The sequence below is a fragment of the Oncorhynchus masou genome, chromosome 8 (genome assembly GCF_036934945.1).
Source record: "Oncorhynchus masou masou isolate Uvic2021 chromosome 8, UVic_Omas_1.1, whole genome shotgun sequence".
Taxonomy (NCBI): domain Eukaryota; kingdom Metazoa; phylum Chordata; class Actinopteri; order Salmoniformes; family Salmonidae; genus Oncorhynchus; species Oncorhynchus masou.
Window position 1 is genome coordinate 24173171 of NC_088219.1, and position 288358 is coordinate 24461528.

The window sequence follows — 288358 nt, forward strand, 5'->3', positions numbered from 1 at the left end:
CATGTTACCAGACACCTTGCCCTGATTAAAAGCAGTGGTGCGCGCTTTCAGTTTCACGCGAATGCTGCCATCAATCCACGGTTTCTGGTTAGGGAATGTTTTAATCGTTGCTATGGGAACGACATCTTCAACGCACGTTCTAATGAACTCGCACACCGAATCAGCGTATTCGTCAATGTTGTTATCTGACGCAATACGAAACATGTCCCAGTCCACGTGATGGAAGCAGTCTTGGAAAGTGGAGTCAGCTTGGTCGGACCAGCGTTGGACAGGCCTCAGCGTGGGAGCTTCTTGTTTCAGTTTCTGTCTGTAGGCAGGGATCAGCAAAATGGAGTCGTGGTCAGCTTTTCCGAAAGGGGGGCGGGGCAGGGCCTTATATGTGTCGCGGAAGTTAGAGTAACAGTGATCCAAGGTTTTTCACCCCTGGTTGCGCATTCGATATGCTGATAAAATTTAGGGAGTCTTGTTTTCAGATTAGCCTTGTTAAAATCCCCAGCAACAATGAATGCAGCCTCCGGATAAATGGTTTCCAGTTTGCAAAGAGTTAAATAAAGTTTGTTCAGAGCCATCGATGTGTCTGCTTGGGGGGGGATATATACGGCTGTGATTATAATCGAAGAGAATTCTCTTGGTAGATAATGCGGTCTACATTTGATTGTGAGGAATTCTAAATCAGGTGAACAGAAGGATTTGAGTTCTTTCATCGCATCATGTCTCGTTAGCCATAAGGCATACGCCCCCACCCCTCTTCTTACCAGAAAGGTGTTTGTTTCTGTCGGCGCGATGCGTGGAGAAACCCGTTGGCTGCACCGCTTCGGATAGCGTCTCTCCAGTGAGCCATGTTTCCGTGAAGCACAGAACGTTACAGTCTCTGATGTCCCTCTGGAATGCTACCCTTGCTCGGATTTCATCAACCTTGTTGTCAAGAGACTGGACATTGGCAAGAAGAATGCTAGGGAGTGGTGCACGATGTGCCCGTCTCGGTAGTCTGACCAGAAGACCGCCTCGTTTCCCTCTTTTTCTGAGTCGTTTTTTTGGGTCGCTGCATGCGATCCATTCCGTTGTCCTGTTTGTAAGGCAGAACACAGGATCCGCGTCGCGAAAAACATATTCTTGGTCGTACTGATGGTGAGTTGACGCTGATCTTATATTCAGGAATTCTTCTCGACTGTATGTAATTAAACCTAAGATGTCCTGGGGTACTAATGTAAGAAATAACACGTAAAAAAAACAAAAAACTGCAGTTTCCTAGGAACGCGAAGCGAGGCGGACATCTCTGTCGGCGCCGGAAGTAACCTTGTTTGAGGTCAGTAGGTCACATGACCAAGGAGCTATTGAAATTTGAATGTAAAAAATATAGGAATACTGCTCAGATTTCCACATGTTTATTAGCTTTGCAAAACAAATTAATGCCCAAATCGTGAAAATAAGACCTGTGCAATGTTGTGCACAATTTTTCCAACATGACACTTATTTGGAGTGGCTCAAGTGGTTTGAAAGCGCGGATATCCGTTGAATATCCAAACTGAAACTGTCTTTACCTCTGTATGCAATTACTGATTTGGAGGAGTTCGTCATCATTATAATCCCATTTATTTCACAGGTGAACAGTAGATAGTAGACTTTACTGATATTGCCTTTGTTGTTGTTGATGACATTACTACGTAGCCATAGAATTAGGCATTAGAATACTAACAGTAATTTAATAGGATCTCTATGAGCATAAAGGGTTTATCATAGTCCAAAACATGTACGCACATGCACAGCAGTGTTCTAGAATATTGGACCGCTGGCTTCCATACTTTTTCAAATCCTCAGTGCAGCTCAAGAAATTTCTCCAACTGTCAACATATTAAAATCAAGAGGATGCGTACCGGAGACGCGTTGGTTGGGAACTGTGAGGTGCGAGTTCCCCCTCGGATGGTGATCTCAAACCTGTGTAGCAATGTCACAGTGGGACACTGGATTATTGCGTCCTAGCGTCTGTGGACTATGATTTACGCTTAACACTACAACAAGTATAATAAAATCTCGGAAGACAGAGACATCTCATGCTTTTCTAAATTATACTTCATACTTAGTCTTCTGAATGAATAAATGCTTGTTTTTGTAGCATAAGAAAAACAGACAAGCACTCAGTTGGCATTTATTTAAATTGGTTTATTACTTTATTATATAAACAAATACAACCTCTTGAAAATCAACAAAACAACGATTGCCAAGATTTGATTCCAAAACAGATCTGTGCAAATAAGGTCATTTGTTTGCCAACCCACCTTCCTTACCCCCAACCCCCTAACTTTGCCCTTCCCCCTAACCCGTCTTGTCTCATTCACAGAACAGAAGATGAGACCAACCACTCCACTGGAGCTCCAGATTCACTTGCGTTGTATGCCTGAGAAGCATAACAGAAACAAAATACAGGTACTGACTGTATTTGTGAGATAAGTCATAACTATGACGGTTTATTGAGAGGAAATTACATCACTCCTATACTTGTCTACACACCAGTGCTTGCTTTAGCAGTGAATCTTACCAAACAGCAGGACTGGGGTTAATACATTCAAACTCAGGAATTCAATAGAAAGTTGGTTAATGAATTGAAGCAAAATATTGTCAATGACAATTTTCCAAATTAAATGAATTAGATGGAATTGATCCACCCCTGCCTAATCAAAACATCTGTATACCAAGCTACTGATGGTTATCTAGAAACATGGGTGTCACCTGGGTGCTAGGCTCCCGGTTTAAGCCGATTTATAGTAGCTAGCAACAGTAGTGATGTTGAACGGAACAGCAGTCAAGTAGAGTGAGAATGCAGCATCTCAGATTGCTATAGAATAGTAAGTATGTTTTTCTCTCGTCCCAAAACACACACACAGAGACAGAGAGAGAGACAGAGAGAGAGACAGAGAGAAAAGCAGCCATTGGTTAACATTGGAGGTCCGGGTTTAAGTCTTGCAGAAAAACAAAGAGTCCTCAACAAGGCAATGTGGTGTTATTGTCCAGCGGGAAGTGAAAAGTGCTTTGGCCGGAGAGGATGTTTGTGTGTGTGCAACAAATCTGTGTTCATGAAGGGGATGACAAAATGAATCATCTGGATCGCTGCTTTAAACATTCTTACACACTCTACCCTTTTCTCTCTCCTCACACACACACACCCCTATTGTCATCTCCCCTCCATGTGCACACACCCCTTTTGTCATCTCCCCTCCATGTGCACACACCCCTATTGTCATCTCCCCTCCATGTGCACACACCTACTACAGTCTCTTGTGATTCACTGCTGTATAGTTGAAGTCTGAACCTGAAACAATGGCATTCATATTGGAAGGACATTTTGCGCAATTTGAGGTATTGACTTAGGGCCCTATCCAATCAAACCTCAGAAGCAGGTTTGCCGGTTACGTGAAATACAAACATTTTTCCTGTGCGGGGTTAAGTAAGATGCGTTTGCATTTATTTTGATTTTACACTGACTGAATAAAAAAAATGAAACATTCTAACAGTGCAAGAATAATAATGTTTTTAAGATATCCAGACATCAAACCCAGGTTTGAGTGAATAGAGCCCATGTGTTCAGTAAGTCTTCACTATGGCAGAGTGTACTTTGTAGACTGAAAACTGGGAAGTTGCTAAGTAGAGCTGAAAGAAAGTTATTCCTTAAAAGGGAATCACCAGAAATATTTCTAAATGGCAACAAATGGAATAACTCTAAATGGCAACATTGATAAAAAATAATTTCAAAAATAATTTGCAGTTAAAAATCGAAAATAACAAAAAGGCTACCAAATCAAAGCTAACATTTGAAATAAACTGGGAGATAATAGTTAATAATTTGCCAGTAAGGATAGTTAGTTTATATTATAAACTGGGTGGTTAGAGCCCTGAATGCTGATTGGCTGACAGCTGTGGTATGTATAAAACATTTTTTTTTTTTTACAGCTCTAATTACATTGGTAACCAGTTTATAATAGCAATAAGGCACCTCTGGGGTTTGTGGTATATGGCCAATATGCCACGTCTAAGGGCTGTATCCAGGCACTCCACCATGCGTCGTGCATAAGAACAGCCTTTAGCCGTGGTATGTTGACCGTATTCCCCAAACCACCTGAGGTGCCTTATTGCTTACTTATAGTGCTCCTCTCAAAAAATATTAAATGACACTTTTCCTCTACCGGTTTCTGTGGTAAACAAAATGTGTCGTTCTGCAGATATGATTGAAAGCTGTCATTTGTAGCGTCAACTCCAATTGGTCCTGACAGTTTTACCTGTCCATCTGCTGGCCAATGAACTTGCAGCTATCACCGCAGAGTGTCCTCCCCACGTGTATGTGCCGAATAGGACTGCAGGGTGTCTATGGGTTGGTAGGGAAAGCTTACATTCTCAGCACACACACATACCAGCCATTCCCTTGTCCCCTCCTCTAACCGATGCTCGTAATGATGTTTCATATAATAATGTGGACATGAAGTCTCCTTGCGTTGCTCACCCGGAGGTCCTGTTGGTGTGGCGCTGTGAGTTTTGGCTGCAAGTTCTCACAGTGATGTATCTCTCATTGTGATGAGTTCTCGTGAGTTCTCATAGCGACGTCTGGTGAGTTTCTGAAGCGACGTCTGGTGAGTTCTCATAGCGACGTCTGGTGAGTTTCTGAAGCGACGTCTGGTGAGTTCTCATAGCGACGTCTGGTGAGTTCTCATAGCGACGTCTGGTGAGTTTCTGAAGCGACGTCTGGTGAGTTTCTGAAGCGACGTCTGGTGAGTTTCTGAAGCGACGTCTGGTGAGTTTCTGAAGCGACGTCTGGTGAGTTTCTGAAGCGACGTCTGGTGAGTTTCTGAAGCGACGTCTGGTGAGTTTCTGAAGCGACGTCTGGTGAGTTCTCATAGTGATGCCTTGTGAGTTCTGATAGGGATGTCTCATCAGTTCTCATAGGGAGGTCTCATTGGTGTGTGGACGTGAGTTTTCCTCCTCCAGCAGGGCGATGCGTTGTTTGAGCATGCGAACCTGTGTCTCGTGGCGCTCCACCATGGCCATCATCTGAGCCTCCAGCTTTTTCAGCTTACCCTGGTGCTTTTTCTTGGCCTTCTCATATGCAGCCACCAGGTTACTGGACAGAGGAAAGAGAGAAGAGAGAGAGACAGGTTAGAGAGGAGAGACAGAGTCAAATAGCTAGACAGGAAAATGCAGACAGATGAATTGACTTCAGTGTTGATGTGGTGGGTCAAGTCACAGAGGTACTAAGGGGTTGAAGTAAAATATAAATGGTTAGATGTAGCAACTAAGCGTCAATGTGTTTTAAGAGGAGAATTGTGTTTGTGCTATCCATAAAGAATAGTGCATTAATTCACCCATTTCCCACTAGATGGCAACCCCTGTATTACAATGCAAGCCAACTACTGTTATAAAAGATCAGAATCCTAACAATAGCTCCAATAAACTCATTGGATTGTTGAATGAATACATCTTCTTTATACAGTGGGGCAAAAAAGTATTTAGTCAGCCACCAATTGTGCAAGTTCTCCCACTTAAAAAGATGAGAGAGGCCTGTAATTTTCATCATAGGTACACTTCAACTATGACAGACAAAATGAGAAAATCACATTGTAGGATTTTTTATGAATTTATTTGCAAATTATGGTGGAAAATAAGTATTTGGTCAATAACAAAAGTTTATCTCAATACTTTTTTATATTCCCTTTGCCTCGCAATGACAGAGGTCAAACGTTTTCTGTAAGTCTTCACAAGGTTTTCACACACTTTTGCTGGTATTTTGGCCCATTCCTCCATGCAGATCTCCTCTAGAGCAGTGATGTTTTGGGGCTGTTGCTGGGCAACACGGACTTTCAACTCCCTGCAAATATTTTCTATGGGGTTGAGATCTGGAGACTGGCTAGGCCACTCCAGGACCTTGAAATGCTGAAGCCACTTCTTCGTTGCCCGGGCGGTGTGTTTGGGATCATTGTCATGCTGAACGACCCAGCCACGTTTAATCTTCAATGCCGTTGCTGATGGAAGGAGGTTTTCACTCAAAATCTCACGATACATGGCCCCATTCATTCTTTCCTTTACACGGATCAGTCGTCCTGGTCCCTTTGCAGAAAAACAGCCCCAAAGCATGATGTTTCCACCCCCATGCTTCACAGTAGGTATGGTGTTCTTTGGATGCAACTCCGCATTCTTTGTCCTCCAAACACGACAAGTTGAGTTTTTACCAAAAAGTTATATCTGACCATATGACATTCTCCCAATCTTCTTCTGGATCATCCAAATGCTCTCTAGCAAACTTCAGACGGGCCTGGACATGTACTGGCTTAAGCAGGGGGACACGTCTGGCACTGCAGGTTTTGAGTCCCTGGCGGCGTAGTGTGTTACTGATGGTAGGCTTTGTTACTTTGGTCCCAGCTCTCTGCAGCTCATTCACTAGGTCCCCCCGTGTGGTTCTGGGATTTTTGCTCACCGTTCATGTGATAATTTTGACCCCACGGGGTGAGATCTTGCGTGGAGCCCCAGATCGAGGGAGATTATCAGTGGTATTGTATGTCTTCCTTCCTAATAATTGCTCCCACAGTTGATTTCTTCAAACCAAGCTGCTTACCTATTGCAGATTCAGTCTTCCCAGCCTGGTGCTGGTCTACAATTTTGTTTCTAGTGTCCTTTGACAGCTCTTTGGTCTTGGCCATAGTGGAGTTTGGAGTATGACTGTTTGAGGTTGTGGACAGGTGTCTTTTATACTGATAACAAGTTCAAACAGGTGCCATTAATACAGGTAACGAGTGGAGGACAGAGGAGCCTCTTAAAGAAGAAGTTACAGGTCTGTGAGAGCCAGAAATCTTGTTTGTTTGTAGGTGACCAAATACTTATTTTCCACCATAATTTGCAAATAAATTCATTAAAAATCCTACAATGTGATTTTCTGTTTTTTTCCCCCTCATTTTGTCTGTCATAGTTGAAGTGTACCTATGATGAAAATTACAGGCCTCTCTCATCTTTTTAAGTGGGAGAACTTGCACAATTGGTGGCTGACTAAATACTTTTTTGCTCCACTATATATGGGTAGCCATATACAACCCCCCCCCACACACACACACACACACACACACACAATAAAGCCAAATGTATTTTCTACAAACATTTTCACTTTTAATCACAAAAATTATTTCCTCTGAGTGTTACTATGGTTACCTGTTTTCCCGTATTTCCCATGAGTGTTACTATGGTTACCTGTTTGCCCGTTTCAGATCGTTGACGAACTCGGCACTCTGCTGGTGGCGGACCTCGCTACTCTTGGTTAGTCTTTCCAGCGCTGCCACTAGCTCCTGGACACGCCCCTTTAGCTTCTTCTCCCTGAGACACACACACGGGATGAGTCAGGAACACACACACACACACAGCAGATAGACAGACATCCACACAGAGATACACGTGCACACACAGTGCGCTGGGGTTTTTACCGTCTCAGTGCGTTGGTGAGCTCTGCTGCCAGGTCGCTATCATTCAGTGTCCTCAGGTCTGATAGGCTGATGGCCGGAGAGTCTCCACAATCCTGGAACATAACAATACCATGAAGAGCTGGTCTACAACCATACAGTGCTAATACTAATCATTATCATACTACGCCTGGTGAAGTGATGGGCTGAGGTGATTAGGCTGCCTACAGATCAAACACTTAAGCGTAATTAACGGTGTTGTAGTCAATCGACTGCTCTTCCCTCTGCCAGCCTCTAGCTGACTCAACGTTTAACCAGTCAACTTCTAGTAAGTCTTTGTTTTCATTTTCAAAAATCCACTGGAGCTGACATGCTTGATCCATTTTTGCTGCAGCTCTCGCTCCCGTTTTCTGAATCATTAACTCATATTTTTTACTTAACGATTATATCTGGGACTATTCCCAAGGTTTGGAAGGCGGCCCATGTACTCCCGCTTAACAAAGGTGGTGACCCTTGTGATCTAAATATATATATATATATATTACACACACACACACACACACACACACACACACACACACACACACACACACACACACACACACACACACATAGTTGAAGTCGGAGGTTTACATACAACTTAGCCAACTACATTTGAACTCACGTTTTCACAATTCCTGACATTTAATACTAGTAAAAATCCCCTGTCTTAGGTCAGTTAGGATCACCACTTTACTTTATGAATGTGAAATGTCAGAATAATAGTAGAGAGAATTATTTCTTTCAGCTTTTATTACTTTCATCATATTCCCAGTGCACCAGTCCCTCCTGCAGCAAAGCACCACGACAACATGATGCTGCCACCCTGTGCACCACACTTTTTTTCTGATGTCTTGGCTGATTTCTTTTGATTTTCCCATGATGTCAAGCAAAGAGACACTGAGTTTGAAGGTAGGCCTTGAAATACATCCACAGGTACACCTCCAATTGACTCAAATTATGTCAATTAGCCTATCAGAAGCTTCTAAAGCCATGACATCATTTTCCGCAATTCTCCAAGCTGTTTAAAGGCACAGTCAACTAAGTGTATGTAAACTTCTGACCCACTGAATTATAAGTGAAATAATCTGTCTGTAAATAATTGTTGGAAAAATTACTTGTGTCATGCACAAAGTAGATGTCCTAAACGACTTGCCAAAGTAGTTTGTTAACAAGACTTCTGTGGAGTGGTTGAAAAACAAGTTTTTTTTATGACAACAACCTAACTGTATGTACACTTCCAACTTCAACTGTATATATATACAGTTATATCGCTGCAACTATATGCAGACTGTAACTACCATTTGGATATCAAAATGTTTACCCCTTTTTCTCCACAATTTCGCAAAAAAAAAAAATGTTTACCCCCTTTTTCTCCCCAATTTCGTGATATCCAATTGGTAGTTACAGTCTTGTCCATCGCTGCAACTCCCATATGGACTCGGGTATAGGCGAATGTTGAGAGCCCTGCATCCTCCAAAACACAACTCTGCCAAACCGCACTGCTTCTTGACACATTGCTCGCTTAACCTGGAAGCCAGCCACACCAATATGTCGGAGGAAACACAGTACACCTGGCGAACGTGTCAGCGTGCATGCGCCTGACCCGCCACAGGAGTTGCTAGAGAGCGATGGGACAAGGACATCCCAGCTGGCCAAACCCTCCCCTAACCCGGACGACGCTGGGCCAATTGTGCACCACCTCATGGGTCTCCCGGTTGCGGGCGGTTGCAACACAGCCTGGAATCGAACCAGGATCTGTAGTGACACAGTTAGCAGTGTGTTGCAGTGCCTTAGACAGCTGCACCACTCAGGAGGCCCTGATCTAAATAATACAAAAATTACCCTATTTGTAAACTTTCTTGCTTAGCTAAAATATTAGATTCCTTGATTAATTCCCAGCTAAGAGCTTCATTTTCTTTGAAATGTACATCAGTCGGGGTTTAGACCAGGTCTTAGCACTATCTCTGCTGCATCCCTAGTTATAAATTATGTGGTTAATTGTATGGATAGAAAGACATTGATCTGCCAAAGGCTTTCGATACGGATCACTCACTGCTAATTCAGAGGCTTCCCTCAATTGGCCTAGACCAGGCTGTATGTAAAAGGTAAAACAATTTACTTGACAGATAGAACTCAATGTACAGTACTATATATCTACTGATGGTGTTGAATCAGGTTTCCTGGATATTACAAAAGGTGTCCCGCAGGGGTCGATTCTGGGTCCTGCACTTTTTACTGTTTAAATTAACAATATCGACTTGTCTGTAAAAAATTGTAACCTGCACTTTTATGCCGATGATAGTGTTGTGTATACTATTGCCCCCATGGTTGACCAGGCTCTCTCTCAACTACAGTCTGCCGTCAATGTATTACAGAAAAACTTTCTTGACCTGGAATTAGTACTGAATGCAGATAAAACTATGTTGTTCTCTAGAGCGCATCAAAATAAGTCTGATGATATTAGCATGTGTACTTTAGATGGTGTCCATATTGATCGTGTACCTGCTAACAAATATCTGGGCATCTGGATAGGTGAAAAGCTGTCTTTTAAAAAACATATTGATGAGTCTCTTCTATAGAAATATGTCATGCCTCTCGCTAAATAGTAGAAAGCAGATTATTCAGTTTAAATTTCTATCAGTCCTAGACTATAGCGACATCTATATGTTCGCAGCTGCCACTACATTAAAGACATCAGATGCAGTTTATCATAGCGCACTGCGCTTTATGACGGGCACCAATTTTAGTAATCATTACTGGATTCTCTACCAGAAAATTGGTTGGCCCTCTTCAATGTCACCTAGGTTGATACATTGCTATCTTTTAAATTATATATCCCTTTTACAAAAAGTCCCACTGTACCAAACATCATCACTAGACATACAAGTTATCACACCTGGTCTCAGGGATGGTTAACTCTAGAAATTCCTTTGGTCTCTACTGAGATAACTAAAAGCTGATTTACATTTTTTTTTACACCTTATTTGTTGAACAATCTTCAAAACGTTCTAAAATGAGAATAGTAAAATTATTATAGCAAAATGATGAAAGCCAACGGGACAATATTCTAAAACACTGTTGTGCGTACACGTTTTGGACTCTGATCAGCGCTTTACAGTGATTAAGTTAACAAAGATCCCTTTATAATAACACATTCCATCATCGCATTTGGCTAATGTCATACAGTTTAGCAGAAGCGTTTTTACGATTTACACACGGGGGGAGGGTCCTTTAAAAAACTAATTTCATGCAATTCTACGTCATTTAGGCCTACATGAGAGGAGACATTATCAGAATATTTTTTACACTATGCAAAGGACCTAAATGAGTGGCTACTCTTGATGCTGTCAAACAGATTAAAAAAACAACCTCGGCCCGATTTCCAAAAAGCATTCATTGTCATTAACTTAGCCTTAAGATGCTTTTGGGAAACCGGGCCTTGGTCTTGACCTGGCCCAGGTCCAATACAAATAAAGGAGACACAGATTGTACAACATTAGGAGGAAATATATAAATATTATAGGCTACAAAATCAACTTTCCAGAGGCACTGACTCACACAATTATGAAGACAGCATGAATATGCGTAGCCTAGGCTTCTCACCGTACCAGTGATGGTCTCAAGATAGGCCTGAGTTACTTAAAAACATTGCTGTTCTTCAGAGTGTTTTTTTTTACCAAATTAATTTCTCTTTTCAGCAGTAGGAATTTGCTTTCCAAACGTATTTCCAGCAATTGTATTCTGATATTTGCAAAAGGCCTTTAGTCATTCACTGACAGCGCAAAGATAAATAAAATCTATAGAAATAGAATCCATAGAACGAAATTCAAGTCAGAACTGACAACCATTTTGAGCATACCCATGATATTTGTTGACGCTGAGAACGGAATATATATACATTTTGAAATAACATTCTTAGAACGTTCTTTGACCGTTTCCTGTGTTTTTTATGGAAAGTTTTCTTAATGTTTGAGAACAGGACTTGAAATTGAACCATGAGGAAACATAATGCTGAAGTACTGGAATTCCTACAGAAGAACATCGTTTCTCAACATTCTTTGAATGTTCTGAGAACTTTAAAAATAACCATGAGAAACCTGTATAAAATGTTATGGGAAAGTTCTATACAAAATGGCCATAGGACAACCACGCTTTTAGCAAGCTCTAAGAAACATATGGTTCTCAGAACACAGTGGTGGAAAAAGTACCCAATTGTGATACTTGAGTAAAAGTATAGATACCTTAATAGAAAGTTACTCAAGTAAAAGTCAGCCAGTAAAATACTACTTGAGTAAAAGTCTAAAGGTATTTGGTTTTAAATATACTTCAGTATCAATATTAAATGTAATTGCTAAAATATACTTAAATATAAAAAATTCCTTATATTAAGCAAAATATTAACAATTTTCTTGTTTTTTAAATTTACAGATAGCCAGGGGAACACTCCAACACTATGAAATTATTTACAAGAGATGCATTTGTGTTTAGTGAGTCTGCCAGCCCAGAGGCAGTAGAGATGACCAAGTATTAGCTTGATAAGTGAGTGAATTTGACAATTATTCTGTCCTGCTAAGCATTCAAAATGTAACGAGTACTTTTGGTTGTCAGGGAAAATGTATGGAGTAAAATCTTCAATATTTTCTTCAGGAATGTAGTGGAGTAAAAGTAAAAGCTGTAAAAATATGAATAGTAAAGTAATGTACAGATACTACTAAAGTAGTACTTTAAAGTATTTTTACTTCAGTACTTTACACCACTGTCAGAACGTTATGTGCTAGCTGGGTTCTATGGATAATATTTCTGTTGCCACAACACAACAAGCCATTCAATATTTGGCAAGAGTACTGCCCACATTAAGGTAGTGTTCAGACAGGAGTAATTTTATAATTTTGGAAATATTATTTACATTTATCAGGGGGTGCTGCAACACATTCAACGCCTCTACTTCCTGTGACTGTGCGATTTGGAGAAGCTAATCTGATCCTAGATCTGTGGTTAGGGGCAACTTTTACCTCAAGCTGTCACATGCAGTAAAAAGCTTGGTCTTATAGGTGGCAGTACTACCACCAACCCAGGGGAGAACGACTGCCCCCTCTCATTGAAACCATGAGGTTCAAGGCCTTCCAGTGTACTGCAGGCTGTTGTTTCCAGAAAGCAGGGTCCCCCACTATAATGAATAGGAAAATGGCAATCTTCGTGGTAAATATTAGTGTAAATAAAAACATTTTTAGAAGACAAACATGGTACCAATATTTGCTTCTATTACACCAGATGTATGTCCTTGAAACTATTACTTTAAAATAGCACACAAAAGTAATAAGGATAATTTAACAGCTAATGGCAGCCTGCAGTACACCAGCCAGCTTCCAACTTGAGATACTCAATAAGAGGGGTCAGCACTGAACTAGCCTGCAATGTCACTTCCTGGACTAGCTCGAACTGTGCATGTTATGTATACATAAACCCCCTTGAGACTTCAAACATGGTGTGACGTCTTCAATGGCTTTGTCCATTCATATAGTCAATGCTTCAACGACTTATCCCTTTGTATTGCCTTACACTTGGACTACAGAACAATACAGCTCGACTCACACTGGACAAGCATGTCAGAGTATTCATTGAGCATGCTACATGACTTATCGAGTTACAGGTATGCTGTCATACATTCAGGGCCTGCTATACTGCTAGCCTGATTTGATTACAGGGCTGTTGATGGAGATTGGAACATGGCTTCCATTAAGGTAGTGGGGAAATGGATATAGGAAGAGACAATGGAGGGGAAGATACTGGGAGATGCTGGTCAGTGTAGTGTGTGTGTGAGCGCAAGCGCGCACACACGTGTTGGGTAATTGCCTTTGTGCTGTGTGCATTTTGCTTGATTAGGCTTGCAGTGTGTGTGTGTGTCACAAACATCCACCGCTCCAGGTGATGAATGGCTCTGATCATGGGCTCTGACAGAGCGGAATGATCTAACATAGTGTGTGTGAGTGAGAGAGCATGCATGAGTATACACTCCCCCACAGTGGGAGGTATGTGTGGCTATTAGAGTCTACCCCCGTGTGTGAAATACAATCAAACAGGCCATTTCTAGACCCTAACTATAAGAATTGGTCTGTAGATATAAAAGGTAGCTGGTTTGAAAGCAGGGGGGGGGGGGAGCAATAATAGTGGCTGCTCTGTCTTTCACTCTGAAAAGCACTTGCATTTAAAGATGGCCCTTTGATTGGCACATTCAACGCTGGTTGCTCCTAGCAACCGAGGAGTAAGCCTTATTGAACAAACAGGGCTACAGTGATAGCAGGGAGAGTAGAGGGGGGCTCGAGATATAAGGTAGTGTGTATATGTGTGTCTGCACGTAAAGCTGTAAGGGTGCGTGTTGGAATGTTGTGTGCATGCCAAGAGATGTGAAGTGCATGTGTGTGTTCACGTAATCCCTGTCCCAACCGGGGGACATGGAAGGGCACTGTTATCGTATCCAATGGATTACAAGGCTAATGTAGTGTCACAAGCATTGGAAGCTCAAGGCTGTGATCAGAGAGAAGCACACCTCTATTCTATTCCTTTTCTTAATCCTGGCACACACACAAATACACAACTGATCTCTGTCTATATGTATTAAAGAAATGGGCAGAAAAGACTATGGATGGTGTGAGGGGCTTAGTGCTCTGATATCTAATTGATCTCCCAGACCTCTTGGAGTTCAGGTAAAAAAAAAAGTCTTTGATAGTTTAGAATTGCACTTGGGACTCTGGAAGTCCTAATTTGTCTACTTTCTCTTCCCATCCCCTCAGTTTCTTCTCCTCTTATGCAGTACAGTATCTCACTCTCAGACTTCACCTCCATTTGCCTTCCTTCCTCCTCTCTTTTCCTTTCTTGTACTCACCATTCTCTTTTCTCTCCCCCTTCTTCCACTTTTCCTCCCTCTCAATACTCTTAAGTCCATTCTTGTACTCTCCCCATCTCCAGGTTTATTTTTTATTTTTTTTATCTCTGTCACTGTGTGTATACAGTAGGACTCTCACAGACACACAGTGGCCCCTTCTCTAGGGCCACATCTCAGAGTACAGACCGACAGCTCCCCAGAGGAGAACCCCAACAGACTGAGACTTCTTTCTCACAAAGGAGACTTTCACTAAGGGGAGCACTAGTGTGCAACTGCCAACCTTTCAGAGTGACAGGCCCTCTCAGCTTTAGGACTGTTGTGTATGGGGGCTCAGAAAAGAAGCACTCATTCCAGGAGCCAAACATATACAGGCTGACAAGGTGTGAGGGAGACGGAGGAGGAAGAATGGGGGCAACAAGACAGAGGAGGGAGAGAGAGGGAAATGGGGGAGAGATACACTCCAACGAGAGGAGATCGAGAGAGACAGAGAGAGACGGGAGTGGACAGAGCTGTGACTCAGCCTCCAGCCTCTTCAATGATTCATGTGACTGACTGGTTCAGAGTGAATGCTGCTGCGTCCTGGAGAGAGACACACTGTCTACAAGCCTCAATCTCAATCCAAGCCTGAACCCTGCTTTGTGGTAGACCTGTTGGGTCTGGGGCTTGTGTTTCCATAGGTGGACAAGGTCTCTTTTCGGGTTGGAGAATTTAGAGGGCGTAAATGTGGGTGCACCCTCACCCTGGCACTTGCCCCTTCCATGCGGTCGGGGGGGGGCAAGTTTGGTTTGGGCCAAGTGTGTGTGCATGCGTGTGTGTTGTCCACACACCTTAGCGGCTTGGCTCTTGTCTTTACTACTACTCCCAGTGGAGCTGAGGGATCTCCTGCGCTGCTCCTGCTGCTCCTCCACTTCGGCCTTGAGGTGCTCGATGTGCACCAGGTAAGCCTGCTCCTGGGCCTCCCGCGTGCTCAGCCGCAGCTCCACCGCCTTCTTCTCCTTCTCCAGCAGGTAGAGCTGGGCCTTCAGCTCCGCCATCTCCTCCTGAGGGGGGAGGAAGGGTTAACAAGCTATAATATAAATATAATATAATATAAACAAGCTACAAGTTATTATTTTCATATTGTAACCATATGGAAGAAAGGGAAAAAGGGAGGGAGGAAATAAGGATAGACACTGAGTATACCAAACATCAAAGCTCATTACCGTGCACTTTCACCACCCTGTGAAGTTCATCATAACTTATTTCATCTGTAGCCTAATAAACGGCATGCTTTCCCAAGTCGTGGTGGGAGGATCACACAGCATGTCATCACGTGACTTCAAGTTTACTTCCATATGATGGTTATTATATCGATATTTCTCACATAATTAATTTTCTTGACACAAAAAGATCCCACCTCATGTAGTGTATTTTGTTTTGTCGACATTTGGAAAGTATACAGACACGGGTTCCAACAGGTCTGTTGTGACATTATTTATCCGACATGTACTTTACTCGCATTAAAAGGTTTGATGGAAACCGACAGTGACTCAATTAGCCCATATCCAGTTTTTTTTTTTAGATCGGTAAGTTATTCTAGCGGCCAGCTATCTGCACTTGTAGTAATCGTGGTTGAATTAACAACCGGGGGGACACCACTCTCACTCAGATATCATATTAAGAACTGCAAAAATGTCTCTCCACTACATGGCAAAATGAGTAGAATTGCATGAAAAGGCCCGTGTGTATGCTCTCCCTCCCACTCTCCTCTCCCCGCGCTCCCTCCTTCTCCCTCTCTCTCCCTCTCACCTTCATAGCCATGAGCTCCTGCATCAGCACAGCGTTCTCCAGGTCCAGACGGTGCGTGTCTCCCCGTGGCTTGACCTCAAGGCTGAGGGGGTCGACGTGAACGCTCTCTAGCTCCAGCATGGTCAGTTTGACTGCCGCACGGTCATTCTTTAGCTGCTGCACGTAGTCTTTCAGTCGCTGTTCGTCCTCCTTGGAGAAGTCTGTGTCGCACGAGCTGGTCGTGGAACTGGTGGTGCTGCACACACACAGACACACACAAAGATAGAGATATCATAGAATTTTGCTCTGTTGGATGATAGCTAGCATCTAGAAAGTAGTCTTCATTTCCCCTTGAACAGTTAAGATCACAATTAGAGAAGCTAAACTGTTCCTAGATCTGTGCCATGAGAGTCTGACACGGGAAGAAATGAAGTCACCAAATACTGTGTAGAAATCGTCCCAGATACTCTTTTTCCTGTTTTTTTTAATTGAATATCCAAAACATACAATATACTGCAGTGAAGCTGCTCAACAACTACATCATACCAGTCATCCAACAGACTCCCATTCAGAGCGACACACAGAAGCATCCAGGGTCAATGCCCTGCTGAAGGGTACGTTGACAGATCTCCCACCAGGCCAAAAAACAGGAACCCGAACCCTCCAAGATCCCCCCCCCCCCCCCCCCCACAGTTCCCCAATAACTGTCCATCAACCATTCGACACCCCTCCCAGAGTCCCCACCCCAAGAAGAAGAATTTAAAAATATATATAATTAATTCCATTCCCCACCCCCAAGAACCCCCCAATGCACCAAAAACCAAGAGAATGAACTAAAGAGAAAAAAGAAAAAGATGGAAGAAAACAACAATGCAAAAAAATGAAATACATTTAAAACAAAGGATATCAAGGACAACTAAAATCATAACAGCAATGCCAACTGTATATGTTTGTGTGCATGTCTGGCAATATTACATGTATGTGTGTGTTCTTGTATGCGTTTATTTGAATGAGAGTGTGTATTTGCATGTGTGCCTGAGGCATTAGCCTCAGGCAAACCGGCATTAGTTGTAAAAACACTGCCCCTCAGTGTCATTCAAACATACTTTTATTATGTTTTACTTTTACTTTTTAAAACTTTTATCTTTGACCATATTTCCATCTCCCGCACAGCAACTCCACTCCCACTTGTCTCAATCTATCTAATAAAATAGAATCCACAGATTTCGAGTTGAAGATAAATACTTTTACTAAGAGTATTAATATATTAGTAATTGACTGACCCGGTCTCTCCACATCTCCTAACAGTCCTAACAGTAAAATGTACCATTTCTTGAGTCAAATTTAGATCGATGCAATGCATTTTCAGCCATTCCTGAACCTGAGACCAGAAACAGGCTACCTGAGGGCCATACCAAAATAAATGCTCTATTGATTCTGTATCCTCACAACAAAATCTGCAGAGCTTCGATGATTTTATGCCTCAAATATTTAACATTTCGTTGGTAGCAAGAATTCTATATAATAATTTTAGCTGAAAAGCACGAAGTCTTGAATCTTGTGTTTTATATACAGTGCCTTGCGAAAGTATTCGGCCCCCTTGAACTTTGCGACCTTTTGCCACATTTCAGGCTTCAAACATAAAGATATAAAACTGTATTTTTTTGTGAAGAATCAACAACATGTGGGACACAATCACGAAGTGGAACGACATTTATTGGATATTTCAAACTTTTTGAACAAATCAAAAACTGAAAAATTGGGCGTGCAAAATTATAATTTGGAAAGAACATCTGCCTAAAACAATTAGCTTCCTCTTTTTAAATATCATTCAGAGAATCATAGATGACTCCACCTTCAGTAACAAGTTTCTGCAAATTCATTTTTGTTAGCATTCCTGTATTGGAGATTCAGGAAGAATTTTGGTTCCACCTTCCTTGCGAATCATTCCTGACTATTTGCTCATTCAAACCGAAATGTTTGTTAATTAATATCATCTCACCTTTTGAGTTCCATTGTCCATGATAGAAAATTATTTCACCACCCCATTCCTTTTTCCAAGCAATCTTCATCTAAGGATGTATAGTGCGTTTCATGTAAACAGTTATATGATGTATGTTATATTCCTTTTCTTTTAGCCATGTAAAAGGCTGATCTTTTTTAATAATCTGCTAAACCGTTACAATTTTAACTGGCTATACTTATTTCACCCCTTCCCATAACTAGATACTATTCTCAGTCTAAATTGACTGTCACGTTCTGACCTTAGTTCTTTTGTTATGTCTTTGTTTTAGTATGGTCAGGGCGTGAGTTGGGTGGGTATGTTCTTTTTTCTATGTTGTGGTTTTGTGTTTGGCCTGGTATGGTTCTCAATCAGAGGCAGGTGTTGTTCGTTGTCTCTGATTGAGAATCATACTTAGGTAGCCTTTTCCCACCTGTGTGGTGTGGGTGGTTATTTTCTGTTCTGTGTTTTCCTTCACCGTACAGGACTGTTCGTTTGTCGTTTTTTCAGTGTTCAGTTGTTTAATTAAAGAATATGAACACTTGCCACGCTGCATCTTGGTCCTCTCCTCCCAACAGCCGTTACATTGACCATAATTAGTGCTTGTAAAGTTACTGCCTTCAGAGGTATTATGAGCTTTCAAATGTCTGATATTTAGAATTCAAGAAATAGGTTCTAGCAATATTTGTTTTACTCCGTTGCCTATTTGCCTGTGAGCCAATGCCACATATGTTATAAAATTGAGACAAGATATTATGTGTGTAGTAAATCTGAGTAGGTTGATGTGTATGATATTGGATGTGATTTAGTGAGTGTGTACGATGTCTGTATAAGAGAAAGACTAATGTCTTGTGTCCAAATAAACAATTACTCCGCCAATTTGCATGGTTGAGTGTCTATGTGTGTAACATAGACAACATAGACACTTAGATTTTTACTCTTTGCTGTACACAGTGTCCTTGGGAGACGATGATGAAAATTGCGCTGCAGTGGATACCACCTCTACCCTCCGTTCTGTTGGTGAACGTACAGTCACTAAAGAACAAACTGGACGAGCTCGAATAGATACTATCCTATCAACGGGACCAGAAGAACTGTAATAGTCTATGTTTCACAGAGTAGAATACATCTCGTTGGCTTTTCCATGCATCGTCAAGACCGGTCGGCAGCTTTCTTTTTATTGGCTAGTCTGAGATATGGCTTTTTCTTTGCATCTCTGCCTAGAAGGCCAGCATCCCGGAGTCGCCTCTTCACTTTTGACGTTGATACTGGTGTTTTGCGGGTTCTATTTAATGAAGCTGCCCGTTGAGGACATGTGAGGTGTTTGTTTTTCAAGCTAGACACTCCAATGTACTTGTCATTTTGCTCAGTTGTGCTCCAGGGCCTCCCACTCCTCCTTCTATTCGGGTTAGAGACAGTTTGCGCTGTTCTGTAAAGAGAGTAGTACACATTCAGTTTCTTGGCAATTTCTCGCATGGAATAACCTTAATTTCTCAGAACAAAAAGAGACTGACGAGTTTCAAAAGAAAGTTCTTTGTTTCTGGACATTTTGAGCCTGTAATCAAACCCACAAATGCTGATGCTCCAGATACTCAATTAGTCTAAAGAAGGCCAGTTTTATTGCTTCTTTAATCAGAACAACCATTTTCAGCTGTACTAACATGATTGCAAAAGGGTTTTCTAATGATCAATTAGCCTTTTAAAGGAACACCGGAGTGATGGTGGCTGATAATGGGCCTCTGTATGCCTATGTAGATATTCCATCAAATTTTTTCCAGCTACAATAATAATTTACAATATTAACAATGTCTACACTGTATTTCTGATCAATTTGACGTTATTTTAATGGACAAAAATATTTGCTTTTCTTTCAAACAGAAGGACATTTCTAAGTGACCCCAAACTTTTGAATGGTAGTGTGGTATGAGGCAAGAGATTTTGTTGTAGGTAGAACGCATCGGAGTAGGAATATATTGCATTGACATGCATGACTCAGCCGTACTCTACACACACACCGTGCAGCATAACCAAGATACGCTTGTTTTGAGATCAAAGTGATAGGGCATGTAGCCACGTGTGCACATTTGTTCATCCTTCGCTAGTTAGTGAGTTATTAGCCCAATTATAGATCATTTGTAGTCCGCAATGGGGGAGTGATTGCTTCCTACAAGAGCACAAATGTCTAGACATCTTTGAAAAGTGAGTCTGGTAAAGAGCTTTTTTATGTCTTAAGGGGCAGTGTTGTATTTTGAGACCGGCTTGAATAAGCTAAGTAGCCAATAGGCAGAGGGTAACATCATTTGTCTGATTCTCTGTAATAAGGGTATGGGAATAATAATGCCCAATACCCTTGCATCAAACACGACAACAACATTTTCAGTCACCTCCTTGTCTGAAGGACAAGTGGATAAAAATGTTCATGTCAAGCACAGCATGTTTTTTCTCTCCTAAAAGTCATGGAATGTAGCCTACATTGAACATGACACATTGGCTGCTAATGTAGGCTGAATGATAGAACAGTTATTTCCATGTTAAATTGTTATGGGATGCAGTTTTCTCCATTGTTTTTTTATGGTAGACCTCTCTCTCTCTCTCTGTCTCTCTTTCTTTCTGTCTCGCCTACATTATGATCAAATAGCCACAGTTGCCTACTTGACTACTGTCTGAAACGGTCATTTAAAGCGGGTACACTTTTAGTGTGGCTAAAAGTTGCACAGAATTTTCACAACGTTCAAGTTGGCGCTCAGCAGACCTGGGGAGTTGAACATTGGCTGCAGAACATACTATTTACCAAGTTTTAATCAATATTTTTCATAGCTGACTATTTACCACTACAAACCGATAATTGCACCAAGAGCGCACTCAACAAACTGTATACGGCCATAAGCAAACAAGAAAACGCACACCCAGAGGCGGCACTTCTCCTGGCCAATGATTTTAATGAAGGAGAACTGAAATCTGTTTTACCTCAATATTATATCAGCACGTCACCTGTGCAACTGGAAGCGACACAATTATACATCCCCTTTACTCCAAAGACAGAAACGCATACAAGGCTCTCCCTACCCTCCCTTTGGCAAATCTGACCATAACTCAAAACAGGAAGTACCAGCTCAATACCGAAGTGGCCCGATGAAGCAGATGCTAAGCTACAGGACTGTTTTGCACAAACTGGAATATGTTCCAGGATTCATCTGATAACATTGAAGAGTTACCACATAAGTCTCTTCATTAATAAGTGCATTGACGACGTCGCCCCCATATTGTAAGTAAATAATATCCAGGCAACATCCACACTGAGCTAAAGGCTACAGCTGCCACTTTCAAGGTGCGGGACACTAATCCGGAAGCTTATAAGAAATCCAACTATGACCTCCGACGAGCCAATATACAGGCAAAGCATCAATACAAGACTACTACGCCGGCTCTGACGCTCGTCGGATGTTGCAGGGCTTGCAAACTCACAAAGGGAATTACAAAGGGAAACCCAGCCGTGAACTGCCCAGTGACGTGACCCTACCAGACAAGCTAAATGCCTTCTATGCCCGCATCTAAAGAAGTAAAACTGAATCATGCATGAGAACCCCAGCTGTTCTGGATGACTTTGTGATCTCACTCTCCGTAGCCTATGTGAGTAAGACCTTAGAACAGGTTAACATTCACAAGGCCGCAGGGCCAGATGGATTACCAGGACAAGTACTCAGAGCATGCGCTGACCAGCTGGTTAGCGTCTTCACTGACATTTTCAACCTGTCCCTGGCCCAGTCTGTAATATCTACATGTTTCAAGCAGACCATCATAGTCCATGTGGCCAAGAAAGCCAAGGTAACCTATCTAAATGACTGCCGACCCATAGCACTCACGTCTGTTGCCATGAAATACTTTGAAAGGCTGGTCATGGCTCACATCAATACCATTATCCCAGAAACACTAGACCCACTCCAATTTGCATACCGCCCCAACAGATCCAAAGATGATGCAATCTCTATTGCACTCCACACTACCCTTTCCCACCTGGACAAAAGGAAGACCCATGTGAGAATGTTATTCATTGACAACAGCTCAGTGTTCAACACCATAGTGCCCTCAAAGCTCATCACTAAGCTACAGACCCTGGGACTGAACACCTCTCTCTACAACTGGATCCGCAACTTTCTGATGGGCCGCCCCCAGGTGGTAAGGGTAGGTAACAACACATCCGCCACGCTGATCCTCAACACGGGGGCCCCTCAGGGGTGGGTGCTCAGTCCCATCCTGTACTCGCTGTTCACTCATGACTGCACGGTCAGGCACGACTCTAACACCATCATTAAGTTTGCTGATGACACAACAGTGGTAGACCTGATCACAGACAAGAATGAGACAGCCTATATGACCGCGTGGTGAAAGGACAATAACCTATCCCTCAATGTGATTAAGACAAAGGAGATGATTGTGGACGACAGGAAAAGGAAGAGCACGCTTCTATTCTTATCGATGGGGCTGTAGTGGAGCAGGTTGAGAGCTTCAAGTTCCTTGGCGTCCACATCACCAACAAACTAACATTGTCCAAGCACACCAAGACAGTCGTGAAGAGGGCACGACAAAGCCTTTCCCCCTTAGGAGACTGAAAAGATTTGGCATGGGTCCTCAGATCATCAAAATGTTTTACAGCTGCACCATCGAGAGAATCCTGATGGGTTGCATCACTGCCTGGTATGGTAACTGCTCAGACCGCAAGGTACTACAGAGTAGAGGTCGACCGATTAACTTCTTGGTGACAGGGGGCAGTATTTTTTACATCCGGATGAAATGCATGCCCACATTCAACTGCCTGCTACTCATCCCCAGAAGATAAGATATGCATATTATTAGTAGATTTGGATAGAAAACACTCTGAAGTGTCTAAAACTGTTTGAATCATGTCTGTGAGTATAACAGAACTTATTTAGCAGTCGAAACCCCGAGGACAAACAATTCAGATTTCTTTTTTTTTAGGTCACTCTCTTTTCAAATCGGTTTTCATTGGGAATCCAGATTTCCAAGGGACCTTCTTGCAGTTCCTATTGCTTCCACTGGATGTCAAACAGTCTTTAGAAATTGAGGTTTTTCCTTTGTGTAATGAAGAAGTACAGCCATCTTGAACGAGGGTAACTTGAAGTGTATTGTTAGATAGAGGCGAGTGACCAGAAAGCCAGCTACAGTTTGTTTTCTTTCTCTATTGAACACAGATCATCCCGTCTTCAATTTTATCGATTATTTACGTTAAAAAAATACCTCAAGTTGTATTACAAAAGTAGTTTGTAATGTTTTGGCAAAGTTTACAGGTAACTTTTGAGATATTTTGTAGCGCAAGTTGGAACTGGTGTTTTTCTGGATCAAACGCGCCAAATAAATTTACATTTTGGATATATATCGACATAATTAATTGAACAAAAGGACCATTTGTGATGTTTATGGGACATATTGGAGTGCCAACAAAAGAAGCTCGTCAAAGGTAAGGCATGAATTATATTTTTATTTCTGCGTTTTGTGTCGCGCCTGCAGGGTTGAAATATGCTTCTCTCTCTTTGTTTACTATGGTGCTATCCTCAGATAATAGCATAGTTTGCTTTCGCCAAAAAGCCTTTTTGAAATCTGACATGTTGGCTGGATTCACAACAAGTGTAGCTTTAATTTGCTATCTTGCATGTGTGATTTCATGAAAGTTTGATTTGTATAGTAATGTATTTGAATTTGGCGCTCTGCATTTTCACTGGCTTTTGGCCAGGTGGGACTGGCTTTTGGCCAATCTGCCCTCAGGCCTTCAGAATCAACAGTGCGGGCGCTTGTAGCTTAAAGTGAATGGAAATTAAAATTTAGTGTCAACCAATCAGCTTTAGAGTTGGCTACAGCAGTTGCGTACAGCCCAGTACTACACCGGGGCCAAGCTTCCTGCCATCCAGGATCTTTATATTAGTCAGTGTCAGAGGAAGGCCCTAAAAAAATAGTTAAAGACTCCAGCCACCCTAGTCATAGACTGTTCTCTTTGCTAGCGCACGGCAAATGGTACAGGAGCGCCATGTCTCGGTCCAAGAGGCTTCTAAACAGCTTCTATCACCAAGCTATAAGACTCCTGAACAGCTAATCAAATGGCTACCCAGACTATTTTCTCCCGGCTACTATCAAATCAAATCTACATTGACATTATCCCACCCCAGGTAAGCCGCTATTGGCTTAATTCATTTCCAGCAATATTGCTTGTGTCTGTTTGGTGTGCACATTTTTCTATCACGCCGTATGTAGCCAGTTAACGATGCTAGTAAAGATAAGTCGTCTGGGTAGACAGTAAGAAACCTTCTCGATTAATGTTAACTGCAAATTAGGCTTACCTGACAGACACATATAATAACTATTTGTATCAATTGGGTGGCCATTTTATTGCTAAACTCTGCCACGACATGTGCTGCAGCAGTGGGCCTAACAGCAGATACGCCCCCACACATTCCTCGCTTTCTGAATGCGCAATTAAAGGTGATTACACTCATCTAAATGTATTTGTTTTATTTCCCCAGACCTCAAAATTGGTATTCGATGTGATTTAAGCATTGACCTTGACTCAGAATACTGTAATATTGAGAGCAATTAAAAAATATATATATATAAAACAGAATTACAGAAAATATAAAAAATAATTGTATGGGGCCCCTTAGAGATGTTTATTAACCATTATTTTACCAGGTATATTGACAGAAAACACATCTCTTTTACACCAAGGACCCAGGGAAGAGTGGCAGGGTAGAGAAGAAGAATGTACCTATTTGAAAAAAAAGTAAGAGTAGCTTGTGACATGTTTAATTTTTGCTAGAAAAGGTTGGAGACCACTGCTCTAGTGCAGCCACTTCAGAGCACTGTAGACTCTCATCTCCTACACTAATTGTCAATTTTCTGCTGTGCCCCTGACTTAAATGTGAGCCGCATTTGAATGTCATGTATTTTCTCTCCCAGAGCAGTGACTGTAGACGAAAGCTTTGTTTAGGGAGCGGCTTCCTTGCCTGAACTGTCATGGGCATTTGAGCACAGGGTTGGCTTTAATTATGTTTCAATATGGTTTGAAAGCATAAACTACAGTGGTTCCCAAAATGTGGGGGTCGCGAGGGGCGAATGTGGGTATTATGTAGTAGACTGAACCTACTAATGTTACATTGAGCTGGGTGAATGGAATATGAATGACAGTCATCCAATATGCTGTAATAGAAATAAGGCCATGCTCATAAAATAATAATAATAATAATATATATACATCCTTCTTCATCTTAAACGGCACTGATATACACACATACCTAGTGTGACTATTGGAGGACAGGCTCTCCCATGGTTGAACACTGCAGCCAGTCACAGCGAAAGCGGCTCCACAGCTACCATCCAGCCTGCCCAGAAGATCCTTGGCTGCATTCTCTGCAGTCTTCCTGCAGTCATGGGCCCTCTTCAGGATTTGAGTGATGCTCTCCTCTCCCAACTTCTCGCCTACACACACACACACACACACACACACACACACAGTAGAAAGAGAAATGTCAATTAGCTTTTATTTGCTGGAGTCATTGTAATTGCTAGGGCTGTCACAAAGCCAACATTTGGTCTTGAATGTACTTCATCTAAAAATATATGCCACATTAACCACGATTGAATGAAGTATTCAAATTTAAAATGTACTGTACACGTGGCTATACAAGGCTGCAAATACTATATGTAATGTTAGTCAGCATTAGATGAATAAAGGGATGTTCGTCTGAGATACTGTTTTGTGTTGAAGGGGAAAAGGTTAGGAGGGAGGCATGTGTTGCAAGGGAGTCGTGAGGCCAAGACCTCAGAAAGCCAAGCCAAGACCTCAGAAAAAAATTGTAGACCTCCACAAATCTGGTTCATCCTTGGGAGCAATTTCCAAACGCCTGAAGGTACCACGTACATCTGTACAAACAATAGTACGCAAGTATAAACACTATGGGACCACGCAGCCGTCATACCGCTCAGGAAGGAGACGCATTCTGTCTCCTAGAGATGAACGTACTTTGGTGCAAAAAGTGCAAATCAATCCCAGAACAACAAAGGACCTTGTGAAGACGCTGGAGGAAACAGGTACAAAAGTATCTAAGTCCACAGTAAAATGAGTCCTATATCGACATAACATGAAAGGCTGCTCAGCAACGAAGACGCCATTGTTCCAAAACCGCCATAAAAAAGTCAGACTACGGTTTGCAACTGCACATGGGGACAAAGATAGTACTTTTTGGAGAAATGTCCTCTGGTCTGATGAAACAAAAATAGAACTGTTTGGCCATAATGACCAACGTTATGTTTGGAGGAAAAAGAGGGAGGCTTGCAAGCTGAAGAACACCATCCCAACCGTGAAGCACGGCAGTGGCAGCGTCATGTTGTGGGGGTGCTTTGCTGCAGGAGGGACTGGTGCACAAAACAGATGGCGTCATGAGGAAGAAAAATGATGTGGATACATTGAAGCAACATCTGAAGACAGTCAGGGAGTTAAAGTTAGGTTGCAAATGGGTCTTCCAAATGGACAATGACCCCAAGCATACTTCCAAAGTTGTGGCAAAATGGCTTAAGGACAACAAAGTAAAGGTATTGGAGTGGTCATCACAAAGCCCTGACCTCAATCCTATAGACAATTTGTGGGCAGAACTGAAAAAGCATGTGGGAGCAAGGAGGCCTACAAACCTGACTGTGATGTGATGAAAAAAATAAAAGCTGAAATAAATCATTCTCTCTGCTACTATTCTGACATTTCACATTCTTAAAATAAAGTCTGCAACATTGAAAGTCCCCAAGAACACAGTGGCCTCCATTATTGAATGGAAGAAGTTTGGAACCACCAAGCCAAACCGCCCGGCCAAACTGAGCAATCGGGGGAGAAGGGACTTGGTCAGGGAGGTGACAAAGAACCCGATGGTCACTCTGACAGAGCTTTATAGTGCCTCTGTGGAGATGGGAGAACATTCTAGAAGGACAACCATCTCTGCAGCACTCAACCAATCAGGCCAGGCGGAAGCCACACCTCAGTAAAAGGCACATGACAGCCCGCTTGGAGTTTGCCAAAAGGCGCCTAACGATTCTCAGACCATGAGAAACAAGATTCTCTGGTCTGATGAAACCAAGATTGAACTCTTTGGCCTGAATGCAAAGCATCACGTCTGGAGGAAACCTGGCACCATCCCTACGGTGAAGCATGGTGGTGGCAGCATCATGCGGTGGGGATGTTTTTCAGCGGCAGGGACTGGGAGACTAGTCAGGATCGAGGGAAAGATCAATGGAGCAAAGTACAGAGAGATTCTTCATCAAAACCTGCTCCAGAGTGCTCAAGATCTCAGACTGGGGCGAAGGTTCACCTTCCAACAGGACAACAACCCTAAGCACACAGCCAAGACAACGCAGGACTGCCTTCGGGAAAAGTCTCTGAATGTCCTTAAGAAAAAAATTAAGAAAAAAACTGTCTGGTTAGAATGAATAATATCTGAAAATACCTTTTTAATTCTAAGCGCTATTCACTTTGCTAGAATTTTTGCATCACAACACTGAAGTGTAAGGGGCCTACAATTTTTTAAATGGACTGGATCTTTATATTTATTTAGTCTGATTAAAGTTTATGATGGGAGGATGAAGTGAAGTGAAGTGAAGAGAAAACAGAAGGACTGATGGAGGTGAGGTTTGCAAAGGAATGAAATGAGAGTGGAGCAATTCATAAAAGAGAGTATATAATGAGTAATAGATTAAAAGAGTATTTTTGAGATGTGGCCTCTTTGCTTTGATTGGTTGGAGTTCAACTGTGGGCCTCTGAGTGTAGGAAGAAACAAATCTGCACTGATCAAAGAACAAACGAGCCCGTGTAGGCATGAAGAGTGAGTGTGTGTGTGTTACTCACCTACGTCGCCCACTCCGGCAGCTCTGAACTGGCCCAGTACCAGACTCTGTTCACTCTCCGCCAGCGTCAACAGCAGCTCATAGGCCTCTATACACTGTTCACTGGGAGACAGAACACAAACACGAGCTGACAAGGTGAAAAGTCTGTCGATGTGCCCTTGAGCAAGGCACTTAACCATAATTGCTCCAGTGGTGCCGAACTTCTATGGCTGACCCTGTAAAACAACACATTTCACTGCACCTATCCGGTGTATGTGACAATAAAACATCTTATTATTATTTTGCTTAACACTCACACACTTATAAAGTATCTCATTAGGCCCCTGATCACTGATTAACAAAGAACCCATAGACAAACATGTCAGCTAAACCTATTTGCACTACTCAACTACTGAATGATAACACATATCAACTCTCTCTCTCACTCACACACACACACACACACACACACACACACACACACACTCTTAGTGGAGGAATGCAGAGGCCTCTTGCGTCCACTTATCTGGGCTGCACTTTCATCAAGCGTTCCAAAGGACTATGGCTGAGAGGTGCTGATTTCTATATAACTACAGTCATTATAGCGTGTGTTGCGTGTGTGTGTGTGTGTGTGTTTGCCTGGGGCTCAGAGATGGAAGAAAAACAATCCTGTGGAAATCTTTTAGCGAGGCAATATCTTTTAATCAGTCAGTGATTACACATCAAGAAAAAAAACACCTCTACTCCAAACAAATACAGAGAGAGCTTTGGGTAATTAACCAAGTATTACGCCTACAAAGAAAACTCCTCATTTGTCCACAGAGGAAGTCTGAAGTCTGCACTCAATTTAGACATGGAACATCTATTGTATTTATTTTGTCCTCATAGATAGTCTCTCTTTATTTTGAGTAGATTTGAGGTAGGTCAGGTGTTTGTGTGTGCGTGTGTGTGAGTGTGAGAGACTGTTGACATTAGAGGGCCAGACCTGATTGAAAGTCACACGTTTCCCATTTACACACTCACGCACACGACTGCTAGTTCAGCCGTACCAAATCAAATCCTGTGGATACCTTTACACCCTTTAATAGCTCACTCCAACACTATGAGTTAGTCACTCTCTCAAGAATGAACAAAAAAAGTTTCTGCCTGAAAAACACCAAAAAGTTGTCAGCATCACCACCAGAATACACCCTGATTTTTTATCTTATGATTATAGTTTTAAAATGACACAAAAAGTCCAACGAACACACATGCACACACACACACACAGAGCGAGCGAGCCTTGAAGAATCTTCCACCACATATTAGACACACACACACACCGCAGTCCCCCATCCACCCTCGCTCCAATGAAAGTCTATCTCTTCCCAAATGACCCAACGGGGTGGCCTCGCTGACATCACACTCGGTGGGGCTGAATTCAATCAAAGCGCTGGCATCAGGGCTACAGGGAGAAATGTATACATTGAGAGAGTGTGTGTGTAATGTAAGTGGTGTGATATTAAATCAAATCAAATCAAATTTTATTAACAATGATTTGGGGGCTATTCAGTGTGTTGTGTACTCCGGTGTAATGGGCAAGACAATTCATGATCTTTTATTGCTTTATTATTTCTATTTCGGTGTCTGTCAGTTTACGCATCTGATCATAGCTAAGCTTTGCCGATGAGGCAACATGAGTACCATCTTCCTGAGACATGCTATGGCAGAATGCCATGAGAAACACAACATTCACCCAACATCAACAGCTAAAAATGCTACTTTTTCCATTTGAGCTCGGCCATTGGCAGAAAGTCTCCCTAAATCTTGCCACGCAAGAAAAGGGTTCAAAACAGAACTTTTCTGCATCTCATAACATCACCACAGAATAAGCATAGTTGAATGATTAGCATTATGCTAATCATAAATACCACTCAGATTAGATCAGTTTTCCTTTCGTTTCTCGTTTGCTGAATGGGCACCTTCAGGGCAATTTATCAGAGAAGAGCCCGCACACAAACACACAGACCCCTTGATTGGCCAAAGGGATGAGAATGCTAATGAGATGCGGATGGCTGAGACCTAAGGCGACGTACAAAAGAGGCCGTGACCGCCGCGAAAGCAGCCTAATTATAATTACCGGAAGAGGCTTCTAATGAGGTAGCATTAGTATGGCTCTGACGATTACAGCTTGATAAAGGTTTTTGTTAGCTAAGAAAATCAAGCTTGTCCATAGATGTGGATGAAGACATTTGGATTCAGATTTTCACCTTGGCACTTGAGCACAAGCATGAGTGTGGGAATGTGAGTAATGTGTATTTTTCATGCTCTATTAGGTTAGGCCTTGCTTTGTGTGTGCGCACGTGAGAGTGTGTGTGTCCGTGTGTTTGTGTACCTGTACTGCAGTGCCAGTCGTAGGGCGGTAGCGTTGGACTCATATTTGCCGACCAGCATGCTCATCCTCTCTGCGTTGCCCTTACACTCCTCCAACGTGATGGTCAAGAGGTCATTCTGAGACTTCAGGTGCTCGATACGGCTGGAACACACACATTAGTCATCATTATTGGATTACATTTACTGTATAAAGTGCTTGTTATACCTCAAAGCACTTCACATTGCAACTCACCCCTCCACCAGCGATTTAAAGCACCCACCTGGGTGATTCACGGCAGTTATTTTGTGCCAGATCGCTCATCACACATCAGCTATTGCAGTAAAGGGAGTGTTAGGGGACAAACAGACGGTGCAACTATAGCCACCCTCCTCTCTCTTACTCAAATGGCCTTGGTTTTATGGGTAGATTATATGAGAGTAGCTAGTGACATGTAACTATCCATATAATTAAGGCTGTCAATAAAGCACTCAGGGCTTAATGAAGAGAAAAGAGGGCGTGCCCGCATCCTGGTGGTTAGACATCCCATAAAAACATGGGCAAAATAACAACCTTTAAGTAGACACACCCCAAAATCTAAGTCACAGGTTACCGGGTGCCAAGCTATCCACCTTCATTTTGGATTGGCACACTTATGATGTATTATACCACTTATGAGGTATGACAGTGGTTCGATTTCAAGGTAAACTATCCCTTTAAGCGTACTTATCCATTTGGATAAGCCTCAAAAAAAGAGTGATCGAATGTGTTCTTTGTTTAAAAAAAAAAGAAAACCGAACAATCACCGCGATCTTGACATTCGATTTGGCCTGAGAGACAGACCTACAGAACTGTATAAGCAGTGCTTCACAACATTTCAAACCCATCTGCTTTAAATGTCTACTAAGTCTGAAGCTCTGACTGGAATGAAGTGATAAAACGCACAGGAATTACAAAGGATTACGACTTAAGCCCTCCTACTGAGAACACTCAGATCTCCACATCTCACTTCCAAATAGTCAGGATTATGAGGAAACGTCATAACATAATTCGCTACATTTGAAATCCCCCCCAAAGATCCTAAAGTACACTGTTTGAAGAGTTACTACTTCATTCGCTTGGAACAGACTTCTGAAGAGAGCTTTTTGAGGAAAAGAAGAGCTGGAAATAAAACCGGTTTTATAAAAATTCACCTGCATGTTAGAACACAAACAATGGACATGTGCCTGAATCGGGTTCATTCACAGGCTTGGGCTTTCTTAAAGGGCCCATAATGAAGACTCGCTGATAGAAAAGTACCTCTAGTGTGAACCTCTAAACTAGTGTAGGCCAGGGGGATGTTAATACTACAGTTTACATTTTAAACATGGCCTTTTTTATCCTACATCAATACAAATCAAATTCGTGTATTTTACCGATGTAAACTTACATACAATGCATTCGAAAATTATTCAGACCATCATCTTTTCCACATTTGTTGCGTTACATCCTTATTCTAAAACTTATTCTAAAACCAGGTGGTGTCAGAGGAAGGCACAAACAATTGTCACCTTGACTCACATTGTCAAAGACACCAGCCACCCTAGTCATAGACTGTTCTCTTTGCTACCAGACGGCAAGCAGTAGGTACCGGAGGTACCAAGAGGTTTCTAAACAGCTTCTACCCCCAAGCCATTAAACTCCTGTACATCTACTCAAATGGCTACCCAGACTATTTTTATTGCCCCCCCCCCCCCCCCCCCCCCCCCCCCCCATCCACTCTTCTAAGTTGCTGCTACTCTGTTTATTATCTATGCTTTGTCACTTTAATAACTCTACCGGCATGCACATATTACTGCAATTACCTCGACTAACTGGTGCCCCCGCACATTGACACTGCTCTTTAATTATTTGTTACTTTTATTTGTTTATTTGTTGTTGTTATTTTCTTAAAACTGCATTGTTGGTTAAGGGCTTTTAAGTAAGCATTTCACTGTAAGGTCTAAACCTGTTGTATTCGGCGCATGTGACAAATACAATTCGATATGATTTGATTCTGGAAGGTTCTCCCATCTCTACAGGGGAACTCTGGAGCTCTGTCAGAGTGACCATCGGTTTCTTGGTCACCTCCCTGACCGAGGCCCTTATCCCCTGATTGCTCAGTTTGGCCAGATCTAGGAAGATACTTGGTTGTTCCAAACTTCTTTAATTTAAGAATGATGAGGCCACTGCATTCTTGGGAACCTTCAATGTCGCAGAAATGTTTTTGTAACGTTCCCAAAATTTGTGCCTTGACACAATCCCGTCTCGGAGCTCTATGGACAATTCTTTCAACCTCATGGCTTGGTTGCACTGTCAACTGTGGGACCTTATATAGACAGGTGTGTGTACATTTTGACATTCATGGGATACAGTATAACTTTATTATAACATTACTTATAAGATGAAGATCAGGGCTTTAAGTGATAGGCAATGTGGTTTGAGTGTCACCTGTTAAGTCTCTCCGTCTCCACCTCAAACTCCTTGATCTTGTTCTCAGAGATGGCTGATCCGTGGGAGTAGAGGGTCTGGAAGATCTCCTGGATGTTGGAGCAGTCCTGGAGGGAGTGTGCCAAGTGCTCCGCCACATTACTGGATACCTGGGAGGAAGAGGAACAGGGGTACATGGGGGAAAGACTGACATTTACATCTATGGAGGGGAGTACACAGCTCTTCATCCAATGTGAGTCAAGGTGCAGCCAAAAATCACAATTGGAATTTAAGGGGTCAGGCAGACTGAGGGGATTTCTTTGTGATCCTCCACTCTCTCAATCCACATTGAGTTTATACACAATGTGTTTATAACCTTTAATTATACAGATTGGTTTTATTGAGATTAAACTATTTTTCAAGAGATTGTATACAGGTTTTCTATTGAACTTTGCTCTCCCTCCTTTACATAATCTGTCTCAGCCTAGTCCCAGAGGAATACTAACAGTCTGCATCTCTTTCTCGCTCTTCCCTCTCACTCTCTTTCAAGTCTATTTTGGGCCAGATGGGTTCCGGCTAAAGAGAATTTTGGTGGCCAGAGCTTCAAGGAAAAGAGAAGCCCTGGAATCATTAGGATTGGTTCCTGTCACTCACACCTGAACACACACCAAGGGGAGAGAGGGAGATATAAAAAGAGCGGGAAGGAAAGGGAGAGAGGGAGGGAGGCACTAGAGAAAAGAGGGCATCAGAAGAGGAATGAAAGAGGAGAGAGATAAAACGATGTACAGTTGTGGCCAAAAGTTTTGAGAATGACACAAATATTAATTTACACAAAGTTTACTGCTTCAGTGTCTTTAGATATTTTTGTCAGATGTTATTATGGAATACTGAAGTATAATTACATGCATTTCATAAGTGTCAAAGGCTTTCACTGACAATTACATGAAGTTGATGCAAAGAGTCAATATTTGCTGTGTTGACCCTTCATTTTCAAGACCTCTGCAATCTGCCCTGGCATGCTGTTAATTAACTTCTGGGCCACATCCTGACTGATGGCAGCCCATTCTTGCATAATCAATGCATGGAGTTTGTCAGAATTTGTGGGTTTTTGTTTGTCCACCTGCCTTTTGAGGATTGACCACAAGTTTTCAATGGGATTAAGGTCTGGGGAGTTTCCTGGCCATGGACCCAAAATATTGATGTTTTGTTCCCCGAGCCACTTAGTTATCACTTTTGACTTATGGCAAGGTGCTCCATCATGCTGGAAAAGGCATTGTTCGGCACCAACCTGGATGGTTGGGAGAAGTTGCTCTCGGAGGATGTGTTGGTACCCATGGCTGTGTTCTTAGGCAAAATTGTGAGTCAGCCCACTCCCTTGGCTGAGAAGCAACCCCACACATGAATGGTCTCAGGATTCTTTACTTTTGGCATGACACAGGACTGATGGTAGTGCTCACCTTGTCTTCTCCGGACAAGCTTTTTTTCCGGATGCCCCAAACAATCGGAAAGGGGATTCATCAGAGAAAATGACTTTACCCCAGTCCTCAGCAGTCCAATCCCTGTACCTTTTGCAGATTATCAGTCTGTCCCCGATGTTTTTCCTGGAGAGAAGTGGCTTCTTTGCTGCCCTTCTTGACACCAGGCCATCCTCCAAAAGTCTTTGCCTCACTGTTCGTGCAGATGCACTCACACCTGCCTGCTGCCATTCCTGAGCAAGCTCTGTACTGGTGGTGCCCCGATCCCGCAGCTGAATCAACTTTAGGAGACGGTCCTGGCGCTTGCTGGACTTTCTTGGGCGCCCTGAAGCCTTCTTCACAACAATTTAACTGCTCTCCTTGAAGTCCTTGATGATCCGATAAATGGTTGATTTAGGTGCAATCTTACTGGCAGCAATATCCTTGACGGCACATGTTTCCTTGCAGGTAACCATTGTTGACAGAGGAAGAACAATGATTCCAAGCACCCCCCTCCTTTTGAAGCTTCCAGTCTGTTATTCGAACTCAATCAGCATGACAGAGTGATCTCCAGCCTTGTCCTCATCAACACTCACACCTGGGTTAACGAGAGAATCACTGACATGATGTCAGCTGGTCCTTTTGTGGCAGGGCTGAAATGTAGTGGAAATGTTTTTGGGGGATTCAGTTCATTTGCATGGCAAAGAGGGACTTTGCAATTAATTGCAATTCATTTGATCACTCTTCATAACATTCTGGAGTATATGCAAATTGCCATCACACAAACTGAGGCAGCAAACTTTGTGTAAATTTATATTTGTGTCATTCTCAAAACTTTTGGCCACGACTGTACTGTACAGTGCCTTTGGAAAGTATTAAGACCCCTTGACTTGCTCCACATTTTGTTATGTTACAGCCTTATTCTAAAATTGACTCAATTGCTTTTTTACTAACCAAACTATACACAATACCCCGTAATGACAAAGCAAAAACATGTTTAGATATTTTAGCTAAATTATAAAAAAGAAACTGAAATATCACATTTACATAAGTATTCAGACCCTTTACTCAGTACTTTGTTTAAGCACCTTTGGCAGAAATTACAACGTTGAGTCTTCTTGGGTATGATGATACAAGCTTGGAACACCTGTATTTGGGAAGTTTCTCCCATTCTTCTCTGCAGATCATCTCAAGTTCTGTCCGGTTGGATGGGAAGCGTTGCTGCACAGCTATATCAGGTCTTTCCAGAGATGTTCGATCGGGTTCAAGTCCGGGCTCTGGCTGGGCCACTCAAAGACATTCAGAGACTTATCCCAAAGACACTCCTGCGTTGTCTTGTCTGTGTGCTTAGGGTCGTTGTCCTGTTGGACAGTGAACCTTCACCCCAGTCTGAGGTCGTGAGCACTCTGTAGCAGGTTTTCAATAAAGATCTCTGTACTTTGCTCCATTCATCTTTGCCTCGATCCTGACTAGTCTCCCAGTCCCTGCTGCTGAAAAACATCCTCACAGCATGATGCTGCCACCACCATGCTTCATCATAGGGATGGTGCAGGTTTCCTCCAGATGTGACGTTTGGCATTCAGGCCAAAGAGTCCTTCAATGCTGGAGAAATGTTTTTGTACCCTTCCCCAGATCCATGCTTCAAAACAATCCAGTCTCGGAGTTCTACTGACAATTCCTTCAATCTCAATTGGTTTTTGATCAGACATGCACTGTCAACTGTGGGATCTTATATAAACCGATGTGTGCCTTTCCAAATATTGTATAATCAATTGAATTTAACACAGTTGGACTCCAATCAAGTTGTAAAAACTGCTCTTAAACGCTAGTAAAACCAAATGCATGCTTGTCAACCATTCGCTGCCTGCACCTGCACGCCCGACTAGCATCACCTCCCTGGATGGTTCCGACCTAGAATATGTGGACATCTATAAGTACCTAGGTGTCTGGCTAGACTGTAAACTCTCCTTCCAGACTCATATCAAACATCTCCAATCGAAAATCAAATCTAGAGTCGGCTTTCTATTCCACAACAAAACCTCCACTCACGCCGCCAAACTTACCCTAGTAAAACTGACTATCCTACCGATCCTCGATTTCGGCGATGTCATCTACAAAATAGCTTCCAATACTCTACTCAGCAAACTGGATGCAGTTTATCACAGTGCCATCCGTTTTGTTACTAAAGCACCTTATACCACCCACCACTGCGACCTGTATGCTCTAGTCGGCTGGCCCTCGCTGCATATTCTCGCCAGACCCACTGGCTCCAGGTTATCTACAAGTCCATGCTAGGTAAAGCTCCGCCTTATCTCAGTTCACTGGTCACGATGGCAACACCCACCCGTATCACGCGCTCCAGCAGGTGTATCTCACTGATCATCCCTAAAGCCAACACCTCATTTGGCCGCCCTTCCTTCTAGTTCTCTGCTGCCTGTGACTGGAACGAATTTTTTAAAAAATCGCTGAAGTTGGAGACTTTTATCTCCCTCACCAACTTTAAACATCTGCTATTTGAGCAGCTAACCGATCGCTGCAGCTATACATAGTCCATCGGTATATAGCCCACCCAATTTACCTACTTCATCCCCATACTGTTTTTATTTATTTACTTTTCTGCTCTTTTGCACACCAGTATCTCTACCTGCACATGACCATCTGATCATGTATCACTCCAGTGTTAATCTGCAAAATTGTAATTATTCACCTACCTCCTCATACCTTTTGCACACAATGTATATAGACTCTTTTTTTCTACTGTGTTATTGCCTTGTTTATTGTTTACTCCATGTGTAACTCTGCGTTGTTGTTTGTTCACACTGCTATGCTTTATCTTGGCCAGGTCGCAGTTGTAAATGAGAACTTGTTCTCAACTAGCCTACCTGGTTAAATAAAGGTGAAATAAATAAATAAAAAAGGATGATCAATGGAAACAGGATGCACCTAAGCTCAAATTCGAGTCTCATAGCAAAGGGTCTGAATACTTATGTAAATAAGGTATTTCTGTTTTCAATACATTTGCAAAAATGTATACAAACCCGTTTTCGCTTTGTCATTATGGGGTATTGTGTGTAGATTGTTGAGGAACCCTTTTCCATTTTAGAACAAGGCTGTAACGTAACAAAATGTGAAAAGGTAAAGGGGTCTGAATACTTTCCGATGGCACTGTAGCTGTTGATAGTTCCCCCCCTCCCTGTTCCTCTGTTCGAGGTGACGTTGTCAGATCTATCTTTAGTGTCAACGGGGCTTTGTGGGTGCAGAGGGAGGGGAGCAGTGGGGTATGAGCTACACCAGGTCTGTCACACCATACTGGTGATAGATACCCATCTCTGACACTTCTGCTGATGCTGCGGTTATCATCGGCCAGCTGCTACAAGGAAATGTCCTACCTACTGTCGCTCTCTCTCGTATTCTGTCTACCCCTCTCTCTATCCTACTTCCTTTATTTTAACATTGCCATCTTCCCCCTCAAAGCCTTCAGTATTGAATAGGCATCCAGTAGCTCCTTACCCCGATGCTGCTGATCTCTGATCCCAGAACAGGCCTCTCGGTGGAGGAAGACTCCGACCTGGTTTTAGACAGTTTCACCCGCTCCGCCACCTAGCAACAAGACAACAAACTGCTTGATCTCCAAGGCATTCCTAGTCAATTGCAAAACATTTCTATATAAAACAACAGCGATACAGCCTTACATTCCTACTTTTTTCCGTCTCGCACTGTTGGCAGTAGGTGCACTTTTTTCAGCTGCCATATGTCTGAAGGTACCAACTCTGCGTGCCCGGAGAGAAAATCAAGTGCACCTACAGGCTTTACCTACAGCTTTCTCGAGCACACAGCAAAGGAAGCTGATACAGTGATTTCAAAACATCTAAAACCATGACTAAAGAGAGACTGTCACCAATTACAGCAAAGAGCTGCTGTTTTTATGAGTGAGTTCATGTTGAATTTTTATTCATCACTTTTATAAGCCACTCACACTACAGCGCTTAACCACTCACACTACAGTTTCAATGAATGAGTAGCAACGTGTATCGATAGGCGTGCATTGTTATTATTAGTGACTTAAATCAAGGAATATTTCACTTACTCTGGTCATAAGAGCAACAACATGAATTTGTACATGAGGCAGAACTAATGCGGTGGGACTCGAGTTTTGCCATTAGCGCGAGTTTCGCCATCCCCTTTTTGGTCTTAGCGGAGCGGGGAGGGCTGAGGGATAGTCTGATGGTGAGAGGCGGACCCACTGATAACCTCCCCGGCTGCTGAGACTGACCATCAGAGGCAGGCACAAGCAGTCCAGTAACACAAAGCAAGCACGTCATTTCAATGTATGCTCACAAGTAATACAACAAATGATGATCTATTACCAGTGTGAAATGTAATGTCTGATAAAACCATCATTGGCAGGGCAATTCAGGCATTGCATAATGAATTGCGCATATAGCAAACTTAATTTCTACAGAACTGTTTTTAATAGGTTAATGTTGCATAGGTTTACATTTTTTTTTATCTGGGGTATGTCTCAGCCTTCATTTTGACTCAGAAAGTGATCTCGGCTCAGAAAAGGTCCACTGCTCTAATGTATTGTATTCCCTCTGAGGCTCAATGTCAAGGACACACGCGGGACAGTGGAAGAGCGAATGGTTGCCTGATTACCACTGTCCCTCTCTGGCTGGACAAGCCAAAGGCTAGTACGCTGATTAGTGTGTGTGTGTGTGTGTGTGTGTGTGTGTGTGTGCGCGCGCGCAATTCAACTCATAGAGACAGTACTATAAGAGATGGTGAAAAGTGCAAAAACAAAAAAAATGTGTCCTTGGTCATTCCAGAGGAGAGTTCATAATATCCCCAGAGAGACATTGCATTACCTCATATGAATGTACGATATTCTATTTCATCAATTCTATTACTCAAGACCGTGTGAGGTCTTAACCCTTAAATGTACTTCCATGTGCATAACTTTTTTTTCTTCCCCTTACTATGCATGTCATAGTGTGTGTGTTCTACCTTGGCCACAGGTATGTCGTTACTGCTGCTGCTGGTGCTGAGTTCCCCAGTGCTGGGGTTGATTGGACGAGAGGCGGGGGTGAGACGCCCGGGGCTGGAAAGGCCTGCAGGCTGGGAGCTCTGGAGACGCGTCTGCAGCTCCCGCACCTGGTGATAAAGACACCATAGAGATATATTATATGACTATTTCATGTGAACGTGTTCTATTTAATTATATGGCACACAAAGACACACATAAGCTGGTGGTCATGGCAAAACATTAAAATAACATCAATAACACCCAGACCTGCTGAAAACCCACAACTGCTTATGACCTCATCATACAGAGGATTGACAAAAGGACTCAGTTAGTTGCAACTTTAACCACTTCTTGCTCCAGTTTTAGACAATGTGAGGATCCATCCCATCTCTTTAAAGCAGTGGGCAAAGGCAGGAAGTTTGGGACAGTGATGATGTCATGAATGCAGAGGCAACAGGGTACTTGAGTCACTCCACTGCTGACAGGCTTCTCTCCACTCTATATTAAGCATCAAAAAGCTATTTGGAAAGGCTTGCCAGATCTCGCAATGAATTTGTATGCAAGCTTGGATTTGTCTGTATTATGCTTGCAGCTTGTATACAAAATCCAAATGCTGTTGTCAATATGTTGTTACTTCTTCACAACCCTAAGCAGTTTAGGCTCCAGGTGTGTGTGTGTGTGGTTGTGTGCATGAATGTTGGGGTGTGTATGTGCCAGAGGGAGAGAGCTCCCTCTGCCAGGAAAAGCGTGGAAAAGAAAGAACATTAGTTTGACCCCTGGCTCATGAAAATACTATATAAACAGTGAAAACCCAGCAAACTTGATTTTGAAAACAATGGCCTTTTGTGCTTTACACAGCACCCATTGTACACACAGAGACACCACAATATATACCCGCAAACAGTCAGCAACTGGCATGAGTTGTTGGCAGCACTGGATAGCTGAATACACATGACTAGAATTCAAAATCATGTACGCTACCTGCATGTTGTCAATAATATAGGCAAACCTTTAAATTGCACACATACATGTGGCATTATAGGCACAGGTAAATCTATCTACATCAAATGTATGGTCTGAAATTTAAATCAGGCTTCCTCTAGGGCAGACATACTGGCCTGGAAAACAGCTGAGGCGATAAGCCTGCATCTGCCACTAACTCTGTCTCTGCCTCCGCCAGCCAGACTGTGAGAACAGATTTTCCCCACCTCTATTTCCCTACGGACGCCAGGGGAGAGGAGACTTTCAGAGACAGATAGAGAGAAAAGGGGCAGAGCGGAAACAGAAGAGAAAGTGAGTGACAGAAAGAGGGGGGCTAGAGGAGAGTGGGGAAAGGTTGACAGTGAAGCAGACACTGGGAATGAGAGAGGGAGAGCAGGGACAGACAGGGTGTAGGAGAGAGGGAGAGATAGCAAGCTGGTCCTGGAAACACAATTAGACCCAACCGAAATCATGAGAACACAAAACAATATTACGTGACACATTGTAAACATATATTTTTCTTTTCACTGAGCAAACTAGAACGCTATTTGGCCCTAAACAGAGTACAGGACCACTGTGACTGACCCAAAATTAAGAAAAGCTTTGACTAATGTACAGGCTGTGCACACTGCCTACAAAATCCATTGAAAACTGAGCTGCACTTCCTAACCGCCTGCCAAATGTATGAGCATATTAGAGATGCATAATACCCTCAGATTACACAGACCCACAAAGAATTTGAAAACAAATACAATTCCAGACCCACAGCGTGCAATCACAGCAGCAAGATTTGTGACCTGTTAACAATGGTGTTTGAAGAAAAAAAAACATGTATTTACATTTATTTATTTTCCATTTTTTTCTTTTCTAAGTATTTGCACATTGTTACAACACTGTGTCATGACTGTCCTGTGAGGATTACAATGGGTCAGGTCAGCTTAGCAATGGCTGATATTAACCAGACCCTCTCCCACCGACAAATGAGGGGAAGAGGGAACTGTGGGGGTTTTGAAACCTCCACACCTGGTCGTAAATTTAAGCAGGAGAGAACTCTCTCTCTACTCTTTAGTATCAACCAAAGAAATTGTTGTCTAGAGAGATTTTTGCCGCCCGAAAACTCTTAACGTTAAAAAAGTGAATCATGGAACAATATTTCTAAAGTAACGATATGGGAAATAGTCAGTGGGGAGACATAGGAAACTAATGTCATATTGTTTTTGATTTTGTGATGTTATTAAAAACGATATGGACCAAATACTACAACTTGGAAAGGATACCCACTTTCTCTGTCAAGTTTTCATCCAATATGTTGTGAATACAATATGAAAAATTATTCAAGTATTTCTGTTAAGATATGAAAGAGCTTTTAGGACGGGTAAGAGAGAACTTCTAATCATATCCTTTGCACATTAAGTAGCCACGCCCCGAGTGAGGTCAGAGAGCTTGTCAGCATGATGGAACGCCCCTTTTGGCCAGAGTGCATAAAAAGCCTTTGTTACGAAATTAACATTAGACCAGGAAGCGTGAGGCGAGAGCTACATGTTTTAAATGGCTGAAACTCTGAATCTCAACATGGGGTGAAGAAATACTCACCTTCCTTTAGACCAGAGAGATGAAGAGCTGCAGCTCATGTCTATTGTGGTCCGAATCCTGAATACCAACACGAGGAGGAAGAGGCGAGAAGCTCATCTCAGAAAATCACTGGTACAGCTGCCTTAAGTTAGATATTGAGAAAAGCTAATCTAAGTGAGACTATCTTACTACGCTCATCACCAATGGGAACCGTCGAGATGGCTGTTATCTTCCAGAGTGAACAACAGTAGAAGATGGGAAAGGGGATAGCCATTTCAGACAATCAGAGCCATACAGCTAGAAGGCTAACAACTTTCCGAGAAGGCTTGGTTCCGACCGAGATAAACAACGAACAAAGGCATTTCACACGTAAACACATTCATGATTTCTTATTCCAAATTGGCGGCGGTTCATGTGCAAAGTATATGTTTAATGGGAGAATAGTTATAGAATGTTTACGTTTTTCTCGGTCTCTGTCTTTGTCCCCCTCTCCATCTCTGTGTAAAAGCCGTCATATTTTGTCAGTCCACTAGGCACCTTTGTCTCATGTAAAGTGTGTATGTTAATTCTGTGTTATTATTTAGTTAGCTAGCAAATAAATAATTAAACCCATGTGTAGTACTGAATAATGAGCAAGGGTGGGGGTTTTGCAGATCCAAGAACGTTACGATAGTTCAAAATGAGTATTTGATAAGAAGTACAGTGCCTTGCAAAAGTACTCATCCCCTTTGCATTTTCCTATTTTGTTGCATTACAACCAGCAATTTAAATAGATTTTTATTTGGATTTCATGTAATGGACATACACAAAATAGTCCAAATTGAAGTGAAATTTAAAAAACAACTTGTTCCCCCCCCAATTTTTTTTTTTTAACTGAAAAGTGGTGCGTGTATATGGATTCAACCCCTTTGCTATGAAGCCCCTAAATAAGATCTGGTGCAACCAATTACCTTCAGAAGTCACATAATTAGTTAAATAAAGTCCACTTGTGTGAAATCTAAGTGTCACATGATCTGTTAGATGATGTCAGTATATATACACCTGTTCTGAAAGGCCTCAGAGTCTGCAACACCACTAAGGAAGGGGCAAACATGCCAAGAGTGGGCCGCCCACCAAAACTCATGGACCAGGCATGTAGGGTATTAATCAGAGAGGCAACAAAAAGACCAAAGATAACCCTGAAGGAGCTGCAAAGCTCCACAGCAGAGATTGGAGTATCTGTCCATAGGACCACTTTAAGCCATACACTTTATGGAAGAGTGGCCAGAAAAAAAGCCATTGCTTAAAAAATAAGAAGAAGCAAACATGTTTGGTGTTGGCCAAAAGGCATGTGGGAGACTCCCCAAACATATGGAAGAAGGTACTCTGGTCAGATGAGACTCAAATTGAGCTTTTTGTCATGAAAAAAATCCATCGGCACGGACTGGGAAACTGGTCAAAATTGAAGGAATGATGATGGCGCTAAATACAGGGAAATTATTGAGGGAAACCTGTTTCAGTCATCCAGAGACTTGAGACTGGGACGGAGGTTCACCTTCCAGCAGGACAATGACCCTAAGCATACTGCTATAGCAACACTCAAGTGGTTTAAGGGGAAACATTTAAACATCTTGGAACGGCCTAGTCAAAGCTCAGACCTCAATCCAATTGAGAATCTGTGGTATGACTTAAAGATTCCTGTACACCAGTGGAACCCATCCAACTTGAAGGAGCTGAAGCAGTTTTGCCTTGAAGAAAGGGCAAAAATCCCAGTGGCTAGATGTGCCAAGCTTATAGAGACATACCCCAAGAGACCTGCAGCTGAAATTGCTGCAAAAGGTAGCTCTACAAAGTATTGACTTTGGGTGGTGAATAGTTATGCACGCTCAAGTTCTGTTTTTTTGCCTTATTTCTTGTTTGCTTCACAATTAAAAATATTTTGCATCTTCAAAGCGGTAGGCATGTTGTGTAAATCAAATGATACATGATAATGATAAAATCGATTTTAATTCCAGGTTGTAAGGCAACAAAACAGGAAAAATGCCAAGGGGTGTATATTTTTTCACAAGCCACTGCAATGAGTAATAAGATGACTGTTTATTGCTGAAATAGGTAAAGACCTTATACAGTATAGCTTTAATTCGGGAGATGGTAACTCTAAACATCTTCCGTGGAGCCCCAAATCCTAATGAGTTAATTGTTAACTTAAAGTCGGGTAACAATTAAAGATAGTTAGTGGATTAAATAACAGTCATCAGATTAATGAATGTAAAGTCACGACAACTGTATATAGACAATGACTGTTCACTTTGTATTGTTAATTTCACTTGCTTTGGCAATGTAAGCATACAGTATGTTTCACAAGCCAATAAATGTGAGTGAGAGAGAGATAGAGAGAGCATGTAAAAGAATGAGGGAAAGCTTGGCCATGACTTTGAACACTGCTGTTTTTCCTGTCCTCCTCTCCTGAGAAACTCCCTGGGAGCCGAGGATCTGAAAAAGAAAACATGGCTGCCATGTGCTGAGGACACAGATGACTGCAACATTATGAACTAGAACTAATTTCCAACACATTTTCCAAAAAGTAGTAACATTAGTCACGTAAACACAGAAATAAACAAATGGCACATTGGATTCCTAATTTTAAAAATAAGTGGTGCTTTTCTTACCGAGGAGACAAAGTTAAATAAATTACTACCATAAACGTTACATACAAATCTGAAAGCCAGCTTTCTCACCTCATGATCCCTGAGAAAAGAAACTGCAAATAATATGATTCTGGTTCTATTTGGTTCTGGCCAGTTTATAAACAGAGGACTTTGTTTGACTCACATTCACATCTGTCCAGGACTGTTCTTGTATCCAGCTGATTTTACAAAGTATACTGAACAACAATATAAACGGCAATATGGAACAATTTGAACGATTTTACTGAGTTAAAGTTCATATAAGGAAATCAGTCAATTGAAATACATTCATTAGGCCCTAATCCATGGATTTTACATGACTGGGAAGGGGCGCAGCCATGGGTGGGCCTGGGAGGGCATAGGCATACCCACTTGGGAGCCAGGTCCAGCCATTGCAGCGCCAGGCCAGCCAATCAGAATGAGTTTTTCCCCACAAAGAGCTTTATTAAAGACAGAAATATTCCTCAGTTTCATCAGCTGTTCGAGTGGCAGGTCTCAGACAAACCCGCAGGTGAAGAAGCCGGAAGTGAAGGTCCTGGGCTGGCGTGGTTACACGTGGTCTGTGGTTGTGAGGCTGGCAACAACTCTGGTGGACATTCCTGCAGTCAGCATGCCAATTGTACACTCCCTCAAAACTTGAGACATCTGTGGCATTGTGTGACAAAACAGCACATTTTAGAGTGGCTTGTTATTGTCCCTAGCACAAGGTGCACCTGTGTAATGAGCATGCTGTTTAATCAGCTTCTTCATATGCAACAAATGTCAACTGGATGGATTAACTTGGCAAAGGAGAAATGCTCACCAAATGTACACACAACATTTGAGAGAAATAAGCTTTTTGTGTGTATGGACAATTTCTCATATCTTTTATTTCAGCTCATGAAACATGGGACCAACACTTACCATGGTGCGTTTACATTTTGGTCCAGTATACACTGCCTTATACTGTGGTGTTTCCTCTGGAAGTGGTTGAGTCCAACATATGTGATTCTTATTATGAGTGGAGTGCATTGTAAAAGCTTAGAAGGCCTACAATGACATGCCAATATATAGTGTTCTGTATCTGGCCTTCAAATTCAAACGCTCTTTTGTATCGTAAACAAAATGCTAACACAGCTGAATTATGTGGACAAGACACATACAGAACCGGTACTGTAAAATGTGTAAAAGATGCTTACTACCACAGTAAATACCTGTCCTTCAATGGAGGGCAAAAGCCTATGGAAGGAAAGTTAAGATCGTATCTGGACCTTGAGTCTCAAATAAGGGGGAATCCATATTTTAAAAGGCTGAGCGGGAGGAAGCGGGCCCCCAAGGACACGCTGGTGTGTGCATAGCAAATCCTTTAAGGAGCCCCACATTGAAATAGCAATGCAATGCATTTGTCCAATTTCTCTGTAAAACAGACAGATTTCATTAGAAGAAAGAGGAGAAGAGAAATTGAGAGGGTGGGAGGAACGAGTGCTCTGAGCTGAGCTGGGATGCTTTTTCTGCTGCGTCTAGGACTCCTTTGAGGACCCGCCAGAATTAGTGAGGCTGGTTAGGTCGGCCTGGCCATTTTTCGCTCGATGCATCTCGCGGTCTAATCGCATTACGGTCCTAACTAGCTCCAGCAAGCCTTGGGAGGACACCAGATTTGATTATGTGTCTAAAAACGCTCAACATATTGATTCAGATGGCTGCCCCAACCGGCGCACCATCCATAGTTTGGTTCAGAAAGCAGAACTCAGTTCGCAGCTGGAAAATTCAAAGGGTTCATTCTTGCAGGAGCAAGGATAAATACACGTCTTGCCACTGGAAATGGTACGTGCGAGTGTCTGTCAATGCAGTGGCCTAGCGACAAAGCATCAGAGAACATGTCTATATTTGAACTGATCGCCGCAGATCTTTCAATCCAACGGACATGGTGGACCATAATTGCAGCTTAGAGCCTCTGTGGAGAGAATTTTTTTATTCATTCAGATTCAGTCTTAGTTCTCTGCCTAGAACAGGTTCACACTAGGACACATTTACTAGAGATTTGGCAATAGGCTCAAGTTCTCACAACTTTTTCGGGATCTAATAAAAACCATGAAAGCGAATGAAAACTAAGAAACATATAGCTATGTTGAGTCTCTTCTTTCTTCCTTCCACCTCAGTAGATACCTTTTTGTATCATATTGACTTATGAGTCAGATTCAATAAAAATGTATGTAAACCCGTCTTAGTAATAATAAGCAACGATGCACCCCAGTCTGTCAGCCACCAACACAGTCATGTGGAAAGGCTCAAAAGGTACACAAAAAAGGGGAAAAAAACCCATAAAGCAAATGACAGAAAAAGCTTTTAAAAATTCATAATAACAGGACCCAACTGACTGACCCGTCGCCTCAAGCGGTCACGTTCTTCCCGGATGGCGTTCATGGTGGCCTTGGTGCGGTTTAGGTCCTCCTCCTTGGAGCACAGCATGGCCGTCAGGCTCTCGTTCTCTTCCCTCAGGCCGGCCAGCTCCTTCTGCCAGTGCATACGCTCCTCCGACAGGCTGGGGTAGAAGTCCCGGCCCAAGGCCCCCTCGATCTCCTCCACCGTCTGGGGGAAAGGAGGAAAGAGGGGGAACATTATTTTATTTTAAAGTGCCGTGTGTACAGTTGAAGTCGGAAGTTTACATACACTTAGGTTGGAGTCATTAGAACTTGTTTTTCAACCACTCCAAAAATGTATTGATAACAAACTATAGTTAAGGCAAAGTCGGTTAGGACATCTACTTTGTGAATCACACAAGTCATTTTTCCAACAATTGTTTACAGACAGATTATTTCACTTATAATTCACTGCATCACAATTCAAGTGGGTCAGAAGTTTACATACACAAAGTTGACTGTGCCTTTAAACATCTTTGAAAATTCCAGAAAATGATGGCATGGCTTTAGAAGCTTCTGATAGACTAATTGACATTATTTGAGTCAATTGGGGGTGTACCTCTGGATGTATTTCAAGGCCTACCTTCAAACTCAGTGCCTCTGTTTGACATCATGGGAAAACCAAAATAAATCAGCCAAGACCTCCACAAGTCTGGTTCATCCTTGGGAGCAATTTCCAAATGCCTGAAGGTATCACCTTCATCTCTATAAACAATAGTACGCAAGTATAAACACCAAGGGACCACGAAGCCGTCATACCGCTCAGGAAGGAGGCGCATTCTGTCTACTAGAGATTAGCGTACTTTTGGTGTGAAGAGTGCAAATCAATCCCAGAACAACAGCAAAGGACCTTGTGAAGATGCTGGAGGAAACAGGTTCAAAAGTATCTATATCCACAATAAAACAAGTCCTGTATGGACATAACCTGAAAGGCCGCTCAGCAAGGAAGAAGCCACTGCTCCAAAACCGCCATAAAAAAGACAGACTACGGTTTGCAACTGCACATGAAGAAATGTCCTCTGGTCTGATGAAACAAAAATAGAACTGTTTGGCCATAATGACCATTGTTATGTTTGGAGGAAAAAGGGGGATGCTTGCAAGCCAAAGAACACCATCCCAACCGTGAAGCACGGGGGTGGCAGCATCATGTTGTGGGGGTGCTTTGCTGCAGGAGGGACTGGTGCACTTCACAAAACAGATGGCATCATGAGTAATGACAATTATGTGGATATTTTGAAGCAACATCTTAAGACATCAGTCAGGAAGTTAAAGCTTGGTCGCAAATGGGTCTTCCAAATGGACAATGACCCCAAGAATTCTTCCAAAGTTGTGGCAAAATGGCTTAAGGACAACAAAGTCAAAGTATTGGAGTGGCCATCACAAAGCCCTAACCTCAATCCTACAGAAAATCGAAAAACTGAAAAAGCGTGTGCGTGCAAGGAGGCCTACAAACCTGACTCAGTTACACCAGCTGTCAGGAGGAATGGGCCAAGATTCACCCAAATTATTGTGGGAAGCTTGTGGAAGGCTACCCGAAACGTTTGACCCAAGTTAAATAATTTAAAAGCAATGCTACCAAATACTAATTGAGTGTAATGTAAACTTCTGACACACTGGGAATGTGATGAAAGAAATAAAAGAGGAAATAAATCGATCTCTCTACTATTATTCTGACATTTCACATTCTTAAAATAAAGTGGTGATCCAAACTGACCTAAGACAGGGAATTTTTACAAGGATTAAATGTCAGGAATTGTGAAAAACTGATTTTAAATGTACTTGGCTAAGGTGTATGTAAACTTCAACTGTATATAGGGTGTTGAGATTGAGATTAATGGTAACAATTATAGGAACCAAATGTGAATGACTGTGGATTCTCTGGGACTCATTGAATTGGCATCACAAAGAAGAACCATTTGGTATCTTGAAGTAGCCCCAAGAAAGAGACAAGAAAATGATATCAGAAAAACTAACAAGGAGACAAAACAAAAGTGAGACAGACAAAACAAGAAAATCTAACATGTCAGGCACATTCGTTTTTGCAGACTTTTACCCTACATAGCAGTTCACAATTTGTATGTTAATAATTTGTAGGTAGTGTAGTCCATCATGCGTCTCAATTTACATGAGTAGAACAAGTATCCAAGACTATGATTTATGTACATGTGACTTTTTCATTTTTTTATCTAGTGTAAGAAACCCCTGATCTCTCAAAGTGCCCATATTTCAGAGTGTATAACTCTGTATGTGCGTGAGTGTGTGCATACGCGCGTGTGAGATATGGCAGATGGTTAGAGTCTATGACCATGTCTGTCTTTACAGATCCTCACTCTCTGATGCCAGAGTGATTCATAGGTTTGTAGTGGGCTTAGAGACACGCTTGAGTCCCACCTTCATCTCCTCTCCACCCCAGAGAGTCAACCTCTCTTATCCCTCCATCCATCTAGCCTTCTCATCCCTCCATCCATCCATCCATCCATCCATCTCCCTCTCACAGCTCCCAAACAGAGCAAGAGCGATAGCGAGAGAGCAGGAGAGAGAGGGGGGAGGGGTTTGATGAAGAGGAAATTGGTTTAAACAGTGAAAGGAAATGGAATGAGCTTCCCAAGTCTCATCGACTGCTGTAGATCTCATACCAGGCCAGCTATGGAGCAAAAGTTTTGCATTTGTATTAGGAAACTGAAATGGAATTTCAGATTTTGGAATTTGGAATGCACAAATTGAATCATAGAGTTCATCATTTGGACTTGTATTTCACGATTTGAAACTGAATTGAATAAATATTTAATTCGGCTATAAAATTCAATTGAATATTTACAGTGACGTTTTTATTAAATTCAAACATGTTAAATCCAGGCCGTAACACAACAAAATGTGTTATAAGTCAATGGGTATGAATACTATCTGAAGGCACTGTATTCAGACACCCTGACTTTTCCCACTTTTGTTACATTATAGCCTCATTCTAAAATTGATTAAATCTACACACGATACCCCATAATGACAAAGCAAAAACAGGTTTTTGGAAATATCATATTTACATATCTATTCAGACCCTTTACTCAGTACCTTGTTGAAGCACCTTTGGCAGTGATTACAGGCTTGAGTCTTCTTGGGTATGACGCTACAAGCTTGGCACACCTGTATTTGGGGAGTTTCTCCCATTCTTCTATGCAGATCCTCTCAAGCTCTGTCAGGTTGGATCGGGAGCGTTGCTGCACAGCCATTTTCAGGTCTCTCCAGAGATGTTCGATTGGGTCCGTTTGGGCCACTCAAGGACATTCAGAGACTTGTCCCCCTCCTGCGTGCCGTGGCTGTGTGCTTAGGGTCGTTGTCCTGTCGGAAGGTGAACCTTCACACCAGTCTGAGGTCCTGAATGCTCTAGAGCATTTTTTCGTCAAGGATCTCCCTGTACTTTGCTCTGTTCATCTTTCCTTCGATCCTGACTAGTCTCGCAGTCCCTGCTGCTGAAAAACATCCTCACAGCATGATGCTGCCACCACCATGCTTCCACGTAGGGATGGTACCAGGTTTCCTCCAGACGTGACGCTTGGCATTCAGGCCAAAGAGTTCAATCTTGGTTTCATCAGACCAAAGACAGAACTACCAAAGGGGGTGGAGTTGTGATCTCCTGTAGAGATCACATAGTTATCATTCTGACCAACTGACCAACCTGCCCTCTAAATACACCTTTGCTGTCTTCAACCAGGATCTCAGTGATCACTGCCTTGTTGCCTGTGTTCGTAATGGGTCTGCGATCAAACAACCACCGCTCATCACTGTCAAACACTTCAGCGAGCAGGCCTTTCTAATCGACCTGCCCCGGATATCCTGGAAGGATACTGAAATTATTCCATCAGTAGAGGATGCTTGGTTATTCTTTAAAAGTGCTTTCCACACCATCTTAAATAAGCATGCCCCACTCAAAAAAGGTTGAACTAAGAACAGATATAGCCCTTGTTTCACTAGACTTGACGGCCCTTGACCGGCACAAAAACATCCTGTGGCGTACTGCATTAGGATCGGATATCACCCGCGATATGCAACTTTTCAGGCAAGTTAGGAACCAATAAACACAGACGGTTAGGAAAGCAAAGGCTAGCTTTTTCAAACAGAAATTTGCATCCTGTAGCACTAACTCCAAAAAGTTCTGGGACACTAAAGGCCATGGAGAATAAGAGCACCTCCTCCAAGCTGCCCACTGCACTGAGGCTAGGAAACACAGTCACCATCGATAAATCTACGATAATTGAGAATTTTTATACGCTTTTTTCTACGGCTGGTCATGCTTTCCACCTGGCTACCCCTACCCCAGTCAACAGCTCTGCACCCCCACAGCAACTTGCCCAAGCCTCCCCCATTTCTTCTTCACCCAAATCCAGATAGCTGATGTTCTGAAAGAGCTGCAAAATCTGGACCCCAACAAATCAGCCGGGTTAGGCAATCTGGACCCTCTCTTTCTAAAATTATCCGCAGCAATTGTTGCAACCCCTATCACTAGCCTGTTCAACCTCTCTTTCATATCGTCTGAGATCCATAAAGATTGAAAAGCTGCCGCAGTCATCCCCCTCATCAAACGGGGAAACACTCTAGACCCAAACTATAACAGACCTATATCTATCCTACTCTGCCTTACTAAAGTCTTCGAAAGCCAAGTTAACAAACAGATCACCAATCATTTCGAATCCCACCGTACCTTCTCCGCTATGCAATCTGGTTTCCGAGCTGGTCATGGGTGCAACTCAGCCACGCTCAAGGGCCTAAACGATATTATAACCGCCATCAATATTAGATAACCTCAAATAATTTTGCACGCCCAATTTTTCTGTTTTTGATTTGTTAAAAAAGTTTGAAATATCCAATAAATGTCGTTCCACTTCATGATTGTGTCCCACTTGTTGTTGATTCTTCACAAAAAAAATACAGTTTTATATCTTTATGTTTGAAGCCTGAAATGTGGCATAAGGTCGCAAAGTTCAAGGGGGCCGAATACTTTCGCAAGGCACTGTACCATTGCGACCTGTATGCTCTCGTTGGCTGGCCCTCACTTCATTCGTCGCCAAACCCACTGGCTCAAGGTCATCTATAAATCTTTGCTAGGTAAAGCCCCATCTTATCTCAGCTCACTGGTCACCATAGAAGCACCCACCCGTAGCACGCTCACCCGCAGGTATATTTCACTGGTCATCCCCAAAGCCAACTCCTCCTTTGGCCGCCTTTCCTTCCAGTTCTCTGCTGCCAATGACTGGAACGAATTGCAAAAATCACTGAAGCTGGTGTCTTAGATCTCCCTCACTAACTTTAAGCATCAGCTGTCAGAGCAGCTTACCGATCATTGCACCTGTACACAGCCCATCTGTAAATAGCCCACTCATCTACCTCATCCTCATATTGTTATTTATTTTTTGCTCCTTTGCACCCCAGTATCTCTACTTGTACATTCATCTTCTGCACATCTATCACTCCAGTGTTTCATTTCTAAATTGTCGTTATTTCGCCACTATGGCCTATTTATTGCCCTACCTCCCTAAACTTACTACATTTGCACACACTGTCTATAGATTTTTCTATTGTGTTAATGACTGTACGTTTGTTTATCCCATGTGTAACTGTGTGTTTGTGTCGCACTGCTTTGCTTTATCTTGGCCAGGTCGCAGTTGTAAATGAGCACTTGTTCTCAACTGGCCTAACTGGTGAAATAAATGTGAAAAATATAATAATAATAATTTTAATAATCTTGTTTCTCATTTTGGCGGCTGTCATGTGCCTTTTACTGAAGAGTGGCTTCCGTCTGGCCACTCTACCATAAAGGCCTGATTGGTGGATTGCTGCAGAGATGGTTGTCCTTCTGGAAGGTTCTCCCATTTCCACAGAGGAACTCTGGAGCTCTGTCAGAGTGACCATTGGGTTCTTGGTCACCTCCCTTCTCCCCTGATTGCTCAGTTTAGCCAGGTGGCCAGCTCAAGGAAGAGTCTTGATGGTTCCAAACTTCTCCCATTTCAGAATGATGGAGGCCACTGTGTTCTTTGGGACCTTCAATGTTGCAGAAATGTTTTGGTACCCTTCCCCAGATCTTTGACTCGACAACATCGTGTCTTGGAGCTCTACGGACAATTCCTTCAACCTCATGGCTTGGTTTTTGCTCTGACATGCACTGTAAACTGTGGGGGATTATATAGAGGTACCTTTCCAAATAATTTCCAAACAACTGAATTTACCATAGATGGACTCCAATCAAGTTATAGAGGTCAATTTTGAGTCTCATAGCAAAGGGTCTGAATACTTGGGTAAATGGGGTATATGATTTTTTTTAATACATTTGCAAAAAAATTATACTTTTTTCTTTCTTTGTCCTTATGGGGTAATGTGTGGCGATTGATGAGGATTTGTTTAAAAAAAAATTTTTTTAGAATAAGTCTGTAACATAACAAAATGTGGGAAAAGTCAAGGGATCTGAATACTTTCCAAATTCCACTTAACATTCGGTTTTAATATGGAAGATATTGCATTCATTGTTGATACAAACTATTATTTGAAGTTTTCCAAAGTTTCCTATATTCAACTTCTTGGATGCATTCAAATTCAGTTCAAAACCAGAGATAACAGCCTGGGCTCTATATTATATAAAGTACGGTTTTATAAGCCCAGCTACTGCTATGGAACGTGTGGAGTAACTTAAACTTGTCTGTGCCGCATGAACACCCAATATCAACAAATGGTAATGGATTGGGTCCACACACCATGGGATACTGTGTCCCAAACCCATCACTAGACCCTTGGCTGACTCCTCGCAAATCTGAAATTACTGGATATGTCAGTGTAGGAATCAGGTCCACCTCTCATACTCACTGGATAAATGTTTCTATCAAATTACAAAAATTCTGTTGTTATACATGTGAAAGAGACACCTTTAGGACGCTGGAACTGTGAAGGTGTCTATATTTCCTCCCACAAAATGTAACTGGGTTAGCATTAAGTGGTCAGACAAGCACTGGTTGAGTCCACTGTGATCAGCCAACAAAAGGGGGTGAAATTGATAGCCAAGTTCAATTAGTTTATTAGAAAATGTAGATCACTGAATAAACATCAAACATATGGACCTTGATTTCCCTTTCTTTACAGTAATATGTCTCCATCTGTCCTCTATTGCAGCTCTGACACAAGGGTTTGTGATGGAGGTCCATTCAGGCTGATAACATAAAGCCAAGTAAATCCATTCTCCCACCTTACAGTGAGTGGGCTATGACAGTCACCAACTCAATGCCAGTTACAGTGAGTGGGCTATGACAGTCACCAACTCAATGCCAGTTACAGTGAGTGGGCTATGACAGTCACCAACTCAATGCCAGTTACAGTGAGTGGGCTATGACAGTCACCAACTCAATGCCAGTTACAGTGAGTGGGCTATGACAGTCACCAACTCAATGCCAGTTACAGTGAGTGGGCTATGACAGTCACCAACTCAATGCCAGTTACAGTGAGTGGGCTATGACAGTCACCAACTCAATGCCAGTTACAGTGAGTGGGCTATGACAGTCACCAACTCAATGCCAGTTACAGTGATTGTCTGTTATGCCTTTAACAGTCTTAACATGAAGGACATACACTATATTTACAAAATTATGTGGACACCCATTCAAATTAGTGGATTCTGCCATTTCAGCCACACCAGTTGCTGATAGGTGTATAAAATCGAGCACACAGCCAAGCAATATCCATAGACAAACGTTGACAGTAGAATGACCTTGCGAAGAGCTCAGTGACTTTCAATGTGGTATCATTATAGGATGCCACCTTTCCAACAAGTCAGTTCGTCAAATTTCTTCCCTGCTAGAGCTGTCCCGGTCAAGTCCGGTTAGTGTGAAGTGGAAACGTCTAGGAGCAACAATGGAAGTTCGTAAAAATCGTCTGTCCTTGTTTGCAACACTCACTATTAACTTCCAAACTGCCTCTGGAAGCAACATCAGCAAAATAATTGCTATAGTTCTCTGTCCTTCACTTTGCCTCTCTCCTTTCTCTACCTCTTTCTTTAGCATAACTGTCTCTCTCGCTCACGGTTAATTTCTCTACATCTCTGTCACATTCTGTGTCTATAGGTCTACTTCCCTTTCGTTCTCCCTCTCCCATTCTCCCATCTTTCCCTGTGTATGTGTGTGCTGTATTATCTGTTTGCGAGGAAAGAAATAGCTAGCAGACTGAAATCCCCTTAGGACTGCTGACACTCCCATCGCTACGGAGACGACAGCCAGGCAGACAGGTTTCCATTACCAGAGCTGAGGTGTCACCGTGGGGACCACCATCAGGCCCGTCATCAGTCTATGACATCAGTCTGAATCACACAGGCGTCCCAGGCTGAGACGGGCTGTTACTACAACCCAGGGTCACCCCAGGACCCCTGCTGACAGATTACTGGAAGTGGCTTGGGTCTTCCAGCAGGACAGTTCAACATCATACAACAGTTATATTATAACTCATCTCACTGTTTTCCATTTACCTTTCTTTAAGCGTCTGTGAATGCATTTAATAGGAGATGTTTGTAACAGTATTAGGTGAACATATTTTCATTTATCCTGCATGTTTTTCTTTCACTCCGTCCACTTTATCCTCCTTCAGGCTTTCCTACCAATGAATTGTGTTTATATGGAAGGAAAAGGATTTCCTAAAACGAGTCTCAGTATTTGCCTCTAGTCATTTTCTGGTGTCTTACCTTGATGGCAAGGTCACAGTGTTGGCTGGCGGTGGTCAGCTGCTCTATCTGGCGGTCCACCTCGGCCACAGACAGGCTGCATGTGCTCTTCTTCCTCCCACACAGCACGCTCTCCAACCCCGTCAGAACCCGCTGCAGCTCTGAGTTCAGGTCACTGCAGTTGTCTACAGGGAGAAAGCACAGGTCCGGCTCAGACTGGTCTAGGAACATATTCACGTTTTAAAGCCTAATGTAATGTAATGTCAGGCAAACGGAGTTCAGGCCACTGCAGTACAGGGAAGAAGTCCAGAGTCAAACGGATCTGGAACCAGATTAATTCATTCTCGTGTGCAGGATGCTGGTCAAAATAGTAGGACTAGAGCCAGATACACTGATCTAGGAACAAATAATCAAACCTCAATGTGGCTGGAACAACACAGCTACTGTAGTTTGCATGAGCAAGGTGACCTTGGAGCATAGTGTTGATGTTTTGTGTGCTCGGGCCATACTGATAACCAGCCATGTACTAAATGCTAACGGTTTAACTGAGTGCCTGGGTTAACTGGGTGACGCTGCTGCTGGCATGCTGCAGGCTAGTAACGCACTCATTAAACCGCATCACACACACATCTGCTGTTTAGAGAGAACATAACACACACCACAACTATTTGAGAGAAAGACAATGATACAAGAAGGACAATTATTTTTCATATTATATGACAATATTGAAATTCAGTACATGTAAACACAGCGAACTACAGATAACACCTGTGGAAATCAAACCCACAACCCTGGGTTGCAAGGCAAGCAGCAAGCTCCAACCAACTGAGGCATGTAGGGCTGTCCCCGACTAAAAAAATGATCTTGGTCGACCAAGGGTCGTCTGTTCTTTCGACCATCGATTGGTCAACATTTTTAAACGTGTATTTTTCCATATATAGACACACCCTACAGTATGTGTTTTCATCAAATCAACCATAACACACACACGTGACAAGAGCGAGCTGGACCACAATTGATTTGATTGTGCTGGCCGGCCTCCTCCTGCTGCAGCGACCACCACAGAACACCAACAGTGTTTATAGTGTTGTCTCACTCTCCTCCTGCTGCAGCGACCACCACAGAACATCGACAGTGTTTCTAGTGTTGTCTCTCTCTCCTCCTGCTGCAGCGACCACCACAGAACATCAACAGTGTTTATAGTGTTGTCTCTCTCTCCTTCCTGCTGCAGCGACCACCACAGAACATCAACAGTGTTTATTACATTGTCTCTCTCTCCTTCCAGCTGCAGCGACCACCACAGAACATCAACAGTGTTGTCTCTCTCTCCTTCCTGCTGCAGCGACCACCACAGAACATCAACAGTGTTTATAGTGTTGTCTCGCTCTCCTCCTGCTGCAGCGACCACCACAGAACACCAACAGTGTTTATAGTGTTGTCTCTCTCTCCTTCCTGCTGCAGCGACCACCACAGAACATCAACAGTGTTTATAGCGTTGTCTCTCTCTCCTTCCTGCTGCAGCGACCACCACAGAACATCAACAGTGTTTCTAGGGTTGTCTCTCTCTCCTCCTGCTGCAGCGACCACCACAGAACATCAACAGTGTTTATAGTGTTGTCTCTCTCTCCTTCCTGCTGCAGCGACCACCACAGAACATCAACAGTGTTTATAGTGTTGTCTCTCTCTCCTTCCTGCTGCAGCGACCACCACAGAACATCAACAGTGTTTATTACGTTGTCTCTCTCTCTCCTTCCTGCTGCAGCGACCACCACAGAACATCAACAGTGTTGTCTCTCTCTCCTTCCTGCTGCAGCGACCACCACAGAACATCAACAGTGTTTATTACGTTGTCTCTCTCTCCTTCCTGCTGCAGCGACCACCACAGAACATCAACAGTGTTGTCTCTCTCTCCTTCCTGCTGCAGCGACCACCACAGAACATCAACAGTGTTTATAGTGTTGTCTCTCTCTCCTTCCTGCTGCAGCGACCACCACAGAACATCAACAGTGTTTATTACGTTGTCTCTCTCTCCTTCCTGCTGCAGCGACCACCACAGAACATCAGTGTTTATAGCGTTGTCTCGAACTCCTCCTGCTGCAGCGACCACCACAGAACATCAACAGTGTTTATAGTGTTGTCTCTCTCTCTCCTTCCTGCTGCAGCGACCACCACAGAACATCAACAGTGTTTATAGTGTTGTCTCTCTCTCCTTCCTGCTGCAGCGACCACCACAGAACATCAACAGTGTTTATAGTGTTGTCTCTCTCTCCTTCCTGCTGCAGCGACCACCACAGAACATCAACAGTGTTTATAGTGTTGTCTCTCTCTCCTCCTGCTGCAGCGACCACCACAGAACATCAACAGTGTTTATAGTGTTGTCTCTCTCTCCTTCCTGCTGCAGCGACCACCACAGAACATCAACAGTGTTTATTACGTTGTCTCTCTCTCCTCCTGCTGCAGCGACCACCACAGAACATCAACAGTGTTTATTACGTTGTCTCTCTCTCTTTCCTGCTGCAGCGACCACCACAGAACATCAACAGTGTTTATTACGTTGTCCGCGTTGCTGAAGCTGTAACATAATTACAGCCATTTCTGACTGAAAAGTTCTGTTACCGAAATCCCTAATTTATTTAGGAAAAACATTTCTTATTGCCTCAACCCCGGCTCTTTTTACGTGACACGTATGCATCGCATAGACGTGACCAACAGGGCCTGACCTATAGCAGATCATAACCACTTCAATAAACTGGTTATAACAAACTCTGAACACCATAACACGTGACGGCAAAATGGATGCAGACGTGACAAATAAACTCTAAACTGGGGAATGTTTGGTTGCTCAGGAGGTAAAAGGGGAAGTCAGGTGGGGAAAGCATTTTACTAGTTGTGGAAAGTACTGGAGTTCAAGAAAAATAAAGTAAGGAGCGAGCCCTGCGTGCATATTATGTGTGCCAAACAGGTGCTGTTAGATTACAATATAATTTGAATAAATTATAAGCGTACCAGAGAGTCTGTAAATTTCCACAGGTCTAATGTCCATTGCTCATGTTTCTTGGCCCAAGCAAGTATCTTCTTATTATTGATGTCCTTTAGTGCAATCTCCTCTGAACAGTTGATGTTGAGATGTGCTTGTTACTTGAACTCAGTGAAGCATTTATTTGGGCTGCAATTTCTGAGGCTGGTAACTTTAATGAACTTATCCTCTGCAGCAGAGGTAACTCTGGGTCTTCATTTCGTGTGGCGTCCTCATGAGAGCCAGTTTCATCATAGTGCTTGATGGTTTTTGCGACTGCACTTGAAGAAACTTTCAAAGTTATTGACATGTTCAGTATTGACTAACCTTCATGTCTTAAAGTAATGATGGACTGTCATTTCTCTTTGCTTATTTGAGCAGTTCTTGCCATAATATGGATATGGTCTTTTGTCAAATAGGGCTATCATCTGTATACCCCCCTACCTTCTCACAACACAACTGACTGGCTCAAACGCATTAAGAAGGAAATAAATTCCACAAATGAACTTTTAAGAAGGCACACCAGTTAATTGGAATGCATTCCAGGTGACTACCTCATGAAGCTGGTTGAGAGAATGCCAAGTGTGCAAAGCTGTCATCAAGGCAAAGGGTGGCTACTTTGAAGAATCTCAAATTACTTCATGATTACTACATGATTCCGTATGTGTTATTTCATAGTTTTGAGGTCTTCATTATTATTCTACAATGTAGAAAATAGTAAAAAATAAAGAAAAACCCTTGAATGAGTAAGTGTCCTAAAACTTTTGACCGGCAGTGTATATTTGCTAACATTTCTAAAAACCTGTTTTTTTTGTCATTGTGTTGATTTGTATTTGTATTGATTTATTATGGATCCTGTGATCCAGCAAAATTAAGGCAGTTTATGCGATTTAAAAAAAATTACTATACATTTACAGATTTCACAACACACTGTGTGCCCTCAGGCCCCTACTCCACCACTACCACATATCTACAGTACAAAATCCATATGTACGTGTGTGTAGTGCGTATGTTACCGTGTATGTCTGTGTGTAACAGTATAACTTTAGACCGTCCCCTCGCCCATACCCGGGCGCGAACCAGGGACCCTCTGCACACATCAACAACAGTCACCCACGAAGCATCGTTACCCATCACTCCACAAAAGCCCCAGCCTTTGCAGAGCAAGGGGAACTACTACTTCAAGGTCTCAGAGCAAGTGACGTCACCGATTGAAACGCTATTTAGCACGCACCACCACTAACTAAGCTAGCCGTTTCACATCCGTTACATGTGTATGCGCATGTGTCTGTGACTATGTTCGTTGCTTGACAGTCCCTGCTGTTCCATAAGGTGTATTTTTAAATCTAATTTTACTCCTTGCATCAGTTACTTGATGTGGAATAGAGTTCCATGTAGTTATAGCTCTATGTAGTACTGTGCACTTCCCATAGTCTGTTCTGGACTTGGAGACTGTGAAGAGACCTCGTGGCTTGTTTTGGGGGGCATTCATGGGTGTCTGAGCTGTGTGCCACTAGTTCAAACAGACAGCACGGTGCATTCAACATCTTAATACCTCTCATAAATACAAGTAGTAATAAAATCAATCTCTCCTCCACTTTGAGCCAGGAGAGATTGACATGCATATTGGCTCTTTATGTACATCCAAGGGTCAGCTGTGCTGCCCTGTTCTGAGCCAATTGCAATTTTCCTAAGTCTGTTTTTGTGGCACCTGACCACATGACGGAACAGTAGTCCAGGTGCGACAAAACCAGGGCCTGTAGGACCTGCCTTGTTGATGTTTAGTTAGAGTGCTACTTTATTATGGACAGACTTCTTCCTATCTTAGCTACTGTGGTATCAAAATGACAGTTTTACAATCTAGGGTTACTCCAAGCAGTTATATCACCTCAACTTGCTCAATTTCCACATGATTTATTCTAAGATTTAGTTGAGGTTTAAGGTTTAGTGAATGAATTGTCTCAAATACAATGATTGTAGTTACAAAAAATATTTAGGACTAACTTATTCCTTGCCACCCACTCTGAAACAAATTGCAACTTTTTGTTAAGTGTTGCAGTCATTTCAGTCGCTGTAGTAGCTGACATGTATAGTGTTGAGTGATCCGCATAGATACACTGGCTTTACTCAAAGTCAGTGGCGTGTCATTAGTAAAGATCGAAAGAAGTAAGGGGCCTAGCAGCTGCCCTGGGCAATTCCTGATTCTACCTGGATTATGTTGGAGCGGCTTCCATTAAAGAACACCCTCTCTGTTCTGTTAGACAGATAATATAGCATGGGGTGTAAAGCCATAACAAATACATTTTTCAAGCAGCAGACTATGGACCGATAATGTCAAAAGCTGTACTAAAGTCTAACAGAACAGATCCCCCCAATATTTTTATCATCAATTCCTCTCAGCCAATCAGTAATTTGTGTAAGTGCTGTACTTGTTGAATGTCCTTCCCTATAAGCATGCTGAAACTTTGTTGTCAATTTGTTTACTGTAAAATAGCATTGTATCTGGTCAAACACCATTTTTTCTAAAAGTTTACTAAGGGTTGGTAACAGGCTGGTTGGTCGGCTATTTGAGCCAGTCATGACTTTTGGTTCCCTCCATATCAAATCAAAGTTTATTTGTCACGCACGCCGAATACAACCTTACAGTGAAATGCTTACTTACAAGCCCTAACCAACAGTGCAATTTGAAGTAAAAAAAAATTGGTATTAGGTAAACAATAGATAAGTAAAGAAATAAAAAAATACAGTCAAATGAAAGTGGCCATATACAGGTGGTACAGGTAGAGAGTCAATGGGCGGGGGCACCGGTTAGTCGGGCTAACTGGGGTAATATGTACATGTAGGTATAATTAAAGTGACTATGCATAGATGATAAACAGAGTAGCAGCAGGGTAAAAGAGGGGTTGGGGGCACACACCTTCTAGTAGGCTTAGACTGAAGATATGGCAAATAAGAGTGGCAATATCATCTGCTATTATCCTCAGTCATTTTCCATTGTCAGACCCCTGTGGCTTGTCATTGTTGATAGACAACAACAAACTATTTACAGAATTCAAAATTACAATGCTTGTCTTTCATAATTTGGTCAGATGTATAGTGTCAGCGTTTGTTGCTGGCATGTCATGCCTACGTCTGCTAATCTTGCCAAAAAGAAAATCATTAAAAAGGTAGTTGGCAATATCAGTTGGTTTTGTGATGAATGAGCCATCTGATTCAACAAATGGAGCTCAGTTTGCCTTTTTTCCCTAAATTTATTTTAAGGTGCTCAAGTTTTTTTCATTTATCTTTGTTTCATAGTGTAGTTTCTTCTTCTTTTTATTCAGTTTAGTCACATGATTTCTCAATTTGCAGGACGTTTGCCAATCGGTTGTGCAGCCAGACTTATTTGCCATTCCTTTTGCCTCATCCCTCAACCATACCATTTTTTCAATTTCTCATTAATCCATAGGGTTATAACAGTTTTTACAGTCATTTCCTTAAATGGGTGCATGCTTATTAGTAACTGGAATAAGCAATTTCATAAATGTATCAAGTGCAAAGTCTGTTGTTTTCTCCTCATTACACACCACGGACCAACAAACATTCTTTACATCAACAACATATGAGTCACTACAAAACGTATTGTATGACCTCTTTTACACTATATTAGGCCCAGCCTTCAGAATATTGGTTTTCCTAGATACATTGTGATCATCAGATGATGAAAAAATAAAAGTAATGTTTATTTCTATAATAAGGCTGTACCGTAACAAATGTGGAAAAAGTCAAGGGGTCTGAAAACTTTCCGACTGCACTGTACAATTTCAGTAGCCTTAGAGTGACGGACTGTGCCATCCCCACTGCCCCCACAATGGATCAGTCCACTCAGGCAGGCGCCAATCAGACAGGTGTCTTGTACCCCATGATTGAGGCAATTTGTTTTGCTACTGCCCAACTAAAGAAATCTTGGTCGGCCAACAGCCTATCAGTAAACTATCAACCAGTCGACTAAATGGGGGCAGCCCTAAAAGGCATGTACCACTTTCAAAGCTTCAGTTCCCTATTCACTGTGTCATCTTCATATCTCCAGAAGGAATCAAATTGGCTCATCAGAAACTAATTTAAATTTGCATATAAATAAAAGCCCTGCAAAGCATCCAATACCCCCATGCCGATGGTGAGCACCTGCTGCCATACTGCATCCACAATGATGATGATTATTAGTATCATCCCAGACCTCGACAAACATAGCCTGGGTACATTGTGTGGAATATGGAAATGTGGAGAGCGACTTAGACGTTTTTCCATATGTCCCCCCTTCTCCTACCGCTGGAGGGGCAAAGTAAATGCAGGTTTTGCCAACAATTCGAAAGTAATTAGTGCTGTGCGAACGAACGTGATGATTAACAAAACTTAATCCTTGTGTGTGTGTGTGTGTGTGTGTGTGTGTGTGTGTGTGTGTGTGTGTGTGTGTGTGTGTGTGTCGGCTACAGCTAGAGACAAAGACCCGTAATGAATGAAAAATTTGTTTTTCTTCTCTCTCTCTCTCTGCTCACCGTTGAGAAGAAGAGAAACCAATGAAGCTCTTTACCATTGACAAGTGATTGCTGGGTGCACTCAGCACCATTGATAGAGGGGAGAATAAATAACGTCTCGAAGAAACTGCTGCACGGACTCTGCTGAATCAATTTTCCATTGTGGGAGTGTGCATGCGAGCACACATGCGCACACGCAGTCACATACACACACGCACATAACTGCTCCTCATTCGATCTCCGCTAGAAGCCGATAATTGTGTACTGGGTGTCATCAACCCTATAGCAGTTGGTTGGCAACAGGCCATCCATCAAGGGAGGATATGCACAGATACTGTAGGTCACAGAGTACATCTATGGGCACAGATAGGTAACAGTCTCTCCATGGGAGAGATGATTCATATGAACCACTGATCGAAGCAGTTATTAGTGAAACAGAAAAGCGAAGATTAGCCTGAGAGCATAAACACATTCATTCTACTGATGGAGTGGAGCAAACTCCGGCTTGGTTGTGAATGTGTCAACTAAACCATAGAACGAGGGTATTCAGAGCAAGTCAAACTCATTTATAAGAGTTGTATGTGGGTTTACAGTCAAGCACTGCAGTGTCCTTTCTTACCCATGTTGGCGGTCGCCAGGGTGGAGTGGTTTTCAGCCAGTGAGACGGAGGCCACGTCCTGGTCGATGCTGCGTCCGTCCTCGTTGACCTCGTGCTGGCTGTGGCTGAGCTCCGAACGCAGCTCCGAAAACTCATCCTCCTCCCTGAGGGGCAGAGGGTCACTGAGTTATGTCGGAGTTAGGGCAAAGTGATATGCCACTAGCCTTGTTGACATATGTGTTTGTGGTTCGATAACACTGTAATTTCTTGGCATGATGGCAAACAGACGAGTCAGCTAAAGCATAAAACTGATTTGGCAACCAGGCGGGTGTGACAATTCCCTGCAAAGTTTTTTTTTTTTACTTCAATGGTGTTGTCATGACCACACACACACACACACACACACACACACAGTGTGTGAGGTCTAAGGGCTTTTCTGGGGAGTGTCTGAACCAGATGATGGTGTATAGAATCGATCAGTGGGAATGAGAAATCATTTTGTTTTGTAGGGCATCAGCTATTCATCTTACAATAGAAACAGTAAGTGTGTAGATGTAACATCATGCCAATCTTAAGCCTTGAGTATAGTTAACATGGTTAATATCTGGAAAAACGACCTGAGAAAACCTACAGTATAATAGGTCCTTTGATTCAAGCCCTCTGAGATCCAGCCTATATACTGTAAGTTTAGCATCCGTTGGTTGTATTTTGCCGTTTTACAGGTTATTTCATGTGATTAGCTATGACTTATTAAACATGGAAATTATGCCTTTCATATAATGTGTGGCGAGAATTTGTCCTTTTCAAATATGCACACTTTCCACATGAATATGCAAGCTGATTAACTCTATACAGCACGTAAACACGCACGTGTTTGTGTATTCGTGCTTCAGATGAGAACCCTATGCAATTAAGCAATAGTGACGTCCCAGTCTGAACTTCTCAGGCATAAGTATTCAAATATATGCACAAGCATGAAGATCATGTGTAGTTTTAATGAGAGGAAAGCTCCCGGTGTGACCAACCTGCAGGAGAAATGTCAGATCTAAGAAGTGCAGTGTTTACACGTCTGTGAGACTGAGCACATCGGATGATCTATTCGATGAAGCACGGACACCCCACACCTATGTTGATACCACTTGTCCTCCCTTGCAATGACGGCTAGATATATTTGTCGAGGAACATTCCTAGATCCGAATGAAAGCAGCACACATTTCCACATTTTGAATGAATGTTGATACTTGTGCCTGTGTCTCGGATACTGTATTTTGTCTGCCACACATGCCTGGAGTTGCATTGGAATAATGGATTCTATCCAAACTCTATCCTATAGGTCTATGTATGTAATACAGAAATAAACAATATTGGTGAAAGTAGTACTGCAGTAAACAACGTCACTGCTGCTACCAAACACTAATATGTAACATCTTGCCTGTCGCTCTCAATTATAGGGTCGTTTGGTTGCATTTCATTGGTTTGACACAATCTTGATTGCACGTCTGTGAATTAAATAGCCGGGCAATAAATACACATCACATAGTTCTCACAAGGTTGGCAAATAGAATGTACTGACTCACGCTGTTATGTACTGTTCTGACAACATGAAGCAAGATACACTGATTTGGCATGGCACCGTTTATGCATGGCACCGTTTATGCAAACATAAACACACACAAACAGAGAATGAAAGAAAACAGATTCAAAAAATTCCCCTTCTCCAAAATTCACAAGAATCTATTACCTAATAAAAAAAACAGGGTAACACTTTATTTGGATAGTCTATAGAGCATCTACAGATGGCCTCACAGTAACTATCTATTTACCCTTAACCTCGCCTTAACCCTTACACTAACCCTTATTCTAAACCTGTAGAGCATCTACAGATGGACAATCCGGACTATCCAAATAAAGTGTGACCAAAACCAGCACGCATTTTGGAAATGGAGGAATTTTGGGGGGCTGCCATTCTTGAGTTCATTCTAATGAGTTGTTTGGTTAATGGTCCTGCTTAGCACTCAACCCAATGCCTATTTGGTCGTTTATTTCCGGTGCACATCAGTGTGTTAAGCACCGGTGGAGAGGGCTGGAGAGGGCACTTGAGCTAGGAAAACAAACACTTACAAGGCCTCTGACGCAAATGCTCCGATTTTGATTTCACTACAATAAGTAAACAACGTCTGTGTGTGTGTGTGTGTGTGTGTGTGTGTGTGTGTGTGTGTGTGTGTGTGTGTGTGTGTGTGTGTGTGTGTGTGTGTGTGTGTGTGTGTGTGTGTGTGTGTGTGTGTGTGTGTGTGTGTGTGCCACCCACCTGATGGTAGTGCCTTGTAGCAGGTCTATCTTCTTGTTGAGCTCAGCGATGATGCTGTGTAGCTCTGTGATCCTCTCCTCGTATCGTAGGGTGGTCCGCTCCTGAACGTCCTCATGCTCCCGCATCAGATAGGACTGCTCACACTGACAAACCACACATTATAAATTTGTTATGACTCAACCCAAGACCATGTTATCCCACTGAGCTAAAGCCTTAATATCCAAACGGCATCCTATTCTGTTATTTGCACATTTTTGAAAGCCGATTCTCTGTTGGTTTGCAAGGTTGGTTGTCTCTCGCACACACACACACACACACACACACACACACACACACACACACACACACACACACACACACACACACACACACACACACACACAGTGTGTAAGGTCTAAGGGCTTTTCTGGGGAGTGTCTACATGGAGCCCAGAGGTTGGGAGAGAGAGAAATGTATGAGCTTTCCCCTCAGCTATATTACAAGTGGAGGATGAGAAGAGGTGAGTGAGAGTGAGAAAGAGAGATCAGGCTTGAGCTCGTGTGTGTCATACTGCGCTTCCTGGAATGACCTCCGCAGATTGGTATGTTTTTCTGGCCTGTGTCAGCGGTTGAACATGAAAATTAAACAAAGCCAGACAAAGAGGGGTCTGCCGAGTGCTTTACACAATGGAACATTAATCAAGCACTAACATTACTGCAAACTATCTCCTACAACTACTATGGACTTATTCACAATGGTTTAGCGTTTTGACAATAATTCCTGTGTTTATGAATACAGAAATCTCCCAAGTGGGGCTCCCGAGTGGCGCAGCGGTCTAAGGCACTGCATGTCAGTGCTAGAGGCGTCACTACAGACCCTGGTTCGATTCCAGGCTGTATCACAACCGGATGTGATTGGGCGTACAATTGGCCCAGCGTCGTCCGTTTAGGGTTTGCCCAAGGTAGGCCGTCATTGTAAATAAGAATTTGTTCTTAACTGACTTGCCTAGTTAAATAAAGGTTAATAAATCCTCTAGTGACTCCCCATCCCGCATGCGGGAGCGTAATCATCGCCTGACACTAATTAGCATAACGCAACGGACATAAATATTCCTAGAAAATATTCCTATTCATGAAAATCACAAATTAAATATATTGAGACACAGCTTAGACTTTTGTTAATCACCCTGTCATCTCAGATTTTCAAAATATGCTTTACAGCCAAAGCTAGACAAGCATTTGTGTAAGTTTATCGATAGCCTAGCATAGCATTTTGTCCAGCTAGCAGCAGGTAACTTGGTCACGGAAATCAGAAAAGCAATCAAATTAAATTGTTTACTTTTGATGAGCTTCGGATGTTTTCACTCACGAGACTCCCAGTTAGATAGCAAATGTTCCTTTTTTCCAAAAATATTATTTTTTGTAGGTGAAATAGCTCCGTTTGTTCTTCACGTTTGGCTGAGAAATCGCCCGGAAATTGCAGTCACGAAAACGGTGAAAAATATTCCAAATTAGCTCCATAATATCAACAGAAACATGGCAAATGTTGTTTATAATCAATCCTCAAGGTGTTTTTCAAATAACTCTTCGATAATATATCCATCGGGACAATTAGGTTTTCAGTAGGACCGATTAGAGTAATGGCTACCTCTGTATTTTATGCGAGAATCTCTCTGGGAGCATCAGGTGACCACTTGCGCAATGTAGCCGCTTACGGGTATTCTTCAACATAAATTAGTAAAACTACGTCACAATGCTGTAGACACCTTTGGGAATACGGAGAAAAGGTAATCTGGTTGATAGCCCATTCACTGCTCAATAGGGACACATTGGAACGCAGTGCTTTCAAAACATGAGGCACTTCCGGATTGGATTTTCTCAGGCTTTCGCCTGCAACATCAGTTCTGTTATACTCACAGACAATATTTTTTACAGTTTTGGAAACTTTAGAGTGTTTTCTATCCTAAGCTGTCAATTATATGCATATTCTAGCATCTTGTCCTGACAAAATATCCCGTTTACTACGGGAACGTTTTTTTCCCCGAAAATGAAAATACTGCCCCCGAGTCACAACAGGTTTTAAATAAATAAAAAATGACTTTTCTTTTTATCACACTGCCAAATGAATGTGACAAATATCATAGAATTGCATGATGTTGATAGAAAAAGCATAAACCTCTGTCATGCAGAACATTGAGTCGTGTGGAATATAGCTGGGATGATACAATTTAAATTATCGCAGGCATTTTACTGACATCGTTCATTACGAAATGTGGCCTATAGTAGATAAGATAAGTAAATAAGTTTGCTAATATGGGTGATTGTTAATGGGACAACTGATGAGTACAACCATCCAACAAGTAGTAGTAGTAGTAGTAGTAGTAGTAGTTTAAAGGTGTCATGCCCTGACCATAGAGAGCCCTTGGGGTTTTAGGTCAGGGTGTGACTAGGGGGGTTTCTAGGTATTATATTTCTATGTTGGTGTGTGTGTATGGTTCCCAATTGGAGGCAGCTGATGATCGTTGCCTCTAATTGGGGATCATACTTAGTGTGTCCTTTTTCCCACCTGCGATGTGGGATATTGTTTTGTTTGACTGACAATGTGCGCTACGTATTTCACGATCGTTATATCTGTGTTGTTTTGGAAGTGTCACAATCATTAAAATGTGGAACTCTACTCACGCTGCGCCTTGGTCTAATTATTCATACGACGGTCGTGATAAAAGGATCATTTAAAAACCTACGGTGCATATTGTTATAAACATATTGTTCTATTTGTCATTATGCCATAAATTCAGACAATATATGGAATTTTATCCATATCGCCCAGCTTTAGTGTAGAATCTTTCTATATGCGACCTTCTAAACATTGCGCCCCATTGAAAAAGTCTAAGACCAAGGTTTCTGAGAGTAGGATTCAAAGGTCAATAGGTCAAAAGTCAGAAGCTTGGGGAGTTAGGGGTGTACTTCATCCTAAACAAAAATGTCTGTGTGTAAAAGGTCGGGGGTTCAGGTGACGAGGTATGTGCCTTAGGCTGACACAGCCATCAAAGTCCCCACGTTGAGACAAGAGCCCCAATGTGTGTGTGTGTTATCCTGGGTTGAGTCAGGAGTCCTCCAGTTAAAAGGCCAGCAGTGGCAATTAAAATAGCTGAGTGGCTTTAGCTCCCTACCCCTTGGAAAGCTGCAGGGACAAATAGTAGCTTCCACTCAGCCATTATCAGGTCACACAGTATGACACGTGTCACCAACTGTCATAACACCCGTCCACTGATGCCCAGAGGCACAACAGTCTCTGATAGGAAGTGACATGTGGTTTATGGCCAGGGCAAAAACATATTTTGAGAGCAGTTTGGATCTGACCTTCATAGGCTGTTTTCAATCAAGATCTCAGCGATCACTGCCTCATTGCCTGCATCCGTAATGGGTCTGCGACCAAACAACCACCCCTCATCACTGTCAAACGCTCCCTGAAACACTTCTGCGAGCAGGCCTTTCTAATCGACCTGGCCGGGGAATCCTGGAATGACATTGACCTCATCCCGTCAGTAGAGGATGCCTGGCTATTCTTTAAAAGTGCCTTCCTCACCATCTTAAACAAGCATGCCCCTCTCAAAAAATGTAGAACTAGGAATAGATATAGTCCTTGGTTCACTCCAGACCGGTCTGCCCTTGACCAGCACAAAAACATCCTGTGGCGTTCTGCATTAGCATCGAATAGCCCCCGTGATATGCAACTTTTCAGGGAAGTCAGGAACAAATATACACAGGCAGTTAGAAAAGCGAAGACAAGCTTTTTCAAACAGAAATTTGCATCCTGTAGTACTAACTCAAAAACGTTCTGGGACACTGTAAAGTTCATGGAGAATAAGAGCACCTCCTCCCAGCTGCCCACTGCTCTGAAGCTAGGAAACACTGTCACCACCGATAAATCCACTATAATTGAGAATTTCAATAAGCATTTCTCTGGCTGGCCATGTTTTTCACCTGGCTACCCCTACCCCGGTCAACTGCCCGGCACCCTCCACAGCAACCCACAGAAGCCCCCACCAAATCCAGACAGCTGATGTTCTGAAAGAGCTGCAAAATCTGGACCACTACAAATCAGTCGGGCTAGACAATCTGGACCCTTTCTTTCTAAAATTATCTGCCGAAATTGTTGCAACCCCTATTACTAGCCTGTTCAACCTCTCTTTCGTATCGTCTGAGATTCCCAAAGATTGGAAAGCTGCCACGGTCATCCCCCTCTTCAAAGGGGGTGACACTCTAGACCCAAACTGCTGCAGACCTATATCTATCCTACCCTGTCTTTCTAAGGTCTTCGAAAGCCAAGTTAACAAAACGATTACTGACCATTTCGAAATCCACCGTACCTTCTCCTCTATGCAATCTGGTTTCAGGTTCTAAACGACATCATAACCGCCATCGATAAGAGACATTACTGTGCAGCCGTATTCATCGACCTGGCCTAGGCTTTCGACTCTGTCAATCACAATATTCTTATTGGCAGACTCGACAGCCTTGGTTTCTCAAATGATTGCCTCGCCAGGTTTACCAACTACTTCTCTGATAGAGTTCAGTGTGTCAAATCGGAGGGCCTGTTGTCCGGACCTCTGGCAGTCTCTATGGGGGTGCCACAGGGTTCAATTCTCGGACCGACTCTCTTTTCTGTATACATCAATGATGTTGCTCTTGCTGCTGGTGATTCTCTGATCAACCTCTACGCAGACGACACCATTCTGTATACTTCTGGCCCCTCCTTGGACACTGTGTTAAGTAACCTCCAGACGAGCTTCAAAGCCATACAACTCTCCTTCCATGGCCTCCAACTGCTCTTAAATGCAAGTAAAACAAAATGCTTACAATTCAATCGATCACTGCCCGCACCTGCTCGCCCGTCCAGCATCACTACTCTAGACGGCTCTGACTTAGAATACGTGGACAACTACAAATACCTGGGTGTCTGGTTAGACTGTAAACTCTCCTTCCAGACTCACATTAAGCATCTCCAATCCAAAATTAAATCTAGAATCGGCTTCCTATATCGCAACAAAGCATCCTTCACTCATGCTGCCAAACATACCCTCGTAAAACTGACCATTCTACCGATCCTCGACTTCGGTGTTGTCATCTATAAAATAGCATCCAACACTCTACTCAACAAACTGGATGCAGTCTATCACAGTGCCATCCGTTTTGTCACCAAAGCCCCATACACTACCCACCATTGCGACCTGTACGCTCTCGTTGGTTGGCCCTCGCTTCATACTCGTCGCCAAACCCACTGGCTACAGGATATCTACAAGTCTCTGCTAGGTAAAGACCCGCCTTATCTCAGCTCACTCGTAGCACGCGCTCCAGCAGGTATAGCTCACTGGTCACCCCCAAAGCCAATTCCTCCTTTGGTCGTCTTTCCTTCCAGTTCTCTGCTGCCCATGACTGGAACGAATTGCAAAAATCTCTGAAGCTGGAGACTCACATCTCCCTCACTAGCTTTAAGCACCAGCTGTCAGAGCAGCTTACAGATTACTGCACCTGTACATAACCCATCTGTAAACAGCCCATCTATCTACCTACCTCATCCCCACACTTTTATTTATTTATTTTGCTCCTGTGCACCCCAGTATCTCTACTTGCACATTCACCTTCTGCCGATCTACCATTCCAGTGTTTAATTGCTATATTGTAATTACTTCGCCACTATGGCCTATTTATTTCCTTAACTTACCTCATTTGCACTCACTGTATATATACTTTTTGTTTTCTTTTGTTCTACTGTATTATTGACTGTATGTTTTGTTTATTCCATGTGTAACTCTGTTGTTGTATGTGTCGAATTGCTACGCTTTATCTTGGCCAGGTCGCATTTGCAAATGAGAACTTGTTCTCAACTAGCCTACCTGGTTAAATAAAGGTGAAATAAAAAATTAAAAAATTAAATAGGCAAGAACTTCTACAAGGGCCAAAGGCTTGGTCTGTCTGTCCTCAATCAGAAGTACATTGTGAGGTGAAAAGCCCACCAAAAGTCTAAAATTATTTTTGTGAGTGGGGAGTTCTGAACAAAAGGTCACCCCAATACAACAGTCAAATAAAAAATCATCCACTTCAGGAAAACATGCTCTTTTGGAGCCAAACATCCTCCGACTTCTAGGCACCACATATCATGGGCATAAACTTGTTTAACTGAAATGTCCTGCATATTTACGACTTTTTAAATTTAGACCAATGAGAGGGTTCAAATGTCAAGAGTGGGCACATCTTACAACAGGTTTTATTTCATATACAGGCTCCATAGCTCCTAACTCAGTACTTCGTCTTCTGAGACAGGCATCATTGACTTGTGTAAATCCTGACTTATAAGGATTCCAGTCATTACTCTCTATGCAGACACTAACAGAATGAGAAGTGTAGATAGTTTGTATCATAAAAAAAGACACTGGAAAGTGGAAATGGGAGCCAAATGTTTCAATTGTCTGCCAGTGCTGATATAGGCCTAGTGCTATCTGTAGAATCTTGGTATGATGACATCACTATCTAATCGATCAGTCTCTCTACAACTACCAATGTCAGGTTTCATTCTATTCACTCCTCTCCAAACACAATGGCATCCAGTGCAAGTACAGTTCAAGCAACTTCTTTATTTTCTTTAACTCATGGCCTATCCCTCTTCATCTAAATCCAGCGGAACAGGTGGGAAACCGACAAACCAAATAGCTTCTAGCAACAATATTGAACACAAATTACAGTAACAGATTGCCTTTTGTTTAAAAACATCACCACGAGGAAAATACCCATAGTCGGTGTAGGTGCCAGCAAAAGTATTCCACAGATCTTTGAACCAGTGCTGTGTCTGTTTGCAGGGTTCCAGGGAGACACGCAGTGGTGGCCCACGGAGAGAGACTGAGTCTAACAGCCTGAGGGAGATGCTTCAGAAGGCCATGTCTGAATAAACAGCTTCTTAATGTAAAGACAATTCCCAAGGCATTTATAGAACAGGTACTCACACAATCTGTCTCGCTATTACACTCATTCCATTAGATAAAAAAATGTTAGCACACCCATTCATTCTGTCCACACACACACACACACACACACACACACACACACACACACACACACACACACACACACACACACACACACACACACACACACACACAGAGAGAGAGAGAGAGGTAGAGCCCAAAACTCCCTCCTAGAAGAGTGCCAGTGTCAATCACTGGGACTGGGAAAACTACAAAGCAGATCGAAGCTAAGCAGTTGGCATGGTTGCTGAGGCTTCCTGGTTCCAGTGACATATGGGGAGTGTTGCTTCATGCCAAATCAATTTCCTCATTATTTAAAAAGCAAAGCTTCTAGTAAATAATACGATACTATGAGCAATGTAATGGGAAAGTGATACCCGATTGCTGAAAATAGTTCCTTTCGAGCGCATGCTAGATAGTAACAATCAAAAGATGATCTCCGTGATGATGTTTATCAGAATTCTGCATCTATTCTCGGACGAGTAACTACTCTGATTGGAGCATAAGGACTGATTGTTTTGGAAGGGAGGGGAGATTTCCAAACACATTCCGATAGGTAAGCCATGCAAATAGGTGCCTATGTGACGCGTCAGCTATTCCTGGATATTCTTCAAAAAACATACAACGAAAGAATATCTTATGTGAAGCCAGTTCAATTCCATTTTACTGTAGTTCTTTAACATCCACCAGAGCAGTTTGGGTAATTATTCAAAGATACAAATCCTACAAAGGAACTTTTGCATACCAGAGAGTTCTAAACCACAGGTGCAGAAAAGAGGAGGGGGAAAGAGGAACCATTTACACAGGGTTTCACAAATGATTGATCATGATGAGAGATCCACTGCAGCTGGCTTATGGACATAAATGTTATTCAGATTTGTAAGGCTTTAGATGAGGTGGTGGTGGTACCCACAGCATTACAGCAATTATCTTGGTATGGGACTTTGAATGGTAAGCTTAAGTTAAGGTAAAAGGTGAGTTCACAATACAGAATATGAATCCATGTGAATATACAATATGTACATATATTGTCCGGTAGAGTACCTGTGCTTTGGCCAGTCTCTTCTCTAGAAGCTCTCTTTCTCTCTCCGTCTGCACCAGCCGCTTGTTCAGCTCCACTAAGTCCCCCTTCCACGAGGCCAGGGCTGTCAGCTGGAGCTACAGAGAAATGGGAGAGAAGAGAGGGTTAGAACCATAACACACACACACACACACACACACACACACACACACACAGGCATGGATACAAGCACACACATACACAGACCAAGTTACAACAGATACAATGATTACAGAGCACACACACTTCCAACCTCCACACTCTCCCTCGAAGAGTTTAAGCCCTGATACAAAACAGAGAGAGCGCTAACACTTTATCATGTGGAGCATGTAGACGTTTCACTTGGGTGGGCTGAGGTGTCACGCACACACACACACACACACACTACTCTATTCAGTTAGCCTGCTCACAGTCATTCTTTAAGCCGTATGCATTTCTAATGCCAAAAATCGACTTAGGCCCACATTTTCCATGGAAAAATATGAACAAGGTTTTTAAATGGTAGATTAAGGCTAACACAATAAACTAAAAAAAACACAGTCCTGCTTTCTCATATCGAGAAGAAAGTCTCACAAAAGATATGCCTAGGGGCATTACATTAGAAAACTCTTACCCCTTACCTCAGCATACTGCAACAGAAAAACACGACAAACTTCTCTGCGACAACCTTTGTTTCATCCTGCAGTGTGGAGGCTTAACTTTCAGAGAGGAATTAGAGCTGTCATGACTAGGCAGCGACTGAGTGCAGATACAAATGGGGCTACATGCCACTAAGCTACAATGAGAGTCCTTTCCAATCTAGACAAAAGGAGCAGACTTGGTTTTCAAGGGAAGAAAAAAAAAGACAGACCAACCTCCATATATACCCAACACAGATCTGTGATGCTAAAGTTAGACTCCCACTGCTAACCTAACTCAAACCAGCCCCTGAGGATTTATTTTCACTACTTGAGTTCTATCTGTAGTACAGTGGTTCCAAAACCTTCTGAGACCAAACTAAACCAATTCTAATTTTCTTGTGGATCTCTAGACAAAGAAATGTTACTTGTTCCTTGTCGATTTTTTTTTACATCACCTTTATTTAACCAGTTGAGAACAAGTTCTCATTTACAACAACGGCCTGGCCAAGAATAAAGCAAAGCAGTTCGAAACATACAACAACACAGAGTTACACATGGAATAAATAAACATACAGTCAATAATACAGTAGAAAAAAATCTATATACAGTCTGTGCAAATTAGGTAAGATTAGGGAGGTAAGGCAATAAATAATAAGTAATTACAATATACCAATTAAACACTGAATGTGCAAGTAGAGATACTGGGGTGCAAAGGAGCAAGATAAATAAATAAATAAATACAGTATGGGGATGAGGTAGTTGGATGGGCTATATTACAGATGGGCTATGTACAGGTGCAGTGATCTGTGAGCTGCACTGACAGCTGGGGCTTAAAGCTAGTGAGGGAGATATGAGTCTCCAGCATCAGTGATTTTTGCAGTTCGTTCCAGTCATTGGCAGCAGAGAACTGGAAGGAAAGGCGGCCAAAGGAGGAATTGGCTTTGGGGTGACTAGTGAGATATACCTGCTGGAGAGAGTGCTACGGGTTGGTGTTGCTATGGTGACCAGTGAGCTGAGATAAGGCAGGGCTTTACCTAGCAGAGACTTGTAGATGACCTGGAGCCAGTGAGTTTGGCAACGAATATGAAGCGAGGGCCAGCCAATGAGAGCATACAGGTCGCAGTGGTGGGTAGTATATGGGGCTTTGGTGACAAAATGGATGGCACTGTGATAGACTGCATCAAATTTGCTGAGTAGAGTGTTGGAGGCTATTTTGTAAATGACGTCGCCGAAGTCGAGGATCGGTAGGACGGTCAGTTTAACGAGGGTATGTTTGGCAGCATGAGTGAAAGATGCTTTTTTGCGAAATAGGAAGCCGATTCTAGATATAATTTTGGATTGGAGATGTTTGATGCGAGTCTCGAAGGAGAGTTTACAGTCTAACCAGACACGTAGGTATTTGTAGTTGTCCACATATTTTAAGTCAGAACCATCCAGAGTAGTGATGCTGGACGGGCATGCAGGTGCAGGCAGCGATCAGTTGAAGAGCATGCATTTAGTTTTACTTGCATTTAAGAGCAGTTGGAATCAACAGAAGGAGAGTGGTATGGCATTGAATCTCGTCTGGATGTTAGTTAACACAGTGTCCAAAGAAGGGCCAGAAGTATACAGAATGGTCTCATCTGCGTAGAGGTGGATCAGAGAATCACCAGCAACAAGAGCGACAGCACAATCTCAAGAAAGAAAAACAGTAAGAATTGTCCGCAACCCACCATTTGGCAAACAGGCTACACAAAAACAATTCAAAACATGCATGTAGTCCATACAGGCTTACAATACTTCAAGGAGAATCTTTTGGACTCAGTACTTTCTACAATAACTCCTGAATAGTACATTCTTGGTGAAAAGTCAGCTACACACTACTCAAAAATAAAGTGTTGTTCATTCACACAACTTCAAGGTGAATATTTTCTTCACACCATTTCACTATTCCTACATTTCTCTATACACAGAACTCCATACAAAGACTATTTTACTACCATGACTCTGGACAGAACAAGTACAGTATGTATTGCTGCATAAGCAGCGGTGTGAATTAATTTACCGGCGATACTGTGTTTCCTCTGCCGTCTCTGATCAGTCCTGAGGGAGAGAAACACTTTGAATTAATCCTCTCAGGAAGTGAGAGGGACTGCAAGGATCACCTGCTATTCAGAATGGGCCATTAACACTCAAGCAGAGAGGGATGGAGGGAGCATTCAAAAAAGTCCTAATTCATAGATAATATAAATCAATCTAGGATTAGATCGATACAGTATTTGCTTTTATATAGATATACTGTATAATACTGTAGTGTGCATGAAAACTTAGGTTAGGCATGCATGATAAGTCAAGTGAGTGAGACAATGACATAATTCAATGCCTTGTGCCTAGTTTTACCAGTAATCACCATTTGCTCAACTGAAGGGGCCAACCACCAGAACTAACATTACTTCAACAGGAAACCCTGTTCGGTCCACATCCAATCGATTGTTTGTGTAGCCTGTTTGCCAAATGGTGGGTTGTGGCCAATTCTTACTGGGTTTTGGCATGAGATTGTGCTATGGTCACGGGAGAGAGAGAGATCAGAGGTAAAAGGAGGAAATGACATGGGAGACAAAGGCAGGCAGAGGCATGACGTAGAGGTAATTGGTGACCCCATACAATATTTATTTATTTACTTACTCTCTCATAATGACAAAGCGAAAACGGGTTTTTAGAATATTTGGCAAATGTATTAAAAATAAAAAAGCAGAAATAGCTTATTTACATAAGTATTCAGCTTTGAGACTTGAAATTGAGCTCAGGTGCATCCTGTTTCCATTGATCATCCTTGAGATGTTTCTACAACTTGACTGGAGTCCACCTGTGGTGAGTTCAATTGATTTGACATGATTTGGGAAAGCACACACATCTATATAAGGTCCCACAGTTGACAGTGAATGTCAGAGCACAGGATTGTGTCAAGGCACAGATCTGGGTACGGAAGGAACCCAATGGTCACTCTAACAGAGCTCCAGAGTTCCTATGTGGAGATGGGAGAACCTTCCAGACAAACAACCTTCTCTACAGCACCCCACCAATCAGGCTTGAGTGGCCAGACAGAAGCCACTCCTCAGTAAAAGGCATGGCATCCCACTTGGACTTGACCAAAAAGCACCTAAAGACTCTCAGACCATGAGAAACAAGATTCTCTGGTCTGATGAAATCAAGATTGAACTCTTCGGACTGAATGCCAATCGTCACGTCTGGAGGAAACCTAGGACCATCCCTACTGTGATGCATGGTGGTGGCAGCATCATACTGTTGGGATGTTGTTCAGCTGGAGGAACTGGGAGACTAGTCAGGATCGAAGGATAGATGAACGGAGCAAAGTACAGCGAGATCCTTGATGAAAACCTGTTCCAGAGCATTGAGACTGGGGTGAAGGTTCACATTCCAACAGAACAATGACCATAAGCACACAGCCAAGACAACGCAGGAGTGGCTTCGGGACAAGTATCTGAATGTCCTTGAGTGTCCCGCAAGAGCCGGGACTTGAACCTGATCAAACATCTCTGGGGAGACCTGAAAATAGCTGTGCAGCGACATTCCCCATACAACCTGACAGAGCTCGAGAGGATCTGCAGAGAAGAATAGGAGAAACTCCCCAAATAAAGGTGTGTCAAGCTTGTCGCGTCATACTCAAGGCTGTAGTCGCTGCCAAAGGTGCTTCAACAAAGTACTGAGTAAAGGGTCTGAATTCTTATGTGTAGGGCTGTTGCGGTGACCGTATTACCTCCACACTGTCAGTCATGAAGGCAGTCAAATTCCACGTGACCGTTTAGTCACGGTAATTAGGTTTCTCCAAGCTCTGATACTGCTGATGGTCATTAGTAGCCTACCAAACTTGCTAACTGCCTGGTACTCAGCACTCTATTGGTCCCTCTAATCACTGTGACATCAATGCAAATGTAATCAAAAATCTAATCAAAAACTTAAATGAGAGCCCATGAGCTCATGTTGCGCAACATTTCTATAGGCTATGCATTTGCGCGAGAAAACAGAGTGATGGTCTCTACTAAAAAGAGGAGGGTCCCATCAGCTTTCTATGGGCTAAGCATACTATATTTATTTCTCAACTTTCCTAAAATTAAGCACATTGTATATCTTTACAACAGGAGTATAGCCTACCTGGCTAGCATGAAAATGAACCACAGGAAAAGTGTCCTCCTTTAGCCATTTAAGTGCATAGATGACATGTATTTTTTCCCGCTGCACCTGTTTCGAGACCGGTGCATGATAATGTTCCATTCTCAAGAAAAACGCATTTCGGAAATATTATTTATTATATGCAAAGACAAGAATAGTCTGATGGGTGAGAATATTAGCCTATCACTTGTGAATGATGCCCAGCATAAGAAACAATACCTCTTTTTTTGGGGCAACTTTTTCTAATAATAGTCGCACACCTCATGTAGTCTATATTTTTTGAAGGTTTATACCACAACTAAAGCCTCCAAATAACTTCTTAAAATTAGGCACATTAATCTGCTAACTGACATACATAAACAGCGTGTGAGTTTCAAATTTGGGGAAGACAATTTTCACCATAAAAATTTACCTTTATATTAAAAGTGTACCTTTATATTTTTTTGATGCTCGTGGTTGTATTAATTTGGGATCTATTGCATCCCACAACTGTCCCAGAATATGTTTGGAAGATTTATTTCTCGCACAGAATAGGTTGACTTTTGTACTATGGGGATAGTAGATTGACATAGGCTAGTGCTTTTGCTGTTTGTTAGGCCCACTCATATTGCTGGCTGACAAAGTAAATGTGGACAGATCTTCCAATAACTTCAATATGGATCTCCGAATTATGGAATATGGATCTCCGAATGCTGTTGCGTCCCTAATGTGTTTGTCCTTACTGTGAGAAAGACCCGATCACAGGATGGAGAGGCATGTGAGTGAAAGGTACATAAAAAGGGCACAACGCAGCACTCCGGCCAGCACTCCGGGCCAAGGCAGGGATTTTTAGGGTGCATTACGGCCACAAAGGGAAGGCCAACATGAAATTCGAAGCATTATCAAGTGCTTGTCAAATTGTGAATGAGAGACTAATGAAGTGTGTACAGCCTGCGCAAAAAAAAAGCAAGGCTCATGCATTTCAAACAACATTTTTCAAATCATCATTAGAGTCGCATCACACAGCCTTACAATGTATTAAAAACCTAAACATAAAGCCCAACATTTGTAGAACGACTAAAGTTACATTAATAATAACTTTAAGTAAAGCATATAGGAGTACCTATTTCTTTGTTAACCGCTCAACACAGAATAGCCGCATGTGCGCACTCCCTCAAATTGTTTGGAGAAAATATTTATATTTTATTCAGCTTTGTTCAATTGTATTTTTAATGCTATAAAATAATGCCATGGAATTCTAAGAAAATCTTGTCTGCTAAATGAGCTAGTGTAGCCCACAGAAATCTGGCATAGCCAGATGAGGACCTAACATGAGAACAACTCAGAGTATGCTATTCTGTTCTTCTGAAATAGATTACATTTTCTTCATATCATGCTTCTTTAGACCAGTCTAAAATAAATAATGGATTTATTGTGAAGGTGTAAGCTATATTACATGGATTTATAAGACTTTTTAAAATATACATGTTCCAAAGGTCTGCATCATTGGCTTGAGGCTATGTGTGGAAGCCAGGAGATGCTAAATGTGTTTGTTAATTAATGGTCAATAACCGTGAGACCGACAGTTATTTGTTTGACAAACACAGTCTGACAAGATTTCGTGACTGCAGCAGCCCTACTTATGTAAATGTGATATTTCTGCATAGATTTTTAATACATTTGCAAACATGAAAAAAAAGGTTTTGCTTTGTCATTATGGTGTATTGTGTGTAGATTGATGAGGGGGAAAAAACATTTAACCAATTTTAGAATAAGACTGTAGCGTAACAAAATGTGGAAAAAGTCAAGGAGTCTGAACACTTTCCGAATACACTGCATGTTGAAGATTTTATAATATCGTATGTTTTCCCCCAACACCACTTTCCATAAGTTTGTATAGCAGACCTCATGCCAAATTGAGTCAAAAGATTTTTTGAAATCAACAAAGTATGAGAAGAGTTTGCCTCTACATCTCTCTCTGTCTCCCCTAGCCATTTCAGCTTCTAGGGGCAAGTTCTCATGGGTAAAATGATAGAGCCCCATGATGCCCTTCCATTATCTATGTTGAGGGAGTAGGGGGCAGGGTGGTTCTACAGGTGCCACCCAGGAACCCAGAAGTGTCCTTTTCAGATGGAGGGCAATCCTCTAACATCTCCATCAGTACCACTCAGCGTGTCCATGTCAACCTTACACACCTTCCTTTAAATAGCCTAAAGCATGACCCTTTCATTCTAATATTACTTACCAGAAAGAGAAGGTAGAGGTACATTACCAGGTAGAGATACATTATCATTAGTGGATAATGGAAAAGTCATATCTAGCAATTAAATGCAAGACAGTGCCATATATCAAAATGGTATCCGCATGGTCAGTTATGTATGCTCAACAATTTGAGTCAAATTGAGTAATCTGAAAGCTACATACTCATTGACCTTATGAAGGTTGTCCCCAATCTGTGTCTGTGAGCTATTAACTGAAGATAAAAGGTCTTGATGCCTCTACCACCGTTGTAAAAATGAGAAGACCTCCAGTACAGGGGTTTTTATACTCTAGAGCCTATGGCTAAACCTACGCTATAAAAGTCAAACAATAGGTAGTGAGTAGGATGTTTGTACTGTGTACACTACCAAGAGTAGAAATGTGTACTAATTAGGGCAACATTGTACATTAGCCATCACTAAGGCAGATTTAAGCAGGTACAAGCTTTATTCAGCCTAACTATGCAGCTTATTTATCAAATAGCTACCCTTCCTCGGGCCAGAGGAAAAAACGTCAACCAATGGAACAATGAATTGCCCGGTCAGGGTCCACAAAAAGAAGCTCCGAAAGAGGCTGGAAGCAATCTCTCACCTCACCGCCTTGCACCAAAAATAATTTGGTGCTCCACATGCTGAGGGAAGTTGACGTGATTCATTTGTCTAATTTGTGTTATGGCCAGAAGACAGAGACAAACGGATCACATGGGAAGTCTTTGAATGCTGAGGCTAATTTAATACATTAGAGCCAGGCCTTGTGTTCTACATTTTATTATGCCGAAGCTGCAGCAATCCGCAGAGTTCTTCTCAGGGCAAGTGGGAAAACGTGGCCTTGCCGGCTGCTGGCAAAATGCTAACACTGAAGCTTTTCTGTGTTGAGATTCATTGCTCTCCTGATTGAACTCAGATATAGGGTCAGTTTTACCCTTAACAATCAGAGCCTTAACAGTTAGGTTAGGGGTTTCAAACATGCAGTTCAAGAGACATTTATTCCCCCCACTTGTGCTCGCAATTGAATTGGTATAGAACAATTCATGCAACAGCACCTAGCGCATTAAACGAAATGAGGCAAGAAATTGCTTCATGTAGAATTATTTTATATCATAATGAACACAGTGTACAAAACAATAGGAACACTTTCCCAATACTGAGTTGAACGCGCTTTTGCCTTCAGAACAGTCTAAATTCATTGTGGCATGGACTACAACGTGTCGAAAGCATTCCACAATGATGCTAGCCCATGTTGACTCCAATGCTTCCAACAGTCATGTCAAGTTGGCTGGATGTCCTTTGGGTGATGGACCATTCTTGATACACACTGGAAACTGTTGAGATTGAAAAAAAAACAGCAGCTCTACAGACAATTCCTTCGACTTCATGGCTTGGTTTTTGCTCTGACTTGCACTGTCAACTGTGGGACCTTTATATAGACAGGTGTGTGCGCCTTTCCAAATCACGTCCAATCAATGGAATTTAACACAGGCGGACTCCAATCAAGTTGTAGAAACATCCTAAGGATGATCAATGGAAACAGGATGCACCTGCACTGAATTTCAAGACTCATAGCAAAGGGTTTGAATACTTATGTAAATAAAAAACAAAAATGTCTAAAAACCTGTTTTTGCTTTGTCATTATGGGGAATTGTGTGTAGATTTCTGAGGATAAAAAAACATGTTTAAACCATTTTAAAATAAGGCTGTAATGTAACAAAATGCGGAAAAAGTCAAGGGGTCTGAATACCTTCTGAAGGCACTGTAATGTTTGGAATACTCAGTTTGGGTAAAATGTGGTGTAGGATTGCAAAATTCCAGGAACTTTAATAAATTCCCAAGTTCTCTCGATATCCCAGATACAGGAAGGAGCAGAAAATCCGGTATCCTGCAACCAGGATTTCTGGAAAACCAGGGAATTTATTGAACGTTCCCGGAATTTTGCAACCCTACTGTAGCATACATAGGGTAGAATTGGCCTCCTGACAACTCCCTTCACAGGCATGGGCCTTTAGTCAAATTAACTTAACTTCCAATGCAGAGGGGCGTCTACCGGTAGTAGGTTAACATACATCTGCAACCCTTTGTATGTGACTAAATCAAAATCGAATCTACAAAACTGATTTGGGATCAAATGGCTTTGCTGAGGTATGTCTCATTATGAAAGTGCCAACAGGTTAGCATGTTAGGCTAGGCGGTGTTTTAAAGGCTCTCCTAGTGGTATGCGCCTGTGTGACATTCTGACAGCCTATATTCACACACATCCTATTAACTTTGAGGAAATGTCTGGATTTGACATTCCACCCATATGTCACTTGTCATTTCTCAGGGATTATAATTACCTTAAAAGCATTGGAATTTCCGGAGAAACCCACACACGCTACCCCTCCGACCCTTAATACCTCCACCTCTCCCCAATGCCCCCACCCCATCTAGGCACACAGGTCTCTCACAAGGACCTTGTACTGTATCCCTAGGAATACTTTGTATACGAACCTGCCAAAACTAATTTGCAATAAATTGTTGCTTACCATGACAGCTAGGCTACATTTGCCGTGTTGGGAGTGGGATGGCATAAACACCAGGAATGGTCATAGACAGTCCCTAAATGAGATTCGAAAGTGTAACCTTGAGCCCAGGGAAAGATAACTCCATGCTGATACAGACTAGAGGTCGACCAATTATGATTTTTCTACGCCGATACCGATAACGATTATTGGAGGACAAAAAAAAGCCAATAACGATTAATCGGCCGAATTTTAAAATGTATTTGTAATAATGACAATTACAACAATACTGAATGAACACTTATTTTAACTTAATATCAATAAATATAATACATCAATAAAATTTTGTCTCACATAAATAATGAAACATGTTCAATTTGGTTTAAATAATGCAAAAACAAAGTGTTGGAGAAGAAATTTAAAGTGCAATATGTGCCAATAGGTTCCTTTTAACATGAGTCTTCAATATTCCCAGGTAAGAAGTTTTAGGTTGTAGTTATTATAGGAATTATAGAACTATTTCTCTCTATACCATTTGTATTTCATATATCTTTGACTATTGTATGTTCTTATAGGTACTTTACTATTGCCAGTGTAACAGTATAGCTTCCGTACCCCTCCTCGCTCCTACCTGGGCTCGAACCAGGAACACAACGACAACAGCCACCCTCGAAGCAGCGTTACCCATGCACAGCAAGGGGAACAACTACTCCAAGTCTCAGAGCGAGTGATGTTTGAAACGCTATTAGCGTGCACCCCGCTAACTAGCTAGCCATTTCACATCACATTGTTACACCAGCCTAATCTCGGGAGTTGATAGGCTTGAAGTGATAAACAGCAGAGCTGCTGGCAAAACGCACGAAAGTGCTGTTTGAATGAATGCTTATGAGCCTGCTGGTGCCTACCATCGCTCAGTCAGACTGCTCTATCAATTCATAGACTTAATTATACCATAATAACACACAGAAAAGTGAGCCTTAGGCCATTAATATGGTCGATTCCGAAAACAAGACGTTTATTCTTTCAGTGAACCTTCCCGTATTTTTCAATTGGGTGGTATCCATCAGTCTAAATATTGCTGTTACATTGCACAACCTTCAATGTTATGTCATAATTACGTAAATTTCGGGCAAATTAATTCGCAATGAGACAGGCGGCCCAAACTGTTGCATATACCCTGACTCTGTGTGCAATGAATGCAAGAGAAGTGACACAATTTCTCCTGGTTAATATTGCCTGCTGGTTTCTTTTAGCTAAATATGAAGGTTTAAAAATATATCCTTCTGTGTATTGATTTTAAGAAAGGTATTGGTGTTTATGGTTAGGTACACGTTGGAGCAACGACAGTCCTTTTTTGCGAATGCGCACTGCATCGATTATATGCAACGCAGGACACGCTAGATAAACTAGTAATATCATCAACCATGTGTAGTCATAACTAGTGATTATGATTGATTGAGTTTAATGCTAGCAAGCAACTTAACAGCTTCTTACTGCATTCGCGTAACAGGCGGGCTCCTCGTGAGGCAGGTGGTTAAGAGCGTTGGACTAGTTTTATTTTTTTTAAATATTTTTTGTTGTTGAATTTTTCCTGTTTTTCTCCCCAATTGCGTGGTATCCAATTGTTTTAGTAGCTACAGTCTCTCAATGTGCAAAACTGATAGAGACATACCCCAAGCGACTTACAGCTGTAATCGCAGCAAAAGGTGGCGCTACAAAGTATTAACTTAAGGGGGCTGAATAATTTTGCACGCCCAATTTTCCAGTTTTTGATTTGTTAAAAAAGTTTGAAATATCCAATAAATGTCGTTCCACTTCATGATTGTGTCCCACTTGTGTCCCACTCGGCGGTCCCTTTCTGTGAGCTTGTGTGGCCTACCACGGCTGAGCCGTTGTTTCTCCCAGACGTTTCCACTTCACAATAACAGCCCTTACAGTTGACCAGGGCAGCTTTAGCAGGGAAGAAATTTGACGAGCTGACTTGTTGGAAAGATGGCATCCTATTACGGTGCCACATTGAACGTCACTGAGCTCTTTCAGTAAGGCCATTTGTTTGTCTATGGCGATTGCATGGCTGTGTGCTCAATTTTATACACCGGTCAGCAACAGGTGTGACTGAAATAGCCAACTCCACTAATTTGAAGGGGTGTCCACATACTTCTGTATATTTTGTGTAGCATTTACAGGTAACAAACTAAATCAAGAAAACACCAACATAAAGTGCCTTAATAGGGCGTAGGGCCACCAGGACAGCTTCAATGTGCCTGAAACTCTTATTGGAGGGATGCAACACCAGTCTCACACAGGAAATTCCATAATTTGATGTTCTGTTGATGGTGGTGGAAAATGCTCTCAGGCGCTGCTCCAGAATCTCCCATAAGTGTTCAATTATACTGAACAAAATTATAAAATGCAACAACTTCAAAGATTTTACTGAGTTATAGTTCACATCAGGAAATCAGTTAATTTAAACAAATTCAATAGGCCCTAATCTATGGATTTCATATGACTGCGAATACAGATATGCAGCTGTTGGTCACAGACGTCTTTAAAAAAAGTAGGGGCATGGATCAGAAAACCAGTATCTGGTATGAGAGTTGATAAGACTGTTGATTGTGGCCTGTGGAATGTTGTCTCACTCTTCAATGGCTGTGCAAAGTTTCTGGATATTGGCGGGATCTGAAACGCATGGTCATACACGTCAATCCAGAGCATTCCAAACATGCTCAAGGGGTGACATGTCTCGTGAGTATGCAGGCCATGGAAGAGCTAGGACATTTTTAGCTTCCAGGAATTGTGTACAGATACTTCCGACATGGGGCCATGCATTATCATGTTGAAATACAAGGTGATGGCGGCTGATGAATGGCACGACAATGGACCTCAGGATCTCGTCACGGTAGCTTTGCAATCAAATTGTCACTTTGGAGGTGGCTTATGGTAGAGAAATTAACATTAAATTATCTGGAAACAGTTCTGGTGGACATTCCTGCAGTCAGCATGCCAATTACACACACCCTCAAAACACACCCTGGCATTGTGTTGTGTGACAAAACTGCACATTGTGGCCTTTGTCCCCCAGCACAAAGTGCACCTGTGTAATGATCATGCTGTTTAATCAGCTTCGTCATATGCCACACCTGTCAGGTGGATTGATTATCTTGGCAAAGGAGAAATGCTCACTAACAGGGATGTAAACAAATGTGTGCACAACATTTGAGAGAAATATTGTGAGTATCGAACATTTCTGGGATCTTTATTTTAGCTCATGAAACATGGGACCAACACTTTACATTGCATTTATATTTTGTTCCATGTAGGTGGGATGTCTGGTGAATGAAACACCCACTCACACACACACACACACACACACACACAAACACTTTAGAGCCCCAATGCTCCGTTGAGACCCCCCTTTCAAAAGTCACTGAGAGCTCTTCTTCTAGCCATGGTAGCCAAAAAAAAAATTGTATTTTATTTTATTTCACCTTTATTTAACCAGGTAGGCTAGTTGAGAACAAGTTCTCATTTGCAACTGCGACCTGGCCAAGATAAAGCATAGCAGTGTGAACAGACAACACAGATTTACACATGGAGTAAACAACTTACAAGTCAATAACACAGTAGAAAAAAATAAAAAAATAAAAGGGCAACTGGGCATTTGTATACATAACATCATGCTTCAGGTTAATTGCTTAAATAACTCAGGATCCACACCTTTGTGGAAGCACCTGCTTTCAATATACTTTGTATTCTTTATTTTGGCAGTTACATGTACACAGAGTGTACAAAACATGCTCTTTCCATGACAGACTGACCAGGTGAATCCAGGTGAAAGCTATAATCCTTTGAGGTCACTTGTTATATCCACTTTGAATCAGTCTATATGAAGGGGAGGAGACCATTTTTAAGCCTTAAGACAACAGAGACAGTAATTGTTTTTGTATGCCATTCAGAGGGTGAATGGGCAAGACAAAATATTTAAGTGCCTTTGAACGGGGTATGGTAATAGGTGCCAGGCGCACTGGTTTGAGTGTGTCAAGAGCTGCAGCGCTGTTGGGTTTTTCACTCTCAGCAGTTTCCCATGTGTATCAAGAATGGTCCACCACCCAAAAGACATCCAGCCAACTTGACACAACTGTGGGAAGCATCCTATGGCGTTCTGCATTAGCATCTTACAGCCCACGTGATATGCAACTTTACAGGGAAGCTAGAAACCAATATACACCAAGACTAGCTTTTTCAAACAGAAATGTGCTTCCTGCAACACAAACTCAAAAAAGTTCTGGGACACTGTAAAGTACATGGAGAATAAGAACACCTCCTCCCAGCTGCCCACTTCACTGAGGAGAGGAAACACTGTCACCACCAATAAATCCACTATAATTGAGAATTTCAATAAGCATTTTTCTACGGCTGGCCATGCTTTCCACCTGGCTACCCCTACCCCGGTCAACAGTACTGCACTCCCCACAGCAACTCACCCAAGCCTTCCCCATTTCTCCTTCTCCCAAATCCAGTCAGCTGATGTTCTGAAAGAGCTGCAAAATCTGGACCCCTACAAATCAGCCGGGCTAGACAATCTGGACCCTTTCTTTCTAAAATTATTGTTATTGTTGCAACCCCTATTACTAGCCTGTTCAACCTCTCGTGTCGTCTGAGTTTCCCAAAGATTGGAAAGCAGCTGCGGTCATCCCCCTCTTCAAAAGGGGGGACACTCTTTACCCAAACTGCTACAGACCTATTTCTATCCTACCCTGCCTTTCTAAGGTCTTTGAAAGCCAAGTCACCAAACAGATTACCGACCATTTCGAATCCCACCATACCTTCTCGGCTATGCAATCTGGTTTCAGAGCTGGTCATGGGTGCACCTCAGCAACGCTCAAGGTCCTAAACGATATTTTAACCGCCATCGATAAGAAACAATACTGTGCAGCAGTATTTATTGACCTGGCCAAGGCATTCGACTCTGTCAATCACCACATCCTCATCGGCAGACTCGATAGCCTTGGTTTCTCAAATGATTGCCTCGCCTAGTTCACCAACTACTTCTCTGATAGAGTTCAGTGTGTCAAATCGGAGGGCCTGTTGTCCGGGCCTCTGGCAGTCTCTATTGGGGTGCCACAGGGTTCAAATCTTGGACCGACTCTCTTCTCTGTATACATCAATGTTGTCGCTCTTGCTGCTGGTGAGTCTCTGATCCACCTCTACGCAGACGACACCATTCTGTATACTTCTGACCTTTCTTTGGACACTGTGTTAACAACCCTCCAGATGAGCTTCAATGCCATACAACTGTCCTTCCGTGGCCTCCAATTGCTCTTAAATACAAGTAAAACTAAATGCATGCCCCTCAACCGATCGCTGCCTGCACCTGCCCGCCCGTCCAACATCACTACTCTGGACGGTTCTGACTTAAAATATATGGACAACTACAAATACCTACGTGTCTGGTTAGACAGTAAACTCTCCTTCCAGACTCACATCAAACATCTCCAATCCAAAGTTAAATCTAGAATTGGCTTCCTATTTCGCAACAAAGCATCCTTCACTCATGCTGCCAAACACACCCTTGTAAAACTGACCATCCTCCTCGACTTCGGCGATGTCATTTACAAAATAGCCTCCAATACCCTACTCAATAAATTGGATGCAGTCTATCACAGTGCCATCCGTTCTGTCACCAAAGCCCCATATACTACCCACCACTGCGACCTGTACGCTCTCATTGGCTGGCCCTCGCTTCATACTCGTCACCAAACCCACTGGCTCCAGGTCATCTACAAGACCCTGCTAGGTAAAGTCCCCCCTTATCTCAGCTCGCTGGTCACCATAGCAGCACCCACCTGTAGCACGCGCTCCAGCAGGTATATCACCCCCAAAACCAATTATTCCTTTGGCCGCCTCTCCTTCCAGTTCTCTGCTGCCAATTACTGGGGTGAACTACAAAAATCTCTGAAACTGGAGACACTTATCTCCCTCACTAGCTCTCAGCACCAGCTGTCAGAGCAGCTCACAGATTACTGCACCTGTACATAACCCATCTATAATTTAGCCCAAACAACTACCTCTCCCCCTACTGTATTTATTTAGTTATTTTTCTCCTTTGCACCCCATTATTTCTATCTCTACCTTGCACATTCTTCCACTGCAAATCTACCATTCCAGTGTTTTACTTGCTATATTGTATTTACTTCGGCACCATGACCTCATTTACTCACATTGTATATACACTTGTTTTTCTACTGTATGTTTGTTTTACTCCATGTGTAACTCTGTGTTGTATGTGTCGAACTGCTTGCTTTATCTTGGCCAGTTTGCAATTGTAAATGAGAACTTGTTCTCAACTTGCCTACCTGGTTAAATAAAAGGTGAAATAAAAAGATTACAAAAATTGGAGTCAACATGGGCCCACATCCCTGTGGAACGCTTTCGACACCTTGTAGAGTCCACACCCAGACAAATTGAGGCTTTTCTGAGGGTAAGAGGGTGCAACTACATATTAGGAAGGTGCCCCAAATGTTTTGTACACTCAGTGAATATTTAGATATTAAAATACACAATAATGCCAATAGTTTTGGTATTTCCCGAAAATGGTTTGCAGTCTGATTTATCTATACTCTGTATAATTAAAAAGCCTTTGACAGTTTAATTATTAAATTATAGCATGATTGTTTTACAGAAAGCGCAAACACAGATAAAAGTACAATACTTTTAAAAGCGTTTATGAAAGACAACCTCTGATAAGGGGGATAAGGAAGGAATCGGTGACATCCTACAGGATAAATCTGACGCACAACCAATAACAGGCCATGTCCTAGGGACAAAGACAGACATAATCATCTTCATTACCATTCACACAAAGCCCTCCTCCTTTAGCCTGTAAAATACGAAACAACTCCAGCTTGTGTAGCTTATCGGTGCCGTAAAATAGAAAGATCACTGCAGCAGTTATTAGACGACAGACCTTAACATAAACAAATTCCCCCATTAAAAACATGAAAGAAAAACATTTGTTTGACAAAGTACGAAAATAAAACTGACGGGCTGAATAAATTAAAACTAGGTAGACTGGTCAAGAAAACGAAGTATGTCTCTCTACCGCATCTCTTTAAGGGAGGTAGTCAACCGAACGCACCACCGCTTGTCAGAGACTACTACTGCATCACCTCCACCCACTGTCACCCCTCTGAGCCTCTGTGTCCCCTCCCTGCATACATCTGCCGGCTCTTCAGCTGTGAATACCCACATGGTTGGCTGACAGGCATGAACAAACTCACCTTTCATAAACAAACAGACAGCTGTGGAGGAGCCTCATGCGACCCTCCTCTCTCTCACCCTCTTCTGGCCTCTCCTACCAAATCCTCTCGTTTGTTTCTCTTCCCCAAAGAGGGCCTCCCCCGTCTTCTCATTTGCGTCGCTGCTCCAACTCCTCTTCTCTGAAACTACTCTTTACCCGCCTTCCCTCCTTTACACGCTTTGCTCCTCTGTCTCTTACTTCCTACTGTAAGTCTCACCTCATCCTCTACTCTTGTCAAAGTCTCTCTTTGTTTTTCTCCTGTCTTTGCTCCTCTTTTCTCCTTATCGGTGCTCCCCCTCTTTCCCTGACCAAGGCGCTGTGTGTGTTTCTCCTCCAGGCTGTAGCTTGTCTTCATCTCCTGCTCAGAGGTAGCACACGGTCGCCCAGCATGCCATTATGTTTCCACCAACAGATCTACACTACTACTGGAAAACAACAGCCTCAGGGTTCACCCTCCTAAAACTACAATATAAGCTCTCTCCATTGTGGAGGCTTTACTGTGTAAGTTCCCCCTGAAACAAAGGGCTGCTCTGCTCTCCTCTGTGTGTTTTTTCACCTTTTGTTGTTAGTGTCGCCCTTTCCTTCCTGTCCTAGTGGGGGGGTGTTAGTCGCAGCGTTGGGGCCTTCGCTGTTAGTCAGTGCAGCTGCCTTCTATTGGACTGAGCATGGTCCCTGGGCACTACTAGACTTCTAACCCCCTCCCTTTCCCTCCACAGAGCGGGGAAGGGCAACACAAACTGAAACACAGCGTGGAGACAGGAATGCGGAATCAGAGCTGGTGTGTGTGTGTGTGTGTGTGTGTGTGTGTGTGTGTATTATATATAAAAGGGGTAGAGAGACGTTAGTGAAGTGGACAGGACAGGCTGTGTCCAGGGTGAAAGGTCAGGAGTGAGTGGCCATGACCTGGAACTCCTACTGGACACAGCAGACACATAGTCTGGACAGAGACCTCTCTTCCTGAGACCACAGATTCCAGGAATTAGCAGTGAAGCCTCCACCTTGAAAACAAGTACTTTACTTCATCAAAGGACATAAAACTCGGAATCACTTATTCCTCCCACAAAAAAACTAAATTACCTCAAGGTAATTTTATTTTAATTTAACCTTTATTTACCTAGGCAAGAACAAATTCGTATTTACAATGACGGCCTACCCCGGCCAAACCCTAATCCGGACGATGCTGGGCCAATTGTGCGCCACCCTATGGCACTGACAATCACGGCCAGTTGTGATACAGCCTGGAATCAAACCAGGGTCTGTAGTGACGCCTTTAGCACTGAGATGCAGTGTCTTACACCCCTGCGCCACTCGGGGTCCCCAACTAATAATAATATTCTGTTTCCCCCAGAAAAACCTCTCTCAGTGCAAAGTATACAAACAAAGTACTACAGTGCTCATTCCTCTCATTAGAAAACAGAAAATAGCACAAGGAGACATTTACACATCCCCTTTCACCGACTTTTACACAAATCCTAGTCTAGCAGTAGATTTGTAATGGCATTATGTATGAGAAATCCTCATTCTGCTAAAGGCCAATTAAGGCTAATATGAATGGTAGCCTTGTTGCCTGAACACGTTTAACTCTCTAGGGGAAAACACAGAGGTACTTTAAGTGTTCTGTGCTTATAGTCATACCTGAATATACCTGTATTTAAACATGATACAGTGAAACACAATCACACTAATGAAAAAAACAAGACAATGGACATCTTGACTGACTGTTCCAAAATGACAGCCTTCAAACCATAGACAGGAGGAGGACATAGATATAGATGTGTTATTGTCACATACACCCGATAGGTGCAGTGAAATGTGTTGTTTTACAAGGTCAGCCATAGTAGTACGGTGCTCCTGGAGCAAATTCCTCTTCCAATGCACTGTGGAGGTCAAAATAACAAAACTGTCTACCAAGTCTATTCATTTAAACATTTTAATTACTTCTACTTGCCAGTATCATTTCACATGATAAAACAAAATCTTTTTGCTAACATACAGTATGATGGGGGTCCCTGAGTTGCTGGTTTGCCTGGGCGAGAAAACTTTGAAAACTCCTGCTCTAAGCAACCGCTCTCAGCTTGGTCGACCAAGATTGCTTTTATTTCTTTATGTTGCAGAAGACACCTATCTGATTCGCGCCTGTCTCAGTGGATTCATTTATTGAGGAGGCCACAGGGATGTCGCAGTCCATCACTCTAAGACAGTGGTTCCCAAATGTTTTATAGTCCCGTACCCCTTCAAACATTCAACCTCCAGCTGCGTACCCCCTCTAGCACCAGGGTCAGCGCACTCTCAAATGTAGTTTTTTGCCAACATTGTAAGCCTGCCACACACACACAACACATGTATTAAACATAAGAATGAGTGTAAGTTTGTCACAATCCGGCTAGTGGGAAGTGACAAAAAGCTCTTATAGGATCAGGGCACAAATAATCAATCAATTTGCTCTTTATTTAGCCATCTTACATACAGACGTGCTCAAATTTGTTCTGAAAAGTGATGAAATGAAAATATATTTTATTGTGTATACTTGCATGCCTTTGGTATGTCATAGAATAAAGCAAAAAAGCTGTTAAAAGAGATTCATTATTGCTTATTCTACAAAGATATTCTAAAATGGCCTGGACACACACTATAATAAATAAATTGGATTATAGTGATATTTCAGACTAATTATTTTCTTGAATTAGTATCACACATCTCCAATCTTGTAATCAGTCAGTCAGCCTATTGAAATGGAGAAAAGTAGTCACTGAGCTGTTTGGTATCATTGTGTGCACCACACTGAACATGGACCAGAGTAAAGTAGTCACTGAGCTGTTTGGTATCATTGTGTGCACCACACTGAACATGGACCAGAGTAAAGTAGTCACTGAGCTGTTTGGTATCATTGTGTGCACCACACTGAACATGGGCCAGAGTAAAGTAGTCACTGAGCTGTTTGGTATCATTGTGTGCACCACACTGAACATGGACCAGAGTAAAGTAGTCACTGAGCTGTTTGGTATCATTGTGTGCACCACACTGAACATGGGCCAGAGTAAAGTAGTCACTGAGCTGTTTGGTATCATTGTGTGCACCACACTGAACATGGACCAGAGTAAAGTAGTCACTGAGCTGTTTGGTATCATTGTGGTCACCACACTGAACATGGACCAGAGAAAGCTGAGGAGAGATTTGTCTGAGGAGATTAGAAAGAAAAGAATAGGCAAGCGTGGTAAATGTAAAGTCCACAAGACCATCTCCAAGTAGCTTGATGTTCTTGTGACAACAGTTGCAAATATTAAGAACTTTAAGGTCCATGGAACTGTAGCCAACCTCCCTGGGCGCGGCCGCAAGAGGAATATCGACCCCAGATTGAACAGAAGGATAGTGCGAATGGTAGAAACAGAACCAAGGATAACTGCCAAAGAGATACAAGCTGAACTAGGTTGAAGGTACGTCAGTTTCTGATCACACCATCTGTCGTTTTGTTCATCGGAAATTGTGAATAACTCACCCCCAGGTTAATGAGAAGGGTGTGCTTGAAAAGATGCATATTACTCTCTCAATGTTGGGTTGTGTTGGAGTCTCAGTCTTAAATCATTTTCCACACACAGTCTGTGCCTGTATGTAGTTTCTATGCTAGTGAGGGCTGAGAATCCACTCTCACATAGTTACATGGTTGCAAAGGGCATCAGTGTCTTAACAGTGCAATTTGCCAAGGCAGGATACTCTGAGCGCAGCCCAATACAGAAATCTGCTTCTGATTCAATTCCATTTTCACAGAACCGCTTGTTGCAATTTCGATGAGGGTCTCTTGTTCAGATATCGGTAAGTGGACTGGAGGGAGGACATGAAAGGGATAACGAATCTAGTTGTTTGTGTCATCCGTTTCTGGAAAGTACCTGCGTAATTGCGCACCCAACTCACTCAGGTGCATCGCTATATCACATTTTACATTGTCTGTAAGCTTGAGTTCATTGGCACACACAAAAAAAAAAATCATACAATGATGGAAAACCCTGTGTGTTGTCCTTGTTAATGCAGTCAGAGAAGAGCTCAACTTCTTAGTCATAGCTTCAATTTTGTCCTGCATTAAATATAGTTGCGGAGAGTCCCTGTAATCCTAGATTCAGATCATTCAGGCGAGAGAAGAAAAAAAAAATCACCCAGATAGGCCAGTCGTGTGAGAAACTCGTCATCATGCAAGAGGTCAGACAAGTGAGAATTATGGTCAGTAAAGAAAACTTTAAGCTTGTCTCTCAATTTAAAAAAACGTGTCAATACTTTGCCCCTTGATAACCAGCGCACTTCTGTATGTTGTAAAAGCGTTACATGGTAGCTGCCCATATCATTGCATAGTGCAGAAAATACATGAGGGTTCAGGGGCCTTGCTTTAACCAAGTTAACCATCTTCACTGTAGTGTCCAAAACATCTTTCAAGCTGTCAGGCATTCCCTTGGCAGCAAGAGCCTCTCAGTGGATGCTGCAGTGTACCCAAGTGGCATCGGGAGCAACTGCTTGCACGTGCGTTAACACTCCACTATGTTTCCCTGTCATAGCTTTTGTGCCATCAGTACAGATACCAACACATCTTGACTACCAAAGTCCATTTGATGTCACAAAGATGTCCAGTAATTTAAAAATATCCTCTCCTGTTGTCCTGGTTTCCAGAAGAGTATTCTTTCTTAATTGACCCCCCATAAATGTAACAGACATATACCAGGAGCTGTGGCGGGCCAGCCACATCTGCTGACTCATCCAGCTGTAATGCATAGAATGCACTGGCTTGTATGCGAAGCAGTAACTGTTTCAAAACATCTCCTGCCATGTCACTGATGCGCTGTGAAACAGTGTTGTTTTATGAAGGGTATTGTCTGTATAGTTTTTTTTGCCTTTTCCCCCAGCATTGTCCCAGCCATATCCACAGCAGCATGAAGAATTAATAGATCGCAAAGCAGCATACCTAAACGTTTGGAAATTATAAGTTCACTTTCGCATCCGTAGCCTTAAAATGCATCTCGAGAGCAAGTGCAATGTTTAGCTCACATTGCAATGCTGGAGGGCATTCTTTTTCACGTCCTCTGCATGCATTTTGCTGTCATCTGTTACTGTGTTGGGAGTTTGTTATAACCAATGTACTGGTGTGATTACGATAGGCTATTAAGGTCAGGCCCCATTGGTCACATGCATGCGATGCTTACACATTTCACATAAAGAGAGCAAGGGTTGAGGGAATAGGCAAGGGTTTTCCTAAACAAATGACGGATTTCGGTAACAGAACTTCTAAGTCAGAAACAAGTAAGTAACAAGTAAGAAACCAAATGGCTGAAATGTTGTAATTTCAGCACTGTTTAATCAAACAGTGTGCTTAAAGCATCAGACAAGCTTAGTGCATATGTAGTTGGTTTTAGTCTGTCTATATATGGAAAAAATACGTTTCAACATTTCGACCAAAGCCCTACACTTTATGATATGTAAATAAGCCTAACATAATATTAAAGCACATTCAATAACAATAGGATCAGAAAACCATGGCGGCACATTTCAGCATCTGCCCAAACATAGGCTTACGATCTTGAAAAGGCTTGTCAAGATCTGTGAGAGCACGGGGAATCAACTCAATTTCTGCATGCTTGCTCATTCCCTGATCATCCTCCCCCTTAAAAGGTACTGTTATATAACCATATCTAAAAACACAAGCCCACACAAAGAACAGTCTGCTCAATTGCAGAGACTTGTGCCCAGAGATGTACCAAGAAAATCCATCATCATGGCATTTGTTTTGTCACTTTCCTGTTCATTGTCTCAATGAATAGTAGAGGTTTTATCCTTTCAAAATATACCTCTAAAATAGCCATGTTTGTTTTGACTGGGAGGAGAGAGAGAAAGAAGGAGAAAGGCTCAACCCTTGGTTTTGCAGCTTACTGGACTATGAAAGGTAAATTCTCCCTCTCCTCACTCTCAGGCCTCATTTCAAAGTGTCAAATGCTCCAGGTCCATTACATATATATTGGCAGTGGCTCTACCCAGTCTCTCATCCCTGATGGGGGAGAATGGCAGAGAGAATGAGAAAGTCAGTGTGTGAGTGAATTTGAGATACAGAAAAACTGTGCATTTGTGTGATTATGTTTCTGAATGTGTCTCCGAAAGTGTGTGACTTTGTAAATCTAAGTGTGTGTGCGCGCACGTGCATGGCATACGTGTGTGTGTGTGTGTGTATGTGTGTGTGATTCTCAGTGCTCCTCTTGTCACTCTGAGGCCCAGGTATTTCCCTCTAATTACCTACAAAAGATTTAGAGAAGGGAGTTAGAGGGCTCCCCCAGTAAATAAATGATTTCAATTAGGCAGCTGCAGCTTCAGACTGACGTGGGTCAATAGACAGGGGAAACCTTGTCATACTTCCCTTCTTTCAGCCACGCATTTTCAAATTCATCACAGAAATACAGTATCATCCCGAACCCTTCAGGGTCATTTAAAGTGGGATTTATGACAGAGATGGAATTGAAATGCATTGGCTAAAATGTGTTACTGTAGCTTGTCAGAGTTAGCCTAGTAATTAGTGGCAAGGAGTTGGATAATTTGCTGATTTCTATGGCAATGTACCACAATGTACCACAATGTACCAGTGGCTATGTCCATGATTTGTCTTTAACCTAAAGTTAAACTGATGACAGACAGAAAGAAGAACAGGAACTGACCATGAATCAATTCTTCAAACAGTTAAAATTGCTTTCTATGAACATTAACATACGACAACTATAAACATCTACATGACAACCATAAAAAGCCTATGGCTTTGATTAGTGAGCGGTTTGCTCTGATAAATGTTAAGTATATAAAATCTTGATTCTCCTTTTAAAATGACATGTTATCTCCTTCAAAGCACTTGTAATAATGACAGCTGGATTGACCACAGCACTTTAGGAGCAGCTGCACTGGAAATGCTATTCCAGGACTAGCTTATAAACACGCTGTGCTTCAATAGAAAATATTGATGATGGTGCATCTAGTGAAAGAAGTTCATACGTTTGTTAGTTGACATCATTTTGTGGTAGTTGGTGATAAATAAGTCATGAAGACCTTAAAAAAAAAAAAAAACTTGGGTCTGTATGAGAGCTTATACTAAAAATCAGACTGTTGCTAGTCTGTAGGATGCTGCTGCTTGTTCGAAAGCCAATTGCTTGGTCATTGGAATTTAGAAGTAGGAGATCCCACCGGCTAAGGATCCAAAAGCCTAAACAGCCCTCTCTACACATTGAGGCCTCTTGCTGTTCAAGACCATGCCCTATTGTTTTGAGAGTGATATTTCAACCACAGGATTATGTCCTCCCCCCCACAGAACTAAAGCAGGGCCAGTGGTGTGTCTGTGTTTCTAAGGATGCCATCGCTTTCTGGAGGGCCTCTAGCCCTCCTCATCATAACATTGTGCCTATGGAGAGAGGTAATGAAGGGCGAGAGATATAGAGAACCACTTAGCGAGTAATTAGAAACAAGCACATGGCCATATCTGACTGTGCAGCATGGGAACATTATGCATGCTGCTGGAGCACTATCGCCACGACGACACACCTCTGGTGTGCTGGCGCTGGCTTTCTAAAGGAACGCATGGGTGAGCGCTCTGGAGGTGGAATGGTTATGGGAGAAGGGGAGAAGAACGCTCAATGATTCCCATTTGACGGGGAGTTTTAGTGATGCTGGTCAGTGGCTTTGCCAAGTGAACCCTAGGGAGGTGAATCCACTGTATATGTTCCATATAAAAGGAGTAGCTGAGTCCATATGCTCTCTCTCCCCCTCCCTGTAAACAAGTAGATATGATGTATAGCACAACCTCCCCCCCCCCCGAACATTTGTGTGATGAATGGTGTATCCCTACATACAGCCTTCTGACTTTCGTACAGAGAAGTCAACCAGAAAATATTAGCAAAAAATAACCTTGGTGGTTAGAGACTGCCAGGGTTACGAAAAACAGTCTGTTAGTTACTGATGCCTTGGTCAATATATAGGCCTAGAGACTGCATACTTCGGAGACTATGCAGACTCCATGAGGGAATACAAGTCCACATCTACTATCAATAACTCCATTTTTATATTCATGGTTTAACACTTACTGTAGAGTGTAGTCAGTGCACATTAAGCACTAAGCAAACTGATATATAAAATTGAACAGGTAAGCCTAGTCAGGGGTGACAGTAAACCCCAACGGCCAGGTACAGTCTCTCTTGGATAAAAGTACTGACTGCATCAATTATTTTTATAAGAAACAATGTGTTGAAAATGCCAAATTGTTTGCATAGTCAACTTAGACAGAGCTCTGACACACACACTTACCACACATGCCAAAAGGGGTATTTTCACAGTCTCCAAATCCAGAACAAATTCTAATTCAGTCTTATATAGAGCCATGAATTGTATGGAACTCCCATCTCAGATAAGGTTGGGCGATATCCAGATATTTCATAGCGTCAAAAGATGTATTTTTACACGCAAAACAATTTAGGCAACAGGGATCTTGAACGTCTGTGCTGTAACCAAGAAACTTGATCTTGACATCTAGCCAAATGCATAGCTGGAACCTTGAGCTGGATAGAATTTATTTGGCACATCTTAGATTCTTTAGTTAAACCTAATTTATAGTTATAAGCAGTGACGTAGCACGCCCCCCTACGAATCATACGCTGGTATACGGTATATCGCCCAAGCCTAATCTCAGATTGCTTAAACCTGCAAACCAGGTTTTAAAAAAAATAGATAAAGCAACACCTCACGGCACAACGCCATTGTTTGAGGAATTAATTTGTGTTGTGTACTGATATGTAGGATGTGTGTGATGATTTACATTTATGTATTTCTGTCCTTGAGCTGTTCTTGTCCATTAAAATGTTAGCAACAGCTAATGGGGATCCTAATAAAATAGCAAACATTGCTCCAATCAATATTTTCCATTCCTTCCCATAATTCATTCAGAAATGTAGAGAAGGCATAAATGTGTGACAGCACATTTTATTAGAGACCCTCAATTATACTGAGGGGACCCATCAATAAATATGGGGATAAAGAAATACAGGGCCACGATTATTCATTCCTACACTGAGTCATTGTTCTGGTTTATGCTACCTACCAGGAGGAGCTCGTAAATTCGACCTACAGGCCCCTGCTTCTCTTGTGTTTTCCAGTTGAATGAGTTAGAAGACCACTTTAAAAGGCACAGTAAATCCAGGTTGCCTACCAACCAGTGGCGGCACAGTGACTAAAGCTCTACACTCCTGCAACCTCCAGTGTTACACCATCTCTTCCTCCCTGCATCGATTGAGTGCCTCAACCGTTGTTTATGATTCTCTAGAACATCAGCGGCGCAAACGATGACTGAGTGCTACACTTACAACGCTGCGGCCGTTAAGTCACTGACAGATCCAGGTTGCTTTCCCTTGCCATAAATTGAAGGTAAAGCCGCCCCGAAAACATCTGCCCAGACAAGAAAACATTTTGAGTTGATGTGAGGGGGAGTGAAGAAATAAAATGACATGGAAAACACGCTGTCTTTGATCATCTGAGTATGGTTCATCTAACAAGGACTATGCTTTCCCCGTTTTAGGTTGGGAGTGGGCGCTCATGCAGGCAGAAATGTGGTTTGCTTTAGATCCTAGTTTGGCTCTAGAGGGAAAGCCAGTGTTGTGCTTGAAGTGGCTTGGGGAAATAGCCTAAGCCCCTGAACATTGCTTTACCAGAGCTGCAGGGTTAGTGAGGGGAAGAAGTACAAGTTGACACGTTCATGCATCGTTTTATCTCTAACCCTGCTCTGTCCCAAAAGAGCTCTAACACACATTGTTGGTTACTAAATTGAACTCCCCCTCGAAATTGGCTCCATTGAAATAGCACGTGTCAAACTCATTCCACGGAGAGCCGAGTGTCTGCAGGTTTTTGCATCACCCTTGTACTTGATTGATGAATTAAAAGGCCAATAATTAGTAAGGCACTCCCCTCACCTGGTTATCTAGGTCTGAATTGAAAGGAAAATGCAAAATCCTGCAGACACTAAGCCATCCGTGGAATGAGTTTGACACCCCCTGCTCCGTAGGGATGAAACAAAGATATAGAGAGTCTCTAGACAGGAGGCTGGATACTTGCCTCCTGCTCCCTACATTTGTCTTCTCCCGGCAGCCCTCCCTGGACAGCCAAGATGGAATACTTCAACCTCACCCAAGGTCACTCTGTTTCTAGTCTATACAGCGTCGCTCTAGGTTTATTTGACCGATGCTGCCTACTCCCTAGACATTTATTTGGGTAGCTCTAGTCTGGCCTGGGAGTTAAAACACTAACCATGGCTGTCTTTAGTCGGGCTAGAATAGACAATAAAACACTGCTGCAAAGCCCTCTGAGCAAACTGTGACCAAAAAAAGCTGCCGAAGTTTTGTTCTAAACAAATTCCAGCAGCTTTTCAAACAATTTTCTATTCTTTATTCAGAATCCATTCTACAAATGATTAATAACCAATCCCTTCAACGACCAGAATCGGATCGACACCATCAACTACAAATCAAAGTGACACTGAACAGCTCTATTAAGATGACAGGGTGCAGCAGGCTACAACCCCGTTGGACCACAACGCCCTCATCCCAAATTCAACTCATTTGGAGACCTGGAGACTGAGTTGCATTTTGTTTGATTTCGCTGTCTACCTGCTAAGGGTTGTCATATGTTGCTCTGTACGTGTTCATTATCTGTCTGTATTGTCATTTTACGTGTTTTTAAATAACCTGACTGCGGTCGAAAATGTGCCATTTTACTAAAATGTTCATTACAATGTGCACCGTCCCTGCAATAATAAAGCTAATAAAGTAAAGTAAAAGTGAGGGGCCCCGGGGGACTCGATCCACCCGACAACATGCATCTACAAGGAGCCACACTTCCTGTGTCTTCATAAAACAGAAAGCCATTGTGACTCTCTGGGAGTTTTAACAGTTCTCATCTGTGGACGATGTGGGGGTAAAGGCGTCCGCATGCTCCCAGCCAAAACAGTTCGGAAGAGTTAGTGCACATATGACGACAACATTTGGTGGTGTTTTGGACTATAGTAAGGGTTTTTTCAGCTGTTCTAGAACAAACAAAAAAATACTAGAGGCCAGCCGAAGTTCGGGAGCCGAAGCCTACACCCCCTTCTCATTGAGAAATACTGCACCAGACATCTTAGTTAGATGTAAAATTGTGCTACTTAGAACTCCTCTGCAAAAACGTCAATGATTCCTCCCCCCCCCCCCACCTTTATTTAACCAGGTAGGCCAGTTGAGGACAAGTTCTCATTTACAACTGCAACCTGGCCAAGATAAAGCAAAGCTTATCTTAGATTAATTCAGACTATTTTGAGGAAGTGTATACTCGCTACGACGTCTCAAAATGGACAAACAGCACAATTGCTGCTTTTTTCTTGTTTTTCAAGCAAAGGTCTTTTAAGGGAGTATACGAGCACACTCCTTCAATTCTCCTCGACGTCTTCGGCTAGCAGCCAGCCGAAGTGAAGCATGCTGACGCCTTAGGAAGGGAAAGGGGCCACAAACACCTTGAAACACACACTTGGTTCTGTAGAAGAGCTTCCACTAACAGTCAGAGTTTGCTTACTATCCACCTCTCAAAAACACTTGGAAAAGTTTAAAGTCTTCCAAACCAGCCAAGCAGTTTGTTTTATGCTTGTTCTACAGAGTCAAAAGGAAAAGACTGCGAAAGAAAAAAGGGTGCTAGTTAGCAAGCAAGCTAATATTTTATTTTCTCTGTGTGGAGCTTTATACACCCGAAGCATTTGATCCTAATTCACTTCCCCCTATCCTCCCCCACTTTGAGAAGTATTTAGCCTAAACCGAACTTCCCCCCCCCACCAGGATTTAATATGCTGCAGGCAGGGGGGACGGCAGGGAAGAGAGAAGGGGGTCGAGGACTAGCCCAGATGACTCAGATGTTCTGTCAACTCGCTGCCTTGAGACTCAGTGAGCCGTGCGCTGCCCACATGGAAGGCAAAAGTGTTTATAGGGGGATGAAAGAGACTGACAGCTCTGACTGAAACCTTCCAGAGATGACAGCCAACTCGCTTGGGCTATAAGAAAGGAGAACTACCTCTTGGCCAAAACTTGTAATAACCTAGAAATGAGTGACAACCAGATTTCACAGGAACCCTAAAAGACATGAGTGACCACTTCCAACCCAAACTTTTTAGAAATAAAGATAACTCATCTTACCTTGCCCCCTTCAATCTGGGATTCACTCCCAAATTTCCCAACTGCTCCGGAAGAGTTCATGATTTTCCCAAACTCTCCAAACAGATTAAGATTGCAGGGCTCGCCCCCTCCTGATGGAGAAGAAGGCGAGACGGACGAAGGGAACGACAAAAAGGGACGAAAGAAAAAAGCAGTTCCTTAGTTCCTTGTCTTCAGCTGCTTGTCTTCTCCAGTTTCCACTGGCTGCCGTGGCCAGCCATCTTCATTCAGAAAACAACCCTTATTCCACACCGTGATCAGAGTGAACACACACACACACAGACTGACCAAAGGTGGAGGCATATACACACCCACACACACCATTCAGAGGTGCACAGTTACAGACACCGGCACATGTTCCATGATCCGTTATCTGTTAAATCAGTAGCGCCCCTGCTGCCCCTCAGGCGAACCATTCCTGAGTGTATCCGAGGAAAACTGCAGGAGTCTCTCCTAGCTGGCTCGCCTTCTGCATGCGCTCCCCCTGGTCATCTCCACGCGCTGCCAACACGGCCAGAGTGTGTGTGGAGAGCTCTCCTGGGCCAGGCTCAACGTGTGTGTGTAGCAGGGGGCGTTCCCCAGTGTGTCAGCGTCTCTGCATGTTGGCTGCCTGTCAGATTGCAGTTTGCCTGTTGGGTTCCTCCTGACACCCCTCCTCTCTCCGCACCCCCTCCCTCACTTCCTCCTATTCCTTAAGTTACTCTGTGCCTTTCCCAGACCATCCAATCACAGATCTCTCTCTTCCTCACTCTGGCTCTCACTCCCTATCCCTCCTCTCACTCCAACTCTCTCACTGCTTATCCCTCCCTCTTTGCTTGTCCCTCCCACCCTCTCTGCTTGTCCCTCCCACCCTCTCTGCTTGTCCCTCCCACCCTCCCTCTCTCTGCTTGTCCCTCCCTCTATGACTCCCCCTCCCCCCAGTTGTAGGAGTTTCTCTCACAGCTTTCAACAGTTTTTTTAGCTAAACTCAGGCCAGCACTCACACAAAAGACTGTCTGACTGCCCCAACACTAAATGGCCAAAAGGATGTGGACACCCCTACAAATTAGTGGATTTGACTATTTCAGCCACAACCGTTGCTGACAGGTGTATAAAATTGAGCACACAGCCATGCAATCTCCATAAACAAACATTGGCAGTAGAATTGCCTTACTGAAGAGCTCAGTGACTTTCAACGTTGTACGGTCATAGGATGCCACCTTTCCAACAAGTCTGATTGTCAAATTTCTGCTAGAGCTGCCAGGGTCAATTGTAAGTGCTGTTTTTGTAGAGACGTCTAGGAGCAATAACCGCTCAGCCACAAAGTGGTAGGCAACACAAGCTCACAGAATGGGACTGCCTAGCGCTGAAGTGCGTAGCTTGTAAAAATAGTCTATCCTCGGTTGCAACACTGACTACCGAGTTCCAAACTGCCTCTAGATGCAAAGTCACCACAATAAACTGTTTGTCAGGAGATTCATTTAAAAAAAATTTTTTTTTTACCCCTTTTTCTCCCCAATTTCGTGGTATCCAATTGTTGAAGTAGCTACTATCTTGTCTCATCGCTACAACTCCCATACGGGCTTGGGAGAGACGAAGGTTGAAAGTCATGCGTCCTCCGATACACAACCCAACCAGCCGCATTGCTTCTTAACACAGCGCGCACCCAACCCGGAAGCCAGCCGCACCAATGTGCCGGAGGAAACGCCGTGTACCTGGCAACCTTGGTTAGCGCGCACTGCGCCCATCCCGCCACAGGAGTCGCTGGTGCGCGATGAGACAAGGACATCCCTACCGACCAAGCCCTCCCTAACCCGGACGACGCTAGGCCAATTGTGCGTCGCCCCACGGACCTCCCGGTCGCGGCCGGTTACGACAGAGCCTGGGCGCGAACCCAGAGTCTCTGATGGCACAGCTGGCGCTGCAGTACAGCGCCCTTAACCACTGCGCCACCCGGGAGGCCGTCAGGAGCGAGCTTCATTAAATGAGTTTCCACGGCCGAGCAGCTGTACACAAGCGCAATGCCAAGTGTCGGCTGGAGTGGTGTAAAGCTCGCCCGCCGTTTGACTCACTGGAGTGATGAATTTCGCTTCACCATCTGGCAGTCCGATGGACAAATCTGGGTTTGGCAGATGCCAGGAGAACGCTCCCTGCCCTCAATGTATAGTGCCAACTGTAAAGTTTGGTGGAGGAGGAATAATGGACTGGGTCTGTTCTTCATGGTTTGGACTAGGCCCCTTAGTTCCAGTGAAGGGAAATCTTAATGCTACAGCATACAATGACATTCTAGACAATTCTGTGCTTTAACTTTGTGGCAACAGTTTGGGGAGGCCCTTTCCTGTGAGCCTGGCTTAAAATTGGCCAACATCAGGGCCCGACCTCTCTAATGCTCGTTGCTGAATGGAAGCAAGTCCACGCAGCAATGTTCCAACATCTAGTGGAAAGCCTTACCAAACGAGTAGAGGCTGTTATAGCAGCAAAGGGGGCCGACCTCCATATTAATGTCCATGATTTTGGAATGAGACAAGCAAGTGTTCATATACTTTTGGCCATGTAGTGTATGGATGCACTCTGTTGAACAGTCTTTTATCCCCACCTCCCTCTCCTCTTTTCCTCCATGAAGCTCTAGAAATGACACTGTTCCAGAAAATTCCCCTCATATCTTCTCTGAGGCTGTTCAAGCTATTAAAAGTGCACTTCTGACATTGTGGCTCCTTTCGTATCTTAATTTTAGTGTATAGAGCGCACTAGTAGACCAGTTCATTAGCGGCTCGTTCAGGCCTCATTAAATATGAAAAGATTGGAGCACTTTATTAATATATTGATGACCAGTGTTTAGAGCAACCAGTAATGCATATTTGACTACTTGGTTCAATGATGGATGATAAGCTAACCTATCTGAATTAGTCTAAATTGACAAGGGGAAAAGGCAGTCACTTAAGGATTTTTTTAATTGGTAGAACCTTTTGCCCACCGCTTTGAATGGAAAAAAAGAATCAACAGCTCCCCCTAGGGCTGGGCGATATGGCCAAAATCTCATATCCCGATATAGGTCATTTCATGTCACGATAACGATACATATCCCGATATAGCACATTTTCTGTAATAAATAAATAGTTTATATAAAATGACCACATGTAAAAGGCCTACTTCTTATTACATTTTGAATTATACTCAACAAATAAAAGGTACTTACTCATATTTGATTATTTCTCATTTATTTAGAACCTTTGTGCAAATTTTCAATTAAGCATGTAACAACAAAAAAATGAAAAAAATCTAAAAAGATGAATAAAAAACCACTTCAACTATATTTGCAAACAAAAAAAATAAAGGACTAATATATATATTTTTGCCCCACTGTGTGTGTGTTACACACACACACACACACACACACACACACACACACACACACACACACACACACACACACACACACACACACACACACACAGGGGGCAAAAAGTATTTAGTCAGCCACCAATTGTGCAAGTTCTCCCACTTAAAAAGATGAGAGAGGCCTGTAATTTTCATCATAGGTACACTTCAACTATGACAGACAAAATTAGAAAAAGAAATCCAGAAAAATCACATTGTAGCATTGTTAATGAATTTATTTGCAAATTATGATGGAAAATAAGTATTTGGTCACCTACAAACAAGCAAGATTTCTGGCTCTCACAGACCTGTAACTTATTCTTTAAGAGACTCCTCTGTCCTCCACTCGTTACCTGTATTAATGGCACCTGTTTGAACTTGTTATCAGTATAAAAAGACACCTGTCCACAACCTCAAACAGTCACACTCCAAATTCCACTATGGCCAAGACCAAAGAGCTGTCAAAGGACACCAGAACCAAAATTGTAGACCTGCACCAGGCTGAGAAGACTGAATCTGCAATAGGTAAGCAGCTAGGTTTGAATAAATCAACTGTGGGAGCAATTATTAGGAAATGGAAGACATACAAGACCATTGATAATCTCCCTCGATCTGGGGCTCCACGCAAGATCTCACCCCGTGGGGTCAAAATGATCACAAGAACGGTGAGCAAAAATCCAAAGAACCACACGGGGGGACCTAGTGAATGACCTGCAGAGAGCTGGGACCAAAATAACAACACACTACGCCGCCAGGGACTCAAATCCTGCAGTGCCAGACGTGTCCCACTGCTTAAGCCAGTACATGTCCAGGCCCATCTGAAGTTTGCTAGAGAGCATTTGGATGATCCAGAAGAAGATTGGGAGAATGTCATATGGTCAGATGAAACCAAAAATAGACATTTTTGGTAAAAACTCAACTAGTCGTGTTTGGAGGAAAAAGAATGCTGAGTTGCATCCAAAGAACACCATACCTACTGGGCTGTTTTTCTGCTAAGGGACCAGGACGACTGATCCGTGTAAAGGAAAGAATGAATGGGGCCATGTATCGTGAGATTGAGTGAAAACCTCCTTCCATCAGCAAGGGCATTGAAAATGAAACGTGGCTGGGTCTTTCAGCATGACAATGATCCCAAACACACCGCCCGGGCAACGAAGGAGTGGCTTCAGCATTTCAAGGTCCTGGAGTGGCCGAGCCAGTCTCCAGATCTCAACCCCATAGAAAATATTTGGAGGGAGTTGAAAGTCTGTGTTGCCCAGCAACAGCCTCAAAACATCACTGCTCTAGAGGAGATCTGCATGGAGGAATGGGCCAAAATACCAGCAACAGTGTGTGAAAACCTTGTGAAAACGTTTGACCTCTGTCATTGCCAACAAAGGATATATACAGTGCCTTGCGAAAGTATTCAGCCCCCTTGAACTTTGCGACCTCTTGCCACATTTCAGGCTTCAAACAAAGATATAAAACTGTATTTTTTGTGAAGAATCAACAACAAGTGGGACACAATCATGAAGTGGAACGACATTTATTGGATATTTCAAACTTTTTTAACAAATCAAAAACTGAAAAATTGGGCATGCAAAATTATTCAGCCCCTTTACTTTCAGTGCAACAAACTCTCTCCAGAAGTTCAGTGAGGATCTCTGAATGATCCAATGTTGACCTAAATGACTAATGATGATAAATACAATCCACCTGTGTGTAATCAAGTCTCCGTATAAATGCACCAGCACTGTGATAGTCTCAGAGGTCCGTTAAAAGCGCAGAGAGCATCATGAAGAACAAGGAACACACCAGGCAGGTCCGAGATACTGTTGTGAAGAAGTTTAAAGCCGGATTTGGATACAAAAAGATTTCCCAAGCTTTAAACATCCCAAGGAGCACTGTGCAAGCGATAATATTGAAATGGAAGGAGTATCAGACCACTGCAAATCTACCAAGACCTGGCCGTCCCTCTAAACTTTCAGCTCGTACAAGGAGAAGACTGATCAGAGATGCAGCCAAGAGGCCCATGATCACTCTGGACGAACTGCAGAGATCTACAGCTGAGGTGGGAGACTCTGTCCATAGGACAACAATCAGTCGTATATTGCACAAATCTGTCCTTTATGGAAGAGTGGCAAGAAGAAAGCCATTTCTTAAAGATATCCATAAAAAGTTTTGTTTAAAGTTTGCCACAAGCCACCTGGGAGACACACCAAACATGTTGAAGAAGGTGCTCTGGTCAGATGAAACCAAAATTGAACTTTTTGGCAACAATGCAAAACGTTATGTTTGGCGTAAAAGCAACACAGCTCATCACCCTGACCACATCATCCCCACTGTCAAACATGGTGGTGGCAGCATCATGGTTTGGGCCTGCTTTTCTTCAGCAGGGACAGGGAAGATGGTTAAAATTGATGGGAAGATGGGTGGAGCCAAATACAGGACCATTCTGGAAGAAAACCTGATGGAGTCTGCAAAAGACCTGAGACAGAGATTTGTCTTCCAACAAGACAATGATCCAAAACATAAAGCAAAATCTACAATGGAATGGTTCAAAAATAAACATATCCAGGTGTTAGAATGGCCAAGTCAAAGTCCAGACCTGAATCCAATCGAGAATCTGTGGAAAGAACTGAAAACCGCTGTTCACAAATGCTCTCCATGCAACCTCACTGAGCTCGAGCTGTTTTGCAAGGAGGAATGGGAAAAAATTTCAGTCTCTCAATGTGCAAAACTGAGAGACATACCCCAAGCGACTTACAGCTGTAATCGCAGCAAAAGGTGGCGCTACAAGCAAGACTTAAGGGGGCTGAATAATTTTGCACGCCCGATTTTTCAGTTTTGGATTTGTTAAAAAAGTTTGAAATATCCAATAAATGTCGTTCCACTTCATGATTGTGTCCCACTTGTTGTTGATTCTTCACAAAAAAATACAGTTTTATATCTTTATGTTTGAAGCCTGAAATGTGGCAAAAGGTCGCAAAGTTCAAGGGGGCCGAATACTTTTGCAAGGCACTGTAACAAAGTATTGAGAAACTTTTGTTATTGACCAAATACTTATTATCCACCATAATTTTCAAATAAATTCATTAAAAATCCTACAAAGTGTTTTCTGGATTTTTTTTCTAGTGGTCTGTCATAGTTGAAGTGTACCTATGATGAAAATTACAGGCCTCTCTCATCTTTTTAAGTGGGAGAAGCGACGGCCAATTGACGAAAAACATTGCCGCAAAGAGTGATTTGCGACACAACAAAATAAACGAGAGCATAATTGAAACGATAGAAAAAGCGTCTATCGTCACAAGATATACACTGCTCAATAAAATAAAGGGAACACTAAAATAACACATCCTAGATCTCAATGAATGAAATATTCTTATTAAATAATTTTCTCTTTACATAGTTGAATGTGCTGACAACAAAAATCACGGAAAAATTATCAATGGAAATCAAATTTATCAACCCATAGAGGTCTGGATTTGGAGTCATACTCAAAATTAAAGTGGAAAACCACACTACAGGCTGATCCAACTTTGATGTAATGTCCTTAAAACAAGTCAAAATGAGGCTCAGTAGTGTGTGTGGCCTCCACGTGCCTGTATGACCTGCCTACAACACCTGGGCATGCTCCTGATGAGGTGGCGCATGGTCTCCTGAGGGATCTCCTCCCAGACCTGGACTAAAGCATCCGCCAACTCCTGGACAGTCTGTGGTGCAACGTGGCGTTGGTGGATGGAGCGAGACATGATGTCCCAGATGTGCTCAATTGGATTCAGGTCTGGGGAACGGGCGGGCCAGTCCATAGCATCAATGCCTTCCTCTTGCAGGAACTGCTGACACACTTCAGCCACATGAGGTCTAGCATTGTCTTGCATTAGGACGAACCCAGGGCCAACCGCACCAGCATATGGTCTCACAAGGGGTCTGAGGATCATATCTCGGTACCTAATGACAGTCAGGCTACCTCTGGCGAGCACATGGAGGGCTGTGCGGCTCCCCCAAAGAAATGCCACCCCACACCATGACTTTCCCACCGCCAAATCGGTCGTGCTGGAGGATGTTGCAGGCAGCAGAACGTTCTCCGCGGCGTCTCCAGACTCTGTCACGTCTGTCACATGTGCTCAGTGTGAACCTGCTTTCATCTGTGAAGAGCACAGGGCGCCAGTGGCAAATTTGCCAATTTGGTGTTCTCTGGCAAATGCCAAATGTCCTGCACGGTGTTGGGCTGTAAGCACAACCCCCACCTGTGGACGTCGGGCCCTCATACCTCCCTCATGTTTCTGACCGTTTGAGCAGACACATGCACATTTGTGGCCTGCTGGAGGTAATTTTGCAGGGCTCTGGCAGTGCTCCTCCTGCTCCTCCTTGCACAAAGGCGGAGGTAGGGGTCCTGCCGCTGGGTTGTTGCCCTCCTACGGCCTCCTCCACTTCTCCTGATGTACTGGCCTGTCTCCTGGTAGCGCCTCCATGCTCTGGACACTACGCTGACAGACACAGCAAACCTTCTTGCCACAGCTCGCATTGATGTGCCATCCTGGATGAGCTGCACTACCTGAGCCACGTGTGTGGGTTGTAGACTCCGTCTCATGCTACCACTAGAGTGAAAGCACCGCCAGCATTCAAAAGTGACCAAAACATCAGCCAGGAAGCATAGGAACTGAGAAGTGGTCTGTAGTGATCACCTGCAGAACCACTCCTTTGTTATGGGTGCCTTGCTAATTGCCTATAATTTCCACCTGTTGTCTATTCTATTTGCACAACAGCATGTGAAATGTATTGTCAATCAGTGTTGCATCTTAAGTGGACAGTTTGATTTCACAGAAGTGTGATTGACTTGGAGTTACATTGTGTTGTTTAAGTGTTCACTTTATTTTTTTGAGCAGTGTATATCGTCATATCGCCCAGCCCTAGCTCCCCCTGTTGATATTGGTTGGATGTTTTATATGACATGTGATGTAACAGGAAGCCACAATAAAGGAACGACCAAGGTGCCAAGGAGACCACATAGCAGAGTAGCATACACAACCACAAAGATGTGGATGGACACAGCAGGAGCATCACAATAATCTAATTTAGACGTGCTCACTCACAGCAGGGGTGTTAGGAAGCACTTGGATGATCCTGACCTTTCAGCTCAGCTACAAATCATGCTGCTCCCCAAGCTGGACACTGCTCATCAGCATGCAAACACACAAAGAACAGAATGAAGAGGGGAAACACACACACACGCTGGAATATTCCCTTAATTGGAACTCCCTTACTTGCCATGCAAATTAGAAAATGAACCAATAATAATTTAAACTCACAATGCCCTGATCACTGAATTCAAAGTCAATAGTAATACTTCAAAGCAAGGCTGTATAAATACTTAAAACTGTCATCATTTAGCACAAAGCTTCACCACAGCATCAAACAGAAATTCATATTTAATTGCAAATTTTATAAAATTCCCAGGCTAAAGTCCTCCCATTTATTTCACTAGGGGGTCAAAAAAGAACTGTGCTGAAACCACTTCCACGTTGATATTCCAAGAGGACGATATTAAAATAAAATGAAAAGAATTCAAACAGCATGAGACAAATTGGGAAGATGAGCTGTAGCAGGAGACAAAACGATAAACTCTGCACTCAGAGTATATCAGAGGTGCTGCTGGGCTAGGTTTAGACAGACCTGCATGTATGATTCATGAAGCGGTACATTGGGAGCTGGTTTACTTTCTAATTGAGAGACTCAAAGAAATGGTATGGAGCATGTAGTCTAGTCCCTCTCCCTCTCTCCCTGCCCAGTGAAAATTAAATGAGAACAATGATATGGAGAATAGACCCCTTCTTTCCTCAAACTGTTCTCTTTTTCCTGAGAAGTTTCTAGGCAGAAATAATGTGTTCACATAATGACACTTGGCTGTTACTAGTGCAGATCCAACAGGTTAGTAGTGGAAGAAAGCTCACATACCAATCACTACACACCATGGAAATACAATCTCCCAGAACAATGTAAAGCAATATAGTACAGCATGTAGGTAGACAATTTAAATGGATTTTTTTTATTTATTTAACCTTTATTTAACTAGGCAAGTCAGTTAAGAGCAAATTCTTATTTACAAAGGACGGCCTACCCCGGCCAAACCCTAACCAAGACAACGTTGGGCCAATTGTGCGCTGCCCTATGGGACTCCCAATCATGGCCGGTTGTGAAACAGCCTGGAATCTAACCAGGGTCTGTAGTAACGTCTTGAGCACTGAGATGCAGTGCCTTAGACCGCTGCGCCACTCGGGAGCCCCAAAATACAGCTGAGTATGTAATAAAATATGCCCAAACAGTAAGCAATTCTCCAACCAGACTAAAATGAGTCATCCTTGAAGATTGGATGAGTAACATGCAATCTATCTACACAGCAGTGTAAAACAGCCAACATCCTCTCCCCTCGCCCACATAGATATCCAAGACCCACTGCCTATGCAGTGTTCTCTGGTCTGGTCTCTAGCTACATCTACTCCAACCTGGCAACCCAGCACTATACTACAGGGCTGACATGACCTAGAGACTTTACCCACAAAAATACCATCCATCATTTTCATCCTCCTGTCCAGTCACCTCTGAAGCTTTACTTACCTCATCACTAACACACAGTTCCCACAACAGCCTTCCAACACCCACAGGTTATTCCAAAAGAGCCATTACAACTTCAAACTAGGCCAACACATTACAGCTAACACCTTGTTAGAAACTGACCGAGCTTGGAGAACAGTGTCTGTGCAGTGCAGTGGTGCTGGCTGGGCAGATTGGAGAGTCGCTAATGCTTTTCTGGGCACTTGCCCAAGAGGTAGAGAAAAGAGGAGTGGCACTGGGAGAGGGACAGAGTCAGTGACACAGTGAAACCCAACTTGCTTGCGTGTGAAATCAAATCAGCTGCAGGACAGATAGCAATAAAGCTTGCAGAACTAGCACACAAGGAGGGCTAGGAGTTGTCGGCAGTTCGCGATAAGGCTAGCCCAGCACACAGGGGGGGCTATGGGTTTAGGGCTATCCAGAGATAGACACTTATCCAAACAGTACAGCAGTTGGCCCCTATAGAGGAAGGACTGGCTAAGGGCCAGGCAGGTGGTGCCATTCTTTCTCTACCTTTATTTAATGTCCCCCTTTATTTAACCAGGTAGGCTAGTTGAGAACAAGTTCTCATTTGCAACGGCGACCTAGCCAAGATAAAGCATAGCAATTCGACAAAATACAACACAGAGTTACACATGGAATAAACAAAACATACACTCAATAATACAGTAGAACAAAGAAAAAAAAGTATATATACAGTGAGTGCAAATGAGGTAAGATAAGGGAGTTAAGTCAATAAATAGGCCATGGTGGCAAAGTAATTACAATATAGCAATTAAACACTGGAATGGTAGAGCGGCAGAAGATGAATGTGGAAGTAGAGATAGTGGAGTGCAAAGGAGCAAGATAAATAAATAAATACAGTATGGGGATGAGGATGGTAGATAGATGGGCTGTTTCCAGACGGGCTATGTTCAGGTGCAGTGATCTGTGAGCTGCTCTGACAGCTGCTGATCTGTGAGCTGCTCTGGCGCTTAAAGCTAGTGAGGGAGATATGAGTATCCAGCTTCAGAGATTTTTGCAGTTCGTTCCAGTCATTGGCAGCAGAGAACTGGAAGGAGAGACGACCAAAGGAGGAATTGGCTTTGGGGGTGACCAGTGAGATATAATTGCTGGAGCGTGTGCTACGGGTGGGTAATGCTATGGTGACCAGTGAGCTGAGATAAGGCGGGGATTTACCAAGCAGAGACTTGTAGATGACCTGGAGCCAGTGGGTTTGGCGACGAGTATGAAACGAGGGCCAACCAACGAGAGCGTACAGGTCGCAATGGTGGGTAGTGTATGGGGCTTTGGTGACAAAACGGATGGCACTGTGATAGACTGCATCCAGTTTGTTGAGTAGAGTGTTGGATGCTATTTTATAGATGACATCACCGAAGTCGAGGATCGGTAGAATGGTCAGTTTTACGAGGGTATGTTTGGCAGCATGAGTGAAGGATGCTTTGTTGCGATATAGGAAGCCGATTCTAGATTTAATTTTGGATTGGAGATGCTTAATGCGAGTCTGGTATTTGTAGTTGTCCACGTATTCTAAGTCAGAGCCATCCAGAGTAGTAATGCTGGACGGGCGAACAGGTGAGGGCAGTGATCAGTTGAATACCATGCATTTAGTTTTACTTGCGTTTAAGAGCAGTTGGAGGCCACGGAAGGAGAGTTGTATGGCATTGAAGCTCGTCTGGAGGTTAGTTAACACAGTGTCCAAAGAAGGGCCAGAGGTATACAGAATGGTGTCGCCTGAGTAGAGGTGTATCAGAGAATCACCAGAAGCAAGAGAGACATCGTTGCCAGAGAAGAGAGTCGGCCGAGGATTTAATTCTGTGCCACCCCCATAGAGACTGCCAGAGGTCCGGACAACAGGCCTCCGATTTGACACACTGAACTCAGAGAAGTAGTTGGTAAACCAGGCGAGGCAGTCATTTGAAAAACCAAGGCTGTCGAGTCTGCCAATAAGAATGTGGTGATTGACAGAATCGAAAGCCTTGGCCAGGTCGATGAATACAGCTGCACGGTAATGTCTCTTATCGATGGCAGTTATGATGATGTTTCGGACCATGAGCGTGGCTGAGGTACACCCACGACCAGCTCTGAAACCAGATTGCAGAAAGACAGGGTAGGATAGATATAGGTCTGTAGCAGTTTGGGTCTCGATTGTCACTCCTTTTGAAGAGGGGGATGACCGTGGCAGCTTTCCAATCTTTGGGAATCTCAGACGATACGAAAGAGAGGTTGAACAGGCTAGTAATAGGAGTTGCAACAATATCGGCAGATAATTTTAGAAAGAGAGGGTCCAGATTGTCTAGCCCGGCTGATTTGTATGGGTCCAGATATTGCAGCTCTTTCAGTGCATCAGCTGTCTGGATTTGGGTGAAGGAGAAATGGTGGGGACTTTGGCGGGTTGCTGTGGAGGGTGCTGGGCAGTTGACCGGGGTAGGGGTAGCCAGGTGGAAAGCATGGCCAGCCGTAGAGAAATGCTTATTGAAATTCTCAATTATAGTGGATTTATCGGTGGTGACAGTGTTTCCTAGCTTCAGAGCAGTGGGCAGCTGGGAGGAGGTGCTCTTATTCTCCATGGATTTTACAGTGTCCCAGAACTTTTTGAGTTAGTACTACAGGATGCAAATTTCTGTTTGAAAAAGCTAGCCTTATCTTTCCTAACTGCCTGTGTATATTTGTTCCTAACTTCCTTGAAAAGCTGCTTATCATGGGGGCTATTCGATGTAAATGCAGAACGCCACAGGATGTTTTTGTGCTGGTCAAGGGCAGACAGGTCTGGAGTGAACCAAGGACTATATCCATTCCTAGTTCTACATTTTTTGAGAGGGGCATGCTTGTTTAAGATGGTGAGGAAGGCACCTTTAAAGAATAGCCAGGCATCATCTACTGACGGGATGAGGTCAATGTCATTCCAGGATACCCCGGCCAGGTCGATTAGAAAGGCCTGCTCGCAGAAGTGTTTTAGGGAGCGTTTGACAGTGATGAGGGGTGATCGTTTGGTCGCAGACCTATTACGGATGCAGGCAATGAGGCAGTGATCGCTGAGATCTTGATTGAAAACAGCAGAGGTGTATTTGGAGGGCGAGTTAGTTAGGATGACATCTATGAGGGTGCCCGTGTATACGGATTTGGAGTTGTACCTGGTAGGTTCATTGATCATTTGTGTAAGATTGAGGGCATCAAGCTTAGATTGTAGGATGGCCGGGGTGTTAAGTATGTCCCAGTTTAGGTCACCTAGTAGCACGAGCTCAGAAGATAGATGGGGGGCAATCAATTCACATATGGTATCGAGGGCACAGCTGGGGGCAGAGGGAGGTCTATAGCAAGCGGCAACAGTGAGAGACTTGTTTCTGGAAAGGTGAATTTTTAGAAGTAGAAGCTCAAATTGTTTGGGTACAGACTTGGATAGTAATACAGAACTCTGCAGGCTATCTTTGCAGTAGATTGCAACACCGCCCCCTTTGGCAGTTCTATCTTAACTGCTGAGTAAAGGCTTAATAACAGTGTCTGATCTATTGAAAAACTCCCACTAAAGCAGGAAGACATAATGCTGTTATAAGACTGACATAACACCTGTCACAACTGGTTATGACGTCTGCAACTGACCACGAGTTAGGCACAAATTGATTCAGCTCTTCCTCAACTCAGCTGTAAGGTCAAAACAACATCTGCCATTTTGAAAGAAGTGACTGAGAAGGATAGCTTTATTGTACTCCTATCCTGTGGACGTTCCACAACTTAAAGTCTAACTTAATTACTTTTTGTACTTAGGGTAATTGAATGTTTTCCCTTTGACATTTCATAATGATAAATACATTTACCAATCCAGGAAGAGTGGGCCGTGTAATTTCTACTCTCTGGCTCATTGAATGCCAGAGGTCAAGTTGAGGCTGACCTCTGGGCTTAATGCCTGGACAAAAGTAATTATTGTCATCAAGTAATGGGTAAATACAATTACTCACATGCAGTGACATACAGCACACAGAGATAGATGGCAGAGAGCTTTCCTGTGATCGATGCTAAGATCAGGATTAGTGCCTGCTTAGAAATGGCTGAGGCTTGTGCTTTTTAAAGAGCAATCTAAGGCACATATAAGTCATCCATTACAGCTTTATACCACATAGTGCTGATGGAGACTTAAACAGAGGCGCCAGAATAACCAGGCTGCTTCAGACTGATGCATGTGCCATGTATCAGCCTGCCTGTGTCTGGATTCATACTGGGTAGGCTATGTAGAAACTTGAGTGCTCTTTGGGAGGATGGTAAAAATGGGGGAATAGGTTTTGTAAGACCACTAGCCAGGCTAGCTTACAACTCGCAACTCACAAACAGCAAACAAGACATGAACCAAGGCTGGTGTGGAAAATGGATAGCCTGGTGTGTCTGTGTGTGTGTGTGTTCCCTGAGACAAGAGAAGAAACAGGAGGCTCGGGATGCACATTCCTGTTCTGGATCATTCCCCTGGTGACTGTGTATCTTCCTCCCCTGCCTACCCTTCTACCTATTCCTCTCCCAGTCTTCCTTCCCCTCCTCCATTAACATGTGGCAAGACCGCTCGGCTCTGTCTACATCCTCTCAGCATGAATGCTCCTCCTCCCCTATCCTCCAAGCACTTCTCTTCCTCTGGTAAAAACACTGTTCCCTCCGTAAGCTCATTTTGTCAAAAAACAAGTCCTCCTCCCTACACTCATCAAACACTGCATAGTGAACTAACATACAGTACCAGTCAAAAGTTTGGACACACCTACTCATTCAAGGGTTTTTCCTTATTTTAACTATATTCTACTTTTTAGATTAATAGTGAAGACATCCAAACTATGCAATAACACATATGGAATCATGCAGTAACTCTAAGCCACCCTTTGCCTTGATAAACAGCTCTGCACATTCTTGGCATTCTCTCAACCAGCTTTACCTGGAACGCTTTTCCAACAGTCTTGAAGGAGTTCCCACATATGCTGAGCACTTGTTGGTGGCTTTTCCTTCACTCTGCGGTCCAACTCATCCCAAACCATCTCAATTGGGTTGCGGTCAGGTGATTGTGGAGGCCAGGTCATCTGATGCAGCACTCAATCACTCTCCTTCTTGGTCAAAAGCCCTTATACAGCCTGGAGGTGTGTTGGGTCATTGTCCTGTTGAAAAACAAATGATAGTTCCACTAAGCGCAAACCAGATGGGATGGCGTATCACTGCAGAATGCTGTGGTAGACATGCTGGTAAAGTGTGCCTTGAATTCTAAATAAATCACTGACAGTGTCACCAGCAAATCAACCCCACACCATCACATCTCCTCCCCCATGCTTCATGGTGGGAACCACACATGCAGAGATCATCCACTCACCTACTCCGCGTCTCACAAAGACACGCTGGTTGGAACCAAAAATCTAAAATTTGGACTCATCAGACCAAAGGACAGATTTCCACCTGTCTAACAGCCATTGCTCATGTTTCTTGGCCTAAGCAAGTGTCTTCTTCTTATTGGTGTCCTTTAGTAGTGGTTTCTTTGCAGCAATTCAACCATGAAGGCCTGATTCACGCAGCCTCCTCTGAACAGTTGATGTTGAGATGTGTATGTTACTTGAACTGTGAAGCATTTAATTGGGCTGCAATTTATGAGGCTGGTAACTTTAATGAACTTATCCTCTGCAGCAAAGGTAACTTGGGTCTTCCATTCCAGTGGTAATCCTCATGAGAGCCAGTGTCATCATAGGGCTTGATGGTTTTTCCACTGAACTTGAACAATCTTTCAAAGTTATTGACATTTTCTTGATTGACTGACATTCATGCCTTAAAGTAATGGAGTGTCATTTCCTCTTTGCTTATTTGAGCTGTTCTTGCTGTAATATGGACTTGGTCTTTTACCAAATAGGGCTATCTACTGTATACCACCCCTACCTTGTCACAACACAACCGACTGGCCAAAAACGCATTAAGAAGGAAATTAATTCCACATATTAACTTTTAACAAAGCACACCTGTTAATTGAAATGCATTTGAGGTGACTACCTCATGAAGCTGGTTGAGAGAATGCCAAGAGTGTGCAAAGCTGTCATCAAGACAAAGGGTGGCTATATTTTTTTCATGTTGTCTGTAATTTTTGGAATGCCTATTTTGGCCAGGACGCTCTTGAAAATTTGATTTTAAATCTCAATGAGCCCTTCCTGGCTAAATAAAGGTTAAATAAAATAAAAATGGAAGAATATCAAATATATTTTGATTTGTTTAACACATGATTCCATTTATGTTATTTCATAGTTGATGTCTTCACTATTATTCTACAATGTAGAAAATAGTACAAAAAAAACTAAAAACTAATGAGTACGTGTGTACAAGCTTTTGACTGGTACTGTATATTGAATATTGATTTGTCTTTATGCTGTCTTGGATGTCTAGAAACTGTCCATTAGTAGCTGTATATTCATGTATTAGGATTACTTTGCTCTATTTTGGGGCTTGGCTGAGGCCCTGGTGTCATATCATAGGAGGATTTCATACTGAGACACCAGATGGAGACCAGTAGTGAGAAAGATACAGCAAGCTCGGCACTTCCGCTATGGACAAAACCTTACCATCCACACCAGTGGGAATATCACACATGTATGATCCTTAAAGAGAAACTGCCATATAGAGGCTGTTTAAACAGGTCAATATAATGTACAGTGTCTTGCAAAAGTATTCATCCCCCTTGGCGTTTTTCCTATTTTGTTGCATTACAACCGGCAATTTAAATATATTTTTATTTGGATTTCATGTCATGGACACACACATACATAACACACATAATAGTCCAAATTGGTGAAGTAAAAAAAATAACTTTTATAAAATTAAAAAATTACAAACTGAAAAGTGTTGCATGCATATGTGGTGGGTGGTCTCAGTTGAGCACATCTTTTGCTATGAAGCCTCTAAATAAGACCTGGTGCAACCAAATTATCTTCAGAAGTCAAATAATTAGCTAAATAAAGTCCACCTGTGTGCAATCTAAGTGTCACATGATATATATAGACAACAAAATAGGAAAAATGCAGAGGGGGTGAATACCTTCGCAAGCCACTGTAAGTGGCATGTAATTTGATCAGACAAAAGGGTCTTGCAAAACACTAGTGTAAAGAGAGATCTGACTATGGATAGCCTATTTCAGCCTGAATGGTTGCAACCTGTGGCTTTAGCTTACCATACATCAGGTTGTAAAGTACTAGAGCATGCTGCACATGAATGGAATTAATAAATGACAGTGGCCTTCTCATGAATGGGAGGTTATATACTAGTGCTGCCGCTGCCAGTATACAGTATTCAAGGAGGATGGGATTTAATGTAATGGTGGGGAACAAGTGTGTGTGTGGACAGCATTACAGAGCAAGGCATCTCTTTTACACTCCTCTCTTTTACACTCCTCCTTTACAATCACTCTTCAGTGATTGTGGCGTTAATATTGAATCACGTATTAAAGCATTACCCACTATGAGATTGAAAGCCCAAGCCATCTCAGGTAGCAACCACTGTTTTCAAGAAACCGTTAAATAGACAACATTTTTCTCACTTTGCAATAATCAAGTGTCACAACCATTTGACTCAAGGAATCTTGATTTTCAAGGCCAATCTAAGGTTGCATGAAGATAGAGTGAACTACTTGAGCGTTTCGAAATCGACAATGGACTAGCATAAAAGTTGCTGAATGCAGTGGGCCTGCTCGTCTGAGTGATTGGTGGGTCAACGGTTAATGAGCCCAATAATGAGATGGCATTAAACTGTGTGTGTGTGTTTGTGTGTGTGAGGCATGAATCATGGGTGTGATCAGCGAGTGTATCCCAGCAGCGCTGATGAGATGGTACTTAACTGTGTGTGCGCATCCATGTGAGCATGTCATGTGTGTGTTACAGGCATGAATCATGCCTGCAATCCCAGGGAACATGTTAGGGATGATTAGATTGTGTATGAGAGAGAGAGAGAGAGAATGAGGGAGAGAGGAGGCATGCGTCCCAACACTAACGAGATGGGTCTGTGTGTGCTGGGCTCAGCATATTGGCCAGGTTTTCAATCAAGAGTACCCTCACAGCCAACCTTTATACAATCAGGAGGGGTGATGGAAAGAGCTTGGCTAAAAGGCAACAACACTTGAGTGATCCAGTACATATGTACGTCCTCAAAGGGAGAGGATTATCAAGATGTGCTCAACTGAGACAACCCACCACAGTAAAGTATTTACCGAAGGGCTAGAAAATATATTACAAGGCCACACGGTGTACTCAAGAATGGTGTAGTGTGGGATTTCTTTGTTTAACCTATGAGGCAGCTAGGCCCGAAAGAAGCTCAGCCCTCAGGCTAAAGACAACTGGAACGAGTAATCATGAATCAAATCAGGGCCCTGTCCCAATATTTAGGCCTACAAATTCTCCTTTCCTTCCTCCCTTGCAGTTATCACAGAGACACAGATGTGGTTGGAATAATAGCAAAATAAGTAAAACTGTCACAAGGGTTGGATTGATGACAGCAACAGGTGTTTTCACTTATCCAAACCCCAACAGCCAACAAGGTAACAGCATTCCCTTAATCCCCCCTAACTAGCCAATAAAATACCAGCTAATGAATAGGAGTGTGAATGAACTCTAGCTGCAATAGAAAGCAATCTGCAAACCCATGAATTAAGTTTCTTCTCAGGGAGATAATGACGTACACATTATTTCCCCCAAAACACAATGTTGTTTGCTAAGTGTAGAGGGAGACGAAGTTGGGTAATGTGTGTTGGGTGAGGGGGCACGGGATTCTATTCAACCAGGGAAGGCAATGTATTCTCTGCTATACAGGACGCTGACTAATGCACATAAACATTCACTCAATCTCACGCACACCACGCATGCACACACACGCACTTCTATTCACACAGGAGAAGGATTCAATCTGGACTCATCAGCTGATGTATAAAACCATCTCTTAATATTAATAAAATGGCCTTCAATGACAGAATATAATACAAGGCTTCCACATACTAACAAGTCACATGGTCAATGTGAGTGCATGAAGGAAGTTCAAACTTATCCTAAATCACACGTTTGGACCTTTTACATGTTGGCCTTTCATAAACATGTAGAAAAAAGGACCAATTGGCATGAAAATCAAATCATTGGCTACATAGCATCCACTCTGTACGTTCTCCCTCATCTGAAAACATCCAAAAACATGACACGAACACGTCCATAAAGTCCCAGGTCGACCTACAGACAACCAAAGCATTGATAGTTACACATCCTCCCCCTGTGTCAGCAACCAGATGTTCCATTAGGGCTGTAATCGAAACGGCTGTATATAGCAGTGCCGGCAGGACAAGCCCGTAAAGTGAGGCTCCTAATTGCGTGTGTGGGGGGTGACTAGTGACTACACTTTCTCACTCAGGCACAAACATCTCTGTCACTGACAACTGATACCGTTCAACCTCCCATTCCCTCCGGTGCCTGTGCTAATCTACAGAGACGGTGTCATGATGTTAATCTCAGTAATAAACCACTAAATGATTTATGTGGGTCCAAAAAGGCGCCCAGCCCTGAAAGCTGATATAGGAAGGGGACATGGCAGCTCATGAGACTGCCCCATATGATTCATAAGAAATATGGATGCATTAATGAAGGGGTGTGATGGTGTGAGAACTGCTCAGGGAAGGCGATGGAGATTATGCTGATACTCCCCAAAGCTAAGGAGACCCCCGATGTCAAGACTTCCGCCGAAGTTGGTCCCTCTCCTTGTTCGGCGGCGTTCGACGTCACCGGTCTTCTAGCCATCGCCGCTCCATCTTTCATTTTTCCATTTGTTTTGTCTTGTTTTCCACACACCTGGTTTACATTTACATTTACATTTAAGTCATTTAGCAGACGCTCTTATCCAGAGCGACTTACAAATTGGTGAATTCACCTTCTGACATCCAGTGGAACAGCCACTTTACAATAGTGCATCTAAATCATTAAGGGGGGGTGAGAAGGATTACTTATCCTATCCTAGGTATTCCTTGAAGAGGTGGGGTTTCAGGTGTCTCCGGAAAGTGGTGATTGACTCCGCTGTCCTGGCGTCGTGAGGGAGTTTGTTCCACCATTGGGGGGCCAGAGCAGCGAACAGGCCAGAGCAGCGAACAATCATATCAAAAGGGTGCTACCATTACCTATTGACATCTGCCAGAACCTCGAGAAGAGAGGTTCAAGAGGGGAAGGAGGAATCCAAATGGATTTGGTCCAAAGGAAACACTCACACCTCCCCAAACTCACCCTCTCCTCAGCCAGACTCAACATGTGAAACACACACCTCCCCAAACTCACCCTCTCCTCAGCCTGACTCAACATGTGAACATCTCCTCATGGTTACTATGTGTATTTAGCCCTCTGTTCCCTCCATGTCTGTGTGGGGTATTGTTTATTGTCTAGGTTGGCACGCTTCCGGCTGTGTTGCGCAGGGTTTTATTTGTACCTGTGATTTGTGGCAGCCGGTACTTTGTACTTGGTTGTTGTCCTTCGTGCTGCCTCACTTGTTCTTTGGGCATTTGTTTTTGTGACGCGGTTGCGTTCTGTTCTTACTATTGCCTCAGTAAAGTGCTTCTTTGTTCATTCATCTCTGCTCTCCAGCGCCTGACTTCCATGCACCAGCTACACCCACCGCATGACAGAATAACCCACCCTTGATCGAGTCAGCAGGAGCGGGTGCCCCCGTTATCGGGGTAGAGGAGCGCGTCCAGGAGCACGCAGCGGTGCTCCACCAACTCGGCGCCGCCATGGACCGCGTCGTCGAAACAATGGACCGCTGGGAGGGACAGGGAGTCCCTCCAGCACCCCCACGAGAACAGCAGTGGCCTATACTACTTGCTCCCCCTGCACCCAGTTCCAGTGGGATTTGTCCCGCCCTCCCCAGGGAGTACGATGGGACGGCTGCCCGCTGCCAGGGTTTCCTGTTGCAGTTGGAGTTATACCTGGCGACAGTCCACCCGGCTCCCTCGGGCCGTGAGAGGGTGTTCGCCCTCGTCTCGTGCCACTCGGGGATGCCCTGGAGTGGGCCAACACCATGTGGGTGGAGGGAGATGCGGTGTTGGACCACTTCAAGGAGTTCACCCGGAACAGTCTTTCGACCACCCGCCCGACGGTAGAGCGGCGGGTGAACGTCTCTTCCACCTGCAGCAGGGGACGAGGAGCGCCCAGGAGTTCGCTATGGACTTTTGGACCCTGGCCGCCAGAGTGGGATGGAACGACTGGGCCCTGCTCGACCACTATCGCTGCAGTTTGGTCGAGGATGTCCATCGGGAGTTGGCCTGCAGGGACACCACCCTCACATTTGACCAGCTGGTGGACCTGTCCATCTGGCTGGATAACCTGCTGGCCACCCGAGGACATCCAGATCGGGCTCTGTTGGTTCCATCCTCCAGCACTAACGCTCCGATACATATGAAGCTTGGAGGTGCTGCGCTAGGGGAGGCCGGAGGAGGGCCTTCGCATGCACCATATGTGACCGCAGAGCCCGATCTGGATGTCCGCGGGTGGCCAGCAGGTTATCCAGCCGGATGGACAGGTCCACCAGCTGGTCAAATGTGAGGGTGGTGGTTCCTCTAGGGGTTGAGGCAGCAGGCAGGCCACCTCAGCGTCACCCCAGGTGAGCCGGCACCATTCACACCCAGACCTTGTACACCTGTTTTTGCATGTAATTTTTCCTGAGTTTTCCCCGCATTCCCAGCACAAGGCGCAGCTGGGAATTCGCAGCTGGGAATTCGAGGATCCCTAAACTATGAGCATTCGCTCATAGTTTAGGGATCTCCATTGCTCCAGTGGCTGTTCCCTTTCCAGTTCACGCTCTAGATATTCAACCCTTAGGGTCCTTAGGGTTTATTAGGGAAGCCACCGCTCCCCTGGGCATGGTGACGCAGGGGGGGGGGTCACAAGGAGAGAATTAGGGAAGCCACCGTTCCCCTGGGCATGGTGACGCAGGGGGGGGGGGTCACAAGGAGAGAATCAGTCTCTTCCTCATTGACTCTCCTGTGTTTCCCGTGGTGCTAGGCCTTCGCTGGTTAGTCTGCCATGACCCCACTGTCTCATGGCAGCGGAGGGCTCTTACGGGGTGGTCGCGTGAGTGCTCAGGAAGATGTGCAGGGGTTTCCGTGCGCATTCCCCCCCCCGAATATTCCGATTTGGCTCTCGCCTTCTCCAAGAAGAAGGCGACTCAATTACCACCCCATCGTAGGGGGGAATTGTGCGATAAACCTACAGGTAGACGCCGCACTTCCCAGGAGTCACGTGTATCCCCTGTCACAGGCGGAGACGGTGGCTATGGAGACATAGGTCTCAGAATCTCTGCGTCAGGGGTACAGTCGGTCCTCCACTTCACCCGCCTCCTCAAGTTTTTTTTTTGTGAATAAGGAGGGAGGTCTGCACCCGTGTATTGACTATTGAGCCCTAAACCAGATAACTGTGAAGTACAGTTACCCGTTACTTCTCACAGCCACAGCGATTAAGTCAATGCACGGGGCACGCTTCTTCACTAAACCAGATCTCAGGAGCGCTTACAACCTGGTGCGTATCCGGGAGGGAGACGTGTGGAAGACGGCGTTCAGTACTACCTCAGGGCATTATGAGTACCTCGTCATGCCGTACGAGTTGATGAATGCCCCATCAGTCTTCCAAGCCTTTGTGGAAGAGATTTTCAGGGACCTGCACAGGCAGGGTGTAGTGGTGTATATTAATGACATTCTGATATACTCCGCTGTACGCGCCGAGCATGTGTCCTTGGTGCGCAGGGAGCTTGGTCGATTGTTGGAGCATGACCTGTAAGTCAAGGCTGAGAAATGCCTGTTCTTTCAGCAGTCCGTCTCCTTCCGAGGATACCGCATTTCCACCTCAGGGGTGGAGATGGAGAGTGACTGCATTTCAGCCATGCGTAATTGGCCGACTCCCACCACGGTAAAGGAAGTGCAGCATTTTCTAGTGTTTACCAATTACTACCGGAGGTTTATCCGGGGTTTGTGTCAGGTTGCGGCTCCCATTACCTCACTGCTGAAGGGGGGCCCGGTGTGTTTGCAGTGGTCGGCTGATGCGGACAGGTTTTTTTACCCGTTTTGTTTTCACCCTTTCTTACAGACCAGGTTCCCAGAATGTGAAGGCAGACGCACTGTCCCGGCTGTATGACACAGGGGAGCGGCCCATGTATCCCACTCCCATACTACCAGCCTCCTGCCTGGTGGTACCGATAGCGTGGAAGCTGGAAGTGGACATTGAGCGGGCGTGCAGAGCCCGCTCCCCTCCAGTGTCCCGCTGGGCGGCTGTACGTTCCGTTTGCTGTCCGTGACCGGTTGATCTATTGGGTCCACACGTCACCCTCCTCTGGTTATCCCGGAATCGGTCGGACGGTGCGCTGTCTGAGTGGGAAGTACTGGTGGCCCACCTTGGCCAAGGACGTGGGGGTTTATGTTTCCTCCTGCTCGGTGTGCGCCCAGTGTAAGGCTGCTAGGCACCTGCCCAAAGGTAAGTTACACCCCTTACCCGTTCCACAATGGCCATGGTCGCACCTGTCAATCGATTTCCTTACCAATCTCCCCCCATCACAGGGTAACACCACGATCCTGGTTGTTGTGGATTGTTTCTCTAAGTCCTGCCTTCTCCTCCCTCTGCCCGGTCTCCCTATAGACTGCGGGGGCCTTGTTTACACGTCTTCCGGCACTATGGGGTGCCTGAGGATATAGTGTCTGATCGGGGTTCCCAGTTCCCTTCGAGGGTCGGAAGGCGTTCATGGAACATCTGGGGTCTCGATCAGCCTTACCTGGGGTTTTCACACCGAGAGTAATGGACAGGTGGAAAGAGTGAACCAGGATGTGGGTAGGTTTCTGCGGTCTTATTGCCAGGACCGGCCAGGGGAGTGGGCGACGTGCCCTGGGCCGAGATGGCTCAGAACTCACTTCGCCACTCCTCCACTTACACAGGTTACAGCATCCCCCCCGATTATTGCATTAACCCCTCGTTCCATGTGTCTCTCCTCAGGCCAGTGGTGGCTGGCCCGCTCCAGGAGTCTGAGGTGCGGGAGGTTCCTCCGCCTCCTCTGGACATCGAGGGGGCCCCGGCGTACGCTGTTCGCTCCATACTAGATTTCAGGCGTCGGGCGAGGGGCTTTCAGTACCTCGTGGACTGAGAGGCGTACGGCCCGGAGAAGAGATGCTGGGTCCCGGTGGGGGACGTATTGGACCCTTCAATGCTGCGGGAGTCCACCGTCTCCATCCGGATCGCCCTGCACCTCGCCCTCCGGGTCGTCCCCGTGGCCCGTGTCGGTGCTGCTGGAGCCGCACGTCAAGGTGGGGTACTGTCACGACTTCCCCCGAAGTTCATCATCCCTATCCTTGTTCGGGAGGCATTCGGCGGTCGACGTCACCGGTCTTCTAGCCATCGCCGCTCCATCTTTCATTTTTCCATTTGTTTTGTCTAGTTTACCACACACCTGGTTTACATCTCCTCATGATTACTATGTGTATTTAGCCCTCTGTTCCCTCCATGTCTGGGTGGGGGTATTGTTTATTGTCTAGGTTGGCACGCTTCCGGCTGGGTTGCGCCGGGTTTTATTTGTACCCGTGATTTGTGGCAGCCGGTACTTTATACTTGAGTGTTGTACTTTGTGCTGCCTCACTTCTTCTTTGGGCATTTGTTTTTGTCACGCGGTTGCATTCTGTTCTTACGATTGCCTCAGTAAAGTGCTTCTTTGTTCACTCATCTCTGCTCTCCTGTGCCTAACTTCAATGCACCAGCTACACCCACCGCAGGACACCCGATCAACACATTTACATTTAAGTCATTTAGCAGACGCTCTTATCCAGAGCGACTTACACTTAGGGAGAGTTGGAATCCTTACCCGGACCAAGCAGAAAATGTATTGCGATACACCACTGTGTTTCTATAGTCAAAAGAGTTCTGTGGGTTTGACAAGTTATCTTGCCAAAGAGTAAAGACACAGGGATGGTGTCACAGTTAGAATACATGTGATTTCAACTTAATCCATTCAGGAAGTAAACTTAAATTAAATTCACTTCTGGAATTGAGAAATCCTCATTATAGATGAATGGCTACGTTGCCCAATCTTATACACAGCTCTAGAATTACCCTCTCCTAATCATAAACAGGGGGTACCATGATGTCAAGCCATACAGGCCGGTGGCTACTATAAACAGGAGAGGAGACTGTGAGAAAATTGCGTTATCATAAGCAGCACTGACCTCTAGAGCATTACCAGGCTTACTACACCTACCCTCAATTCAATCCCCCCTTTTTTACATGACAGTCCCTTCCCAGAAGGAGATTATAGTTATTTTCAATGGTTCAACTTTCACACAGCATGACAAGACTTCAGGGTTCTGTGTGTTACATACTACACAGAGTATGAGGGTTGGAGGTGCCATGACACCTTACATAAACACTGTTGTCTGTTCTGGAATTCCAATTTCTTCAGACCACCATTCATTACACACTCATTCCTTCATCATTGGCCGTAATAAAGATCTCATAACTCAGAGGCTAAGTAGTCAGCTGATACTCCCTGATCTTACCATTATGTCCTATATCAGTGTTTACCAAATGGTGGGTGGCACTGGCAGCCAATTTGTACTGGGCCGGAGAATGGCTTGTGACTAGAAACAACTAGGCCTAATTTGCTCATTGGGTGGCTCACAAGAAAATTCTAAAGGAAACATACCAGGAATCAATACAATGCAATATTACCACCAGCACTACCAGCGTCACCAGAGGCATACTCACTGTGTTGGCCAGCTCCAGGTAATTTCCCCCCAGGGGGGCACAGCGGGCGCTGGTCTGGGAGAGGAGCATATGAAGGGCAGCCTGCTGTTCTAGGACAGTCCCAGGCGGTTCCAGGACCTTCTGGAGGATGGCTGGCTGCTGCTGGGTCTGTGTTTGCTGAGGCTGGATGTCTGGACTCTGGAGGTCCCTGGCCCCAGAGTCGTACTCCCAGCTCTCTCTGGCCCCTGACAGGGTCCCTAGAGGACACATGTTATAAATCAAAACTAAACAGATAGTAACTCATAAATAATAAGCACTGTGAAGGGTTTACACTCCCAACCAGATCTGATTCAAGAGAAACTCTGTCTACATATTTTTCTGCATGCCTTATTGCTTCCCTGTGCAAGTAGATTTACATGTTTTGTTCTCTGTGGATTACTTTTGAAGTGGTTTCATGCACATGTAAAGTGGGTCGAGTTAGGCTGATTGAATTAGTCACTATAAAATGGCCCATGTTCGTGAATGGACTTGAGGTAAACATTCCTGGTCATTATGCTCTCATTTCATTACATAATAATGAGCACTCGCGGATATTCCAGGAACAATTCAAACAAAGGTGAATGATGGTGTAGGCTAACAACAATGATAAAAACCCTAGCCTTAGTCATGCAGGTTATGTTGAGGTTGTTAGAGGTTTGGTGTCAGTTGTTTATGGTTAATGACTGTGGTATAAGAGTAAGTGGTAGTTTGTGGTTAGCTGTTGGATGTTAGGTTTAGTCGTTTGGTGTTGCCTGTTCTTAGTTGGTTTTATGCTTGTAGGCAGCTGTGATTAGTTGCCGTCTCTTGTTCAACAATACCGTTTACAATTGTGCCTCATTGTGATTGGCTATCTCCAAACTCACCCAGGCTGTTCTCACTGCTGGTTGGCCAAGAGGCGTTGTGTTCCCTGAGCTTCCTAGTTTCAGAGTCCTGGGAGCGTTGGGAGAGCTCGCCCTCTTCCTTGCGGATCTCGTTGACGAGCTGCATGCGGCAGCGGGTGAAATCCTCGAAGGAAATCTTGCCTCGCTCATCTGCTCCCAGCTGGCCCATGATCTCTGCCACAGACTCCTCCATGTTAAGCTGTCTGCACACCATCAGCAGGTCATTCCTAACAGGAGAGAGGGAGATGGAAAAAGAAAGGGAGAGAAGGACATAAGATAGAGAAGGAAAGAAAGGCAGAGAGGGAAAAGGAGAGAGAGAGCGAGGAAGAGAATGGTTTTCAATTGTCTGAAGAGTGGTGTACAAGTTGCAGCACTAACTTTAATTTCTGGTACATTAACCTGGGTACCAGCCTGAGAAATGTGCTTCACTTCTCAAAGAAGTGAAGAGTGATATTAGGAAAGGTTTAGAGGGGGTAAATAGTTTTCTTAGATGAAGTTGAAAAGCACAATTCGTGTCAGGCAAAATATATTCCCCTAGAAGGAGGATTTGATCCCTGTATGCCCTTCAAGCTGTAGTTATTTAGCACAATGGATATCTTATTCATCAGTTTCATGTCTAAGGGTTTGTATGCATGGTTCAAGTTGTCACCTTTAATGCCTTATACAGAGGCAACCAATCCATTTTATACAGTGCATTCTAGGCCATAAATAGTATCTCAAGTGGCTAAGCAAACCATGGGGTTCTCTGTAAAAACAGAATCACAGATGTGTTTGAGTTGAGTCAAAAGTGCCAATACTCTTAATTAAGCTCTCGCAACTCATATCGCTGTGTAAACTGTAACTTAATAACTTACTACCACCATAACTCACACTCACAAGACTATGTTAGGACAGGAATAGGCCTAGATTCTTATCCCGAGGTATGGGCAAATGTTCAGTTCCCTGTGCTCAGGAGTCTTCTCTGTGATCTTGACTGGCTCGTGCCATCTTGATGTGTCTTTGGGTGCTGCATCAAAACCAGTTGCTGTGATCGGTGTTGGAGGGTTGGTGTTTATTTACACTATGTAGGCTAATGCCTCGTCAATAAACATGGGGCCGCGGGAAAGCAGTAATGAACAGCATTAGTGCATAAGCTATTAGAACATGAGCATCGATACATTTTCTTGTAGCAAGCTAAAAACTGGATGGTAATTATTATGATAGTTGGTCACATAATAAGAAGTACAATATGTTATTGGTCAACAGTTTATTATATTCTGGAGCTAGTCAGTGGTCTGGGGGTCTAGTTTCATCTAGTTAGATCACTGTTGCTAGCGAACTTTCAAAACCTCAAGCCAACGCCATAGCATGCAGATGTTTTGTAGGTTGCCTTTGCCAGTTGTCGAGCCTGAGCATATTTCGAATACCGAGGTATGGTTTCGAAGCAGTCAAACCCAAATCTGAGAAATTATTTGCTACTGAACTCACCGGAAAATGAAATTAGTTTATATTACAAAACTAAAGCAAAGAATCGCAGCTAAATCAATTGTAATATTTTCAGCTCGTAGCTAAATCATGTATGTATGGACAATATGTAACATTGAATTCTAAATCCACCTTGTAGTTAATAAATAGCATACCTGTTGATGTATCCATCACCGTCGCCGTCGCAAGTCAGAAACAACCGCCTCATCCTCTCCTCTTCGCCGGTGTTAGATGTGTCACTACTACCGCTACTCACACTCACAGCCGCCATGAGCTTCCCTCAATAAATACTCTAACTTGGCTACTACCGCTTCTAGTGTCAAATCTCAACAAAGTAACTGCTCCTTCATCACACTTCCCGTAAGTGTAGGCTAATAGAAGGGCACTGGGTTGAATAGAATCAAATGTAAACTTGGGTTTAGGTCATTTCTGCGAAAAGAAGGGTGCAGCGTGTGCCGTAAAAGTCAAGCTCGACATCTGTTGGGGGTCAGCGAGGGCGTTAAAATGCTTTTGGGTAAACTGTTGGTGAGGCGGAGTGGGTTGGTCTTTCGGCAGTCTAGCAGAGCAATGCACTTTGTAGGATATTGCCCTGTGCAGCATTAAAACTATGCACAATGATTGCACATTTGATAGTTAAAATACCAAAACTATTTTTAACTATTTATAATTTAAACGAGGACTGTCAATAAAGTTACCACATGTATGTTGTTGCAAAGTAACGAAGCATTTCATTGATGAAACATGAATACCTGAAGTAATATAGGCCTAGCTAGGCCTAGCTAATAGACCAGTATGTAATGGCTGTGAGCTATTTACAGAATACATTTGCCTAATGATCCATGTGGTACAGCAAACTGTCCATAGAATTCAAGATAACATAAATATAATAGATGTAGGCCTGGCTATCTCTATGAAACCATCTTTCACAGCAAAGAACGGGAGACTTCATCATGTCTGGACTCTGAACAAATGTAGTTTGTGAATGAATCTTTTCCCTCTCTTGTACTCTCTGTCTTTTCTCAGCTCCTTAGTTTAACTGTTGTAACTGACCCGATAGTGAACCTGGTTGTCTGCTTGACTCGTGACTTTGCATTAGCCAATTGAGCTGACTCCTAGGTGCCTTCAGGTCGAAATGTCTCACAAGGTCACCTGACTAAAGTTCACTGAACCACCTCTGCTTTCACCCCTTCCACTTCCTACATTGGTGCTGTGACTCAGATTATGTCTACATCAATTGCTCAAGTTTCTTCAAAGACGAGATGCGTCGGTCTATAGCCAGAGGACTCCTGATATCTCCAGGACTGATACTGTTAGTATAATTTTTCTATTAATTAGTTGTTGTCGAGTACCTTATTTTTGCTTGCTAGGGCCATCAACTTTAAGAACTGGCTGTCTTCCCAGTAGCCTACTTGGTGTGTGAACTGCTGAGAGCTCATAACTTGCAGTTGGCACATCAACCAGGATTAGGGGGCAGGGCAATTTGTTACTGTTGTTGTTTTTGTAATCAGTGGCTGTATTGGAGGGGGAGTGGCTGCTCCTCCCCTAGTCAATTAGTAGTGGGAAGTGTACTCTTCCCCTCTGCTAGGCAATTAGCAATTACAGTTAGTGCTTCAGTCTCCTCTGTTTTCTCAGCGGTGGTCTCGTAGCCAAAACTAAGACGGTTCTGCCGAGTTGATCTGTGGAAAGAGAGGACATAAACAACTATTGTAAAGTTTTACCTTCTATTTCAAGCAAGGCTTGGTCTCCAGCAGCATTTGGAACTGCCGATCTGCAGTCAATAATGCCAAGTTCATCTCAGCCGAAGCTGCCCTTCAGTCCCGAGACATTTTGGCCCAGATGGAGACATGGATCAACCAAGAGAACACTGCTACTCCAGCTGCCCTCTCTTCATCTGACTACGTGTTATCTCATAGTCCAATAGCATCTGGTCATCGCGGTGGTTGCACAGGTCCACTCTTTTCTCCCTCACTCACCTGTCCATCTCATTTGAAATCCATACTGTCATTTGTCCACTCAAGATGAACATTGTTTTCATCTATCACCCACTGGGTGTCCTTAGAGTTTCTCAACAAGCTTGACAACTTGATAAACTAATTTCCTGATGATGGTTCACTGCTCTTCATACTGGGCGACTTCAACCTCCCGACATTTCTTTCTACCTCTGTCTCTCCCCTCCTTGACTCTTTTGGCCTCAGCATTTCCCAGTCCCCTCCCACTCACAAGGCAGGCATTACGCTTGACCACATCTTTACTAGAGGCTGTTCGCCTACTAATCTCTGTACAACCTCCCTCCAGGTGTCTGATCACTACTTTGTTCTCTCTCTCTCTCTCTCTACCCAGATGGTCATGCGCCGTATCAATCTTCGATCTGGCTCTCCCACTCCTTTCTCCTCTTCTATCCTATCATATATCCCTTCTGCTAAATCCTTCTCCCTCCTGGTTCTGCCTCTTCAACCCTACTCGCCTCCCTTACCACATCCTATTTCACACTGTCCCCTTTCCTCCCAGCCGGCTCAGACCTACCCCTCCTTCTCCATGGCTGAGTGACTCATGGTGAGCTTACGGAACAGGGCGGCAAGCAGCTAAGCGAAAATGGAGGAAAGGTCCTCCAGAAGTTATCATCCTTTCACTCCCTCCTCTCTACCTATGTATCTGCTGCTAAAGCCACTTTGTAAAATTAGATTTCAATTTTTTGCTTCTTTTTTGTAAACAAAAAAACATACAAATTAACATTTACTTACAGTTCCACAAATATAAGGTAAGGGATCTCGTCCTCCTCTTCTGAGGAGGAGAAGCGAGAAGGATTGGAGGACCAAAACGCAGCGTTGTAAGTGTCCATAATGTTTATTTTAAAACATAAACACTACAAAATACAAAACAATAAACGTGAAATGAACGACACAGTCCCGTCTGACACGGAAGACAAACACCCACAACCCAAAAGAGAAACCCAGGCTACCTAAGTATGATTCTCAATCAGGGACAACAATTGACAGCTGCCTCTGATTGAGAACCATACTAGGCCGAACTGCCCACCCAACTCACATCCTGACCATACTGAAACAGAGATAAAATAACAGAACTAAGGTCAGAACGTGACACATTAATGACATCACACTTGCTCAGACCCCATGATCCCACCGTATCCACAGCCAATGTTGTTTCCAATACCTGTAAGACTCTACCCTATTTGACTTCAAATTGTTTTATGTTTCTGTCTGTAGACATATTTTTTTATATATTCACTACCATTCGAAAGTTTGGGGTAGCTTAGAAATGTCCTTGTTTTTTAAAGAAAAGCAATTTTTTCGTCCATTAAAATAGAATCAAATAGATCAGAAATACAGTGTAAACATTGTTAATGTTGTAAATGACTATTGAAGCTGGAAATGGCAGATTTTTAATGGAATATCTACATAGGCATACAGAGGCCCATTATCAGTTACCATCACTCCTGTGTTCCAATGGCACGTTGTGTTAGCTAATCCAAGTTTATAATTTTAAAAGGTTAATTGATCATTAGAAAACTATTTTGCAATTATGTCAGCACAGCGGAAAACTGTTGTCCTGATTTAAGAACCAATAAAACTGGCCTTCTTTAGACTAGTTGAGTATCTGGATCATCAGAATTTGTGGGTTCGATTATAGGCTCAAAATGGCCAGAAACAAAGACTTTCTTCTGAAACTCGTCAGCCTATTCTTGTTCTGAGAAATTAAGGCTATTCCATGTGAGAAATTGCCAAGAAACTAAAGATCTCGTACGACGCTGTGTGCTACTCCCTTCACAGAATAGCGCAAACTGGTTCTAACCAGAATAGAAAGAGGAGTGGGAGGCCCTGATGCACAACTGAGTAAGAGGATAAGTACATTAGAGTGTCTAGTAAACAGACGCCTCACAAGTCTTCACCTGGTAGCTTCATTAAATAGTACCCGCAAAACACCAGTCTCAACGTCAACAGTGAAGAGGCGACTCCGGGATTCTGGCCTTCATATAGATGAGATGGTAGATAGTGTGGTCTACAGCTTATCATGAGGTATTTTACCTCAGGTGAGCAATACCTTGAGACTTCTTTAATATTAGACATTGCACAACAGCTCGTATTACCAGACGTAGCTGCTCTGTCCTGCCAATGCATGGTGAAGCGAGCCAGCTTTATATTATCTGTGTCGTCGTTTAGCCACGGTTCGGTGAAACATAAGATATTACAGTTTTTAATGTCTCGTTGGTGGGATAGTCTTAATAGTAGATCGTCCAGTTTGTTTTCCAATGATTGCATATTGGCCAATAATACTGAGGCTAGTGATGGTTTACCTACTCGTCGGCAAATTCTTACAAAACACCCCACCCTCCTCACCCTTTTTCTCTGTCTTTTCTTCACGCAGATGACTGGGATTTGGGCCTTGTCTCGACAAAGCAGTATATCCTTCGCATAGGACTCATTGAAGAAAAAATATTTTTCCAGTTCGAGGTGAGTAATCTCTGTTCTGATGTCCAGAATCTCTTTTCGGTCATAAGAGACATTATGTACAAAATGAGTTACAAACAATGCAAAAAAAAACAACAAAATAGCACAGTTGGTTAGGAGCACGTGAAATGACAGCCATCCCCTCTGGCGCCATTATCACTCATCACATGGTCTCTGCGATCATTGCTATGCGATTGACACTCAAATAATGGCTGAACCTTGGCCGTGACCCCACTCTCTGAGGGTGTCTCAGGGGGGGGTGGGATATGCAAAAAATGAATTTTATAACATGTATAATACATACTTGTACATGTGGGAAATATGACAAATGTAAGCACCCACCTACAGTAATTATGAAACACTTTACTGAATGTTCTACTCGTACTTGTAGTAATTTAGTGGTTGATGGGGAGCGAGAACTAAAGCGGTCTACAAATTGTTATGTTCCAGCCCTCGACCATTCGCTCAAGGAAAAATCATCCCATGCTGAATCTAGTTGATGATCCCTGACCTATATGGTATTAGTCGAAAAGGCGTACAATATGATTTCGAAGGTGCGGGTTGCTAATCAAGCTTAATCTTTTGGAGGTAGGAGGAAGAATGTACAATTGGATAAAATACTTCCTGTTTAGAAGATCTATCCAGGTGAAAGTGGGGATGTCTCTGTCAGGCAGTTACTTGGTGGATAACGGTACAAATCAGATCAAATTTTTATTTGTCACATACACATGGTTAGCAGATGTTAATGCGAGTGTAGCGAAATGCTTGTGCTTCTAGTTCCGACAATTCAGTAATAACCAACAAGTAATCTAACTAACAATTCCAAAACTACTGTCTTATACACACAAATGTAAGGGGATAAAGAATATGTACATAAAGATATATGAATGAGTGATGGTACAGAGCAGCATAGGCAAGATACAGTAGATGGTATCGAGTACAGTATATACATGTGAGATGAGTATGTAGTACGCCTCCAACTCAATCATCAAGTTTGCGGACGACACAACAGTGGTAGGCTTGATTACCAACAACGACGAGACGGCCTACAGGGAGGAGGATGCAGTAGATGATATAGAGTACAGTATATACGTATACATATGAGATGAATAATGTAGTGTATGTAAACATTATATTAGGTAGCATTGTTTAAAGTGGCTAGTGATATATTTTACATCATTTCCCATCAATTCCCATTATTAAAGTGGCTGGAGTTGAGTCAGTGTGTTGGCAGCAGTCACTCAATGTTAGTGGTGGCTGTTTAACAGTCTGATGGCCTTGAGATAGAAGCTGTTTTTCAGTCTCTCGGCCCCAGCTTTGATGCACCTGTACTGACCTCGCTTTCTGGATGATAGCGGGGTGAACAGGCAGTGGCTCGGGTGGTTGATGTCCTTGATGATCTTTATGTCCTTCCTGTAACATCGGGTGGTGTAGGTGTCCTGGAGGGCAGGTAGTTTGCCCCCGGTGATACGTTGTGCAGACCTCACTACCCTCTGGAGAGCCTTACGGTTGTGGGCGGAGCAGTTGCTGTACCAGGCGGTGATACAGCCCGACAGGATGCTCTCGATTGTGCATTGTGAGTGCTTTTGGTGACAAGCCGAATTTCTTCAGCCTCCTGAGGTTGAAGAGGCGCTGCTGCGCCTTCTTCACGATGCTGTCTGTGTGGGTGGACCAATTCAGTTTGTCTGTGATGTGTATGCCGAGGAACTTAAAACTTACTACCCTCTCCACTACTGTTCCATCGATGTGGATAGGGGGGTGTTCCCTCTGCTGTTTCCTGAAGTCCACAATCATCTCCTTAGTTTTGTTGACGTTGAGTGTGAGGTTATTTTCCTGACACCACACTCCGAGGGCCCTCACCTCCTCCCTGTAGGCCGTCTCGTCGTTGTTGGTAATCAAGCCTACCTCTGTTGTGTCGTCCGCAAACTTGATGATTGAGTTGGAGGCGTGTGTGGCCACGCAGTCGTGGGTGAACAGGGAGTACAGGAGAGGGCTCAGACCGCACCCTTGTGGGGCTCCAGTGTTGAGGATCAGTGGGGTGGAGATGTTGTTGCCTACCCTCACCACCTCGGGGCGGCCCGTCAGGAAGTCCAGTACCCAGTTTCACAGGGCGGGGTCGAGACCCAGGGTCTCGAGCTTGATGACGAGCATGGAGGGTACTATGGTGTTAAATGCCGAGCTGTAGTCGCTGAACAGCATTCTCACATAGGTATTCCTCTTGTCCAGATGGGTTAGGGCAGTGTGCAGTGTGGTTGAGATTGCATCATCTGTGGTCCTATTTGGGCGGTAAGCAAATTGGAGTGGGTCTAGGGTGTCAGGTAGGGTGGAGGTGATATGATCCTTGACTAGTCTCTCAAAGCACTTCATGATGACGGAAGTGAGTGCTACGGGGCGGTAGTCGTTTAGCTCAGTTACCTTAGCTTTCTTGGGAACAGGAACAATGGTGGCCCTCTTGAAGCATGTGGGAACAGCAGACTGGGATAGGGATTGATTGAATATGTCCGTAAACACACCAACCAGCTGGTCTGCGCATGCTCTGAGGGCGCGGCTGGGGATGCCGTCTGGGCTTGCAGCCTTGCGAGGGTTAACACGTTTAAATGTTTTACTCACCTCGGCTGCAGTGAAGGAGAGTCCGCATGTTTTCGTTGCAGGCCGTGTCAGTGGCACTGTATTGTCCTCAAAGCGGGCAAAAAAGTTATTTCGTCTGCCTGGGAGCAAGACATCCTGGTCCGTGACGGGGCTGGTTTTCTTTTTGTAATCCGTGATTGACTGTAGACCCTGCCTCATACCTCTCATGTCTGAGCTGTTGAATTGAGCTTCTACTTTGTCTCTATACTGACGCTTAGCTTGTTTGATTGCCTTGCGGAGGGAATAGCTACACTGTTTGTATTCGGTCATGTTTCCAGTCATCTTGCCCTGATTAAAAGCAGTGGTTCGCGCTTTCAGTTTCACGCGAATGCTGCCATCAATCCACGGTTTCTGGTTTGGGAATGTTTTAATCGTTGCTATGGGAACGACATCTTCAACGCACGTTCAAATGAACTCGCACACCGAATCAGCGTATTCGTCAATGTTGTTGTCTGACGCAATACGAAACATATCCCAGTCCACGTGATGGAAGCAGTCTTGGAGTGTGGAATCAGATTGGGCGGACCAGCGTTGGACAGACCTCAGCGTGGGAGCTTCTTGTTTTAGTTTCTGTCTGTAGGCAGGGATCAACAAAATGGAGTCGTGGTCAGCTTTTCTGAAAGGAGGGCGGGGCACGGCCTTATATGCGTCGCGGAAGTTAAAATAGCAATGATCCAAGGTTTTGCCAGCCCTGGTTGCGCAATCGATATGCTGATACAATTTAGGGAGTCTTGTTTTCAGATTAGCCTTATTAAAATCCCCAGCTACAATGAATGCAGCCTCAGGATGTATGGATTCCAGTTTGCAAAGAGTCAAATAAAGTTTGTTTGCGCAATCGATATGCTGATACAATTTAGGGAGTCTTGTTTTCAGATTAGCCTTATTAAAATCCCCAGCTACAATGAATGCAGCCTCAGGATGTATGGATTCCAGTTTGCAAAGAGTCAAATAAAGTTTGTTCAGAGCCATCGATGTGTCTGCTTGGGGGGGAATATATACGGCTGTGATTATAATCGAAGAGAATTCCCTTGGTAGATAATGCGGTCGACATTTGATTGTGAGGAATTCTAAATCAGGTGAACAGAAGGATTTGAGTTCCTGTATGTTTTTGTGATCACACCACGTCTCGTTAGCCATAAGGCATACGCCCCCGCCCCTCTTCTTACCAGAAAGATGTTTGTTTCTGTCGGCGCGATGCGTGGAGAAACCAGCTGGCTGCACCGACTCCGATGGCGTCTCTCCAGTGAGCCATGTTTCCGTGAAGCAAAGAATGTTACAGTCTCTGATGTCCCTCTGGAATGCTACCCTTGCACGGATTTCATCAACCTTGTTGTCAAGAGACTGGACATTGGCGAGAAGTATACTAGGGAGTGGTGCACGATGTGCCCGTCTCCGGAGTCTGACCAGAAGACCGCTTCGTTTCCCTCTTTTACGAAGTCGTTTTTTTGGGTCGCCGGCTGGGATCCATTCCGTTGTCCTGGGTGAAAGGCAGAACACAGGATCCGCTTCGCGAAAGTCATATTCTTGGTCGTACTGGTGGTGAGTTGACGCTGCTCTTATATTCAGTAGTTCTTCTCGACTGTATGTAATGAAACCTAAGATGACCTGGGGTACTAATGTAAGAAATAACACGTAAAAAAAAAAAACTGCATAGTTTCCTAGGAACGCGAATCGAGGCGGCCATCTCTGTCGGCACCGGAAGTAGAAGGGGTGTGTGATTAGTCCTCTTTTGTTCTCAATCATGATCAATGATGTTTACTCTCAGGTATGGACGGATATTGGTAGGTCTTTATTCGCAGATTATGGGGCCTAATTGAAGAGGTAAAGAAATGTACCATACAATGTCAGGAAGGTACATGAAGCGGTTGAGGTAGAGCGGTGGGCATTGAAGTGGGGATTCAGGTTTTCTGTAGAGAACTCAGTGTTTTTAGGTGGGAGATGAGATATGCCTGAGGTTGTATGGGAGACATTTGGAGAGGGTGGGGTCCTTCAGGTTTCTTGGGGTATACTTTGATACTAAGCTGACATGGGCAGAACACACGTATAGAGTGGTGGGAAAATGTAAAAAAGTTCTAAATGTGAAGCTCTCTGACAGGGACAGAGTGGGGGCTGGGCGTTCCTCAATGAGGACCATGTATGTTGCTTTGATCCAATCTGTAATAGACTATGGAAGTATAGTGTATGGTTCGGCAGCCAGGATATCACTGAAAGGCTTGATATCATATAGGCACAAGTTAGCAGAATATGTAGTGGGGCCTCTAGTGTCAGCTCTACAGGTGGAGATGGGGGAGATGCTATTACATATAAGAAGGCAAAAGCTGACAATGAACTAGTGGGTTAACTTACAGGGGCATGGGGTGTTTGAACCCCACAAAAGGGTTACTACAGGCATGTTGGGAACATGAACATGGACAGAATAAAAGTTTTAGATGGGTGGGTGAGGCAGATGAGATTGTATGCCATGGACTTTAGCCCCACGGTACCTATCCCTGTGAGTCCACCATGGCTACTCCCACCTCCAGTAGTTGATTTACAAGTGTTGGAGAGAGTACGGAAAGACAGGGAGGGGGTTGATCCATCCAAGTTATTTAAAAGACAACTGGATACAGTATATATGGATTTTATACCAATATATACAGATGGATCAAAAGATCCAAGGACAGGTCGGACTGGGTCAGCCTTTGTTGTACAGTAAAGTTGGGTCGCAGTAAGGAAATGTATTACAGACCACCTGGCTGTATACACAGCAGAGCTGATGGCTGTACTGTTGGCCTTGCAGTGGGTGGAGGAAGTTCCAAAAATAGTAAAGTAAACCTGTCCCAGACCTTCTGTTTTCAACTCTCTAGAGACATCAGGAGCGGCTATGATCGGCTATGAAAAGTCAACTGATATTTACTCCTGAGGTGCTGACCTGTTGCACCCTCGACAACCACTGGGATTATTATTATTTGACCCTGCTGGTCATCTATGAACATTTGAACATCTTGGCCATGTTCTTTTATAATCTCCACCCGGCACAGCCAGAAGAGGACTGGCCAGCCCTCATAGCCTGGTTCCTCTCTAGGTTTCTTTCTAGGTTCTGGCCTTTCTAGGGAGTTTTTCCTAGCCACCGTGCTTCTACACCTATATGTTGCTGTTTGGGGTTTTAGACCGGGTTTCTGTACAGCACTTTGAGATATCAGCTGAAGGGCTTTATAAATTAATTTGATTTGATTTAAAGTTAGAGTATATGCTCTTGTAACAGTATAACTCTAGACCGTCCCCTCGCCCATACCCGGGCGCGAACCAGGGACCCTCTGCACACATCAACAACAGTTACCCTCGAAACATCGTTATCCAACGCTCCCCAAAAGCCGCGGCCCTTGCAGGGCAAGGGGAACCACTACTTCAAGGTCTCAGAGCAAGTGACGTCACCGATTGAAATGCTATTTAGCGCGCACCGCTAACTAAGCTAGCCGTTTCACATCCGTTACACTCTGACTCGTGCTATGTTGATGAGTCTGCAAGCATTTAGCTACAGTATATGAGGTACTCCAAATTCATGCCCACAGAGACCGTGGAGCATGTGCTAATACAGTGTGGGCAGTATGATGGGGAAAGAGATACTGAGATCCAGTATGAGGGAGAAGGGGACACAGGAATTGAGTTTAAAGTGCATAGTGAGTAGAACATCGTTAGATACAGTCAAAAAATTGTGTTATATTTTTTAAGAGAAAAGGGGCTGACAGGTGGGATTTAGTCCTTCCCTGTCTCTGGCATACACTCCAGTACAGTAGGTGCTGGTAATTTTTTATTTTGGAAAAGTTTTATTGACACAATTCCTTTAAAAACAGCTCATACATTTTTTACATAATTTATACACATAAAAACGGCAACAAAGCATAAAACACAGCATTTGAAAGTTACATTTAAATTAGCTAAAAAGTACATGTTGTTAAAACCAATGAAAACAACCATGAATAAAAGTACTTTCTTTGTAAAAACATAAAATCTGTAAAAGCCATTTAAAATGTGTACTAATGATCTAACAAAGGTAAAACATTTTTAAGACATGAAAAACATGTTAAAAAGCCACTTTGTTAAAAGGCTGTCTTCGGTCCCTTGTACAGGAGCGGGGTGAGTCTTTATCAAGCTCACCTCATCCTGCTCTTCTGAATAGATCATCGTCCCGTCCTTCGGGGCCCAGAGGAGATCCCTCCCCTAGGCACCGCAGCGCTGTCAGGCCGTTGCCGCCGGGACCTAGGGTGTTGTGGGGGACCCTTCGCCTGGGGTCGAGGCCCCCTTCCTTCCGTACCACCCCAGGGCTTCCGTGGCTACCATGGCCACTGCCTGGGGGGTGGTCTCTACGTTCTTCGCTACCAGCAGGTTACGGGAGGACCACAGTGCTTCCTTCAGGCACGTGAGGGTGGGCCAGAGCTTGGTGAAGGCCTTCGATGGAATGGGTCTTCGGCCCACCACATACAGCACGAGCTGAGGTGTTAGGTCCTCCCCTGCTGGCAGACACGAGGTGATCAGGGAGCCTGCTTCCTTCCACAGGTCCCTGGCGGCTCTGCACTCCCAGAGCATGTGCCTTACCGACTCTTCTTGGCCGCAGCCTGGTCGGGGGCACGCGGATGTCCTCGCCATGCCCCGTGAGTGCATAACGGCCCTGACCGGGAGGATCTCGTGGGCAACCATCCAGGACAGGTCCCGATGCCGATTCAGGAGAGCAGGATGGGCCACGTTGCGCCAAACAGTTGTGGGCTCTCCTACGGCGAGCCCTCGCACTGGACACACTGGTTCCTGATCCTGCACAAGAGAGAGAAGAGAGCGGTGTTTTGTTAAGACCGTGACTGTTTCTTTTTCCAGTTTAAAATGTCTTAAAAATGTCTGGAGCTGGGCGTAGAGCGGGGGTAGCAGGAAAGAGACCGGGGCTCGCAGGTCGACTGGGATCAGCCTCAGAGTCCTGAGGTAAGATCCCAGCCAGAACCGTGCGAGGGCCTGAGTCTTGTTGTTGGCCGGGGAGGTGGCAAGAGTCAGATGTAACGCTGTGTAGCGGCTGCCCAGGAACAAGTAGAGGTCAGGCAAGCCTTTCCCCCCCTTGGACCTGGTCCTCTTGACCACCTCCCTCCTCAGCCTCTCCCACTTGCCTCCCCACAGGAAGTAAAAAAGCATCCGCTCCAGGTCTAAAATGCTCCTTCGAGGGGGGATAAAAACAGAACTGATTAATAAAAGCACAGATAAAATCACAGCTTTAATGATTAAAACCTTGCCCTCAAAAGGCAGCTGTCGTAGTCCCCAAAAACCCAGTCTCTGTCTAGCCAATTGGAATTTGTTGTCTGTATATTTTATAATTTCATTGAGGATACCATCAACACCTCAGGCCGTTTTGGGTTGGAGGGTTTATATTTTGTCCTGTCGTTCATTCAAGGTATTTGGAGAATCCAGTGGGCTCTGGTAGTCTGTAATAGTTGATTCTAAGATTTTTATTTGATTAGGTATATGTTTTTGCTGTTTGTTCTTTGTTATAGAGCCAAAAAGTTTAGAGAATTGGTTTCCCCATACATCTCCATTTTGGATAGATAATTCTTTGTGTTGTTGTTTGTTTAGTGTTTTCCAATTTTCCCAGAAGTGGTTAGAGTCTATGAATTCTTCAATTACATTGAGCTGATTTCTGATGTGCTGTTCCTTCTTTTTCTCTAGTGTATTTCTGTATTGTTTTAGTGATTCACCATAGTGAAGTCGTCGACTCAGGTTTTAAGGATCTCTATGTTTTTGGTTGAACAGGTTTCTCAATTTCTTTCTTAGGTTTTTGCATTCTTCATCAAACCATTTGTCATTGTTGTTAATCTTCTTCGGTTTAGATTAGATAGGGAAGTTGCGAGGTTAAGTATACTGTTAACATTTTCTACTGCCAAATTTACACCTTCACTATTACAGTGGAATGTTTTGTCCCTGAAGTTATCTAGAAGGGATTGCATGTGATGTTGCCTAACTGTTTTTTGTTAGATTTTCACAATACATTCCTTCCATCTATAGCATTTCTTAGTATTACTTTGGCTTTGATGCCTCATGACTGAGTATTGCTCAGTTCAAGTAGACTGATTTTGCTGTGATCTGATAGGGGTGTCAGTGGGCTGACTGTGAACACTCTGAGAGACTCTGGTTTAAGGTCAGTGATAAAGTAGTCTACAGTACTACTGCCAAGAGATGAGCTATAGGTGTACTACCTACCGTAGGAGTCCCCTCGAAGCCTACCATTGACTATGTACATACCCAGCGTGCGACAGAGCTGCAGGAGTTGTGACCCGTTTTTGTTGGTTATGTTGTCATAGTTGTGCCTAGGCGGGCATATGAGGGAGGAACTGCTGTCACCTCCAGGCAGGTGTTTGACCCCTGTGTGCTGAGCGTGTTATGTTCTTGTCCAGTTCTGGCATTGAAGTCGCCACAGACGAGTACATGTCCCTGGGCCTGGAAATTATTGAGAAGCTGTCTTCATTAAAGTATGGGGATTCTAGTGGGGGGATATAGGTAGCACACAAGAGGTCATTTTTCTCTGTTAAGATCATTTCCTTTTGAATTTCTAGCCAAATGTAAAATGTTCCTGTTTTGATTAATTTAATGGAGTGAGTTACATCTGCTCTATACCAAATTAGCAGACACCCATAGTCCCTTCCCTCTTACACACCTGGTAGTTTGGTGGCTGAGACTACCAGCTCTCTGTAACCTAGAGGGCAACCAGTGGGTCCGTCTTCTCTTTACTATGTTTCTTGTAGGATGACAATGTCTGTATTTCCGATTTTTTTGATGAAGTGCAGGTTCCTGCTCTTTAGGCCAAAGGCAGATGACCTCAGGCCTTGGATATTCCAGGATGAGATAGTGAAGGCTTTGTGTTCCATAAAGTGTCCAATGTTTTTGGATGTGTGGTTTGGTCTCAGGACAGTAAGTGTGAGCAGAGCCTGCTGAGCATCTGGTACATGCCATTGGCTTGGGCTAGTGCAAGAGTGGGGGTTGGGCCAGTTTGTCTGCTCCCGGCCTGGGCATATGTGTGACTTTTACAAGTCAGGGTATGAGTTGAGAAGCGTGCCTATTTTCATCGAAAGTACGTAATGTCACGATTCCAAAGCTGTGCAATATTACACATAGCAAGTTAATTATATCACATCTCGGAAAATATTTGTAGTATTGTAACTATTGTTGATGCAATTCATGTTAATGTTGTTTTTTTGAGCTAGCGCACAATTGACTCCCATTCACTCCTTGAACAAGAGCTCTCCATGTCCCTGATTCACCCAGAATGCTCCGCGCGGCCCAATGACGTAGCATGTGCAACGCACACAATGGGCATCAATACGATTCCAATGGTGTTTTCCATCTCTTCTAAAGTATCTCTGATCTTGCACCTCGAGTGGTGATTTATCTGAATCTCATGAAGTCGGTCAGCGTTTCCAAACTGCTGGATTAGACGAACAGAGGCGGCGCACGAGGGGTATCTGACATCGGTATTAGCTAGTTAAAACGTTACCTAGCTATATGTGAAACATTGTATCTATGACATGCATGTATAATTAACTCAAGGACGGATAAAGTTAAATGACACGTTAGCTAGCGTAATTCCGCTAGCTAGCTAGTTAGCAACCTGGCTAACGATAGCTAGCTACCAGTAACGTTACTGGGTTAGCTAACATAATGTTTTTGCTTGCAGATAATAGCTAGCTAGCTATCTTTCTGAGTTACTAACGAGTTTGCTAAGGTGGCTAACAAAATCAACACATGTCATTAGTTTGATTTTTACTCAAAGATTTGCTAAAAGTAATGTATGGCTCACACTGTCAGTCACAGAAGCTCAGCCTCTGGTGAAAGCTATGGCTAGCTAACTAAGTTATGTCCGAGTTTATGAATAACTAACGTTAGGTAGAGGAGAGTCAGTCAGAAGTAGTTAACAGTGAATATTTGTCAGCATCTGGCCACTTGCATGGTAGTTCAACCCTTTTGTCTCTAGTTAGCTAGTCCAAGTAACTAAAATGTGACCGTCATCTAGGGAGATTGCAGGTTGGTTGCTTATTAACTAGCTACATCTTATTAACACTTGTGTTCTACAGTGCATCATGTCACGTCCGAGTAATGCCTCACCCAAACCTGCCATGGCCAAATCAAAACACTCTGGTGGTGGGGGGCCCAGGGGCAAAGGGCTGAAAGACATACGCATCGACGAAGAAGTTAAGATTGCTGTGAACATCTCCCTTGAGAGGTTTCAGTACAGTGAGCAAAAAGGTAACATAAAATGTTCATTCTACTCATGTGATGAAGTGGTGATTCATGGAGACATTTGGATTATGTGATGTAGTATACTACATTAGTTCTTTTGATTTTACAGAAATGGAGTTTCCTTCCTCCCTGTCTAGTACTGAGAGAGCCTTCATCCATCGCTTTGCACAGTCCCTTGGATATATCTCTAAAAGCAGAGGGTAAGCAATACAACTTGACATCAGGTGTCAGAGCCTGTAGTCTTAGGTCAACCTTGGATACTCCTGTTTTAAAAGCAGGACTTGAATAGAAAAAAATGTGTATCCCTCCTCAATATTGTACTGGAAATGTAACTTCCTAAAAGCATCCATCAGGTCTAACATCCTTATTTCATTCATTTTCAGAAAAGGATCAAGCCGGACCCTCACTATCAGAAAGAAGGATGGCTCGGAGACGGCTCAGTCCATCATGACTTTCAACCTTTCCCACAATTCCAAGCACGCTGTGCGGAGCCTGCTGCAGAGGTTCCCCATCACCAACAAGGAGCGCACAGACCTACTGCCTCGCACTGAGAGGGGCTTGTCTGTGGCCATTGAGGCTGGTGAGTGGCAGTTATATTTCAGGGTTAATAATACATTGATGTCAATGGGAGTCCTTGTCAACCTTTGTTTTTAATAACAATGTATTGAATGAATAAATTATCTATCTGTTAAAATGTGTTGACAATTCAAAGTTTTAACATTCCTCTGCCCTTCTTTTTTTTCTCCACCAGAGAGCAGCCGTGACAAGAACAGGACCAGTGGGCGGCTCAACAACGGCATTCCCCAGGTGCCCCAGAAGAGGGGCCCATCTGAACTGGACTTCTTCCGCAGCTCACTTCCTGTGTACGAGCGTCAGGAGGAGATCGTCCAGGTCATCAAAGACAACCGTGTTGTCCTAGTGGTGGGGGAGACCGGCTCGGGGAAAACTACACAGGTGAGGGAGAGAAACATTTTACATCACTGTCCACATAAAGTGCCATAAAGAATTCGCGTCACTTGACTTTTTCAACATTTTGTTGTCTGAATTTAAAATTGATTTAGATTTTGTCACAGGCCTCCACACAGTACCCCATAATGTTAAAGTGGAATTATGTTTAGATTTTAATTTTTTAAAACAAATTAATAACAAATGAAAAGCTGAAATGTCTTTAGTCAATAAGTATTCAACCTCTTTGTTATGATTTGTTCAGGAGTAAAAATGTGCTTAATAAGTCACCATCAGTTGAACTCAATATGTGTGCAATAATAGTGTTTAACATGATTTTTGAATGACTACCTCATCTCTGTACCCCACACATACAATTAACTGTAAGGTCCCTCAGTCGAGCAGTGAAATTCAAACCGATTCAACCTCAAAGACCAAGGTTTTTCAGTGCCTCGCAAAGAAGGGCACCTATTGGAAGATGGGTAAAAAAGTATATAACTGACATTAAATGTCCTTTTGATCATGGTGAAGTTATTAATTACACTTTGGATGGTGTATCAATAAACCCGGTCACTACAAAGATACAGGCGTCCTTAACTCAATTGCCGGAGAGGAAGGAAACCACTCAGGGATTTCACCATGAGGCCAATAATGTCTTTAAAACATTTACTGAGTTTAAACGCTGTAATAGGAAAAAACTGAGGAAATTATAGTTACTTCCCAATACTAACCTAATTGAGACAGAAGGAAGCCTGAACAGAATAAAAAATATTCAAAAACATGCATCCTGTTTGCAACAAGGCATTAAAGTAATACAGCAAAAAGATTTGACAAAGCAGTTCACTTTTTGTCCTGAATACAACGTGTTATGTTTGGGGCAAATCCAATACAACACATTGCTGAGTACCACTCAATATATTTTCAAGCATAGTCATTCCTGTATCATGTTATGGGTATGCTTGTAATCGTTAAGGACTGGGGAGGTTTTCAGGATAAAAAATCAACAGAATGGAGTTATGCACAGGCAAAATCTTAGAGGAAAAGCTGGTTCAGTCCACTTTCCACCAGACACTGCAAGATAAATTCACCTTACAAAAGAACAATAATCTAAAACACAAGGCCTAATCTACACTGGTGTTGCTTATCAAGAAGTTTGTGAATGTTCCTGAGTGGCTGAGTTGAGACTTAAATCTATGGCAAGACCTGAAAGGTTGTCTAGCAATGATCAACAACTAATTTGACAGAGCTTGAAGAATTTTCAAAAGAATAATGGGCACACCCCTGAGTCAATACATGTTAGAATCACCTTTCACAGCGATTACAGCTGTGAGTCTTAATGGGTATGTCTGGTTTGTACAATAATTTGCACATTTTATTATTTAAAAAATTCTTCATACTCTGTCAAGTTGGTTGCTGATCATTGCTAGACAGACATTTAAGTCTTGTCAGATTTTCAAGCATTCAATGTAGTCTTTGTAAGCAACTCCAGTGTATATTTATATATTTTATATATTTAATCTGTACAGGCTTCCTTCTTTTCACTCATCGTCATTTAGGTTAGCATTGTGGAGTACTTACAATGTTGTTCTGTTCTCAGTTTTCTCCTATCACAGCCATTAAACTCTTAACTGTTTTAATGTCACCATTGGCCTCATAGTGAAGTCCCTGAGCGGTTTTCTTCCACTCTGGCAACTGAGTTAGGAAGGACGCCTGTATCTATGTGGTGATTGGGTGTATTGATACACCATACAAAGTGTAATATTAAAAAGTATTCATGTATATTTTTTTTCACCTCTTCTCCCCAATTTCGTGGTATCCAATTGGTAGTTATGGTCTTGTCCCATCGCTGCAACTCCCATACGGACTCGGGAGAGGCGAAGGTCGAGAACCGTGAGTCCTCCGAAACACAACCTATCCAAGCCACACTGCTTCTTGAAAAAATGCCCACTTAACCCGGAAGCCAGCTGCACCAATGTGTCGGAGGAAACACTGTACACCTAGAGACCGTGTCAGCGTGCACTGCGCCCGGCCCGCCACAGGAATCACTAGTGTGCGATGGGACAAGGACATCCCTGTCAGCCAAACCCTCCCCTAACGACGCTGGGTCAATTGTGTGGCTCCCCATGGGAATCAAATTGATATTCAATGTCTGCTTTGTATTTATTTTTAACCATCTACCAATAGGTGCCCTTCTTTGCGAGACATTGGAAAATCTCTCTGGTCTTTGTGGTTGAATGTGTTTGAAATTCACTGTTTAACTGAGGGACCTTAGAGTTATCTGTATGTATGGGGTGAAAAGTTGAGGTAGTCTTTCAAAAATAATGTTTAACACTATTGCACATAAGTTGCATGGACTCACTCTGACTTGTTAAGCACATTTTTACTGCTTAACTTACCTTAACAAAGGGATTGGATACTTATTGACTCGAGACATTTCAGCCTTTCGTTTGTAATTGATTTGTAACATTTTCTAAAAACGTAATTCCGCTGACATTATGGGATATTGTGTGTAGGTCAGTGGACACAACTCAAATTTGATTACATTTTCGATTTTAAGGCTGTAACACAACAGCATTTGGGAAAAGTGAAGTGTGAATACTTTCTGAAGGCACTGTATAGCCTACAAAGGCATTGCATCGGTATGATAAGGTATTACATTTGTAAATAGAGTTCCTGATCATCTAGAAACTTAATGGGAAGTGTTTTGCCATTCCAGATCCCACAGTTCCTCCTGGATGACTGCAGCCGAAATGGGATCCCCTGTCGGATCTTCTGCACACAGCCCCGGCGTCTGGCAGCCATCGCTGTGGCAGAGCGGGTTGCTGCGGAGAGAGGGGAGAGCATTGGTCAGACCATTGGCTACCAGATCCGCCTGGAGAGCAGGTAGGAGCAAAGAGATGGAGTGAGGGAGGCACTGTCTCTGTTTACAGTTACTGTGAGGAAATTAATGACTCTGGTTGACCCTTTAGAGTTTCTCCTAAGACGCTGCTGACCTTCTGCACAAGCGGAGTCCTGCTGAGAACACTGATGGCCGGAGACACCACAATGTCCACTGTTACTCACGTCATTGTGGTTAGTACAAGTTATTGTTGCCCTTTTGTTATCGTTCACTGCCTTGACTGTATGCAGACCTGTCAGCCTGCATGCATGCAATTTGAGGTCAAAGTACACTGGTATGAAAGACTACCCAAAAATACGCAAAAATAAGCTTCCAGTTGGCACATTGTGTTTTTTGACACAACCGGATCTGAGCCTATCAGATGACTTGGGCAAGGAGAAAAAATCTCTAGCTCTCCACTCTGGCCCGCCGCCATAGTTGTAGTACTAAACTCAGCAAAAAAAGAAACGTCCTCTCACTGTCAACTGCGTTTATTTTCAGCAAACTTAACATGTGTAAATATTTGTATGAACATGAGAGTCAACAACTGAGACACAAACTGAACAAGTTCCACAGACATGTGACTAACAGAAATTGAACAATGTGTCCCTGAACAAAGGGGGGTCAAAATCAAAAGTAACTGCATTAAGTACTGCAGTGCATCTCTTCCTCATGGACTGCACCAGATTTGCCAGTTCTTACTGTGAGATGTTGCTCCCCTCTTCCACCAAAGCACCTACAAGCACCCGGGCATTTCTGTGGGGAATGGCCCTAGCCCTCACCCTCCGATCCAACAGGTCCCAGAAGTGCTCAATGGGATTTTAAATCCGGGCTCTTCGCTGTCCATGGTAGAACACTGACATTCCTGTCTTGCAGGAAATCACGCACAGAACAAGCAGTAGGGCTGGTGGCATTGTCATGCTGGAGGGTCATGTCAGGTGAGCCTGCAGGAAGGGTACCACATGAGGGAGGAGGATATCTTCCCTGTAACGCACTGCGTTGAGATTGCCTGCAATGACAACAAGCTCAGTCCGATCATGCTGTGACACACCGCCCCAGACCATGCCGGACCCTCCACCTCCAAATCGATCCCGTTCCAGAGTACAGGCCTCATTGTAACGCTCATTCCTTCGACGAATAAACGTGAATCCGGCCATCACCCCTGGCGAGACAAGACCGTGACTCGTCAGTGAAGAGCACTTTTTGCCAGTCGTGTCTGGTCCAGTGACGGTGGGTTTGTGCCTATAGGTGACGTTGTTGCCGGTGATGTCTGGTGAGGACCTGCCTTACAACAGGCCTACAAGCCCTCAGTCCAGCTTCTCTCAGCCTATTGCGGACAGTCTGAGCACTGATGGAGGGATTGTGTATTCCTGGTGTAACTCGGGCAGTTGTTGTTGCCATCCTGTACCTGTCCCGCAGGTGTGATGTTCGGATGTACCGATCCTGTGCAGGTGTTACACGTGGTCTGCCAATGCGAGGACGATCAGCTGTCCATTCTGTCTCCCTGTAGCGCTGTCTTAGGCATCTCACAGTACGGACATTGCAATTTATTTCCCTGGCCACATCTGCAGTCCTCATGCCTCCTTGCAGCATGCCTAATACACGTTCACGCAGATGAGCAGGGACCCTGGGCATCTTTCTTTTGGTGTTTTTCAGAGTCAGAAAGGCCTCTTTAGTGTCCTAAGTTTTCATAACTGTGACCTTAATTGCCTACCGTCTCTTAACAACCCTTCCACAGCTGCATGTTCATTAATTGTTTAGGTTTCATTGACCAGGCATGGGAAATAGTGTTTAAACCCTTTACAATGAAGATCTGTGAAGTTATTTGGATTTTTACGAATTATCTTTGAAAGACTGAAAAGGGGACGTTTACTTTTTTTGCTGAGTTTATTTTCCTCCCTGGAGCTTGATGGCAGCTCTCCTCTTTGTCTGTTGATGCATCTGGAAAATGTATTTGGCAAACAGTTCGTTCTCCCTTTTTTTCCCTCCCCCTTTTCAGTGTTAGTCACATTTTGTTGAAGGTAGTTAGCTACAGTGTTTAGTAAATTAAGTGAGGACACTTTCTTGCCCGCACATCCTTTGATCTCCACAACCATAGTAGGCGCACGCACATTGACGAGAAAGGTAACATTTGTTGTGTTGCGGTAGTTCAGTACACTTCTCTATGTGGATGGAAACTGACATGGCAGACAGAGCTTTTCCGCTAATATCATCCTTCACAGAGAGTTATGTTAGACTGTTAAAGATTAGTATGGCTATGTTAATACATCTCATATAGCTGTCTGTCAACAGTAGGCTGTTAATGATGTGATAGTAGTCAGTTTACCAATGACAACAAGGCACGCTGAATGAATGGTAGCCGAGTCGTCCGACCCGACTAGATGGATGAGGTCAGGAATGGAGATCTGAAACAAGCTCATATTGGCCTAGTCCAGTTGTTTCATATTCCAAATATCCTACAGTAAGCAAGACCACTACATTGCATCCAGTAATTGAATTAAGCATTTTCTCCCCAAGCAAAATTAAGCCCGTTTACATTTTCTATCCACATAAAGACACCTATTAAATAGAATTTAGAGCTTGTAGGAAAGGCATTTCACTGTATTTGTGCAAGTGACACTAAAATTTGAAACTATAATCATTACAGACCACCTCAATTTCCTTTAGGATCAGGCACAAGACTTCTGTGTTGGCTACAATTGCAGTTACAGGTTTTTCAAAAATACAAAATGCTTCAACTTCCTGAGGGACGAAATGACTGAAATTAAATAACCTCCCCCCTACCAACCATAGACCTACATCTGCACCACCTTATCAGAAAATCCTAAAGATAGCCCTGATTGTAAATTTAAACATATATTTCTAGTTAGCTACTGAGGGCAGCCAGTTACATTTACATTTGAGTCATTTAGCAGATACTCTTATCCAGAGTGACTTACAGTTAGTGCATTAATCTTAAAATAGATATGTGGGACAACCACCTGTCGTAGTAAGTACATTTTCCCTCAAAGTAGCTATCAGTAAATTCGGAGCTAGTAAGGGGGGGGAAAGAAAGTCAAGTGTGATTGTTTGTTCACGAAAGACAATTTATTTGGTCTGAGAGCTCTGGGATTATTTAACATACTCTTTGAAGAGGTGGGGTGTCAGATGTTTTTTGAAGATGGGCAGGGACTCTGCTCTCCTAGCTTCAGGTGGAAGCTGGTTCCACCATTGGGGTGCCAGGGTAGAGAAGAGCTTGGACTGGGCTGAACGGGAGCTGCGTTCCCAAAGGGGTAGGAGGGCCAAGAAACCAGAGATGGCAGAACAGAGTACTCAGGTTGGACTGTAGGTTTTGAGCATAACCTGAAGTTAGGGAGGGGCAGTACCTCTTGCTGCACCGTAGGCAAGTACCATAGTCTTGTAGTACCAAGTACCCATAACAGTCTATAGCGTACCATTCCTACTAAGGCAGTCTTCTGCCAACATCATTATTAGGCACACAAAAAAAATGCCTACGATTTTAGCAGTGTGGGTGTAACACGCACACCGCTGTGCTGAAGTGGTACTCATAAAAATTATTCAAAGTTGTCAGGCCTGCCACAGATGTTTCACCGGATGTATAAATCTGAAGCATCTGGTTGGCATTTCCTCTCACAACCAAATATGGTAATGAGGAAGTCCAGTGTGAGAAGATGGAGCGAGATGGATTTTGGCCGACATTAAGCAAATTTTGTCATCAATGAAACATTTTGATCTCCAATATAGTTTTTTGTTCCCAAAACTAAAATATGTTATGAACAGAATGGACTACGTTTTGTAGACTTTACTCTTTGCCAAAGTTTCAAAAAATTATATTGTTTAGGAGTCCAAGGGTGAATTTAGCTATTGCACACACGCACTTCACAGAGTAGGTATTCACTAACAGAAATATTAAAACGCATGCTAGAACACGCTAATAAGATCTCGCTAGTTTGTGCTTGGCTCTGCCCACCTCCTTACTTGTTCTACCCACTATGATAAATTTTCTCCCATTGGAAACGACAGGTGGTGGTCAATCTTGGGTTAGTTATAAAAAATCTCTGGGTCTGGTGCGTAAAATAATTTCAATGACTGAATCCTGTTGCCTGTTCTTCCAACCTCTTATCCAATCAGGATGAGGTTCATGAGCGGGATGGTCTGAGTGACTTCCTGCTGACCAAGATGAGGGACATGCTCCAGACGATGCCTAATCTGAAGCTCATCCTGTCCAGTGCTGCCCTGGACGTGGAGCTGTTCCTCCGCTACTTTGGCTCCTGTCCTGTCATCCACAGTAAGTCATCTCAATGTGTTTGGATAGACCACCTACAGAGAAGAGAGTGCAGAAATCACTACAGAATCACTTAATCTATTCATTTGAAATTGGTACGGGGATTCAGCAGTGAAACCATTACCTGCAAAAGCCAGGTAATTGCAGGGGAAGACCTCTATGGAAGGGGCTGGTGCTTGTCTTGACTGGTCCTGCCAGCACTGATTTGTTCAGTGAAATGAATCAAAATGAGAAATTATGAATGTATGCTTTTATCTAGTCAAAGGAAGACCATTTGAGGTGAAGCAACTTTTCCTGGAAGACATCTTGAGGACAACAGGCTATTCAAACAAAGACATGAGGAAATACAAAAAGGAGATCCAGAGGGGTAACTACCAACCATTCATTCATTGTTTCTTTGATTTCCACTTTGATGTCCAGTGTCTCCCAGAATGAATGAATGAGTGTATGTGTGTGTCGTCCCTGGCAGAGGAAAAGCAACAGATGTCTTTGACAGAGTGGTGTAAGGTGCGTGAGGGTGGCTCCCGCCAGGAGCCCCAGAGGGAGAAGACCACCTCGGCCTCCTGTGTCCTTCAGGAGAACGACCTGCTAGACGATGGAGGGGACAGTGTTTTCACCCAGCTGGTGAGAACAAGTGGATATGGGCCATTCTCATTTCTCAATATCCATGTTTTCTAGGGATGTGTGTCCTTCCCTTTAAGACAATTCGATGCGTATCTAGATATGTGGGCTCTGATACGATACAGGAACAATACATTTAAGTTTCAAACTATTCGGTTTGATTAGAGGAACAAATCCGTGTTTTACAATTCAATGAACTAACTTTGTTCCATAAACGCATTAATTTTCCATTCTAAATGTAAAATCTGCTGCTGAATGGAGCTCATGCGCTGCACCTCTCTGAGCTTGGGCCTCTGAGCTTGGGTCTCTCTGAGCTTTCTGATTAAGTGTTAGAGCTACTAATGTATCAATATTTATCTTTAAAAAGCTATGAGATAAGCTATGAGATAGCTAATGAATATAAATATATAGTGTGAAGGGAAAGTTAAGCTTAATGACAATTGTGTTAGACAGCTGTACTGTGTGCTTTAAAGCTATTATCCAAGTTGAAGCTTTGAGGTCCAGAGTTGAGTTTGAGGGGTTTTGACAACTCAGGAGTGAGCTCGTTTTGGCTAGATGTGATACATCTTATGTCAAATTTGACTTTTCTTTGTGGGTTAGGAGAACATACGCAGCAGGTTAGGATAATTATGTTAAGGTTAGCAAAAGGGTTAGGGTTAGCTAAAAAAAATAAAAAATAATGTATACTTTTAATATTTCATTTGACTAAAGTTGTATCCCTTCTAGCCATGAGTTTCTCTTATCCTTTCTTCTTGTCCTTGTTATGAAGTTATCAACTTTACCTTGTATATCTAAAAATGACTATGTGTATTGAAGATTTCAAATAAAACTACCTACCTACTATTGCTGATGGTTAACCTGAACAATCAAAATAAATGTGAATGTAAGCCCTGGTCATGTATAGCCAGATAAAATGTATAGCACATCTGCTAAAAATAACCTAGAAAATGACATTCTTTGTCATTCAACTAATAAAGCATAATATTGCGCAAGCCATTTTACCAAGGTGACTCGCAGATGTGCCAGTTAAGGAGTAACATGCTGTTTGTGTCGCGTGCGTGAGTGTTGCAAAGTAAATGTACATGTTATTCAATCATTGCACCCACACTGCTCACTCGCGTCAACGAGCGTCTGCGTAGCCAGGTGCTGCAAGTCCCGTCTCTCCTATCTCCTCATTGGTTTTTAGGAGCATATACCCACGTGGGTGATTTGAAAGATGAACTGAGGTCCACAGTCCAGTTCAGTTGGTAGTGGTAATGCTCTTTAAAGTTGGTTGCCAACCGCCATGTAAAGTTCAAAGAAGAATAAGAAGCCTCAAGGAGGACAGATTACTAGAAACTTTCACCCTTTTCTGTGGATTAATTGTCAGGGTAGAGGACCTTGTGCATTTCAGGTAAAATAACAACCTGATGTTTATATCCCAGGACAAATTAGTTAGCTAAATTGGCATACATGTTTAATGCTTTTCGACATGTCCCCAAATTAATATAGTTGGTTCAGAGTTCGTTTTGATATTTCAACCTGCGTGTCCTGATCACGTCTGGTATAGGTGGACAAAATCAACATGCTCGCAATGGCACAGGCACGCAAGCGGTCTGGTCAGCAAAGCCTACCTCTCCTTGGTCAACGCGCAAAGCTGCACACAACTGATATTGCCTCGCGTTGTCAAGCATTCAAAATTATTAAATTACTTGTGACTGTCAACACAATTACATGCTTGCTTTGACACTAAAGGAGAGAACCCAGTTGTCACAAAAGATGAGATATTTTTGGAAGGTAGGAAGTAATTTTGAGAAAATAAATTTAGTGAACCAGTGATTCGTAACGTTTAAATAGATTTCCTGACCGATGCATGCTACATTTTGGATCTGTTAGTGGTCCCGCAGACCAATGCACTCATATCTTCGGCATTGGTGCCCGGTTCAAATGTTTATTGGTGAATCATTACATCCTTAATGATTGTATTTTCTCCCAGTAGCTTCAGTTATTTTCAGTATTTACTCTGTATGCATCAAAGTGATACCACTACTTATTTTCTGATTATTCACTCTTTACTTCACCAACGTCACAGAGGGTATATTTGCTGGTTCTTACTAAAAGTAGCACTGGGTTTGCTATTAGTTTGATACAGGGTGTCTTGTTCCAGAATGAGAAAGATGTGGCATCATTGGACCCGTGGCTGCTGAAGGAGATGGATGCCTGCATCTCAGACATCTTCCTCAACCAGGACGCTGACGCCTTCGTCCAGCTCTTCAATCTCATCCTGAGTGAGAACGTCAGCGGTAAGCTGGGTTTAGTGTGCATCTTTAATTATGTGCCACAGTTTATTCTTATATCTACACTACATTACCAAAAGTATGTGGACACCGGCTTGTTGAACATCTCATTCCAAAATCGTTGGCATTTTGCTGCTATAACAGCCTCCACTCTTCTGGGAAGGCTTTCCACTAGAGGTTGGAACATTGCTGTGGGACCTAATTCCATTCAGCAACGAGCATTAGTGAGGTCAGGCACAGTCAGCGTTCCAATTCATCCCAAGGAGTTTGATGGGAATGTGGTCAGGGCTCTGTGCAGGCCAGTCAAGTTCTTCCTCGCCGATCTCGACAAACCATTTCTGTATGGATCTCGCTTTGTGCACAAAGGCATTGTCATACTGAAACAGGAAAGGTTGTTTCCCAAACTGTTACCACAAAGTTTAATCATCAAGAATGTCATTGTATGCTGGTAGCATCAAGATTTCCCTTCATTAGAACTTAGAAACCTAGCCCGAACCATGAAAAACTGCCCCAGTCCATTATTTCTCCTCCACCAAACTTTACATTTGGCACTATGCATTAGGGCAGGTAGCGTTCTCCTGGTATCCGCCAAACCCAGATTGGTGAAGCGTGATTCATTGCTCTAGAGAACACGTTTCCACTGCTCCAGAGTCCAATGGCGGGCGAGCTTTACACCAGCCAACTCTTGGCATTGGGCTTGGTGATCTTAGGCTTGAGTGTGGCTGCTTGGCCATGGAAACCCATTTCATTATGCTGACTTTGCTTCCATAGGCAGTTTAGAACTCAGTAGTGAGTGTTGCAAACGAGGACAGACGATTTATAAGTGCTTCAGCACTCGGTGTTCCCATTTTGTGAGGTTGTGTGGCCTACCACCTCACGGCTGAGCCGTTGTTGCTCCTAGATGTTTCCACTTCGCAATAACAGTACTTACTGTTGACTGGGGAAATTTGACGAATTGACTTGTTGGAAAAGTGGCATCCTATGACAATGCCACGTTGAAAGTCACTGAGCTCCTCAGTAATGCCATTCTACTGACAATGTTTGTCTATGGAGATTTCATTGCTTTGTGCTTGATTTTATACACCTGTCAGCAAATGATTTGAAGGGTTGTCCATATGCTTTTGTTTATATAGTATCTTATTTGTGTAAAAAATAATGACACCAATGTTATCAAAAATGTGTATTTTTGAGAGTAATATTTTCAATAGTTATCAGCCAGATATGTCCTCCTCCCCTTCTGCTCCTCAGTGGACTACATGCACAGTGAAACGAGCGCCACTCCACTCATGGTGGCAGCAGGTCGAGGCTTCCTCAGTCAGATTGAGCAGCTTTTGAGTATGGGAGCCAGCGTCAGAATCAAGGCCTCCAATGGCTGGTACGGGTTTATTAAATAACTGTATAAATGCATCTTATTTTTAGTTACTCTATTAACCATTACTAAGTCTGAAATCTTGATCAGTATTTGGTTTGTTTCAGGACTGCGCTGGACTGGGCCAAGCACTTCCAGCAGGCAGAAGTGGTGGACCTACTAGAATCCTACCTGTAAGATCACCATTTGTCATTATTATGAATGACCACATGGAAACCTTGGCATTGTTTGTGGAGGATGATAACAGAAAGCCTCATTCCCTTGGTAGCTCATCCCTGGAGGCGGGGAAGCTGGACGAGTGGTCCCTGGTGCAGGCTGCCACCACAGAAATGAGTCCGGAGGACCAGGAGCTGCTCAAGGAATACCACCACAGCTTTGACGATGAGAGGGTGGACCTGGACCTCATCATGCACCTGCTACACAACATTTGCACCAGCTCAGAAGACGGTGAGAGATTCTCTTGTCTAGTGACTACTGGATGTCTTGTATTTTTTTACTTTTCAAAATGTTTGATACAAAGTGTCAGTGCCAATTTTCCTTGCTTGTATAGAATGACAAGTTTATTTTAAATATTTTCCATGTCAGGTGCGGTTTTGATCTTCCTCCCCGGATACGATGAGATAGTGGGTCTGAGGGACCGTATCCTGTACGACGATAAAAGATTCACAGACCACTCTCAAAGGTACCGTCAGTTAAATGACTGGCAAGAGCAATGTGTCACTCTCAACAGTTTATAATTGGGCCATCGGTATTTCAACATAGCTCTTGTCTATTTATGTCAATTATTCTGTACATCAATCTGTTTTTCGTTTTTGTTTACATGCTGTTACTCCATGTTCCTGCTTATGCAACCCAAATGTTGATTTACACCGAACACATTTGCAAGTCAGATTAGTAAACCTCACTAAATGTACAAAAATGGCCAAATAGACCTATTTTATACAAGAAATATGGATTATTTGGAGGAGACGATGAAGATATTTTTTGTTTGTTTATTTCTCCTGTTTGAACCACTAGAACCTCAGATCTGTGTGTTGTTTCTCCATAGGTACCAGGTCTTTACACTCCACTCCAACATGCAGACCTCGGATCAGAAGAAAGTGCTGAGGAACACTCCAGCTGGTATTCGGAAAATAGTGAGTGTATTTTTACGTCTACTGTGCTGGCTAACACACCAAAGATCAGTTTGACCACTTGGGTCCAAAGTGTTCCTTAAAGCGACAGTCAGCAGTAGAAACAATAACAAAGCGTACTCCAGCCTCTGTTTCTGTAAAAAGCTGAAGGATGTGGCTAGAGAAATGTAACCACTCTCAAATTCATAGTTATGATATCAAAATTATAGTTTTAATCATGTTTTGAAGCTATATAGTGTTTGTTTACAAACACAGTAAAACAAGCTTATATTTTGGGTTCTGATGGGGTATGAGACTTGAACTAAGCTCATGAGGCATTTATAAGTTATATTCTCAGAGTCAATGGTAATATTAATTTATATGTATATAAAAAAAAATTGCAACTGCTGATTGCCCCTGTAAACCAAAATACCATTCAACCCCAGCTTCTTGTTCAGAAATCAAGTCTTTTCCTCTCTTCCTCAGATTCTCTCCACTAACATCGCAGAGACGAGTATCACTGTCAACGATGTCGTATTTGTCATTGACGCAGGAAAAGTAAAAGAGGTTTGAAAACAAGTCTACTGCACACATTTTACATTGACATTTGCCATTTAGCAGACACTCCTATCCAGAGTGACTTAGTTAGTGCTTTCATCTTAAGATAGCTAGATGGGCCAATCACATATCACAGTCCTAGTAAGTACATTTTTGCGAGGGGGGGGGGTGGCATTATTTAAGATGCTCTTTTGAAGAGGTATGGTTTCAGATATTTTCCGAAGATGGGCAGAGACTCTGCTGTACTAGTTTCAGGGGAAGGAAGCTGGATCCACCATTGGAGTGCCAGGAAAGTGAAGAGCTTGGAGAGAGACCATGTGAGGACAGGACGGAACCGATTGACTTGGTGTATGAAGAGGAGAGGGCCTGGAACCGAGCCCTGGGGGACACCAGTAGTGGGAGTATGTGTTGCAGACACATCCTCTCCACGTCACCTGGTAGCAGCGGCCTGCTAGGTAGGATGCAATCCAAAAGTGTGCAAAGCCTTTAGACGTCCAGCCCTGAGATGGATGGCGAAGAGGATTGGATGGTTCACGGTGTCGAAGGCAGCGGATAGATCTAGGAGGATGAGAAGAAAGGAGAGACAGTCAGCTTTGGCAGTGCAGAGAGCCTCCATGACAGAGAAGAGTAGTCTCGGATGAGTCACCCGTCTTGAAGCCTGACTGGTGGGTCAAGAAAATTGTTCTGATAGCGCGTGTGTTTTGGAAATAAATAAAAGGGAGTCTGTAGTTTGATGTTAGAGGCCTCGAGGGTTGCTTTCTTGAAGAGGGGAGTGATTGGCCATTTTGAAGTCCGAGAGGATGCAGCCAGTCGTCAGGGATGAGTTGATGAGGAATGGGAGAAGGTCTCCAGAGATGGTCTGGAGGAGGGGATGGGGTCAAACGGGCAGGTTGTCCGGTGGCCTGACCTCACTAGTTGCCGGATTTAATCTGGAGAGAGAGTGGAGAAGGCGTAGGGTAGTTCTGTGGGACCAACGGACTCAATAGGCTTAGCGAATAGGCTGTCGTCAACCTTTTCAGTGGTTGACAAAATCGTCCGCTGAGAGGGGGTGGAGGAATAACGAGGGAGGAGAACTTGGAAAATAGATTCCTGGGGTTAGAGACAGAAACTTAACATTTTGAGTGGTAGAAAGTGGCTTTAGCAGCGGATACAGAGGAACATAAAGTAGAGAGGAGGGAGTGAGGATGATAGGTCCTCCGGAAGTGCCAGTAGGCATGTTCTGTAAGGTCGCAATTAGTCACTCAGCCACGGCGCGGGAGGGGCCAAGAGGGAGAAGTATTTAGCAGAAGGGAGAGACGATAGCATTGATGAGGAGAGAGTAGTGGGAGAGCCTCTGTCACGCCTCCCTGGCGAAGTACGCTCCCTGATCACGGAGTGCGCTCCCTGATCAAGACAAAAGAGGTGTTTGTGTTCCAGGCTCCAGTCTCTCATTGTTGTGTGCTGGTGGTGTATATACAATGCCTTCGGAAAGTATTCAGACCCCTTGACTTTTTCCACATTTTGTTAGGTCACAGCCTTATTCTAAAATGTATTTCTTTTTTTCTCATCAATTTACACACAATATCCCATAATGACAAAGCAAAAAAACTGATTTTAGATGTATTAAAAATAAAAAATGGAAATATCACATTTATATACGTATTCAGACATTTTTCTCAGTACTTTGGCAGGGATTACAGCCTCGATTCTTCTTGGGTATGACTCTACAAGATGGCACACCTGTATTTGGGGAGATCCCAAAACCACTCATGCGTTGTCTTGGTTGTGTGCTGTTGGAAGGTGAACCTTCACACCAGTCTGAGGTCCTGAGCACTCTGGAGCAGGTTTTCATCAACGATCTCTCTCTGTACTTTGCTCCATTCATCTTTCTCTCCATCCTGACTAGTCTCCCAGTCCCTGCCACTGAAAAATATCCCCACAGCATGGTGCCAGATTTCCTCCAGAGATGAGGCTTGGCATTCAGGCCAAAGAGTTCAATCTTGGATTCATCAGTCTGACAGTCCTTTAGGTGCCTTTTGGCAAACTCCAAGCAGGCTGTCACGCCTCCCTGGCGGAGTACGGCACGCCTCCCTGGCGGAGTGCGCTCCCTGATCACGGAGTGCGCTCCCTGATCACGGAGTGCGCTCCCTGATCACGGAGTGCGCTCCCTGATCACGGAGTGCGCTCCCTGATCACGGAGTGCGCTCCCTGATCACGGAGTGCGCTCCCTGATCACGGAGTGCGCTCCCTGATCACGGAGTGCGGCACGTCTCCGTGACAGAATAGCAAATCTGATACGTGATTTGTTTCACTATCACAGAAGTCCTTTGATGCCCTGAACCATGTGACCATGCTGAAGATGGTGTGGATCTCCAAGGCCAGCTCTCTTCAGAGGAAGGGCAGGTGAGGCGCAGTGTACATCTGAGCCCTACCACAGAGGCACTCTATAGACGTATCATAAGGGAGTATCATCTCTTATGAAACCTCATAATGTCTTAAGCACCCTCTTGAATGAGTCTTGTGTTTCACAGAGCTGGACGTTGCCGACCAGGGATCTGCTTCCACCTCTTCAGTCGTCTCCGCTTTAACAACATGCTGGAGTACCAGGTGCCCCAGCTACTGAGGATGCCCCTGCAGGTACACACACTTCAAGCAGAATGTATGAAGCATACTTTATACAGATAAAGTTATTATAAACCCTTGCATGCAAGCATACCCCTCACACACTCATAAGGCAGTGTTGATAGTGGTAGTTAACTCCTCCCATTTCTCTCTCTTTCAGGAACTCTGTCTCCACACCAAGCTGTTGGCCCCAATCACCTGTTCCATCGCTGAATTCCTGTCCAAAGCACCCGAACCACCCCCCATCCTCATTGTAAAAAACGCGGTGCAGATGCTCAAGGTAAAATATATTTTTTGTTTTGAACCAATCATGACCCGAATAATATTATATCTTCTGTCTTTTATCATTGACTATTTTTTTTATGGAGGTGGAGGTCATCAGTTCTTGGCACTGTGACTCTCTACATAATAACCATAGATAGAACACAACACTAACCATTAAATTGATCCCCCATCCATAGACCATAGACGCCATGGACCCATGGGAGGACCTGACGGAGCTGGGCTACCACCTGGCTGACCTGCCTGTGGAGCCCCACCTGGGAAAGATGGTGTTGTGTGCCGTGGTGCTCAAGTGCCTAGACCCCATCTTGACCATCGCCTGCACACTGGCCCATCGCGACCCCTTTGTGCTGCCCTCCCAGGCCTCCCAGAAGAGGGCATCCATGCTGTGCCGGAAGCGCTTTACTGCAGGGACATTCAGCGACCATATGGCCCTGCTCCGAGCCTTCCAGGTAACTGGGGGGAATTTGGGGTTTAATGAAAAAACTCTGTCAAATTGCTGTTGAGATGTTTAGAGCTAAATGGCCAGGTCGCAATTGTAAATGAGAACTTGTTCTCAACTTGCCTACCTGGTTAAATAAAGGTAAAATAAAAAAATGTTTTTCATTTGTTATTAGCTTGATTTGACTGCACAAATTGGAATGAATAAAACACTGTCCAAGCGACATTTTCCTAACTACATCTCACCTGCTGTGTTGTGTGTAGGCTTGGCAGAAGGCCCGCACAGATGGCTGGGAAAGGTCCTTCTGTGAGAAGAACTTCCTGTCCCAGGCTACCATGGAGATCATCATAGGGATGAGGACCCAGCTGCTAGGACAGCTCCGAGCCATAGGTCAGGCTTATCTATCTTGTTGTATGCTCTCCTTCTCAGTAATACAGTGGTTCTGAGGGCTCAGGTGGAGCATGGTGGACCAAGGTTGTTTGTATACCGAATGTATTAATTTGACTGTAAGTGGTGTTGGATAAAGACTAATGCTTTACTGAAGCCCACACAACCTCCAACTGACCTTCTGTGAAATGAATAGCCTTGTGAGTCATCCACATGTCTTGGTGCCCACCATGTCCTGTGCCCCACCCCCACACACAGCACCACTGCGACTCATATCCTGTGGAATTTTCCTTTGTCCCTCCCACCTCCCCCCTACACTCTCTCACACAGCACCACCACGGCTCCCTCGAAGGACAGCTCCCTCACAGAACATTTTTCAGAAAGAAAAATCTTTTCCATTGTGTATTCCACCACCAGGCTTTGTGCGGGCACGGGGCGGCGGGGACATCCGTGACGTGAACCTGAACTCTGAGAACTGGTCAGTGGTGAAGGCAGCCCTGGTGGCCGGAATGTACCCCAACCTGATCCATGTGGACCGTGAGAGCTGTTCTCTGTCTGGGGCCAAGGAGAAGAGGGTCCGCTTCCACCCCACCTCCATCCTCAGCCAGCCACAGCCCCACAAGAAGGTAGCTAGCACACATCCTATCTTCACCTACTTGACTGACTTCTTATTTAACTCCTAGTGGAGCGAAGGGTCTTCTTCAGTAAACCCTGTTTAGTGCAGTTTTCTTAAGATAGGAAGCACCTATCTTCATCTTCTTCTTTTTTTCTGTATGCTTACCTTTAGTCCAAACCATATATACTCAAACCCTATAAACCCAAACCAACCCTGACTCAAAGCAACAAACTAAAAACATGTTTGTACTTCCTTCATCTCGTAGATCCCCCCAGCCAATGGTCAGGTGGCAGCCGTCCAGTCCCTGCCCACCGATTGGTTGATCTATGACGAGATGACGCGAGCCCATAGGATAGCCAGCATCCGCTGCTGCTCTGTGGTCTCCCCCATAACCATAGCCATCTTCGGGGGCTGTGCCAAACTGCCCAGCACAGCCCTACAAGAGCCTGCTGTTCAGAAAGGTAGGGTTATCTAACTGAAGGAAACATCCTTTGCTACACTTTGTGTATAATATTTTAATTGAATTAAATTTAAGAATTGCGTTACTCAAGTTTTGCCTGTATTTGTAATACACTTAAAGGGATAGTTCATCCAAATTTCAAAATTATGTATTGCTTTCCTTACCCTGTAAGCGGTCTATGGACAAGGTATGACAGAAATCCATGCTTTGGTTTTGTTTCCCTGGCACTGTTTTCACATGCTAACGTTTTAGCATTTGTGGCACAAATCCCAAAAACCTCTTAAGGATCTGACCCCTTTTTTTTTAAATTGCAAAAAATAACATGCCCAAATCTAACTGCCTGTAGCTCCGAACCTGAAGCAAGGATATGCATATTCTTGATACCATTTGAATGGAAACGCTTTGAAGTTTGTGGAAATGTGAAATTAGTGTAGGATAATATTACACATTGGATCTGGTAAAGGATAATACAAAGAAAAAAACATGCGTTTGGTACCATCTTTGAAATACGTGAAAGGCCATAACGTATTATTCCAGCCCAGGTGCAATTTAGATTTTGGCCACTAGATGGGAGCAGTGTGCGCAAGGTTTTACACTAATCCAATGAACCATTGCATATATGTTCAAAATGTTGTATCAAGACTGCCCAAATGTGCCTATTTGGTTTATTAATACATTTTCAAGTTCATAATTGTGCACTCTCCTTAAACAATAGCATGGCATTCTTTCACTGTAATAGCTACTGTAAATTGGACAGTGTAGTTAGATTAACAAGAATTTAAGCTTTCTGCCCATATCAGAAATGTCTATGTCCTGGGGAAAAAATGTGTTACTTACAACCTCATGCTATTCACAATGGCCTACTTAACTCAACCGACCTGCAAGGGGGACACCGATCCCGTAGAGGTTTTAAGTAAGGGGACCGATTTTAGCATTTTTCACGCATCATGTTGTAAACATCTATAAGTGACTTTGTTGAGCTTCACAATCATTTTTAGATACTTTCGGATGATTTGGACATGTGTGAGAAATGCTAATAGCGGTCCCATGACTTGAATGGGATTTGTGCCACAAATGTAAAAACATTAGCATGTGGAAACAGTGCCAGAGAAACTAAACCAAAGCATGGATTGCTGTCATACCCTGTCCATAGACTGCTTGCAAGGTAAGGAAACCAATGTGTCATGATTGCTCCAAAGAGACTTGTAGATATCACTCTCTGCCTGTATGGTCACTAGATGATGTGTTTTCTGTAAACAACAAAACCTAACCTCCTATGTGCCTGCTGTAGATGATGTGGTGAATGAGAGCAGTGACAGTGAGATTGAGGATCGCTCCACAGCCAACATGGCTCAGATGAAGATCGATGAGTGGCTCAACTTCAAACTGGACAAAGAGGTGAGGATCAAGGTTGGTTATTTTGCAGTGCTAATATACTCAACGTGCCCTTCAAGCAATACAACTTGGCATTTCATTGAAACAGCAGTTTGCATTTAGTGTTCATTATATTCATAGCTGTATAACCCACTCTCTCCTCCCTCCCTCCCATCCTTCTGTCTGTCAGATGGTGGGTCTGGTGTTCCAGCTGAGGCAGAAGTGGCACGGTTTATTCCTGAGGAGGATCCGCTCCCCCTCCAAGCCCTGGTCCCAGCTGGATGAGGCCACCATACGGGCCCTGGTGTCGGTCAGTTCTACACTCTGGCTTAAATTATGAAAGAAATGCTGGAAATACCACAGTAAATGGGCCTGTAAGCCTGTTGTTAGCTGTCCTGCCTGTTAGCTGTCACTGACCCATCCATCCTCATCCTGTCTCCAGGTGCTGGGGGCTGAGGATCAGACTGCAGGGCTGCAGCAGCCCACAGGGATTGGCCAGAGGCCCCGGCCCATGTCCTCTGAGGAGCTCCCCCAGACCTCCTCCTGGAGGAACGCCAACAGCAGGAGAACCTCCGGCCCCACAGCCAGCCCTGACATCCCGGAGCTCCCTGACGAACCCCTCATCCCCGCCCCGTCACACACAGCCACAGACAGGTGAGGAGAGGGGGTTTAGATGTGTCAGTATGGGAAATGGACCAACTATGATCAAATGTTTTATCTCAGTATTTACAGTACAATGCCTTATAGCAGGGGGAGTTCCGCAAAGAAGTTGTTTAATTTAGGAAATCGGTTCCCAAGAATAAATAAAAAAAGACATGATCGTGTCTCAATGTAATCTAGGTATGAAATGATTGTACAATCAATTATTGTACAATCAATAAAAATAACAATCTCTTTGGGCTTAGTTGTAGTCAATTTGCAGTGTACAAATTATTATAATTATGTTCCGGCTTCCCGACCATCTCAACGTCAACAAAACTAAGGAGATGATTGTGGACTTCAGGAAACAGCAGAGGGAACACCCCCCTATCCACATCGATGGAACAGTAGTGGAGAGAGTAGCAAGTTTTAAGTTCCTCGGCATACACATCACAGACAAACTGAATTGGTCCACTCACACAGACAGCATCGTGAAGAAGGCGCAGCAGCGCCTCTTCAACCTCAGGAGGCTGAAGAAATTTGGCTTGTCACCAAAAGCACTCACAAACTTCTACAGATGCACAATCGAGAGCATCCTGGCGGGCTGTATCACCGCCTGGTACGGCAACTGCTCCGCCCTCAACCGTAAGGCTCTCCAGAGGGTAGTGAGGTCTGCACAACGCATCACCGGGGGCAAACTACCTGCCCTCCAGGACACCTACACCACCCGATGTTACAGGAAGGCCATAAAGATCATCAAGGACATCAACCACCCGAGCCACTGCCTGTTCACCCCGCTATCATCCAGAAGGCGAGGTCAGTACAGGTGCATCAAAGCTGGGACCGAGAGACTGAAAAACAGCTTCTATCTCAAGGCCATCAGACTGTTAAACAGCCACCACTAACATTGAGTGGCTGCTGCCAACACACTGACACTGACTCAACTCCAGCCACTTTAATAATGGGAATTGATGGGAAATGATGTAAATATATCACTAGCCACTTTAAACAATGCTACCTTATATAATGTTACTTACCCTACATTATTCATCTCATATGCATACGTATATACTGTACTCTATATCATCAACTGCATCCTTATGTAATACATGCATCACTAGCCACTTTAACTATGCCACTTTGTTTACATACTCATCTCATATGTATATACTGTACTTGATACCATCTACTGTATCTTGCCTATGCTGCTCTGTACCATCACTCATTCATATATCCTTATGTACATATTCTTTATCCCCTTACACTGTGTATAAGACAGTAGTTTAGGAATTGTTAGTTAGATTACTTGTTGGTTACTACTGCATTGTCGGAACTAGAAGCACAAGCATTTCGCTACACTCGCATTAACATCTGCTAACCATGTGTATGTGACAAATAAAATTTGATTTGATCTGCTCCAACAAGAATCTAGAGTCTAGACAAGAGTCTAGTTTCCTACCCCTGCCTTATAGGTTAGCGAAGGCTATATCAACCTGTTAATTACATTTTTGTAAACCTGATCTATGTCCAGTTCCAGGCCAGTCCTCTAACCCCTCAGACCATCCACCCCTCTTCCTCCAGGTCCTCAAGACTCTCCCCTGCCTCGGCCCTCCTGCACCCCAAAGCCCCCCATGGCAGCAGGGACAGGGGCTCCAGGCGCCCCACAGACGACCACTCCTCCACCCCCAAGTCTCCTGAATCGGCTTCACTCGGCTTCCCCAGCCCCTGTCCCAGCCCCTCACCCACCTCATCAGGAAAGGTACACAAATAACCAATATCATTATTACTATAGGTTTGTCTCCAGCAATGGTTAAAGTCCTTTATCCCAGTGTGTAAATCTAAATATATCATAGTTTCTCAACTCAATGTCTCCCTCAGTGCTCCAAGTCTCCGTCCCCAAGGCCAGGCGTTGCACCGGTGCGTTACTTCATCATGAAGAGCAGCATCCTGAGGAACATTGACATCTCCCAGCAGAAAGGCATCTGGTCCACCACGCCCAGCAACGAGCTCAAACTCAACAGAGCCTTCCTGGAGAGCAGCCTTGTCTTCTTGGTCTTCTCTGTGCAGGGTTCCGGACACTTCCAGGTATGTGTGTGTGTGTAAGTGAGAGTAAATGGAGGATGGTAGGTTGTAACATGTAATTTTTGTGCCTCAGGGCTATGCACGGATGACGTCGGTCATTGGACAGGAGCGCTGTCAGGACTGGGGCTCCACAGGGCTGGGGGGGGTCTTCAGCGTGGAGTGGACCAGGAAGGAGAGCCTGCCCTTCCAGTGTACCCACCAGCTGCTCAACCCCTGGAATGACAACAAGAAGGTGCAGATCAGCAGAGACGGACAGGTGGGTTACCTGACTAACATCAATACAGCCACAACATTTCCAAAGACTAGGACCAATATAATCCAATGAACAAACAGATATGTTACACAGCTAATATGGTCAGAATGACCTCATAGACTACTGTTAAGATGTGGGTTCAAGATGATCCCACTATCAGAGAACAATATTGTCAACAAAGAATATTCAAAAGTTGAAGACTCATTAAACCATCTTGCCAAAACACACCCACTAAAATGCCCTGCAAGACATCAAGTGAGATGACTGGTTTATTTGTCGGGGAGGATGCACAACCAATATATTGCTAAATAGCTGATTTCCATCTATGGTGTGTATATTTCTATGACTGAAATGTAACTAATTTTGTTTTCATCTCATTTCACTCTACTTCCTCACTTCTCCCTCTCTGCTTCCTGGTGTAGGAGTTGGAGCCCCAGGCTGGAGGCCAGCTGCTGCAGCTATGGGAGAAACTCTCAGGGAAACCACAGCAACCACAACAGCAACATGAGGTACAACAGGACCCATCTTTATCATCAGATAACCACAGGTTACACACAACGTGACTCCAGAAATAGAATTTGCACAGTGTTTTAAAAAAATCTGACAAGATAACTGCTCACTCTTGGATAGTCCCATTTCTCATTTTACAATGCACCAAACTATGGTTTTATTTTACTGAGCCTTGACCTGTTCTTTTGCTATGTCCATTTGATTATTTGTATTAAATACCATTACTAGTTGGCAATGTGGTCATTACATGTATTTCCTCCCTCTTTAGCCATGAGAGATTGCACTGACCTTCAGGACCTCACCACTTGACTTGGCTATGTGTCAATATAACAGATCGAAGACAGCATTATAACAGATTGAGGGCTAGTTTTATTTCCTAAATGTGTTTTGAACCACCTCCACACACTTGTTTGTCAGTGGTCCACAACCAGTTACCCAATGTGTTTGTATTTGGCCAAAAAAAATAGATTTGTTACTGAGATTCATGTTCTGAAGTTGTTAACCTTTTCAGATGCTATAATGTTATGTTCAAGAATATCTAAGTGCAGAAAGCTGTGTTAACATGAAGTGACCTCACAAGAAAAGTTTTGTTTTTAATATTCATTTCCTTGTGTTTTTTTAAGCAAATTAGAACTTTGATGACGAGACTGACATCTACGCTAATTCCCAGTGACTACAGTGAAATGTAATGATGATTGGGACATTCAGTGAGGAATCGTGTTTTTTGTGTGTTTTTTTTCAATGCTTCTCACAGCACATGAGTTGCGTGTACCATGGCACACAATGATTGAATGTTATTTGTTAACATGTTTGAATGTGTGTCACTGCACAAGGTCGCTCAGACTGGAGCAACCATAATGTAACCTTGTACTGTAGCTCAGCTGTGCCTCGTGAGACCTTACTAGAGGTCCTGTCTTTCTCTGTCAATGACCAAAATGTTTGTTTTTATTCATTTCAACTGATTTATGATCTTTTGTAAATGTATTTAAAGAAAAAAATTACTTTTATCCAGTTTTTGGATATTTTTTAAAATCTCTGTTCATTTTAGCCCTGGTTCAGCAAGGGGTTAAATATTACGATTGACTGACAAGTCTCTTTTTCGTTGGAGTTTTTTTTATGGTTGTATTGAAGTAAGAAATAGATAAAGAATTATCAATAAACAGTCAGCTTTTTAATACACCCACATTGTAGTATCACCTGAAAGGGAAAGTTCATCCTAAAATCAAAGATTATATGGTGCCAAATCTTAATAATTTCGTAGGTGCTTATTTGTCCTATTTCACACATGTACAAGTGTGAATTGTAAATTAATTTTTTGCTTAGCCCACTCTCCCTGAGACACCCTCGGTGGGGTCACGGCCAGGGTCAACGGGGATCCTCAAGCAATTATTGTTAAGTGCCTTGCTCAAGGGCATATTAACAGATTTTTCACCTTGTTGGCTCGGGGATTCGAACTAGCCATCTTTCGGTTACTGGCCCACCGCTCTAACTGGTAGGCTACCTGCTTGGTATTCCAGACTTGAATTAAAAAATGTGCTCCATAGGAATGCAAATCAATTAATAAATTCACTTGAATTTAGACAGTTATTGTCACCAAGCCTGACAAGAACCCCTTTGTTTCTGTGGTGAACGATCCCTATAAAGCTGCTGTTTGCCTGTTACTGTACCTCTCAGTAAGCCATAGAAAATACACATTTTAATAGTGCAAGAAAAGATTTATTAACTACATATTTACATCCCTTCCACCCCAGTAGATTGTACAATGCATATTTGAGTTGAAGCATTAGAAATGACAACTTACTGAAGGCTACTGAGCACACAGTAAACATTCATGTAGAGCTGATAAATTTCCCCCTTATGTAGCAAGCCTGCTCTCCTTCTGCTGTGTGTCTGTGAATCTGTGTGATGTTTGTTTTTGTAGTAGTGCATGTGAAATGGTGAATTTAAACTCTATTCTGGGTGTGTTCAGGTGAGGGATGGGCAGTGGTTGGTTACTGAGGTCTCCCTCTGCTGGTGGCATGTAGGATCCGCAGCAGGTCTCCTGCCAAACCACCCATTAAGGCAGCGTTCTGTTCGCTGGGTGACTGACGTTTACTGTCCTCTAGGCAGTCTGGGTCTAGCACACAACTCTCTGTAAAAAAGTTTAATAGTATTATGACAAGTGGATGATGCAAAAATATTTGGATTCAAGTAAGTGCACAAGTCACCTCCCATTAGTAAAACAGTTTAGCAACTGTTTCAAAACTCACCTTTCCATTTATTGACTAACTGTCTTACCTGAGTCACAGCAGACTCCAGATGCAGCACAGCTTCCCTCAGAGCCACACACTCTTCCTCCAGCCTCGCAGGGGGAGGGCAGGTAGTTCTCCTCCACACAACCAGCTGACTCTGGGGAGCCCATGTAACAGCCCATGCCCTCCCCACAGCAGATATTGGGACCAAAGCAGCGGCCCCTGTCCCCGGGGCCACACGACATGCACTGGAAATGAAAGCATCCATTATTAATCCCTGTGCTAATGGTAGAGTGGCCAGCAGACGGTGCATTTTGGCCATTACGCACGACCATAGCGCATTGGAAACACGGCTACACAACACCTGAATGTATAATTCACGCTGATTACTGCATTTGAAATGAATAACGTTAGTATTGAGCCTACTTTGAGTCATGATTTAATTTTGCAAGCATGAGTAAGAAGTCACATGAAGGACCATTATGTCGGGAAGGACCCTATTTTGCGCAGTGAATTGGTATATAGGCTATCCACACGAAGCTGCTTTGATACTAATCTGACAATTATTTTATTTTCATAGATAGGCCTAACTGATTAGAATAAATAGGCTCCTTAATTCAAGCAATAGGTTATTTTCACCAATAAAGTTTCTTAAAACACCAAAGCACTCGTTACTGTAACTATAACGAACTACGAAATTTAAAAAAATAACTTACTTGGGAACATATCAGTAACTTTACTTCCCATTTTAAATCGACGAATAAACTCACCTGTCGTGGAAGATCAGGAAAAGAGCGCTTCCCGCCTCGCGGACAGTTCTGGATGTAGCACGCGGAGGAGAGCGCGAGGAGCCCCAGGACCCTCAGCAGTGGAAACGTAGAATATGGCATCTTGTTCAGTCTGAAGTGCTTCGTCCAATTGATACTGTCGGCTACAACTGAACTCTTTCAAAGGGCTCGGTTTTTCTTTTCGAATGTCTGCTAGGAACTTTCCGTTATTTATAGGGATCGTACCAATTGATAAAGCTTACGCTTTGCGCCTACGTCATCACAACACTTTGCACCCCAATGGGACCACCCCCAATGTCCGATCTGATATTTGATGACTCCGTTTTCAAAATTAATCTCTCCCATTTGGATTTTAAAAAGTATATTAGAATAGAGGAATGACACTGTTCGAATAGATGGATGAGACTGACCGTTTGACACCGTCTGTCTGTATACTTCAAGGAGTTGACGGGAGACTGCCCTTTACACCTGCCCACTGTCAGACCAAATGGATATTGCCTTGAAATTATGTGAAGCCATAGACATTCCAATAAGATGCATTACAAAGAAATGGAACCATTCAACTCCATATATTGCCAATGAGGTTAATAATTGTCTCTAAAAAAATATCCTAAACCTGTGTTTTTACAACATACAAGATCATTTGTTCTTAAATCTAATTTTAGGTCATGCAAGTTGTCTCCCCTTAATTAACCCTTTGCATTCCAATCATAGGACAAGAGACTGAGAAGAGGGATGGCCAAGAAAGAACAGTGAGTGATGGAGAAACAAACGGTGTGACATTGATCCAGAGTGGTGTGCTTGTGACAAGCTATTAGACAGACAGAGCAAGCAGCGAAGACACAGAGTGATGAGCTGCATCAGAAATCTTCCATTTTGTTTAAGGCACATCAAGCAGGACCTCTGATTATGAGAAGATGCTGTCAGTCCCTTTACAGGGATGACAAGGCTAATTGCTCTGAATATTTATGATTGTTACACTAAACCAGTCATTCATATGCAAGGCAGCAAACAAAATGGAGCAATAGTGAGAAGTCATTGGGAGCCATCAAACGGATGGAGCAAAAAGAACAATTTCTACCCCCACCCCTATGGCTTCATGGTAATGCTGTGATGTAAAAAATACAGCCAGTACAACTAGTACAGTTTAGTACAGCACGTGGTGTGGTAGAAGATACAGATGTCCTAATGATGTTGGGTAGATTAGCCAATGGTGCAGCTTGGCACACACATTTCTTAGACTGCCCAATGATTCCATACATAGTCTACTGTAGAGCTATGGCAGTGGTGAGAGAACTGGGAAATAAACAATTCTGAATGTAACAATCGTCTATATGAGAGTAGCTCTCCAATACCTTGGAATAAACCCTATCAGTAGGACATGACATGGGACAGATAAAATAAGCTACAGCTAGTGTAAGGTTTTAAATAACCATGTTTATGCAGTGCCATTTGACACCATTATTTAGGAATATATCAAGCTATTGGAAATTCAAATGTGCCTTTCTAAATGAGTGTTAATTCTTAATGTCATAACAGGTGGCTTGTTGTGTATCATACTGGCATTGGAATAGTAAAATCTCAATAAGTGTCTCATTACAACAATTACTCAGAGAAGAAGTGACAAACAAGGCGTCAAAGACCATCTCTGAAGAGGGCCAGAGGTCAGACTCCCAACGCAGAGATGCGTCAGGGGACAGTGTGCCTGTGTGTGTGTGGAGAGACTGACATTGTACAGCACTTACAGTGCATTCGGAAAGTATTCAGACCCCTTCACTTTTCCAGATTTAGTTAAGTTAGTCTTATTCTAAAATATATTTGTTTTAATCCCTCATCAGTCTACACACAATACCCCATACTGACAAAGCAAAAACAGGTTTTTAGAGATGTTAGCAAATTTATTCAAAATAAAAAATATTACATTTACATAAGTATTCAGACCCTTTACTCAGTACCTTGTTGAAGCGCCTTTGACAGATATTACAGCCTTGAGTCTTCTTGGGTATGACGCTACGAGCCTGGCATACCTGTATTTGTGGAGTTTCTCCCATTGTTCTCTGCAGATCCTCTCAAGCTCTGTCAGGTTGGATGGGGAGCATCACTGCACAGCTATTTTCAGGTCTTTCCAGAGATGTTCGATAGGGTTCAAGACCGGGCTCTGGCTGGCCCACTGAAGGACATTCAGAGACTTGTCCCAAAGCCACTCCTGCGTTGTCTTGGCTGTGTGCTTCGGGTCATTAACCCGGAAGCCAGCCACACCAATGTGTCGGAGGAAATACCGTACAGCTGGCGACCGAAGTCGGCGTGCATGTGCCCGGGTGCCACAAGGAGTTGCTAGAGTGCGATGGGACAAGGAGATCCCAGCTTGGCCAAACTCTCCCCTAACCCGGGCGACGCTGGGCCAATTGTGCACTGCCTCATGAGTCTTCCGGTCGCAGCCAGCTGCGACACAGCCTGGGATCGAGGCCGTATCTCCCAACCATCCAGGAACAGTTTGGTGACGAACAGTGCCTTTTCCAGCATGATGGAGCACTTTGCCATAAGGCAAAAGTGATAACTAATTGGCTTGGGGAACAAAACATCGATATTTTGGGTCCATGGCCAGGAAACTCCCCAGACCTTAATCCCATTGAGAACATGTGGTCAATCCTCAAGAGGCGGGTGGACAAGCAAAAACCCACAAATTCTGACAAACTCCAAGCATTGATTATGCAAGAATGGGCTGCCATCAGTCAGGATGTGGCCCAGAAGTTAATTGACAGCATGCCAGGGCGGATTGCAGAGGTCTTGAAAAAGGGTCAACACTGCAAGTATTGACTCTTTGCATCAACTTCATGAAATTGTCAATAAAAGCCTTTGACACTTGTGAAATGCTCGTAATTATACTTCAGCATGTCAAAGTAACATCTGACCAAAACATCTAAAGACACTGAGACAGCAGACTTTGAAAATGTATATTTGTGTCATTCTCAAAACTTTTGGTCACAACTGTAGAAACATCTCAAGGATGATCAATAGAAGCAGGATGCACCTGAGCTTAAGAACAGTATGGCGCCAACATACTGCTCGCCATACTGGCGACCATCTCTGGAGCCAACAGATGGTCGCCTCGCTTCGAGTTCTATAGGAACTATGCAGTATTTTTTTTTTTACGCATTATTTCTTACATTGTTACCCCAGGAAATCTTAAGTCTTATTACATACAGCCTGGAATAACTATTGGATATAAGAGCAATGTCAACTTACCAACATTACGACCAGGAATAAGATTTTCCTGAATCGGATCCTCTGTTTGCACCACCATCCAGAACAATGGAGATAATTCCAGTAGACCATCCAAAACAATGACGCCGCAGAAGGGGCAGGTGAACCGGCCACCTGACCAGCCTCCCGAGTATATTACTAGCCAATGTCCAGTCTCTTGACAACAAGTTATATGAAATTCGAGCAAGGGTTGCCTTCCGGAGTGAGACATCAGAGATTGTAACAGTCTCTGTTTCACAGAAACATGGTTCTCTCGGAATATGCTGTAGGAATTGGTTCAGCCACCGGGCTTCTCCATGCATCGCGCCAACAGAGAATTCTCGTCAGTTATAGTCACAGCTGTGTACATTCCCCCTCAAGCAGACACCAAGACGGCCATCAAGGAACTTCACTGGACTATATGCAAACTGGAAACCATACATCCTGAGGATCCATTTATTGTAGCTGGGGATTTTAACAATGCAAATTTGAGAACAAGTCTACCTAAATTCTTCCAGCATATTGATTGCACTATGCGCATGCGCAAAACCCTCGACCACTGATACTCTAACTTCTGTGATGCATACAAAGCTCTCCCTTTGGCAAATCCAACCATGACGATGCGTGTTCCTTCCGTCTTATAGGCAAAAACTCAAACAGGATGTATCAGTGACGAGAACCATTCAGCGCTGGTCCAACCAATCGGAAGTCATACTTCAAGATTGTTTTGGTCACGCCGACTGGAATATGTTCTGGTCACCCTCAGAGAACAACATCGACCTATACACTGACTGGGTGAGTGTGTTTATAAAGAAGTGCATTGAAGATGTTGTACCCAGTGTGACTAAAACCTATCCTAACCAGAAACCGTGGATGGATGGCGGCATTCGTGCAAAACTGAAAGCGCGATCCATCGCATTTAACCATGGAGAAGTCTCGGAATATGTCTGAATATAAACAGTGTAGCTATTCCCTCCGCAAGGCAATCAAACAAGCAAAATGCCAGTACAGGGCCAAGGTGGAGTCGCAATTCAATGGCTCAGACACAAAACGTATCGAACTACAAAAAGAAATCCAGCCACGTCACGGACGCCTAGGTCACGCTTCCAGACAAACTAAACACCTTCTTTGCCCGCTCTGAGGATAATACAGTGCCACTGTTGCGGCCAGCTAACAAGGACTGCGCATGCTTGAAGATGGCTACCATTGTTCCTGTACCCAAGAAGGCAAAGATAACTGAACTTAACTGAAATCTCAAACAAAATAAACAGTACAGTTTAGGACCACTGCATTGGCAAATTATTAGTGTCTCATTTTGAGCAGAAGGTAAAGATGAGAGTGTGAGTTGATTCTTCATCATGAAGTGCTTTGAGAGACCAGTCAAGGATCATATCACCTCCACCTTTCTGGCCACCTTAGACCCACTTCAGTTTGCATACTGCCCCAACAGGTCCACAGACGACGCAATTGCCATCACACTGCACACTACCCTATCCCATCTCTACAAAATACATACCTATGTAAAAATGCTGTTCATTGACTACAGCTCAGCATTCAACACCATAGTACCCTCCAAGTTCATTATCAAGCTGGAGGCCCTGGGTCTCGACCTGTGCAATTGCGTTCTGGACTTTCTGAAGGGCCGCCCCGACGTTTTGAAGTTAGAAAACAACACTTCCACGTCGCTGATCCTCAACACTGGGGCCACACAAGTGTGTGTGCTCAGCCCCCTACTGCACTCCCTGTTCACCCACGTCTGCGTGGCCATGCATGCCTCCAACTCAATCATCAAGTTTGCAGACGACACAATAGTAGTGGGCTTGATTATCAACAACAACGAGATAACCTACAAGGAGGAGGTGAGGGCACTCGGAGTGTGGTGTCAGGAAAACAACCTCTCAGTCAACTTCAACAAAACAAAGGAGATAATCGTGGACTTCAGGAAACAGCAGAGGGAGCACCCCCCTATCCACATCGAAGGGACAGCAGTGGAGAAGATGGAAAGTTTTAAGTTCCTTGGTGTACACGTCAGACATACTGAAATTGTCCACTCACACATACAGTGTGGTGAAGGAGCAACAGCACCTCTTCAATCTCAAGAGGCTGAAGAAATGTGTCTTGTCACCCAAAACCTTGACAAACTTTTACAGATGCACAATCGAGAGCAACCTGTCGGACTGTATCACAGCCTGGTACGACAACTGTACCGCCCACAACCGCAAGTCTCTCCAGAAGGTGGTGCGGTCTGCACAACACATCACCGGGGGCAAACTACCTGCCCTCCATGACACCTACAGCACCCAATGCCACAGGAAGGCCAAAAAGATCATCAAGGACATCAACCACCTGAGCCACTGCCTGTTCACACCTCTACCATCCAGAAAGTGAGGTCAGTACAGGTGCATCAAAGCTGGGACCGAGAGACTGAAAAACAGCTTCTATCTCAAGGCCATCAGACTGCTAAACAGCAATCACCAACTCAGAGAGGATGCTGCTTACATTGAGACCCAATCACTGGCCACAAATCACTTTATACAATGCACTCTAAATAATGCCACATTAATAATGTTTACATATCTTACATTACATATCACATGTATATACTCTATTTTATACCATCTATTATACCTTGCCTATGCCACTCGACCATCGCACATCCATATACTTACTTGTACATATTATCATTCACCCCTTTAGATTTGTGTGTATTAGGTAGTTGTTGGGGAATTGTTAGATTACTTGTTAGATATTATTGCACTGTAGGAACTAAAAACACAAGTATTTCGCTACAATCGCATTAACATTTGCTAACCATGTGTGTGTGACAAATACAATTTGATTTAGAGTCTCATAGCAAAGGGTCTGACTACTTATGTAAATAAGGAATTTCTGTTTTTTATTTATAATACATTCGCAAAAAATTCTAAAAACCTGTTTTCACTTCATCATTGTTGTATTGTATGTAGATTGATGAACATTTTTTATTTAATTGATTTAATACATTTTCGAATAAGGCTGTAACTTAATAAAATGTGGAAAAGAATGTGTGCAGTCGACAGAAACCTTGGTGATATCAAAAGCTTTGACGCTGGTTAACACCCCTACAATTTCTCCCTGTTTGAACTGAAATACACATTTTAAATGTCCTCATTTAAAAAAAAGTTATTCAATAAATAATGTATACGTTAAATGTATCGATATACTTTATATATAACTTAAACTAACAATTAATGAAAAAACAATTATCCAAACATTAAGGCCTAGATTCAATCAGATCAAGAGTTAATGGCGACAAGCAGACACCCGCAGAGCAGATGTTTTTGTTGGGAGGTGGAACTGCATTGGAGCTGTCCAATCGGGTTAGCAGCTGCTCTTGCGATCATTGTCATGAAGCCACACCTGCCCCACTCACGTTAGAAGTTCAGAACAAGAAAGTGGAGGCTATATATAAATAATTAAGCTCAAATTGAAAAATCAATCAACAAAATGAGGATTCATATCATCTTAGTCATGGTGTCAATTACATCTCACCTTCCAGTGTTCAAACTTGTAAACAAGGCTGCATGGGATTTCTGTTAATGCAACTCCGTGCAATAAGCTAATGCCAGGAGACACTTGCGGATTTGATAGCTCTAACGCAGTTCCGCCTCTGACACAGCCTAAAAATCCTCTATGCAGATGTAGGTGTAGCCGATGTGAAATGGCTAGCTAGTTAGCGTAGGTGCGCGCTAGTGGCGTTACAATCGGTGACATCACTTGCTCTGAGACCTTGAAGTAGTGGTTCCCCTTGCAGCTCTGCAAGGGCCGTGGCTTTTGTGGAGCAATGGCTAACGATGCTTCGAGGGTGACTGTTGACGTGTGCAGAGCGTCCCTGGTTCGCACCCAGGTTGGGGCGAGGGGACGGACGTAAAGTCTATACTGTTACATAGGCTAAAGTGGATCTGATTGAATAGAGCCCAAAGTCAACTTATTTTTCCTGCCCTTCATCATGGTTTTCATGTGAACAATCTGTTGTCTATCATGAAGCCCTGTCATTGAAATTATTCACTGTATATGAAAATGAGATTTCCGTTCCACAATAGTCTATTTGTTTCTGAACCTTGAGCACAGAGCTGGAAACTTTGCAAACAACCTCTTCTATAACTCCCTCCACATCCTTCAGTGACTCTATGTCATGACACACTTCATTTCAATTTGACAATCCACTTAAAAGGACCAGCGGCCTCTGGCACATGTCCTCTGCTTTGAGAAGGACATAGGAAACAAAGTAGTTATGAAAACGGGACGTAATTGAATAAATGCGTCATACCCACCTTTAACCGTGTTGCTTGTGGCCTAGACAATGTCATTGCCAAGAAACGAAACCCTGCGTCACGCATATTAGAGAGTTTCAGAAGTACAAGACAAGATCAGAGAAGCACGCCTTCTTGTATAGATGTGGTAAAGAGGTCAATCGAACTCGACCAAAACAATGGAACCACGTGGGGGAAAGACCCTGAGTCTGTCTCCTTATTGCCCCCCAGTAAAATTAGCCTACATTTAGAATATTTATTCATAATGTGTATTTCACACTATGTTGAGGTGAAGATCGGAGTATAACGCTTGTATGGATGTCAATCCTAAACACATGTTCAGGTCATCCCTACCAATCAACTGCATTACAGTTCAAACTTGTTAAAGGAATTTCATTCCTATATGTTCACCAACCAATTCAATTAAAACACTGCCCATTTCTATGAATTTGTAGATACTTATTTGCATAAAATGGACAGAAACCAGTCTCAAAATCAATCAATAGCATTTATTCTCGAGAGTTACTACATATAAAATCATGTACGTTAGTTTATATACCTACTATTTAGTCATAAATGTATCTCCTCTCAGATACAATGGCAATATACTTCACAAGTCTTCCCACATTGTCTGCCACCTGTTAAACAATCTACTACTAGCCCAAGGTCTCTCCCCTCCCTGGGTAGAGACAGGATGTCCTGTAAGGAACACAGCATTCCAAGCCAGTCTGATAATAGCTCCATTAGTTTCTAACAAGGAACAGAAAGTCCTTCTAATTCTTAATGAAAACTACACACATTACATTCAGTATTATGATTATAATAAGATTCATACATCCATACAGTAACATAGTAGTATTCTGTTTAGTTTTCGTTCTGATTTAAATGTATACATAATTTAGTAATTATTCATAAAAAATCCCTTAACAAACTGAACGAGAATACCACCACTGATTTCTGTATGGTAGCAATGCTAACCAGTTTATAAAAACGGGAGTTAGCATTTAGCAGTCACTTATACTAAACCTGAAAAGAGAACTTCTTCATGTTATGCAGCGAAAACAGACTTAACTCATTATGGGACTGTTACAATACATCAATCATGACGGATTTGACAAATATCCACTTTGTTAGATCAGATTTGTTGAAGGTGCTCCAATCTGGTCAATGGAACATCTGCATTCTATTGACTCCTTTAGCACATTTATTCAGTTGTCTCTGAGTGCAGTGAAATTGTATTTTTTAAATGTAACTAGGCAAGTCAGTGAAGAACAAATTCTTATTTACAATGATCACCAAGGAACAGTGGGTTAACAGCCTTGTTCAGAAGGACAGATTAGTACATTGTCAGCTTGGGGATACGATCTAGCAACCTTTCGGTTACTGGCCCAACACTCTAACTACTAGGCTACCTGCTGCCCCAAATGCAGTGAAAGAAGGAATAATATTCTGGTTACCTTCCAGTTACAGTGGCAAGAAAAAGTATGTGAACCCTTTCGAAATACCTGCATTTCTGATCTTCATCTTAGTCACAACAGACAAACACACAAATTATTGTATTTTTCTTATCTATATTGAATACATAATTTAAACATTCACAGTGTAGGTTGGAAAAAGTATGTGAACCCCTAGGGATAATGACTTTTCCAAAAGCTTATTGGAGTCAGCTAACCTGGAGTCCAATCAATAAGACGAGATTGGAGAAGTTGGTTAGAACTGCCCTGCCCTATAAAAAATACTCACAAAATTTGAGTTTGCTATTCACAAGAAGCATTGCCTGATGTGAACCATGCCTTGAACAAAATAGATCTCAGAAGACATAAGAATTATTGACTTGCATAAAGCTGAAAAGGGTTACAAAAGTATCTCTAAAGCCTTGATGTTCATCAGTCCACAGTACAGTAAGACAAATTGTTTATAAATGGAGAAAGTTGAGCAATATTGCTACTCTCCCTAGGAGTGGCCGTCCTACGAAGAGCACAGTGCAGAATGCTCAATGAGGTTAAGAAGAATCCTAGCGTTTCAGCTAAAGACTTACAGAAATCTCTGAAACATGCTAACATCTCTGTTGACGGGTCTACGATACGTAAAACACTAAACAAGAATAGTGGTCATGGGAGGACGCCACAGAAGAAGCCACTGTAGTCCAAACATTTCTGCACGTCTGAAGTTAGCAAAAGAGCACCTGGATGTTCCACAGCGCTTATGGCAAAATATTCTATGGACAGATTAAACTAAAGTTACGTTGTTTGGAAGGAACACACAACAATACGTGTGGAGAGAAAAAGGCACAGCACACCAACATCAAAACCTCATCTCAAATGTAAAGTATGGTAGAGGGAGCATCATGGTATGGGGCTGCTTTGCTGCCTTAGGGCCTGGAGAGCTGGCTATCATTGACGGAAACCACATATCCCGAGGCTGCATTTATTGTAGCTGGGGATTTTAACAAGGCTAATCTGAAAACAAGGCTCCCTAAATTTTATCAGCATATCGATTGCGCGACACGGGCTGGCAAAACCGTTGTTATTCTAATTTACGCGACGCATATAAGGCCCTCCACCGCCCTTCTTTCGGAAAAGCTGACCACGACTCCATTTTGTTGCTCCCAGCCTATAGACAGAAACTAAAACAGTAAGCACCCGTGCTCAGGTCTGTTCAACTCTGGTTCGACCAATCGGATTCCACGTTTCAAGATTGCTTCGATCACGTGGACTGGGATATGTTCCGCATAGCGTAGAACAACAACACTGAATACGCTGATTCGGTGAGCGAGTTTATTAACAAGTGCATCGGTGATGTTGTACCAATGCACAGCGTCTATTAAAACATTCCCCAACCAGAAACCGTGGATTGATGGCAGCATTCGCGCAAATCTGAAAGTGCGAACCACTGCTTTTAATCAGGACAAGGTGACCAGAGACATGACCGAATACAAACAGTGTAGCTATTCCCTCCGCAAGGCAAACAAACAAGCTAAGCGTAAGTATAGAGACAAAGTAGAGTCGCAATTCAACGCCTCAGACATGAGAGGTACAGTGCCTTGCTAAAGTATTCTGCCCCCTTGAACCTTTTGCCACATTTCAGGCTTCAAACATAAAGATATAAAACTGTATTTTTTTGTGAAGAATCAACAACAAGTTGGACACAATCATGAAGTGGAACGACATTTATTGGATATTTCAAACTTTTTTAACAAATCAAAAACTGGTAAATTGGGCGTGCAAAATTATTCAGCCCCCTTAAGTTAATACTTTGTAGCACCACCTTTTGCTGCGATTACAGCTGTAAGTCGCTTGGGGTATGTCTCTATCAGTTTTGCACATCGAGAGACTGACATTTTTTCCCATTCCTCCTTGCAAAACAGCTTGAGCTCAGTGAGGTTGGATGGAGAGCATTTGTGAACAGCAGTTTTCAGTTCTTTCCACAGATTCTCGATTGGATTCAGGTCTGGACTTTGACTTGGCCATTCTAACACCTGGATATGTTTATTTTTGAACCATTCCATTGTAGATTTTGCTTTATGTTTTGGATCATTGTCTTGTTGGAAGACAAATCTCCGTCCCAGTCTCAGGTCTTTTGCAGACTCCATCAGGTTTTCTTCCAGAATGGTCCTGTATTTGGCTCCATCCATCTTCCCATCAATTTTAACCATCTACCCTGTCCCTGCTGAAGAAAAGCAGGCCCAAACCATGATGCTGCCACCACCATTTTTGACAGTGGAGATGGTGTGTTTAGGGTGATGAGCTGTGTTGCTTTTATGCCAAACATAACGTTTTGCATTGTTGCCAAAAAGTTCAATTTTGGTTTCATCTGACCAGAGCACCTTCTTCCACATGTTTGGTGTGTCTCCCAGGTGGCTTGTGGCAAACTTTAAACAACACTTTTTATGGATATCGTTAAGAAATGGCTTTCTTCTTGCCACATCCATAAAGGCCAGATTTGTGCAATATATGACTGATTGTTGTCCTATGGACAGAGTCTCCCACCTCAGCTGTAGATCTCTGCAGTTCATCCAGAGTGATCATGGGCCTCTTGGCTGCATCTCTGGTCAGTCTTCTCCTTGTATGAGCTGAAAGTTTAGAGGGACGGCCAGGTCTTGGTAGATTTGCAGTGGTCTGATACTCCTTCCATTTCAATATTATCGCTTGCACAGTGCTCCTTGTTTAAAGCTTGGGAAATCTTTTTGTATCCAAATCCGGCTTTAAACTTCTTCACAACAGTATCTCGGACCTGCCTGGTGTGTTCCTTGTTCTTCATGATGCTCTCTGCGCTTTTAACGGACCTCTGAGACTATCACAGTGCAGGTGCATTTATACGGAGACTTGATTACACACAGGTGGATTGTATTTATCATCATTAGTCATTTAGATCAACATTGGATCATTCAGAGATCCTCAATGAACTTCTGAAGAGAGTTTGCTGCACTGAAAGTAAAGGGGCTGAATAATTTTGCACGCCCAATTTTTCCGTTTTTGATTTGTTAAAAAAGTTTGAAATATCCAATAAATGTCGTTCCACCTCATGATTGTGTCCCACTTGTTGTTGATTCTTCACAAAAAAATACAGTTTTATATCTTTATGTTTGAAGCCTGAAATGTGGCAAAAGGTCGCAAAGTTCAAGGGGGCCGAATACTTTCGCAAGGCACTGTATGTGGCAGGGTCTACAGTCAATCACGGATTACAAAAGAAAAACCAGCCCCGTTGCCGACCACGATGTCTGGCTCCCAGACAAACTAAACAACTTCTTTGCTCACTTTGAGGACAATACAGTGCCATTGACACGGCCCGCTATCAAAACCTGTGAGCTCTCCTTCAGTGCAGCCAACGTGAGTAAAACATTTAAACGTGTTAAACCTCGCAAGGCTGCAGGCCCAGAGACATGAAAACATATCATTGTTTGTGTGTAATTAGTTTAAGCAGACTGTGTTTTTCTATTGTTGTGATCTAGATGACCAGATCAAATATGACCAATTTATGTAGAATTCCATGTAATTCCAAAGGGATCACATACTTCTTCTTGCAACTGTATGTAGCTAGCTGAAATAGAACCAGAGAGAGATATGAAATGTTTAAATCTGGTATAAAATGTTTAACTTCACAACTCCCAAAAAACATTTATTTTGCATCAGTACTTTGTTGACATTGTGCAGAGATAACTCTAGATAGTGGATGGATAATGACAGCAAATATCCAATAGGCTTCAAAGGCCACAACACATAAAGCATGGTCTTTTCTCGGGAATTTACTAATTTCCTTCAAGGCGACTGAAGGAACTAACCTTAGTTGGATGGGCCCTTGAACCACATTGGTAATCTCACAGAGAATGATTTTAAAGATGAAGGGACAGTTCAACATTTACTGGGGTGGGGTCTGGTCTGGTCCAAAATAGGGGAGGGTGGTCTAACTTTTTTTGTTGCTTTGGTAGCGTTGTTTTTTTATTGAGCACATAGGAGGGTAGTGCTTTTTTCCTGTGATTTACATTTGCAGATTTTACGATATAATGTCCTCATCTGCTTGCATGTGCCTCCCCTATAAATGTGTTTTGGTTCTTCCCTTATGCACTACTCTTTTCCATGTGCTTACTATACCACACGTCAGCATTTGTAAAGTATTCAGACCTCCTGACTTTTTCCACATTTTGTTACGGTACAGCCTTATTCTGAAATTGATTAAATATTTTTTTTTTCTCAGTGATCTACACATAATACCTCATAATGACAAAGCGATAACAGGTTTTTTGAAATGTTTGCAAATGTATTACAAATAAAAACATACGTTATTTACATAAGTACTCAGACACTTTGCTGTGAATAAGAGGGCTTTCACGGCATTATTAAAATTATATTTTAATGCAATTATAGTTCCCGAGTAGCACAGCGGTCTAAGGCACTGCATGCATCTCATCTCAGGTAAATTGAATTGATTGGACTTGATTTGGAAAGGCACACCTGTTTATATAAGGTCCAAAAGTTGACAGTGCATGTCAGAGCAAAAACCAAGCCATGAGGTCGAAGGAATTGTCTGTAGAGCACTGAGATAGGATTGTGTCAAGGCACAGATCTGGGGAAGGGTACCAAAAAAATGTCTGCAGCATTGAATGTTCCCAAGAACACAGTGGCCTCCATCATTCTTAAATGGAAGACATTTGAAACCCCCAAGACTCTTCCTAGAGCTGTCCACCCGGGCCAAACTGAGCAATCGGGGGAGAAGGGGCTTTGTCAGGGAGGAGACCAAGAACCTGATGGTCACTCTCAAAGCGCTCCAGAGTTCCTCTGTCAAAATGGGAGAACCTTCCAGAAGAACCACCATCTCTGCAGAACTCCACCAATCAGGCCTTTATGGTAGAGTGGACAGAAGGAAGCTACTCCTCAGTAAAAGGCACATGACAGCCCGCTTTAAGTTTGCCAAAAGGCACCTAAAGACTCTCAGACCATGAGAAAAAAGTTTGGTCTGATGAAATGAAGATTGAACTCTGGCCTGATTGCTAAGTGTCAAGTCTGGAGGAAAATGGGCACCATCCCTAAGGTGAAGAATGGTGGTGGCAGCATCATGTTGCGGGGATGTTGTTCAGCGGCAGGGACTGGGAGACTAGTTAGGATCAAGGGAAAGATGGACAGGACCTCAGACTGGGGCAAAGGTTCACTTTCCAACAGGACAACGACCCTAAGCACACAGGCCAGGGCAACGTAGGAGTGGCTTCGGGACAAGTCTCTGAATGTCCTTGAATGGCCCAGCCAGAGCCCGGACTTGAACTCGATCGAACATCTCTGGAGAGACCTGAAATTATCTGTGCAGCGACGCACCCCATCCAACCTGACAGAGCTTGAGAGGATCTGCAGAGAAGAATGGGAGAAACTCCCCAAATGCAGGGGTGCCAAGCTTGTAGCGTCATACCCAAGAAGATTCAAGGCTGTAATCACTACCAAAGGTTCTTCAACAAAGTACTGAGTAAAGGGTCTGAATACTTATGTAAATGTGATATTTCCATTTTTTTCTATTTTTATACATTTGCAAAAATGTCTAAAAACCTATTTTTGCTTTGTCATTATGGAGTATTGTGTGTAGATTGCTGAGGAAAAAAACTATTTAATTAATTTTAGAATAAGGCTGTAACAACAAAAAGTGGAAAAGGTCAAGGTGTCTAAATACTTTACAAAAGCACCATATAGTAAACTATAGTGGTAGTTTTAGTCAATATCGGCAATACGTTAACTAGCAATCATACTACACATAAAATCTTTCAAATCTTCACAAATCTAATTGGCAGCCGAGAGGCCAGGTGCATCATTGCACATGAAATTACAGTCAAGACACAGTTCAAAAAGCTCCCCTATTGATCCTATTTTGGGACAATAAACTTATCGTACCTAGACTAACCAACAACACTACAATTCTGCATTTAAAAAAAATATTTAACGAGGCAAGTAAGATAAGAACAAATTCTTATTTACAAAGACGGCCTACCCTGGCGCCGCCCTATGGAACTCCCAATCACGGCCAGATGCAATACAGCCTGTATTCAAACCAGGAACTGTAGTGACACCTCTTGCACTGAGATGCATGCAGTGCCTTAGACCGCTGTGCCACTCAGGAACTATAATTGCATTAAAATATAAATTTAATAATGCCGTGAAAGCCCTCTTATTTTTATGTTTCATTCCATTTGGATCAGTTGTGGGTCGACTGATTATAGAATGGCACAGTAGCAGGCCAGTCTGGCTGTATTTTTTTAACTTCTGATGCGTTGTCTGCTGCCGATCATCATTCTCCTATATAACGTGGCCACATAGGCTTATGTTCCTAGCAGGCCCATTAATTCAGGAAAGCTTAACATGTGTTCTAGAGATCCTGGTTCGAGTCCAGGCTCTGTCGCAGCTGGCCGTGACTGGGAGAACCATGGGGGGCACACAATTGGCCCAGCGTCGTCCGGGTTAGGGGAGGGTTTGACCAGCGTGGTCTAGCGACTCCTGTTGTGGGCTGGGCGCATGCATGCTGACACTACCGCCAGGTGTACAGTGTTTACTCCAACACATTGGTGTGACTGGCTTCTGGGTTAAGTGGGCATTGTGTCAAGAAGCAGTGCTGCTTGGTTGGGTCGTGTTTTGGAGGATGCATCGCTCTTGACCTTTGCCTCTCCCGAGTCAGTACGGGAGTTGCAGAGATGAGACAAGATGGTAACTTAAAATTGGGGAGAAAAAAATAATAATTCCAGCATCCAAACTATGCAATGGCCATTCGATTAATCGAGACATCGGTTACAAAACACCAAAAAGTTTCATTACAATCAGAGATTCTTAAACCAATGCTGAGTAGGGAGTGATGTATTGTCTGTTTGTCGATATTGATACTCTAGTTGATTGTGGTGTTGCATTGGTTATGTATGGTGCATTGGCACAGAAACCGTTTGGTGAATCTGCTGCTTATATTTTATATCATTACAAATACAGCATTAAAAATGTGGAAATTTGGATTTTCAAGCTGATCATTGTTCGCAGCCAGCACTGATTGTAGTGTAATGAGACAGGCAGGGAGAGTGAGCTAGTCCATGGAGCAGTCGCAAAAACCATCAAGCGCTATGATGAAACTGGTGGCACAGGAAAGGAAGACCCAGAGTTACCTCTGATGCAGAGGATAAGTTCATTAGAGTTACCTGCACTTCAGATAGCAGCCCAAATAAATGCTTCAGAGTTCAAGCAATAGACATATTTCAGCATCAACTGTTCAGAGGAGACTGTGTGAATCAGGCCTTTATGGTCGAATTGTTGCAAATAAATCACTACTAAAGGACATCAATAAGAAGAAGAGACTTGCTTGGACCAAGAAACACGAGCAAAGGACATTAGACCATTGGTCTGATGAGTCAAAGTTTGAGATTTTTGGTTCTTAGTGAGACACAGAGTAGGGTAACGGATGATCTCTGCATGTGTGATTCCCACTGTGAAGCATGGAGGAGGTGGTGTTATGGTGTGGGGGTGCTTTGCTGGAGACACTGTCTGTGATTTATTTAGAATTCAAGGCACACTTAACCAGCATGGCTACCACAGCATTCTGCAGCAATACGCCATCCCATCTGGTTTGCGATTTAGTGGGATTATCATTTGTTTTTTGACAGGACAATGACCCAAAACACACCTCCAGGCTATGTAAGGGCTATGTGTCCAAGGAAAGTGATGAGTGCTGCATCAGATGACCTGGCCTCCACAATCACCCGACCTCAATCCAATTGAGATGGTTTGGGATGAGTTGGACCGCAGAGTGAAGGAAAAGCAGCCAACAAGTGCTCAGCAGATGTGGGACTGTTGGAAAAGCATTCCAGGTGACTACCTCATGAAGCTGGTTGAGAGAATGCCAGAGTGTACAAAGCTGTCATCAGGGCAAAGGGAGGCTACTTTGAAGAATCTCAAATATATTTTGATTTAACACTTGGTTACTACATGATTCCATATGTATTATTTTGTGTTGTGTTGTCTTCACTATTATTCTACAATGTAGAAAATAGTCATAATACAGAAAAACCCTTGTATGAGTAGGTGTCCAAACTATTGACTGGTTATGTATATGAAATATTGAATTTGGTCTTCCTGCTATTAGCCCATAGAAACCTATTGAATAACAAGGATAGTCAAAAAATAAATGAAAAGGAAGTACGCTATATATACAAAAGTATGTTGTCACTCCTTCAGATTGGTGTATTTGGCTAATTCAGCCACACCCGTTGCTGACAGGTGTATAAAATCGAGCACACAGCCATGCAATCTCCATAGACAAACATTTGCAGTAGAATGGCCTTACTGAATAGCTCAGTGACTTTCAACGTGGCACCGTCATAGGATGTCACCTTTCCAACAAGTTAACTCGTCAAATTTCTGCCCTGCTAGAGCTGCCCCAGTCAACTGTAAGTGCTTTTATTGTTTAGTGGAAACGTCTAAGAGCAACAACGGCTCAGTCGCAAAGTGGTAGGCCACACAAGCTCATAGAACGGGACCGCAGAGTGCTGAAGCATGTAAAAATAGTCTGTCCTCAACACTCACTAACAAGTTCCAAACTGCCTCTGGAAGCAACGTCAAAACAAGAACTGTTCGTCGGGAGCTTCATGAAATGGGTTTCCATGGCCGAGCAGTGGAAACGCATTCACTGGAATGATGAATCAAGCTTCACCATCTGGCAGTCTGACGGACAAATCTGGGTTTGGCGGATGCCAGAAGAACGCTATCTCCCCGAATGCATAGTGCCAACTGTAAAGTTTGGTGGAGGAGAAATAATGGTCTGGGGTTGTTTTTCATTGTTTGTGCTAGGCCCTTAGTTCCAGTGAAGGGAAACCTTAACACTATAGCATACAATTACATTCTAGACTAATTTTGTGCTTCCAACTTTGTGGCAACAGTTTGGGGAAGGCTCTTTCCTGTTTCAGTATGACAGTGCCCCCGTGCACAAAGCGAGGTCCATACAGAAATTATTTGTTGAGATGGATGTGGAAGAACTTGACTGGCCTGCACAGATTCCTGACTTCAACCACATTGAACACCTTTGGGATAAATTGGAACGCCAACTGCAAGCCAGGCCTAATCACCCAACATCAGTGCCCGACCTCCCTAATGCCCTTGTGGCTGAATGGAAGCAAGTCCCCTAGCAATATTCCAACATCTAGTAGAAAGCCTTCCCAGAAAAGTGGAGACTATTATAGCAGCAAAGGGGGGGACCAACTCCATATTAATGCCCATGATTTTGGAATGAGATGTTCGAGCAGGTGTCGACATACTTTTGGTCATGTGTATGTTTTGAAATGTCTGTCCTATATCTGAGATAAGAAAGATCAGGAATGTTTTTACTGTGGAATAAACCGTATACCTTTGACGTGGAAATGCCCTATTCACTTTCACAGATTTTTCAGCACAGTACCGAGTTACCTTCAGACGAGTCCCATGACAGTGGTGGGGGTCGTAGAGCAAAACGGAGAACACCATTGTGTTCGTGAGTCTCATCTTTAAAGGGGTCATATTAGTGTGTAGCCCAAACTGTTTGGACTCTATAGACGTTTTTGTGAGAAGACCGATTTTCTGGATGGTCTGACAAACTGCTGAAGCTCTGCCACCTTCCATTGCAGATGTCAAAGGTCAACATCGGCAGATGCGGTGGATGACGCAGCCTATTCAAATAACCCAGATATCTCTAGCTTAAACAGACAAACGTGTACATGGTAGTGCAAACACTTGGTAAATCTGTCCTATAGATTAACACAAAATCCCCGTTGAATAAATCCAAATCCAGATAGCTGATGTTCTGAAAGAGCTGCAAAATCTGGACCCCTACAAATCAGTCGGGCTAGACAATCTGGGCCCTCTCTTTAAAAAATTATCCGCCAAAATTGTTGCAACCCCTATTACTAGCCTGTTCAACCTCTCTTTCGTATCGTCTGAGATCCCCAAAGATTGGAAAGCTGCCGTGGTCATCCCCCTCTTCAAAGGGGGAGACACTCCAGACCCAAACTGCTACAGACCTATATCTATCCTACCCTACCTTTCTAAGGTCTTCGAAAGCCAAGTTAACAAACAGATCACCGACCATTGCAAATCCCACTGTACCTTCTCCGCTATGCAATCTGGTTTCCAATCTGGGCATGGGTGCACCTCAGCCACGCTCAAGGTCCTAAACGATATCATAACGCCATCGATAAGAGACAATACTGTGCAGTGGATTCATCGACCTGGCCAAGGCTATCGACTCTGACAATCACCACATTCTTATCGGCAGACTCAACAGCCTTGGTTTCTCAAATGACTGCTTCGCCTGGTTCACCAACTACTTCTCAGACAGAGTTCAGTGTGTCAAATGGGAGGGCCTGTTGTCCGGATATCTGGCAGTTTCTATGGGGGTGCCACAGGGTTCAATTCTTGGGCCGACTCTTTTCTCTGTATACATCAATGATGTCGCTCTTGCGGCTGGTGATTCTCTGATCCACCTCTACGCAGACGACACCATTCTGTATACTTCTGGCCCTTCCTTGGACACTGCGTTAACAAACCTCCAGACGAGCTTCAATGCCATACAACTCTCCTTCCAGACTCACATTAAGCATCTCCAATGCAAAATGAAATCTAAAAACAGCTTGCTATTTCAAAACAAAGCATCCTTCACTCATGCTGCCAAACATACCCTCGTATATCTGACAATCCTACCAATCCTGGACTTCGGCGGTCATTTACAAAATAGCCTCCAACACTCTACTCAGCAAATTGGATGCAGTCTATCACAGTGCCATCCGTTTTGTCACCAAAGCCCCATATACTACCCACCACTGCAACCTATGTACTCTCGTTGGCTGGCCCCTCGCTTCATATTCGTCGCCAAACCCACTGGCTCCAGGTCATAAGTCTTTGCTAGGTAAAGTCCCGCCTCATCTCAGCTCACTGGTCACCAAAGCAGCACGCGCTCCAGCAGGTATATTTTACTGGTCACCCCCAAAGCCCATTCCTCCTTCGGAAGCCTTTCCTTCCAGTTCTCTACTGCCAATGACTGAAACAAACTGCAAAAATCCCTGATGCTGGAGACTCGTATCTCCCTCACTAGCTTTACACACCAGCTGTCAGAGCAGCTCACAGATCACTGCACCTGTACATAGCCCATCTGTAAATAGCCCATCCAACTACCTCATCCCCATACTGTTATTTTATTTATTTGGCTCCTTTGCACCCCAGTATCTCTACTTGCACACTCATCTTCTGCACATTTATCACTCGTGTTTAGTTGCTATATTGTAATTATTTAGCCACTATGGCCTATTCATTGCACACACTGTATATAGACTTTTTCTATTGTATTATTGACATATGTTTGTTATTCCATGGGTAACTCTGTGTTGTTGTTTGTGTCACACGGCTTTGCTTTATCTTGGCCAGGTCGCAGTTGAAAATGAGAACTTATTCTCAACTAGCCTAACTAGTTAAATAAAGGTGAAAAAAAATAGCACTGCCATATTGGAGAAAGAAATTCTGTCCGTAATACACACATCTCAGTAAAGAAAATTCATGAACATTCTCATGATTTTGTTCATAAACATCCCCACTTAATGTCAATACCTCAAAAATAAGCTACATACTATGTCAAATATTCACATGACGGACATATGACAGGGTGGGAGGTAGCCTAGCAGAAACAGCATTGGGCCAGTAACCCAAAAGGTCACTGGTTCGAATACCCGAGCCAACAAGGTGAAAAATCTGTCAATGTGCCCTTGAGCAAGAGTGTGCCGTATTACTATGGATGATCCTGTATAATGCTTATACAAAGGTAGGACATATATTTATTCAGTTCCAGTATGTAGGTTGAAGCAACAATATTGGCAAAGATGTATTTTCAGTACTTGAATCCATGAGGAACAAACACAAGACGTAGTGGATATGGCTATAGGGAGAAAAGAACATCACAACTTCCTCTCCAAGGACAGTTCTGACTCATGCTTCGTCTCCTTCTGAAAAGGAAGGGTATATTGACGTGGAGGATAGACACGGAGTGAGGCACACAGACACGGGCAGGATAAAGGATAAGACACACTTAAGAATCTCTTAAATCACAGAAAGCAAAAGAGACAAGTGCAAGACAAAAGCATGTTAAACAATTCACTAGTGACCACATTCCAAAGTGACAAATAACAGCTTTCACAATGGCAAAACTTCACAATTTCTGTCACGTTGAGGCTATGCAATGCCAATTGAGAAACCCAGCATGACAGGCCAAATTGGTGTGTAGAAATGTTCACCTTCCTCCATTCCTTCCAGTTATTGGGCATAGGGCCAGAGTTTTTCCATGACCAGGTCAGACCAATTAAGGTCTGGTTATGTAACAGGTGGTTCAGTGAACTACGGTCGCATGATGAGTAACCTTTCCTTGAGAACTGACAACTTGCTCTAGCCTCCAAAGCTAATGCCTAGGCTTTAGCTCGGCATGCTAACATAGTCTTGCATTGTACAGATGACCCCGGTTTAACCACAGTTGGTCAGTCAGGTCAGTGGGTCCGCTGGCTTACACAAACGTGGACTAAGGGCCCGGACACTTTTATTGTGTTGGTGCATGCTGTTGAGTTACGAGGACACCTTCAAAGGGACATTGAAAAGCTTTGACCTTAATAGAATGAGTAAACATGATGGAAAACAGTTGGTCACCAAGTATCAAAAGACTCAGAGAATGATTGACCCTGCTCTCTATAAGAAACAGCTGACATTGTGAGGTGAAGTCTTTGGTCTATTGAGAAAACATTGAAACACTGTCACACTCGAACGACCTCATTCAGAGAGACATAAGTCAAATGTACAGTGATGCGTTGAGACTTTTGTAAGATTTGGCACAACCGATTTCTTGACTGAATAACCTCTTTTAAAAAGGGCCATTAGTGTTTTGTAAATTAACACATGAAATGAAGAATATGGCTATGACAAATGTGAAAACCTCCACGTTGACGGTAATTGTTCATGCCATGCCTTGTGTAATTTTTTCTGATTTAAAACACTTTGTCAAAGGATGTATAGTTGTTGACATGTAGCAAATAGAAAATCTCCTATAAATAACACATGCTGTCCCTTTTTATACTTCCTGCCTCAAGAACACAACTGGATAAATAAAGGCGTATCAATTCTGGTCATGAAGTTGCACCACACCTCTGATTATCGTTTAGTGTTCTTAATTTTGTACGCTTGGCCTTCGATTACTCTCACCCACACGCAAACAAACTCACACAATAATAACTCAAATCTGGAGAACCAGGTGTATGAACAGTCAATCAATAATATTTTAATTTCCTGCACGTACAAAAAGGGCACATGGGCTTTAGATTTAAGATCCTACTTTGAATTCCTGATTAACATTAATGAATGGTAATTTAAACCCTTCACATATGTGCCTCCACTCAATAACATGAAAACCTCATAACTTTTATTAATTAAATGAAATACATGAATGCATGTGCATAGTGAAGCAGAAATACATAGCTGGGAGAAAAAAAACTGCTGGATTTAGGGGTTGGCAAATTATAATAGAACATTTTAGGCCAAATCACATATGTGCTAGACATGAATCAGATATCTATACTGTATAGACAGCTGGACTGGGGGTAAATAGCACAAAACGTAAGGTTATAAGCCGTTAAATATCGCAATATTTAAAACCCATAAAATCGAGGGGGAAAAAGTCTAATGATAGGCTACAGTGCCTTCGGAAAGTTATCAGACCCCTTGACCCCCCACATTGTTATGTTTCAGCCTTATTCTAAAATGGATTTTTTTTTAAAATTCTCAGCAATCTACACACAAAACCTGTTTTTGCTTTGTCATTATGGGGTTTTCAGAAATGTTTGCAAATTTATACAAACAAAAAAAGTATTCAGACCCTTTGCTATGAGACTCGAAATAGAGCTCAGGTGCAGCCGGTTTCCATTGATCAACCTTGAGATGTTTTTACTTGGAGGCCACCTGTGGTCAATTCAATTGATTGGACATTATTTGGAAAGGCACACACCTGTCTATATAAGGTCCCACAGTTGACAGTGCATGTCAGAGCAAAAACCAAGCAATGAGGTTGAAGGAATTGTCCGTCCGAGACAGGATTGTGTCGAGGCACAGATCTGGGAAAGGGTACCAAAAAATGTCTGCAGCATCGAAGGTCCACAAGAACAAAGTGTCATCCATAATTCTTAAATGGAAGAAGTTTGGAAGCACCAAGACTCTTCCTAGAGCTGGCCACCCGGTCCAAACTGATCAATTGGGGTAGAAGGGCCTTGGTCAGGGAGGTGACCAAGAGTCTAAAACACTTTGTCAAAGGTGTTTTAGATGGTCTTTGATGGTCACTGACAAAGCTCATCTGTGGAGGCAACCAGCTCTGCAGCACTCCACATATCAGGCCTTTATGGTAGAGTGGACAGACAGAAGCCACTCTTCAGTGAAATACACAAAAGCCCGCTTGGAGTTTGCCAAAAGGCACCTAAAAAAGGACTTTGACCATTAGAAAAAGTAATCTCTTAGTCTGATGAAATCAAGATTGAACTATTTGGCCTGAATGCAAAGTGTCACGTCTGGAGGAAACCTGGCACCATCCCTACGGCGAAGCATGGTGGTGACGGTTGTTTTTCAGCGACAGTGACTGGGAGACTAGTCAGAATCGAGGCAAAGATGAACGGAGCAAAGTACAGAAAGGTCCTTGATGAACCTGCTCCAGAGTGCGCTAAACTTCAGACTGGGGCGAAGGTTCATCTTCCAACAGGACAGCGACCTGAAGCACACAGCCAAGACAATGCAGGGGTAGCTTAGGGACAAGTCTTTGAATGTCTTTGAGTGACCCAGCCAGAAACCAGACTTGAACCCAATCAAACAAAGTACTGAGTATAGGGTCTTAATACTTCTGTAAATGTAATATGTTTTGTTTTTTACTTTTAATAAAACACTTTTTAGAAATGGGCTATTGTTTGTAGATTAATGAGGGGGGAAAAACAATTTAATCAATTTTAGAATAAAGCTGGGGTCTGAATACTTCCCGAAGGTACTGTATGTCGCCTAAAACCCCGAGTTATGACACAGAAGATACTAAAATGAGTTCTCTGAAGCGTTTTTTAAATGGACCATCAGACATTTAATGGAATACTGCAAACATGTCAACAGTGGGGAAGTGATATGTACTGTACATTCAAAGTATTCATACATTACGTTTGCTTAATAGATCCTCTTTTACCATTTAGCTTAGGCCTAGCAACAAAAAATGTCCCAACCCACACATGAAGAACATGCTGAAGTGATGTTTGGCTGCTGTGATGTCTTGCAGTCATAACATTTATTTTTGACACCTCTCACACTGATCAGGGGTGGCAGGCAGCCTCGTGGTTAGAGTGTTGGGCCAGTAACCGAAAGGTTGCTGGATCGAATCCCAGAGCTGACATTATATTCAACAGCCTCTCAACAAGGATTGCCCATAAGCTTACTACAAAAACAAACACTGTCCTGGCAAGCCTTGGGCCTGGTTTCATTTTGGTTCCTAGCCTCTACCACTTCAGTGTTCAGAGATCTAAAAAGCACTGGATAGGTGTTAGCTAAAATGTTAATCTCCACCTAGCCCTTCAACATGTGAACACGTCAGTCAAGGGTGCCGTAAACCTTGCAGTGCATATAGGCCAGTTTCTCAGCGTGGGTTCGCCTCAGCAGAGGGAACCACTCACGGTGAGGCAGCTCCACCACTCGATATCCAGTCAGCTTCAGCTGCCTCCTTTTCATGGCGTGCAGCCCCAGCAGCTGTGGAGAGCGGTAGCAGTAGTGGTTCCTGTTTGTCACCTGGATGGCCAGTCTGATGGGGGCTATGAAGGCTTTGTGGGAGTCCCTGGGAAGTGGGCCTGGGTTGTTACGTTTGGTCAGAGTCCCCACAAGCCCGTCCGTCAGGTCGACTCCCACACTGAACAGCCCCCCTCCCTCATCCGGCTCTGTCCTTCGGAGGAGGGGCAGCTGAGAAGCTTTGGTCGGGGGAAGGGGGGTCTTTCTGCCATTGGTAAGTTGAGTCAAAAGGTCCTCGGTGAGAGTGACTCCTGTGTTGATCTTCTCCCAGCCCTGAGTAGAAGAGCCAGAAGAAATTGTCCAATCCTGGGAGGTAATTGGGTATGTCTGCACTGAGGTCACAGGTAGCGGCTGTCCGACAGGGTTCAAATGCACCTCCAGGTCGATGGAGCGGGTGTGAGGCAGGATCATTCGTTTGCTCACAAACTCCTCTCCACCCAAAAGGTCCCGTAGCACGGCCTCTGCCTCCAGGACCTCAACCTTCTGACACACGTCCTTCTGGGCAAAGCGCCACAGAATCTCCGTTGTCTCCTCCCGCAGCTCTCTACTCAGCCGCGGGCCAGTCCAGTGAGGCAGCTCCAACGCCACCGTCCCATCCAGAGTGAACAAGTCTTTCTTCAGATCCAGCTGTTTGGACCTGGTGGCTAGGGTAACAAACTCGGGGCTCAAAGCTAACGCCACAAGGTCCTCAGGGAGCTGACAGATAAATGCCAGGCCGAGGAGGCCGGTTAGGAGGTGCTCAGGATAGCGCTGGAACTCATCCTCTCTCTGCCGGAGGGCCTCAATGAGGCTGGGGTAGAAGTTAGGGCACTGGCTGGGCAAGACACCCAGGGTCCCAAAGGCCCATATCAGCTTGCCCGAGTCTTTGCTCCGACAGTGTGGCGCTAACGACGGCAGGCGCTCAGCAACAGCCAGGAGGATGCGTTCGTTGCGGTAATGCAGGGACGAGCAGGCCAGTGCCACATGCATCAGACCCTGGACGCCCATGCTGGGGGCACGGCGAGGCACCTCATGAGCCATGACCTCAAGCCAAGCCCGATGGTCCAGGTAGCTAAAACGCAGCAGCTTCATCACATTCACCATGGCAAAGTCACTCATCTCATACACAACCGAGTGGGCCCTGTCCACCAGCCGGTTCACCGATCCTTCCGAGAGCGCTGTCTGGGACTTGAACAGGCCCAGGCACACAGCACCTACCTCCTCTGGCTCCAGCTGGTCCAGGTGACGCATCAGTATCTGCTCTAAGGGGTGAACTAGCTCTTTGGGGCAGTGCCTGCCCTCCCCCATCACATACAGAAGCTGGACTATCTCAGGGACACCTACCTGGCCTAAGTGCAGGCTAGCGCAGTCATACAGGCACTGCAGGTACTGAGGCACAGACCTCCCCAGGCAGCGCCACAGGTCTGCGGCCAACAGCAGCTGGTGGAGGCCCATCTCCCCGGCCCTGCGGCCCAGCTCAGCCTCATACAGCCCCAGCATGCTGTGAGTGGGGGGCAAGCCCAGCCAAACAAAAGACCTCAGCACCTTCAGTAGCTGGGAGTGGCTGAAGTGACTCAGGTTTTCCACTGAGTAGCGGAGCAGCATGATGAAACGCGTGTCACCCCTCACTAAAGGTGTCTGGTCAGGGTGCAGGTGGCTAAGCTTGGTGAGGAACCCGGTTACGTCCACAGGCTCCATGCTGCCCTTCAGGATGGTTACTTTGTGCAGCAGGAAAAAGGCCTGCTTGGAATGGACTGGGGCAGGCCGCTGGGACAGGTCAAGGGTCATGGCTGAGTACTCTGGGCGGCATGTCTGGAAGGCACGGGGGTCGCCTTTGACGTCTGGGGTTAGGGATTCTGTGCGGTAGGGGGGTGCCCTTTCTGCCTTAGCCCCAGTGCCTCTGTTGAAGGCCAGGTCCAGCAGAGTGTTCTTGGTGCTGGATAGGCGGCGTGAGGAGCTGACACTGTAGCGGTTACTCTGCTGCCTGAATGCAGAGGTGACGGTGGACTGACACTGCTCCTCCATCTCCAACCTGCTCAGGGAGGCTCCAGGGTCATGCTGGGGCCGATAGTAAGAGGAGGGGTTGTACTGTAACCTGTAGCCCCCGGGATGTACCCCTTCCCCCCCGTCCTCCTCATCGAGTCCCTCCGTTTCAGGTTCTCCATAAGCGTTGTGCAGATGCCGAGCTCTGAGGAACTGCCTATGGAGGGCTAGGGAGAGATGGCGTAGCCTAGCCACATGGCATAATGATCCCACAGACATCCACCCTCAGAAGCTGAAAGGCAGAGAATGTGCAGGAATTATTAGGTTGTTGGTTTAACTATAGATATATTGTTCTTAAAACGTAATGTGCATGCTGCTTCAATTCTAGAGATGACATTTCTACTTCATCCATATTAACAGAACAGTCTATACGAGGGCCATGTGGAATCTTGTTCAGGATATAGCTAGCTCGCTGGGTTTCCTATAGATAACTAACGTTAGGATATTAATATGCATAATTGATAACGCCGGGTAAGCTATAACATTGGTGGCAAAGAAGAACAAAGTACAGTAGACTGGCGAGCTCTCCCCTGAAGTTTACAGTAGCTAATGTTATCTAACCAGGTAGCCACTTTGGAATGAGTTGCTAGCTAACGTTAGCTAAGTATGATAAATTGTATTAGCTAGCTAATTTATTCCACAATACTAGCCAGTTGCAGTTTGCCATATATACAAAACAAAGCAAACTTACCGATAATAGCAATATATTGCACAAGGAAAAATATATATTTTTTTATGACATTTCAGAAACATCCTTGTCCGTAAGGTCGCTGATGAGCTCTGACCTACGGCGCTGTGCGGGTACAAAAATAGTAGCGTCAGCGAAAGCGAACTCTTTTGTCGAAGTAGCTGTGCACTGGACCGCGAGTTGCAGTTGCTCAAATGAATGTGAAATCATGCAATCAATCAATAATCAATATATTACATGATACTACTAATACTGAAATTGTCCGTAATTGGCCAACTGTATCCAATTATCCTAACTTGACAACGATTGGCCAACTGTATTCCTAATAAGAGGTTAGAACTACTTCAACATGTTTAAAAATGAAAGTCAGATAGAGTATTGAGCTTTATTCATAGTGAGCATGTGTGAACACCCTGTGGGCAAAAAAATGAGTTATTCAAGATTTAATCACATCTTTAATCATTAAATTCATATTTGCTAAGATATGTTTTCTTCAAGCCATTTGTCAGTAACACAAAATAAATACAAAAAGAAACTTGATACCATTTTGTCTTTTAAGACATTACAAGAGTTGAAACACACAAAAAATCTAACATTCGTTTTTGAACAATCGCTTCAGTTGTACTGTACCATGTAGTAGATCAAAATTAAAAAGATTTCATATATATGTATATATTTATATATTTATATTGATATAGTTTAAAAAATAAAAGCGGAAATGTCTGTCTCATTAATTCATAATAATCCTCTTAAATTATTCACACGTAATAAGCTTGATATATTTGAATAAATATGTACACATAATAAATAACAATAATATTTACATCCAAGTACACTGCCTTCTGTTTCTACTAAGAACACAGCAGGACACAACAAAAGTACATAGCAGCAAATGTTGCCCCAAAACTGAGGGTGTGGGCCCTCCATCCCTTGCTCTAACTCTTTCTTTTCCTCTCTTCTTATCCTCTCCTTAACATTCATTCTTTTTTAAGTCCTCACTTCTTTCACCCCCGACTTCAAAGTTATTCTCTAAATTGCCCAGACCCATTAAAAAATATATGTCAACATATACTGTACACACTAATGTTTAGAATAGTTTAATATATTGTAAAATGTCCCATATAGCCAAATATATTCTAGAGATCTATAAAGGTAGTATATATTGACATATACATTGTTTTTTCAAATAAGGGTGGGTCCTGTTCAAACAAGTACACCACACAAGTACACTCCGTTATCTCAAAGAATCATTCCAAAAATGCATTACGCTTCCTATAAAGTCTGAATCTTACAATTAGTATCTAACACCATCAAGTCTGCTGGCTCAGCTACCACCTGCTGCTAGTGATCTTAAATATACACTTTGCGCAGATAAGCAGCTTCATTGACCAACCTTTATGTTAAAGTAATCATTAATTAATCACTAACACACCCCTTTTTGTCACTTTAAGAAATATCAATGGAGACCAAAAGCATCTAGAACGTCAACAAATTACAAGCTGCTTTTAGCTGTCGCCTAAGTAGTTTCGAAACGAAGTAAAATGCTAAGAGGTTTGCAGCTGATTCGTCATCCTGGGATTGATTGAGCCATTTTGTGTCAGTTGTTGTCGCCACAAGGTGGCTGTCCTCAGTCACTGCAGCTACTGATAGCACAGAGGAATCTACATGTGCGGCATCACTGGAGATGGAGGAAACAAAGCCTTCCACGCCCAACAAATACAATGTGCCGTCAATCATTCACAGCTGCAGACCCATCAAAGCTTTGGAGATCCCTGATTGGTTAATACAACTGATCCTGTCATGCAATCCCAGCCCTTAGCGTTCCGAAGCCTCATTTTCCCATCTCAACCAAGCACATTATTAAACCCCCCCCCTTAACAACACAATGCAACACACTCCTGAAAAACACATCTCACACCCCTTAAAACAGCTTCTGTATATTAACCTTTTGGTTTGTTTCCTTCGTGATTTGGTGTGTTCTTATAGCACCAATAAAGTCACAGGGGGAGGCTGTATGGATGGATCTCCCCCTGCTTACCTGAATCATATCTTGTTCCTAATGTTAACCATGTGAATTAAACAGAAGAACTGGCCAACTTGTTAAGGGCATACAGTAACCACACATGCCCAACAGTCATGCCGCAAATCTGACACCAGTAGTATTCAATGTTGTTCTTCAAGACCATTTATGTACAGAGGTTGATAAAGCTGTGTTTTACGCCATACAACACTCTTCCATGGCCTCCAACTGCTCTTAAATGCTAGTAAAACTAAATGCATGCTCTTCAACTGATTGCTGCCCGCCCGCCCGACTAGCATCACTACTACAAATGGTGTAGTAGGTGTCTGGCTAGACTGTAAACTCTCCTTCCAGACTCACATTAAGCATCTCCAATCCAAAATTAAATCTGGAATCTGCGTCCTATTTCGCAACAAAGCCTCCTTCACTCATGCTGCTAAACATACCCTCGTAAAACTGACTATCCTACCGACATACCCTCGTAAAACTGACTATCCGGCGATGTCATTTACAAAATAGCCTCCAACACTCAACTCAGCAAATTTCGATGCAGTCTATCACAGTGCCATCCGTTTTGTCACCAAAGCCCCGTATACTACCCACCACTGCGTCCTGTATGCTCTCGTTGGCTGGTCCTCGCTACATAATCGTTGCCAAACCCACTGGCTCCAGGTCATCTATAAGTCTTTGCTAGGTAAAGCTCTGCTTTATCTCAGCTCACTGGTCACCATAGCAACACCCACCCGTAGCATGCGTTCCAGCAGATATATTTCACTGGTCATCCCCAAAGCCAACACCCCCTTTGGCCGCCTTTCCTTCCAGTTCTCTGCTGCCAATGCCTGGAACAAATTGCAAAAATCACTGAAGTTGGAGACATATCTCCCTCACTAACTTTAAGCGTCAGCTGTCAGAGCAGCTGACCGATCGCTGCAGCTGTATACAGCCCATCTGTAAATAGCCCATCCAACCAACTATCTACCTCATCCCCATATTTGTTTTTCTGCATACCAGTATTTCTACTTGCACATCCTCATCTACACATATCACTCCAGTGTAAATTGCTAAATTGTAATTACTTCGCCACTATTGGCCTATTTATTGCCTTACCTCCTTACTTCATTTTGCACATACTGTATACAGATTTTTCTATTGTGTTATTGACTGTACGTTTGTTAATTCCATGTGTAACTCGGTGTTGTTTTTGTCGCACTGCTTTTGCTTTATCTTGGCCAGGTCGCAGTTGTAAATGAGAACTTGTTCTCAACTGGCCTACCTGGTTAAATAAAGGTGAAATTAATAATTGAAAAAATCTAAATCAAACTCTAAATCAAATATCATACATTCTCGGTCTTTACACTGTCAGTTATTGTGACAATTTACAAATAGGCCCAGACAGAATCTGCAGGGTAGTTTCCTTATCCCTACTTTTGCAGTATTTGACAACCGTAGTAGTACATGTTTAGTAGTAGTATTTGGCTTGATTTAAATTGAGATTTTTTTAATTTCACATAATTTCTAGAGGCTGCCTTGAGGAGAATCTTTCTCCCACAGACTGCCTTCGCTTTATAATATATTAATTTCATTTCATGCTAATGTCAATGCAACAATAGCTTTTCCAATAGTGTGCTACTCTTGATCCCAAAATTCACCCCAACCTAAATGTTCAGTGGATTGCCGATCAATAGAACTAAAACCTGCATACAGAGTGGCTTGAAAAGCGCCTTTGAAAACCAGAGTAAACTGTTCTTTTCCTTCCCCAATGGTCCTCCATGCCTCTCTCTGCCATCCGTAGTGCAGTGTGTCCTAGGACCGCCCCGGGGTAGCAGTGAGTACAACTATTTAGGACTACAAAATGAATGCTATTGATATGTGATACTGTTTAATTATTATAAAAGTGTGTATAAGCTGAATTGAACTGCTCTGTAGTGTTCTGGAGCACTATGGATCTAGAGCACATAGAATCTAGATCTCTGTGGATTCTATCCTCTCCAGACGGGTGAGTACCGGCCAGGGAGGGGCCAGCTGGTGGAGGGTGGGAGGGAGCTTCTTGTCCTCAGCAAGGGGAGGTGGGGAGAGAGAGAGGGAGGGTAGGGGAGTGACGGGGGCAGGCAGGGGGATGGGGGACAGTGGGGGTGGTGAGGTGGGCGAGGGCGTGGTGTTGGTGGAGGTGAGCTTGGAGCCCAGCTGGCCCACGCGGAGCTCCAGGGCCTGGTTCTTCTGCAGGGTCTCCACATAGCTGAGCTGCAGCTGGGCCTGGTACTTGAGCACATGCTCTTTCTCGTCCATCCACACATGGCGCTCCTTCTTGAAGGTGAGTGCCTGTCGCTCACGCTGCTGTCGTTCCAGACGCAGCTCACCTTGGAGGTGCTCCAGCTGCCGGCGCAGGTCCCCTGCCTCCTCCCACTGCTGGTGGGCCTCCTGGCGCTGCTGGTGGATTTCCTGCCGCAGTTGGGCCTCTTGACGCTGATGAGCTTCCTGACGCAAGTGAGCCTCCTGACGCTGGTGGGCTTCCTGATGCATGTGAGCCTCCTGGCGATGGTGGGCATCCTGGCACTGAACCTCATCGCTCTGCAAACTCAGTATGGCATCTGGGGGGGGGACGGGGGGTGGAGGCAGGGCCGGGTAGGAGAAGGCAGAGCCTTCAGGTGGGGTGTGTGCGAGGGAAGCCCCACTCTGGTCCTGGATGCTTCCCTGCTCCCTCCACCACTAGCCTCGACAGCCCTATCCCTCACACTGAGCTCACCCAGGGCGCGCTTCAGCCCTACCACCTCAGCCTCAAACATTCCCAGCTTGTCCCTCAGCTGAGAGACCTGGAGAGACACAGGGAGGAGAGGCCGGAGAGTCAATCAGGAGTTAAAGAGAGAGTAAGTGGTAGTTAATTCACTTAATGCGTGTCGTGTGAGAGAGAGAGTATTGTTTGTGTCTTTCAAAGTGTATTTGAATGCCTGTATCTGTACTGTATGCATGCGAGTGACTCAAGAGCTCAAAACGTGTGGTGCACAGACCAGAACAACCCTTCAAGTGGTAGTTAGTGTTTCAGGTCCGTCTCTGACTCTCCAGATCTCAACCCTACCTCGGTCAGCGTCTTCTGCAGCTCCCCCTCGCAGCGCTCCAGCTCCAGGCTCTTGGTGCTGTAGGAGTCCTTGAGGCCCAACATGGCCTCTTCCCAGTCCCTCAACTGGGCGTTGGCCTCCTTCAGCTGGCCCCGCAGGGCCACCATCTCCCCCGCCCGCTGGGTCACCTCCGCCTGGCTCTCCCTCAGCTGCTGCTTCAGCAGGGAGATCTCCCCTGCCTTCTGACACACCTGACAGGGAGGGGGATGAAAGATATGGACATGGTTGAAATAGAGATCAACAAGAACCTATGTAAAGGGCATGAGTCTGTGTAATGGATGTGCACTTACAGTATAGGACAGCTACTGCTGCATTGTGTGCTAATGATCAAAAAGCATTTGCACAGAACAAATAGGACACATCTGACCATTGGTTTAGACAGTATTGCCCTTTGTCATTTTTAGCATGGACATCTACTATTTATTCTCAGCACTCCTTTTCACATTCTCCCTCTCACTTGTCATGCCCCCTAAAGTTTACCTTCCTCCCAGTTAAACCTCACCCATCCCTCTAATATCCCACACCCAGCCATGCACACTACCCTCTTAACCCCGGGTCCACTCTCTCACCTCCCATTTGGTCTCCTCCAGGCGTGGCAGGATGTCAGCCTGCTCCTTCCTGTAGTCCAGGCACTTCCTCTCCAGCTCCTCTCTCTGGGCCAGCAGTGCAGCCATCTCCTCATGCAGGCGTCGCTTGTCCTGCGACAGACGGGTGATCTGGGCCTGCAAGGCACTCTGGGAGCGCTGGGCGCGACGTGTCACCTGGGTAGAAATAAATTTGGTAGAATGGAGATTCTCGATTCAAATCAACATTAGACAATGGGTATACTGGAGGCGGCCATATTGAGTGTACTATTTGAAATAAGGTAAGTGGGAAACATTTTGCACAGAATTTGACTAAACTACTCCTCAACGCTCATTCTTTGCCTTTCTCAGTGTTTGCCATGCAGCCATGGCAAATGCTATTGTGTATAGCCTACGACCCCACAATCTGTGAACTCAGGAGCCATTACCTGCTGCAGGCGTGAGGCATAATTCTGCCGCAGCTCGTCCATCTGGCGCTCCCACACGCGCTGCTTCTCCTCAAACACCTGGACGATGGCCGCCTCACTCTGGTCCAGATTACGGCGCATGTGGAGCACCTGGGAGAGGAGGAAAGGAAGTAACTCATCTGTAATTCACATGTAGCTGCAGGAGGTGATGGGGAATTCACAAAATGGCTGCCATCCATCATCGAGGTTACTGCCCCACTAGTCTTTCATATTTCTTTGTACTTCTCATTTGCAATGTCAACGGATGCTGAATATTAATTGATTGCTTTTTAGGTGTTCCACTATGTCTCCTTGCATTGCATTGTATTGTATGTGGGTAACACACCTCATTCACCATCTACCAAGGTGTACCACCCCACTTTCAAATATCGCTACCTCCAAGCCCTCAGTACTTGAATAACTTGTACTACTATTTCAGACGAAAGACCTAATGTGTCTTACCTGGTTGACCGTCAGCTAATAAAAATACAGTTGTCCGCTCGGCGAGTTTAGGGCACACCCACCTGACCAGTTTATCAACTCACCCAACCAGTTTCCCAGTGGTTTTAGTTTCAAGTTTTATTTGTCACATGCACAAGTACTGTGAAATGCTTAACTTTCAAGCCCTTCCCAACAGTGCAGTACTCAATATCAAAATAGTATAAAAAAAAAAAAAAAAAAAAACAGGAATGTGTAAGCTATGTATTGGTTATTCTTAAGCCATAGACAGTATTAGGTAAACAGTAAGATCACTAGCACAGTTACCTATGCCCTCTATGGGTTATGCAATCTCCTCAAATTTCAAATAACAATTTCTTGTGATTATATAAAATAACTGCATTCACTGTCCTATAGTTGTGTTAATTTGCACTACTGGCACTATTTGCTTGTTGCTTTCTTCTACAATATAATCTATTAAATCTCCTCCTGCACCCCAGTAGTATCCATTCTTTCTTCTCCCTTTTCCTCTCTCTCCCTCTCTCGTCATCTACATCTGTCTCAACTCACCTCTTGCTCTCTCTCCCATAGCCGATCCTCCAGGTCCTGGATGACGTCATCGGAGGAGGGCGAGGGGCGGAGGGGCGGGGGGGCGTCACTCAGGTGGCTGAGCCTCTGATAGGATGAGGAGCTCTTCCCAGAGGAGGAGCGACCACTATCCGAGGTGCTCAGTCCGTTCTGGTATCCACTATTACCGCTAACGCCACCAGGCTTGTCCATCTTCTCCAGGGCCCCTGTGGTCCCCAGGCGGTTGATGTGGCTGGTGGAGGCGCTCAGGGGCCCTAGGACAGGCGGGGGCCCGTAGCCCGAGCTGGAGCCAGCGTAGGTGGGCAGGCTGGTTAGAGAGTTCCTCCCTGAGTCGGAGAGGCTCCCCTGACCTCCGCCCCTGCTGCCATCACCTCCCCCGCCTCTGGTACCTCCACCCCGGCTGCCAGAGCTGTCTGTCTCTCTGAGGGGTCCTGGTAGACTGGGACCCCCACCACCTCCAGCCCCACCTCCGGCCCCTCCTCCGGGGCTGCGGCCCCCTCTTCCGGTCTGGGGGGGGCACACCAGATTCTGCATGGAATGGAAGCTCTTGGGCACTACAGGCTTGAAGGCAGAGGGGCGGACCAATCCATCGTTGCTCTGAATGGGGGAGGATGGAAAATGGCATTGGTTGTGAAATGTAACGCAAGGATTGTATAACATACATTATCTGACAATTAGGTTGACAGAGATTATGAATATTCTGCTATACGTGTAATTAATTAAGCAGCAAGCATACTGACGCTACATGTGAATTTCAAATGGGGATTAAGAGCATTTACTGTGGTTTGTTAATGTACCGGTACACAAATTATAAGCAGATATACAAAAAACAAATGTCCAGTATGAGAGACCTTTTCAGAAATCTATCATAAAGAACAGTAACAGCTAAGTAAAGGCTAATGCTATTAGAATGCATGGAGTTGAGGGGAGAAATAACTCAGGCAGCTAGGTAACAAAGTACAGTATATCAATTTATGACAGCTTTTTATATACATTCCTGTACAAATACATACACACATGCACAACACACACTTTCAACATGCACCCTCATACTCAGCATACAGCCTGTATTTGGACACACACAGAGAGAGAGAGAGAGGAGAGAGACTCACCTGGACCTTCTCCAGCTTCCCAGATATGGGGAGGATGTTGGGGGGGTTGTTATGGTTATCCAGTTTGGCTGCGCTGGCGCCCGCCTCCTTGTACTGAGCTAGTTGTTGGCTACTGTTCCGATCATTGTTCAGCGAGACCTCGTTGTTCCCGCAAACGTCCAAACTCACTGCCCCTCTCGGCACTTCTCGCCCCCCATCCCTCTGGTCCCGCCCATCACACCGCCCGCCTCCATTCAAAAACACTGCATTGGACACCTGCCTCTCACTGTTACCCACCGCTGCTCGGTTCCCATTGGAAACACCCCTATTTCCATTGGAGACTTGTCTGCTTCCATTGTTATGGGCGGGGGGCCTCTCTCTCTCTGCTCTCTCGCAGAGCGGCAGAGGACGCTCGCTGCCGTAGTAAGAAGAAGAGTGCTCCACTGTGGCAAAGCTTCGTTCGTCAGCCGTAGTCCCCTTAGCATGGGTCAGAGGAGGAGGTTGCTGAGAGGACCTCTCGATGCTGTAACTCCTATCTTCCAAGCCCCTGCCCCTGTGGGTGGAAGTGGAGGGGGGTGGTGGGGGGGCACGAGGCAAGCTGTTCTGCTGGGTGGTGCGGGTGCCCACGCTCCGCATGGCGATCTCCTGCTGCTATTGCTGCTGGCCAGAGGTGTTGGTTGAGGAGAATACTCCGCTGGCCACAATTCCCATGCCCTGGGGGCGCCCCCCCTCACTCATCCCCCCACACTCCACACGTGCCATGATGGAGGGCAGGGAGGCAGCACCAGCCGACATGCACTGCAGGACACACAGAGACATCGAGAGGAGAGGGAGAAGGTAAAGAGACACACTGTAAGTACACACAAGCACATGCCCACACACAAACACACACTATACGTAACAGGAGGAGGAGGATGAAGAAGTCCTCCAACTGCGATATCTGAGACCATCAGTGCTCGACTTGGGCAGGAGCGGAGTATCGCCACCTCAAATGTTCTACTGCTCCTGTTCCTCTTATAGAATATTAGCTCAAGTATTGTGGAGCTCTTGCACCTAAAATGTAAATGTAAACAGTACGGCACCAAATGAGTACCGGCACCTACAGTGCCCTCAGAAAGTATTCATACTCCTTGACTTATTCCACATTTTGTTGTGTTACAGCCTGAATTCAAAATTGATTACATTTAAAAAAAATCTCACCCATCTACACAAAACACCCCACAATGACAAAGTGAAAAAAATGTGCTTAGAATTATTTTTTATACATTTATTTAAAATTACATGCATAAATATCTAATTTCAAAAGTAGTCACACCCCTTTCTTGGACATTACATGTTAGAATCACCTTTGGCAGAAATGAGTTTTTCCTGTAAGTCTTTAAGAGCTTTGCACACCTTGATTGTACAGTATTTGCCCATTATTATTTTCAGAATTCTTCAAGCTCTGTCAAATTGGTTGTTGATCATTGCTGGACAATCATTTTCAAGTCTTGCAATAGATATTCAAGCAGATTTAAGTCAAAACTGTAACTCTGCCACTCAGGAACATTCACTGTCTTCTTGATAAGCAACTCCAGTGTGTATTTGGCCTTCTGTTTTAGGTTATTGTGCTGCTGAAAGGTGAATACATCTCCCAGTGCCTGGTGGAAAGCAGACTGAACCAGGATTTTCTCTAGGAAAATCCCAGTCCTTAACAATTACAAGCATACCCATAACATGATACAGCCACCACTATGCTTGAAAATATGGAGAGTGGTACTCAGCAATTGGATTTGCTCAAAACATAACACTTTGTATTCAGGACATTGCAGTACTACTTTAGTGCCCTGTTGCAAACATGATGCATGTGTTTGGAATTCTTCCTTCTTTTCACACTTTCAATAAGATTATTATTTTGGAGTTCTCCTATCACAGCTATTAAACTCTAGAACGGGTTTAAAGTCCCCATTGGCCTCATGGTGAAATCCCTGAGCAGTTCCCTTTCTTTCTGTCAAACGAGTTTGAAAAGACGCATGTATCTTTGTAGTGACTGGGTGTATTGATAAACCATCCAAAGTGTAATTAATAACTTCACCATGCTCAAAGGGTTATTCAGTGCTTGTTTTAAATGTTTACTCATCTACCAATAGGTGCCCTTCTTTGCAAAGCATTGAAAAACCTTCCTGGTCTTTGTGGTTAAACGTGTTGGAAATCCACTGCTTGACTGAGGAACCTTACAGATAATTGTATGTGTGGGGTACAAAGAGGGGGTAGACATTCGAAAATCATGTTAAACACTATTATTGCTCACAGACTGAGTCCATGCAACTGATGGTGACTTATTAAGCACATTTTTACTCCTGAATTTATTTAGGCTTGCCATACAAAGGGGTTGAATACCTATTGACAAGACATTTCAGCTTTTCATTTAAAAAAAAATTGTATTTTTTATTTTTTAAATTAGGCACACAATGGTTTCAAACGGCACTCTATCTTCTCTCTTCCAAAGAGAAAGTGACATTTTTTAGTTTGGTGTGGCGACAGAGTGGTGTTTGAATCAGGGCTAAGGTTACTATTGAGACGACAAACTGACACCAAAGAAATAGTGGTTAATTATTTAATTTTAAAAATTTCAGTCTCTCGATGTGCAAAACTGATAGAGACATACCCCAAGCGACTTACAGCTGTAATCGCAGCAAAAGGTGGCGCTACAAAGTATTAACTTAAGGGGGCTGAATAATTTTGCACGCCCAATTTTTCAGTTTTTGATTTGTTAAAAAAGTTTGAAATATCCAATAAATGTCGTTCCACTTCATGATTGTGTCCCACTTGTTGTTGATTCTTCACAAAAAAATACAGTTTTATATCTTTATGTTTGAAGCCTGAAATGTGGCAAAAGGTCGCAAAGTTCAAGGGGGCCGAATACTTTCGCAAGCCACTGTACTTGTCCTTAATGCAACCACTATGTCAGATTTTAAATTAAAAAACTTTACGTAAAAAGCAAACCATGCAATAATCTGAGTACAGCGTTCAGACAACAAAGCAGCCAAAAAGATATCCGCCATATTGTGTAGTCAACAGTCAGAAATAGCATTATAAATATTTATATATGAACTTACCTTTGATGATCTTCATCAGAATGCACTCCCAGGAATCCCAGTTCCACGATAAATGTTTGATTTGTTCGATAAAATTCATAATTTACTAACTTTTGTTAGTGTGATTGGTAAACATATCCAAACGCGCGTTCAGGTCCAGCCGAATGTCGGACGAAAAGTTCAAGGAGTTATATTACAGCCCGTAGAAACTTGTCAAACTAAGTATAGAATCAATCTTTAGGATGTTTTTATCATAAATGTTCAATAATGTTCCAACCAGAGAATTCCTATGTCTGTAGAAAAGCAATGGAACGAGAGCTAACTCTCGTGACCGCGCCTCAGAGCCTGTGGCACTCTGCCAGACACCTGGCTCAATCCCCTCTCTTTCGCCCCCACTTCACAGTAGAAGCCTGAAACAACATTCTAAAGACTGTTGACATCTAGTGGAAGCCTTAGGAAGTGTAATATGACCTCATTTACACTGTATATTGGAATGGCAAAGTGTTGAAAAACTACAAACCTCAGATTTCCCACTTCCTGATTGGATTTTTCTCAGGTTTTCGGCTGCCATATGAGTTCTGTTATACTCACAGACATCATTCAAACAGTTTTAGAAACTTTAGTGTTTTCTATCCAATACTATTAATAATATGCATATAATTAGCATCTGGGACAGAGTAGCAGGCAGTTTACTCTGGGCACCTTATTCATTCAAGCTACTCAATACTGCCCCCCTGTCACCAAGAAGTTAAGGTATTTTCCGTAGAGGTCCGAGACAGGATTGTGTCGAGGCATAGATCTGGGGAAGGGTACCAAAACATTTATGCAGCATTGAAGGTCCCCAAGAACACAGTGGCCTTCATCATTCTTAAATGGAAGAAGTTCGGGAGCACCAAGACTCTTCCTATTACTGGACGCCCGGCCAAACCGAGCAATCGGGGGAGAAGGGCCTTGGTCAGGGAGGTACTCAAGAACCCGATGGTCACTCTGACAGAGTTCCTCTGTGGAGATGGGAGAACCTTCCAGAAGGACAACCATCTCTGCAGCACTCCATCAAATCAGGCCTTTATGCTAGAGTGGACAGACGGAAGCCACTCCTCAGTAAAAGGCACATGACCGCCACTTGGAGTTTGCTAAAAGGCTCGTAAAGACTCTCAGACCATGAGAAACAAGATTCTCTAGTCTGATGAGACCAAGATTGAACTCTTTGGCCTGAATGCCACGCATCACATCTGGAGGAAACCTGACACCATCCCCATGGTGAAGCATGGTGGTGGCAGAATCATGCTGTAGGGATGATTTTTATCAGCAGGGACTGGGAGACTAGTCAGGATCAATGGAAAGATGAACGGACTAAAGTACATAGAGATCCTTGATAAAAACCTGCTCCAGAGTGCTCAGGACCTCAGATTGGGGTGAAGGTTCACCTTCCAACAGGACAACAACCCAAAGCACACAGCCAAGACAACGTAGGAGTGGCTTCGGGACAAGTCTCTGAATGTCATTGTGTGGCCCATCCAGAGCCTGGACTTGAACGCAATCTAACATCTCTGGAAAGACCTGAAAATAGCTGTGCAGCGACGCTCCCTATCCAACCTGACAAAGCTTGCAAGGATCTGCAGAGAAGAATGGGAGAAACTCCCTAAATACAGGTGTGCGAAGCTTGTAGCGTCATACCAAAGAAAACGAGGCTGTAATCGCTTCCAAAGGTGCTTTAACAAAGTGAACTGAATACTTATGTAAATGTGGTGTTGTTTTTTTTATACATTTGCAAAAATGTCTAAAAACCTGTTTTTGCTTTGTCATCACGGAGTATTGTGTGTAGATTGATGAGAGAAAAAAATTAAATACATTTTAGATTAAGGCTGTATCGTAACAAAATCTGGAAAAAGTCAAGGGGTCTAAATAGTTTGTGAATGCACTGTACATGTATATGAAGTACATTGTATATTATCCCAAAAATTATGTAAAGGCTAATAATAAAGGACAATTTGCAGTATCAATTTCAGCAGAAATTCCTCCTTATACAGTTGCACCTTATTCCAAATCATATGAAAATTCATATTCAAATGTGTTTTCAGTTGAGAAAATTGTTTATGCAATAAAAATTAAAGCACATCTCGTATAACTGTAAAAACAGTTGACATTAAAGTGGAACTGACATAATTTTAGCAACATGAAATCTTTTTAAAAATATGTTCATACACATCTCTTGGAAGAATATGACACCTTTTCTTGCATTTGCTGACAAGCCAGCACTTAGATATGGTAATTTTCACTCTTTCATAAGTTCATAGAATGTTTGGGAATTCAGTGTAGTTGCGTTTGGACAATTAATAGACACTGCAGCAAATTAAACCTAATAAAAACAACTGTCTTGTCCAGGACCAGCGTCTACGCAGAACAGTGCGCCATAGCCAATCAGAGTTACAGTAGGCCTATATGCAAATAAGCCATTTGCCACACAGGCTTGCCATCATTCACTTTGAACTGCAGTGTGTGTTAATAGGCAGCAGCATCAGCGTGACATTAGATCATTAGAACGCATTCACCAAAAGCCACAAAACACACCTGAATGGATTTCTGTAAATATGTAAAAACCATGGGAGCCCTCTTACATTTGGGAATTTTACAGCCCTATTGGTCAAACAACCATGAAAAGGCAGGCTCTCTCTCCCTCAGTTGCCTACGCACATCATCAACAATAGCAAGATCAACAACTAATGGTAGTTAGAGCGAGATTAGCTCAAATCTAACAACGGAACATTAGATAAACCCTCTCAGACTCGTTAAACTAGTAGGCTACAAAATTGCACTGAGAAACAGAAAAGTAACCTGCTCGTCCTTCTGCAGTTTGCCTGCCTGTGCATGCTTGTCCCAACCTACGTTTTAAACAACTGAATCGGAACCTGCCTGCCTTCCCGCCCATTTGATCGATGCCAAATGCATTTGATTGACGACTAAGAGATATGCTAACTGGATAAATTGCTCAATTTCAGCATAGCTAGCTAAACGATTTACATGTTTTTGCTAGCTAACCATATGACACCTGGATCTCTAGCTGTAGCCACTGAAAAACGATATGAGGGGGAATGTCAGTCACTCACCCACTCCTCCAATGACATGCTATCCTCCTAGCAGCTAGCTAGCTAAAGTTAGGCTCTATGTTTATAGCTCACGAAATAAATAGATACGCTAGTTCAGCGGTGTCAAACTCAATCAGTGCACGGGCCCATATAGAAAAAACAACACATTTTCAGGCCAGACATAGCCTATTTGTTTTTACAAAGAAACATGCAACAGCGACCCAAACTGGCTATTGTTTTATTTGGAAAAAAATATGGTCCAATGTTCACGTATGTACATAGGAAGCTGTATAGTATTTTAAAATTAAAACAAAATAGATAAATATTTGTCCAGCCTTTGCTGCTAAGCTTGCAAATGGGCATAATAGGCTGCCACTGTAACAGTATAACTTTAAACCGTCCCCTCGCCCATACCCGGGCGCGAACCAGGGACCCTCTGCACACATCAACAACAGTCACCCACAAAGCATCCTTATCCATTGCTCCACAAAAGCCGCGGCACTTGCAGAGCAAGGGGAACTACTACTTCAATGTTTCAGAGCAAGTGGCGTCACCGATTGAAACGCTATTTAGCGCGTACCACCGCTAACTAAGCTAGCCGTTTCACATCCGTTACACCACCCTAACCAAAAAGTATTCATGGAATTTTGGGTCAAATGAAACTTTTTTTTAAAACCTCTTATAAAGTTGGTTTTGAAGCATAAACTGGGAATTTTATATTTATGACTGATATTACGATTGCAGATATTAAACAAACAGACAAAGTAGTTAATGCTCTCAGTTTAACTTTAAAGGGTTAACAAGTAGCCTAGCTCATCAATTTGATTTGAGTTAATACACGATAACTACTTGATTAGTGTTTCAATCAAAATATTAACTACATTCCACATCTACATTAACAGACATATTCAAGATTTGCAATTGAGGTACAATCATAGAAGGAAAGCTTACTGTGCTCACTGCTCACACAATCTTCGTATTGTTCATTTCACACCCTTTCTCTCACTATTTGTTGATGGTTAGCAGAGCAGGTTTTTTGCACACCTGGTACATTTGCATGTTAACATATGCCTTCTGTCTTATATACACACGGAAACCGATAAAACATACACAAATGCCAACAAATATTCTGTCCCTGAACCACACCCACAGGGAACACCATCTGATTACTCAACTATCACTGATTGAACATTGACCTAAAGGTAATATCTGGATTTATAGTGCATTGTACCAAGTGTTGCCTACTACTCCTTTCTGAGCAAAGATGCAGCCAAACCATTGTGTGAATTCTCTCTCTCCATTGTCTCTTCATGCCTGAAGACACACACATGCAAACAAATGCAAACAAATGAAAATACACACAGACACAAGTTCTTCCCCCTGCGCTAATGATAATGACAAAAAAATGTATTTTTCAACTTTCTGACTAATAGAAGGAAAAACATGGGAGTCAATCATCAATACTTCATTGAGAATAAGGTCATGCAAAGTATGTGTGCATATAAAGATAGTACATTATGTCTGTGTATGCATCACTGAGTGCAATAAAGAATACACACTATATTATCATTATTTCACTGTCCCCTGAACCACAGACAGAGAACACCATCTGATTACTCAACTATCACTGATTGATCATTGACCTAAAGGTAATATCTGGATTTATAGTGCATTGTACCAAGTGCAGACTATACTAGTCCTATCAGGGCAAAGATGCAGCCAAACCGTTGAGTGAATTCTCTCTCTCCATTGTCTCTTCATGCCTGAATCCAAGACGCGCACATTAATCTACTATGCTACATTGCTATAGTAAGGTAAGAATTAACATTCCATCTCAGGTAGGACATGAGAACAGAACCGAATGTGAAAGTGCGAGTACTGAATCCTTGGGATAAGGTGCTGTTCAAAACTAGATAGGGTGCGTTACTGCCCCAGGGCCAGTAGAGGGACCTGTTCCAGTGTTGGCTGAGCTGTGGCACGTGCCTACACTCCTCACTGTCATAGTTACACACTCCTAGGCATTACATCATCGGCTCCATGCTTCATACAGAGAGAGCACGGCACACACAAGCACTCTTTCTTGTGTGCCCTCATTCACACACTTACACATTCCTCAAATCTCTCAAAATGTGCTGAAATGCACTGAGGTATTTAATAGGTGTACACACACACCTGCAATACATGTTCTCCCCATATTGTCACTGCATTGTCCATACATAGACCCCGAAATACACAACTCAAATGCAAACAAACTGTCCCCCAAACAAAACCACTACTTCCCACTACACACAGACACACACACTTCACTTAATTCAAGGCCTCATATAAGCTAGGTCTAGAAGACCTCCAGAGCAGTAACACTGGGCACAGAGGTAAACACTACACAGTAGAATATATTCAATAGGCCTATTTTATCAGAGCTCCCTTGCCATTATCATCAAATTACTGTCCATATACCTACAACTGACATGTTAGCCCTCACACACACATATACACATACACATATATATATATACACACACACATATAATATGCTTCATGACATGTCAATAACAGTATTTGCTACATCAGTTTGGTAGTGATGTAGGCCTAATAAATCAGCCTATTGCCTATGCAAGCTCTATTCCTGTTAAGTGCCAAGGTAGGTCTAAATTCTACTGTAGGACATTTGCTCTTGGTCTGTCAATTTATGCTCTTAATATATAAAAATTCTCTTCATTATTTTTGAAGCAGCTAAATTAACCTCCGTCAACCCTTTCACCGCACAGATGTGCACAGGCAGGGTGACTGTCAGCTGACGCGGCGATGCTAGAGCACAATGGAGAAACATCACTCGTTTCTCCATACCAGCGAAAAAAGCCCTAACCCAACAACGAAGGACGAGAAGAACGAGATAATTAACATGATCTACCCATTTCCCCCTGCATTTCTTTCCGTTCACGAATTAGGCCTGCATAATGTGCGTGTGGGTCAGGGAAATAGCTCTCCCCCCGTGGGGGAAGCGGAGGGTCGTGCTCGAGTGAGCGTCGTAAACTACAACCCGCGCGCACAACCGCTCGCTTTTGCCAGATTCCCATCTCGCCGTCTTTACTTTCACTCCAATAAGCAATATGAACAAGAACGGTATCCCTCTCCCTCATCGCTCTGCCACAACATTTGAATCACCCAAATCATTCTCCCCGTCAGCGTGCACCATGTAAAGCGGCAGGATAATGGATTGGCAATGCAGTGAATGGCGATAAAAATAGAAAAACGCAGGTGTCGATGTGCGCCGCGCTGCGTCGCCTACTAGGTGCGCGTATTTCTCTGTGGAAACGATGGAGCGCTCCGCTCAAACAGCAGCTCCACACTTACTATTAGCGACAGCACTGCTCCTCGGCGAGCTGTCCGATTCGAGGTTCGCAGATAGCAACGGTGGAGCGGGAGTATAGCCTAGGCCTACTCGTGTGGTTCTGGTCGGGGAAAGCTGCAGCCGCTAGTACCCGTAGCAAAGATCGGGTGATTGAGGCATCTAGAGGATGCGTGCATCAGCTGTGTCACACACCCACCTCCGCCCCGCCCCTTCTGATGACCACGACACCGCCCCCTTCCCAGAACGGCACCGCGCCTGCGCCCACACTTCCAGCAACAAAGGTGTGAATTCTTCCTCCACATCAGAATAGCACACAATGTATTGATTTTGTTCCACACAGAATATGTGGAGAACAAATACAGTGGCTATTGCTGGAAAATGGGGACTCTTGCCAATCTTGCAATTTGTCTTTCTGTGTCTTACTATGTATATATTCCTTTGAGTACTGTACAACGGAATTACATATGACCGGGCAGGATAAGTGTGTGTGTGTACTAGTATATGTGCATAATAAGTGCGTGTGTAGCTCAGAATGCAGTTCTTAGTACCGAGGTCAAGCCAGGCCTTGGGCAAACATGATTGCCAGTTCCCAGGGGCAGAGCAGAGCTGGCTGTGTTTGTGTAGGTGAGGAAATGGAGCCTGAAAATCAGCCTCACTCAGGACTAGTCAAGAGAGAGAGGAGGGATAGGCAGGGAGAAATTGCAGAAAGAGACAAAAGAGAGAGATATCAAAAGATGAGCAGGGAGAGGGCAGAGCGAAAGAAACTAGCCTATGTTGAAACTGTAGCAGAACAGAACTGTTAACTTGTCTGTAGATGGATAAGGAGGACCATGTCCTCTCTTCTAAACCTCTGACTGGGTTTACCAAATGCACACGCAGGCATTGAGTTCAAAATCAGAGCTCACACACGAAAAAATGCCATTATAGGGATTTAAAAACATTAGATCATTACAATCCAAGCAAAACTAAATGAAAGGGTTGATGAGTATGAGAGTTTCTGGTTTCATTTGGAGTAAATCACATTATTTTAAGTAGCCTTTTCCAATGTCAAGAAATGTGTGACTTATTTCCCTGTCATAATGCCTTCTTCATACACACTCCACTGTTTGCACACAAGCATAACTATTACAAGCAGTCTTCCACACATAACCCTGTCAACATGTTCAGAAAACAGCCATGGTCCTTCACATCAGAGGAGGCTGGTGGGAGGAAATATAGGAGAACATTTTTATTGTAATGGCTGGAATGGAATGGTACCAGACACATGTGTAAGTACAAGTACAAAATTGTTGCTAGTGGTTGTACTAAATTATCCTCTAATTACACAAATTGCTTTTGTTTAAATTATGAACCTAGCCAGTCAATGTAGCTAGCTAGTAGTAGTAGCTTCTTGACTTCCTAAATCTTAGTAAAACAACCAATGGTGTTTTGTCGAGGCCATATGCAACCAAAATCAACTTTATTTTGAATTATTTCAATTCACAAGATAGAATGAAAGAGACCATCAGTCATCAATTATTTAACTTCTGCAATTATTGAGCTTGGACGCTGCGATTGGACGCGATGCAACGCGAGCTCAACACGGGCAGTGAAGCAGCTTTCATTCATTTCATAGGAAGCATTTTCTCAACGGCTGACAGCAATGCCGGACACCCGATGGCTACAGTGTTGCAGGACCATAACACAGACCAGCACACAAGCCACTCTCAAACTCAAATAACCTATTCAGCACACATAGGGACAAACAGGACTGTCAAGACAAGACAAACACACAATCTCTGAGCCAGGTTAGCAGAAAAAATGGTTAATGCTTGCATAGCACACACAAAAGCAAATATATGACTGTTGCCGCCACGCATATGGTGATCCACATCCAATCTGGACATTAAAACACACAACATGCATTCACATTTAATGCTGTACTGATCTACTACTACAGCTCGCACACCTGCCAGTTCTCTTGGGGCTCCCGAGTGGTGCAGTGGTATAAGGCACTGAAAGAAAGATGTGTTGGCATCGAGTAATTGTCTCTGGCCCCCTCCCAGTTAGGGAGTATGATGAGCTCTACAGCAAAGTCTCACAACTCAATCGCTAGTTGAAAAGATCCCTGACATCCAAGGCAGTTATAGTCAATGAACTAATGACTGATCATAATCTTGAAGTGATTGGCCTGACTGAAACATGGCTTAAGCCTGATGAATTTACTGTGTTAAACGAGGCCTCACCTCCTGGTTACACTAGTGACCATATCCAGGCCGTCATTGAAAATAAGAATTTGTTCTTAACTGACTTGCCTGGTTAAATAAAGGTCAAATAAAAAAATTAAAAATTAAAAAATCCCCCGCGCATCATGCAAAGGCAGAGGTGGTGCTAACATTTATGATAGCAAATTTCAATTTACAAAAAAAAGACGTTTTTGTCTTTTGAGCTTCTAGTCATGAAATCTATGCAGCCTACTCAATCACTTTTTATAGCTACTGTTTACAGGCCTCCTGGGCCATATACAGCATTCCTCATTGAGTTCCCTGAATTCCTATCGGACCTTGTAGTCATAGCAGATAATATTCACATTTTTGGTGACTTTAATATTCACATGGAAAAGTCCACAGACCCACTCCAAAAGGCTTTCGGAGCCATCATCAACTCAGTGGGTTTTGTCCAACATGTCTCTGGACCTACTCACTGCCACAGTCATACTCTGGACCTAGTTTTGTCCCATGGAATAAATGTTGTGGATCTTAATGTTTTTCCTCATAATCCTAGACTATCAGACCACCATTTTATTATGTTTGCAATCGCAACAAATAATCTGCTCAGACCCCAACCAAGGATCATCAAAAGTCGTGCTATAAATTCTCGGACAACCCAAAGATTCCTTGGTGCCCTTCCAGACTCCCTCCGCCTACCCAAGGACGTCAGAGTACAAAAATCAGTTAACCACCTAACCGAGGAACTCAATTTAACCTTGCGCAATACCCTAGATACAGTCGCACCCCAAAAAACAAAAAATGTTTGTCATAAGAAACTAGCTCCCTGGTATACAGAAAATACCCGAGCTCTGAAGCAAGCTTCCAGAAAATTGGAACAGAAATCGCGCCACACCAAACAGGAAGTCTTCCAACTAGCTTGGAAAGACAGTACCGTGCAGTATCGAAGAGCCCTCACTGCTGCTTGATCATCCTATTTTTCCAACTTAATTGAGGACAATAAGAACAATCCCACATTTATTTTTGATACTGTCGCAAAACTAACTAAAAAACAACATTCCCCAAGAGAGGATGGCTTTCACTTCAGCAGTGATAAATTCATGAACTTCTTTGAGGAAAAGAACATGATCATTAGAAAGCAAATTACAGACTCCTCTTTAAATCTGCATATTCCTCCAAAGCTCAGTTGTCCTGAGTCTGCACAACTCTGCCAGGACCTAGGATCAAGGGAGACACTCAAGTGTTTTAGTACTATATCTTTTGACACAATGATGAAAATAATCATGGCCTCTAAACCATCGAGTTGCATACTGGACCCTATTCCAACTAAATTATTGAAAGAGCTGCTTCCTGTGCTTGGCCCTCCTATGTTAAACATAATAAACAGCTCTCTATCCACCAGATGTCTACCAAACTCACTAAAAGTGGCAGGAATTAAAGCCTCTCTTGAAAAAGCCAAACCTTGACCCAGAAAATATTTAAAAAACGAATCGGTCTATATCGAATCTCCCATTCCTCTCAAAACATTCTGAAAAAGCTGTTGCGCAGCAATTCACTGCCTTCCTGAAGACAAACAATATATACAAAACACTTCAGTCTGGTTTTAGACCCCATCATAGCACTGAGACTGCACTTGTGAAGGTGGTAAGTGACCTTTTAATGGCATCAGACCGAGGCTCTGCATCTGTCCTCGTGCTCTTAGACCTTAGTGCTACTTTTGATACCATCGATCACCACATTCTTTTGGAGAGATTGTAAACCCAAATTGGTCAACACGGACAAGTTCTGGCCTGGTTTAGATCTTATCTGTCGGAAAGATATCAGTTTGTCTCTGTGGATGGTTTGTCCTCTGACAAATCAACTGTGAATTTCGGTGGTCCTCGACATTCCGTTTTAGGACTACTATTGTTTTCACTATATATTTTATCTCTTGGTGAAGTCATTCGGAAACATAATGTTAACTTTCCCTGCTATGTGGATGACACACAGCTGTACATTTCGATGAAACATGGTGAAGTCCCAAAATTGCCCTCGCTGGAATCCTGTGTTTCAGACATAAGGAAGTGGATGGCTGCAAATGTTCTACTTTTAAACTCAGACAATACAGAGATGCTTGTTCTAGGTCCCAAGAAACAAAGAGATCTTCTGTTGAATCTGACAATTAATCTTGATGGTTGTACAGTCGTCTCAAATAAAACTGTGAAGGACCTCTGGACCCTGATCTCTCTTTTGACGAACATATCAAGACTGTTTCAAGGACAGCTTTTTTCCATCTAAGTAACATTGGAAAAATCAGAAACTGATGCAGAAAAATGAATCCATGCTTTTGTCACTTTTAGGTTAGACTACTGCAATGCCCTACTGTCTGGCTACCCGGATAAAGCACTAAATAAACTTCAGTTAGAGCTAAACACAGCTGCTAGAATCTTGACTAGAACCAAAAAATTTGATCATATTACTATCGTCGTATGGGGCCACAGTGTCTCCTGACATCTCCTGTCTCAGCCTTCAGTATTTATGCTGCAGTAGTTTGTGTCAGGGGGCTAGGGTCAGTCTGTTATATCTGGAGTATTTCGCCTGTCTTATCCTGTGTCCTGTGTGAATTTAAGTATGCTATTCCTTTCTTTCTCGGAGGACCTGAGCCCTAGGACCATGCCTCAGGACTACCTGGCCTGATGACTCCTTGCTGTCCCCAGTCCACCTGGCTGTGTTGCCAGTTTTATTGCTAATTTAAATTCAGCACAACAGTGTTCAGCTGTGCTAACATAATTGCAAAAGGGTTTTCTAATGATGAAGTAGCTTTTTAAAATGCTAAACTTGGATTAGCTAACACAACGTATCATTGGAACACAGGAGTGATGGTTGCTGATAATGGGCCTTTGTACGCCTATGTAGATATTCCATAAAAAATCTGCCATTTCCAGCTACAATAGTAATTTCAAATCAAATAAAATGTCATTAGTTACATGCGACGATTACAACAGGTATTTCACCTTACAGTGAAATGCTTACTTACGAGCCCCTAACCAACAGTGCAGTTTAAAAAAATACAGATAAGAATAAGAGATACAAGTAACAATAAATTAAAGAGCAGCAGTAAAAAATAACAACATATACAAGTCGGTGCCGGTACAGAGTCAAGTGACTATGCATAGATGACAACAGAGAGTGGCAGGGGTGTGGAGAGGGGGGGAGCAATGCAAATAGTCTGGGTAGCCATTTGACTAGATGTTCAGGAGTCTTATGGCTTGAGGGTAGAAGCTATGTAGGGGGCTCTTAGACCAAGACTTTGTGCTCCGGTACCGCTTGCCGTGTGGTAGCAGAGAGAACACTATGACTAGGTTGGCTGGAGTCTGACAATTTTTAGGGCCTTCCTCTGACACCGCCTGGTATAGAGGCCCTGGATGGCAGGGAGCTTGGCTCCAGTGATGTCCTGGGCCGTTCGCACTACCCTCTGTAGTGCCTTGCGGTCGGAGGCCAAGCAGTTGCCATACCAGGCAGTGATGCAACCCGTCAGGATGCTCTAGATGGTGCAACAGTAGAACCTTTTGAGGATCTGAGGACCCATGCCAAATCTTTTCAGTCTGCTGAGGGGGAATAGGTTTTGTTGTGCCCGCTTCACAACTGTCTTGGTGTGCTTGGACCATGTTAGTTTGTTGGTGATGTGGACACCAAGGAACTTGAAGCTCTCAACCTGCGCCACTGCAGCCCTGTCAATGACAATGGGGCTGCCTGTATTCCACAATCATCTCCTTTGTCTTGATCACGTTGAGGGAGAGGTTGTTGTCCTGGCACCACACGGCTAGGTCTCTGACCTCCTCCCTATAGGCTGTCTCGTTGTTGTCGGTGATCAGGCCTGCCACTGTTGTGTCATCAGCAAAATGAATGGTGTTGGATTCGTGCCTGGCTGTGCAGTCATGAGTGACCAGCGAGTACAGGAGGGGGCTGAGCACGCACCCCTGAGGGGCCCCTGTGTTGAGGATCAGCGTGGCGGATGTGTTGTTACCTACACTTACCACCTGGGGGCGGCCTATCAGGAAGTCCAGGATCTTGTTGCAGAGGGAGGTGTGTAGTATGACTCGATCTTTGTCCTGTATTGACGCTTTGCCTGTTTGATGCTTCGTCGGAGGGCATAGCCGGATTTCTTGTAAGCTTGCGGGTCAGAGTCCCGCTCCTTGAAAGCGGCAGCTCTAGCCTTTAGCTCAGTGCGGATGCGGCCTGTAATCCATGGCTTCTGGTTGGGGTATGTACGTACGGTCACTGTGGGGACGACGTCATCAATGCACTTATTGATGAAGCCAATGACAGATGTGGTATACTCCTCAATGCCATTGGAGGAATCCTGGAACATATTCTAGTCTGTGCTAGCAAAACAGTCATGTAGCTTAGCATCTGCTTCATCTGACCACTTTTTATTGATCTAGTCACTGGTGCTTTCTGCTTTAATTTTTGCTTGTAAGCAGGAATCAGGAGGATGGAATTATGGTCAGATTTGCCAAATGGAAAGCGAGGGAGAGCTTTGTATGCGTCTCTGTGTGTGAGGTATAGGTGGTCCAGAGTTATTTTCCCTCTGGTTGCACACTTAACATGCTGATAGGAATTTGGTAAAACTCATTTAAGTTCCTCTGCATTAAAGTCCCCGTCTACTAGTAGCGCCACCTCTGGGTGAGCGTTTTCTTGTTTGCTTATGGCGGAATACAACTCATTCAATGCTATTTTAGTGTCAACCTCCGAGGTGGTATGCAAACAGCTATGAAGAATACAGATGAGAACTCTCTCGGTAGGTAGTGTGGTCTTCAGCGTGTCATGATATACTCAACCTCAGGCGAGCAATAGCTCGAGACTTCCTTAGATAGTGCACAAGCTGTTATTTACAAAAATACATAGTCTGCCACCTCTTGTCTTACCAGACGCCACGGTTCTATCCTGCCCGGTAAATCGTATAACCAGCCAGCTGTATGTTGTTATTGTCGTCATTCAGCCACGACTCCGTGAAGCATAAGCTGTTACTGTTTTTAATATCCCGTTGGTAGTTTCATCTTTTCCATAACTCTGCGATTTTATTGTCCAAAGATTGCATGTTTGCTAGCAGAATTGAGGGAAGTGGGGGTTTATTCAATCTCCTTCGAATTCTCAGAAGGCAGCCCTCTCTCCAGCCTCTCTTTCTCTACCTCCTCTTCACGCAGATCATTGGAGTCGGGGCCTGTTCCCAAGGGAGCCATATATCCTCAGTCTCGGGCTCGTCAGTGTCGTGAAAGAAGAAAAAGATTCTGCTAGTCTGTGGTGAGTAATTGCAGTCCTGATGTCTAGAAGTTAACAATGTGTACACTGTATTTCTGATCAATGTTATTTCTGATGTTATTTTAAATGGACAAAAAATAGTGTGCTTTTCTTTTAAAAACAAGGACATTGTGCGTGTGTATATATATATATATATATATATATATATATATATATACACACACACTGCTAAAAAAATGAAGGGAACACTAAAATAACACATACTAGATCTGAATGAATGAAATATTCTTATTAAATACTTTTTTCTTTACATAGTTGAATGTGCTGACAACAAAATCACACAAAAATTATCAATGGAAATCAAATTTATCATCCCATGGAGGTCTGGATTTGGAGTCATACTCAAAATTAAAGTGGAAAACCACACTACAGGCTGATCCAACTTTGATGTAATGTCCTTAAAACAAGTCAAAATGAGGCTCAGTAGTGTGTGTGGCCTCCACGTGCCTGTATGACCTCTGTAAAATGCCTGGGCATGCTCCTGATGAGGTGGTGGATGGTCTCCTGAGGGATCTCCTCCCAGACCTGGACTAAAGCATCCGCCAACTCCTGGACAGTCTGTGGTGCAACGTGGCGTTGGTGGATGGAGCGAGACATGATGTCCCAGATGTGCTCAATTGGATTCAGGTCTGGGGAACGGGCGGGCCAGTCCATTGCATCAATGCCTTCCTCTTGCAGGAACTGCTGACACACTCCAGTCACATGAGGTCTAGCATTGTCTTGCATTAGGAGGAACCCAGGGCCAACAGCACCAGCATATGGTCTCACAAGAGGTCTGAGAATCATATCTCGGTACCTAATGGCAGTCAGGCTACCTCTGGCGAGCACATGGAGGGCTGTGCGGCCCCCCAAAGAAATGCCACCCCACACCATGACTGACCCACCGCCAAACCAGTCATGCTGGAGGATGTTGCAGGCAGCAGAACGTTCTCCACAGCATCTCCAGACTCTGTCACATGTGCTCAGTGTGAACCTGCTTTCATCTGTGAAGAGCACAGGGCGCCAGTGGCGAATTTGCCAATATTGGTGTTCTCTGGCAAATGCCAAACGTCCTGCACGGTGTTGGGCTGTAAGCACAACCCCACCTGTGGACGTCGGGCACTCATACCTCCCTCATGTTTCTGACCGTTTGAGCAGACACATGCACATTTGTGGCCTGCTGGAGGTCATTTTGCAGGGCTCTGGCAGTGCTCCTCCTGCTCCTCCTTGCACAAAGGCGGAGATAGCGGTCCTGCTGCTGGGTTGTTTCCCTCCTGATGTACTGGCCTGTCTCCTGGTAGCGCCTCCATGCTCTGGACACTACGCTGACAGACACAGCAAACCTTCTTGCCACATCTCGCATTGATGTGCCATCCTGGATGAGCTGCACTACCTGAGCCACTTGTGTGGGTTGTAGACTCCGTCTCATGCTACCACTAGAGCATTCAAGCCAGCATTCAAAAGTGACCAAAACATCAGCTAGGAAGCATAGGAACTGAGAAGTGGTGTGTGGTCACCACCTGCAGAACCACTCCTTTATTGGGGGTGTCTTGCTAATTGCCTATAATTTCCACCTGTTGTCTATTCCATTTGCACAACAGCATGTGAAATTTATTGTCAATCAGTGTTGCTTCCTAAGTGGACAGTTTAATTTCACAGAAGTGTGATTGACTTGGAGTTACATTGTGTTGTTTAAGTGTTCCCTTTATTTTTTTGAGCAGTGTATAAATAAACACACACACATAGGCTACTAAGAGAAGGAACCGCATGCAAGTACACTAGTAAAACAGGATCTGACATCCATCTTGAATAACACCACTGTTCTTTCTCTCTCCTCTTTTTAAATTTCTGAGCAGCCATGGCTGAATGTCACTAAAGAGGAGAAGAGGAGAGAAAGGAAAACTGAGGAAGAAGGGATACAAAGAGGAATCTCACAGCTCCACTAGTAGGTTCGTCCCTGTCGCTTCTCTAATCTCTCTCTCCACTACTCCATGTAGATGAACTCCACATGCACGCATAACTCAGGAAGCTCTGTTGAAAGAATCATCCACTTGCCTCACAGAATACTGAATATTAGGGTTGTAAAATAAATACATCATTGTAAAAGAGCACCATCAACTGGGGGTGGACTCAGATAGAGGTGCCAGTTTAGATATAGGTAGAATTGTCCTAGCACCCCAAATTCACGGCGACATCAACAATTTGTCAAGGTTACTATGGTAATGGTTTCCGTCCAACGAGAGAAGGGAGTGGAGTCATGTGACAGTAGAGGGAGCGTTGGGGAGAGGAAAAGAGAGGGGGGGGTAAGCTTTGATTGGAACAATGCAACCCAGGTGTAAACCAACCTTGTGCCAATCTACTAATAGGATAGATATAGGCTATATTCAACCATATCTTTAGATTATTTATATTTACCCAGTAGTGGTTTGTCTGCTGAAATCATTGCTTGCTGACTGAGGGGACATCACATTCACAGCGAGTCCTGCCTGGCTAACCCTAAAACCTGCCTATGCATTCAGAAAGACTTCAAGAAAAGATGTGGGACAGTTCTGAAATGGAGAGGTATATTTAGATCCATCTGATTGTCAATGAAGAGAAGGTTAGCAGTCCCTATAATGAGTCTTACATATACCCCAGGATACCTACTGTCAACAACAGACAGGATTAAGATTTCAATCATGTCCAGGGGTGTTAGACACTCCCAAGATAAATAAGAACATCCCCACACAAACTCAAGCCAGTAACTATGGAAAATATTGACATTGGTCCAGACAACTTTTCTTTGATAGGATGGAACCCTGCATAGAGTAGTCAGATATACACTATGAAGATACTGTATACACATTCCATTACAACAAATATCATCGGGGGACGATCTCATTGTTTTTGGTTAAAAGAAAATCCCTAGACTACTACAGTAGATGCCTCATTTGATAATAAGATGTTGCCACAGGCTGAATTTTGGTAGCAATTCATTTTTGATACTGTTTAGACTGGCATTTACTAGACAAATAGTATGGCGTTAGGTACTTATAACAATTAAAACACATTTTCATAACCTAGTACCAAATGGTGCCTGTTGTGGGGGCTTGTTTAAATGAATCCCAAAGAAAAAAAGTCATTCATACTGTAGGTTATTACTGGATAATTACCATGTACATTCTAAGTTAATACCTGGTCATGTGCGGTCTTGGATGAAGACCATTTCCTGATGATGTTGGTTGGAAATGAACCTATAGAGGCAGAGATGACAGACACCAACACATGCAGCAGATGAGTGGGAATGAGAGTTACTGGACTGGACACTTCTGTTCTGGAACAGAAAGAAAATGCATGTACACATGTTTAACAAATACACAATAATAGTTTAATGAATAAATAGCATCATAAACAACAACAATGAAAAGTCGGATTCATAGAGATGGGACTGTGACCCTGGAATAAGAGAAGGAACGTCTTCTTATGTACCTGAGGAAAAGATTGAGGGACGGTTTCCCAGACACATATTAAGCCTAGTCTTGAACTAAAAACAATCTCCATCGAAAATGTTTCCTAGTCCAGGACTAAGATTAATCTGTGTCCAGGAAACAGGCCTTGAGGGTACAAGCGGGTAAGGAAAACCTGATTCTAGGCAGCCATCTTAATTTATCAAGTCAATATCCATGGTCCTACCGTCACATGCAACCAAGCACCATCAAGGAGCTTGTCTTATTGGTTACCTTCAAGTAGGATAAGCATACATACAGTGGTTTGTGCTGTAATGTAGACGCCTAAAGATGCCAAACCGGGATATATTTTCACAGTGATCTGAGGTATTTAGTGACCAATAGCAGTGTCATTTTATGAAACAATAAATATTTAAGCACATCAAATATTTAATACATCATATTCAAATATGATTAGATAACAAGTCATTTAAAGGCAAGAGCCATGTATTTACACTACCTACTGTGGAAAGGAAAAACTTCATATCCCCACTCAATCTTTCCTATAGTAGTAAACAACCATGCTAATAAATAGTTTGTGATTTGTGATTAAAGCTATAGTGGCCATAATAGAAGCCAAATGGGCTTTTTAAATGGAATTTCTCAGAGAAAACTCCAGTTTCAGTATACTTCAGGTAAATCTTCCATAGAAATCTGTGATTTGTTTCCACCATTTGGGAAACTTAAAGTGTCACTATGGAAGACTGTGCAAAGGGTTTAAGAAGTTAAAATAATGCATACGTTAAAAAACAACCTGTTAAAAGAAAAGAATCAGAAAAACCTTCCTCTAGGGATTTTTATGTTAACTAGAAGAGGAGAATAGGTGATTGTACTGTGTTAGGATCGCAATGTTAAGCAGTCTGAACTTCTGCTCATTGAACATATTTTCTGGTTCTGAACTGTTACAAACCATTCGCTGATCCGGAACATTCCCCAGTGGTTATTTTGCAGTAATGTGAACAGGTTCAAAGCTTGTTCCCATTGATGAGCAGGAAGGGCATATAATTTGCATCACACATCAATTATAACATACAGACTCTCACTTTCCCTGGTCACACACAGACAGAAATAGCTTAACCGTGTTACATTCTTGTCACACTTTTCCAAATATCACAGCTAGCCAAAGAACGATTTATCTTGGTCGGGTCAAGTGTGAGACGCTGGGCATAAACTCCCACAAGGAAAAATGGGTAAATGGGTTATTGACTTGATGTTGTGCAACTGTACATACCCCGAGAAGGCATATTTTAGGCAGACAAACATTAAAACAACATTAGGAAACGTATCTGGTCTCTTTTTAGGCTCCTGACTGGATTCCACCACCTTGGTCCAATGAAGCAATAGGGATTCAAAACATGAACAGGGAAGGCGCCAGCACTGCTGTCTAATTAAGTCTGTTACAGGCCATGTGTGGTGTGGTCCTGGTTTTCATTCTAGCCCGAAACTAAGCCATTTTGGGCCACACATTCAAACCTCTACCTCTGTAGTGGTCCGAGAAACCCCTTTAGGAGTCTCCACTTCCACCCACCTCCCCCTGAGTAATTTCAGGCAACACGTCTCCTATCCCCTCCTCTTCGTCAGACTGTCCCACTCCCTGCTCCCTGGGGGTAAGGGGCTCTGTGTCACTGTCATCCCACTCCACCACAGCTGTGTAGTCCCTCTGGGTGGAGGTGGGGTCCCCCAGGGTGCTCAGGCTGATCACACCGGCCAGGCAGGAGAAGAGCAGGCCCAGCATGGTGATGTAGAAGCTCTCCCCTGGGTAAGGCTTCATCCCCGCCACCCCTCGCTGGCTCCTGGAGCCAGACCCAGGCCAGACCCAGCCCCCCACCCATTCCCACAGTGGCCCAAGCTTGCCCTCCTGAAGGTTGCAGTGGATGATGTACAGGCAGGCCCCACACACTCCCAGAACAGACAGGAGGAGAACCACTGGGGAGAGAGGAAGGAAGAAAATAGAGAGAGTGGGTAAGAGAGAGAGAGAGAATGACATACTAATTAATCCCAGAGAGAACTGCAGAGAGTGATGTAAGCTAACATGGCTCAGCAAACATGGCTCGTCATTCTATGAGAGTTCATATTTTGAGAGACCTGTGAGAGTGCATTCTTCTTCAAGTGATGACAGTATTGTGATATGCCCTCAGTGAGTGAGAAAACAGAAAAAGACAGCAAAAGAGAGCAAGAGAGAAATAAATAAAAATGAGAGATAGAGAAGTTAGGTTACCTGTAGAGATGTGGAGTAACACCACCAGTCCAGGGTGGGACATCCCAGTCCCCAGGAAGTCCAATAGGAAGGAGGAGCTGGAGAGCAGGACAGCACTGTAGCACAGAGCCGCCAGGGCATAGAGCAGCCACACCCCCCAGCCATTTACACCACCCAGGGGACCTGCAGGGAGGGAACGCACACATGCCACTTTACTTTTTCCACATTTTGTTACGATACAGCCTTATTCTAAAATGTATTAAATTGATCAGGGGGGGAAAAAAATCTACACACAATACCCCATAATGACAAAGCAAAATCAGGTTTGTAGAAATTATAGCAAATTTATTAGAAACACAACTGAAATATGACAGTTACATACAGTAACAGTCAAAAGTTTGGACACAGCTACTCATTCAAGGGTTTTTCTTTATTTGTACTATTTTCTCCATTGTAGAATAGGAGAGAAGACATCAAAACTAAAAAATAACACATGGAATCATGTAGTAACCAAAAAGTGTTAAACAAATCAAAATATATTTTATATTCTTCAAAGTAGCCACACTTTGCCTTGATGACAGCGTTGCACACTCTTGGCATTTTCACAACCAGCTTCACCTGGAATGCTTTTCCAACAGTCTTGAAGGAGTTCCCACATATGCTGAGCACCTGTTGGCTGCTTTTCTTTCACTCTGCGGTCCAACTCATCCCAAACCATCTCAATTGGGTTGAGGTCAGGTGATTGTGGAGGCCAGGTCATCTGATGCAACATTCCAGCCCTCTCCTTCTTGGTCAAATAGCCCTTATACAGCCTGGAGGTGTGTTGGGTCATTGTCCTGTTGAAAAACAAATGATAGTTCCACTAAGCGCAAACCAGATGGGATGGCGTATCACTGCAGAATGTGTGCCTTGAATTCTAAATAAATCACAGTGTCACCAGCAAAGCACCCCTACACCATCACACCTCCTGCTGCATGCTTCACGGTGGGAACCACAGATAAAAAGATCATCTGTTCACCTAGTCTGCATCTCACAAAGACAAGGCAGTTGGAATGGAACCAAAAATCTCAAATTTGGTTCATCAGACCAAAGGACAGATTTCCAGTGGTCTAAATGTTTATTTCTTGTGTTACTTGGCCCACGCAAGTATCTTCTTTTTATTGGTGTCCTTTAGTAGTGGTTTCTTTGCAGCAATTCGACCATGGAGGCCTGATTCACGCAGTCTCCTCTGAACAGTTGATGTTGAGATGTGTCTGTTACTTGAACTCCGTGAAGCATTTATTTGGGCTGTAATTTCTGAGGCTGGTAACTCTAATGAACTTATCCTCTGCAGCAGAGGGAACTCTAGATCTTTCTTTCCTGTGGCAGTCCTCAAGAGAGCCAGTTTAAAATCATAGTGCTTGATGGTTTTTGCAACTCCACTTGAAGAAACTTTCAAATTTATTGACATTTTCTGGGATTGACTGACCTTCATGCCTTAAAATAATGATGAACTGTCATGTCTCTTTGCTTATTTGAGCTGTTCTTGCCATAATATGGACTTGGTCTTTTTCCAAATAGGGCTCTCTTCTGTATACCACCCCTACCTTCTCACAACACAACTGATTGGCTCAAACAAACACATTAAGAAGGAAAGAAATTCCACAAATGAACTTTTAACAAGGCACACCTGTTAATTGAAATTCATTCCAGGTGACTGACTCCCTCATGAATCTGGTTGAGAGAATGCCAAGGGTGTGCAAAGCTGTCATCAAAACAAGGGGTGGCTACTTTCAAGAATCGCAAATATAAAATATATTTTGATTTATTTAACACCTTGTTTACTGGATGATTCCATATGTGTAATTTCATAGTTGATGTTTTCACTATTATTCTACAATGTAGAAAATAGTAAAAACTAAAGAAAAAGTTTGAGCTCTGGCTGGGCCACTCAAGGACATTCAGAAAAATGTCCCAAAGCCACTCTTGCGTTGTCTTGGCTGTGTGCTTAGGGTCGTTGTCCTGTTGGAAGGTGAACCTTCGCCCCAGTCGGAGTTCCTGAGTGCTCTGGAGCAGTTGGTTTTCATCAAGGATCTCTCTGTATATTGCTCCATTCATCTTTGCCTTGATCCTGACTAGTCTCCCAGTCCCTGACGCTGAAAATTAAACCCACAGTATGATGCTGCCACCACCATGCTTCACCATAGGGATGGTGCCAGGTTTCCTCCAGACATGACGCTTGGCATTCAGACCAAGTTTCATCTTGGTTTCATCAGACCAAAGAATCTTGTTTCTCATGGTCTGAGAGTCTTTAGGTGCCTTTTGGCAAACTCCATGCGGCCTGTCATGTGTATTTTACTGAGGAGTGGCTTCCGTCTGGTCAGTCTACCATAAAGGTCTGATTGTTTGAGTGCTGCAGAGATGGTTGTCCTTCTGAATGGTTCTCCCACCTCCACAGAGGAACTCAATCTCTGTCAGAGTGACCATCGGGTACTTGGTCACCTCCCTGATGAAGGCCCTTCTCCCCCGATTGCTCAGTTTGGCCGGGCAGAAAGCTCTTGGAAGAGTCTTGGTGGTTCCAAACTTCTTCCATTTAAAGAATGGAGGCCACTGTGTTCTTGGGGACCTTCAATGCTGCAGAAATGTTTTGGTACCTTTCCCCAGATTTGTGCCTCGACACAATCCTGTCTCTGAGCTCTACGAACAATTCCTTCAACCTCATGGCTTGGTTTTTGCTCTGACATGCACGGTCAACTTCGAGACCTGATATAAACAGGTGTGTGCCTTTCCAAATCATGTCCAATCAATTGAATTTACCACAAGTGGACACCAATCAAGTTTTAAAAACATCAAGGATGATCAATGGAAACAGGATGCACATGCACTCAATTTCGAGTCTCATGGCAAAGGGTCTGAATAGTTATATAAGGTATTTCTATTTTATATATTTGCACAAAAAAAAATTAAAAACCTGTTTTCGCTTTGTCATTATGGGGTATTGGGTGTACAGTTATTATTTGATCAATTTTAGAATAAGGTTGTAAGTCAAGGGTTCTGAATACTTTCCCGAAAGCACTGTATAAACATTTACAGTACACCCACAGCTGCTCACCGACTAATGTGCTCAAGCAGGGAATACACACAATTACATATGGACAATGCAAACATAGAAGAATAGAATACAGACACATATTATCAGACATAGCGTGAGCACATTTTAACAGTGTCAACATGACACTTGCCCCCCAATCCATCCTTTCCCCAAAACACATGTAAATATTGGACTATATATATTGTCTTCCTGTATAATACTTATGCCAAAATGTTTATTATATGCTTCTGATTTACTTTGTTTATATTCTTTTATTTCTTATTGATGTTGCATTGTCGAGACGGAACCTGCAAGCAAGCATGTCATTGGACGGTGTATACCATGTGTATTCCGTACATACGACCAATAAAACTTGATAAGAGTGAAAAGACAATCCTCAGTACAACACTTCTTCCACCTCCAGTCTTGCCCCTACCTGTGTCAGTGAGGTTCTGGGGAGCATGCAGTATGAAAGCCACACCATAGATGAGCTGTTTGCCTCCAGGGTCAGTGTTGTTCATGACTTGGATCCAGTTTGGGTCGGCGATGGATGTGCACAGTGACACCAGCGTAAAACACTGGCACACCGCAGCCGGAGACATGCTCAGAGTCATGGCTGGAGGGGAGACACAATGGACTTACCACCAATAACATTTTTTTTACAAATGATGCTGCTTTACAACAGAGAAAGGTTTTTCAACCTCAGAGACTTTGCAACAGTTGCCAAATACATAAATGTGATGTCAGCATTTAGGCTGGGTGTTGTACGAGTCTGGACTGGATATATTTTTTTACTGTTTCAGACAAGCAATGTGTATGGTTATGTTAGATGTATAGTGAACAAAAATCCCATATTTCATGAGCTGAATTTGTTTTTCACAGAAATGTTCCATACACACAAAAAGCTTATTTCTTTCCAATTTTGTGCACAAGTTTGTTTACATCCCTGTTAGTGAGCATTTCTCCTTTGACAAAATAATCCATCCATCTGACAGGTGTGGCATGTTAACCTTGAGCTGGGGAGAATAAAAATCCACTAAAATGTGCAGTTTTGAAATAGCGTGCAACTGGCCTGCTGACTGCAGGTATGTCCACCAGAGCTGTTGCTAGAGAATTTAACATTCATTTCTCTACCATAAGCCACCTCCATCATCGTTTTAGAGAATTTGGCAGTACGTCCAACTGGCCTCACAACCGTAGACCACGTTTAACCACGCCAGCCCAGGTTCTCCACCTCCAGCTTCTACAACTGTGGGACTGTCTGAGACCAGCCACCAGGGCTGCTGATGAAATTGAGGAGTATTTGTGTTTGTAATAAAGCCCTTTTGTAGGGAAAAACTGATTCTGATTGGCTGGACCTGGCTCCCCAGTGAGTGGGCCCGGCTCCCAATTGGGTGGGCTCATGTCCTCCCAGGCCCACACATGGCTGCGCACATGCCCAATCCATAGATTAGGGCCTAGTTCATTTATTTAAATTGACTGATTTCCTTATATGAACTGTAACTCAGTAAAATCTTTGAAATTGTTGCATTTATATTTTTGTTCAGTATAATAATATGATTCCAATGTAAATACAGTTTACACCTACAAAGTAAAGAGAGATTATGCACACAAAAAAAATTGCCTAACTGGTGCAGGTTGTAGGTTGTAGGAACATTACTACTGTAAACCGAATGTAGGGATACCTAAAATGAGAGAGCTGTTCTAAGAACAGCAATATTTTCTCAGAATCAAATAAGCTAACATTGTTGGGTAATGCATATAGCACTTAACCCTTCCCTAACCAGCACCAAGCCTAGCCCAATACACTACAAAGTATGCTTGAGACTAAAATGTAGACTCGCTAACGTTACGTGCTATTCAGGGATAACCAAATAATACAAATAAAAACGTCATGCGAAACAACTGAATCGTCTATTGTTCAGTTTATTGTCTGAAAAGCTAGCTATACATGATGGGTGTGTAAAATTAGGCATTTCGAAATGTCACATTTCCAACCCCTCTCGTGCCCTGAATGAACTCAGATAATAAATTATCAATCAAGTAACTAGATGGCTATTTAAAATGCACGGGCACAATAACAACAACCATAACCAAGCTACTTCTATGGCTAACGTTACTTACCGAGCTAAAAAAAAACAATGAAATCCACGAACATATAATTATTCATATATATCTCAATGACTGATAGGTGTGGCAAAAAAAATATGTTTTTTAGTTGACGTAATCTCAATCCATTTCAACACGGGATTATCTCGTTTGTATTTAGCAAAAAATAATGGATATACTGACAAAATACATGTCTCTCCGCCCTAAAAATGGGAGTTGCTGTCCACAAAGGGGCTGTCTAGTTCCCGCCTATCCTTTCTACGCTATGCAACTGCCCCATCACATGAATGAATATGCATGTCCATCTAGAGGCAACTCCAATAAAAAGTGTGTTTTTTCCCCTCAAAATTGCCGGGATGTCACGTGTCCTATTTATATCTGTACACTCATAACAATTTAAGCATTACGAAACTTCTATTCGATCAAATAAACCTCACGTAACATATAATGCATTCATATTGTAGTTGACCAAATTCGACATTGTCATTGACCTACATACAAAACGACTTGCTTGGTGGGCGAAACAACGAAAAAAACGCAACCTGCTGGGGGAGCAGATTTGCCGCCGAGTTGATCCTCTCGCTTCCTCTTCCTTTCCTTTTTCTTCGATGAGGTTTAACGGCGGTTGGCATCCAATAAATGTTGCATTACCGCCTCCTCCCTTATACTTTGCTTGAAAAAAGCAATAAATAAACAAATACCTTACCTTCTAATTTTAACACTACACTCACAATTTCTTAAAAATAACACCACCCTACTCCAATATTTACATCTATTTAGTCCTACCTCAAACGACAAGCATCACAAACACTGTGAATCTTCCTAGTGGTTAGAGCGTTGGACTAGTAACCGGAAGGTTGCAAGTTCAAACCCCCGAGCTGACAAGGTACAAATCTGTCGTTCTGCCCCTGAACAGGCAGTTAGCCCACTGTTCCTAGGCCGTCATTGTAAATAAGAATTTGTTCTTAACTGACTTGCCTAGTAAAATAAAATATAAAAAAAATTGGTCAACATTTACTGCTACCCCAGTAATAACTCCTTTGGCACCCTTTTCTTGGGAGAAAAACAATTTACCTTTCTTGTCCTCATTTGTTTAACACGGAGCGCCTTCTCCCTCTGACCAGCAGAAACACAAACAATTACCACAAGACCACTTCTGATTACCCTCACCAATTCCACAGCACCCAACACTGTTTTCACCCACAAATGGATCTGCCAAAAGGCAAGGGTCCACTTTTCCAAAAACTTCACTCCTGCTGTCACACACTCATCTTCATGCTGACCCTCGGTGCAAGCCTCGGCCTCCGAGAACTTCACCACACCGACCACCTCTTCTGATACATCGACCTCCTTCACTTCCATTTCTCCTCCTGTCTTCAGCTCACTCTGCTTACACTTTCTACCATTCCTCTTTAACAAACCATTTCCCTTCTCCTGCTATTTTTAACAGACTCAATCTCACCCTCTTCCCCCTCTCTCTCTTAGACCTCCTCTGCCTCTCTTTTTCCCTCCATTCCTCCTCCATATTCCAAGTATATGTCTCCTTATGATAATACTGCACTTCTCCTGACATACATCTTGTTCTTGCCTTCTCAAGGGACGGCATTTAACCGGCTGTCACAATCTCCGCACAATCAGCATGAACCTCTCAGGGTGTAGTGCTCAACAGTGCATACCACTTATAAAGCAGCTGCTTCGTCTTGATGTTCTTATTTTTCATAAACTACCACTTTTCCATTTCAAACATCTCACTTCCTTCTCTCTCTCTTCCTCTTCCTCTGGATTACCAGAAATTATAAAGGCCATTGCTATCCGGGGTGCTTGGGACATCAATCTGAAGTCTGCATTGGCCGTGCAGCTTATTTGGTGATACGGCCTTTCCAGAAGTCAGGGCATTCATACTTATTGCCTTCCCAGAGCAACTTTAAAAAACAATTTATGCTTGATCCAAAAATGTGGTTGGAGGGTCCATATGGAGTGTGTGACACAAATGTGGAGACCAGGAGTAATGCAGAGGCCAAATCGAACTCCATACCACATCTTAGTCCCCTGTGACGATTTTAGCATGTAAATCTTGTTGGGGCAAACTCAACCCCCAAAAATTGGGATGCATGCCAGCAAAGCCCGTACACAACACAACACTAAATAATACATTCATTGCACTATAATGGTGACAAACGGTGCCCACAAACTGTTAGGTCCTACATAAAGCTGTACCAATAGCAGAGCTTTCTTTTCAGCTACACCTGGCTCTCAGCGGAGCCTTGTCTGTCAGCGAAACAGTTCATTCATCTTCATTTAGCAAAGCCTCTACACAACACAACACAACACAACACTAAACAATACATTCATAGCACTATAACGGTGACAAACGGTGCCCACAAACTGTTAGGGCCTACATAAAGCTGTACCAACAGCAGAGCTTTCTTTTCAGCTATACCTGGCTCTCAGCGGTACCTTGTCTGGTTAATTCATCCTCATTTACTGTCTTTTAAAAAGACATGGCTGACTTGCTTAAACAAATGTGGTTTCTACTGACAATTGAGATGTACAAACTATTGCATAAGGGGACAACGAGCGGATAAGAGGAAATACTTAATTTTTTGTGGAAGGACCACCAGGGGGCAGGCTGGTCCCACGGATAGTAGCCCAGCCTGTGACTCAAGGTGATCAGAGGCAATTAAGCACAGCTGATGCTACTAATGACCATATTCTTTTCCCCCTACAAGAGAGAGGAGGGAACCGGTAGTTGGGGAGAATGGAGAAAAAAAAGAATTATTGCTTCTCCAAAGGAGAGGACTTACCGGACGGAAGGGAGAAGAAGAGGACAAACTACCTCTTGGGAATGGCAACCACGGATCCGTACACCACCCGAAGGGGGCTCTCCACGAACGGATAGTTAAGGCAGCGACACACCCATAATTTATGTTATAGTTCAAAGTTACTCACGTTGTGTTCCTTGTTCCTGTAAAGAAGAAGATTTGTCTTTTCCTTGTGAGATCATCCCTGATCGTGTGGGATTGTTTGAGAAGAAATAAATGCCTAAGTAGAGAACTTTGTTCAACGTAAGAACCTGCTCCCGACTCATTTATTCCACCTTTCCGCTTTAGAGCAACCTCAAAGTACTTGGTCAGCTCACATTGGTGGAGAATGCGTGAATTAGGTGGACGAGTTACACAAGGAAAAGTGAGGAAAATGAAAATCTACCGGTAGACACAGAGGAACCATTCAAGAAAGATGGATAATGCTCTACTACAACAGTTGATCATGGCACAGCAGACAACCATAGAACTCATGCAACAACATCTGAGCCAGCGAGAAGAACTGAGAGTGAAGCCAAGAGCTGCTGCTCACGCCATCTTACCTCGCCTCTCAAAGGATGATATTGAGGCTTTCATCATAACATTCAAAAGGATGGACACCTTGGAAGAGTGGCCCCCCACAGAATGGGCAAGAGCGTTAGCCCCTCTTTTGACCGGGATGGCCCAGGAAGTCTACTATGACCTGGACCCCCGCGAAGCTGTTGACTATGGGTGACTAAATACCAAGATTCTGTCCCGGTACCAACTGACCGCCCGCGATAGAGCTGTAAAGTTCCATAAATGGACCTACATGGCAGACCAAGCTGTGCGAGCCCAGATCTTCGCACTCATACGACTAATGAAACAGTATCTAATAATAGTGGGTGTCTCCATTGATACAGGAGACGGCTACTTTGTCTGTGGCAGTGTTGCTGTGGTCACAATCTGCTCCTCCACTAACGTAACCTTAATTATGGAATCGAGAATGGCTACCACGTTTTGTCCTTCTATTCAAACCGGAATCTCTGGGGCTGAGGCTATTTCTGCTTCCCAAAAGGGGCAATCCTGCCATTTCGGACAGGGATGCGTGGGGACGGGCAGCGATGACTTGTGGCCATGGACTCGTACTTTCTGGGACATTGTGTGCCGTAATGGTCCAGGGACTGGCATTTATAGCACCAACCCTGTTGTGTGGGTGATAACTTCTCCCACATAAGGAGCAGGTTCAGTCGTTTCTGTGGTGGACGTGTCAGGGTTAATCAGGGAACGGTCATCCTTGTCCCCTTTTAACAACTCCCATGTAGATCGGTACATTTCCACGGCCTGGGCTATGTCGTCTGCTGATGACGGGTTTGTTTGCCCCGTGACCCTTTTTAAGTCTATGGGTAATTCCCTCAAAATCTTGTCCACTACGAGAGTCTCTACGACATGCCCTACTCCCTTTCTGGGTACCAGACACTGTTTCATTAGTCATATGAGTGCGAAAATCTGTGGGTCAGAAGTTTACATACACTCAATTAGTATTTGGTAGCATTGCCTTTAAATTGTTTAACTTGGGTCAAACGTTTCACGTAGCCTTCCACAAGCTTCCCACAATAAGTTGGGTGAATTTTGGCCCATTCCCCATGACAGAGCTGGTGTAACTGAGTCAGGTTTGTAGGCCTCCTTACTCGCACACGCTTTTTCAGTTCTGCCCACAAATTTTCTATAGGATTGAGGTCAGGGCTTTGTGATGGCCACTCCAGTACCTTGACTTTGTTGTCCTTAAAGCCATTTTGCCACAACTTTGGATGTATGCTTGGGGTCATTGTTCATTTGTTCATGCTGTTATCCCAGGTGGGCCTTCCCAAGATGATCCTAATCAACCAGGGAACCCTGTTCATTTCCTGGTTGATAAAGGACCTGTCGGTTATTCCAGGTTCAACAGACACCCACAAGCATATTCCATCCACAGACAGACAGTTTGTGCGAACGCCTGAACAAAACGATTAAAAGCATGTTGAGAAGAGTGGTGTCCAGAGACGGGGAACAACTGGGACATGCTTCTGCCCCACTTAATGTTTGCCCTGTGAGAAATACCCCAGACCTCCACAGGGTTTTCCCCGTTCTAATTGTTGTACGGCAGACCATGAACGAGGGATCCTCGACTAAGATGCAGGACCTCCTGTCAGCAGTCTGGCCCATAGTAAAAGGAGCATATGGAGAATGCGCGACTGTCACACCCTGACCATAGTTTATTTGTATGTTTCTATGTTTTGTTTGGTCAGGGTGTGATCTGAGTGGGCATTCTATGTTGGATGTCTTGTTTGTCTATTTCTATGTCTGGCCTGATATGGTTCTCAATCAGAGGCAGGTGTTAGTCATTGTCTCTGATTGGGAACCATATTTAGGTAGCCTGGGTTTCACTGTGTGTTTGTGGGTGATTGTTCCTGTCTCTGTGTTTGTTGCACCAGATAGGGCTGTTTCGGTTTTCCACGTTTGTTGTTTTGTATTGTTCGTGTTTCATCTTCATTAAAGATGTATCTAACTAACCACGCTGCATTTTGGTCCGATCCTTGTTCCACCTGTTCGTCAGAGGAGGAGTTAGAAGAAACTCGTTACAGCAACAGACTCAAGGACGGGCCTATGATAAGTCAGCGACACACAGTGAGTTCACCGTGGGAGAGAAAGTGATGGTACTCGTGCCCAAGGCCGAACAACGATTGCTGGCACAGTGGAGTGGGTCCTACTAGGTAACGGAAAGGGCCTCACCAGTCAATTACCGCATCAAGCAACCTGACAGTAGGAAGAAGGTCCAACTCTATCATATCAACCTGGTGAAGAAGTACCATGGAAGAGAGGAGGGTGTGGCTTTGATGGCAGTGGAGGACAAAAAGAAAAAGAAGAGGCCCCGCTACAGGTGCGCCGTGGCCGAACTCTCCTGCTGTAGCAGTTGAGACAGCTGGACAAGCTGATTATGCAATTTGGCAGGGTATTCTCTCCCTTCCCAGGACAAACAGATGTCCTGTTTCACCATATCCATACCGAACCCGGCAAGAAGGTGCATATCCGGTCTTACAATATTCCTGAGACACGCCGAGTCATCACTAAGAACGAGGTAAGGGAGATGCTGAGGATGATCGAGCCATCTACGAACGAGTGGTCCAGTCCCATAGTCCTAGTCCCCAAACACAACGGTAGTAAGAGGCTCTGCAACCACTTTAGGTGCGTAAACGTCATCTCTACATTCGATGCGTATCCCATGCCCCACGTGGATGTGCTCTTGGAGCGTTTGGGAAAGACCAAGTTCATCACCACCCTGGATCTGACCAAGGGATATGGGCAAGTGCCGGTGGTTCAGGAGGATCTTCCAAAGATCGCCTCGCCACACCGGAGGGGCTTTTTCAGTATGTGAGGATGCCCTTCGGACTGCTTGGTGCTGCGGCAACTTTTCAACACCTCATGGATGCCATTCTACGTCCCCATCAAGAGTACACAGTGGCGTACATAGAGAAATGTGGTCATCCAAAGCGACTGTGGGCAGTGCTCATGAGCCTGGAGTCTACAGGGCTGACAGACAATCTAAAATAATGCTGCCTGGATCTGTCCGAAGCAGAATACCTGGGAACGGAAAAATACACCCACAGGCAGAAAAGACCAGGGCAATTCGGGACTGGCCAGTCAGCACAGCTGACACTACTAATGACCTATTCACAGCTGACGCTACTAATAACCTATTCTCTTCCCCCTACAAGAGAGAGGAGGGAACTGGCAGTGGGGGAGAATGGAGAAGAAAAAAAAGAGTGATTGTTTCTCGAAAGGAGAGGACTTACTGGACGGAAGAGAGAAGAAGAAGACAAACTACCTCTTGGGAATGGCAACCACGGATCCGCACCACCACCCGAAGAGGAATCTCCAGGAACAGATAGTTAAGGTGTTGACACACCCGTAATTTATGTTATAGTTAAGAGTTATTCACCTTGTGTTCCTTGTTCCTGTAAAGAAGAAGATTTGTGTTTTCCTTGTGAGATCATTCTTGATGGTGTGGGATTGTTTGAGAAGAAAGAAATACCTCAATAGAGAACTTTGTTCAATGTAAGAAAATCTGCTGCCGACTCATTTATTTCACCTTTCCCCTTTAGAGCAACCTCAAAGTACTTGGTCAGCTCACATTCGATAACAACATTGATGAGCGAGCTAGGACGGACTTTGTCAAATTGACAATTTGTTCAGCAGTATTGAAATGTACAGCGACAGAATTCAGAACATGGGTCGGTCTTACAGTATTTTCCATGCACACTAAGTCAGAACCGTAGGATAAATAAAGGGGGCATATAAGATGACAATCAAAGCTCTTACAATATACAATGATTACATTTCTCTAAAATAGGCTATAGGCTACATGTGCACCACCAAGTCAGAACAGTAGACTGTTATGAAGGGAAAAGGGACCAAATTATTAGTGTGAGGCACATGGTCTACTAACAGCTTACTACAGAACATACAATTGTTACCTTCTTAGCTACAGTATACATATCTCCTTGGCATATTACATAATTTATGCAGCAGCATACAATACATTTTTGGATTCACTTTGTTGTGCTGGGCTCACTTGAACAGGAAGGTGGCGCAGGGGTCCTTCTTGTGGGCAAATTTTGTCATCAAATCTGGCATTCTCTGGATTTATGGTGCTTTCAAGACAACTGGGAACTCAGGGAAATAAAACAAGGTTGAATTGTGACGTCAATGATCTTCAGGTCGGAATTCTAGAAAGAGGCCCGAGTTCCCAAACATGTTTTCCCAGTCAGAGTTTGTTTTTCCCCGAATTCCCAGTTGTCTTGAACTCACTGAAATCGGGGATTTCCCAGTTCTGAGTATCCAGTTGTTTTGAGGGCGGCAGAAGTCATGCTGGATTGCATGTGAACGTTTATCATTTTAAGCTTTTAAAAGAGACCCTTCAACCCAGACTTGGACTACACACCCACTCCATTGAATAGCAGGATAGTGATTGCTTTGCAATGCTTGCAGTTAGTCATTTTCGAAAGCCATACATCCTCCAAAACACAACCCAACCAAGCCGCACTGCTTCTTAACACAGCGCGCATCCAACCCGGAAGTCAGCCACACCAATGTGTCGGAGGAAACACCATGCACCTGGCGACCTGGTTAGCGTGCTCTGCGCCCGGCCTGCCACAGGAGTCGCTAGTGGCGGGCCGGGCGCAGTGCGCGCCAGCCAAGGTTGCCAGGTGCACAGTGTTTCCTCCGACACATTGGTGCGGCTGGCTTCCGGGTTGGGCGCTGTGTTAAGAAGCAGTGCGGCTAGGTTGGGTTGTGTATCGGAGGACGCATGACTTTCAACCTTTGTCTCTCCCGAGCCCGTACGGGAGATGTAGCGATGAGACAAGATAGTAGCTACTACAACAATTGGACACCACAAAATTGTGGAGAAAAAGGGGTAAAAAGTAAAAGAAAAGAAAAAAGATATATTTTTTTTATAATAATAATTATATAAAAAAATAATTATATATACATCACCAGTCAAAAGTTAGATTTGGATAATTAGCGAGTATCAGCCTAATTCTGCTCTGCATGCATTATTTGTTTTTTTTACGTTGTACACAGAGAATATTTTTGCAGAATTCTGCACGCAGTCTCAATTTGGTGTTTGTCCCATTTTGTGAATTCTTGGCTGACCCCGGACCTAACAAACAAAGGGCGATGGGTTCTATAATGGATTTAAAGGAAGGTGCACAGGTAGGCCTCATGAAAAACAATGTTTCATATGCTCTTTTTAATCACAGTAATAGGCAGTGATTTGTCAGTTACAGTGAGCTTGATAACGTGAAAGAAACATTTTTCATATACATATACATCTTTCATATACTGTACATTAAGACAAATCCTTCTACGCTGAGTATTAGAACGCAGTTTACATAACCTGATAATGACTTGATATTTGAGTGCATTCACAACAAGCCACCTGCAGACAACTTACAAAATGCAATAGTGCATTTGAGGGTTCGTTTTTTGATGAAACGTTACTTGATGCATGGCCTACTATTTCTAACAGGGAAAATAAATTCCAATAAATTCCAACAAATTCCAAAATTGATTTAGGTACATTTTTTGTGAAGAGGTATGAGGGTTGTGAAATGGGTCTTTTAATAGTAACATAATTTAAGGGATCAATGCATTTCTATATTGCTTCCCCAGTATCTGCATGAGGCCAAGTGTTTTTGGTTGACCCTGCTGGACAGAAAGAGAAGGAGGAATCGGAACATGCTTCCACTCGTCCCCTTCCCGTATCCACACCAGGTGGTAGGCGTTCTGTAGATCCAGCTTGGAAAACAAGGTGACCCCCTGGAGTGGCTCAAAGGCAGAGGAGATGAGTGGTAACGGGTAGCGGTTCTTCACCCTTATGTCATTGAGACCCCTGTAGTCGATGCACAGGCGCAAAGAAGAACCCTGCGCCGGCGGGAAAAGAAGAAGGACCGATGAATCCTGCAGCAAGGGAGTCCCCAATGTAGGTCTCCATCGCCTTGGTCTCTGGTCCCGACAGAGAGTACAGTCATCCCCGGGGCGTAGTCGTGCTAGTGAGAAGGTCAATCCCGCAGACATAAGTTCAGTGCGGTGGCAGTGAAGTGGCCCTTGCTGAACACTTTCCGGAGGTCCTGGTACCCGGCGGGAATTGCGGTAAGGTCCGGGGCACCTTCCGAGCCCCCAAGAAGACGTCCCGGGGCAGGTTGTGCTGAATTCAGGCAATGGGCGTGGCAGAACGGGCTCCAGCCAATGATGGCACCAGTAGACCAGTTAATGAGGGAATTGTGTTGCTGGAGCCAGGAGAATCCCAATACCACGGGAATCAGAGGGGGCTTGATGAGCAGGAACTGGATAGCCTCGCTGTGGTTCCAAGACACATGTATAGGTTGATGGGAGTGGTGTTGTGAGTGACTCGGCCTATAGAGCGCCCATCCAGCGCTCTAACGTCCATGGGAACGGAGAGGGGCTGAGTGGGGATGTTCAGCTCAGACGTCAGGGTAGTGTCCAAAAAGCTCTCATCGGCCCCATAATCAATGAGAACCCGGAGAGATATGGACTGGTCTCTCCACAGCAGAATGGCATGAAAAGGGGTGCGAGCAAGAGACTCAGGAATGTTCTCCATATGGCCCACCAGAGTACTCGCTCCTACCGGTGTGCCTGTTTTTTTTAAAGGATAAGAGGACACGAAATGACCAAGAGTCCCGCAATACAGACAACTCTTCGTGTCGATCCTGTATTCAAATCAAATCAAACTTTATCTGCCACATGCGCCAAATACAACAAGTGTAGACTTTACTGTGAAATGCTTACTTACAAGCTCTTAACCAACAACACGGTTCAAGAAGAAAAAAACATTAACCAAGTAAGCTAAAATAAAAAGTAATTGCTTGGGGGTAGAAGCTGTTGAGGAGCCTTTTGGTCCTAGACCGCTTATTATATAGGTCCTGGGTGGCAGGAAGCTTGGCCCCAGTGATGTACTGGGCCGTTCGCACTACCCTCTGTAGTGCCTTACGGTCAGAGGCCGAGCAGATGCCATACCAGGCGGTGATGCAACCTGTCAGGATGCTCTCGATGGTGCAACTATAGAATCTTTTGAGGATCAGGGGGCCCATGCCAAATCTTTTCAGTTTCCTGATGGGGAAAATGTTTTGTCGTGCCCTCTTCACGACTGTCTTGGTATGTTTGGACCATGATAGTTCGCTGGTGATGTGGACACCAAGGAACTTGAAGCTCTCAACCTGCTCCACAACAGCCCCATCAATGTTAATGGGGGCCTATTCGGCACGCCTTTTCCTGTAGTCCACTGTCAGATCCTTTGTCTTGCTCACATTGAGAGAGAGGTTGTTGTCCTGGCATCACACTGCCAGTTCTCTGACCTCCTCCCTATAGGCCGTCTCAGCGTTGTCGGTGGTCAGGCCTACCACTGTTGTGTCATCAGCAAACTTAATGATGGTGTTGGAGTCGTGTTGGCCATGCAGTCGTGGGTGAATAGGGAATACAGGAGGGGACTAAGTACACATCCCCTGAGGGACCCCAGTGTTAAGGATCAGCGTGTTGTTTTCTACTCTTACCACCTGGGGGTGGCCTGTCAGGAAGTCCAGGATCCAGTTGCAGAGGGAGGTGTTTAGTCTCAGAGTTCTAAGCTTAGTGATGAGCTTTGTGAGCACTATGATGTTGAATGCTGAGCTGCAGCCAATGAACAGCATTCTCACATAGGTGTTCCTTTTGTCCAGGTGAGAAAGGGCGGTGTGGAGTGCGATTGAGATTACGTCATCTGTGGATCTGTTGGGGCGTTATGTGAATTGGAGTGGGTCTAGGGTGTCCGGGGGGATGCTGTTGATGTGAGCCATGACCAGCCTTTCAAAGCACTTCATGGCTACCGACGTGAGTGCCTATGGGCGGAAATCATTTAGGCAGGTTACCTTCACTTCCTTGAGCATAGGGACTATGGTGGTCTCCTTGAAATGCAGGTATTACAGACTCGGTCAGGCAGAGGTTGAAAATGTCAGTGAAGACACTTGACAGTTGGTCCACGCATGCTTTGAGTACACATCCTGGTAATCTGTCTGGCCCAGCGGCTTTGTGAATGTTGACCTGTTTAAAAGTATTTTCTCACATCTGCTACTGGGAGCGTTATCACACAGTCATCCAGAACAGCTGGTGCTCTCGTCTATGCTTCTGTATTGCTTGCCTCGAAGCGAGCATAAACGCATTTAACTCATTTGCTGGGCTCGCATCACTGGGTAGCTCGCTTCTGGGTTTCCCTTTGTAGTCCGTAATAGTTTTCAAGCCCTGCCACATCCGACGAGCATCAGTCACACAGTCATCCAGAACAGCTGGGGCTCTCGTGTATGCTTCAGTGTTGCTTGCCTCGAAGCGAGCATAAAGGTATTTAACTCATTTGCTAGGCTCGCGTCACTGGGTAGCTCGCTTCAGTGTTTCCCTTTGTAGTCCGTAATAGTTTTCAAGCCATGCCACATCCGACGAGCATCAGAGCCGGTGTAGTAGGATTCAATCTTAATCCTGTATTGACGCTTCACTTGTTTGATGGTTCATCTGAGGGCATAGCGGGATTTCTTATAAGTGTCCAGATTAGTCTCCCACTCCTTGAAAGCTTCCAGCTCTAGCCTTTAGCTCGATGTGGATGTTGCCTGTAATCCATGGCTTCTGGTTGGGATATGTACCTACAGTCACTGTGGGGACGACGTCATCGATGCATTTATTGATGAAGCTGATTATTGAGGTGATGTATTCCTCAATGCCATTGGATGAATCCCGGAACATATTCCAGTCTGTGCTAGTAAAACAGTCCTGTAATGTAGCATCCACTTCCATATTGAGTGAGTCACTGGTGCTTCCTGCTTTAGGTTTTGCTTGTAAGCAGGAATCAGGAGGATAGACTTATTGTCAGATTTGCCAAATGGAGCGCAGGGGAGAGCTTTGCATGCATCTCTGTGTGTGGAGTAAATGTGGTCTAGGATTTTATTTTACCCTGGTTGCATATGTGACATCCTGGTAAAAATGAGGTAAAACTGATTTAAGTTTGCCCGCATTAAAGTCCCCGGCTACTAGGAGCGCCGCTTCTGGGTGAGTATTTTCTTCTTTGCTTATGGCCTTATAGAGATGGTTGAGAGTGGTCTTAGTGCCAGCTTCGCTTTGTGGTGGTAAATAGACAACTACAGATAATACAGATGAGAACTCTCTTAGTAGATAGTGTGGTCGACAGCTTATCAGACGAGGAATACCTCAAGACTTCTTTAATATTAGACATTGCGCACCAGCTGTTATTGACAAAAAGACACACACCCCCACCCCTCGTCTTACCAGAAGTAGCGTCTGTTCTGCCGGTGCATGGAAAATCCCGCCAGATCTATATTGTCCGTTTCTTCGTTCAGCCATGTCTCGGTGAAACATAAGATGTTACAGTTCGGTAGGATAATCTTAAAAGTAGGTCATCAACTTTATTTTCAAACGATTGCACGTTAGCAAGGAGAATGGAAGGCATTGGGAGTTTACTTGCTCGCCTCCGGCTTCTCAGAACGATCCCCGATCTGCGTCCCCTTTTCCGGCGTATTTTCTTCACTCAAAAGGCATGGATCTGGGTCTGTTCCAGTGAAAGCAGCATATTCTTCCCATCGGACTCATTAAAGGAAAACGTTTCTTCCAGTCCGCGGTGAGTAATCGCTTTTCTGTGGTCCAGAAGTTATTTTCGGTCATAAGAAATGGAAGCAGCAACATTATGTACACAATAAGTTTAAAAATAAGTTACACAAAACCCTTTGTTTTTAAATTGCACAATTGGTTGGGAGAATGTAAAACGTCAGCCATGTTCTTCGGCGCCATCTTATTTCATTGCCGTTCCGCTGGCGACAGCCTAGCTCTGCTCAGTGCTATAGGCTTAGTAAGCAGTGACTCAGACATCTTTGGCAGCCCTCGGGGCAGGTCGAGAAGCCTCGGGTTCTCTCAGCAACAAGACTGTCGGGAGCTTCCGGGATAACTCGGAGGCAAGGGGGATCCATGGGCGTGCGAGCGAAATCCAATTTCCTCTCCCTCCGTTGTTCCCGTAATCGCCCATCGATACGGATGATCAAAGCGATGAGGGAATCGAGCTCCATAGGTAACTCCTGGGCTGCAAGCTTGTCCTTGACCTCCTCCGTGACGCCATGCAGGAACATATCGAACAGTGCCTCTTGATTCCAAGCAGATTTGAAACAGATCAGGGTGTGACACGTTGATGATGTAAATAATATTTGATAGTCTGTGGTGTGTAATGAGGAGCAACCAGAAGCTGCACTAGACACATTTATGAAATTGTTATTCCAGTTACTAATAAGCACGCACCATTAAGAAAATGACTGTAAAAACTGTTAAATTTATGAGAAATTAAAAAATTGTGCGGTTGAGAGGGATGAGGCAAAAGGTATGGCATATAAGTCCGGCAGCCCAACTGATTGGCAAATGTACTGCAAATTAAGAAATCATGTGACTAAACTAAATACACATTTAAATAAACTATACTATGAAACAAAGATCAATTATATAAAGAATGATAGTAAAAATATTTGGGCCACCTTAAATGATATTTTGGGAAAAAAAGCCAACTCTTTGGGAAAAAAGCTCCATCATTCATTGAATCAGATGGCTCATTCATCACAAAGCCCACTGATATTGCCAACTACTTTACTAACTTTTTCATTGGCAAGTTAAGCAAACTTAGGGATGACATGCTAGCAACAAACGCTGACACTTCACATTCATGTATATTGGACCAAATTATGAAAGACAAGAATTGACTTTTGAATTCCGTGAAGTCAGTGTAGAAGAGGTGAAAGAATTATTGCGGTCTATCAACAATGACAAGCCACTGGGGTCTGACAATCTGAATGGGAAATTACTGAGGATAATAGCAGATGATATTGCCACTCCTATTTTCCACATCTTCAATTTAAACCTACTAGAAAGTGTGGGCCTGGAGGGAAGCTAAAGTCATTTCGCTACCCAAGAATAGTAAAGTCCCCTTTACTGGCTCAAATAGCCGACCAATTAGCCTGTTACCAACCCAAAAATGGTGTTTGACCAGATACAATGCTATTTCACAGTAAACAAATATACTAACCTCAGGATGCTGAAGAAATTTGGCTTGTCACCAAAAACACTCACAAACCTTTACAGATGCACAATCAAGAGCATCTCCGCCTGGTACGGCAACTGCTCCGCCTACCACCGTAAGGCTCTCCAGAGGGTAGTGAGGTCTGCACAACGCATCACCGGGGGCAAACTACCTGCCCTCCAGGACACCTACACCACCCGATGTCACAGGAAGGTTACAAAGATCATCAAGGACAACAACCTCCCGAGCCATTGCCTGTTCACCGCGCAGGATGAAGGTGAGGGCAGTACAGGTGCATCAAAGCTGGGACTGAGAGACTGAAAAACAGCTTCTATCTCAAGGACTTCAGACTGTTAAACAGCCATCACTAACATTGAGTGGCTGCTGCCAACATACTAACTCAAATCTCTAACCACTTTAATAATTGAAAATTGGATGTAATAAATGTATCACTAGTCACTTTTAACAATGCCACTTTATATAATTTTTACATACCCTACATTACTCATCTCATATGTATATACTGTATTCTATACCATCTACTGCATCTTGCCTATGCCGTTCGGCCATCGCTCATCCATATATTTAAATGTACATATTCTTATTCATTCCTTTGCACTTGTGTATGTATAAAGTAGTTGTTGTGAAATTGTTAGGTTAGATTACTTGTTAGATATTACTGTACGGTCGGAACTAGACGCACAAGCATTTCGCTACTCTCGCATTAACATCTGCTAACCATGTGTATGTGACCAATAAAATTGGATTTGATTTGATTACACACTATACACACACACACTATACACACATACACATGGATTTAGTACTGTAGATATTTGGTAGTATCGAAGTCGGGGCCTGAGGGCACACAGTCTGTTGTGAATGTTTTGTAATGTTTTTAAAATGTAATAAACTGCCTTAATTTAGCTGGACCCCAGGAAGAGTAGTTGCTGCCTTGGCAACAGGTAATGGGGATCCATAATAAATACAAATACAAATACACTGAAGCATGTATGCGAGCATCGAGCATCAGCTGTTCCTAAAGACTGTGTGATCACCCTCTCCGTAGCTGATGTGAGCCACCCTAGCGGCAAGTCTAGGTCCTAAAGGCTTCTTAACAGCTTCTAGCCCCAAGCCATAAGACTCCTGAACAGCTAATCAAAGGGCTACTCAGACCTCTCTTTTACGCTACTGCTACTCTCTGTTTATTATCTATGCATACTCTGACTACATGTACATATTACCTCAATAACCTCGACTAACCGGTGCCCTCGCACATTGACTCTGTACCAGTACCCCCTATATATAGCCTCGCTATTGTTATTTTACTGCTGCTGTTTAATTATTTGTTACTTTTATTTTCTATTTTTTATTTATCTATTTTTTACTTAACGCTTTTTTTTCTTAACTTCATAAAGCATTGTTTTTAATGTAAATACAGTATATATCATTTTTTGTGGTGGTCAAATGAGAGGGTAGAGTCCAGGATGATGCCAAGGTTGCGTGAATGGAGTGAGGGAGAAACAGTGGGGTCATCAATGGTGATGCTGCCAGCTTTGGTGAGGATGGATTTGGTGCCTATGAGTTCTGTTTTTATCATTGTTGAGCTTAAGGAAGTTTTGTTGCATCCATGTTTTTTATTACAGAGAGACAGGATTCAATGTGGGTCAGATGTGGATTGAGGAGGGATGTGGTGCTGAGGTATATCTGGGTGTCATTGGCGTAGTGGAAATCAAACTTGAAGTGACGGAGGATCTAACCAAGAGGGAGGATGTAGATGATGAATAATAAGGGACCCAGCACAGAGCCCTTTGGTACACCCTGTATAACTGGAGCTGAGTCTGAGGTTTGGGAGGTATGATTATAGCCAGGAGAGTGGAGTGCCCTCAACACCCAGGCCCTCCAGCCTGGTGAGGAGGATCTGATGGCTTATTGTGTCAAAAGCGGACCTCGGGTCAAGGAGAATCAGGATGTTGAGGGCACCAGCATTAGCAGAGATGAGGAGGTCATTAATTCCTACCAAATTGGAGAGGCTCGAACAGGTTGTTGATTGGCATGTAGGTTTGTAATTGGGAGGTACGTTCCCGGAGTCTTGTCAAGTAAGGGGAGCTTGGAAATGGGGCGGAAGTTATTAGGGATGGTGGTGTCCTGTCCTGGATTTTTTAAGATGGGAGTGACTGCAGCTATTTTATAGTTGGAGTGGACAGTTCCATGGGCAGGGGAGAGATTGACAATGTATGTGACCAATGTATGTGATACATGGACAGAGAGCAGGCAGGCTTTGATGAGAACAGTGGGGAGTGGATCTAGGGAGCAAGTTGCAGTCTTTTGAGACATAGGGAGCATCAATGGGGGCAAATTCAGAGAGCAGTTGGAAGGTTGACAGGGGGAGGGGTGGGGAGATGGATCAGTCAGTGATGAGTTTATTTTGGTGATGTTGTCCTTGAAAAATGTACGGAAGGAGATGCAGAGTTCAGTGGAGGGAGTAGAGAAGATTGACTGTGTAACTAAGCATTACAACGGCTAAGAAATGCACTGCCATTAATTGGAAGGTTTGTTATCCTCTCACAATGTCAAGTTATGTATCACTAGCTTTGATTTATTACAAGATTGAAGTGTATATACTGGGCAACTTTCATAAATTATCACTTTATAGGGATTACAGTACAAATAAAAGAGTCTGTATTGAAAACATGTCCACATCAGGGGAGATACCTACGTAGGCAATCCCTAGCTGCTGGGCTGCTCAGTCCTGGCCCTGGGGATCTCCCATCCTGTGGGTTGTCTCTCTCGCCTTGACCTAATACACCCCAAACCAATAATGACTGTTACACAAAGATCCTAAAGCTGAGTGGGGTGTGTTGGGTTAGGGCGCTGCAGGGTGGTGGACCCCTAGGGACAGGACGGGGCATTCCAGCTATATTGTGTAAAAAGAGCTCTATAGTACTATTTGGCCTATGAGATTAATTATATGGAGGATTTGCTGTTTCTGTGTGTTAATGTATGTTTGAGGTGAATGTTGTTTTTTTGCATGATTTTTTTGTTTCCAAACCTTTCCTTTGGGAACATAAGAAAGTAAAGTTGGGAACTGGGAAGGAACTTGTGTTGGGAGAGAGTTGAATTATTGACTAGACTGGTGGAGGTCAGGCGTGTAGGCGGCTCGGGCTGGCTGGTCGATCTGGCTGAAACTTGATATGGGGGATGTCTTAATAAAAACAATCAAAAGTCTGTATTTTTTCAAGAATTGTTCATTTGTTAGGCTATTGGTTAAAGATGCAACACAATATTTATTATTGAATTACCTTTGATCTAGTTCAGTCTTATTAATCACTTAAACATATTTAATAATGATCTCTTACCTCGTTTGATGACTGTGGCCATTTTTGCTTACTTTTTGTTCTAAATAGAGATGGCATATTGGATTGTGTAAAAATTCAGGAAATTAGCTTTAGATGCCCAAAGAAATTCTGGGGGAGGACACCCCACCAGATTATGTCCCCCCACATCTAAAACCAAAGTGGCGCCCCTGCACCCTTTACATTTTAACATGTCAGTCTTGTAATTCCAAGATCATTTACTGCCTGCTCCTCTATAATATGTATCTTCTTAGTCTTAGATGGTAATTTCTGTGCAATTGATTGCTGCTGTCACAAACAAACTACCTTCCTCATGTCTACTACCAGTCTTGTGTTCTCCCCCATTATGCTACCTATGATACCTGCTCTTCTAGGTGCCCTGCTTGTGTCTGCGTGAACTACTTTCACTGCCTCTTCATACGAGATTTTACACTCACTCCTCACTTGCTGCACTTGCCTACTCCAACAATCCATGAGAGACATGTGTGTTTTATGTTCTGCTTCTAAGACCTCTGTTACGTGATCAACTATAGTCTTCCATTTTTAAAAGTGAAAGACCAACACTGCCACTGTGTGGCTAGATGATAACATCACCAATCAAATCCTCATTGGCCTAATCATGGGAGCTTGGAACTTGATAGAATGTGATTGTGAGAATAACATACAAGATTTCATGTTAAAACCTAGATTAGAAACACCCGAATATATCATATAGTAAGGGTTTTATTCCCCATTTTACTACTATGCTCTGTAATCGAACAACATTTACTGTAAGCCTAATATTTTGTTGGTATGAAAACAACATTACTCATCTTCTACAAGATTTGTACTATTAAACCATGGTGTTCCACTGTCACTCCTGTCCTCAACGCATACCAAAACATAATCTAAAGCTAATGTATTATTAACTCCACATTCCCTACAAATAAGGGCTTAAAACTGAGTTTAAATGATGTCCCTCGTGTGGCTTGAATAAAGCAAGACAACAATGGCCTGACTTTACTCTCAATGTACAGTACCAGTCAAAAGTTTGGACACACCTACTCATTTGAGTGTTTTTCTAATTTAAAAAAAACTTTTTTCGACATTGTAGAATAATAGAGAACACATCAAAACTATGAAATAACACACATGGAATCATGTAGGAACCAAAAAAACATATATAGTTTAGATTCTACATTAGATTCTTCAAAGTAGCCACCCTTTGCCTTGATGACAGCTTTGCACACTCTTGGCATTCTCTCAACCAACTTCACTTGGAATGCTTTTCCAACAGTCTTGAAGGAGTCCCCATACATGCTGAGCACTTGTTGGCTGCTTTTCCTTCACTTTGCGAGTGAAGGACTCATACCAAACCATCTCAATTGGGTTGAGCTCAGGTGATTGTGGAGGCCACGTCATCTGATGCAGCACTCCATCACTCTCCTTCTTGGTCAAATAGCCCTTACACAGCCTGGATGTGTGTTGGGCGATTGTCCTGTTGAAAAACAAATGATGGTTCCACTAAGCGCAAACCAGATGGGATGGCGTATCGATGCAGAATGCTGTGGTAGCCATGCTGGTTAAGCACCATGTACTGTAGATACAGTACTTGCCACACCCTGTGTGAACCATAATGTTGCATGCTGTGACCAAGTGCTGTCCCCTTACTCTATAGACCTATACATTTCATGCATTTCTTGGTCATGGATGATAATTGTATCAGATAAAAAGACAGGTGTGTGTGGCAAGGTAACTTATAGGTAATAAATTGGTAATTATGAATGATGTGTAATTAATAGATATGAACATGATTCAAAGAGTTGTAATAAAAGCTGCTCTTTGGTGAGGGCCAATACAGTAAATTGAGTCATGTGGTCAAGTCATGTGGTGAGATTTGGTACACATTATTCTGTAAGTATGTATGAAACAAATCATGTGGCATGTTGAATTCCATATCTATTTTCCATCTAGTTGGAAAGAGAAATGTGTATGGTGTGACATTCAGGTGTACAAACAACTGTTACAAATACATGTACACACCAGTTTAGACTGGCAATGTATGTATTCTTAAAATTGGACACAGACTGGAAAATCTAATTATTTACTTAATGGATAATCTCATGTACAGACTATGTAAAGCTAAATTACCAATTTACTAAAGATTTCTTCATTGATAAAGAATAGATCTCATCTGAGGATGGATCTCTCAATGTACTCAGACAATAAACACATCAGGGACAATGTTGAAGTGCACAAAAAGGAAACTAATAAAAAAAAATAGGTGTGATAGTTTAGTGTAGTGAAAATGCATACATTTTGTATACTCTGGAAGTTGAGCATCACTAGATTGGTTGGTTTTGACAAAACAGATCAATTGAGACTGGAAAACATTCCTCAACACAGTTCTATTATATATGGCTACGTTTAGACAGGCAGCCCAATTCTGGTCTTTTTTTTCCACAAATTATTAGTTTGACCAATCGGATCAGCTCTACAAAACATAATGTGAAAAGATCTGCTGTGATTGATCAAACGACCAATTAGTGGAACACAGGTCAGGATTAGGTTCAGAATTGGGCTGTCTAAATGCTGCCAATGACATGTCAGTAATGCTCTGTGTGATAATAGTCTTTTATGAAAGCATTTGACATTTAGACCCCATGTGTTACATAGCCTGTGTAGTGTAGCCTAAATCTTTGTTCACAATGTTCAGCCATTGAAAACCATATCTTGATCTCTCTCATTATTGCCACAATTTTGATAACTATTCAATCATACCAGACAATTGAAACAGAGCATACGTTGCACTGAGTTAAGTTATTGGACTTAGTAAATAATGTCTTATCACCGAGGTAAAGACAGTTTCAGATTGGATATTCGACGGATATTCGCCTGTAGTTTTCCTTATGTCCACCAACAACAATTAGGGACCGTCAACATAGTGACAAATCAAAATGTTCACATTTCAATAGCTCTTTAAACATTACTCCTTTCAAAACTGGTTGTGGCTAACCCAATATCATAGACACACATTACACACCCTTTAGTTTGTCAATTTTCATCTCACATGGTTATACATTAATTGTTCAAAATGTAGAATTTCAATAGCTCCTTGGTCATGTGACCCGGTGACTTCAAACAAGGTTCAGAATGTTCACTTAGTGGCCCTACACATTGCACACCCTTTAGTTTGTCCATTTTCATCTCATATGGTTTTACATACATTTTTCAAAATGTAGAATTTCAATAGCTCATGTGACCTAGTGACCTCAAACAAGGTTCAGAATGTCCACTGACTAGGCCTTCATATCGCATAGTCTGATGTTTGTCTACTTTCATCTCATGCTATTAGACTTACATATGTAAGCTTTGCAGGCCTTCATTTCACATGGGTATAAAAACAAAAATGTTTTTAAGTTAACAAATGTTCCATCCTCGCAATAACTATCTTTCACATGGACACTGATAAGATCCACAAATGGCTGTATGTGTTATGGATCAAGGACAGGAGAGGTGTTTGAACAGAGGTGCTTAAATGAAGGTGCACAGGTAGTCCTCATGAAAAACAATGTTTCATATGCTCTTTTTAATCACAGTAATAGGCAGTGATTTGTCAGTTACAGTGAGCTTGATAACGTGAAAGAATCATTTTCATAGCATCACTTTCATATACTGTACATTAAGACAAATCCTTCTACGTTGAGTATTAGAATGCAGTTTACATAACCTGATAATGACTTGATATTTGAGTGCATTCACAACAAGCCACCTGCAGACAACTTACAAAATGCAATAGTGCATTTGAGGGTTCGTTTTTTGATGAAATGTTACTTGATGCATGGCCTACTATTTCTAACTGGGAAAATAAATTCCTATGTCTTGTGAGTAAAATCCTTTTTCCAAAATTGATTTAGGTACATTTTTTGTGAAGAGGTATGAGGGTGGTGAAATGGGTCTTTTAATAGTAACATAATTTAAGGGATCAATACATTTCTATATTGCTTCCCCAGTATCTGCATGAGGCCAAGTGTTTTTGGTTGACCCTGCTGGACAGAAAGAGAAGGAGGAATCGGAACATGCTGTATTCAAATTCAGGTCGTAGTTATTCCATTGTACTGGATCTAATACATATTAGCACTTTACATACACTTATGAATGTAATACTGTTTTACGACATACTGTGAAAAACTCTCTTGGCTGCTGGCTCTGTCACTTTCAGACATGCGCAGAGCAGACTGAAAGGGGAAGCGTAGCTCTTGACTTGAACCACAGAGGTTTTCTATAAAGAGAGAGTAAGCCAAAAGGCACAGACACACCTCTTGACTTTCAATTGGCACCGTAGACCTGTATGTATTCTCTCCTGATTGGCTCTGTGGTGCACAGTCTGGCAGTCTGACTAAAGTGCCAGAGGTATGAGGAGAGACATCCTCCTTTGTATTTATGGGAACAAATACTTCCTAACACTTTGGATCCTATTCTTGGACAGTTAGAAGACACAATGCAAAAACATTTTTTATTACTAATTACTGTCCATGAGTAACCTCAACCATATGGGTCTGTGGTTGTTTGGGCCAATAAAGTGCCAACTCAATTCTACCACTGACTAGTCTCTCATGCCCCTATGAACAGGGACACAGGACAATAGTTTTTAATTACATTTACATTTACATTTAAGTCATTTAGCAGACGCTCTTATCCAGAGCGACTTACAAATTGGTGAATTCACCTTCTGACATCCAGTGGAACAGCCACTTTACAATAGTGCATCTAAATCATTAAGGGGGGGAGGGGGGTGGTGAGAAGGATTACTTATCCTATCCTAGGTATTCCTTGAAGAGGTGGGGTTTCAGGTGTCTCCGGAAGGTGGTGATTGACTCCGCTGTCCTGGCGTCGTGAGGGAGTTTGTTCCACCATTGGGGGGCCAGAGCAGCGAACAGTTTTGACTTTAGTTTGAAGTTACCTGAGATTAATCAAAAACTGGATACATTTCTTTATTTCTAAAGTGAAACTATCCTCTGCATTGGAGTATCTCTACAAGTACAAGTTTAATTTCAGTTGTTTTACCGTCCCATGAAGAAGTGTGGCAGGCCTGTGAGGAAGGATCTTACAGCCATGAGGAAACAGCCCATAGCAATCAGCTTGGGCCGGTGCAGCTTGGCTGACCACAGCCAGGAACAGCAGGTTACCCATCTCAAAGCAACCAGACCTTTTTTACTGGAGTACACTAACCCCTAATTGTGGCTCTTTTATTGACACACAGTAGCAGTTTACCAGATAAGAAGTCAAGAAGATCAAAAAATAGATTGTTGTAAGGGTGTATTACATCCTGTGCTGGCAACATTGTCATATCTAGTCTGGATTCTGAGTGGTAAAATCCTAGCTGAAAAATGCCTCTATGTATGTGAATACATTTTCCGCCAAGACAGAACTGCCAAAGGGGGTGGAGTTGCAATCTACTGCAGAGACAGCCTGCAGAGTTCTGTCATGCTATCCAGGTCTGTGCCCAAACAGTTCGAGCTTCTACTTTTAAAAATCCACCTTTCCAGAATAAGTCTCTCACTGTTGCCTCTTGTTACAGACCCCCCTCAGCCCCCAGCTGCGCCCTGGACACCATATGTGAATTAATTGCCCCCCACATATCTTCAGAGTTTGTACTGTTAGGTGACCTAAACTGGGATATGCTTAACACCCCAGCCATCCTACAATCTAAGCTAGATGCCTTCAATCTCACCCAAATTGTCATGGAACCTACCAGGTACAACCCCAAATCCGTAAATTCGGGCACCCTCGAAGATATCATTCTGACCAACCTGTCCTCTAAATACACCTCTGTTGTCTTCAACCAGGATCTCAGCGATCACTGCCTCATTGCCTGTGTCCGTAATTGGTTCACGGTCAAAAGACCACCCCTCATCACAGTCAAACGCCCCTTAAAACACTTCAGCTGACAGGCATTTCTAATCGACCTGGCCTGGGTATCCTTGAAAGATATTGACCTCATTCCGTCAGTAGATGATGCCTGGTTATTCTTTAAAAGTGCTTTCCTCATCATCTTAAATAAGCATGCCTCATTCAAAAAATGTAGAACCAGGAACAGATAAAGCCCTTAGTTCACTCCAGACCTGACTGCCATTGACCAGCACAAAAACATCCTGTGGCATACTGCATTAGCATCGAACAGCCCCCGCGATATGCAACTTTTCAGGGATGTCAGGAACAAATATACACAGGCAGTTAGGAAAGCAAAGGCTAGCTTTTTCAAACAGAAATTTGCATCCTGTAGCACAAACTCCAAAAGTTCTGGGACACTGTAAAGTCCATGGAGAATAAGAGAACCTCCTCCCAGCTGCCCACTGTACTGAGGCTAGGAAACACTGTCACCACCGATAAATCTACGATTATCGAGAATTTCAATAAGCATTTTTCTATGGCTGGCCTTGCTTTCCACCTGGCTACCCTTACCCCGATCAACAGCTCTGCACCCCCCACAGCAACTTTCCCAAGCCTCCCCCATTTCTCCTTCACCCAAATTCAGATAGTTGATGTTCTGAAAGAGCTGCAAAATCTGGACCCCTACAAATCAGCTGAGCTAGACAATCTGGACCCTCTCTTTCTAAAATTATCCGCCGCAATTGTTGCAACCCCTATTACTAGCCTCTTTCGTATCGTCTGAGATCCCCAAAGATTGGAAAGCTGCCGCGGTCATCCCCCTCTTCAAAGGGGGTGACACTCTAGACCAAAACTGTTACAGACCTAGATTTATCCTACCCTGCCTTTCTAACGTCTTCGAAAGCCAAGTTAACAAACAGATCACCGATCATTTTGAATTCCACCGTACCTTCTCCACTATGCAATCTGGTTTCCGAGCTGGTCATGGGTGCACCTCAGCCACGCTCAAGGTCCTAAACGATATCATAATCACCATCGACAAAAGACAATAATGTGCAGCTGTATCCATCGACCTGGCCAAGGCATTCGACTCTGTCAATCACCGCATTCTTATCGGCAGACTCAACAGCCTTGGTTTCTCAAATGACTGCCTCGTCTGGTTCACCAACTACTTCTCAAACAGAGTCCAGTGTGTCAAATGGGAGGGCCTGTTGTCCGGACTTCTGCCAGTCTCTATGGGGGTGCCACAGGGTTCAATTCTCGGGCCGACTCTTTTCTCTGTATACATCAATGATGTCGCTCCTGAGGCTGGTGATTCTCTGATCCACCTCTACACAGACGACACAATTCTGTATACTTCTGGCCCTTCCTTGGACACTGTGTTAACAAACCTCCAGATGAGTTTCAATGCCATACAACTCTCCTTCCGTGGCCTCCAACTGCTCTTAAATGCAAGTAAAACTAAATGCATGCTCTTCAACCGATCACTGCCCGCATCTGCCCACCTGCCTAGCATCACTACTCTGGATGGTTCTGACTTAGAATATGTGGACAACCACAAATACCTAGGTGTCTGGTTAGACTGTAAACTCTCCTTCCAGACTCACATTAAGCATCTCCAATCCAAAATGAAATATAGAATCAGCTTGCTATTTCGCAACAAAGCATCCTTCACTCATGCTGCCAAACATACCCTCGTAAAACTGACTATCCTACTGATCCTTGACTTCGGCGATGTCATGTACAAAATAGCCTCCAACACTCTACTCAGCAAATTGAATGCAATCTATCACAGTGCCATCCGTTTTGTCACCAAAGCCCCATATACTACCCACCACTGCGACCTGTATGCTCTCGTTGGCTGTCCCTCGCTTCATATTCGTCGCCAAAACCACTGGCTCCAGGTCATCTATAAGTCCTTGCTAGATAAAGCCCCTTATCTCAGCTCACTGGTCACCATAGCAGCACCCACCGTAGCACCCGCTCCAGCAGGTATATTTCACTGGTCACCCCCAAAGCCAATTCCTCCTTTGGCCGCCTTTCCTTCCAGTTCTCTGCTGCCAGTGACTGAAACGAATTGTAAAAATCACTGAAGCTGGAGACACATATCTCCCTCACTATCTTTAAGCATCAGCTGTCAGAGCAGCTTACAGATCATTGCACCTGTACGTAGCCCATCTGTAAGTAGCCCATCCAACTACCCCATCCCCATCCCCATATTGTTATTTATTTATATATATTTTTTTGCTCCTTTACACACCAGTATCTCTACTTGCACATTCATCTTCTGCACATCTCACTCGTGTTTATTTGTGAAATTGAAATTATTTCACCACTACAGCCTATTTATTGCCTTACCTTCCTAATCTTACTTCATTTGCACACACTGTATATTTACACTTCTATTGTGCTATTGACTGTATGTTTGTTTATTCCATGTGTAACTCTGTGTTGTTGTTTGTGTCACACACTGCTTTGCTTTATCTTGGCCAGGTCGCAGTTGTAAATGAGAACTTGTTCTCAACTGGCTTACCTTGTTGAATAAAGGTGAAATAAAAAAATACTGCATGTGGGAATATCTTATGTCCGTCCTACATGTAGTGTTGGTACATGGGATATTCCTCAACTGCCTATATCATAAATTGGTATTGCAAATAGAAGTATTATGTTCAACAACTGACATTTTCAGATATTATTTTGGCAAACACTTTGGTGCTTACAATTCATTATCGATTGTCATAGATTTAGTGGGCACTGTCATCTGTGATCTTTGTGATATGACTTTCTTTAAGCACGTACTGATGAAACTGTCACTTAATATTTTTTTATTAAAGTCTACAAAAGCTCTACATTTATTCACTATGTGATAGGATTGGATCCTATATGCTACTTTTATTATTGTCCTGTAAATGGTTCAGTGCCTATAATTTAGGCTGTGTGTAGAAAGGGGCATAAAGGAAATTACCTACTAGATTATAGTGATAAGGAAAACAGCATACACATTTGGCTTGTATATTCATTTGCCTATAACTAATCAGAATTCCATTATGTTTACATAAAAAAAGAGAATACTTCAAAATGAGAAGATCCTGCCATGGAAAAGACGACTGGGTGGACATAAAGTGGAAAGGAGGGGAAATAATTCCCACCATGCAGCAGGACACCTTCAGCGGTGGGGTCTTTGTAATGCAGGTTTGGTAGTTATATTTTCAATAATGAATGGTTAGCTGTTGTGACAATTAGGTCAAAAACTCTATTTTATTTTTTGGTGTAGATGGCCAAGGAAGTTGCACAGAATTTCCCCAACATCCACTCCTAAATTGACATGGAGCCTTCAAAAAACACATGGAGCAACTGCGAAAAGACATGGCTAAGAATATACTAAACATTTCTGGTATGTAATGACATTTAATTCAAAGTAAATGTAAATTCTTTATTTTTATGTAGTTGTGTGGGACAGCCATATGTTCATTTCACGCCTATGATTTCAGAGTTCAACATAGCCAACAACTGCTTCATGTGTGCCACTGATAAAGAACCTGGATGTGGCCCTAAGACTGACTGGGTTAGTAACTTTATTTAACATGTTTATAATATTTTGACAACAGTGACGGCATGTAAGACAATTTATGACATATCACAATGGATGGCTAATTCGTCATACAGCATTGATACTTGATATTATTTATAACGTGTTACGTTTGTTTTGTTTTAGATTGAATGTTTTGCATGCCAACGGTGGTTCCATGTGCTGTGCCTAGGAATGAATACAAAAGAGTTCAAAAGAGTAAATAACACAAACTAGAAGTGCAGTCTTTGTTGTTGAAAATGTATGCTATACCCCATCCACACTGAAGAGGCTCTGAAATGTCCATCAACCAGGGATAAAGAGAAATTTAACACGGAAATGTTTCATACTTATTTGAAGTTAAGTGTCTGACATGTTTTAAAAGATTAAAGGTCTACAATTTCAGTTTAATTTGTCAATATTATATTTTTATTAATTGATTTACTGGCCACCATTACTGTGGTTACATGTTCAGTATATGTATTGACCAGCAAACCCACTGCAGCCTACCTCACCAGCTCACTCTCCATCCCTGCTTTGGACAATTAATAGCATTACTCTCATACTTTTTCCTTTATGGTTGATATTAACAACGAAAGGAGATATTATTTGTCTCTCTCCTATTGTGTACCACTGTTAAATACTGTGGAAAAATAAAAAACAGGGAAAATATGTATTTAGAACTACCAATTATTATAGATAAATATTAAAGAAAAAGGGTAAACACAACACTGGACTGAACCCCGTAATTGTCAAACTAATATTAATGTACAACAATATAGAAGATACATGACTAGAGGTTATGCAATATGGGTGTATATCCACTGCATGCTTCTTAGGAGCGTAATTGACATGACCAAGGAGCTATTGCAAATGTGAAACTATGAAAAATGTACGTTACAACGCGTGATTTTACAGTACACAAACAAGAGTGTGCAATATAGAAGGGTAGTCAGCGGACATTAGGTCACATGACCAAGGAGCTATTGAAATGTAAAATTTTGAAAAATTTGTGTAAAACCATGTGAGATGAAAATGGACAAACTAAAGGGTGTGCAATGTGTAGGGCCACTGAGTGGACATGCTGAACCTTGTTGGAAGTCACCAGGTCACATGACCAAGGAGATATTGAAATTCTAAATTTTGAAAAATGTGTGTAAAACCATGTGAGATAAAAATGAACAAACTAAAGGGTGTGCAATATAGAAGGGTAGTCAGTGGACATTCTGAACCTTGTTTGAAGTCACTAGGTCACATGACCAAGGAACTATTGAAATTTGAATGTAAAAAAAGTTTGTACTTTGTTTACGCTCCCTAACGAATTCAACTAGGACTACAAAATGCTGCTCACATTTCCACATGTTTATTAGCTTTGAAAAGAGAATTAATGTCCAAATCGTGAAAATAAGACCTGTGCAATGTTGTGGGCAATTTTTACAACATTATGACACTTATTTGGAGTCTATGGCTCAAGTGGCTACTAAGGTTTGAAAGCGCGAATATCCATATTGAAACTTTCTTTACCTCCGTTGTCTTATCTTATATTTTCATTTGCTTAAATAATGTAGCGACCCCAGTATACGCGCGGATATCGCTACAATAAGATACATCATTGATAAGAACACATTTTGGCCAGCACAGCCCACATCTAGGCATATAATAAAACATTTGCTTATTCATTTTACAAACGAAATCGCGAATTTGCTTGAACATCATAAAGTGGGCGGGATAAAAGGATTGCTCATTCGTCATGTTTATTTTTGGCATCCATATCCGTTCCTCAATCTAATCGATTTGAACAATTATTTTAAAACGGTTCTTTACAAAACTCTGCCAGCCTTTATAAGTAGAAGCTGTACATCTCCGCTCCCATTTCACCAAAATGCAGGCCAATGGTATCTCCAACGTAATTATACCAGACGCGAAGGACCTAGGGAGAGCGCTGTGCATCATCACCGGAGCGTCCAAAGGATTTGGCCGAACCATAGCGAAAGAGATTTCCCTGTTACTTAAACCGAGGTCGGTGCTTATTTTGGCCGCTCGCTCCGATGAGAAATTGCGGGAACTCCAGGAAAATTTGGCTTCGTCGGATGCGGGCAGGGCAGGGTTGGTAACTCGTTGTGTTGTCGTAGACCTGGGAATGAAAGAAGGGGTGGAAAGTGTTATCAGAGCGGCGAAAGAGATTTCCTCCGAGGATATTGACCATCTCATACTGATAAACAATGCTGGTAAATTATTCATCCACCTGTAACAGTTTACTGCCTTCCTGCTTGCTTGATTTCCATACGTCTACTATGACAATTATCCAACAACAAAAAAGTGTCCAGTTTACAGATTTTCAAATTAGGTCTCATGATTTTTTTCATCTTTTATTTACTCATTTATTTATTTATTAATCTAATTGTATTTTATTGTGCTCATCAAATTTCCCAAAATTACAATAAAGTCGGACTATACAGCCTAGTAGGCCTAGTCCACACACTGCAATTAAGTGATATAATTCAACAGTTGTATAACATCTTCCCGTTCCCCTCCCCCTCCAGCCTCACTGGGAGACGTGTCGCGCTATGCCCAGAGTTTCACCAACATGGCGGAGGTGGACTCCTACCTGTCACTCAACGTAAGCTCCGCCCTCAGCCTGACAGCCGGCCTGCTGCAGGTGTTCCCACGACGACAGGGGCTGCGGCGCTGTGTAGTCAATGTGAGCTCGTTGTGTGCCCTGAAGCCCCTCCCCTCCTGGGTGCTGTACTGCACAGGCAAGGCAGCCCGAGACATGATGTTCCGTGTGCTGGCAGAGGAGGAGCCGGACCTTCGTGTACTCAACTATTCCCCAGGTAGCTTTAGGCTTTTAACCCCTGATAAATAAAACAATACACCTCAGGTACACACTCCTGAACTGACCTTTATTCCATTTATATATATATATATATATGTATTTATATATACATTTATATATATTTTAAAGCATATGAAATTGACTTGGTCATCATTCATGTGTCTGTCAAGAGCCATTCAGCCTTAGCCTGGCTGACACGACCAAGTGACTTATAGCGCAGGGTGAGCTGTGACCACACTGGTCTGGAAAGGAGGCTGTTTGTTAATGCAATATGCACTCAGAAATTGTGTGACATATTTGATTGGTTCCCTGAAATGTTCTTTTCCCCTCCTAGTTTTTTTATTTGAAAATCCAACCATTGTAATGGAAGGGGGCGGTGCCCTGGGGCTGTGTGTGGCTGCTTGTAGGTGTTTGAGTGAGAAAGACAGGATAGTCAACCAGTAAAAGCACAGCACCCTTCATTTAATGCATTGTGCCGAGAATAGCCCCATTTCAGACAATGAAATCAGGAGGACTTTGAGAGTTTGGTGTTAGCCAGACTAATTCAACCTGGCATTGGAGATTAAATTAATCCCCAGGTAGTAAGACTACTGATTTTGAAATAGAGCACTGAATGGATTTATTATGGATGTCTTTGACCTATGAACTTAGCTATGTTACAGTCAGGCCTGGGGACAATTCCAGTGCAGCTGAAATTTACCCTTGAAACGGATCATCATGACTGCACATTATCACGATATTGAAATGTGTTTCCTTTCTAACATGACCATCCAGTGACTTGTAACCAACCTGGATCCTGTCTCTCTGTGTTTCTCTAGGTCCCCTGGACACGGACATGCAGGTGGAGGCCAGGGACTGCACGGCAGACCCTGGTGTGAGGAAGTCCTTCTCAGTCATGCTCTCCCAGGGTCAGCTGCTCACCTGTGAAGACTCCTGTGCTAAGCTGATGAAGGTGCTGCTGGAGGATGAATACCTCTCCGGAGCACACCTTGATTTCTATGATCTGTAGGGAGAGAGGGGGGAACTAGAAGACACAGTGTGGCTCAGACTGGAGATTAATATTTCTGGTGTAGGTACAATTTTATAGCCAGAACAACTGGTACAGATCAGTTAGTTCGCTTCAAAGATGGTTTTGGGTTAATAAGATCTGATTCTAAACCTGTTTTCGAAGGTGGTAAGGTTTGAGTGAACCTTTTACCGAATCAGGAGACATGGAGAGAAGGAAGGTTGAAGATGTTTCTGTCATCCAATGCCATAGGCCTACTGTAGTTACTGAGTTTGGCAAACTATCCTGAGTCAATGTTAGGGCCTAACATTCCATCCCATGACAGTACTGTTCTAATTTGCCTTGGAACTTTTGGTACCAAAATAGCATATATTAAAGTTCTTTATCTCAGAGTTTACTGAACTCTAAACTGTGCATCTTTTGATCTGCCATTTCCTAGTTGTTAGTGGTGCTGATATGCTCGTGTTTGTGCAAATGGTCACAGCCTAACAAAACCAATGAAATCAAGTGAAGGCCGCAACTTATTGGGGATTTAACGTTGATTATTTCTTGTTCCTTATATGATCATACGTGTATACTTGAATGGTGCCTTCTTGCATTACCTCTGCTTATATGTAGATTTGTTTTTGTAGTATAGCGTGTGTAGCATTCAAAATCATTCCTATTTATTGAGACCAAATGTACTGCTGTTAAACAGTATAGAGCAAGTATTTTCTCCTATCTTCCTGTCTGCACTTTTATTAATGCCTTGGCTTTTTAGAGTTGTGCTCTACGTGTGGCATTTCATGGAGGTATTCCATATGTTTCAGTGTTGTGGTGAAATCCTACACAGAGCCTTCGCTGTGCGCTACCACTAACTTCTTCATGATTGGTGTGTTCCCTGTGGGACAGTTGCGCTAATGTGATTAGCATGAGGTTGTATGTAACAAAAACATATCTGATATTGGCAGAAAGCTTAAATTCTTGTAAATCTAACTGCACTGTCCAGTTTAGTGACTATTACAGTGAAATAATACCATACTATTGTTTGAGGAGAGTGCAGTTTTGAACATGAAATGTAAGTAATTAAACAAATTAGGCACATTTGGGCAGTCTTGAAACCATACACCGTACACCTAGCGACCTGGTCAGCCACAGGAGTCGCTAGTGCGATGAAAGACAAGGACATCCCTACCGGCCTAACCCAGGCAACGCTAGGCCAATTGTACGTTGCCCCATAGACCTCCCAGTCACGGCCGGCTGCGACAGAGCCTCTAGTGGCACAACTAGCACAGCAATGCAGTGCCTTAGACCGCTGTGCCACCGGGAGGCCCACTTTGGGGACATTTTAAAGGCCTTTTATGTATTGAATCACACACACCCATTAATGTAACCCACTCCCTCTGTCAGGAATACAGATACTTTTGGACATGTAGTGTATGTGGACACCCCTTCAAATTAGTGGATTTGGCTATTTCAGCCATATCTGTTGCTGACAGGTGTATAAAATTGAGCACACTGCCATGCAATCTCCATTTACATACAATGACAATAGAATGCCCCGTACTGAAGAACTCTGTGACTTTCAATGTGGAACCAACAAGTCAGTTCGTAAAATTTTGGCCCTGCCAGAGCTTCCCCGGTCAACTGTAAGTACTGTTATTGTGAAGTGCAAACATCCAAGAGCAACAATGGCTCAGCCGCGAAGTGAAAATCATACAAAATAACAAAATTCCTGCAGTTTATTTTTATTTGGAAACTAATATTATACTCGTTTGACTGCTTACATTACAGTATTCATAGTTATTCTGCTGTTATGAAGTCAAATGCTTTGTGGTATGATCTTAGATTCACAGATGGTGTTGCATAGTTTCCTACTCAAGCTGATCAGTGTTTTGTTTCTGCAGCACCAGACCAATCAGACCTTTGAGTACAACAGGACAAATAGGGTAAATGCTCAGAGCCACTGTCTTAAGTCTCTCCCATCTTCACCTTCCAAAGAACATTTGCCAGGAGCTACACGTGACAGGCACACAAATCCTATCCTCCTCTCCTCCCCCTTCTGCTTTTCTAACTTCTCTTCCCCCTCACCACTCTCCCACTGTAAACAGTCTGTCTTCAAAAGGCTGTGTAATCCCAGAAGCATCCTTGCTTCTTTTGGGTGGTGTTCTTTCAGAGTATTAATCACCCTGTGAAGTGAAAGGGAAAATATGACCCATGCAGCATATATCCAAAATGTATGTCATTGTCAAGTCCTGGTTTGTTGAGACAGGATATTACAGCATTCAATAAATCATGACTTTCAATGAGGTTTTATTGTTTGGTATTAAATAGGTCTATCCTATATAACTACAAATTACAGAACAATGTATTTAATTGCACTTGACCATTCTTCATATATGACAGTCTTGCTGTCCTTGAGATGTATATATTTTGACAAAAGGGAGAAAGGGACACTGGATGAGAGGAAAGTGTGAACAGCCAATGTGAATGAGCCAGACACAGAAAGCAGAGAAGAGCAAACTGCAGACTGTGGTACTGACAGATACAGTTGCTAGAGTGAGAACAAAAGCAACAGTGAGAAGTGTTTGATCAGGCCTCTTCCAAGTCAGTTGCCTCCTACCTCCCCAGACAGAGACATACAGACACAGCTGCCAGACAAAAATACCCCTGGGCCTGGCCTCAACCAACCCCAAAGAAGGGGAGGACATCCAGGCAGACCTGTACAACTCTTTCTCCTATGGAGTAAGCCTTCCCAGGACTTCCACTCTCAAGGCCCTAGACTCCCACAGCCCCCCCACACACACAGATGGTACAGTCCCAGGAAGGCCAGTCTATATTTGGAGGGTGGGGTCGGGCTGAGGAGAAGGGCAGGTGCTGAAAGTTTTAGAAGCGCACTCCAGACAGCACTACTCCTTCTCCCTCTCTTTTTAACCTCTATCTGTGAGGTGTTCCAGTTTTGTCCACTTGGTAATGACCCTGGATATGGACAACGTAGAGGTGTTTGATGCTGGGGAGAAGGGCAGGGGTCTTAGGACCACCAAAGACCTTTGGGCTGGGGAGGTAGTGTTCGCTGAGCCCAGCTTCGCTGCAGTGGTCTTCGACAGGTAGGGCCCAATGCATGGAGATTTGGGTCATAATGGCAAAATCTCTGTGGCATGCACACATCCATTATTTCTCAGTAATAAAGCCAAATTTAATGCACAAATGACACCTATATGGTTCCTGTATCAATGCATATCTTTAACAATTTGAGATTGTGGTTCTTTTTATTTAAAAAATACATCCATTCTGCTGTCTTTGATGGGTAGGGCCTGATTCATGGTGGCCATGTATAGTATTGGTATATCATAGTGGCATGAGCATATAGTTACTCCTCAGGTTCTGGGTTAAAAAGGTTACCTGCTGTTCAAGTATTAATGTAATTCATTTTAATATCTGTTTAATATTACAACCAATCAAAAGATTCTTGAAATACATTGCAGTCCCGTTTGTCCAAAACTTCACATCCGGTTGTTTAAATGCTTGCAAACGCGTTTGTCTTGCAGATACAGTCATGTTGACACACTTTCAGTAATGTGCTACTCATATACAGTAAAGTGATGTCACACTGTGTGTCCTTTGCCTCCAAGAGAATAAAAATTAATGATTCAGCATTATTCTTTCCAAAGTGTACTTCCCAAAATTTTCACACAGAAAATTCAGCATTAGAGCGGATTGTTCAGCTCATCATGTTGACTTGTATGATTTGAGAGGTCCTCGGCATTGGGTTCAATGTTGGGTATAGTCTAGTAGGTGCCCAAGCTTTGTAGCACTTCATCGCGTTCCCACACCTGACGCAAACTCGGGACCTCTGCCTTGCTAGCACACGTGACCGCCCTCCTGAAGTGTCTTACCAGTCAGCGCCACGCGAAACGCTAGATATTCGCAGGTGCAGGCCGAGGAGTAAGTTTCACACATCCACATATGTTACACTAGATCATAAAATGAATCCAATGTTTTTACCAGGCACGATTCACTCACTGTAAATGTTTTTGTCCAGCCCTGAACCTTTTGATGGTCGAATAGCAGGCTGTAAAAAAGAAAGCCGTCTCTGAAAGAAAATTGCAGGCTGTTAAAAAACAAGAAAAAGCACCTGTGTTCCTTCGGACCATGTGGTCACCGCGAAACCAGCGGGCGGGCTGTTTGACTTTGCACCCACCGGTTTATATAGCCAGTGGGCACGTTGAATTTGTTTTCGCGCTTGACTCGTAAGAAGGGGCTTTGACAAAACCGCACAAAATGACTGGCGGAAATTAAATGAATGAATTTGTGATATTCTTCCTATTAATTTGGGTCCAGCCTTGCAAAGGCTTGGGATTTTTATTTGACCTTTATTTAACCAGGTAGGCCAGTTGAGAACAAGTTCTCATTTACAATTGCAACCTGGCAAATATTAGCAATTATGATACAATTCCTAAACGCTAAGAGCTGCATTCTTGCTGTCCTACCAACGCTAGTTCTTATATGGCCCCACACTGGTCCTGCAGCATAAGCAGGCATATCTGTGACCAGCATTCCAGCAGATATAGAGACCCGTGACCTCTTACACACACACACAGAGCGCACTGAACTAAAAGTGTGGTCTTATTCATGGACCATCCAACTGTACAGTAGTAGATGGAGGTTTAACAAGATTGATACACTGTATATTGTAATACCTGTTTGTGTGTTTGTTGCTTATCTACAAAATGTCACCACCAAAGTGACATATACTTCCCCCCCATGCCCAACCACGTCTTACTAAACAGCAGATGTACAGGGGCTTTGCTAGGATTTGAGATTTAATTTTTTTTTTTTAACAGCTATCAACCCGGTGCACTTTGAGATGAACATTGAGAAACTAGATCTACTAAGAATGAAAAGCCAATACCATATAAATACAAGACATTCAGGTAACTCAGTGGCTATTGTGGGTCTCTACTCTGGAACACATACATCTACAGCTTATTGCAAAAAACCTCCATACCACTCAACACCTTTAAACATAGATTCTGACCTGTTCAATGAGCCAAACTGCTTAAAGAAATCATCATAATAATCCAATGACTCAGTTCACTTTCAAAGGAGAGATGTGGCAGACCTTCACAATGTCGAAGTACAGTGCATTCCGCTGAATACATGCATTTAAGTACTATATTTACTCCAATATTAACATATTTGTTTTAAAATAGGGATATCATTGACCATCACACTATTTTGTTTTCTATTTTAGGACCCTAGGCGAATCAGAAACAAATCTGTCAAAATTATTTCATGATGCTTTTGAATCTGGCCTTATAACACAAAGATAACACAAAGATGTCAAATCAGGTAATGCCAAATTTAAATCTGAATTAAATATGCTTTCCAGTGATTAAAATGTATCAGACAGGTATTGAAAATTTCAGGAAAGCAGAAGGAAGATCATCAAGCAGTCATTTCATATTTCTTAGAAAAGAAGATCACATGTGTTCCTGAAGCTTTTCAGCATGCCAACAATCAGTGCAGGCATTAACAAACTAGTTATATCTTTTTAGACACACTCCCAGAGACCCATGGGATAAACTGTTTACACACACAAGCCCATAGCTTGTCTTCAAGATGTGGCAGTTTATTTTAAGCAACTGCTGTTTAGTATTATGTTTTTGGCATTGCTGTGTCCCTTACACATCTTTCTAGACCTATGCTAAAACTTTTTGCAGACCGTGGGTTAAAATTGTTCTAGAGGGTCTAGCCTATACACAGTAATGTCCAATAGGACACGTTTATCCAGGAATATTGAATGTGTGCCACAAATGTTCTATTTTTATATACAAAAACATACTGTACTCCCCGGCCTTCACCTTTAGGCAAAGTTCAGAGATCTAGGAAGTTGTGTACAACATGCATGTTCAGAAAGTAGGTTTGAATGCTGCTAGATTATTATTTTTTATTTTTTTAGCAAGTCTGGCCTCATGTATTGTGTGATTTGTTTACTTTAGAAATGGGATCTCTGGTACCTTTTTGTTGGCACATCAGAGGGAGTGAAAGCTGGGACCAGTCAGGTGCCTGTCTACATGGGCGTTTTAAGAATGTTGTTGTTGAGGGGCCCCCCCTTGAGGGGACATTTTGAGCACCCCCTACCACCAAAGGGCACATTTTTCCACAGACATTAGTTGCTATGATTATGTTTATCTAATAATGGAAAATATGTATTTCATGTACGTTTTTAATTTTAGGAATTTATTCAATATATAGGCTGTATAAAGTGGGGGCCCCTATGCAGCTGGGGCCTGTTTCAATTGAAAACTATGAAACTACAGGCACAATCATAAAGATAATTACAGTATGCTTTGTTTTAAGGTAACTTTGTTGTTGTCCACATTGTTTAAATATTTTGATGTGTGCTTGATGTTCAACTGTCATAGGTAGAGTAAATAATGTACTCAGTTAGTTTATTGAACAACTAAGGGCCTTACTTTATAATAAGGCGACAGAAATATAGGCTAGTTCCTATATGACTAGTAGACCAAGACCTTTCACCATAAATAGCTAAAGTCCTCCCAGCTATGGATGAGGCTAATAGCGTAGCCACTGAACCCCACATAAATAAATATATATACACCAGTAGTGATATAATGGTGAAGCTCGACAAGTACATGGAATGACAGTGGAAACATTCTCAGATGAAGTACAAACAGACAGAGAGAGAGAGAGAGAGAGATGTGTGGAAGGTGTGTGGAGAATGTCATCATGTTTCCGTAATGTCATCTCAGAATAGCCCATTATGTAAATATATCACACAAGTAATACGAGCCAATATTTTTGGGATATGTATGATGACACTGAAAAAGGGTGAGGGGAAACAAGAGGATAGCCAGGAAAGACCTATAGAAAAAAAGGAAAGAGGAAATATGAGGTAAGGAGTAATGAACTTAGATTTAAATGCCGACACAGAAAAGGTCATACTCTTTACTGATAAGGTACAGAAATGGCTCCCTACTCAGTTTGATGAGAGCTCATCATTCATCCCTAAAAGCCTACTCTTCAGCACACCAACATATCCCTGGTATTTGTCTCTCCAACCTGCTTCTCACACAACCACGGCCATCTAATCAAGCCCCGTTTCAAATGGGGACAATCACTGTCTTTGAGACCCACCACAGTGAAAATAGCTAGCTAAATAAATCCATTCCATTATCAGTCCCTGATATGATCCACTGGTTATTGCCTTGCTTTGTTCATATCTAGATCCATATGAATATGATAGTTAAAGTACCAAGGATAGGAGGGAGCATGAGACTGCAACAGAGTTTGACTACAAGAGTGCCAGGGGGCTGGGAAACCCCATAAGAAATCATGACCTCTAACCCATGACCTCCCTTACCCTCCCTCCAGTCTGTCTCAGCAGGTGTGCCATAGCTGTTTCCGTCGCCAGGCCAACCTGCACCGCTGTGCCCAGTGTAAATTCGCCCACTACTGTGACCGAACCTGCCAGACTGCATGCTGGGATGAGCACAAGCAGGAGTGTGCCGCCATCAAGAAGTACGAAAAGGCCCCTAATGAGAATGTACGGTAAGGAGGCAAGGAGGGAGAGCGTGAAGGGAGGGAGAGAATGGGAGAGTTAAAGAAGAGAGGAGGTGGAGGAGGAAAATGTGAGTAGGAGGAGGAAAATGCGAGTAGGAGGAGAATGGAGGGAAAGGGGAAGAAATACTGGGGTGGGTTGTTGTCAATGCCTTGGCAAGTTGATATAACCCTATAATGCTAATTAATGGTAACTCTCCCTGTTCCTCTCCAGTCTTACTGCCCGTGTGCTGTGGCGCATACAGAAGGACACAGGCATTGTGTCGGACGGCCAGCTGACTTCTGTGGACCAGCTGGAGGACCATGTGGCCGACATGCTCGCTGAGGACTTCAAAGAGCTCAAGATCGACATGCAAAACTTCCTGGACTACTGTCCCAAAACTAGGCATGGCAAGGAGTACATCTCACACATCTTTGGCATAGTACGTATCACTGAGTTAGTCATCTTACCATCCAGTTATTTCAAACTTTGGCACAGGACATACGAGATCACTGGTTAATCTATTATGACTATAGTATGTGTTATTTTACTATGTACTGTGAGGTATTGTCATCATTAACCTTGGTCTCTCCCTCTATCATTCACTCTCCACTTTGTTTCTGGCATTCTCATTCCATCTGTCCCTCTCCTTCCATCCATCTGTAGATCAAGTGTAATGGCTTTACTCTGAGTGACCAGAGGGGTCTGCAGGCGGTGGGAGTGGGTCTGTTCCCTAACCTGTGTCTCGTCAACCACGACTGCTGGCCCAACTGTACTGTCATCCTGAACCATGGCAAGTATGTATCCCAAGAGAGAAAGATAGTTTCTATTTTTTTATTTTACCTTTATTTAACTAGGCAAGTCATTTCAGAACAAATTCTTATTTTCAATGACGGCCTAGGAACAGTGGGTTAACTGCCTGTTCAGGGGCAGAACGACAGATTGGTACCTTGTCAGCTCGGGGGTTTGAACTTGCAACCTTCCGGTTACTAGTCAAACGCTCTAACCACTCGGCTACCCTGTGAGATTTATATGTGATTTGTAAACTTTGACTGCCATCTTCTCTTCCAGTCAGTCAACTCTGAACGCAGCCTACCACTCTAAAAGGAGGTGGGTCTGCCTGTCTGCTTTGAGCTAACGTCTAACCTTTGAACCTTGAACAGCCAATCCTCGAAGATCTCAACACCTGTTATAAACCTCTATCACTGGATGATAGTGAGGAAGTAAAAACAGAGCTGTACCACATTACACTCAGGCATTCTAACCTTGACTATTACATTGATGTGATTTTCCCTATATTTCTCTTTTTTTTCTTTAGCAGTAGCCTACAGGACTATTTTTCTCAGTGAACAAGATCAAAAGAGTAATTCTCATAAGTCTCAAATTTAACCCCTAGGAGGGTGAAAACTAAATATTATGAAACTCAACAAATTGGGTCTAACTAAAACGTATAGCATGGTTTCTTTAGCTCCCAGTAGGACTGAGTTGCTGTCCTGCTTGGGGCTTTGTTGAGTGGTGTGTCTATTGTGAGAGACTGTTCAATTTCAGTCATCTACCTTAATATTACTTCAAAACATCCCATCATAACAAGAATGCTAATTTTTTTTTTTAACTGCTTGGATTGTGTTGGTGATGACCTGAGATGTGTTTTTGGTCATCTGTCAGTGCAAAATCCCCAACTGCTTTGTTAGACTGTTTCTTCAAGTTGAGGGAAATGGAAACCCCCACTGTCTCTGCAAACTGGCTGTCGATGTTTCTCTAAAGCGTCATTTATTGCTCATCAGGAGCCAACAGTCCAAGAGGTTATTGAACTCTGAACAATCAATATAACCTTCTGAACTTTGAGCAGCCAGGATTATCCAATCAGTGATGTTTATGCTTGCTGACTGGCAAATGAAGGTTTCACAGTTTCATTTCTCCAAAGGTTTCTCCAAAATACCCTAAATGCTGCCAGGTACCTGGCAAACTATGTCAATGCCAGGGCTAACCATGCCGCCCTGCTCCCCCAGGATCGAGCTGCGTGCGCTCAGTAAGATTTCTGAGAACGAGGAACTGACGGTGGGCTACGTGGACTTCCTGAATGTGTCAACGGACCGCCAGCGCGCCCTGAAGCACCAGTACCACTTTGACTGTACCTGTAAAAGCTGCAGCGAGCACCTCAAGGATGACCTAAAGATGGCTGTCAAGGAGACCGATGGAAACAAGGTGGGGAAAGTAGTGGCGGGTTAAGGACAGGGTTGGTGTCAATTCCTTCCATTCCAAACAATGGGATTCTGGGTCCCTGGACCCTGCCATACGTTGGGCACGTAACTCTTGCACGCAGATGGGCACCTCTCAGCTGATGTGTCAGAAGCACGTTTTAAAATGATCATACCTCTGAGGGCCCAGGGGCCTTAAACACTTCAGCCTAGTTACTATTCAGTTGAGTAAAGTTCCATGCTTCCTCTCACCCTTAACTCAATCGTGCCTCATGATCCCCACCCTAAACATTAGCCGAGACCATAAAACAAAATACATGTAGCAGTTGATAAGTCATTCTGGTTGTCTGTGATTTGATCACCTGATGCTGAATTCCAATTGAGCCATTGCTAAATCCTATGACTAACTCCTTCAACACATGACCATGTCTTTAGACACAGGTCAATGACATGGACATAAGTTATATCCATGTATAGGCATTGACTTAGAGCAAATTGACCATTAGGTCACCAGGTGTTTGACTACTTACTGGACCAACATGTCCGTCAATGAAACAGTTGTGGATGTCACTTGTGGTTGTCTGCAGTACTGCATTTGTCATGAGCTTTATTTTACTGTCAATGATCAGGAGTGAGTGATGTGGTGCGCATGTTTCCTAAATAGTCCTACACTAACCCTTGTTTAAACTATTCTCAGCCCTCTGATCAACTGGTAAAGGAGGTACAGGAGTTCAGTTTGGAGTGCTTGGCCAAGGTTGAGGCAGCTCGCACTGCTGGCGACTTCCATGAGGTAACAATCCCATCCTTTACCATTAGGAATGGCATTGAGCTTGATAAAGAACCACCTTTCTCTTGCCCATATAACTCACCCTCTATAGGTGGTGAAGCTGTGTCGTGAGTGTCTAGACAAACAGGAGCCCGTGTTTGGTAAGACACACCTGTACCATCTGCGTATGCTGAGTACAGCCAGTGAGGTGCTGTCCTACCTGCAGTTCTTCTCAGAGGCTGCAGAATATGCAGGCAGACTGGTGGAGGGCTACATGTGAGTGATGGGGAGGAGACCAATGTGCCCATAAGATTAGCATGTCTAGCATTGACATCACATTCCTTTCACTTAACTAATCTTTATCCTTCCCCCGAGCAGGAAGTTGTACCATCCCAATAATGCCCATTTGGGCATGGCCACCATGCGTGCTGGTGTGACCCACTGGCACGCAGGGCTCATCAAGGTCGGCCATGAAATGATCTGCAAGGCCTACGCCATCCTCATGGTCACCCATGGACCCAACCACCCTATTACCAAGGACCTTGAGGTACAAATACCTTAGTCATTTAACAAAGACAGCCCTGTTCAGTAGAGAACAAATGTTAAATTAAATAGAAGTGTAGAATGTCAGGTAGTGTTAACTCAATTACCAGACTTGACCTTTGACTTTGTTTCCTAGTCAATGCGTATGCAGACTGAGATGGAGCTGAGGATGTTCAAGCAGAACGAGCATGTCTACCACAGCATGAGAGAGGCTGCCCTGCAGAACAAGCCCATGGCTGAAGCAAGCAGTGTTGAGGACAACATAAAGGCACTCAGCCACAAGCTTCTGTAGACACTGCATTTCAAGGGTATGAGTGGTCACCAAATCTACCCAGAAGTATCACTTCTCAAATTGAAAGTGGGTTACACAAGTTTTGCAATAGCTAGATATTCTGTTGGAATGTAAGTAGTGAAGTTCCTGCTTTTAACATTGAGATTTCCATCTGTATGAACAACAATATACAAGGAGGCCTCATCTACATCTGTAAGGCTCAAAGTACCTGTGAAATCATGATTGCTCCCACCTTTATGCTAGTAAAGATTGAATCAGTGTACCAACCATGTGCCTAAGTACCATGTGAAATATTGAATGTATGAGGTAATAAGTGAAAAGTGATATTGTAATCTAGTGCTATATACTGCAGCTCAAGCAAAGCTACAGAAATTGTATAGACAAACCACAAAGTCAAAATACATTTCCTTCATTTATTCAAAGAGGGTTGAGAGATCCCTAGATGCGCTTGCTTATCCTCTTGTAGACGATGGGGCCCAGCGTCATGGTCTAGAAAAGTGTACAGATTAGGGTCTACAGCAGTTACATTTGACAGTTCAAACCCATGCTGGGCCAACAACCACATACTTACAGCAATAATGGTGTCCCCATTGAATTCAGTGACAGACTCAACGCCCTTCAATGAGACCATTAGCTTGTTCCCAACCAGATTCACCGTAGACTGGGGAAGGGTAAAGGAGTCAGTGCATGACATAACATGTAGGAATAGTAAACTACACCAAGTTACTCCACTACAGCTTGTCCTAAGCAGGTTTAACTTCAATCATAAAATTAAACAGCTGATGTTGGGAGAGAAACAAGACCTTTGCACGAGCACTAAGGAAACAGTTTCTCATGTGTAAAAGTTGGAACTGGAAAAAGTGGCTGCATACTTTGGCACTCAAATACCATAATGCCCACTCATATTACTTATAACGCAAATACAAGTTAACCAATGTTCAGGTGTGCCCACAAGGCCAAGTAATTGCAGGAGTGTCTAGTTGACCAACTCACCTTGATCTTCTCTCCAGTCAAGGTCTCCAGCTCAGCCTCCTGGCCGACCGTGAACGAGTTGACCATGACCTTGTTGCCTGTGGTCACGGTCACTTTGAAGTGGTCTCCATTCTGCTCAATCTCCGACAAGCTCTTGATGTCCTTGCCCTTCTGGATGAGATCATCTGGCAAACCTAAGTGTTGAGGAGGAACATGTTAAAAGGGGTTGGCAGTACACATTGAACTACATATACAAACTGACTACTTATTTAAGACTTTGTACATTTTACTTTTCAGCCTATAGCCTTTTGCAGTGGTGTGCAGGTTCCATTTGGATTACACATCCATGCTTTTAAATTAGGGAATTTGTAGTCATGATATCTTTAGATTTAAGAATAACCGTAGCACCATAGTTACGATAAGAACCCCAACCGACCTAGCAGTATTTTTGGGTGCAGGGGTTGCGCTATTGGTTACAAATAACCATTGAGCTAAAGTGCAAAGAGTACATTATGACATAGCCAATCTTACAGCTGCATGTGGGTCATGGACATCCAGTAGATGTAATTTAAGTGCAATAGCCTAGGGCCATCAAACTATTGTAGAGGTTTAAGTTATAGCATAATTTGCTATAACTAAATCACAAATTCCAAACTCTCAAATTGAGCTGTAATAAGACTAATTCCAGAAAAACATTACATCTTGATTTTGTCAAAATTAGTTAAAGACTTAATGGCAACTGTATAGATTGTCTTGGGATGCTCAGAGAGCAGAGTAACAAAAAGTTAACTGACCAATTATGACAGCCCACTAAATATTGTTTTGCCAATTTAGATTGTTGATGTTCTGTTGAAACATCAAGAAGTTGGCTTATCTACCCTTATAAAAGTGTGAACGTGAAAATTGAGAAGATAGCACCACAGAACAAAATACTAACTGTTTGCACATTCATAAAGAGGCTGTTTTATACTGTCTATGATAAGAGCAGAACCCTATTAATAGTTCGTTACTTGCCAATTGCCTTCATGAAAGGCTCAAAATTCTCCTGCGATTCAAGCTGATATTTCCCAGTGAATGCCATCGTGAACTAAAGAGCGGGTGGAATGGAGGAGAGACCCTTCTGCCTTTATATACTAAAGACTGGGGTAAATATTAACCAACAGATAGATACATCAGGTGACTTAATTACTACGTGGCCATCAGGTGACTTAATTACTACGTGGCTTCAGGTGAGCTCATCCATTGTGAAACGCGTGAGCGACAATTGGCTGGTTCTCCCACAGCTGCAATCGGGGAACTTCAATCAAGCAACTTCAACTGTGCCGACGATAGTTTCAAGCTAATCTGGAAAACATTTATTGGTAAAGGCGAATTAGGCCTATCACTTGTCTATGACCGATTCACCGAGAGTCATCCTTGACTGTTTGTGTGCGTATCAAATCTACCTTTGAAACGTTCACTGCATATAATTTCAGTAAAGGCAAAAAAAAACATTAGTGAAAAAGATCAACTGGGGCACACCCACAACAGTAGAGGTGCTGGCGAGTAAACTGTAGTGGGTTATAAAAAAAGACTCACACGCTCCCAGTAATTAACTGGGTAAACCCAGTGCTTAACTTTGGCAGGTGCTCACTGGACCTAAATACTGGCACCTCAAATGTTTTGCTCCTGTTACCCTTATGAAATATTAGCTCAAAAGGATTGTGGAGCTCGTGTACCTAAATGTAAACATTACCGGCATCTAAAATGAGTACTGGCGTCTATTTCATCCATATTTGTTTTAATTCAATTCAGTCTGGTATGAGAACGGTAGCCCCTTTCTGCAAAAGCAGGGTGTTTGCGGAAAGCTGAGTATATTGGCTATTGATCAGTGTGGTCACATTTTACTAACATATATGGGCATACACATTTATAAGGGCAGGCCGAGCCAATGACCTCATTTCAAGATGGCTGCTACCTACAGTCCGGTTAGCGTTGTGAAGCATAAACGAAATAAACACGGAGTACGTTGGTACACATCGAAAGCCGGGACTCCACTGATAATGCGGATATCTTTTTTGCCTGCCTGTGACTTACCGTTATTGATCACCAGACCCGAGAGTCAAAATGTTTATTTTACACAACTTTTCAGCAAACATCTTACACAAGGTACACTTCGATTTGGTCTGTGTTTGAACTATAGTTACATGGGGGTTGTCAAATTAATCGTTAGGATGGTAGGAACAAATCTAGCCTATTGCCAATGTTATCTGATGTATGACCTAATTGCATCATCGAATGTCCACCAAGTGACTATCTTTGCGCATCAAAAATATGTTGTTGCCTACTTACGCGCAGTCTGCATCCATATCCCCTGTATGTCCCCAGACACCACCACAATGTTTGAGAGAGGTTGGTGTTGTAGAACATTTTGGCACATCCAGTGTGCAAAAACACTGCCACATTCGAACACTGGAGAGGTTGAAAGGACACTTGAATGTACCCTGAATACTCCATAACACCACCACAATGTTTGAGTGAGGTAGAAATTATAGAAATGGTAGAAATTAGTGATGCACTGTTATTACATTTTTGGCTGATACTGATATCTGATATTTTCCTTGCCCCCCCCCCCCCCCGATACTGATATTACATTCTTTAGTGACCTTAACTATTTAACTGTACTAGAAAGCTTAACACAAACACACGGGCACTGCGGTCTAAGGCACTGCATCTCAGTACAAGAGGTGTCACTACAGACCCTGGTTCGAATCCAGGCTGTATCACATCTGGCCTTGATTGGGAGTCCAATAGGGTGGCACACAATTGGCCCAGCGTCTTCCGGGTTTGGCCTGGGGTCGGCAGTCATTGTAAATAAAAATTTATTTCTCAACAATGGAAACCAAGTGTTGAGGTACAATCGACCAATCACGAGGCGGTGTGATGTAAACAACCCTTCAGATTCCCCCCACACATCAGGACGGCATGATGCTGCTCAGCTGCTACAAACCCGGTTTCCCAAAAGCATTTTAAGGCTAAGTTCATTGCTAGAACCTTCGTAGGAGTGTTGTTAAATCGCCGAGCTGTTTCCCAAAACCATCACTATTAATCTAACACCTGCCGCAGACCACTCGTACAGCTAAGTCAGTCATTCAATGCTTTTTTGCCCTCCCACGTCACTTTATACACAGAAGATCTCTGCTGAGCATAGAATCATATGGTGTATCTGTGACCACAGGTAACATCAAAACAAAGTTGACTACAAACACAAAGTTGCCAATGTCTTTGCAATTGATACAAAGCGATGGGTGAAAAGATGCTGCAAATGAAAACCGACATGACTGCATTAAAATATAAAGAGTTAACTATAGGCCTATTTTAATCATATTTAAATACATGTCATGTTCCATCAATTGAGTTATATTTTGCCACTAGTAGGCTACTGTCTGTAATTTGTCCTAACTGATTTCATGATGTGTAGTCTAACGTGTGCTCAATGATAAGTGATTTAAGTTCATTTTCATTTGGTAAGGATTGGAATAAGCTGCTTCAACATTTGAAGACGTAGTAGGTGGTAGGCAACTCTCTGAGAGCTTATCCGTCATCAGTATTGTGAAATAATTCTAATGTTAAGGTTAGACTTGAATGGCGAAGGTTGATCTGAGAGCAGCGCTGCCTTTCTTCCAATCCTAATCGCACTTGGTGTTTCGAGAAACGCATGTTACATCTTTGGGGATTAAAATACTAGTAAGCCTAAATTCCAGGCAACTCTGATTTCTCCTGCACTGGCAGGCTAACCTCTGGCTCAAAAGGAAAGTGGAAAATCATTCCTGCCTGCTCTAATTGTTTAGAACCTTGTCTGTTCTTTACGTCCTCCAATTTGTTTGGTCAACCTTTCAACCTGAGGGGTATCCTACAAAGCAAGCGAGATCTACTCAGTCTTCATTCGTACTACGACAGGGATATTGCACGTCTGCCTGCCGCTACCTCCTGTGGAGGTGGTTGAGCAACACTGGGCTGTGACTGGAGCAGAGATGGCTGGATAGGTACGGGGGGTTAAGAGTTGAGGAGGACTGGTTGGAGTGTAGTGGTGGAGAGGAAAAAGGTGGAGGTAGAGTAGTGGATGAGGGTGGAGTCACGGCGATGAGTCCGATCACTGACTAGGGATTTGGAGAGTAAAGTAGGAGAGGTTGTGTCTGTTGAAGGTCTTCGTGATGGATGTTTGGTGTGTTTCAATGTAAACAGTATGAGAAGGAGGTCAAACTCAAGCAGGTATGTAAATGTGTAGTTGATAATTTAGTAGCGTGCCTGATTAAACTGAACGGTAGTGGGTGAAGGGAGGACAGGAGTATGTAGAGGTGGTGTTGGGAGGTGGGAACATGGTTATAGTGAACTTTTACTTTGCTAGTGGTATGGGGGATGATTAAGAGGATGAGTGGGGTCAGACGAGATTGGGATCTCCCTGTGCTGAAAGTGGGGAGATTGTTGCAGGGAGAGATATGGAGAGGGCAGAGATGTTAGCCCAGGCATTTGTGAAGATGCACAGCTCTAATAATCGGACAGAAGAGAGCATCCGGGGATCCTGGATCAGAGGGAGATGGTGGGGGATGCATTGAATGCCCCTTTTACATTGCCTGAGATAAGAAAGCCTTAGCTAAAGCTGGGGTAGCATCTCCTGGGAAGAATTAGATGTGTTACATCATGAAGTCTCATCTCAGAGACACTGCAATGGAGAAAATATTGGGCATTTACAATAAGGTGTGGCAGGAAGGGAAACTGCCTGGAAATAGACTGTAGTGGTTGCCGATGCGGAAACCAGGCGAAGGCCCTTACTACTCCTTCAAGCGAGTGGCCGATAGCGTAGACATCTCATGTATGGAAATCTATGGAAAGGATGAAAGGCAGGCTGACTTACTTTATGGAGAATAGAGGACTAATGTCACAAGATGAAAGTGGGTTCAAAAAAGGCAGCGGAACGATGGATCCTGTACTGTGCCTTGAGTCAGTCATACGGAAGGAACAGGAAAATTAGGTGGTGGTAGCCGCTTTCTTCAATTTAGAGAATGGAGTTGATGACCATACTCTTGGCTGCAGAGTGGGTGGAGGAGGTGAGGCCAGACAGGGTAGTCATCGGCTCTTGACACCTTTGCAGCACTGATGAGCTTAAATTAATTTGTCTCGGAGCAGACAGGAAGTATTCTATGAGGTTTTGCAGTGCTTGTAACGGGTGAGACAGATATTTGGGATGTTCATCTGGGTACCAGCTCATGTTGCAGTAGAGGGAAATGAGGATGTGGATGTTATCGACAAGCAGGTTCTTAAACATCCTAATGTTGAGATGGAATTGTCGATCAGTAAAGCAGTTTTTAACCATAAAAACAGTGGTTAAAAACAAATGGCAAGAGCTGTGGAAAGGGGAGGGAACAGGAAGAAACCTGTATAAGATTCAGGAAAAGGTGGGGGCAGAGAGGTCATCAGGCCAAGAGAGAAGGGAAGGAAAGCGTAATCACAATGCTGAGACTGGGACACAAGGCTCAATAGTACAAAATGGTGGGGAAACATCCATCTGGGAGATGTGATCATTGTCAGGAGGTGCTGGTGACGTGGAACACATTCTATTTCAGTGCCAGAAATATGGGAGGGAAAGGGAGTGATTTATTATTAGATCTGTAGAGTAACTGATTTGAAAATCCAAGAGCAAGTGAACTGCTGGTGATATCTTCAGGGGATATACTATTTAATGATGTATTTATTTTCTTTAGGGTATTTTAGTCCTTCTGTCTCTGGTCCATAATCCAATCCAGTTGGTGGCGGTAATGCATCTTAAAGTTGGTTGCCAACCGCCATTAAAAATCCACAGAAGAAGAAGATAAACTCCAGCATGTTTTTAACTACTAGTGCACGTAGCACATTGTAAGTCGAACACTGAACCCTTCAATGAGACGATGCTGAAACGTCAATCTATGGGCGAGTCAGTGCCACATTTTCGTTTGAGCCTAAATCAAAATGAAATAAAAGTTATCTTGCAAATTCAGCAGGATATGGTGTGAAATAGGTGTGCTTATCAATGCACAAGCACCTTTTCCCCACTCCTATCGCTCCTTCTATCTGTGGAACATCTTGTTGTGTTGTGGCCACAGACATATCATCCATAGAAGGGGTTTGGAACCACTAAACCTGGCAATTTGACTGTTAAACTCATGGGTACATGAGCAATAGCTGCCAGTCTTGACTTGAATGGGAACTATATGGTTGGTTGCAGCTGTAATTTGCCTTATGCAAAATTCTAAATACAATTGCGTGGAAAACATACGATTTGGAAAGCAAATGCTGTCATAGCTATTTAACAGTACTTTTTTTTTTTACACACAAACATTTTAATACAGTATTTATTCAATTGTCTTCCTCAAGGGGGTGATGACAATCTTTGCAAGATGGAGGGTATCTGATTTCATTGGTCCTCAACTCGTGGCTCAGACACTTTATTTAGGATAAATGGAGTTAGCCTGCCCCGGAGCAGGTTAGTTTGCCATAGAAATGTACCTTCTTAACTTGCATATGACCGGTTACTCAGAGTTGAACAAAGTTACTTCTTTAGCTCCTTAAACCCAGTACTTACTCTGTTCTCCGTGAAGTAGGCTTCCAGAGTTTTTCAACCTTTGCTTAGTACTAGCACGCTAAAGTAGCTGACTGACTGTGCTGTTGTTATCATTTCCATCTGCCTGGAGCCGTCCTCTGATTGCCGTCTTATTGTTGACTCTTCTCCTCTTCCCAATGCCACCTTTACCTCACTATATCACTATTGGATTAGCTGACTCTGCTGGCTAAGTTAACTGCATATACCGGTAACATTATTTGATAACTGCTTCGATGGCGTTTTACGTATTTTTTAAAACTGGTTTACTTTAAAAGGGAAATGCACCCACTGATTTTGCCTTTGCTTTTTGGCTTGCTCGTTAAACAAATCTTCAAAGTAGCCACCCTTTCTCTTGATGACAGCTTTGCACACTCTTGGCATTCTCTCAACCAGCTTCATGCCACCTGGAATGCATTTCAATTAACAGGTGTGCCTTCTTAAAAGTTAATATGTGGAAATGTTTTCCTTCTTAATGCCTTTGAGCCAATCAGTTGTGTTACGACAAGGGTGCACCAGTCCCTCCTGCAGCAAAGCACCGCCACAACATGATGCTGCCACCCCCGTGCTTCACGGCTGGGACGGTGTTCTTCGGCTTGCAAGCCTCCCCCTTTTTCCTCCAAACATAACAAATGGTCATTATGGCCAAACAGTTATATTTTTGTTTTATCAAACCAGATGACATTTCTCCAAAAAGTGCAATCTTTGTCCCCATGTGCAAACTGTAGTCTGGCTTTTCTATGGCGGTTTTGGAGCAGTGGCTTCTTTCTTTCTGAGCGGCCTTTCAGGTTGTGTCGATATAGGACTTGTTTTACTGTGGATATAGATACTTTTGTACCTGTTTCCTCCAGCATCTTCACAAGGTCTTTTTCTGTTGTTCTGGGCTTGATTTGTACTTTTCGCACCAAAGTATGTTCAACTCTAGGAGACAGAACGTGTCTCCTTCCTGAGCGGTATGACGGCTACATGGTCCCATGGTGTTTATACTTGCGTACTATTGTTTGTACAGGTGTATAACATCGAGCACACAGCCATGAAATCTCCATTGACTAACATTGGCAGTAGAAAGACTTTACGGAAGAGATAAGTGACTTTCAACGTGGCACAGTCATAGGGTGCCACATTTCCGACAAGTCTGTTTGTCAAAGTTCTTCCTTGCTAGAGCTGCCCCGATGAGCTACAGGATGTTATTGTCAAGTGGAAACGACTAGGAGCAACAACAGCTCAACCGCAAAGTTTTGGGCCACAAGCTCAGAAAACGGGACCACAGAGTGCTGAAAAATCATCTGTTCTCAGTAACACTCACTACCGAGTTCCAAACTGCCTCTGGAAGCAACGTCAGCACAAGAACTGTTCATCTGGAGCGTCATGAAATGGGTTTCCATGGCCGAGCACACACAATCCTAAGATCACCATGCCCAATGCCAAGCGTCAGCTGGAGT

The 288358-nt window shown here is 43.4% G+C and overlaps 9 protein-coding genes across 14 annotated transcripts; 3 read left to right on the forward strand and 6 right to left on the reverse strand.

Annotated features, from left to right (window-relative positions):
• Positions 1–2145: 2145 nt before the first annotated feature.
• LOC135544425 (colorectal mutant cancer protein-like) lies at positions 2146–131654 on the reverse strand. Of its 3 annotated transcripts, XM_064972019.1 has the most exons (19): positions 131334–131654; positions 129697–129941; positions 128816–129051; positions 74057–74170; positions 66010–66152; positions 63723–63865; positions 55595–55758; positions 46850–47056; positions 39251–39397; positions 37757–37846; positions 32814–32962; positions 30369–30509; positions 28017–28117; positions 25423–25606; positions 16141–16375; positions 15180–15392; positions 7452–7543; positions 7222–7344; positions 2146–5107 (listed from the first exon to the last, which is right to left on the reverse strand). In XM_064972019.1, the coding sequence occupies exons 1-19, from the start codon at positions 131447–131449 to the stop codon at positions 4927–4929; spliced, it is 3024 nt and encodes a 1007-aa protein (XP_064828091.1). In that variant the 5' UTR covers positions 131450–131654; the 3' UTR covers positions 2146–4926. The 3 variants fall into 3 exon arrangements, with proteins under 3 accessions (XP_064828091.1, XP_064828092.1, XP_064828093.1); XM_064972020.1 differs by lacking the exons at positions 128816–129051; positions 129697–129941; positions 131334–131654 and adding an exon at positions 103101–103818; XM_064972021.1 differs by lacking the exons at positions 2146–5107; positions 7222–7344; positions 7452–7543; positions 15180–15392; positions 16141–16375 and adding an exon at positions 16937–19550.
• A 13917-nt stretch (positions 131655–145571) lies between these two features.
• On the forward strand, positions 145572–171389 carry ythdc2 (YTH domain containing 2). 3 transcript variants are annotated; one of them, XM_064972023.1, is made up of 32 exons: positions 145572–145753; positions 146354–146525; positions 146629–146719; positions 146903–147099; positions 147271–147473; positions 150181–150347; positions 150434–150536; positions 154474–154630; positions 154887–154994; positions 155097–155251; positions 157395–157530; positions 158773–158899; positions 159001–159066; positions 159162–159340; positions 159479–159575; positions 159942–160029; positions 160492–160572; positions 162863–162945; positions 163074–163179; positions 163325–163444; positions 163626–163898; positions 164152–164278; positions 164693–164901; positions 165157–165352; positions 166643–166749; positions 166916–167035; positions 167168–167379; positions 168946–169123; positions 169243–169449; positions 169520–169702; positions 170122–170208; positions 170478–171389. In XM_064972023.1, exons 2-32 carry the CDS (start codon positions 146360–146362, stop codon positions 170481–170483), a joined length of 4335 nt encoding a protein of 1444 aa, XP_064828095.1. In that variant the 5' UTR covers positions 145572–145753; positions 146354–146359; the 3' UTR covers positions 170484–171389. The 3 variants fall into 3 exon arrangements, with proteins under 3 accessions (XP_064828095.1, XP_064828094.1, XP_064828096.1); XM_064972022.1 differs by having other exon boundaries at positions 170122–171389; XM_064972024.1 differs by lacking the exons at positions 145572–145753; positions 146354–146525; positions 146629–146719; positions 146903–147099; positions 147271–147473 and having other exon boundaries at positions 150273–150347; positions 150447–150536; positions 170122–171389.
• Positions 171390–171845: 456 nt separating this feature from the next.
• On the reverse strand, positions 171846–173483 carry LOC135544427 (vasotocin-neurophysin VT 1). The gene is made up of 3 exons (XM_064972025.1): positions 173211–173483; positions 172487–172688; positions 171846–172340 (listed from the first exon to the last, which is right to left on the reverse strand). Exons 1-3 carry the CDS (start codon positions 173328–173330, stop codon positions 172201–172203), a joined length of 462 nt encoding a protein of 153 aa, XP_064828097.1. The 5' UTR covers positions 173331–173483; the 3' UTR covers positions 171846–172200.
• Positions 173484–195532: 22049 nt separating this feature from the next.
• LOC135544428 (FAST kinase domain-containing protein 5, mitochondrial) lies at positions 195533–200909 on the reverse strand. The gene is made up of 2 exons (XM_064972026.1): positions 200783–200909; positions 195533–200323 (listed from the first exon to the last, which is right to left on the reverse strand). Exon 2 carries the CDS (start codon positions 200308–200310, stop codon positions 197878–197880), a length of 2433 nt encoding a protein of 810 aa, XP_064828098.1. The 5' UTR covers positions 200311–200323; positions 200783–200909; the 3' UTR covers positions 195533–197877.
• Positions 200910–201150: 241 nt separating this feature from the next.
• Positions 201151–216396, reverse strand: LOC135544430 (leucine zipper putative tumor suppressor 3-like). Its single transcript, XM_064972027.1, is given in 8 exon segments — positions 201151–205445; positions 205448–205609; positions 205873–206103; positions 206482–206673; positions 206925–207053; positions 207951–208565; positions 209081–209857; positions 216174–216396. Coding segments are annotated over 7 exon segments (2628 nt in total). The 5' UTR covers positions 209696–209857; positions 216174–216396; the 3' UTR covers positions 201151–204761.
• Positions 216397–229405: 13009 nt separating this feature from the next.
• On the reverse strand, positions 229406–237351 carry LOC135544431 (uncharacterized). Its single transcript, XM_064972028.1, has 4 exons — positions 236938–237351; positions 235250–235429; positions 231765–231926; positions 229406–231472 (listed from the first exon to the last, which is right to left on the reverse strand). The coding sequence occupies exons 2-4, from the start codon at positions 235425–235427 to the stop codon at positions 231051–231053; spliced, it is 762 nt and encodes a 253-aa protein (XP_064828100.1). The 5' UTR covers positions 235428–235429; positions 236938–237351; the 3' UTR covers positions 229406–231050.
• A 28678-nt stretch (positions 237352–266029) lies between these two features.
• On the forward strand, positions 266030–268381 carry LOC135544433 (sepiapterin reductase-like). The gene is made up of 3 exons (XM_064972032.1): positions 266030–266375; positions 266691–266981; positions 267802–268381. The coding sequence occupies exons 1-3, from the start codon at positions 266030–266032 to the stop codon at positions 267990–267992; spliced, it is 828 nt and encodes a 275-aa protein (XP_064828104.1). The 3' UTR covers positions 267993–268381.
• Positions 268382–268513: 132 nt separating this feature from the next.
• On the forward strand, positions 268514–279631 carry LOC135544432 (histone-lysine N-methyltransferase SMYD1-like). Of its 2 annotated transcripts, XM_064972029.1 has the most exons (10): positions 268514–271075; positions 275367–275543; positions 275767–275974; positions 276199–276329; positions 276604–276642; positions 277542–277737; positions 278428–278520; positions 278609–278772; positions 278875–279043; positions 279176–279631. In XM_064972029.1, the coding sequence occupies exons 1-10, from the start codon at positions 270942–270944 to the stop codon at positions 279329–279331; spliced, it is 1467 nt and encodes a 488-aa protein (XP_064828101.1). In that variant the 5' UTR covers positions 268514–270941; the 3' UTR covers positions 279332–279631. The 2 variants fall into 2 exon arrangements, with proteins under 2 accessions (XP_064828101.1, XP_064828102.1); XM_064972030.1 differs by lacking the exon at positions 276604–276642.
• Positions 279632–279730: 99 nt separating this feature from the next.
• LOC135543913 (fatty acid-binding protein, liver-type-like) lies at positions 279731–281423 on the reverse strand. Its single transcript, XM_064971229.1, has 4 exons — positions 281318–281423; positions 280325–280497; positions 279903–279992; positions 279731–279820 (listed from the first exon to the last, which is right to left on the reverse strand). The coding sequence occupies exons 1-4, from the start codon at positions 281382–281384 to the stop codon at positions 279770–279772; spliced, it is 381 nt and encodes a 126-aa protein (XP_064827301.1). The 5' UTR covers positions 281385–281423; the 3' UTR covers positions 279731–279769.
• Positions 281424–288358: the final 6935 nt, after the last annotated feature.

Coding starts and splice junctions, on each gene's coding strand:
- LOC135544433 (XM_064972032.1), top strand. CDS start 266,030: ATGCAGGCCAATGGTATCTCCAACGTAATTATACCAGACGCGAAGGAC. Junction 266,376..266,690: donor CATACTGATAAACAATGCTG/GTAAATTATTCA, acceptor CTCCCCCTCCAG/CCTCACTGGGAGACGTGTCG. Junction 266,982..267,801: donor TGTACTCAACTATTCCCCAG/GTAGCTTTAGGC, acceptor GTGTTTCTCTAG/GTCCCCTGGACACGGACATG.
- LOC135544431 (XM_064972028.1), bottom strand. CDS start 235,427: ATGACTCTGAGCATGTCTCCGGCTGCGGTGTGCCAGTGTTTTACGCTG. Junction 231,927..235,249: donor CCAGAACCTCACTGACACAG/GTAGGGGCAAGA, acceptor CCCTCCCTGCAG/GTCCCCTGGGTGGTGTAAAT. Junction 231,473..231,764: donor GTTACTCCACATCTCTACAG/GTAACCTAACTT, acceptor CTCTCTCCCCAG/TGGTTCTCCTCCTGTCTGTT.
- LOC135544425 (XM_064972019.1), bottom strand. CDS start 131,449: ATGGCGGCTGTGAGTGTGAGTAGCGGTAGTAGTGACACATCTAACACC. Junction 32,963..37,756: donor CAGAGATCAGCAGCATCGGG/GTAAGGAGCTAC, acceptor TCTTCCTCCCAG/GTATCCAGTAATGTGGCGGA. Junction 25,607..28,016: donor TGCCGGAGTGGGCGACGTAG/GTGAGTAACACA, acceptor GTGTGTGTGTAG/GCGAGAAGTTGGGAGAGGAG.
- LOC135544427 (XM_064972025.1), bottom strand. CDS start 173,330: ATGCCATATTCTACGTTTCCACTGCTGAGGGTCCTGGGGCTCCTCGCG. Junction 172,689..173,210: donor TTCCTGATCTTCCACGACAG/GTGAGTTTATTC, acceptor TTTCATTTCCAG/TGCATGTCGTGTGGCCCCGG. Junction 172,341..172,486: donor TGGAGTCTGCTGTGACTCAG/GTAAGACAGTTA, acceptor ACTTTTTTACAG/AGAGTTGTGTGCTAGACCCA.
- ythdc2 (XM_064972022.1), top strand. CDS start 146,360: ATGTCACGTCCGAGTAATGCCTCACCCAAACCTGCCATGGCCAAATCA. Junction 164,279..164,692: donor AGGACAGCTCCGAGCCATAG/GTCAGGCTTATC, acceptor TTCCACCACCAG/GCTTTGTGCGGGCACGGGGC. Junction 169,703..170,121: donor AGATCAGCAGAGACGGACAG/GTGGGTTACCTG, acceptor TTCCTGGTGTAG/GAGTTGGAGCCCCAGGCTGG.
- LOC135543913 (XM_064971229.1), bottom strand. CDS start 281,384: ATGGCATTCACTGGGAAATATCAGCTTGAATCGCAGGAGAATTTTGAG. Junction 280,498..281,317: donor GCCTTTCATGAAGGCAATTG/GCAAGTAACGAA, acceptor CTCAACACTTAG/GTTTGCCAGATGATCTCATC. Junction 279,993..280,324: donor TGACTGGAGAGAAGATCAAG/GTGAGTTGGTCA, acceptor ACCCTTCCCCAG/TCTACGGTGAATCTGGTTGG.
- LOC135544428 (XM_064972026.1), bottom strand. CDS start 200,310: ATGTCTGTGGGATCATTATGCCATGTGGCTAGGCTACGCCATCTCTCC.
- LOC135544432 (XM_064972029.1), top strand. CDS start 270,942: ATGACCCTGGATATGGACAACGTAGAGGTGTTTGATGCTGGGGAGAAG. Junction 276,643..277,541: donor GCCTACCACTCTAAAAGGAG/GTGGGTCTGCCT, acceptor CTGCTCCCCCAG/GATCGAGCTGCGTGCGCTCA. Junction 277,738..278,427: donor AGGAGACCGATGGAAACAAG/GTGGGGAAAGTA, acceptor AACTATTCTCAG/CCCTCTGATCAACTGGTAAA.